General features: G+C 42.3%; 2 protein-coding genes, 1 long non-coding RNA gene and 1 other non-coding gene across 21 annotated transcripts; all 4 read left to right on the top strand.

Annotated features, from left to right (window-relative positions):
- Positions 1-7721: 7721 nt before the first annotated feature.
- On the top strand, positions 7722-143378 carry Cyrib (CYFIP related Rac1 interactor B). Of its 17 annotated transcripts, XM_058585731.1 has the most exons (14): positions 7733-7748; positions 40304-40356; positions 99065-99103; positions 99307-99325; positions 114808-114890; positions 121698-121819; positions 126874-126979; positions 131973-132109; positions 133103-133180; positions 135303-135419; positions 136279-136358; positions 137405-137531; positions 139023-139093; positions 142634-143378. In XM_058585731.1, exons 5-14 carry the CDS (start codon positions 114818-114820, stop codon positions 142695-142697), a joined length of 975 nt encoding a protein of 324 aa, XP_058441714.1. In that variant the 5' UTR covers positions 7733-7748; positions 40304-40356; positions 99065-99103; positions 99307-99325; positions 114808-114817; the 3' UTR covers positions 142698-143378. The 17 variants fall into 17 exon arrangements, with proteins under 17 accessions (XP_046320612.1, XP_058441717.1, XP_058441714.1 ...); XM_046464656.2 differs by lacking the exon at positions 99307-99325 and having other exon boundaries at positions 7722-7748; XM_058585734.1 differs by lacking the exons at positions 99307-99325; positions 114808-114890 and adding an exon at positions 113799-113881 and having other exon boundaries at positions 7727-7748.
- On the top strand, positions 123867-123991 carry LOC124107082 (small nucleolar RNA SNORA25). The gene has a single exon (XR_006856285.1). It is a non-coding gene; the product is annotated as a small nucleolar RNA SNORA25 (small nucleolar RNA).
- Positions 143379-175159: 31781 nt separating the features above from the next.
- Positions 175160-176487, top strand: LOC131424954 (uncharacterized). Its single transcript, XR_009228656.1, has 3 exons — positions 175160-175337; positions 175895-176006; positions 176356-176487. It is a non-coding gene; the product is annotated as an uncharacterized LOC131424954 (long non-coding RNA).
- Positions 176488-183992: 7505 nt separating this feature from the next.
- On the top strand, positions 183993-201946 carry Gsdmc (gasdermin C). 2 transcript variants are annotated; one of them, XM_058585725.1, is made up of 15 exons: positions 183993-184300; positions 189450-189664; positions 190291-190474; positions 192818-192986; positions 195149-195260; positions 197324-197371; positions 197783-197827; positions 198036-198065; positions 198354-198380; positions 198497-198523; positions 199120-199200; positions 199320-199459; positions 199786-199915; positions 200582-200655; positions 201190-201946. In XM_058585725.1, the coding sequence occupies exons 2-15, from the start codon at positions 189454-189456 to the stop codon at positions 201427-201429; spliced, it is 1518 nt and encodes a 505-aa protein (XP_058441708.1). In that variant the 5' UTR covers positions 183993-184300; positions 189450-189453; the 3' UTR covers positions 201430-201946. The 2 variants fall into 2 exon arrangements, with proteins under 2 accessions (XP_058441708.1, XP_058441709.1); XM_058585726.1 differs by lacking the exon at positions 198497-198523.
- The last annotated feature ends 41847 nt before the right edge of the window (positions 201947-243793 follow it).

Raw genomic sequence — 243793 nt, 5'->3', positions numbered from 1 at the left:
CTCTGTGACCTTCCGCAAGTCACTCAACCTTTCTGTGATTCAATTTCCTTATGTGCAAATGCAAGAGAATAGTTCTGCTTTATCTCCATCAAGGGATTGTTCGGGTGAACTCACCAGAGACAATGGCCATGGAAATCTGCTGAAATGTAGGAAGTGCTGAGCTTATGAAACACAATCCCGTGGAAAGTGAACACAGAGCAGGCACGGAGCAGGAGCTCAGGAAAGCCATGCACAGGTAGCCAGCTGTCGGGGACAGCTGGATGCCAGCAGCTCCTTGGCGCTGCCAAGCAGAGAATCCCTGGGGTGGCAGAATACTCTTCCAAGGGTATAAGAAAATAGAAACTGACCAGTAAGGCTTCCCTCCAGCAGCAAGAGGGGGAATAGGTGAAGAGAGACTGGGACCAGGGTGCAGCTCTCCAGGGCGGGCAGAGGACACCACACCACAGCTGGAGCAGAGAGATAGAGCAGCAAAAGCCTGGAGAGACTCCACAGTAGTTAAGTAGTAAACACAATGAGCGAAAGTCAACCGCATCAGACACTGCAAAACATGTCCTCAGAACCAACAGACCCCAAGTTACAGAACACACACAAGGAGACCATTTCTGTAAAGGTTTTCCTTTTTTCCCAGTATCAGGGATTAAACCTAGGGTATCGTGCATACTAGGTAAGTGCTCTACCACTGAGTTATGTCCCAGCCTTTTACAAATATATATATATATATATATATATATATATATATATATATATATATATATATATATATATATATATATTTTAGTTGTAGATGGACAACAGCACCTTTATTTTATTTATTTATTTTTACGTGGTGCTGAGACTCCCACAGATACCAAAGTCTGAGGATGCTCATATCCCTAATACAAAATACTGCAGCATTTGCATAGAAAGTATGAATATAATTTTAAAAACCTCAAACACTTATACAATGTGAATGCTATGTACATGGCTGCTATACTACATCGTTTGGGATATAGTATATACAATGACAAGAAATGTTCAGTATGTATTTGATGTTTCTTCTGGATTGATGGAATTTGCAGTTGCAGAACCCAAGGATATGGAAGATATAAAGGGGGAGATATGAAGAACCCAAGAGGAGTACAATGGGCACATACAGCCTCTCCACATGGCTACCTGCAGGGGTTCTCAGCCTTGGCTGCACATGAAAACCACTTGAACCTTGAGACTTTCTGAAGGCTGAGCCTCACCCACGTCCAAATAACTCAGAATCCTGGGCTGGGGCTCAGGTACTGGAGATGTAGCAAACTCCCTGGTGCTTTTGAGATGCATTCAGGGCTGAGAACCTCTGCTCAAAGTCAGTGGTGCTCAAATGGTGCTCAAAATCACAGGGGGCTTGTTACTACACAGGTTTTGTAGATGAGGAAGATTCCATACCGGCTGCACCCGGAGAGGTTCTGAGTAAGTAGGTTTTGCTTTCCTAAGCAGTTTCCGGGTGATGCTGGTGCAGTTGATTCTGGGGCACTGCTCTGATTGGTTGCAAATGTGGAGCCTGCAGGCAGAAACCTGTCCTTTGTGTGAAGGTTTGAATGTGAAGGTCCAAATGCTTCTCCTCGGGTCCCACTGCTCCCTATTGCTGAATTTGGGGGCGCCTCTCTGGTTTGTGTTCCTTGCCCATCTTGATAGTGCTTGAGTTTGTAGTCCTTGCAAGCTCACAGAATGTTGGAAACCTTTCAACCCCACCCTCTTGTTGCCCATGGGGAAACTGAGAATTGCAGTCGCAGGCTCTGAGACAGTATTAACAGTGTCCATGAAGGAAGCTATGTCAACAGAGCCAGCTCCTTACAAGGACCAACTTCCTTTGCCATTTGATGGCACTGATGCTCATCATTTCCCATCTGTGGTATCAGGACTAACTTCAATAATGAAAATGATTGATAGTTCACATTGGGGGGGGGGGGCTAATTTTGCCCCTTCATAGCTGTGTGGCCTTGAGTAGGGGCCAAGGAAAACCTCTCTATCAGAAGCATAAATGATCCACGTGAAGTACCCAGTGCCTGGCATAGACAGAACAAATTAAAGGGGGTCGGCTTTGGGGGTTATTTTTGAATTTGATTTTCGGGGGATATTTTAACTTTTCCCAGCCTGGAATCTTCTCCATCTTCCAAACCTTATTTGCACCTTGATTTCTTTTGCACCTTGTTTCTTCTTTTCAAGAAATAACAAAGGCAAAGGTGAAAGAAACGCAAACAGATCTGAGTTCAAATTCTGAATCCAGGGTCCTGGAGTGTAGCCCAGTGGTAAGGCCCTTGCCCAGCATGCATGAGGCCCTGAGTTTCCTCCCCAGTGCCACAAATGCATGCATACGTAAGAAAATTTGGAGGGTAGATTTATTTCAACATGACCAAGGTGAGGGACCTCTGTCCTTTATCATGTATCTCTTACCATTTGATATCTCACAGAATCTCAGCAATACCTGAGCAGGGATGAAGTACTCCCCCAAAAGTGAGGTTTTCCTGACAAGGAAAGTCACCCATTTGTGCAGTTCCTCCATGTCTCCAGAGCAATTTGTGCTTTCTGCTCTTCTTGGGGAATAAGGCCCTTGGTGGTGTAAGAAGGGCTGGCTGCTCTCCATGAACTCATCCCAGGGGAGTTGGCGGAACTTCTAGTTTTCTGTCCTGCTTTTAATTGTAGTCAGTGACATGCCAGGCAGCCTCTTCTCTCACCTCAGGTCCCTGGAGACCTATAAGGAGCCAAGGGAGGGGAGGAAGCTATGTCTGCTTTAACCACATCACCACCACCCACCATGCCCTATGTGCCAGGTAGTGTGACAGATGCCTTGTGCAGGTGTTCCCAGGGATCCTTTAGTGACTGTGGTATCTACAGCTCCAGGACACCAGGCTAGTCAGTGCTTCCAAGGTTGTCCTTCAATGGACTGAATGTTTCTGTTTCCCCAAAACCATTCACTGAAATTCTACCCCCCACTATGATGTGCTGGGAAGTAGGGCCTGTGGGCGGGAGGGTGTCCTGAGGGGGACTAGTGGCTCTACAAAAAAGTCTCAGAGGGCCCCCTCTTCCCTCCCCTCCTAGCGAGGACACAGAAAAAAGTTAGAAATCTGCAAACTTGAAGGGGGCCTTTGCCAGAATCCAACAATACTGGCACCCTGATCTCAGACTCCCTCCAGAATGGTGAGAAATAAATTTCCATTGTTGATAAGCCTCCCAGACTATGATACTCGTTACAGCCACCCCAGCGGGCTGACACACCCCAATAACTTCTTTGGTCCATTTTCCTCATGGGTCCACGTTTTGAAAGATTTTGTATGCCACAGTAATGCCAACAATAAATGACGACAACAACAAGGACACCTTCCAGGTGGGATTTCACCCACACCCTCCCACTCAGTCCCTGTAACAATCTCTTGCTGTAGGAATGGTCGCCGGCCCATTTACAGGAAGAAACCTGAGGCACAGAGGGTCCAAATACTTCTTCCAAGATCCTGTGGCATATAAGAACAAAAGCCAGTATCTGAATTCAGACCTAGTTCAACCTGAAGTATTGGCAAGGTGTTACACATTCTGCCCCCACCCAAATAAATTAAGTTATATAAGAATGAAAAAAATAATACCCACACTGCAGTATTCAATACAGATTTCTTTTACTTTTTTAAACACTTTATTTTTTAGTTGTGGGTGGATACAATACCTTTATTTTATTTTTATGTGGTGCTAGGGATCGACCCCAGTGCCTCACGCATGCTAGGCAAGCGTTTACCTCTGAGCCACAACCCTAGTCTCTGGATTTCTTTTACTTTTAATGGTTAAAAGATTATTTGTAGAAACCAGCTGCTCCCAAGTCCTTACCACATCCAGTTGCTGTGATTCCCACGCTGGTTCATTTCTGTAGCCCGATTGTGGATATATTGCAATGAAGTGAAACTCCTGCTCACTAGTGTTTTTCTTTCTTCTTAAAAGAACTCAGGTGAAATTCACATAGCTTATGGTTAACCATTTTAAAGTGAATGATTCAGTGACATTCATATACTATGTCATGAAACTGCCTCCTTAGTTTAATTCTAAAACATTTCTTTCCCCCCCCCCCCTGCGGAGGCAATACTAGGGATTGAGCTCAGGGGCACTCGACCACTGAGCCACATCCCCAGCCCTATTTTGTACTTTATTTAGAGACAGCGTCTCGCTGAGTTGGTTAGTGCCTTGCTCTTTGCTGAGGCTGGTTTTGAACTCAAGATCCTCCTGACTCAGACTCCTAAATTGCTGGGATTATGGGCATGGGCCACTCCGCCCAGCCCAAAACATTTCTGTCACCCCAAAAGGAAACCCTATATCCAGTAAGCATTAATCCTGGCTTCCCCTGCAGACCCTGGAAACACTCACCAGCTTTTGTAGGCCTGTTTCAGAGGCTCCCGTTTCAGCTTGAAAGGCAGCTCCCTGTTGTGACAAGTCCTTGCACCTCACTGAGGGGGTACCCAGCCTGAAGGGCTGGGGGGCATCTACAGGTGCCTTCTACCTGGTCATGCTGAGACTGTGGGTCAGCATCTCTAGCAAGATTGGGCTAGATTTGAGTCCCCTCCCTGATCCCTCTTGGTTCTGAGTGGCCCAAGAGGTGGGAAGCCCGACAAACAGGTAAGCAGAGCATTCCAAAATGTGCTTTTCTCACCACAGGATGAGGAATCGGAATCGGCCTAATTGCAAAATACTAACCAGTAGGACAAAGAAAGTCCCCGTCTCCTTCTACTTCCCCTACCCTCTACACTAAAAGCATTCAGCACCACAAATGCCCAGCAGGGAATCACATTTCTGAGGTGTGTGAGGAATTAAATTGCTACTTTTTTTTACTTGAAAGATGTGATGACTGTGCTATGAGAGAAACAGTTTCTAATATGGAAATTTAAGCATGGCTTCACAGTTTATAAAGCATTAAATATTCATCATCTCTTATAGTCCTCTCAATACAGAAGATAACATCATTATTTCCATTTTGAAGATGAAGAAATTAAAGTAGTCAGAGGTTAAATGCCTTGTGGAGCATTGTGCAGCTCGAAATGGCAGACAGGACTTCCCATCTCCAGTCCAGGACCTCTCTCAGCATGTTGGACTTTTACCTTCTGACGACAGGGCTCATACCCCAGGGGAATGGAACAGATAACTGCAGAATTGCCAGCGGCTCCCTGAGAACTGTCCCCAGGACCCTATGTTTCAGTTTGTCAAATCTCTGAGAATCTGATTAAAAAGCTAAGGCCAGCCTTTTAGCCTCGCTGTAGTCAGTGAATGGAGACTTTCTTCTTTGAGAGGCACATACATGAGAGTTGGACTCCTCATGGCAAGTATCTCTGAATTCAATGGAGAACAGGCTAAGCATGATCCAGCTCCTGCCCACACCCGCACTTTCACCTATGCTGCCCACACCCGCACTTTCACCTATGTTGCTCCAAATTTGCACTCAATGTTATATTCAAACCACAGAGTCTAAGCTTGCCAGAAAATTCCTCATCCCTATGTCTTTAACAATTATTATGATAGCATTAGCAAGAGTAGGCCAGCTCTCTCCTGGCTCCTATGAGTGCTGGGTTCCACATACATTCTGTTCCATTTAATCCCCACCACCTAACCAAGTAATTATTGTCCATTCCATTTCACTTGCGGGGAGTATGCAAGTCCTTGACTTTGGAGTTAAATAATCTGGGTTCGTGCCCAGCTCCACCTCTGTCTACAATCAGTATGACCCCAGGCAAATTCCATCTCTTTCCCAGCTTCAGGATCTTCATGCATAACACTGAGCATGTTGGTTCACCGGGCTGTTGTGAGAATTCAATGAAGTGGGCAGGCATCTGGCTCCTGGTTAGCACTTCATAAACGTCCAGGCATATCAATGCTCTTTTTATTAGCGGCTCAGCTCAGCCTTTTCCTGCTGCTCAAGGTCATAGTTCAAGATCCAGTAGTTTTACCCACTTCTCTCTCACCACTGCAGGATGGGCATCAGTTCCTCTCTTTTAGAGATGAGGGCACTGGTGCTCTGGCAGCCTTAGAGACTGGCTCAGGGTCACACAGGGGTAACTGGTGAGGAAGGATTTGGATTCACTGGCCTCAGCCTTCCAGGTTCTTTCCTCCCACACACTTTGCCTAAATGCCTCTTAAAACTTCTAGGGAAGGGTTTCAATGTTCTCCTTCTGCCCTCTCTTTGGTTCTCTGCACCCTAATTTATGCACCTACCATTCCCTGCTCTGTCTCTGTACACGCCTCATTAATGATGCTTTCCAGCACTGGTTGGGCACCCTGCTACTCCCTCAGGACCTGGAGCCCCGGTGAGAGGCCCCTTGAAGTCTATCACAGCAGTGCCCCTAGCTCCTAACACTGGGCCTGGGCAAGAGAAAAGGCTCCAGATACCTTCTTTTTTTGGGAGGGGGGACGGGAACCAGGGATGGAACTCAGGGGCATCCAACCATTGGGCCACATCCCCAGCCTTAGTTTGTATTTTATTTAGAGACAGGGGTTTTACTGAGTTGCTTAGCACCTCACTTTTGCTAAGGCTGAACTTGCAATCCTCCTGCCTCAGCCTCTGGAGCCCCTGGGATTACAGGCATGTGCCACTGTATTGGGCTCCAGGTACCTTTTAAAGAAAGGAATAAACATAATCAGGCAAATTGGCACTCATTATCTGGGCACTCTGCCACAGCCCCAGGACAGCTGGAGGTGAAGGGTGGGACCATGAAAATGAGACAAAATGAAAGCTTTTGCTATAACCCTGCTTATGCCCTGATAGAGGTCAGGGGCAAGATATTTTAGAGGACATTGTCTATATTCCTGAAAAATCTGGATGGATTTCAAAATAATGATGTGAAGGGCTTGAGGGCTGGGGAGCAAGTCAGAGGGAAGAAAATGCCTTTTCAGTATCTCCTGTTATTTATATGGAGAGAAAAAAATGCATTCTTCATCATTATAGGCAAGGGGAAATATGGAGTCCCCGACAACCACCCGAACAGGGATTACAGTGAGGGACTTCTTATCTGGAAATTTCAAATTACAAATCTTTGGAGACCCATTTAGGGCAGCGCAGGCACTCTCTTCCCCCAGATCCTGCGTTATTCTTCCTCATAGCTGCTCAGCACCACTGCACCCCTGTGCAGGTGTTTGTCCCCTGCTTGGCCCAGATTTTGTTTTTGTTCCCAGCTGTAGCCCCAGGACCTAGAACCGCCCTGACATTTAGAAAGTAAGCCCTCAATAAATAATTTGATGGAGGACTGAATGTTTTGAATGCACATCCTCTGACACTGCCACGAAATGGGCAGAGTCTATCATCATTCCCTAAGACCAGGTGAGAGGGAAGTGAACCCTGGGACAGGAACCTGGCCGGCCTGAAAGTCCAGGGACTCCTCTGGAGCTGGAGCCCTGCCTCAAGGGTGGTGACCTTGCGGGCCATCCCTACGCCTCTCGGAGCTGGCGCTTCCTTCTCCATAAAGGGAGGGCAATGAACCCCCATCCCCAGCGCGCCCCACGCAGCCTCTGGCCGGCCTGCTGTGACTTGCCCAAGGTCACCCAGCTCCGGCCCACAGCGCCCTGATCGGGGAGGGCACCGACCAGCTGGGCGCTGCAGCCCGCGGCAGGTTTTGGGGTGGGGGCCGGCGCGGGGCGGTCCCGGGGCGCGGCGCGCGCTGACGCCGGGCCCCCGCGATGCGGCGGGGACGGGGCGCGGGGGGAGGCGCGTCGCGAGCGTCCTCCTTTTGTGCGAGCGCCGGCGGCTCGGCTTCTCGAAGGTAAACAGCGCTTCCTCTTCCTCCTCGCTGCGTCTCTTCCTTTTATAGTTATTTCTCGCCTGGCACTCGCCGGGGCCGCTGCTGCTGCTGCTGCCGCCGCGGCGGGGGCCGCTCGCGAACCTGTGGCGGTGACGTGAGACCCGCCAACCCGGAAACGGCGGCGGCGGCGGCGGCACCGGAGGATCCGAGGCTGCTGCGCTCCCGCGCTCCCCTCTCCCGCCCGCCGGGGCCGCCAGGTACGTGCCGGGGCTCCGCCGGCCGGCGCGCGCCCTTGGAGCCGCCCTGCACCGGGAGAGGGCGCGGGAGCGGGGCGCGCGTGACGGGGGCGGGCAGGGTGGGGTGCGCTTCGGGCCGCGCGGGAGGAGGGCGCGCGCCGCGGCGAAGGGGGCGTCAGGCCGGGCTGGCTGGCGCGCGGGCACGCGGAGGGGGCGCTCGGGTGGGCTGGGGCCGCGGGGGCCTCGCGGGGAGCACGCCGCGGGACCGCCGCCCGGGTCCACCCAGCTGCGGGGAGCGCGCAGCGGCGTCCTGTGCAGCCGAGCCGTCGTGCGCCCCAAGGCAGGGGGCGCCCGGGTCGCGGTGGCAGCCCTCCCCCCCGCCCCAGGCGAACCCTCCTGTGAGCCAGGTGAGGGCGCAGGGCTGCCCTCTGGCTAACTTCATTGGGGGGCTGGAGGCCAGTCGTTTGGAATTGAGGAACTCGAGGGCTGAACAGAATCTCCATTGGTCTCAAGACTTCCTTCTGGGGTGGTCCCCCGCCTGTGTTTAACGAGCACTTCCTCTTTGCCCTTTATCTTTTCATCTTTTTTTAAAAATGGAAGTTCAGTGTCAATGGGTGGATGCCCTTGCCGTATGCAGAGCCTTGGGGCTTGTATGCGGTGGGTCTGGAAGGAACCTGTGTGTCCTTTGAACGTGCGTCCTGTGTTGGGGTGGGAAGAAAGAGGAACCCAGGAGAGGACTTCCTTTGCCGGAACCCTGGTGGGGTGTCTTTGATCCCCACCTTGCAGCAAAAAATGGAGGGTTGGGAAGGAATTGAGTGGGAAGGAGGCACCTCTTGGACTCTGCCACCTATTAGTTTTGCGACCTTGGGTAAGTCGCTTACCCTGAGTCTTAGGCTCCTGGCTGTAAAATGGGCTAGAGAAAATGAGCAAATCTGGCCTGCAGGGGCCGCAATGATGGGAAGTGTTAGTCACCTTTCATTTCTTCAATCCTAAGGTCTAAGAAGGGGACCTGGAGCACAGGTCAGGCACTCTACAGATAGTTGTGAAATGAATGGGTGGATAGTGAATTTTGAGAAGTGAGCTGGTATGGTTCCTCATTTTGGCTTCCTTGGCCTGCAACATCCATCCTACAGTCCCCCAGAGAGCCATATTTTGCCACCTGGGCTCTGGAATCCATCCTTCCTTTGAGAAGGATTGTCTTGGGGAGATATTGAGTCCTTGTGAAAAAAGAGCTTCAACTCTGACTTTGAGACACTCCCATTCTTGGAAGATTGCATTTGGTGGTAAAGAGGAAGCATCGTTTTGATTGCCACTGCCAGATGACTGGCCGAGGTGGCTGCCAGGGCTGCCAGCTGGGATGATTTCCCAGGCCTGGGGCTTTCTGTAACTGTGGAGGAAGCTGGGGAAGAGGTGGGTTTTCTCCTGTGGTTGGGCATGCAGAAGTGGTCATATGGCTTGTGCTTTCTTCTGGGTAATTTGCATTTTCTGGATCCTTGTTGGTCTTTGAGCAAGGGTCAGGCAGTCTGTGTGTGGTGGGGAGGGAGAGAGCAATATGGAGTGAGAGAGAGATACTTGGAAATGCCTTTTGAATAAAGGCCTAGGGTTCGATATGTCTCTGCAGTTAGCTTGGGACATTTTCAAGACATTTTGCTTTCTCTGCAGCCATTCCTTCTTCTTTCTCAGTTTCCAAAGGCTTCTGTTTCCCTCTTAGGATTCTTAGCCATGTGGGGTTCCCTCTCCCCCAGGAGGACAGGAGATGAGTCTGAGTGGTATTGTTATTTTAAGGGGCAAGAGCAGGTGACTCCATGCAGCCACAAGCTGCAGTCTGAGCATGTGCAGACTTGTTCTGAACTCATGTTGTGGCCAAGGTTACCTGTGTTTGGTAAAAGTCTTATCCTCATTTTGCCCAGGCTTGGAGAGAGTATAGGACTTACCCAGGACCCTGGGCCAGTGAGGAGCAGATTCCCTGTACCCACTAAGTCTCGAGTTGCAAAGTCAAGGTTCTTTCTTGTAGGCCCTGCTGTGTTCTGAATGTTCTTTGTGTCTCTTGGCACCTTGCCGGTCACCTAGCAAATGCCGGAGACTCCGTTCATGCTTTTTTGACAGAATGAATAGAGAGCAATGGTTTCCCCTTTGTTCTTTGTGAGGTACATTCTGTCTGCATCTCAGGGTCAGCATAGTGGCCTGTCGGTGACCTTGAACTTGTTCTCTGGTGGTTCCTCCCAATGTGCCAGTCCCTGACAACTCTTCCATCAGGATCCAACACTGATGCACAGGAAGGACTCCTGAGGGACACTGGTGCCAGGAGGTTATGGGCTCATGCTCAGCATTCCTGGTTTCTCTTGATTGACATTCATGTGGCTTAGGCAGTTTAGACTTGGATGTCTTTAGCGAAGCCATCTGAGGCAGCGCTGTGCAGGTAAAAACTCAGATTTAAAGACTGGGCTCTTTAGCTACATGCTGGCCATGTAGCCTGGAACCTTCTTTTTCTACCAGAGTAAGAGAGTAAGATCCAAATTCACTCCTCTTTTCCTCTCACCAATGATGATGATGATGATGATGATGATGATGATTTGTGTGTGTGTGTGTGTGTGTCTGTCTGTCTGTCTTTCTGCCTAGAGTTCTGGAAATTCAGTTTCCCATTTGTAAAGTGGAGTAGAGGGCATGGGGTTGCTTGCAGTAGCAGAAGCAGAGCACTGAGCACAGCTCTCTCCCATGTCTAGTGAATGGGGTCATGCAGGATTACCACCATCAACCACAGCAATAATGGCTGTTCCCTCAATAGGAGCACAGGTGTCTCTAAGGCAGGAGGTCTGTCTTCACTTGAATTGGAGCTTCCTGAGGGAAGTCCCTTGGGGTGGAGATGGGGCCCTTCTCTGGGGACACCTGGTAAAGGCCTGTGGAAGAAAGAATCAGCTTGATCTTGTTTTTCATCCTTATCTCGGGGTAGAGGGTCTTTCCCTCTCTCTCTTTGTGTCTGTCTCTTGTACAGTTGGCTCTTTATGCCTGTGATACTTCCTTTTGTATTTTTGGCAACCCTCCTTCCTGCTTTCAGCCCAGACTGGATTTCCCAGGTTCTCACATGGACAGAGCTCCTGTTGCTTTGGTGGAACTTAGGAATTGAGTCTTTGAAAGTCTTAAAAGAGTGATGGCCTCTGGGGTTGAAAGATAACTTTGTAGCCAAGGATGCAGGAGGCTAGCAATGACTTTTTTTTTTCTCCCACTCTTTTGTAGTTCTGGAGACAGCAAGGGTATGGGTTTGGGGCCCAGACTGCTGGGGTTCCCACCCTGGCTCTGCTTCTTATGAGCTCTGTGACCCTGGCCAAGGTCCTTCCTCTTTCTTTAGGCCTTCATCTTTCAAATGAGGAGCAGTCAGGGCCACCTGAAGTGTCCTTGGACTCAACTCTCAGGTCGTGTGGAAAGCCTCCAAGGAGAGTGCAAGGCACACAGTAGGTGCTCAGCACATGTTTGCTCCTCTCATGCCCCTGGCTCTTTCTGTCCCTACCCCAGCCCCATCGTCTGCGGTTCCCCTTGGGAACGGCGCCCATGGCTGGCAGGTTATTCCTAGATTTAAGTTGGATCCTCCACGCTTTCCGAAGTCCAAGTGTGCTATTTTAAACCGATTGTTGACCGGCTGTTGTATGGCGCTGCCACTGAATGGAAGATGATTGCACCGTGCTTGTCAGGAAGAGTAAATGCGGGAGTCATCAAGTTTACATTCTGTCCCATTGATTTTTTTTTTTCCTCCTTTTCGAAGACTTACTAGCTGCCATCTGCTCCTTGAACATCATGTTCATAAATATATAAATAATCGAAGTTGACGAGGAGGTTTGCTTAAAGGAGTGTTGCTGAGAGTGAGTTTTATAAATATTTAAGATAATCTGAAACCATTAAAGGAATTGCAGGGCTTATTAAAAAAAAGACTGAAAATGTGTTTTTTGGAAAGTTTCCTTTTCTTCCCAATTTGAATAAATGGCAAGAGTGAAAAATGAGAGGAAGGGGATAGCGATGTCACTGAGTGATAGAGTGCTCATCTAGCATGTATGAGCCCCTGGGTTCAGTCCCCAGCACAACCATAAAAACAAAAAGACCAAAAAAAAAAAGAAAAAAGAAAGAAAGAAAAGAAAATGGGGCTGGGGGAGCATTTTCTTTTCTTTTTTTAAATTGTTGATGGACCTTTATTTTATTCATTTCACACATGCTAGGCAAGTGCTCTATCCCTGAGCCACAACCCAATCCATGGGGAAGCATTTTCTGAGCACAAATACAGCAGGCAGCTGGTCTCATCATCTCTCCTGTTGGATGATGGCAGGCATGCAAGTCACCCATTTTATTTGTGGGGTGGAGAGGGCGGGGTAGTCAAATCCAGGGGACCAGGACAGGCCTCACTGGTTTCTAGAGCTTCCTGAGCTTCCTTGAGATTCTGAGAGGGCCACTGAGTAACATGTGCCTGGCACCCCTCTGGGACCTGCACATTTCAGATCTTGCTGTGATAGTCATGGCCGTCTTCTAGAAAGTTCCTCAGATGAATCTCTTTTGGGTAACGATTGACTCTGTTTTAGTGAGTCCTGCTAAGGTCCACAATTTGGGAGGCTTCTAGGTGGTATATTGGGAGGAATGTTGTCCAGACTGGAGTGTTCTCACAGATCACTTGGGGCTTCCCCTGCAGATTCTGAGTCAGAGGTCTGGGACAGGCTGAGATTCCTCATTCGTAACCCTTTCCCAGGGGTGTGATGCCTCTGGGTTGTGGGTTGCACTTGGAGATAGCTAGTCTGACCTCTCCTCCTCATTCACTCTGGATCTGGAATATGCAGAGGATGCAGATCCGAATATGACCCTGGAGGTTCCCAAGGCAGCTCGGAGCTAAGTTAGTGGAAGAGACAGACGCAGAAAACATATACAGAAAAACCATGGAGGCCCAGGATGGACTTCTGTACAGGCCAGGGTGGGAACACAAGGGCCAGTGGGAAAGAGAGATCTCCTCATCTGCCAGCAGGTGAAGGAAGGCCCAGGCGCTGTGCACCAAGGAGTGGAGATGGTACAGGGAGAGGAGGCAGGAGATAGCTATGGAAGGTTTGAGCAGGATTCTCATGCCCAGAGTTTCGGGCCTTGACTGTGCTCTACTCTCATACACATGATGAGGAAACTGGAACCCACAGGGGGAAGTGTCTTGCTCAAGAGGAAGAGTCAGGGCTGGGACTCAGACCTTCTGGCTCCCCAGCCCAGCTTTTCCCACCACCCTACAGCAACTGCCTGTCTGCGCCTTGAGGATGCCCCTGTGCTGCTGTGCTTTAGTGAGGAGGGGGTGCTGAGTGCTGCCACCCTTCCCAGCTCACAGTGTACCTCTGCCCTTGATGATCTGTGGGCAGGGGTCCAAGCCTCTAAGTCCACAGTGAAAAGGAAGGCCCAGCATGGATGAGTGGTGGCTTGGAAATCAACACATACCACAATAGAAGCGAAGGGCTGGCTCCCAGCGCCAGCATCGTGTGATTGGGAAGGGGAAGGACAGCGTTTAGGGGAAAGGTTTGAGCAGCAAAAGGAAGAAAAGAACCATCTCTGCTCATCTCCTAGGAGTCTTCTGTGATCTGCTCTGTTGGCCCCACCCCTCAGTGCCGTGTGACCTTGGGCAAATCACATCTCCTTGCTGAACCAGAACTGTCCTTCCTAAAGGTGGCCTAATACCTCTTAGGGATGTTTGGAGGACTAAGTGGGGTGGTGTGCATAAAAGCATCTAGCATAGCCCTTAGCAGAAGTGCTCCCTAGACACCTCCTCCCCAAAGGACATGGTCCTTAGTGGCCTAGAGCCATGATTTGTCCAGTGGTCATTTCAGGCCCAGGCTATGCTCCCAGCAGAGGCAGGGTATGAATTGGATGGAAGGGGGTATTTCTTCAAGGTGTTTTTATATTGCCAAGGGAGAGAACCAAAATATGCAAAACAATTCTCTACCGAGGCGGTTGGCACCTTTGAAAGGGGATAGTGGTGGTGTGAGAAGTGTGACCCTTGGAGCCGGGGTCTCAGTTCAGACCTGATTCCTTCACTGTGAAGTCTCGTGCACATTCATGCCCTGCCTGGCGTTGCGGTGCTTGCCTTTCAGCTTGCTGAGGCTCTTCAGTCAGAAAATGCCTGCCTGTGCCTGGCGTGGGGTCTGGCATCTGACAGGTGCTCAGTGGTGGGAGTCTCTGGTCCACACAGCCCCAGGTCTGGGACTCAGGGAGACAGGCGTAGGCCAGGGGATGTCTTTACTGCCAGTCTCTATGGCAGCCTCAGCTTTGCTCAAAACCAGAGTTGAAAAAGAATGTCAAAGACAATGTGGAAGCGAAACTCGGGCAATCACATCCTCAAATGTCTGATTTGCTCCCCTGAACTCTGGGTTTGGGTACTGCCCTGTGTGCCCGGGGCACCCAAGACCCATGGTGTGCATGCAGATCAAACAGGCCTGCGGGGAGGGTGGCAATGGAGGTTGCTGGGTATTCTGCAGGGTGGTATTTCATCATCATCCCTGAACACACCTTCACAGCTCTCAGGTTTTCAGTTCATCATGGAGATGTGAGCTCCGTCCTGCTGTTCAGCAATGGATAATCAATTGTGTAGCCACCTGTGTGCTCGCCCTGTGATGCACATGTGTGGGGAGTAAATACCATATGTCCCATGGCCAGCCACGCCATGCCCAAGGGGCCTGAGCAGCGCAGAGAAGGACGAAGGGGCCTTAGGACTTGTTTCTTCTGGCTAACCCAAGCTCAGCCCTGCTAGGCCTGTTCCCCACTCAGGGCTGGACGGGCTGGTGGGGAGGGGCACCACGAAGGACAGACCAGCGGCTGACTGAAGGGGAGCAGGAGCCGGGGAGTGCGGCGATACTGCAGAGCCTTTGTGGAGGCACTCACAGCCCCGGAAAAGGGCACTCAAAACAAGGCTGCCATAAACACGTTGTGGGGTTTGTGATTGTGGTTTTGCTAGTTCTTGTCTGCGTTGTGTAGGAATAAGTTTGCCATGGAGGTGGGATGGTGTGCCGTGCACTTTGTCTCCTCCCTTCCAGTAACTGGGCAGCAGGGCTCTCGTCCCATTTCACACGTGAGGATGCTTAGGGAACTTGGTGGCTAACTGGAGTTCAATGTTTCATGCCACCGTCGATGCCCGCCTGCTGTTTTTACTGTCTCCTTTGGGTGACCTTAAACATAATTCCGAAAGTCCCTCAAATGGAGTCATCTATCAGGAATAGACACTACTTCTATCTGTGGATCTTGCTAAGGGACGGTGGCATCTCACAGGACAGGCTTAACAGTAGCCATCGACATAGTGAACTTGCCATAGTGAACTACCCACTGTGAACTTGCCAGTCTGGGGCTCAGAATTGAAATGAGGCTGTTGCCAGTAGATCGCTGGGCTCATTTGCCCAGTGAGGTTCTGGTAAGTTCAGTGTGAAACCGACTCATACCGATACTGCACATCTCGAGGTGTGTGGTGTTGGGATCATGGTGTTTTGCGTGGCCTGCATTAGCCTGCCTGTGTGCAGCCCTCAGAAGAAAGATGGGTGAAAAAGGGAGGGTCCTGAGCCCTTGTGCTTTGGGAGGTTGAATTTGAGAGGAAAATCTCAGGGTTTGGGCACCGGTCACTGTAGACTGAAGAACGTGGATGCGGGATGGGTATCTCTGCTTTCAGTGTTTCCCCCACCTATATTCTGCATGTGAACTTGTCAGGATGTTCTGTGCGTGTGATTCTTCTTCCCCAGTATTTCCTTCATGTCATCATAACTGGAAGTTTTTAAGCTTGTGGGGAGGGTCAAGAATCCATATTTTTAAGAAGCACTCATGTTCATGAGCACTCTTGAGTGATTTCTGAGGCAGTGGTCACCGTCACTCAATTAGAGAGACACCTGTTTAGAATAATCTTTGGTCCATGTGATGGCTTTTCCTAACTCTGAGTGTGTGTGTGTGTGTGTGTGTGAGAGAGAGAGAGAGAGAGAGAGAGAGAGAGAGAGAGAGAGCGAGCTGGTGGCTAGTTGACATGAGACAGAACATAGCGAGGTATGTTCTACTCCCCAGCCTTTCCCTGGCCGTGGTCCACATAGGAAGTAGAATTTGTCAGGCATGGGGTGGGGACCAGGCACTGAAAGAGGAAGCAACTCACTGCTGGCAGGGACTGACTGGGGGCCCCGCTGCCCGAGTGCTGAGGCCCACATCTCAGGACAGTGCCACCTCTTCTTAGACTCTCTGGTGGGCTCCCATTCTCCTTCAAGGTGGGCACCTGTTCACATAGGCAACAGGGCCCAAGAGGCCATGTGAGTGGCCCAGGGTTGTGTAGCAGTTTGAAAACCCTCCTCTCTGCTCCTCATTTAAAGATTGGATGGCCAGGCCAGGGAGGTGCCAACCCTGCCAGGACCACACAGCCAGCGCGTGGCCCCCAGGGGGAGCGAGACTCTGGGCCAGATGGCCTGTCTTTGGAGGGGGGTTCTAAAGCCACAGGGCCCTGCCTGGTACCCACCAGCCACTGAGTCCTGGTTTCCTGTTCTGATCTGAGGCGGCCTGTTTTTCTGCTGCTCCCTGAGTTTCAGACGTCCCCCACGAGCTGAAAGCACCCGAGTGGAAACCTGAGCAGCCACAGTCACGTCCATATCTTCATTGTGACTTGGGAAGCCAGCCCGGCAGGCAGAAGTTCATGGTGAAAATGAGTCCTGACAGGTCTCTCAACTGCCTGAAGGGTAGTTTTCCATTCACATGGTTGTGTGTAGGCAATGTCACGTCAGCGCACAGACGCGTGGCATAAACGGTGGGGACAACGTGCGAGAAAGTACAGTGCTCACTATAAAAAAGAAACACGAATATACTGCACAGGGTGAAGTACACATTCATGTTATTTAAAGTTTTTAAGTTATAAAATTTTGTTTAAAGTTCACCCTCTGGGCCTAGTTGAATGAGACTCAGAAAGTGAGGACCTGCTGCAAGCCCACTGTAGGTTGTGACACACCGAGGACGTCTTCAGAATCTGTGTGCAGTGGGCTGCATGTGTTTTATCCACACCTGTGCGGGTATTCCAGATGTTCTCTGCTCAAGGTGTTACCTTGGAGATATCCTGTGGGCATCTGTCCGTCAGGTATGGGAAACTCCGTGGATGCCTCTCTTGACCTGGCAAGGCCCAAGTTTGTTTTTCTGAATGAAATAGAGCCTCTGGTCAGAGCAGCACCTCGATTTAGGCCTTTTAGGACTTTGTCACGTCTGCGTGTCTTGCCTCTGTGTTGATGCCCCATCCTGGGGTTGATCTGAAAGGGCCTCTGCCTCCTGGGTCCAGGGGAACCTCAGCTTTTGGGCCTGAGGCCCTGCCTCCCAGTGGACCTGTATCTCCCTCATGGAGTTTCTCAAAGTCTCAATGGTGAAATGCAGGGGGAGTGTGGGAACATGGCATCCGTGTGCTTCTAGGGTTACCTCAGACCTGCCATTCTCAGAAGTGAAGGAGGAATGCACCAGGTGTGACCCTCAAGTATCCCCTCACCCTGCTGGGTGCCGTGGTGCATGCCTGGAATCCCAGTGTCTGGGGAGTCCGAGGCAGGAGGATTGTGAGTTCAAAGCCAGCCTCAGCAACTTAGTGAGACCCTGTCTCCAAAAAAAAGGGGCGGGGCTGGTGATGTTGTGACTCAGTGGTTGAATGTCCCAGGGTTCGATGCCAGGTATCAAAAAAAAGTCCCCTCCCCCCAGCTGCCATGATGGTTGTGGTTAGACAAGGCCTCTCTCCAGGCGAACATGACTTCATGGCTTTTGTCTCCAAACCTTGGACAGTTTAAAAGGGAAAAGCAAGCAGCCTGGTCCTTTGTACTCCCTGAAAGCTTTGGAGGCGACGGGAAAAGCTGATCTCACCTTCTAGCCTTTTCTGTGCTGTGCATCTCGAGCTCCCAGGCTGTGAGGCAGAGTTGGAGAGAGCCTGAGGTCTCACATGTGGACGTGCAGAGCCCAGAGTGGTCCCTAAGAGCTCCTGCAGAAAGAGACAGAGCCCGGCAGGCCCCGCCTCCACCTGCACTGCCTGGGAAAGGTGTCACCCCTGTGAAGCACGTGCATCTTCTTGCTGGTGGCTGACTGGGTCCTTGAGTGACCCCTCTGGGCAACCATGGTAACCCATGTTGAGAGCCAAGAAGATCGTCATGACCTTTGACCTGGCAAACCCACTCTTGGGAGTCTCTTCTCAGGATGCGACTCAAGGTATGGAAGGAATGTTGCCCAGAGACCCTCAGTGGCTACCATAACAGAATGCAGATGGAAGGAGCCTGTGTCTGACAGTAAGTCTCTGGAAGTCAGGGCATCGGAGGAGGAAACAGAAGAGCAGTCCGTTTCTCAAAGCCCCGAGACTGGAAGGAAACACACGGGAACGGGGTCAGGAGCTGAGTGGCGGGCAGGCGGGGCGGGGGCGAGTCTGGAGGGTCTTCTCTTTGTCTCTTGTCCTTTTCCTCATGTGGGTTATCCCTCTCCTCCTCTTTTCCCCTTTTTTCCTTTCCACTCCCCTCCTCTCTCCTCTTTCTTCTCTTCTGTGAAACCTGGCACCTTCCTGTTTCCAGGGAAAGAAAGAAAACCAAATTTAGGTCACTTCATAAGTGAGATTCAACAAAACAGATCAATCCTTAAAAAGGCCCAGGCATCCTTGAGATAGAATACCAGTGGGGCTGACAGTAGGAGCTTGAGAGACAGCCAGCAGTTCCCGAACGTCACCACCACTGCGCTGGACTCTCCCAGTCCTCTGCAGAAGACCTGATTGTGGCCTGTTTATGAATCAGAGAGGTCGTGTGATTTTTCCAGAATCACACCGTTCCTTCCCTGTGAACAGTGGGTGGGATTAAGGGAATCTAGAGACACCCCATGCAGTAACTTTCTTGAAATCATACAAAACTGTTTTCAGGAAAGGGTCACATGAATGACAGCTATTGACAAACAGGAGCAAAGTATTTTGTTGGGATGTCATTGCCTGTTGGTGTCAAATCAGAGAGGACTTGGGTGGGGTGGAGAGAGCTGCGGTAACCTGTAACCTGCATCACCAAACACCTCTCCCTGCAGTCAGGGGAGGGCGCACCTGACCTCCCAGGGGCAGGAACTGCCTTCCAGAACCCTCTGCCTGTGGTCTGAGGCGGGTGCAGGCAGCAAGGAGAGATGGATGCATCTGCCATAGAGAAACCCATAAAGAGCAGGCGGATGAAGCCGCCCCAGCGGGTGGCAGAGCTGTAACCGTTTATGGGATTGCGAGTTTCTAGGCAGACTCGCTGGTATTTAAAATGCCATCCTCTCTCGAGTTCCGTGTCTGTTATGCTGCCCACTTGTCATCTCTGCCTGCGTCTCGGAGGTGATCGGATTCAACATTCCTCAGGCGCTTTTGAAAGGGAGGCACACAACATTGAGGCTAGGGGGGCACACGCCTGTAATCCCAGCGACTCGGGAGGCTGAGGCTGGGGGATTGTATACTGGAGGCCAGCCTGGGCAACTTAGTGAGACCCTGCTCAAAATAAAAAAAAGAAAAAAGGGCTGGGGATGTAGCTCAGTGTTTGAGCACTGCTAGGTTCAATCCCAGTTCCCCCTGAAATTTAAAAAAAAAAAAAAGGTTCATAGGTATCAGATTTGTTTTGTTTGGTGAATGTGAATATATTCATTAATTTCCTGCTTCAGGTAGACAGTTGAAATTGGCATCTTTAAAAATACGTATATCCCGCCCCACAAGTTTCCCCCTTTTTGCGGTGTTGGCGGTGGAACCCAGGGCCTCACACATGCAGATCTGCCATCTTATATGTGTACATACGTGTTTCTGAGAATAGACACCAAGTGGGCATCTTAGCATGTCACATAGACATTGGTTGAGTGTCTAGAAAGTGCCTGGTTTTGCCTTTGCCTCCCGCGTCTGTCCCTGTGCCCGCGATCTCGTGTCCTGGCAGGGGGCTCCCCGCTCCTCAGTGCAGTCGCTTGTCTTGCTGTGGATGGGTGGTGAGGACAGGCACCTCCAGCTGCTTGCTGAGCGGGGCCTGGGCTTGCCTGACTGAGGGATGCGTGTTTTTCATTCTTCGGGAGGAAAATGCTGATGGCAGAGGCCTCTCCTGGGCTCACAGAGTCTTGGTTGCGGCTGTCAGGTGCGAAGTGGCGGGAAAGCTCCCAGCTCATAGTGACTGCAGCGGCTCCAGGTTGTACTTACCTGAGGGTCCGTGTACCTGTCCTGGCTGTGCCTCGCCTCTGCCTCCCAAAGCTCTGCTGTCTGTTTGCTCCTGGGCTGCACGTGTCCTGCCAACCTAGAGGACAGGGTGCAGTGTGGGGACCCCACAGGAGGCCCTGGTCATCAGCTCCACTGACATGCCTGACAGTGCTGTCACCTCCCACTGCCTGCAGGGCTGTGACTGCTCTCTGTGCCCCAGGTGGGGTCTTCTGTGCCTGCCCTCCCACTCTTCCCCCTCCCGTACTGTTCTCAGGCCAGGGACAGTTCCTGTTAGGGCAAATAATTGAGAGTCCGCTCTAGGGACAGACGTCTATGAATAGAGGTGCTGGGAGGACGCGTTTGGCCAAGTTCGAGCTGAGCCTGAGTATCGTCAGCTCTGAATTCAAGATGAGCTTCCTGGCTCTCTCTTCCTCTTAGCGTTGACCAAGCACCAAGCCCTGCATCTTTAAAAAAAAAGAGGAGAAAAGGAGGAAGAGAAAAAAAGAAAGGGGCTCCTATGATAGAAAATAAAGTGTGCTAACAACACCTGGCATTGGGGAGCACTTGGCATTTAGTGCTTACACTGCCAACCACAGGGCTGTCCTCTTCTGTATTAGATCTACAGGCCAGGCTCAGAGTGGGCCTTGCTCCAAGAGTGTCTGTAAAGTGAGTGCATGATTGTTTTTGTGTTTTAGAAAATCAAAGGCCAGAGAAGTTGAGTGATTTGACTGTAGCTGCACAGCGGGTCAGGGCCACAGTGCAGACTTATTTTCTTAGCTCTGGCTTGAGTTATCCACTTGCTGGCGGATATGCACTTCAGGTGGAGAATTTAAAGGTCAAAAGACACGATTTGTGAAAGGCGCGTTTACTGAGGCCAAGTCCCCCCTTTATTCTGAAGTCTAGCCGTGTCCTTGTTACTCTCAGAACCCACCTGATCTCGTGGTGGCCGTGTAAACCACCTTCTCCCTCCCCACGTGCCCCTGTCTGTTTAAGCATTTTCTCCTTCGTGTGACACTCACCGGATTTCCTCCAAAGATCCCAGAAGCCACAAGGGACTGTATTGTTTAGTGAGTTGAAAGTCAGGGTGGGCCGGAGCTGAAGGAGAGAAGACATCGTCTTTGCTGAGAGGGGCCCTTCTGCTCTGTGCTGTGTGGCCCCGAGCGGGTCATCTCAGGGGCAGCCAGCTGGCCATCCGTCCTTTCCATTTTCTTATCTATGGAGATGGTCACTCATCCACCAGGCTCTTGCACAGCCCCTGCAGGGTGCTGGGTACTGTGTTGCAGGATCCTCACAGGAAATGCCACCACTTCCCTCCCGCCAGCCCTGGTGGTCCCATGCTTGGGATTTGGCACCTTCAGACTCCTAGGATGGTAGGGGGCATTTTGAAGGTACAACATAGGTGGACTCACAACACAGAGAGCCTCTGCACCTCTGTCTCTTGTCCCTTCTCCTTTTGGGTCTTGTGGGTGAAACCTGCCCTTGGGCAGTCTCCTTTTCCCTTGTCACCATGTGCTCATGCAGCATGAACTGCGTGCCAGGCTGTGGATTAGGTGCCAGGACACAGAGATGAACAGGAGACAGATGCTGCACCCCAGAGGGTCCCAGACTGGACAGAGGTCATTGTAGTCATACGCAAAACTTTGAAAAATCAAAAACATGCAAAGCAATGCTGCATGCTATTTGGGAGCACCATCTCATACAGCAAAGTTTAAAGAAATGCACAGAAATGATAAATACCAAATTCAGGATAGTGTTTAGCTCTGGGGTTGAGAGAGTTACAATCAGCAGACCTGGAGACTTTGTAAACACTATTTCCTTCATTAAGCTGGGTGGAGGATACAGGAGGTAGTTTTATTATTATTTGTATCTTAAATACTTTAATTCTGTGCAGTAAAAGTTTTAAGATAGAGTTGCAAGCCAGGTGTTATTTGGATATTCTCGCCTGGTCAGTTCTCTAGCCAGATACGGATGTTTCTCCTCCACCCTTCCAGCCAGGGGGAGGATTGTGTCACTCAGGAACTATTGACCTGAACTCTGCCTAGAGGGAGGGACAGGCTTCATAGAGAAGGTGACAGTTTGAACTGAGTTTCCAAGGCCAGGGTTGGGAGCAGCATTTTCAGATAGGTGCTAACGCAGGCAGGCAGGGGGCACTCTGGGAGTTTCGGGTGTGAAGGGGCAGGTTGATCCCAGCTTTGGAGTAGACCTTCACCTGTCTGGCTTCCTCCTGACCATTCGTCCTCAGAATGGCTTAGATTCCAGGCTGGCTTAGGGCTGACCTGGGATGGACTCAAGTGTGGTGTTAAAACCCAAATAGTTGCCCGAGAGCGCTTTAAGGTTTATCGGGGCCTCACCATTGTGAAAGAGGGGTTCCAGCCCCAGGAGACTGGCTTCATTGTCAGATGCAGAAAGCCACTGGTAAACCGAGGCTGCCATGAAGGGACTTGGACTAGGCCAGTGCAGAAGCTCGCGAGACAGCCTCAGCAACGTAGTGAGACCCTGTCTCAAAATAAAAAGGGCTGGGGATGTAGCTCAGGGTAAAGTGCCCCTGGCTTCCATCCCTGGTACAAAAAAGAAAGAAAGAAGAAAGCTGGTGAGAAAGAAATGAGCCTCTGAGACTCTCGAGGTTGTCATTGTGTGACATGAAAGACCATCTGGAAAACCGATGCCTGCCCCGGGGTTGGGAGGAGGCCGAGGACCAAGCTCCCTGCTTAGTGGCTTGGGGAATAATGTATATTCAAGATGGTTTTCTTTGAAAACACTGGAAAGGCGGGGAAGCTCCTGGGGGAGCCAGATGAAAGCACTGAAGAGGAGTTTCATCAGCGCTTAATCAAAGACATGGATCGTTTTCTGGGCCCGCTGGTTCTCCTATTGTTGTCTTTAATTGTGGAAACTTGTTCATTAGGGTTTCATTAGGGCAGGCCCTGGGAGCACCCCTGCTTGCCCCTTTGATCTCTGAGACACTGTCCACTTCCTTGGGGAGTCCCTAGGCCTCCCCAGCACCTCCACATCTTTGCCACTCATCCAGATTCAGGCCGGACTCTTCACACATATCTCGGAATGGAGGTACTCCTCTGCACCCCAGTTCCTGCACTGAGTTCCTTTTTGCACTGAAGGTGTGGGAAGCTGTCTTTGGAAGGGACCTAGTACAGTGGCCAGCTGAGGAGACTGAGTTCCTCAGAGATGAGAAGACAGTGAATGTTCTCGAAGGGCATCCTCAGCTTCTGACATGAGCCTCTTCTCATCTGAGCACAGGTCCTCTGAAGGTGGTCCCTGTCCAGATGCAAATCCACAGGATTTTCAAGTGCGGTGTTGACTTGACATCTGGAACCCCATTAGCTGAATCGTGAGTCTCTGGCCCGGTCCAGAGGCGCTCAGCACGCGTCTCCTGCCAGGGGAGCAATGACTTCTGTGGGAAGTTATGGTTTACATTTTACCCTGGAAACTCCAGCACTGTGCACAAGTGCCTGGGCCCTCGGAGCATCCTCTTGCAAGTTGTGTTTCATCGCAGTCTTGATTGAAAACCCACAGCACTTCCCTGCTTCTATTAGCTAGTCCTTACCCACATTTCATCTGCTTTCTTTTAAACACTTTTTTTCGGGTCTGTGTTTATCGACCTTGAGTAAATGCAAATCCTTGACTTTAATTAGGAAGCCAGCAGTGGCTAGAAGAGGAGGCTCCTTCTGTTCTGTTGTGCCACGGATATTGGAAGGGGAGGAAACAAGACAAGGGGTCCCCCAGTGGATGATCCAATGGTTTGGGGTTGCCCCCTACCCCAGGACCATGTGCTGAACCAGCTTGAACACAGCTTGAATGAATCACTTCACATGTCCCTGTGTGTCAGTCATTCATGGAGCAAAAGGACGGTCTTCCCACCACATTCCATGATTGACCTTAGAGGCGGTGCTTTTTGCCAGTGTTCACTTCTGCATCTGTGTCTACAGTGTCACGGGGCTCAGGGAGCATCTGTGTAATGAATAAGGGGGTACAGGCATTCTATCGGTAGGAGTTCATATTTTTTTGTTAATCACAAGCTTTAGGGTATCTTTCAAAAATAACCCTGGAGGCTGGGTAACAGAATGCATTAGGTCCCCAATGAGTAGTTAATCACAGGAAGGCAGATGGAACCCTAAAGTCCCCAGGGAGAGGGACTCTAAAAGCTGGCTGCGGTATGGAGTTGGTTTGGAAATCGGTATGGAGTTGGTTTGGAAATCGGTATGGAGTTGGTTTGGAAATCGGCATGGAGTTGGTTTGGAAATCGGCATGGAGTTGGTTTGGAAATCGGTATGGAGTTGGTTTGGAAATCGGTATGGAGTTGGTTTGGAAATCGGCATGGAGTTGGTTTGGAAATCGGTCTGAAGAAAGAGAAGTTAGAGACCGAGCTGGTTTTACTAGTAGGCAAGTCACTCAAGCTTTGAGACAGATTTCTCCCCCTGTAAATGGGGGAGAGAAAGGTAATGCCAGGTTCTTCCCTGAAGAGTCCTCACCCACCCATCCCTACTTGGTTTCTGTTTCTCATGATGCAGCTCTCTTCCCACTGTGTGCCCTGGGGATGGCAAGGCAGAGAAGCCATTTTTCGGTGGTGGTATGGTGACAGTACAGGGTGCTGAGGCAGAGGGAGGCCTGGGTTGCAGTGGGCCCATGGAGGGTGGGCATGAACCTGACCAGAGAAGTCAAGGAGGGCTTCCCAGGGGAAGCGCACCCAAGGGTAAGAGCTGTTTTTTTTTTCCTAAACTTGGATTCCTAGCTCTAAACAAAGTGCCTCACATATGAGTGGTCAGTAAGTGACCGATGACAGGTAACTATGTCAAAGTGTCTTATTAGCTGGAAAGCGCAGTGCTGTGGTGGCGTGGGTGTTATGTGGAGGGTGGAGCTGGGTCACCTAAGACAAGCTGCATCTCCAGCTTCCCGAGCTCTAGCTGCTGCCAAGAGCTGGGATCTGCCCTGAAGCAAGGCTTGTGGGTGACAGGCCAGCCTCTGCCTCCATTCCTCCCACTGGGGACACAGAGTGTTTGGTAAGGAGCAGCGTTCCCTAAGAGGATCCAGATTTGGATACCCAGCCCTAGTCCTCTGGACCACAGTCTCAGGGCTGGTGACTGCTCAGGAAGTCACTCACTAGGGTGTGTGTGTAGAGACGTGGGGTGACATTCAGTAAAAACTCAAAAGGTCTGGAGCATAGATCACACCACTGACCTCTAACCACCCCCCAATACTGTTGCCATCCCCCAAAAGATGCTTCCTCTTTTATCGTCCTCTTCGTAGCCAGTGGAACTTTGGAGATCAGGGAGGGGGACAAATTTGCCACTGGCATTGAACCAGGGGTGCTCTGCCACAGAGCTATATCTCCCGCCCTCTTCACTTAATTTTTTATTTTTTTACCTTTATTTATATGTGTGGTGCTAAGGATCGAACCTTGCCTCACACATGCTAGGCAAGCGCTCTAACCCTGAGCTACAGCCCCAGCCCTTCATTTTATTTTGAGACAGGGTCTTGCCATGTTGCCTGAGCTGGCCTTGAGCACTGGGTGAGGCTGGCTGATCCTGGACCGGGGGATTCGGGGCTCCAGAAGGACAGGACCTGATGTCCTTCAGCGCAGCATCTCCAGCATTTCTCCAGAGCCAGGCACATATGAGGTACTCATTAAGTAGCTGGAGAATGGAGTGTGTTCGTGACGGCAGATTCCTGGTCACCTGAGTGCTGTTCAGAGGGTTAGGAGGTGTTTCTGGCGCTCTGATAGGTGGGCAAGATGCAGAGGGGATATTTCCCCTCCTCGAGTTGGCTCTTGTGAGATCTTTTCAAAAGTGAGGGTCAGACCACCCCTCTGCTTCAAACCCTCGACAGCTTCCTGTTGTCATTTAAAAACTAAACAAAATGCAAGGCCCTGAGGCTTCAGCCATCTTCCTTCCAGTCCTCTTCTCCTGTGCCCTTCTGCACGGGCTTCATTCTGTTCCCTGGAAAACATGCTGTTCCCTCTGCCCCACATTGTGTTTCTGGGTCTTTGCAAGTGGCTCCTTCTCCCTCAGTTTGTCTCTCCTCTGACAGCCTTCCTTGTAGGTCACACCTTTCTTCCTTCCACACCCTCCTCCCCATCTGTGTGGTTTGCACGCCTGTTTGTTAGATCTCCCTATCACCCAAGGTAGGGGCCATGTTCCCTGCTCCTTCAATGTGGCACCCAGAGCCTGGCACAATGCCTGGCACTTGGTAAATATTTGCTCAGTAGCTGTTTGTTGTGTGAAACTAGGCTGGTGGTTCATCCTTTCGATCAAGAGATATCTATTGAGCACAGACTAAGTGCTAGTGGTGCTAGGACCTAGGTATATAGTGGAGAACAAAGGAGTCACAACATCTGGAGTTTCCATTTCAACTCCTCAACCTGTTCTGCCTTTAAACTGTGTTGTCTTCTGTACCAATTCACGCATGCATACCTATTTCTATGTCTCAGTCTATCTAAATGTTATACAGAACATTAACTGAACTCTCACTATGTGCCATGGGTATAAAGCATGCATTTTTGGAACACCAATTACATGCTTCAAATAAGCACTTACATATAGAGCACGCATATTCAGCACATGCACATAGAGTCTATACGACCAGGGTCTGTGGAACACCAACTTGGTGCCCATACTGTGCTGGCACTAGGAGAACACAGTCCGGTGGAAAAGGTGGAGAAGGAAATGCAGTCTGCGTGGTGTGGGCAGTGCACTGAAATCCATTAGGATGAGGCTGAGAGCTGGTCCTTGCCTGCGACAGCATCACCACCTCCAAAAGACCTGGTGTGGGCTGAGAGGAGGCTCAGGCTTTCGGGGGAGAGCGAGCGAGTTCTGGTTGCTTGTTTCCGCTGCCTGGATCGGGAGTCTGGCACGGTGCCCGCCCACCCTGTCCCTGCCGAGGGAGCGAGGCGGAGTGGCTCCTTATGTATTGATTTAGGTGCTTGCCAAAATCAGATTGTCTAGGGACTCACTTAATTTGGGTTCTTTTAAAATAATCAATGAGATGGAAGTTTCAGAACACCAGGAGACTTAGATCCGAGTAGACCTAAAATTCTCTTTTTCCTTAGAACTGACAATAGTGTGTGTGTGGTGGGGGTGTCAAGTCAGTGGCAACTGAAGGCATTTCTCCCACTCGGCCCTCCTCCCCTCCCCCACTTACCCCTGGATCTGTTCCCTAGCTCCCCTGCCAGGATTTGTCATTCTGGTCCCATTCTCCCCTTGGCTTATGAGCCAAAATGAGGAGGACCCTTCCAGGTCATTATGCTGTGAGTGGTGCACCAAGAGCGGCCCCAGGGGCTTTCTGAGTGGTGGGGATTCTAGACAAGACCCTGCAGGGCCCTCCGTATGGGCTGCACCCTACACTGGCTCTTTGCTTTTATAACAGTCTTATGAAGGTTGATGGCAGAGGGGATGATGGCCCCCCCAAAGATGTCCATGCTCCAATCCCCAGAACCAGTGAATATGGTACACAGCAAAGGGACTTTGCAGAGGGGACTAAGTGTGTGTCTTGAGATGGGCTATCTGATAGGCCCTCTGCAGTCATTCGGTCCGTGGAGGAGGGAGGCGGAAGGGTTGGGACAGAGCAGACTGCGGGACACACAGAAGGTGGGGGTGGAGCTGAGGCTGCTGACCTGCTGGCTTTGAATGTGGAGGAAGGAGCCACCAGCCGGGATGCTGGCTGCCACTAGAAGCTGGGCAAGGTAAGGGGTTGGGTGCTGCCTGGGCCCTGTGGCCCGCAGGAGCTTGGTCCTGACGTCACACCTCTGTGGCAGCTCATGAAGCCTATTCTGCTGACCTCTGAATTATACCGTGGACTGTTTTAAGCTGCTAAGTTTGTGATATTTAGCTGCAGAAGCAACATATGAAACTATTGCAAGATACATTTTGCATATAACAAAATCTGCCTGTTTCAAGTGTATACTTCAGTGATTTTTGGTTACCCTTTTTTTTTTTGGTGCCGAGGATTGAACCCAGGGGCGCTTAACCACTGAGCCACATATCCAGCCCTCCCTCTCATTTTTTTATTTTGAAATAGGGTCTAGCTAAATTGCTTAGGGCCTTGCTAAGTTGCGGGGGCTAACTTTGAACTCCCAATGTAGCCTGATCATATATGGTTTTGGAATATTTTCATCACCCCAGTAAGACCCTCTATGTCCATGTATAGTTGATTCCTGTTCCTGCCCCTCTCCCCCAGGTAACCACTAGTTGTCTTTTTGCTTCCATAAGTTTCTCCATGGCTTTGCCTTTGGGGCATTTCCTATGAATGGACTCACGATGTGTGCCCTTGTGCCTGGCTTCTTCTAACTCAGCACAGTATTTCTGTGGTTCCTCCGTATTGTACTTTGCTCCTTTTTATTGTTGCATCATGTTCCACTGTGTGGGAGTTCCTGGCTCTCCTGAGCCTTCGATTCCTTATCTTCAAAAATGGTGGTGACACCCTCCACTAGTTGGAGATATCCCCCAGGGCCCAGCTACTCACTGGTGCAGTGATGGCCACCTGCTCGCTGTCTTTCCATTCCTGCCGTGCGGTGAGCGAAGGAGCAGCCCCAAGTCCAAACTCCAAGCTGCTCCCAGAGTCTGCCTTGCAGGAGGCCTTTCCCTGGGTGACTGTGAGATAAAGCAACACTGAGCAGGGAACGAGCATCCTTATGCCAACTCGCAGGGTCTGGTAGACATTTCTCCAAAGACCTGCCACTGTGCGGTCCACCTGGGACGTGGAGACACTTTTCGTTACCCACCTGCTGCTGCTGACTGTGCTGCTGATGTTGGCAGTGCTTACCTATGGTGCAGAGGGGCAAAGCCACCTGAGGTTAAGGCTGGTGGCTCCTTCCTCCACATTCAAAGCCAGCAGGTCAGCAGCCTCAGCTCCACCAGGAGCTTCTGTTTGTCTCGCAGTCTGTTCTGTCCCAACCCTTCCGCCTCCCTCCTCTAGGGACCGAATGACTGCCAGTGACGACCCAGACCCCATCTTCAGAGACCCTGCAACACAGAGCCGAGTGGGAAGTACATAGAGAGCTTGTCCGTGGCTTGCGTTTTTAAGTGAGTGTGTTAGGGTTGTGATTGAAAGGAGTGAAATGAAGACAGAGGTATTTGTAAAGGTTAGCCAGAAAGGCTGAGAACCTGCCAGCTGTCCTGGTCTCTCCGTCCCCAGCTGCAGGAGAGGGATTTCACTTCTTGGAATCTCAGTTTCTACCTCTGTAAAATCGGAAGGTTTTACCAGAAGATCTCTGAGGCCTGTTTTTGGAAGTAACTCTCCACACATTGCATGTGTCAAAATATGCTCAGTGTCAAAGGAAGTTTTATTTGTGGACACTGGGTTGAATTTCACTTAAAACAGAAAACCCCTCACTTTAATTGACGTAACAGAGGCCGATTTAGCTCAGAGCTTCTGTCTGTGGGAGGTGGATGTTGGAAAGGCCCCGAGAATCCTGGAGGGTCAGGAGCTGATTCAGAGGTCTTTCCCCCTTCATCCCTGCAAGGAGGAGCCAAGGAGTGGGGCTTTGACCCGTGTGGACCAGATGTAAAACGTGAGAGGGTCACTCTTGTCTCCAAAGCGCTCCTAGTGCTACCTGGGATGATGAAAACAATGCTCCTCTCTGGTGACATGTCCCCATGTCAGGAGATGGAAGGACCTCTGTGCTGTCAGGGAATGCTCATAGGTTCCTACACCTGAACTAGAGGCTTTGTGAGAACACAGGCCCTCAGGGTGATATGTAAGCTGTGTTACAGGAACTTGCATCAGATCTGCAGACCCTGTGGAGCCACTGGAGGACTTGTGTATTAGAAAAGGTGGCAGGTGGGAGACGGAGTCTGGGGTTCCACAACGGGAGAGGGATGTTCAGGGCTCAGGGCCTGGACCCACCTCCGTGGTGCCATCTGCAAGGCACAAGTCAGACCTCAATGTGGCCAGGGCAGGAAATGGGGCCTGGTGGCAACAGCAGCCTACCTGACCCACTGAGCTCTGTATTAGTCAGCTCTCTGGGTGGCAAGTGATGGCATCTAAACTCCAGCCAGCCCAAGTTTAAAGAAATAGTTACTGTGTCAAGTACTTACCCCAGGTGTGGCTGCTCCAGGACCTGGCTCAGTTTGTCTCCCTTTGCCTCCTGGCTCAGCTTCCCCTCACCTGGCTGCCCAGGTGGCCTCTCCCTTCCAGAAGGCAAGAGGCTGCTGCCCTAGTGGTGACCTGCACTTGCTGGAGTGAGTAACCTCAGGAAGGGAGACATGGCTGGCCTGGTGACTTGTCCTTGGGTCACTGCCACATGAGCCAGTTGTCCTCCACTGCTGTCTCCCTGCCTCTTCCTTCAGCATTTTTTGGGGTGCTGTTCCACTCTGAACCATTCAGAATCTTGCCCTCTTCCTGCCACTTACCTTACCCTGCCCAGGGCCAATGGCTGGAGTATTTAACATTGAACTCAGAATACTTGCGGAAGGTGTCTCTGCTGCCTCTGACATTAACTCTTTCCTCCCTGGATGCCAAAGTCTGGGAGCACAGGGGAGGGCCCCAAGGGACAGGGTCGCTCTGGCAGCAGCTCTTTCCAGCCTGTCTGGAGGTATTGCAGTATTTGATCAACTGTGCGGCCACGGCCACGCGGTGTGGGTGGCTGCAAGCCAGGAAGTGCTCAGCGGGGCTGGAGGACATGCCTCTCCTCTGCCCCTCCCCACTCCCATGCACCACTTCTGTGGGCCTTTTGCAGAGGATACATGCCATTGGCCCTCCTGGAGGTCGATGAGGACGTGCGGGGTGGCTGCTTCTCTGGGCTTAGAGGTGTTCAGGATCGACCGCCTTCTCCTGGGAGGTGACAGTAGGCCACCTCCGTCACACTCATCTCTTTGCTCCCAAGTACCCCATCCCTTACCTGCTCTCCCGGGAGCAGTTCAGGTTTATGGGTCTTGGAAGGGGTGCAGATATTTGATTTTAATTAAAGAAGTCTGGAATGGGGAATAGAAAAAGGTTACTTCTCCTTCATTATTTACGGATGGTGTGGGCGGGGATACAGAATGCCTCCAGCCACATGGTCAGCCAGCATTGCCACTAGGATGAGGACCAGGCGCCCAAGAGGAGGGGCCAGGTGAGGGCAGAGGGTCAGCTGGGTAGAGGGCAGGGGATGAGAACAGCAGGTGAGGCTTGCCTGGGTCTGAATCCCGCGTGTGGAGAAGATGGGAGAAGGAGGGCACCTCTCATCCGAATACGCTGAGTGAAACCACAGATAAGGGACAGCTGTAGTCTGGTTTCAGTTACCCTCAGTCAGCCATGGCCCAAATATATATATGGAAGTTTCCAGAAATAAGCAATTCAAGTTTTAAATTGCACACAGCTCTGACGAGTGTGTTGGGATCTCTGACGTCCCCCAGGATGGGGACCGTTCCTTGTTCCCATGTGTCCACACTGTGTGCTCTGCCTGCCCCTGGCAGTTGAGACAGAGAGAGGTTCACAGGCCACAGTCACATGACTTTTATGACCGTGTATCATTACAAATGTTCTGTGTGATTATTAGTTATCATTGCTGATCTCTCATGAGCCTAGTTGTGAACGGCGTCCTGGGAAGGACCGTGTGGGAAAAGTGTAGTACACAGGGCTCGGTTCTGTCTACAGCTTCAGCATGTGCTGGAGGACGTGGAGCGCATCCCTGTGGCTGGGGACCTCTGTCATACTTGCCACCTGTGGGTTCTTGCTGCCACTGGCTCTGGCGTCCTTTCCCTTTACTGACCTCAGTCCTCACCAAGCCTTTAGTGCTAAATATTCTAATTCCCATTTTATAGGCAAGCAACCTGAGCCCAGAGAGGTTAAGAAACTTGTTCCAGATCATCCAGCTTCTGCTGGTGAGGCGCCAAATCACTGGCCCCGGGGTGGGGGCTGGGGTTGTGGCTCAGTGCTTGTCTAGCATGTGTGAGGCACTGGGTTTGCTTCTCAGCACTGCATATAAAGAAATCAAATAAAGGTCCATTTGAAATTTAAAAATATTTTTAAAAAATCGCTCCTTAAGGCTTTGAGGGCCTGTTAGGGCAGCCCACCCACTATTTGAGGATGACCAGTGGGGTCCTACCTAGTAGAGCCTGAGAATACAAAAAATAAGATTTTTTCCCTGATGGGCAGAGACTGTCTTTTGACTGTAAAAGGGTGGAAAAGAGGTGTGGGGGATGGGAAGGTCAGTGGGCCACATGGGGGCGTGTAAGAGGAAAGAGAATAAACCCAGGAGCCCAGGGTTCCTGTCCCAGTCCTGCCCCCAGCATCATGTGGCTTTGGGTGAGTCATACCATCTCTGGAGCTGCTTCCTTCTCAGTGAAATGAGGGTAGCAACCACAATAATGGCATTTATTGTGGGTTTCCTAAGTGCCAGGTGCACGGAATCGGGCTCCTGCCGTGCTTTCTGGGTTTGGTGAGGACGCGGAGGTTGTCCCTGCCAGCTCTGCTCCCGAGAGACACTGGATGGGAAGATCCTGGGGAACCGGGAGGTGCTTTACCAATAGTGGGGGAGGGGGAAGCCACTTGTGCTCCTCTGGCTCAGAGCCCTGCAAGCCATCTGACTGTTGTCCCTACAGCCAGAGGGAGGGAGAGAATCATTAACAACAGGATTCCTTGCCACAGCCCTAAATAGTGCACCTCTCTGTCGGAGGTCCTGCCTGGCTTGGCTGCCAGCAGAGTCACTTTTGCAGCATTCAGTGGGAAAACAGAGTACCCAGCTGGGCGCACTGTCACCTGGGAGCTGTCTGCAAACCCTGATGCCCAATTCTGGGGCATAGCATTTTTAAAAAGCTCCCTGGGTGGTTCTGATTGGTGGTTGGCTTCTCTTGGGACCCACTGCCCCTTTCGGCCCAGGGATGTATTAATTAGGGCCTGAGGGGTACCATAGAGGATGGGGGTGCACAGCTGCTCTGGCTTGCAGACCCTGCCCCACACCTGGGGCTGGAGGGGCCAGGTGGCCGCTTCTGTACATGCACCGCAGCACCTCTTTGCCAACTGGGTGGAGAGTTTGCCTGAATGCTCTTTCCTCCCTGCCTGGATCCCTGCCCCTGGGGCTTTGTGGGGCCTGCTAAGGGTAACCTGGCACAGGAATTCCACCCAGTGCCCTGTGCTCTGTGGCACCTGCTTTTAAAATTTTATTTTGTTATTTTTATTTGGCAGGGTATTTTAATGATTTTATTAAGATAAATATAATTGATATACAATCAGAAAAATTACATATACTTAATGTATGCATTTTGGCCAGTTTGTACATACGTATGTTCTTTACCTAGATGGTGATGACCTGGGTACCTTCTGAAGGGACTTGGTGATAGCTGGCAGCAGGCTTGGGGACAGAAATCAAGGTGTGGCAAGCCTAGTGGGCAGCCATGAAAATTTAGAACTACAATTTAAAATGGACAGGGATTCTGGAGGTCTGTTCAGAAGGATGCTCATGCAGTCACTTATTTTTTTTAGTTCAGAATCAGATTTTTTCTAGCGTTGTAACATAAATTTAGCTACTTGTAGGGAAGTCCTATTTCTGGAAGTTCTACTATTGGCCAGCTACTTTCTGAACATTCTTGACAGGTAAATTTCAAGGATTGCTGATGAAGAAATCAGCGTCCCTGAGAAGTCCCATGCCCCATTAATAAACAACCAGGCCCAGACGTGGACCCAGGTCTGCCTGCCTCCTATGCTCATCCCCAGGGATTGGCCATCCAGGACTGAAATTCCACATCAGTAAACCAGAGCTGAGCAGTCCCTCAGAGTAGCCTCTAGCTACTTGGAGCATTTAAGTTTAAATTGGTTAAAATAAAATATTCGGTTCTTCAGTCCCACTAGCCAGACTTCCACTGCTCAGTAGCCACATGTGGGTGGCTGGTGCTGTGGTGATGGACAGTGGAGGTGTGGAGCATCTGCATTAAGGCAGAAGGTTCTGTGGGACAGCACTGAGCAGGATTGGCCTGTCAGGGCTGACTCCGTTGGTGTCCACCACTGAGGTGACCAGCGTGCTGGTTGGGACTGGCATTGCTACAGCTGGGAAACTCCTGGCAAATGAGGATGAGATGGACACCAACTTCATTACTCACAATTTCCAAGTCCATGTCACCACTGTTTCCAGTGCCGGGACACAAAGAGGAATGTGTACCTAGTGACTCCAAGTCCAATACCGTTGGAAGAACAGGTGATGGCCTCCTTCATGTTTATGTGAGCAATGCTGAGAGTGAGGGTTACTTTTCCTGGACCCCAAGCTCCCATTTAACAGTCTTTCAATGTTCAAAAAGGTTACAATCTTAGAAAAGATAGCATGTAAATAATAGCAGCTCCACTAAGCTTTATCCTGTCAGCGGTTAGCACAGCTCAATTATTAAACTAACCCTGGTTATTTTTGAAAACATAAGACAGAGAATTTTTATAAACTTGTGATGGACCCTAGAATTAGTCATCCTATCTCAAAAGGATCCTGGAGTGTGCATGGGATTTGCACATTGGTGGTGAACGTGCTTTGAAAGCCCAAGGTACCCTGTGTGGTTCTGGCATTGGGACTGTAGAAAGTTGTGTTTTAAAACCTGCACACACCTGCACAGAACCTTCGTATTAAACCCTTCACGCTTTAAGGACATTCTTAGGGATTAACTTTGGCTTTGCAGATATCAAGGACACTCCTCAAGTGTCATGCAGGATTGGGAGCTGCAAAGACAGCTAGCACGAGCTGTGATTGGGAAATGGAACAGTCTGGAGTGTGCCTCAGGGCCCTTTCCTAGCCCCGTCCTTGGCAAATGATAGGAGTGTACAGTGGGTCATGGGATACTTCAGAATACCCCAGCGCAAGGTAGAGTCCCTCCAGACGTGTTTATTCCGGAGCTCATCCTTGGTTCTCTGGTCTCTAGGGGTCCTCTGGAGGTCTGTCACAGTAGGGTTTCAGATGGTGCAATTTTTCCAACAACAAATCCAAATCAGCCAAGACGAATTAGAATCACTTGTGTGAGGGCTTCTCCATAATCATCTCACACTAGTAATTTAGTGCTTGGCTGACCAGAATATTAAATGAGACATCAGTTAGAAAGAGAAGGTCTAACATTCAGGTAATGGAAGTGTCTAGCTATTTAACATACCTAGAAGATCAAAACTAAAATTAATACCTCTAGAATACTGATACTGTGGGCCCACCTTGAAAGTACTTAGGATCTCATTGAAAGTGTCAAGGCAAAGGTGATAATAAAAAGTGGTCTGTCATTATCAAGCAGAGGAGTTGAGAAGAACCTATTAGGGCTGCCACTTCGATGCTGTCTTTGTGTGCCCTCGTCACCCTGTCTGAACCCAAGTCACCCTGTGTTGCGGTAGCCAGTCTGCATGTGCTCCTGGGTGAGACCCTTGAAGGTGGAGTCTGGAACACAATGGTCAGTCATGATATTCTTTTTCAGGGTGCCAAGCCATTGTCCCATGTACGATCGCTTTTTATCTTATTAGGATGTAACATACAGAGACCTGTGAGCCATGTTTGATTTTGGATATAAGGTTTTAAGTCCAGTTGGTTTAAAACATGGACTGGCTAGTTTGGAGAGGACTGTAGAAGATCTGCTGACCGTGAGCACCACCACGGGCAGCACATTTTCCCTTGTGCCCACTCCATGCCTGCTCTGCCTAGCACACACGAGGTCAGAGGGTGAGGCAGGAGTCCATTCCCTCGGCAGGGCAGGGAGACCCCTGAAAATGTTCTTTAGTGAAACATTCTCATTGTGAATCAGGAATTGTCTTTCTTGTCGTGTCTGGTTTTCCTTCCTTCCTCCCTCCCTCCCTCCCTCCCTTCTCAGGACTGAGGGGTGCCGTGGACGTACATAAGACTGTCTTTCCCATTAAGCTCAGGGGGAAGTTGCAGTGAGAGACCCTTTGTGACTAAGTGCAGAGCTAGTGTTTTCAGGTAACTCTGGAACAGCTGAGTGCTAACCAGTAGCTGTCTCTGCCCCCCTCAAGTGGGCAGGTGAGTTACCTGTGTGGGGGGGGGGCGGCGGGGAGGGTTACTTGTGCCATTTTCCCATGAAAATGTGAAGAGGAACTGATTTGCATACAAGCCTGTTTCTGTGCCCAGGGGCACCATTCTCCTAATTTTGTATGTTCCTGCTGAGTCGTGTCCTAATAGGATGAACAAAGTTTCTGTCCAGTTTAGAAAAATGACCATGAATTAAAACAATTCTGAATACTCATTATAAATAGCTAATGCCTATGTCCTCTTTACTCTTTATTAGCCACTGTTCTGAGGGACAGTTTTATTAAATAAAATGATTCATGGTTGTTGGAAATATTAGAGTACCTGTAATTGAATGGAATTATGGGTATACATTTGTAATTTTATTAACAGGGACAGAATGAATCACAGTAAAGAAAAAAATAACAAGTAGTAAACAAGCCGATAAAATTACAAGATGAATTCACCGAGGGGAAGGTGTAATTATTTGAATTATATTTTCTTGTTTAATTAACATTTATTGTCTTCTGGGGAACAGGCCCTATTGGGTACTTTCAGATCTGCTATTTTATTTAATTGCAGAGAGTTTGCCACTTCCAGATAAGATTTCCCCTGGGCTTCCTTTGACTAATGAGTTACCCAAGCCTGTGCTTCTTGGTCCTGGCTGCAGAGGAGAATCACCTAGGGAGCTTCCGAGACATCTGCAGCTGGGGTTCATCCTCTGAGAGTCTGTTTGCCTGTGCAGGGTGGTACCTTGTGAGAGTGTTTTAAAACTCGGCTCAAGCCAGAGATGTCATTTCACTTGCAGAAAAAATATTGACTTAAACTTTTCAGCAATAGGCAATGGTTGTGAACTTGAATAGTGTTTGCTGTGCCTGGGGGAATAAGCAGGACACCTATTTTCCTTTGCTTGTGTCTTCTTTTTTTTTTTAAGTATTTATTTTTTAGTTGTAGTTGGACACAATATATTTTATTTTTATGTGGTGCTCAGGATTGAACCCAGGGCCTCGAGCGTGCTAGGCGAGTGCTCTACCACTGAGCCACAACCCCAGTCCCCTGCCTGTATCTTCTTAAGTGGGACGTGTCATAAGAATTGTGGAATGAAGCAGGCTACAAAGAACTGCTCTAAAGGTCTCAAACCCAGAATTTCCAGGTGTGTTTAATTTGTGGCCTGGGTTTTGCTCTGTGGTGTTTATCAGAAACATTATGCTAGTGACTTGCCTCAGAAGAAGGTTATTGTTGTTGATTAGTTTTAAAGAAAACAGGACCTATTTAAGGACCTTCTGTACTAAAGGTGATTCTTTCTAATGGAATACATACATATGGACAGACTACAGGTATGTGAATAAAAAAGCTCAGGAGGACACAGAATTGTAAGGAACTCTTTTCTTTTGGTAGTGAGATCATGGGTAGAATGTCTTCTTTAAACTCCATTGTAGGGAAGTTGCTTCACAGTGAACTTGGGAAGAAAAAAACCAAGTAAGTGGTTTGGAAGGCTCAGCTTCTCTTTAAAAATCATTCTGGCTTTAGATCACAGAGAATTAACTCTAAGAATGATTTATAATAAGAAATATATTCAGTTCTTTAAAAAAAAAAAAAAAACAAAACCTTGGTCGTCTTCATACACAGATTTGATTCAGTGGAGACATTTAGTCCTTCCTGGAAAGCCTGAGGCTCGAGGTGTGGTGTGGCTGGGAAGTAAAAATGGTTGTCAGTTTTCAGATCTCAAGGCTCAGTGTCCTAGGGAGCACCAGGAGGTAGAGTGCTGGGCTGGTGATCCAGCCTCCTAGGAGCTGTCCCCATGTGCTCTGGGTGAGCGCTCACTGACAGAAAGGGACCTAGGTGCCGTTGTTTTGCAGGCATTTTGAGGATCTGCTGTGTGTCAGGCATAGCGCAGGCAGAGGGGACAGACACTGGTTCCACCAAAACACGCAGCAGCCTTCTTCAGCTGAAAGAGGGAGTGGCTGAGAGGCTGATTGTGTGAAGGAGCCCTGGGTGAATCAAATGATAATAGAGGATGGCGCTCTCCTTTGAATTCCAAGAAGACAAGGAGGAGGAAGGACAAGGGCTGATATGGGATGGTTGGGACCCTCCACTTGTGCCCCAGAGCAGACTCCAGCCTTCAGCATGCCAGTGACAGGGTTCTGGGGGAAGAGGCCCCAGGTTATGGAGGACCACAGAATCGGCTCTGAGGCTGGGAAGGGCCCTAGGGGGCCACCTGGTTCCCTTGGCATGTCCACCCTCCTGCACATCCAGTCTTTTCTGTTTCCACCTCCCGTGCTTGACCAGGTGACAGAGTGACCTGTGCAGGTACCCCGAATGCTGCTTCCATTCCACTTGCCTCTGGCCAATTCTAATTTGTCTCTTCGTCACTTTCACCATGTCCCTGGGGCCGTCTGTCTGAAGTTCTCCATCACTGTTCACCCCTGCTGAGCTCATGGGTTACCCTCTTCTGTGGTCACTGTGCACCTGTCCTCACCCTTCTGGTGGTTTCTGACCTTCTGGGTTGTAACTGCTTGTCTACCTGCGGTTGCTCCGGCTGATCTCTGAGAGCTCCTGGGTGGCGGGGACTCCAGGGCCACAAGTGTGGCACACAGAGGGCACTCAGGAGCTCTGTGTGTGGAGTGAACATGAGTCCTTGCTCTGGGCAAAGGACAGTGGGGCTCAGAGAGGCGAGGGGACTTGCTAGGAGTCCGGCAGCTCTGGAGCCCACGGTAGGAGTCCGCCGAGGAGACAGGAGGTGGTTTCTAGGGCCACATCCAGGTTCTCTCTGCCCCTATCTTGTAAGGGAAAGACAGGTGCCCTTGTTTTGAAATGCCCACCCTGCTTCTTCCAGAGCCACACTTTGTGTCGTGGGTCTGTTTCCAAGTGGCACAGAAGCCAGCTTTCTCTCAGTGTTCCTAAAAACAAAGCAAGGCAGGAGTTCTGTGATTTGTGTGCTTTTTCTAATTTCTAGGACTTTGCTGAAGGCTCTAAAATTTTTCCCAAGTTAACTATTTGTCCCCATTTCCCATTTTGTCAGTCTAGTCCAAGTAGCAGAGAGAAGGAAAGCTCATCCTCACAGTGACAGGCGCGTGTCTGTAGCAAGAGGAATCAAGAGAATCAGGAGAATCAGGAATCGTCCTGGGATGGGGCGTGTGTGTGTGCATGCGTGTAGCGTGACATACATGTGTGGCGTGTTTGTGGTGTGTGCGCATGTGTGTTCATGGTGATCCATGTACGTGTGTGATGGGGTTCCTGGCATGTGTGGGATGTGTGCTACATATGAATGGCATGTGGTGTGTGACATGTGATATACATGTGCGGATATGTCCATGGCATGTGCACCCATCTGAGGACACGGCTCGTGAGCACGGCAGGTGGCTCTTCTCTGGCCCCTGAGCCCTGGGGTCGGGTCAGGTGGCTGCTGTTTTAAGGGAGTATTCAGCCCCCAGGACAGCAACCGCAGAAGCACGGTGCTGGCAAAGCAGCAGAGGTGGCAGAAACCACCAGCAGACGGTGGCTCCCACGCCAGTGAGACCTGGCCCCCAACCTTTTGTGAATAGAATGCGCTGGTTAAGTGGCTTCCGGTAGCTTCAGCACCCAGTGAAAAGCAAAACGAAACTCCAGGGCCACCACACATTTAATCAAAATAGAGGCCAGGAAAAGGCCTGTGTTTCAGTTCTTCCGGCTACTGCAGGCTTTGCCCCGCTTTCCTGGCTCAGTGTGGTGCATGCGTCTAGTGGGATGTTGTTTAACTCTGGCTTTTCTGAAAACTCTCTTTAATTCATAAACGTTTGCTGCTGCAAGAGATTTGGGGGGTGACAAAGCTGGTGTCATGTACAGGTTTGCTCTCCTTTCTCTGCAAAGTAGAAAACTAAAACAGGAAGTGATTCAGGGGCACAAAGGCTAAAACTGGTTCAAAGTTGAGCTGAGCTTTCTGCTGGGACCAGGACATGCTGCTGCAGTCTCAGAATTTGTAATCTCAAAGGACAGACGGACCCCCCCATCTCTGCCTCTGGGGCAACACTGTCCTATAGTGGTAGGAGTTTGGTCTGGGTCTCTGCTCTTGTTGTGCAACCTTTAGCAACTTGCTTAACTTCTCTGAATCATCATTTCTTTATTTGTAATACCCCTGATTGTTTTGAGTATTACATGAAACTAGTGTGAAAGAACCCCGTAACAGTCTGTAAAATGCTACTTGGACTTGTTATTCCCAATGTATCCGGTTTAGGGAAAAGGAACAGTGACCAGAACTTACTGGGAGCCGTGTGCGTTGTAACTTGATTAATCCTCTGTAACTCTTTTACAGGAGAAGGCACTGAGGCCCGGAGTTGGAGTCATTCGTTCAAGGTTACCACGTTGGTAAGTAACAGACTTGGGATGTGACCGTGGCCTTGTGGCCTCCAAGCCTGTGCTCTTCATCACTTCACCGAGGAGGAGTTAAAGCGGTGGCTGTGGCCTGGGGGTGGGTGTGAGTTCAGCAGCAGCAAAAGCCTCTGCCTCTTCAAGTCAGAACACACACCTTCTTCCATTTGCTCTGTGGATCTCTCTTGTGATTATCAGATCCGATTTTTATTCTAAATAACGATGATTTTGGAGGGAAGGTGACATTTCCAGCCTTCCTATTATCCATATTGAGAGTAGTAGGTCATACTTATGCATTTTTTTCTGGATGTAGACTCTGTGCTAAGCACTGTACAGGAACTGAGCCTAAGAGCAGCCCTACAAAGTTGAGGTTCGAAGAAGGAAAGTCCCTTGCCCAAGGTCACTGTGTTAGGACAGGGTGGAGCCTGTCTTCAACCTCAGTGGTCTTGTCACACCATAGGCCCTCGTGGAAGACCACGAGGCTCTGTGAGCCTCTCTTGGAGCCTGGGTGCCCTCTGCCTGACGGGTACTTCTGGCCTGTCTCTTCTGACCTAGTCTTCTTACTGCCCTCCATTTGGCCTGCTGGCCTTGGGTGAGACTTCACCATAGAATGGAGACGCTTGACCGAAAGCCTGGTGGCACTCTGCTAGGGCATGCGACTTGGATTTGAGTGGAGCTATACATCCTGTAGAACGCGCGAAACTTAATCACGCAGCTTGAGGAATTTTTAATATGTTGCAGCCCTCTAGCCACCCCTAAGCCAGGGTGTTCTGTACGCCCATCCTGCCAGGAAGGTCCCCCATGTCCCTTGGCGGTTAATATTGCCTAAGAGATAACCATGATTCTGACTCTATCATCATAGATGCATGTTTCTTATTTATCAAGACCCAAACATACCTGCTCGACAAAAACAAAACCAAGTACAAGTAAAAACAACGCTTTGACAGCGTGGGTGACCCTGTCATTCCACCTGATGGGTGTCTCTCTTGGAGTGTGTGTGAATAGGGGCCACGGTCTGCTGTGGCCTCTGTTCATCTCTCTTCCCGCGGTTATTTGAGAGTGTGAGCATCTTGTGCCACCGAGTGTTTTTCATATTTATAGATGGTAATTATCCCACAACATGGCCCTAAATCCGAGCCAGCTCTTTCATATGGTGCTCAACCCAAGAAACCAAATTCTGCTGGAGGAAGAACTGGCAGCATTGGACCTCATGAGAGATGGTTTGTCCGTCTCCAATGCAAGACCTTATTGTGGGACTTTCAGGAGGATTTTGGACTCTTTAATTTTCATATTTAGACCCTAATCCTCGAACTAGATGCAGTTTTAATGCAGACAAAACTCAAGTGTGGGTAAGTGTTTATATTGGATTTGGTGACTTAGAACCCTTCTGGGAAATGGGGGACCAAGCTGATTTACATGAATCTTTCCTGGTACAAATGCAGAGTTGATGAAAATATAGGAATTCTATCCAGGGGAGCTTAAGAGAAAAGAAAATCCACTAGTGTCAAAAATGAAGAGAGAAATGGAAGCCCAGTGGTTGCATGTGGGCCAAAGCTGTGACCATTCCTGGGGCTTTTACATCCAGGTTGAGGCCCACAAGTCTGGAGGCTGAGGTCTTAATACCCAGTGGGTCTAGAAATGAGGTCTGGGCTCAAGGTATAATTAAATGCTCTGGAGCTTTGAAGGTCTGATCTCTTCATGATAAGACTCTAGAAAAATTCCACTGCCTGGAAATTTACCTTGAGTTGAAAAATGTCAGCAATGAGAAGTTAAAAACCTGGCACTGAACCATATGTAGTTGTAGGATATATGTGGATATTTGTATATGGATATGTGTGTGTGTGTGTTTGTGTGTATGAACCCAGGAACTTACACTTGTACCTGCTAGGTGAGTACCCTACCACTGAACTAAATCTTCAGCCCTTTTTATTTTATTTTATTTTGAGACACAGCTTTGATATGTTGTCCAGGCTGATCTTGAACTTATGATTTTCTTGCCTCCTCCCAAGTCACTGAGATTACAGGTGTGCATCACCACACCTGGTGTGGAACCTATATCTTTATTACTTATAAGATATGAGATCCTTCTACCTGAGCAGTTAACCCTAGTAAGTGGTCTAATACTATAGAATCCCCTAAAACCAACACAAAATCACTCCATAGGTATATTTGAATAATCTATACCCAGTGAAACTCCCACAGGAAAAACTAACTTTTCTGAAGATGAGTCTACAATTGAAAACTAAAAATTAGGAAACCAAGCATTCCAACTTGGAAATATTAGAACATTCTAAGAGAGACTATAAAGTAGTATATTTAAAATAATTAAGGAAAAACAGTGAGCTGGGTGTGGTGGTGCATGCCTGTAATCCCAGCTTCTTGGGAAACGGAGGCAGGAGATCACAGTTTGAGGCCAGCCTTGGCATTTAGCGAGACTCTGTCTCAAAACTTAAAAAATAAAAAGGATTGGGATGTAATTCAGTGGTAGAGCACTTGCCTTGCATACATGAGACCATGGGTTCGATCCCCAGCAATGCCAAAAAAAATAAAAAAGGAATAATGATACCAAAGAGGTAAAGAGTTGTGAAAAAAAGAATATTAGAAAAGAAACCAAACTGAAGTGAGAAACAATATAATTAAAATCTAACCAAAGAGTTCAATGAAAGACTAGACATAGCTAAAGAGAGAATTAGTAAACTGGAAGGTAATATTAACAGTTAACTTTTATTAAGTATATAGTATGTGCCAGATATCATTCTGCATACTTTACTCAATCCTAAGTACAAAATTATGAGGAGGCAGTGTCATTATCATCTGTTTTATAGATGAGGAAATTACGGCACTTGCCCAAGATAAGTGATAGAGCTGGACTGTTTAATGTAGCCTTGAGCCTGCACTTGCAATCACTACACCACAAGAAATCAGCAGGAAATCAGCAGTAAATAATAAAGAGATGGAAATATGAAAGGATAGAAAAGAAGCATAGAGGATACTACTTAAGTCTACGTACAGGGACTAACGGAGAGGTGGTATAGAAAACATAGGGGTTAGATGGCCTTTGAGGTTTCTTCCTGTCATTAAGTTTTAAGAATTTGTAACCAGGTGGGGGGCGGGGGGGGTCACTGGGATTATGACTCATTGATAGAGCACTTGCCTGGCACATGTGAGGCACTGGGTTTGATCTTCAGCACCACATAAAAATAAGTAAATAAAGGTATTGTGTCCATCTACAACTAAAAAATATTTTTTTAAAAAAGTAATTTGTAACCAGGTCAGCATCAAAGGCAGAATACTCAGTGAAGGGTGGTATAGCCTCAGTTTCCCCTGTAGTATGCATTAATATGCTGGTAAATATTCGAAGCAGGCTCTCTGGGGAAAAAGTCCTGATCAGTAGCAGTTGCTGATTCCTGTGGTGTCCATACTTCCACAAGAAGATGTTGCTGTACTTGGGGTTGGGAAGAAATGAGCAGGCAGGTCTCTTGAGCCAGTGTGAGCTCATACCACTGGCGCTCACAGCCACTGGATTTTAAGCTCTCATTTGTGGTTCTCAGGGACTAGAAGAGACAATGGAACAAGAGAGGAGGAGCAGTGCTCTCCTTTCTTCCCTTGTATTTAAAAACAAAACAAAAAGCTGTTTTTTGAATGTGGGCAGAGCAACTGGCATATTTCTTATGCTACTGGTGAGTGTGAAAATCAGTACAACCTCTTTGAAGAGCAATTTGGCACAATCTGCCAACATGGTAAGTGCATGTACCCTCTGACTGTGCAGTGCTATATCAAGGATCGTATGACCTTATATCTTATGATTTTTCTTAGTTATCACGTGGGTGAAGGTGTGTGTGATGTTTATTCATCATCTGGAAGAGTGAGACTCTGGGAGCAACTTAAATAGACATCAGTAGAGAATTGACTAAATATATATCATTAAAGTAGAATGCTGTGCTATGTTCAAAGTAGTTAGTGTCCTATATGTGAAGAATGAATGGTTTCCAGGATATGCACTTAAGCTAAAAAAAAAAAAAAAAAGTCAATGTATAGCTGATGTCGTGGCACACTTCTGTATTCCCAGTGACTTGGAAGGCTAAGGCAGGAGGATTGCCAAGTGTGAGGCCAGCCTCAGCAAATTAGCGAGGCCCTAAGCAACTTAGTGAGACTCTGACTCAAAATAAAAAAAAAATAATAAAATGGGCTGGGAATATGGCTCAGTGGTAAAGTGCCTGTGGGTTCAATTCCCAGTTTAAAAAAAAAAGTTAATGTATAGAAAAGGATGTGTGGTATGCGGTCATATGTGCAAAAAGAGGGGTATAAGTGCTTTTACACACCTCACCCCACACAGACACAGACACATGGTTGATTATGCCTAGACTATAGATGGAAAGAGACTTAAAAAAGAAAGAAAGGTGTTTGGGGGACCTCACACTTCCTAGAGAAAGGAAAGGGGATTATGGGACTGAGGTGGACAGAAGTCTTCTGACTATACATCTTTTTTTTTTGGAGGGGGGGGACATTTATTTTCCCAGTACTGGGGCTTGAACCAAAGGCTTGGCACATTTTATTTTGGAAGTTTTTTTTTTTTTTTGGTGTGTATGTGTGTGTTTTTTAAAGCATATAGTAGTTTTTGCATTAAAACTAAATTGGTTAAAATTGCTTGGTTGGGGGTCTTTACCATGAAAGCCCTTCCTTCTTTAGAGGGGGCTAGCAGGGCTTCTTGGTGGAGCCTCTAACCCACAATGGGAAACCGGCATTTAGTGAGCTGGGGCCAAGCCCCCGGCACATCCCTGTGCTGTCTGGCTTAGTCTTCAGTCGCCCAAAGGGCTGTAGGTTTCTTCGTTGCCTGGCTGATGAGCAATAATGGTGGACTTCATTTTCAAGGAGATGGGAAGAAAGTAGTTATGCAAGGTCCTGGGATGTGAGCAGAGGAAGTGCAGTTCCAGAATGTCCTGGGGGAGTTTCAGAAGCAAAGGTGATGTGGCTGTGTTGTAGGGGATGGGCAAGGCACCCAAGACAGCAGGAAACCGTTTTATTTGGCTGCAGCCAGGTTCAGAGGGCACAGCTTTCGCTGTAATCAATGAATCCCCTGAACCCCGAGTTCAGGTAGTTTCAGAACTTTATACCCAGCATGTAAGGAGAGGGGCTCAGAAGTTCAGAGTCTGAAGAAGTTCACATAAAAGCAGCTTTTCCTTTCACTGTTCAGGGCAACTTAACCCTTCAAGGGCAACACCTGAGAAGTGGGGAGCTGCTTCTCCCCCTTTCTTTCCTCCCCTTCCAGCCGTTACCGGGGGGCCCAATTGGTAACTTCTTTTATCTTAGAAATGTAGACATCTCTGTGAAGCCCCAGCTCAAGGCCAGAGGCCTTGTTAAAGGTTCTGACTTTTTTTTTTTTTAATCAATTTTTGCACTTGCAAACACACTTCTACAAACGACTATACTGGATAATGTTTGTGCAAATCAAGTGAAGGGGCATCCAGCACCTGGAGTGCTGATTTCTTGCCCAGCCAGTGGCCAAGTAATAGAGCCACAGGAAAACAGGAAGTTTACCTGCTGCATTGAACTCTTCTGTAGAGACTCTTTTGCTGATAGTCCTAAAATCAGTTATGGTGAAGATTTCTGGAGAAGCTCAGTTAAGATTTTCTGTGGGGGAGGGGGTGCCACTACAGCTGCCGTTAGCAATCTGAGGTATCCAGAAGGCATCTCAAGCCTCCCTACCTCCTGCCACTGGTCTTGGCACCTCCCCTGGAACCACATGCAAGGGATTCCGTCACTATTAATTCTTCCAACTGTAAGATTCTTTGCTCTGGAAAGTTGGAGCTCTTTCTGGAACAAATGAACCTCCAGTGTGTTCAGAAAACAAGAAGCAAGGAGAATCTGTCCTGCAGTGTCCCCCTTCTCTGACTTAGTTTTTATCTTCCCAGTTCTGTTGAGGATGCATCGTCAAAGTTCCCAGAGACAATTAACTTCCATTCACGGAAAAAGAGTGACCTTTAGGACTTTTCCAGAGAAAATAGATGTTCCCAGAAGAGCTTGTATTGTTGCTCTTGTTGTCCACGGTAGGCCACATGCCCATCCACCACCAAGTGTTTTCTAGAACACAGGTCTCCTCCTGCCCTCTCTCCTGTTGTCATTTGGACATAAACTCAGGAAGTGGGTCATTCATCTGGAAGGGCTGTTTTTATGATGATGCTCTAGTTTGATCACAATAGTCCAAGTGGGCAGGAAAATGGGAAAGACGAGAAGCAGCCCCACAGAAGCTGAGGGGTCTGTTACTGGTGTCGTGTCGTCTGTAACAATCCCATGAAGTTCTCCAAAGTGGGGCTCGTTTGACCTTAGCACTTTGCTGGGCTCCAGACAGTTATTTTGTGCTGAAGTTTCATTGCCCGCTCTGCCGCAGGGGATGCCGAGGTTTTAGTTTACCGGAAGGTGAATGTGAATCTGCAGTGGTATCTGACTCTCCCAGATTCTGTCTTCGGTGTCTGAGCAGCGGTGGAGAGTATGCCCTGGGAGGCCTTCCTCATGCCCCTTCCTGTGCTCCTGCTGCACTCTGTGGATTTTAATTAGAGTGATTACTCCACTGGCCTCACATGCTGGCCGTGGTGTGTGGCTGTCTCTGTATCAGACAGCCAGGGTCTGGGAGGCTGGTGGGGCTTATCTGGCCTCATCTGTGGGTAGCCAGCGTAGAGCATGTCGCAGCCTTTCAGGTTTCATGAGTCAGGATTCTTTCCATCTCCAAACAGAACCCCAACCCGAACTGGTTTCTGTAGAAGAGGAATTTTGTTGGTTTATTTAATTGAAAAAATCTAGAGATGGAATTTAAGGCATGGAAAACCCAAGGCTTAAACGGTTATTACTGAGCTTTACCCAGTTTTTCACCATCTCTCAGTGCTGCCTAGATTTTGTTTTTGGATTGTGGTATAAGAGGGCTGTTAGCAATTCCAGCAGTTCCACTTTCCCAATAGTTCAACCAAAGTCTCAGATCCGAGTGTCGCTGTTTTTGATTGGTCTTTTTTGGGTAACATGCACATCCCTGAACCAATCGCTGTGGTGAGATTCTCTGGTTGGCCTTCTTGGATCAATTGTCTACCCCTCAAAGAAGCTAGGCTGGGGTCTACACGTCCTGGGGCACAAGGACTGAGAAAGGGGAGCCGGGTGTAACCCAAGCCAGTCCAGGAACCATTTGTGAATGGTGGGTAGGCAAAAGAAAGGAGGTCCAATAGAGTAGGTTTTTAATCAGTGTTTACTCGATGAATGAATTAACAGATGAATGAGCAACCGGGAGCTTGCTGCTGATTCTGTGAGCTGGTCACACAATACTCCAAGTGGGGTTTTAACAGATGGAGCCTTTACAGAGAGGAGAGATAGAAGGGAGCCCTGAAATCAAGTCATTGAATTAGTGGAAATATTTAGCAAGAAGCAGGAGACGGATATGTGGTAGCTGATTCCAGATGTCTGAAGGGCATTCGTGGAGAAGGAACGTTTGTCATCTTCCTACTTCATGGCAGAGGCGCTGGTTAGAGACTTTAATCTTATCACCTCACTTTTATTTTTATTAGACAGTCAATTCACGTTGAGTGTAGAAAATCCAAAAAATGCCCAAGAAAGAGAAAAATGAAAATTTTACCACCTAGCGCTAATTGCTATTAATATTTTGATATGTAGACTTCCAATCTTTCTTCTCTAGAGTTGCATTTTAAAACATTCTTATTTAATTGTGTGTGTGGTGCTGGGGATTGAACGCATGGCCTTGTGCATGTAAGGCAAGCACTCCACCAACTGAGCTGTATCCCCAACCCTCTTACTTCATTTTGATAATTGTGTTTGTCAGAGAAAAAAAAAACAAAAAAAAACTGTGGCTCAGAGAATTCAGGAATCCGCTTGAGGTCCAAGACCTAGGCACTGATAGGGTTAGAATTCAGTCTTCGGGTCTGCCTGAGGCTCAGAGCCCTCTCCCTTTCTAGTCTGTGATTTAACTGCTGCATAGCCAGGAGGCTACTCAATATTAGGGTTTCCCTCGAGTTCTGGTCTGAGAATCTCGATTTTATCACTGGTTGTATGTCCACTCACTCATCTTCACTCGTTTACTCAGGACTTTTCACTGGGTGCTTTCTGGGTGCCAGGTGACAGCCTCTTTTGCCTTTTGGTTTTGTTATCAGATGCCCTTCTTTTATGGCTTTATGGCATCCCTACAGGAAAGAGCTACCATCTCTCCCCAGAGACACTGAACAATATTTCTGAGCTTCGCTATGATTGGACCATCTCAGGGCATGTGTCTATCCCTCAACCAATGATGGTGAACGATGGGGTAGCACTGATTGGTTTAGATCATTCAGGATCTACCTCCAGAACAGGAGGTGAAGTTGTCCTGACTGAGGGATACTGGTTGATGTGGGGAAGGGAGTAGATGTTGACAGAGGCTGTGACAACCTCTCGGTGGTGGTTGGACGTGCTGGGACCAGCAAACAAGGTAAGGCGTTTTCTCTTTTCATAGGACACTCACCTTCTTAGTACACGAACGTTACATTCCTGGAATGCTAGGCACTTTCATGTATTTGCCCTCTTAGTTCTAATAGCATCCCTGTCAAGTAGGTGGCTGTTTCCATTTGACAGATGAGGAAACAAGTTTAGAGAGGTCAGGCTGCTGCTGGCAGCCCCCCTCCTAGGAAGCTGGAGAGAGGTGTCTCTGGGATGGTTGTTGAGAAAATAGATTGTTAATAGAGATCCTGAAAAGATTTGTCTAATGACTTCCATGATAAGCAGGACCTTGGGAATAGTTACTGCTTTTCATTTTAAGATTTTACTAGGGAAATCCTGCCTGCTCTTTTTCTTTAACCAGCTATGGACGGGAGGAAAACTCCTCTCTCAGGTTTAGGTAGGCAGTGGGTAATTGAATGAGCTTCTAAGAAAAGCAGAACCATTGTCAACAAACAATGCTCACAAGAGATGGTTGCATTAGATACTTTTATAAAAATGGCTTCTCTCTCCTTTTGACTTTTCTGCCTGAGGCTGCCATTAGCTTTTAAGGCAGTAGAGTAACTATTATGTAATTATATATAACGCTTCTTTCCCCTGGGCCCAAGTTAGCTTGTGCCTTCGAAAAACAGATCACCTTTTTTTATTTCCCCTTGCAAAGAGTTTACATAAAGCTAGTCTGATTCTTAAAATGCTAAAATGAGGACAAACAAGCTAGGTTTTCTGGTTTTCTCCAGACTCTGCAGAGACGTAAAATCCCACAGGGCAGATAGATGATGTGCTGAAAGTTGTGTGCTGGTGGCAGAATATGTTGCCACTGCGTCTGCATCCAGCACATGTGACCTGCACTTCCTCTGTCAGGTGAAAGGGTGCTCCTCCATTCCTCACTCGCTTCTCTCCCAGAAAACATAATTTCTCCCTGGAAGAAATTAAACAGAGATGGGGAAATCCAAATGACGGCTGGGACCAGTTGACAAATAAACTTTTCAGCTTAGGTGCTGTGATTTTTGAGTTCTTCTGTTTTTCATTTTTTTTCAGATTATTACTAATGATAATTAATTTACCTATCCACATTTTATTAAGTTGTCTACTGTGCTTTGGGTCTTAGAGTGGGGCAAAGTGCAGTCTTCTTCAGTAGTAGCCTCTAGTTGCCCTCCTCCAACCAAATTTCACCTCTGTTTGTTCACATCAGTATGATTTTGGGGTTCTGATTTACTCCAGGCCTGGCAAACTTGTTCAACTGGACCTAGGAAAGGTAGGAAGTAAAAAAGTAAATAGCTGGGTGTGGAGGCACAGGCCTGTAATACCAGCTATTTGGGAGTCTGAGACAGGAGGATCACAAGTTGGAGGCCAGCCTCTGCAACTTAGTGAGACTGGGTCTCAACAAATAAAAAGGACTGAGGGTGTAGCTCAGTGATACAGTATCCCTAGGTTCAATCCCCAGTACCCCCTCGCCCAAATAATACAAGAAAGGCCTGAGGGCTAAAATCTGTTTTTAAATGGCAGTTAAAGACTGGAAAGTTAGGGTTGCTGGGCTCATTGTGACCCTCGAGCATCACCACAGCAAAATCTTGCTATCCTAACTGATGTAACCACTGCTGCCATAGAGGGAACAAGATTATGGAACCTGGGAGAGGTCATTGGGTGTGTGTGTGTGTGTGTGTGTGTGTGTGTGAGAGAGAGAGAGAGAGAGAGAGAGAGGGAGGGAGGGGTGGGGAGAATATGTTGCTTCATTCTCTATGACAGTAGTTCCCAAATTGTCTGCAGATTAGAATCACCTAGTGATATTTAAAAATTCCCAAGACCACACACTAGATGAATTAATTAACGAAATTCTGGGAATGGGGTGGAGACAAGCATTAGTTGTCTTTAAGTGTTTCAGCTGATTCATGATTCAGAAAACACTGTCACATGAGAAATATAATAGTATCATTATTATTTGAAGAGGAGTGGGATAATGGTAGTGAGAGGGACAGGAGCCACTACAGTGGCTGCTGCCTCTGTGCATGTAGGTGCCTGCTGCTGTAGGTGCCTGGGGGAACCTGGGAAATGTGCATGTCTACTTGTTTGTTTGTTTGTTTTCCCCTCCTGTAGCACACATAGCTTCTCACAATTTTTTTAGTGATGGGAGAGAGTTGTGTCATGACTGTTTTACAAATAGTCTCAGATCTAGTCTTTACTGTGCTTTGTAGGTAGATGGAGAGGAAAGAAAGGGGCCATACCTTTCCAATGTCAGCACGGAGTTGGCTGGCTCAGATTGTCAGAAAAAGACCAGAAAGAGGAGGTTGCTGGGCTTTATCATATTGACCCTAGAGGGACCACTATGTTTATCCTTAGGCTGAGATTTAGGTGTCTTTGTTGTCATAGCATAACCTGTCCCATCCTGATGGCTACAACCATCCATTTAAGAACCACAGCAGATTCAGGAGTCAGCATATTTTGTGAAGTTATAAATTGAGGGTGAGTTTATTTTGCTTTGTGGCTTGGAAAGAGAAAAGAGTGGATGTAGTAAACCAGGCTATTAATCTTGGGTTGGTGGATTCAGCCATCAAAACCACTGTGCATGTGTCTCAAAGAATCAGTTTAAATGAATTAATGAATTATTACCTGTGTTTTTGTAGCACTTTTCTCAATGGATACAGTGTTATGCAAACCTCACAGCATGGCTAGTATGGTGGGCACCCCGGGAGGATTGCAGAGGGTAAATGGGACTGCAGCAAGTTACCATGAGGTGGAAAGAGAAACTAAGTTACATTGAAATGCTTATTCAACAGCATAGAGGTCTCTGACCTGTGGCTCCACGTGTAGGTAGGGGCTTGGCAGAAAGCCAGGAGTGCTAGGGAAGTTGTTCCTAGCAGAACAAACAGCTTGGGCAAAGACACACCAGCAGCAAGTTGTATTTACAGGAACTCTGTAAGCAGTTAGTATCACTGCAGGTGACACCATTCCCCACTGCTGTGGGTGCCTGGGGGAACCTGGGAAATGTGCATGTCTACTTGTTTGTTTGTTTGTTTTCCCCTCCTGTAGCACACATAGCTTCTCACAATTTTTTTAGTGATGGGAGAGAGTTGTGTGTAATGAAGACTACATAAGGGTCCTAATTGAGTTGTCCCCCTTTTACCCTGAAAAATAACACTGGCCATTCTGAATGTTGCACATTGCTTATTCGTAGAGTTTTCACAGGACTCCATTGATACCCCAGTGGCCCAGACTGATCTTTGGAAATGAATTCAGCAGTTTTCTGACAGTGTGTTGTAGATGTGAACTCCTGTGAGCTTCCCTTTGGGCTCAGGGTCCAGGCCTGGGGATTGATTGTGCTCTTGCAGACTCCTCTGGGCTCTTGAAGAAGGTTAAGCACTCTCTGGTTTTGTCTGGGTAAAAGATTGGATGGAAGGTGAATTCTGAGATTCCTTCCATTTCTAAAATTAGGTGATTCATTCAGAAATTCTGACGCAGGCACTCAGATATACAAATGGCCTTTTGTATAAAAATGTTAAATAAATACTGAAATGGGCACCATAGACCTTCTCTGTGGTCCATGGGTTGAGCAATACAAGACCCTGGGAAAGGTGACCCTTTTCTTAAACCTGTGCTTTGCCATGAAGTCACTCCAGGACTTTAGGGAGGAAGCTACCTAAACCAGTTCAGCTTCTTAACTTGGTACATATGGCGGCGTCTACTGCCTTTTTGTTCAAACCTTATGCAATATCTTTCCTTTCTCACTTCAAAAAGTCACTGTGAGAATCTAAGCTCTTTACACTTTCAGCTCATGTTGGACTTATCCCCATTGTTCTGTCTGAAGCTCTGTATTTCAAATACTAGGTCACAGAACTAGTGACTTTATCATATAGACTACTTTTGAGGGGTTGTGGCTTATCTGATTCTTTGGTTGCAGGGCTGTAGCCATATTGGAATTCAGAGTTGGGTTAAAACCCTAGGACTGGGCTAACTCAGGAGCAGTGGACAGATGCCATCTCCTTAACTGGCTGCAACTGTGTACTGAGTGCATCCTCATGTCAGTTACTGTGCTAGGCTCAGTGCTTGCACTGGGGAATAGAGGCAAAACAGCATGGCCTCTGCCCTGGAGGAGCTCCCAGTGTTCCAGGGACTGCACAGATAACCATTAATGACCGTGATGATCTGTGCTGTGAACAAGAAGCTCTGAGATACTCGTAGCAGGGCATCTGACCTGGTTTGCTCAAAGTGGCAATTGCTGGACATGATAAAGAGTCCAGGCAGGCGGGTGGGGGCTGTTAAGAGGAGCATAGGATCCCAAGTGCAGAGTGGGGACAGAGGAAAGGGTCAAGATTTAGCCCACAAACAGCATGAGTGTCCCTGTGATGTGGTGAAATGCAGGACAAGGTTTTCCTTGGACATCTTATTACCATCCAGTCTCCTCTTTCCTCCCAAAGTAGGAAGGAACATCCTACTTCCCCATGTGACAAAGGATAGAATGGTTGACTAATTGGGTAATGATGTTGGTGGCACATCAGTTAGCCTTAGTATGTGGCCAAGATGCATTTTTCTTGTATCTAGAGCAATAGAAGACTCTGGGCCCATGGCACATGCCTATAATCCCAGTAACTCTGGAGGCTGAGGCTGGAGGATTACAGTTCTAGGCCAACCTCAGCAACTTAGTGAGACCCTCAACAACTTGAGACCCTGTCACACAATAAAAAAATGAAAGGACTGGAGATGGAGCTCAGTGGTAAAGCAGCCCTGGGCTCAGTCCCCAGGACACACACACACACACACACACAAAACTTTGGACTGGTGAGAACAGTAACATGTACCAGCCCGGAATGCCCCTTTGTTCTCAAACTCACCAAAGCTTCTATTGATTGAAGCAGCTAATGGGGAAATTTATATCCACCTGGGAATAGTTTAATAGCTATTAGCTTATAAATCAAAGTTCAAGGTAAACTGGCTTTTCCTTATTGACATGATATTACCTAGTCTTCTTTCTGCCCCTGTGATTCTGTTGACATTAATATAGTAACAGCCACCAGCCACAGTCTTCTTTCTTTGAGTGCCTCCTGTCCTTCTTTATGTTCTTCATCTCCTTTGGCTACTTCTGATGCTTTTCTTTTTCTTGTTTTTTTTTTTTTTTTTGTCTGTTTGTTGTTGTTTGTTTGTTTGTTTTTGGGGGGTTTTTTTTGGTATCAGGGATTCAACCCAAGGCACAACCCCAGCCTCATTTTTACTTTTTGTTTTGAGACAGGGTCTCAAATGTTCAAAACATTAGAAAAGAACATATTTCATTTGTGCTCTCACCCTATTATCATTGAGTTTTAACTTCTCTGATCCTTTCTGCCGTTTCCCCATATGAATATGTATTGTATATGGATGCTACTCAGTTATACAGACCGTTTTGTACTTTGCTCTTTTAATGTAATATTCACACTTTTTCAATCGATAGATGTTAACTGGGTTCCTGCTATGTACCGGGTTTTGTTTTAGGGGTTAGGAATGCATCAGAGAACAAATCAGACTAAATCTCTGCTGTCGTGAACCTAGGTCTGGAGAGAGATGGTGAATAATGTTGAGAGGGGATAATTTATGGAAAAAGTCTTCTTTAGTCCAGAGTAGGATTAATGAAGATTGGAAATGTTAATTTATAAGAAATTACACTTTTTCATCTTTCTACCTTTTCCCTATATACTTACATGTTATCCTTAATATCAATGATTATAATTTATTTAGAACCTTAGGACTATACAACTTTAAATCTGGAGAGAACTTCTGAGTTACTGAGCAGAAACCCTTCATTTCTGAGACAAGGAAACAGAACAGAGAAAAGAATTGACTTGCTCGGAATCTCATAGCTCCTTGGTAGTAAAGCAGGGTCTTTAAAATTAAAAATAGTCATTAAACAAAGTTTTTCAGAACACTACTATGCTCTTTCCCCACTGTGGGAATTTTAATTTGTTTCTGATTTCTATTGTAATGAACAACTTTATAAACACCATCTTAGTGAAAGTAGCAAATTCATTAATAAAAATCATAGAAAAGACTAATGTTTATCGAGTACATTCATTTGCCAGGAACTATGCTAAGTGCTTTACATGAAATAAATAACTTGCTTCTGACAGTGAGGACCATTACTTTCATCTCTTTGCAGACCTGGCTGAGCCTTCTGACTCAGCCCCTGTGATCTACAGCCTTCCAAGATTGAATATTGTTTTAGTCAGCTTTTTTGCCACTGTGACCAAAAGACCTGACAAGAACAATGTAGAGGAGGAAAAGTTTATTTTGGCTCATGGTTTCAGAGATGTCAGTCCATAGATAGCTCACTTTGTAGTTCTGTGCCCAAGGTAAGGCAGACCATCATGGTGGAAGGGCATAGTAGAGGAGAGCAGCTCAGGACATTGTAGTAGAAAGCAGAGAGAAAGAGAGAGAGTGCACTCTGCTTACCAGAGATAAAATATGAACCCCAAGGAGTGACACTGGCAAATTAAATTTTTTTATTGTGTGCATGTATGAACATGTAACAAAAGATCCCACCATTATGTACAACTATAATGCACTAATAAAAAATGTGGGAAAATATAAACCCCCAAAGGCACACCCCCGTGACCTACCTCCTCCAGCCACACCCTGCCTGCCTTTAGTTACCACCCAGTTAATTCATATCAGTGGATTAATCCACTGATTAGGTTACAACTCTCATAATTTCATTTCATTTCACCCCTGAATGTTCTTGCATTGTCTTACCCGTGAGCTTTTGTGGGATACCACTATATAAACCATAAGAAATATTAAAATAGCAAATGTCAAGTCCCATCATAATCAGTAATATATGTTTATTTAAGAGCGTACCAAACATTTAAACTTTGCTGAGTTTTTACATGTTAGTTTTAACTGTATGTAATTGTATGTAATTGCTGTTTTTTTAATGCCTAATGACATTTTGAACATGGGAAATTTCATATGTTCCTATTATTTCGTTAATTTAATAACTATTATTAAGTGACTACTGTGTCAGTCTTAGGGATGAGTACTGTAGCATTTTAAATGGAGCTTGGACACTGAGAGGTTTAGTTAATATTTACTGAAAGAAAGGAAGAAAGAGGGAGGGAAAGCAAGGAAGGTGGAGTGGTTGATGCGGAGCCAGCACCTGCTGGGACCAGGGCTCAGCTCCTGCCTCTGCCTGCTAGAACCTTTGCCACCTTCGTCAAGATACTTGTGCTCTTTCCCACTCACTTTTCTCGTCTGGAAACAAGGGGTAATGATATATCTGTCATAATGTTGTAAGGCTGAAGTGTAAATGGGTGGAGATCATTTTGTACAGTGCCAGCTGAAATGTAGCAATTGACAGGGATATTGGAGGCAATAGTTCCATCTGTCATTATATTTCAACCAAATTCTTTCCTCCTAAGCAGATTTCTGTTGAGTATATAAAAGAATTTTTAGAATGGCATTGATAAATTGATGACCCTGACTATGATGAGGGGTTCTTTTTCTCTTAGGTAAAGCTTTCATCAAACTCTGATGGTGTGATCTGGAAGGTGGGCGGAGCAGCAGCGCTTAACCTCTGTTTGGCTTTGGGGTCACTGAAGGGTGAAGCTCAGAAATGAATGGCACACTCAGACATTCTTCTTCTTTCTCTTCCTCTGGTGCCATCCCTGAATTTATGGCATCTTGTCCCCACCTTCAGGGGAACCCCCTCCTGGGACTGTTACCCTTGCTGGGGGAGGGGATGTCATTGTCAGAGCTGAAGATGCCAAGTGGGCAGTCTTTGGTGCTGCAGAACCTCCCAGTGGGCTGGAGGAGCTATTTGTGGAGAAGGGCAGCATCTCCTGAGTGTGCCCGCTTGGATTTTTTGGCAGCCAGTGAGTCTGTAAAAGGAGCCATGGGCTTTGACGGCAAACTGCTTACAACATCAGTAACCTTTGGACCAGCCCCTTCCTCCTGGGAAAAACCTTGCCTTGGGGTTGGGCTTGGGACAGGGAAGTGAAGGCATGTGCAGAAGTCTCTTTTTCTTTTTCCAATTAAAATCTTGGCAAGAAAAAGACCTCGTCATTCTTGTCCCCTGTATCAGCAGCAGATTTGAACTTTGAGGCATTGTCCTTGCTTTATCATACTTCAGCTTTTCAGGCTGCAAACAATTTTATTTCCCTCATTGACAGGGCTTCTAATAACTCCAGGTGGTGAATGGGCTGCAGGGGTACAGTTCTGTGGAAGGCGACACTGAAGCCGTACAAACACAGGGAAACAGGAGAAGCTCCACAAGGGGAAGTGCTGGAATGAAATATTTTACCTTTACTGGGGTTGAAGAAACCTCCTCTTTAGCTTAACTCAGACTTGATTTGAGGGCATGTGTACCCAATGGGGCATTATATAGCCTTTAAAAATTATGTACCTAAAGTACCTTTCCTAAGGAAAAGTGACCAAGATATCCGTGAGACGGGACACAGAAGATTACTACTCAGACGTGGGAGCCATTTTTATAAAAATATATGGTATCTTTATATAGATACGTAAAAGACGTTTGGAAGGGTATCCACATGGTGTGGGTGGCTAGATCATGACTATTTATATTTTCTCCCTTTTGCTCATATTTCTTTTCAAATTTTGCTGCAGTCAACATGTATTACTCATACTGTCATGGTGAAAAATGTACCTGAGGCTGGGACACCCCATTTACTGACAACCTGGGCACAGGCCCTTCTTTTATCACTCAGCATGTTTATGTACCTTCCTAGGAGCTGAGCACATGGCAGGGACTGTGGGGAGCATGATAGCCCAGTCTCTGCCTTCACAGAGCTGACATTTCCGAGCTAAAAAAAAAAAAAAAATTGGGAGGGAAGGACAAGGTGCTGTGAAGGAGAAAACCAGCGTCATGGTAGGGAGTGGGCGAAGGGAGGTGGGAGCACATCTGTGGGAAGGGGGATAGGGAGGAAAGTCCAAAGGCAGCTACCAGAAAGTGTGTTTGAAGTTCTGAGAAGGAACATTCAATGTGAGGTGGTGGGATTTTGCCCCTTCTTGCCTATCTCTGGAAAGAACAACTTTATGGCTCTTTGGGGGTTGGTTAATGTTTTGGTAAACAACAGGAAGGTGTGGGGTTTGATTTGTTGGTTTCATTCTTGGGCTCTTTTTAAATAGCAGCTCTGATGTCATCTTTCAGTGAGGAATGAGCTTCTAGCTCTACCCAAGGGATTCCCAGGTCTCCCCTTCCCCCTCTTCTGCATTCATACAATATTCATTGGATCCTCAATCTTAATGCTACACTGAAGTCTTAGCCTTGAGCCCCTGGCTGTGATGGAGATGTTTGGAAGGTGTCTCTTTATTCAAGGATTTCTTGTTCATTCATCTAGAAAAGGAAGGGAGAAGCAGATGATAGACCCCCCTAATGTTAGATGGAGGAGAAGATTGGATGCAGAGGTAACAAAAACTATTCTGTAGGTGCTGGCACATACTGAATGGTATATTTAGTTTGAGTGCTCTCTAAGGCTATTGGCCAGTACAAATCAAGAGCCATAAAAATGTTCAAATTCTTTGACCTAGTAATTTCAATTCTGGGAATTTATGCTAAGATCGTCTTTTTTTTTTTAAGAGGAGAAATGAAACAGATGTTTATTATAGAAAATAACAGTCAAAAATGACTGTTTTGGGGTTTAGAAAGTATTTTCCAATACAGTATTTATAAGAGCTTTATAGCATTCATAGGAAGTGGGTAGATTCTTATGCCCACTGCACAGATAGGAAATTGATGTTTAGAGAGATCAAGTGAGTGGCCCTGGTTCACTGGCAGATTCGGGCTCTGAACCCCGAATGCATGTGTCATTGCCTAGAAGGTTTGGTCAAAAAGTTGAGGTCCAGTGGCAAGAATCAAGAAAGCAGAATGAGAGAACAAAGACTGGAAATAATTATTGAACTTAGCCTATGCCTCGTTCAGTCTGCAGTATTTTGTAAATTTTATCTGGGTTAATACTTAAAATACATTGTGGGGAAAACCAGGCTCTAGAAGGTTAGATAACTTGTGTGAGTTGTAGAGCAGTTTTCAGATCCTGACCGGGTGAATCCAGAACTTACAGGTGGCGTTGGTTTTGCCCTCTTGCCACATGCTTCACAAGAATGTATTGTGGGATGAGTGAATAAATGGATAAATGAACAATGGACTGGAAAGGGTTTGAAGGGTTAGGATGTGAGAACCAGTTCAATGCATAGTTAGACATCAGGATCCCCACGGATGACAGGTTCCTTCTCAGAGCTCTACAGTTTCTACACACGGGACAGTTGCCCAAGCCTGTCCCAGGAGAGTTGCACCCTTATTGTCCCTTATGGCCACACTTTTCAAACACCCTTTTTTGCCTAAAGGCTGTCTTTCCTGGCTCAGCTCATTTCTTGCAAAATGCCCAGAGCTGAGTGAATTTAGAGTAAGCCAGGCACGTAGGGTGTGGACCTTTTGCAACTGAAGGAAACTGAGCCATTTCAACATGATGAGATATTCTGCAGCTATTAAAAAAATGATAAATGCAACTGTGTAGAAATATACAAAAGCATTGGGAAATAGTTGCACATATCTGAAGATGCAGGCTAATGCAGTGTGCATACCTATGGATGAAGGTTCGAGGAGAACAGGATTGAAAATTGTGTAAAGATATTGGGATTGGATGGTGTCACCATGCATTTAGTCCGTTAAGCGAGGTAGCTTGGGATCATCCTCTGAGCTTCTGTTTCCTCTCACCCCAGATTTGACCAGTCATAGATTCCTGTAGATCCTATATCAGTATCTTAATTCTGAGGCCTATTCTTCATCCCCACTACCAGTTTCCTAGACTAGGTTCTCTTTTCTTTTTGCAGAGCTGAGGATCGAACCCAGGGCCTCACATATTCTAGACAAGAGCACTACCACTGAGTTACATCTTCAGGCCATCCTTATCGGGACCCTACTATAGCCTCACAGCTCCTGTACATTCTGTCTTACTGTAGTCCATGTTGGACACTGCGGTCCACGTGATCTTGTTAGAAAATAAATCTGATTCTGTTTCTCCTTTGCCTAGAGGCTTCTATTTACTTGTTATTGCTTTGAGGAGTTAAGCTGAAATGCCTTCGCATAACAGATGAGGCCCTTTACAGCCTCATCCCCTCAGTCTTTCCCCTAGCATGTCAGACTCTGCTCCCTCTGCCTCTGTACCTTTTCTTTTTGTCGCTTCCCCTTTCTCTAAAAGATTAAGCCTTCATAGCTGTCTCGAGGAGAGTTGGTTCTTCTGCCCTAAGTTACCACGAGTTATGCTGTGCTGAAATTGTGAGTTTACAGCCCTTCCTCTCATTTAACTCCAAGCCCCTCAAAGAACAGGACCACATGTCTCACTGTCTTCCACTCAGACCCTCAGTATGGTGCTTAGGACTTAGTAGAGGGGCAAAAACATGTGTTTTTGACAAACTATGGAGTTAACAGATTGGGTTCAGATCATGGGTCTATCACATACTGAGCCTTGGATTCCTCATTTATAAAACGGACATGAAAATAGTATTACATAGGATGACTATGAAAGACAAAGGAGGAAAAGCAAGTCAAGGACTTAGAACAGAGCCTGGCACGGGGTGAGGACTCCAGAAATGCTAGCTAGCCCTGACAATTGCGTCACCACTGAGAGGCCAGTGCCTTCATGTGAACATCCTTTCTTGGTGTCCTTCTGCTTGTTTTTGCAGTCTAAAACTTTAAAAGCTTCAGCCTCAGCTGAAATGTGATTACACTGATGAAAGATGATGAGGGATCATGGAAGAATAAATTCAGCACTTCTTGTAGGGTCTTGTTTTCTGAGCCAGCTTCCCTTCAAAGGATAATGGCAGAGTTTACTCATGTATTCTCTCACAGGCCAGGAATGGGGCTCCAGCTCATGAGGAGAGAGGTACCTCTGAGAGGGGTGCTCCAAACTCCACACAGGATTGTCCTCTTTACTGTTATCATGTATCAATGAGCTCCTTGTGCTGGTATCATGTCTGTGTTGCTCCCTGGAGATAAAATTAGGACTGATGGATGAATGTTGGTGGGTACCAGATTGCTGCTCAGTGTTTAAAAAAGGTTCTTCACAAAGGGTGCTGTTAATTACAGTACCAAGTTCCCCACAATTGAGATATTCAAGCTAAATTGGAGGTCCAGTATGGGATACCAGGGAAGAGTTCTGCTTTTAAGTGGGAGGTTGGTTAGAAGGGATGTGTGGTTTCTCAGAGCTCTTAGGCAGATGTATGAACTGTTCTTCTGGTTCAAATTAAGGACAGTGTGCACATATGGGGACTAATGGATGTAGATGTATCAGAAAAACAGACCAATGTTCTTGGATTGGATTGTGAGGACAGTTTCATCAGTATCAATATTGCACAAATACCAACTCTCCCAATTTAGTCAAAATGGATGGAAATTATAATAGGTACACTATGGAATCCCCAAGTCCTTAAGTGAGATAGTTAAGGTAAAGTTCTGAAGTCTGGGATTCTTGCTTAATGTGTGCTTTGAAAAAGCCACCTAGCCTCTCCATGGCTTCCTTAACCTGTCTTTATGTACTGTGGTGCATATTATATACTGTCTGGTCTCCATGTAACTCAAGAGGACAGGCGCTAGCTATAAGGTAAAGGCTACTCTTTAGTATTGGGGGCCAAAGAGTAATTCATTGGCCACATACAGTAAGACCAGTAGTTCCTAGAAGGATACCTATTTGACTAGAGAGGGCCTCATGATTAGGGCTTCAGAGATGGGCTTCCTGGGTCCATAAGTCTTCAGAAATCTATGCATATTTGTGTACATTCATGCATTTTCCTGGGGAGGAAAGTCCATACTTTCATGGGGTTTTCATTTGGGCATTTGACCTTGTGTTCACAACCCTTTAGTTCCATGTTAGTGATCTGCCAGCAAATTTAAAATACTCGTGGGAGAGGTAAGCTTGCTTATCCTTTACACTTTAATGTTAATGAAAACAAATCTGGGCTTTTCCAGCAGGATTTGGATGAGTTAGTTAGATAAGATATTCTGTTTTTATGTTTCATTTCATCCAAGAGTGATGGGAAGAAGGGAAGTAATGAAATGGCTGTGCCCTCTGCTACATTCAAGTTCTTGGTCCACTGGACATTTCTGTGCAGTCCACTCCAGACAAGAGTTGGCATGCCGCGATCTCAAGTGGTGTCTGGTATCTTTTCTCAGACTGATCATTTAACACCTCCCAAGGGCGTCTGCTTGATACCATCGCTGGCGATAACGGTGCATCTCTTGGCTCTGGGGAGCCTGCCAAGCGCATCTACTCATAGGTACCTGGCCAGAGAAGGAAAGGCTTGCCAAGAGCCCAGCCATTCCAGGCGTGGGGTGCTGGAATGTGGCAGCTCCGCTGGGTTCAGCACCGAGCCTGAGTGTGCGAGTCGCGAGCTCCAGTTCTTGTCCTTTCCGAGCTCGCTAACCTGAGGCAGGTCGCCGCCACTTCTGAACCTTAGTCTCCCACTGGTACAAGGAGACTCCAACCCACCTAGAAGCTCTCTCGGCGCGAAGGTGCTGCCCCTTTAAGGAGGGCGGGGGCGCGGAGGGGTGGCCCGCCCCCTTGCTCTCCGCGCGGCGACCGCGCGACCACCTGTCTCCGGCCCTGCCACGCCCCTTTCCGGAGGGGCGGAGGACTAGGGGGCGGAGAAGAAGGGCTGAGGATTTACCTTGAGGGGCGGGCGCCTGGCGCATGCGCACGGCCGGACAGGTCCGTGGCGCCCTCACTTCCTGGCATTCCCCCCTCCCCCTTCTCGCCGTTACCCTGTACATCCGGGTCACTTGCCCTCCCCGCTCGGAGCCGCCGCTGCCGCCGCCGCCGCCTAGTTCGTCGCGGCGCCGCCACAGGGGCAGGTGCGGAGGGGCTCCCGGTCCGGCCGCCGCCGCTCCCCGCTCCGGGCCCGGGGCTCCCCCTAGCGCCGTTGAGGAGCCGCCGCCGCGGCTCGAGGAGGGCGGAGGAGCGGGGCTGAGAGCCTGGAGGCTCGAGGGAGGGTGAGTGAGTGGTTTTTACCATTTTCTCCTCTTCCTCACACCCTGGCTCTCCTGCCCAGCGACCCGGGTTTGGCGGAGAGACGGTGCGGCGGGGCCCGCGCGGGACTGCTCGTGCCCCGGTCGGTGGGCCCTCCGGGGCGCCCGCCCCCGGCCCCGGCCTGCCCGGCGCTCATTCATTCGGAGCCTCTTTTCTTCTGCCTGGTGCTTGCACTTGCACCTCCTCGGGCTTGCTCGGCGCCCCCCGAATCCTGCCGCCGCCCGCGACCTCTGGCTCCCGGCGGCTCCGCGCGCGCCGACCTCGCCCCTGCCGCGGTTCCCCGCTCCCGGTCCCCGCGCAGTGCCGGCGCCCGGCTTCACACCCGGTGCCTGGGACTCCGCCGCGCAGCCCAGCCCAGCCCTCCGGCCACTGGCGGGGAAGTTGTTTTTATTGCCCCCAACACTTGGTCTTCCACCTGGGCGACCAGACCTGTGCACGTGTTGACCTTTTAATTCCCAGCGTTTAAAGTCCAGATGCTCAGTCCTAGGGTGTGGTGTTAGTGTGTTTCCAAGTCTCTGAATTTCTACTGTAATTACCCAAATCTGAGACTGTCAAACTCTCGTGAAAGTGGCAGTTGCGCTGTGTGTGTGTGTGTGTGTGGGGGGGGGGTTTCTAACTTCATGGCTATTCTGGGCCATATCGAATACCTTTTCTCTTGCTTCCTCCTCTAGAAGAGCATTTGATGAATTGATTTTTCTCTGAGTATAAAATTCGGTTTATTATTGTTGTTATTATTATTATTTTTTCCTACTGGTTCCATTACCGACTTGCAAAGTTACCTGTTAGTATTGTTTTGTCTCATCATCAGCATTTATTGAGTTCCTCCTATATGCAGAAGAATTTGGACCAATACTTCTTAACCACAAAGTGCCATTCTGGATAAGGCCAAGATTTTTGAAATTTGTTTACATTCTCCCCCTTCCTGAACTTTTTTTAGCTTGGCATCTTTTAACTCTTTAAATACTGTGTCAGAAATGTTTATCAGTACATTTTGTTTTCTTTTTAGTCTTGCAGTTTGGCATGCTGACATTGCATACAAATGTTCTGTGTAGCTGAAGGAATTTCATTCACACGGGTGTTTGGTGCCTTATTGCAAATCATTTTAGGCTAATGTACCTCAAGAGAAACACACTGATCCTTTTAATTCTTTAATTAAGTTTAATAATAGAAATAGAAGCTTTGTGTCTAGAATGACTTGATAATTGAAACCTATTTGATATATCAGCCCATTTGTAAAGTGTTGTAGTTAACTGAAACTGCCTAAACAGTGTTCATAAAATGAAATGACAGCACCCCCCATTTTTGTTGTCCATAATAACAAATGCCAAGGGAGACTTTTAATAATAAAAGTCACCTACCTATGTATCAGTATGAGAATGCTATTGCTATCAGTATTAATAGCAGCATTTTCTAACAGGCCTCTTTTTCTTGGGAGTTAGTTTTTAAAAGGGCATTGTTTGTTTGCATTTAGGTTTTGGATAGCTGCTTTAAATGGAAGATTTCTTAACTCAGTATTGCATTCTTTGTGACCAGCACAATGGTGCATACCTGTAATCCCAGCTGCTTAGGAAGCTAGTTGGAGGCAGGCCTGGGCAATTTGGTGGGACCCTGTCCCAAAATAAAGAGTGGGATTGTGCCTTAGTTGGTAGAGTGCTTGCCTAGCATATGTGAAGCCTGGAGTTCAACCCCTAAGATTACCTTCTTAGGTGTTACTTATTTTCTTGTTTTGTTAGGTAATTTTTAAATAAAATTTAAACTTTTCAATAGGTATAGTTGTCTCCAAGGAAACTCTTGCTTTGTAAAATGTTGTTGGATATATAGTATAGATTCTAGATTCTCTGTAATTGGGTAGAGACTAGATTTTTCTTTCCTAAGAAAATGATTGGTTGATCAAAGGGAGATGTGACTAGTGAGATGATTCTTGTTGTGAAGGCAAAAATAGGATTTCAACTGTTGAGTAAAGCTAAGTGAGGGCAGTTTATTTTTGATAAAATACAGCTGATAATTTCTCTGGACTTTCCAAAAATAAATGGGCTTAAAATGCTACATATTATGGTACCACTCTTGAGATTATTTGATATTTGACATGGTCATTTATCTTTACCTAGTAAATAGTAATTGGTGGAGTGATATAGAGAGATGCTCATTTTATTCCTTTTCTCCTTGGGGGAAAATACTGGCTTACCACTGATGAGGTTACCTGGCTCTTATTAAGTATTGGTGCATTCAACCATAAAAGCTTATAATTTTCACTGTTTAAGGAAAACAAGACTATAATATTTGAAGATATTTAATTATGTTGTTGATGGCATGCCCCCCTATTTTTGGTTTCTCCTTTTCTGTTCCTATTTTCAGACTTTAGGACAGTTTCTGTCTGGTGTATAGTGAATACTCTTATTGAACTGTTGAGTGAATGGCAAGGTCCAAGAGTCTTGGACTAGAAAAACATTTTGTAATTATGTGGCAAAAGTTAGAAAGATGTTGATTGCTTTGAGCTTCAGTTTTCTCAAGTATCTTGCATATTTTGAAAATTGCCTGTAATGGGCTATTATTTTAAATTATTTTGTGAGTTTTAGGGGAGAAAGTACAGTAGACACACCATTTGGTGTTACAATTTAGTTCATAGAATGGATTTGTTTACTTAGAAAGGGTATTCAGTACATGCATCTTGTCAGCATTCATGAACAGTAGTCATTTCAGAGAATTTTTTGTGCATTTAAAGTTTCTAAAAGTCAGCATAAAAGTTCTTGGATGTGTGAGTTCATCCTGTATTTTGATCAGTTCACTAAATTAGGTTTATTTTTCAAAGAATTTTTTTTTTTTCATGTAGCAGACATGGAAGGTATAATTAAAAAATACAATGGTAATTTACTGTTTCAGTGGTGGTGCTGATGATAATGTTAATAATAATTAACACTTGTATGTTGTCCACTACTAGCCAGGCAGTGTTCTAAGACATGGTTTAATCTTTACAACAACCTTGTTAAATAGGCATTAGTATTCCTGTCAGACATCTGAGAAAACAAGTAACAGCTAATAAGTGATAGGGCTGTGTCCTGACTCTTAATTATTGTGATGAAATATTGAACACTTACCTATACCCCAGATTGTTTATATATAGTAGGTAGGTTTCACGATATCCTTGCAAGATACAAGTTAATTTCTATTTATTTTCCAGTTAACTTTGGGAAAGTGCAGGTTAGAGAGCTTAGGTAATTTTTCCAAGTATACTTGGAAAAGTGGAATGTAGAAGGTTGGTATTTGAACCCAGGCCTGTATGGCTGATAATCTTTATGAAAGTTTCATTTTGACATACTAATTTTAAGCTGTATATTTTATATTATTTGGAGGGTATACTTAAAACAGCAGATCTCAAAACTTTCAGCTACCACATAGGAGAAATAATGTCCCCTTGTTCTGTACTGTTCCTTTGAACATATACAGGATTATTATTTATTTCCTACTCACTAGCCATAGCTTCACTCCTTTTCCAGTCATGCAAATAAATGGAATGTAAATGAGTGATATTTGTAAAACTTTCAAAACAGGGAAATCATTCTTAGAATTTTGATTCTTTAATTATATACATTGTTGACATGCGTTCAGGTAATCTAGATTATACTGAATACCAGTTTAGGTCAAATATTTTTAGAAAATATTTATTAAAGAAAAAAATTATGACATTTCCCAGATTCTGTTATTCAGGGGTTATTTGTGCCATTTCTCTATTCTCAGAGTAATAGAGAATTGAATGCACAAAAGTTTAAATTAAAACTGAGATTTACTAGGTCTTGAAAGAGACTTTTCTGTGTGTGTGTGTGTTCAACCCAGGGCCGTGTACAAGTTAGGAATATATTCTACCACTGAGCTACACCCTTAGAAGATTTATGTAGTTTGTTGACTTATACTTTTAGAGATTCTTCTCATTGTAAAATTTTATTACCATATGTATGGGCAAAAATATTGCATTTAATTGATAACATGAAGATCCTCAGATTATGAAGTGGGAATAACACTCTCTCTTTCATGTCTTAACATTGTTGTGGAATTTTTGTGTTTATTTCTATGTAACAAAATAGGGAAGGCAGGAAGACATAATTTCCTTGATACCTGGCACAATATTTGGTATATAGATTTTTATTAATTGCTCAAATAGCTATTGAGCAACATATTATAATGAATAAAACATTCATGGTCCTTCCTTATGGTAGAAGATAGAGAAAAGTAGACACTGCAATTGCACCGAGAATGTGTTACCAGAATACCCACTCTTAAGGAATCAAGATAAACCCTCTTCCACTTTGTATTAAATGCCACCTAAACTAAGACTTGTATAGTAGACTGACCAGTCCAGCAAAAGGGAGAATGAGGGGCTGGATTTGTAGCTCAGTGGTAGAGAGCTTTCCTAATATGGGTGAGGCACTGGGTTTGATTCTCACAAATAAAGTTATTGTGTCCATCAACAACTATATATGAATGAAAATGAATGGCAGTATGAAGACCAAAAACCTTAAGATGAGAGGTCATGTTAGAAATTGATACTGGCTGTGTTTGACTGTAATGTGGAATGTAAAGTAGGAATGGGAAAGATGAAATTAAAGAAGTAAACCTTAGGACTGTATGCAGGAGTCATGTTAACAAACTTCAGTTCATTTTGCACTGAAGGCAGTGGGGAAATCACTCTAGGGTTTAACAGCAGAGAGTAAAATACTATTTTTGAAAGATTTTTCTGCTTTTAGGGAATTAGGGTGAAATAAGATTGGATACAGTTTTCAGAGTTTAGGAAAGAATTGATAGTGATTTATACTTTTGATAAAAAGGGAATGGTGTTAAATTGATAAGATTTGATGATTTAATGAGTGTGGGTAGTTTCACCCGAAGAGTTGGGAGGCACTTTTTTATGTAAAGTTGAGATGCTGCTGTGCGGGGGTGGAGGCTAAAATAGATGTTTTCAAATAAGTGTTTTCCCTTAACTTACTACATTGTTAATCATTGATTATAAGCTGATCCACCCCAAAATAGGAATATCAGGCTGTAGACTCATGAGACCTCCATGAGTCATGTATTCAGTTTCCACAGAGCCCAGATGCAAGCTAATAACTACTTTTCAAAAGTACCTGATACCTGTTCAGGGAGGCAGCGTCTAAAAGTCTAAGGATCACCTCCAGGTGGAGACTCCCTCCATTTGCTATATGCTTCAGTCAGTAAAATCCTGAGTCACTAAGACAGGTAGCTTAAAATGGTCATTAGGGTTGTGGGGCCCGAAATTAACACTTTTTTACATATGACCCATCCTGATTGGAAGAACCTTTCTGGCATTATAGACAGGAAGGTATAAGCATATAACATATCCATCAGTTCCTGCTACAAATTAAGATATAGAGATAATGACAGTACTTTAGACTGACCCAAAGAGCCCCACCCATACATCACTTTTGCTTCTTAAACCATTGGAAACCCTACCCAAATCCTACTAATTGAATCTGAATGTCTTCTCTCCCCTAAGATCAGGTAGACTACTGACCTGGATGCCTTATCCAAGAGAGCTGTAACATTTTGAGTCCTTCTCTAAAGTTTCCTGGGCAACCTCAGATGGTTGTGGCTGGTTTTCAGTCAGTCCCTCCTATCCCTAATCATATTTCTTCTTAAAGAGTTTGAGTGTCTGGAAGCAGAAAGAAATAAGAATATGGAGAGAAATCAACTCTGCCAGTAATCAAGGCTTTGCATTCACTTTCAGTCATTCCCTCTCAATTCAACCACAGAAATTTCTAATGCCTTTGGTCACTAGAAGATATATAATTGGCAGTAAGGATAACATTACTTATACCTTTTATTTTGCTTGAGGGATTTCTTAACTTCGCAGTCCAGTTACTTTTTACTTAGTCCATGAGGCTAGTTTCATTGTGGATTCATCCTTTACTCCTCAAGTCCAAAAGAGAATGAACAGCCAAGCCACCATTTGGGTTGCCAGTTTCAATTTTACTTCTCTTACTGCTCAGTTTCTAAACATTATTACTTCAGATTCTGTAAATGAACAGGTAGATTTATTTATTTATTCCATTCATTTGGGTCAACTTATACGAGAATTGAGAGACTTGGAAATGTAAACTAATCTAGCTCTGGTGGAGCGACTTTTAAATTGCTAGTGGGTAAAAGTAGGTGCCTGGGTATGTACACATAAATAATAACAGATCCCACTGTTGTGTTTTATAATGTTCCAAGAAAAGGCGGGGGAAAGGTGCCCGAGAATCAAGAACTGAAGCATTTTGGAAATAGTCTTCATGATAATCAAGACTTCCTATATTAAAATGTGAATGTAGTTAAATTAAAGCTTTTCCTTTTATTTATAGAACAGTTTGTTGAAGTAGTATTCAAAATACGTAGTCTGGGGTTGGCAGACCTTTGAAATGGGTGTGCCAAAGTTCACTGTGGTATGTGTGATGGTGACAACTGGCCAGTATTCTTTGGCATGTGGTGCTGATCCTTCCTAGTATTCTATTAACATGTATAATATTTGCCTTTTAAGAACTTTATTTTAGCTGATCAATGTTCTTTTTAATCCACTTTTAAAAATAGTGCATGTTGTTTTGTTTTCATAGATTTTTAGTGAAATGAAATTTCTTAAAACCATTTTCAGTTTGCCTTGTTTAGACAGGGAGATAACCTGTGCATTTAGATAATTTATTTTTATTTTTTGCTACTGGTGATTGAATCCAGAGCCTCACACATACTAGGCAAGTGCCCTGTCTCTGAGCTATATCCCCAGCCCTATTTAAATAATTGTTTTTTAAAAAGAAACCCTAAACACTTCAACATTCTTCCCAATTGAGAATGTTTTCATGAAGTCCTATTATTGTCTCCTACTCTCAGATCTCTTCTTAGATCTTTGGGTCCTATAAGTAAGAGACAAGCAAATAGGTTTGTATAACTGATTTCCAGTATTGCAGGAAACTATCCTGAGTCATGAAGAAGAATTAAGCAATTCTCTAAAACAATTTATTTCATAAGTCTTTCCCCCATCAAGGTTCCTTTGCTCATTGAGTCTTGTAGCTAATCTTTATATATGTCCTTTATCCTAATCCTCTTTAAAATGGGAACTATATGTAGATCACTTTTTTAAAAAAATTTATGTTTTAGTTGTAGGTGGACACAATATCTTTTGTTCATTTTTATGTGGTGCTGAGGATCGGACCCAGGGCCTCACGGGTGCTAGGCAAGTGCTCTACCATTGAGCCACAACCCCAGCCCCCTGTACGTCACTTTTTAATGAGTAAATCGAAAATACTGGACTGCTAGCAAGAATTCACTCACTATTTGCCACTAACCTCTTCTCTTAAGATGTGACCCTTCTGGATTTCTATCCAGAGAAGGTTCTGGAGTATGTTTGGGTAGTTCTCTTTTTTTAGTCTCTAGTATAGGCGTGTACAAAGGTGTAATACACATATCTGAGTGTATTTTTGTTTCTGTATAGTTAAATTCATATTAAGATTATGTGTAGCTGGAGGATATAATGTAAAAGAAACAGGTGATTGTTTTAGTCTTTCTTAGTAAAGATCTGATGCTAGTAGTTAATCAGGTAAAAAAGATGTACTTAAAATTTTTCTGCTAAAATGTAGAAAGTAAAATCATGTATAGTTTTGATAGTAGAGATAAATGGTATGTGTATGATGTTGATATGCCATTTAAGTGGACATTTTCATTTAAAATAGTTATATCATTAATTTTTGGCTTTGGCATCTAGAAAAACTCACTTCCTTCAATAAACATAGTTACGAACCAACTTATAAAATTGTCTTTTAAAAAACAGTTTTATTGAGGTATACTTTATATTTGTGCTGTTCATCTTATTGTGTTGTAAGAGTTGGCTCTGAGCTCTTTATCAGATATATTGTTTGCAGATATTTTTCTCTTTCTGTGACCTATCTTTTTATTATCTATCTATTTATTTATTTTGCTGGGCTGAGGATTGAACTCAGGGTCTCAAGCATGCTAGGCAGGCGTTCTCTCTCTGAGTTATATCCCTAGCCCTTTTTATCTTAATGATGTTTTTTGAGGTATGAGGATTTGAATTTTGGTGGACTCCAATCTATTTATTTTTAAGAATGGTGCTTTCAGTGTCATATCTGAGAAATCTTTGCCTAACCAGAGGTTACTCCTGTGCTTTCTTCTAAAAGTTTTGTTTTTAGTTCTTATATTTAGGGCTGTGATCCAGTTTTTTAGTTAGCTTTATAGTATTGAGGTAAGTTCCTAAGTCCAACCTTTTACATTGGATATCCAATTGTATCAGCACCATTTGTTGAAAAGACTGTCCTTTGTTGAATTGCCTTAACATCCTTGTTGACAGTCATTTGATTGCAGATGAATGGGTTTATTTATGGACTTTACTGTTTGTTTCGTCTATCTGTGTCTTTCCTTTTCCTACTATGACATGGCTTAATGATTGTAACTTTTGGGGGCAGGGGTAACAAGGGATTGAACCCAGGGGTGCTAAACTGCTGAGATACATCTCTGTCCCTTTTCATTTTTTATTTTGAGATGGGGGTCTCATTAAGTTGCTTAGGGCCTCACTAAGTTACTCAGGTTGGCTTTGAACTTGTGATCCTCCTGCTTCGGCCTCCCAAGTTGTAGGAATTACAGGAGTGTGCCACCACACCAGACTTGATGATTGTAACTTTTCAATCATTTTAGTAATCAAAGTAATTTCTTACAATTTCTTGTAATCAAAGTAATTTCTTATAAAAGTATATGCTTATTCAAATAAAATAGAAATATTATAGGAAAGCAAAAATCACTGTCTAGGTAGTCACTTGATGACCATCTTTCCAGGCACCTTTACTCATGTATTCATATTATGTGAAAACACGCGCGCAAACACACACACAGACAGACTCTCTCTCTCTCTCTCTCTCTCCACATTTGAACATAAAGACGCATCAGTATTTGCCCACATTCATTGTTCTTGTGTACTTTTTCAGTGAATACACTTATTGTCAGCTCTAAGAGAGAACTGATTATTTTTCTTTCTTTAGGCACTTTTGTAATTCTCTGCATTTTACTGACATAAACTTCTGAGACAAGCCTCTTTGGACTAAGAACTATGAATGCCTTTTTCTTGGTAGCATGTTTAAATGGAATTTACTTCTCATTTCATCTTTAGAAAGAAGACTTTAAAACATTTTAAAATGTATGCTCTATTAATGAATAGCAAGTCATGTGAAACTTAACAAAATCCCCAAGTCCAGTTTTAAACATTTAAAGTTTTCATAAATCTGCCCTAGAGTATTTAGATTAACTTTTTGGCAGTTGGTGACTGTGATAGTGAAGCTAGAAAATGTGTATGTGTGGTGATACTGAATGTTATTTGCAATACTGAGAACTAATCCCTGCTGCAAGCTTAGTTTTACCCTGCTAATAAAGGAACAACAACCTTTGCTTTTTTGCACTTTGTGATTTAATCCTGTAACCCTTGATGAAGCCTGAGATCCTTTCAGCAGCCATAGTGCGACGGGGGCTGAACTCTGACTGGATTGCTCATCAACCAGTGTAGGTCAAATCCTGTTATCAGAAACTTCCCTGACATTCACATTTTTCTTGTAGTAGGATTTTATTTAATGAATATGTGGTTTAAAATCACATTTAGAGATGTAATAGCTGTAAGAGACTGCGTAGGTTATGCTTAATGTTAAAAAAGATTGAAGTTTAACCTCTAGTAGTGGGAAACGATTAAAGGTTGGAGGTTTAGGGAGTGACAAAATGAGACAGATTTTGAGACAAGTTTTAGAAAGACCACCCGCACCTTGATTTGGTAGAAATATGGTGTTTGAAAAAGGCATACTTAAATTATGTGGGAAACTGGATTACTCAATGGAATCGTAAATGAAATATTTTTGTGCCAGGTTTTAAAAAGTTGAAATAAGAAATTTTTCAGATGACAGATTTATAAAAGTGAAGCATTAACAGTGCCTAACTCTGGTTGGATTATGGGTTTTTATTTTCCTGCTTTTTATTGGAAAATTCAGAAATACAAAATGTATAAGAAAATGTAAAAATGGAACTCTTATTCTGGGTTTGGTAAGTCAATAAATGCACATTTCTGAAATGAATTGCAAGACACCATACAGGCCTTGTAAAAGCCAGAAACTAGATCTTGTGACCTTTTTTTTTTTTTTTTTTTAGAGAAAGAGAGAGAGAATTTTAATATTTATTTTTTAGTTTTCGGCAGACACAACATGTTTATTTGTATGTGGTCCTGAGGATAGAACCTAGGCCGCACGCATGCCAGGCGAGCGCACTACTGCTTGAGCCACATCCCCAGCCCTGACTTTTTTTTTAATATTTATTTTTTAGTTGTAGTTGGACACAACACCTTTATTTCACTTGTTTTTATATTTGTATGTGGTGCTGAGGATCGAACCCAGGGTCTCGCATGTGCGAGGCAAGCGCTCTACCGCTGAGCCACAACCCCAGCCCGATCTTGTAACCTTTAATATAAACCTACACATCTATTGATATAAAAGCATTAAAGTTGGAATTTTGAAAAGTTTTTGACCTGAATTCTTGAAGATTGGCAGTGTTTGGACCCAGTTGTGGTGTTCTAGCAGTCCCTCCTTCTTTACCCACCTCTGTGGGAGGGACAGGGAATGAAGAGTGTTCCTCTTTAGTAAAGATGGAAGGGGGTTGATGGTGACAATATGGGGAACTTCATATGGAAATCCTGCAGTTTAAGGAACACAGTAGATTTTTGTCTAACTCATGTCTGAAAATTTTAAAGGATAAAAGAAAATAACAATTGTGAGTTTAGAAATAGATCACGTTATGTCATCAAAAAATACTTTTGTAGCATGGCAAAGTGAGCTTACTGTGTGGGTGACTGCCATTTCTCCCCCAATTTGGGGAGGGCAAGGAGTCTGTGTTTCCAATGGACCAGATGAGAAAAAGCTTGTAAGAATGGGATGGAAGTGGGGATAGGGTGGTGATGAGGATTCCCAGAGATGCCTTGTTTTGCATGGGAATTGAATGAGATTCCTAGGACTGGGATGAATGAGAACTTCTAAGGAATCACTGAAAAGATTCCTTGATGGAATCAACTATGAACATTTATTTATTTATTTATTTATTCAGTCTTGAGAGTGCCTATGGCCTCCAGTGACACTTGATTGCCCCACCAGAACTAGCAGGGTGGAAGGGGATGGGTGAAGGTACAGTCCTCTTGAATTGTGTAGGGCTGGCTTGGCGCAGGTAGAGCTGTGACCTTGAATGAAATTTTTGATGATATATTAGTGATCTGTCAGTTTCTAAACCATTGTTATTTTTCCTTGAAAGTGGCCAAAATCATGGGGATTGCCTAAATAAAAGTTCAGGGACAATAACTTGCCACAGAGTAACTTTAAGGGACAGTGGTGGACAAAAAGTGTTTTTTTTTTTTTTAAACATACCACAGGCTCTGCTTGTTCATTGTAATGGTTAAATTGTTTTTCTAATAGTAAATATATTTTCTTTTTAGCTTTTGCAATATCTTGATTTTTTTAAGTTATGCATGACAATAGAATCTATTTTGATATATTTATATAAGCATGGAATATATTTTATTCTAGCTAGGATCCCAGTCTTAGCAACATACACAATGTTGAGATTCACTGTGCTGTATTCATAAATGTACATGAGAAAGTTATGTCAGATTCATTCCATTGTCTTTCCTATTTCTATCCTCCCTCCCTTTCCTTCATTCCTCTTTGTCTAATCTACTGAACTTCTGCCTGGTCCCCTCTTCCCCAGTGGGTTAACATCAGAGAGAACATTAAGCCCTTGGTTTTGGGGATTGGCTTATTTTCACTTAGCACAATAGTCTCCAGGTCTGTCCATTTACCGGTGAATATCATAAAGTCATTTTTATTTATGGCTGAGTAGTATTCTATTATGTATATATATCACATTTTTTAAATCCATTCATCTGTTAATGGGCATTTAGGTTCCACAGCTTAGCTATTCTGAATTGTGCTGCTATAAACATGGATGTGGCTGTGTCACTGTAGTATGCTGATTTTAACCCCTTTGGCTATATATTGAGGAGCTGAATAAATGGGTCAAATGGTAATTCCATTTCTGGTGTTTTGAGGAACCTTCATACTGCTTTGGAGAGTGATTGCACTAATTTGCAGTCCTTCCAACAATGCACAAGGGTACCCTTTTCCCCACATCCTTCCTAGGATTTATTGTTAATTTATATTCTTGATAATCGCCATTCTAGTTGGAGTGATGTAAAATCTCAGTATATTTTTTTAAAAAATATATATTTTTTTAGTTGTAGATGGACACAACATTTTAATTTTATTTCATTTATTTTTATGTGGTGCTGAGGATCAAACCCAGTGCCTCGTGAGGGGCACCCAGTGCCCAGCTCCTCAATATAGTTTTAATTTTGCATTTCTTTAATTGCTAGAGACGTTGAACATTTTTTCATATGTTTGTTGATCATTCGTATTTCTTTTTTTGAGCAGTGTCTGTTTAGTTCCTTTGCCCATTTATTGATTGAGTTCTTTGTTTTTTTGATGTTAAGCTTTTTGAGTTCTTTGCATATCCTGGAAATTAATGCCTTCTAATAAGAAAAATATTAATGAAAATGAATTTTTCTAAGAAGAATGTGCTGATTGAGGCATTTTGTTGTGGATAAAAATGGCATTGATTTTTGAACAGATTGTTCTGGAGTTATATCAGCCTCTTATTAGCACTGATATGGTAAAAGTAAACTAAACTTTGAGAATTCATTTCCAAATTTGCTTTGTAAAAAGGATACCATCACAACACCAAAAAAAAAAAAAAAAAAAAAAACCCCAAAAAATGACCGTCTATAGCAAAATGTGTGTGCATAGTAGACATTCACATTAGTACCGTCTAAAAACAAATGTTTCCTCTAGTTGTATTTTTATTCTACTTACCATATTTTGTTTTCTGAAATGTATTTATTAAAAATACTAAATAGAGTTATAAGATTTGATATGAATATGGGACATCCTATCAAGGGTGGAAGACATGTTGGTTTTCAGCGTTGACATAAATTCTACTTTTGATTTGAAATATGGAAGCTTTTTCAGAAAGAATGAAAAGTAGTTTCACTGATGTGCATGAGGAAGCATATGAATTAGGAAATTAAAGGAAAGGTGAGCCTAGATGGAGAATCTTTCATTATTGTTCTTAGAGTAATTTGAAATAGATGAAACAAGGAAGCATTTTAATCTTTTTTTTTTTTCCAGTTGTAGATGGATGGAATATCTTTATTTTATTTATTTATATTCATGTGTTGCTGAGGATCGAACCCAGTGCCTCATACATGCTAGGCAAGCACTGTACCACTGAGCTACATTCCCAGACCCAAAAGGAAGCATTTTATACAGAGAGAACACTGTAAAAAACACTATCATTCTTATATTCTTAAAATGTGCTTCCTTGTTCCTGTACTGGAAAGTTGTTTTAGTTTTTTTAAAAGTAATTTATTTATTTTAATTAAGTATATATGACAGAATGTATTTTGATTTATTGTACATAATTGCAGTACAGCTTTTCATTTCTCTGATTATACATGATGTAGCTGGAGCATCACACTTATTTGCAGTCATACATGTACTTAGGATAATGATGTCCATCTCATTCCACCATCTTTCCTGCTCCCATGTCCGTGTTTTAGTTCTTTATTTGTCCATACTTAAAACGTGACCATGGTGTGTTATTTTTTTTCTTGGATATTATATTTATTTAATAATCAAACTTTATACTCTGAAACTTCAAGTTTTTTTTTTTTTTAAATAGTCTTAAGTACTTCTTAGATGACTCAAAAACTGATTTACACCATCTTTAATATCTGGTATCTTTACTTCTGGGTTACATTTGCAACATAGTTAAACTGTGCTTAATTGTAGAAATGACTTTAAATAGAAAGGAAATTACAATTAACTTTCTAATACAAAGTGTGTGTGTGTGTGTGTGTGTGTGTGTGTGTGTTTTGCTGGGAATCAAACCCTAGGGCCTTGGAGAATATTCTTTATAATTCATTAAAGAGTCCTTGGTGCAAGTAACAGAAACTGGGTGATTTGGGTGAAATAGGAATTTATAGGATTGGTGGAGCAACTAGGAATCAAGGTGCACACAATGAGCAGTAACCAAAGGAGGATGAGCAGCAAGAAAGTACAGATCAGGTTTATGTTGCTGTCATGTCTGTTCAGAGCGGGTCCTGTTGCTGTCATTGTGAATCATTTTCCAGGTATCCCTGCTCTTTGGACTGTTCTGTCAGGATACAAAGATTAGGTGTGTCAGGTAATGTTTGTGGTTTGACTTTTCTGAACTCTCTATTTCTGTATCCATCACCTTTTCAACATCTTCCATTTGATGGCTCGTAGTTCTTTCAAATTTAACATGCAACTGAGCTCCTGTTCCTTTTTTAATCCTCATACCTGCTCCTTCCCATGAAAGCAAGTTGTTTTGTAGGTTATTTCATAATCTGGGCTTGGTTTATAAATGATTCTTCAAAAATAAGGCAGATTATACATACTTGGTGAGATTACCACACAAGTTAATGTTGGCTGTTTCATATGTGTCTCATCAGGAGGCTTACATGCCTGTTAACATTTTTGGTGATAACTAAGTTTAATAATTCCTCAGTTAAAATATATCTGCCAGGTCTCTCCATTGTAAAAGGTCTTTGTGTGGTAACACTTTGACATCATGTGAACATCTAGTTTCCCCCAATTTTTCACCCAGTATCTTAGAATAGAAGATAGTAGGCACTTTAAAAAGGGCTGTATGTAGATATATATTTGAGTAGTAGCTATCAGTTATTATTAAGAGGTTATGACACAAAATGTTAATGTTTTATTTTTTTAATTCAGCTGAGAAAAGTGAATGACTTGTTATCATAGATCTCACATCCTGAAAAACTCATTTAGTCAACATTAGCAGTCATTTTCTAATTTGGGACGCAGAGGTAACAGTTAGTGGCTGTATATTTTTTTTCCCCGTGTTGGTGTTGGAACCAGGGCCTTGTTCCTGCTAGGTAAGCACTCTACCACTGAGCTGTTCCAGTTTATTGTTTGTTGTGGTGGTTGTTTGAATGTATGACTAATGTCTGAGAAAAAGATACATTAGAAATGAGGTTGCAAGTCCCTGGAAAAAGGAATATTGATGCTGTGTTAACTTCAGTCATCAATACTTTCTCCTCGTGCCTTATTTAGCATAGATCATCAACATTTTCTCCCATATTCATAGTTTGAGTACCTGTGATGCATTTTTATTTTTTCTGACATCTTTAAAATATTTTCCCCCTTAATTTGAAGAAGCAAAGTCTCCTTCTCAAGTGGCTGACACTTTTTTCTTGGTTCAAGAAGTCTAATTCTAAATAGAATAAATTCTAGCAGATGCAAATGAAAGTCATAAGCTGTGCAGTGAAATTTATAAAATATAGGCACTTCTACATTTGGTAGAGATCAGATAAAATGGAGTGACGAAATGTACAGATGTAAAAGTGGGGCTGGGGTTGTAGCTCAGTGGCAGAGCGCTTGCCTAGTGTGAGGCATTGGGTTCAATTCTCAGCACCCCACATAAATAAATAAATTAAATAAAGGACTATTGACAACTAAAAAAAAAAGTATCAGTGAATGATCTGAAGAGCAAAGGACGAAACAGCCAGGATGTTAACGAGTTCATGGCTTCAAAATTGAATTTAAAATTATCTCTTGCTTATTTATCTTCTTCAGGTTGAAATATGTAAGTAAAAATTGCCAGTGATACAAAAGTCTGTGAAACATAGCAGGGGAAGTACATCTCATTGGCACATTCATTCTGTTTGTGGGTGATCATCTGTTAAAAATAATTTAAACTAAGGTCTTAAAATCTAGGAAATAAAGGTAGTACACTCCTAGTTTCTTCCCTCCATTTTTAATTTTTTTTTGCATTCTGTTCCTGTGTTTACATTAATGTTTCAGAATAAAGACACTTAATGTGCTGTTTTGAACATGAAGCACATAATATGCCTGCTGACAATGATTTCAGGAAATGGACTGCCCTTCTTACTACATAAAAGGCAATATGTATACAGTCACACACCAAGATCTGGAAATACCAAATGTTTTTCACTTGATTATCTCTGCAAAACTTCTGAAAGTTAGAAGGAAAGAATACTCAAATCTTGAGAAATTACATGAATCAATATGATGTGATATTTTTGTAGTTTGTATGTATTGACATTTTAACTGTTGAACCTGCTAGACATCGTGGAGCTACTAGTAATCATATAAAGTAGTTATTAAAAAGAAGAGATAACAGAAAAATAACAAAACATTTCATTCCAGGACATTCAGTAGATTGGAATGTGTGATTTAAATATAAAACTTTAGCTCATTAAACTCTCTGATCATTAAAGAGTAATTTTTAGAATAGTACGTGCCCAAATTTGAAAGCATCTTCTCATTTGATTTATGAGTTCAGGCTTGAATAGTCAACATTTGGAGTTATACTAAGCTCTCCAGTAGAAGTAAGAGAAGGGCAAACATTAAGGCTCAAGCATATACACCAAATTAGATGGTATTTGTTGAAAAAATTAGTGTGGTTTTATATTTTTCAGTGGTACTGAAAATACTTCTCCATTGTTCTGTTGAATTCTTAATGTTGTCTCAGTCTATCAAAGCCTTTTTCTTAGGAAGATATCTTCTTTTGCAGTTTAATGGATATGCTAATACAAAACTTTATAAAGTTATTTTACTTAATTGAAAGCATATGAAAACTGTATCTTTGGAAGTTGTTAGTACCAGTGGTGTTTTTAAAATACACAAGGCAAACTTAAACATCATCACTTCTCTAACTTTCTCTTCTATTCTCCTGTAGACATAATTCAGTTATTTCTCATCTGTTTTCCCACAGCAGTCTAACCATAGTACTCCAGTGTAGCATTTTATTTAGTTACACTGTATTGTAATTTGTGTACATGTCATCTCAAAGACTGAAGGGCTGGAGGGCAGGTCTTGCTTTACTCAGCATTTTGTATTACTCTGCCTTGCATATCACATCAGGCCTTTGCTGATTGAAGGTTGTCCTTTACTGATCTTTGTTGAATTTGAGCACATTTCTTAGATTATGTAATAAAGCCCTTTAAATAGTCTTTTAAAAATCTATTACTTTGATTGCTACCAAGACATGCAGTAATATATTATGACCTATTAGATACACACTGTTTCTTCAAAGAGGTAATTTGTGCTTATTGTGGTTGAGTTATTTTGTCAGCTTGAAAAAACCATCATCCATTTTGAACACCTTAGCATATTTTATCGAAGGTCTTTTTATTATGTTAATTTTTTTTTCCTTTACTGAGAATTGAACCCAGGGGCATTTAACCACCGAGCCACATCCTCAGCCCTTTGCAATATTTTATTTAGAGACAGGGTCTCAGTAAGTTGCCGAGACTGGGTTGGAACTCGTGATCCTCCTGCCTCAGCCTCCCAAGCTGCTTAGTACATTAATTTTTAATAGGAAAAATTACATGGTCTTAAAACTTTTATCTATTTTCTGGTACTTTGTAGCTGTCTTTTCTTAATTTTCTGAACAGATCATTGTGGTGGAATAATAAGTCTTCTGGGGCCTAACAGTAAACAAGTTTCAGCCTTAGATCTTTTGTCATCTTTATTTACTTTTTCAGTGCATCAATGTTGGAGACTTTACTGTGTCAGGTATGGTGTTCAGTGCCGGGGAGTACAATACAGTAACTGTGAACAGGCTGGAGAACCACCCTCAGTCATGGGAAAGGGCTGAGCACTTTGCTGAGTGAGGTACTATTCTCTGGGGTCCACTGGGGAGATCTTAACCCACACTTGGAATATACTCTCTGTCACACTGTCCTGCTCTCTAAATTTCTATTATAATTATAGTCTGTAAAACAACCTGTGTTTACAAATTATTGTTATGACTTGTTACTTTTTTATATATGAAAGTATTATCTCCACAGGAAGTAATTAACTTCTCTCAGAATGAAGATTTCTTATTTGTGTCTCAAGACCTGCTAGAACTACAATAAGGATCATAATCTTGATTGTTGAATTATTGAACACAAACTTCCTAACATTCTGGTACCACATAAACTCTGTCCTCATAAGCACAAAGATGGTAATTAGAGGACCTGTTGTCCTAATATGACAGATAAGACCTGGGAAAAGAACCAGATAATATAATGTGTTCTTCCATTTTTTATTGAGCCTCTCAGTAATCTTATGAGCAGGTATTAACTTCCTTTCTTAGAGTAGCCTGCTTTGTGGGTTTTACTTGATGGTCATGGTTCCTCTTTTCAACCCTTCAAAAATAAAAGAATTGTTTTTATAGTGTTTAGCAGAATAAAAACAGGAGTGTGGGGTTAGGGTTGGTCTGCGTTAGGATTTGCAGAGACCCTTGCTTTAGGTAGACACAACAGTGTTGTCATATCTGGAGTTGATATTTCCATAGCATGTTTCTTAATCTGGGATTGGACAATCCTGGCTGTATATTAGAAATACTGTGTGGCTACTTAAAAAGACATACTTGATGTACTCTTACATGTGAACCAGAATCTGCACAATAGCCACTATACAAAAATGGAAGCAATGCTAGGTGGCGTAGGGTTTTCTTTTTTGTTTTTTTTTTTTTTGTTTTTTTTTTTTAAGTTAAAGTAGAGCTGAAATTTTTAAAGAAATCATACATTTCTTGTATAGCTGCTTTAACAATACATTACCAAATATTTAAGAGAAATCTTGTGAATCTTATTTTTTTTAATTGAGTCAGCCTGAGATTTTTGTTATATCTTGTGACATTAATGTTACTGAAATATGCTGGAACGATGCTAATTCTTATATGCTGTGTAGATGTGATTGGATTGCTATATTAGAAAGATCAATGTGATAGTACTACAGAGAAGGAATTGGAAAGAGGTTAGCCTTGAAGCAGTGAGGTCCTCTTCAGAGGCTACTGAAGGAGTCTGGCTTGAATTAGTACAGTGGTAGTGGGAGTAAAACAGTGTATGGATAGGAGGATCATTAGGAAATACAGTGGCCAGCCTTTTGGACTTAGAGTGTGGTAGGAATGAGGACCACTGAAACTAAATGGATGAATGGTATTGGTGTATATGTGAAGTTCTTTACGATCATAGTTCATATCTTGTACTTTTGGAAGTTAGCATGGTATCTGCTACATGATAGATGTGTAATCAATATTGCTAAAACAGCCTCAGCAACTCAGCAGGGCCGTAAGCAACTTAGCAAGACCCTATCTCAAAATTTAAAAATAAAAAAAGGGCTGGGGATGTGGCTCAGTGATTAAGTGCCTCTAGGTTCAATCCTTGGTACCAAAACAAAACAACAAAACAGAACACAGACATACACACACTTCTCTCAGAAGTGGACATGCTAATATATGTGTACATTGCTAATAATACTGTGAGTTATTGAATATTTACTTTGTGCATTTTGGTAATTACTAACATGCATTCTTACTGATTCTTTTTTTTGCGGGGGGGGGGGGGGGGGGGTACCAGGGGTTGAATTCAGGAGCATTCGATCACTGAGCCACACACATCCACAACCCTGTTTTCTACTTGAGAGACAGAGTCTCACTGAGTTGCTTACCACTTTGCTAAGTTAAGTTGTTGAGGCTGGCTTTGAACTCACCTCAGCCTCCTGATCCACTGGGATTACAGGCATGCACTACCGAAGCTGGCTTCTTAGTGATTCTTGTTTGATCATTTTAGCAGTGCCACAGGAAAACCATTAGCTTCACTTTATAGACGAGGAAACTTATACTTAACTAGCAGTGTGACCCAGAGTTATTGGTAGCAGTTGTCAGAACTAGGATTCATACTAGGATCTGACTGATTTCAGAGTCTGTAAACTAAACCTTTTATAAATCTATGCTGTGCTGTCTCTTTTTGTTGTAACATACTTAATTTGAGCATTAACTAGGGCACAAAATATTTGAAAAACAAAAGTTTCACGCCTTCTAATATTTTAGTTTCTTTCAGTAATATGACTAATATTAGGAATTGCTTTCTAAATGGAACACATTTCAGGACCACAATGTGCTTAGGCTGTTGGGGCTTTGCTTAGACCACTGTAGAAGGATGTGTGTGAGGAGTAGAATTTGAAACCAGAATCTGGTTTCCTAAATGTGCTGATTTGAGAATGTATCCTTAAAAGTACTGGAAACTATTAGAAGGTTCCTCCCCTCTATGCTAGGGACCATACCCAGGACCTTGTGTGTGCTATGCAAAGTTTTTAAATAGGGCAGGGAGAAGATATAACTAGTGTCTCATAATGCTTGACTATCAGCTATTCATGTATTTATGTAATAGAAATAGATTGGGGGAAGATTAGAATTAGGTAAAAGATTTAAAAGATTCTTGTACTTAGGAATGAGAGTGTAAAAACCCTGAACTAGAGAAATAGCACTGAAATTTATCTAGAAGAAATGGAAAGTAGTGGAAAGGAAGCCTTTTTTGAAGAAGAAAGTTGAAGCAGGAGACTTCTCATTTCAGAAGAAAGTGGAACAAAGATTTGCCTTTTAGTACTGACTGCCTAAATTTAATCTTTCTGGGTTTCATCTTTCTCATTTGTGGAGTTGGGATAAAATATGATTTTATAACAAGCTTTTTTTTTTTTTTCAGCTTTAAAATTATTTGACTAGCTGGATTTTCTTTCACTGAACTACTTCACAGATCACCCATAGACCAGATTTCACTATTAAAATGTAAATATAAATGTAAGAATCAGGATGTCTAAATTCTAAAGCTCTGAATTTATGAGCTTCAAATAATGCTTATGTTTCAAAAGCTTCATTTAGGGCTATGTTGTCATAAGTATTAATAAAATAATATCTTGTCAAACATAAGGACTGGTGTTATAGGAAAAATTAATTAGTTTAAGTTTTAGGTATATATTTATAGATTGGAGAGAGAACTTTCAGAGACTCTAGATATTAGATTCTTTACAGAGTGAATACTAGTGTGTTTTAAAGTCTCCTGGCTCTTGGAAAATTCAAGTTCTTAAGATCAACCCCCAGAATTTAGTCCATTGTGACAAGCCAGAGAAGCCACATTTTTAGCAGATTCAGGTGCAAGAGATCTATGAATCATTTTTTAAAACAGTTTTATCAGTGTCTTAATTCATAAACATACACATATGTTTAAAGGATAGAATTTGAAGAACTTTAATATAGATAATGACCCATGAAATCATGGCTACAATCATGATAATGTGTGGGGAGCTACTCTGAATGACCCACGCCTTCCATCCTGAAGCAAGAGGCTACATTCTACTACATTTTGTGGTGACTTGGGCGTTGTCCCAGCCCAGGAAGTAGAAGGCGTGTTTTCAGGAGCTGCACTCACCTATTCCTTTGTAATACTAACCCTTTGCCCTGTTTGGGATAGAATGTTCCATGGAAACTTCCTATGTGTGTCTCCTCTCTTGCTCTGTCTTTAGACGTGGCTTTCCTAGATGTCAGGCAAACATCACAAAGCTAGACTCAATCCCCTGAAACCTGACCCCTTGCCTCATTTGAATGACTTCTCAATAAAAGGGTTCAGCACATGCTCCCTCACTCTCTCTTTCCATGGACCGTTAAGATTAGAGGAGCCATCACAGGACACAAAGAAAAAGGTATCTCTGTCTCTTGTAGTTATTTCATGCAGCCCAGTTCACCTGGAGTGACCCTGAGTGTTTTAGTCATTAGGAACATGAGAATAATGAATACATCCACCAGCACCCCAAAGTTTCTCCTCCCCTTTGAGATCCTTCCACCCTACTTGTTCCTGTACCCCAGACTACTAACTATTTATTTTCTGTCATTATAAGGTTAGTTTGCATTTTATAGAATCTCATATGTGAGAACTCATACAATATGTAGTTTCATACGTCGGTATGTTGGTCAGTTGTTTTATTGCAGAGTAGTATTCCAGTGTGTGGATATACCACACTTTGTCCATTTATTTGTTGATGAACATTTGGGTTGTTTCTAGTTTGGGGCTGTTAGTATAAAAGTCAAGTTGCTATGAGAATTAGCATATGATTTTTTATATGAACATATGCTTTCATTTTTCTTGGGTAAATACCTAAATAGAAGGACAGTCATAAGGCAGGTATATATTTAACTTTTTAAGAAGTTGCCAGAATGTTTTTAAACTGATTTCATGTTTCCAGATGTATATGGGAATTTTAATTGCTTTGTATACTCACCAGCACTTGTTATGGTCATTAAAAATTTTTCAAGCTGTCTAGTATGTTTTTGATTTATATTTCCTCTAATGATTAATAATGTTGAAGATCTTTTTTAGTATTCATGATTCATTAATCTTTGGTGAATTTCTATTAAAATCTTTTGCTTATATTTAAATTGAATTCTTACTATTCAGTTCTAAGAGCTCATTATAAGGCAGTCTGCACTTTGTGCATGTTGTTCTGTGGTCTTTAAAATTAGTTTTTGTCAAAATGTAAACTCTCCCTTATTATTACTTATAATGCTCAGGGAAATGGATGAAATAATAAAACTGGTATTTACTTAGTATAATTTAAGCATTGAGAATTTAGAGTCTTGCATCTTTATATAAAAGCTTATCACGAATAGTTGGACCAGTGCCTGCTTTCTTGTGCCCTATTGTATAACTTACAGTGTGGAGGGAGCATCATTTCTAGGCATTGGCCAAATTGTTGTTATTCTAAGTTTGGATCCACTTCTAACATTTTATTCATTGCTTTTTTTTTTTTTTTTTTTTTGGTACTGGGGATTGAACTCAGGGGCATGACCATTGAGCCACATCCCCTGCCATATTTTGTATTTTATTCAGAGACAGGATCTCATTGAATTGCTTAGCACCTTGCTGTTACCAAGGCTGCGATCCTCCTGCCTCAGCCTCCTGAGCTTCTGGGATTACAGGTGTGCACCACTGCACCTGGCTATCTGTTGCACTTTTAATGTCATGAAATACATCAAGTATATCAGAGTTCTTTTAAAATAAAGATCCCCGCTGCCCCGGCTGGTGTAAGTGCCTCTGGGACATCTTCATCCTCTTCATATAATCACTTCCCTCTTTTATGTAGATATATTTGCCTTCACAAAGTTCCTCTGGCTGCACATTTGATTTCCCTGATGACAGCAATGTCAACATTCTTGCAGCTTTTCTGTAACCCCATTTATGTTCTTCTAGAATTTCATTTTTAGTATTACCACTTTTATTTCTTTGCTACACTTTTCATCCTTGCTGGCAGGAAGCCCCCCCCCCCCCTTTGGTTTTGTATTTTTGTAAAATGTCACATCAGTTTTTTCTTGGGAGACAGCAACTACATCTCCTGTGGTTTGCTGAATAACAGGTATACAGTGACCGGTCATTGATAGGCTCTGAAAGAAGTGATGTTTGGCCACTGATCTATATGTAGAAGATTGGAGAAAATAATAAAATTGTAAAGCATTCTGTATTTTCAGTATCTTCATTGCTTATTAGATTTTATAAAGAAAGAACTAGGCATTTTAGAAAAATATATATGGGTATGGTATGGTCTATAATAATAATAACATCAACTTATAAAAGTATGTATGTGTCAGGGTCTTTTTTAATGCCAAAATACTTGTTTATTTAATCCTTTTAGTAACCCAGTTAGGTAGGTAGATATTGTTGTTATCCCCCATTCCATAATGAGCAAACAAAAGCAGAAGTTAACTTGTCTAAGACTGAGCCTGACAGTTTGGCTCCAGAATCCATGCTTTATTTATACTAGTGTTACTTAAAGTGAACTTTGCAAGCACTACTTCATAAACAGATCATTGGCAGTCTGCAAAGATTTGGAAAGTTTCAGATCATGTTGTATGGAGTTACTCTAGCTCTGACCTGTATTCAAAGTATATTCCTTTGGTCTTCATAAAAGGAATAGTGCATGAATGCACATACGTGTGTGTGTGTTTTGAATGTTTCTATCAGTAATTTCAATTAATTGAACAACTCCTTGCACTGATTATGATGGAAAAGAGGGCCTCTGTGCTAATTATAGCACCTTGAAGAAAAGGCAAAGTATTATCTCAAAAACTCAGCTATATTTAAACATCATTTAAAAAGTGGAGCAGATCCCTGAAAGTCATGTCATACTTAGGGTTCATTGTGCTTTGTATGTAGGCTTATAAGTTTAATGGCAGTAGAAACCATACTTGTTTCCTGTCACCATCAACACAATAATCAGATTAGAAATTTACTGAATCATTTTAACTTGAAACACTTGTTAAATGTGCCTCATCAGTTCATCTTGTTGATCACCGTATAGAATTATTCAAAGGGGGGAAAAGGCAAATATTAAGTCTCAGTGTTATGTTTTCCTTTGAATCCAACCTCTATTCTCAATCCTCAGCCTCAGATTGTGACCCAACCCCTCCTACTAGCCTTTGAATGCTTATTAATTTTGTGTTAATTTTTAAAAAAATAATTGTAAAATATGTGGGAAAAAAACATGTGCAGGTTATAAGACATTAAGAACTAGGAAGCTATTTTGTTCCTTTCCCATACAGTTGTTTCCCCCAGGGAGGGGGGGATGCGTTCTTAAATTTTGTCTTTATCATTCTTTTTCTTTTTGGGCAGGGGCTTGGGGGGAGGGTTGGAGAGACCCAGGGAATGAATCCAGAGGCACTTAATCTCTGAGCTACATCCCCAGTGCTTTTTATTTTGAGACAGGGTCTTGCTAAGTTGCTGAGGCTGACCTCGAACTTGCAATTCTCCTGCCTCAGCCTCCCAAGTTGCTGGGATTGTAGGTGTGCGCCACCAGGTCCAGCTGTTTATCACTCTTACAGCTTAAAAAAAATTATTTATTTCTCTAAATAATGTAAAATTCAGTTTTACTGTTTTTGAGCTTTATAAAAAAATATGTAGGTAGTCTTCTGAGACTTCATGAATTCATTGTTCCAAATCATAGCTCTTTTCATTGCTCTGAAAAGCCACAATTTGTTCATTGTCAGGGAACATTTTTACCCCTTCCCTAACAAATAAGGCCACAGTAAATAAAGCTACTTAGAACGTGCTTTGATGTTTCTTAGCACATTGATTTATGAGATTCTCTTGGTATGTACTTGAGCATAGAATTGTTAGATTATAGGGTATGAAGTGTTTTCAAATAATAAGAATGCCTAATGTTTTCTACAGTGATTATAGCGATTTATAATATCATACATTGGGTGACGAAGAAAATCATCTTACACATCTTCATGGCAACACTTGATATTGTCAGCTGCATTTTTACTTAACCTAATGGATGTAAAATGATATTTCATGTGGTGTTAGTTAAGCATCAAGGTTGAAGGTGTGTCGTTCCCCCCCCCCCATGTGTTTATTTGCCTTTGTGTGTATATGTCTCTGTGTGTTTGGAAATGCCTATTTATAGCTGGGTGCAGTGGCACACCCCTGCAATCCCAATGATTTGAGAGGTTGAGGCAGAAGGATCACAAATTTGAGGCCAGCTTCTTCTGAAGCTTAGTGATACCGTGTCTCAATAAAAAGGTTGGTGTGTCAAAAAAAAACAAGGCCAAATGTTTTCTCTGATAAGTGGATGCTGATCTGATCCATAATGGGGGAGAGGGGTTAGGGGGGTGGGGAGGAATTTTGGATTGAGCCAGAGGAGAAGGAAGGGAACGTGGAGGGGAGTGGGGAGCATGGGAGGAGAAGATGGTAGAATGATATGGATATTATTACCCCTTAGTATGAGTGTAATTGCTCAAATGGTGTAACTCTACATCATGTACAACCAGAGAAATAAAAAGCTATACTCCATTTGTAAAATAAATAAATACATACATTTAAAAAAAAAAGAGGACTGGGGTGTAGCTCAGTAGTAGAGTGCTCCTGATGACTGATCCATTTTAAAAAATTGATTTCATTGTCTTGTTCTACCAAATTTTGCAATTCTTCAGTATTTTAGATACTGATTCTTTTTTTGCGGGGTCGAGGGGACAGAATCCAGAGATTGAATCCAGGGGTGCTTACCACTGAGCCACATCCCAAGCCTGATACTAATTCTTTCTCTAATATATGTGCTGTGATATCGTCTTATAGCCCAGTGGTTTATATGTTTAGTTTCTTTAATGTCTTGATAAATATAAATTCTTGCTGTTATTTTGGTCAAATTTATCCATCTTTTCATTTGTGGCTAATTCTTCAAGTTTTTGCAGCCTTTAAGTTGAGCCCTTCTTCTTTTCCCCGAAATCAAAAAGAAGCATTCTGTATTTCCTTCTAGTAGTTTTGAGTTTTTCCTTATATATTTAAGTTTTTAATCTCATGGAAACTGAGATTAAACTGAGATTTTAGTCTCATGGAAGTCTTTGTACTTCCCTGTGTACAATGATTTAATCAATGCTCTACCAATGAGCTGCATTTAGCCCCCCACTTTTGTTTTTATTGTTTTGTGACATAGAGTCTCTCCAAGTTTCTCAGGCTGGCCTCAAATTTGGGATTTTCCTGCTTGAGCCTCTCAAATAGCTAGGATTACATGTGTGTACCACTACACCTAGCCCATGGGAAACTAATTTTTATGCATGATGTAGGATAGGTACTTTTTTCCTTTATGAAGAACAGCTACCCCAGCCCCATTTATGCAACAGTCTCCTCCTTTCCCCCATAGTCTGCAGTGTGATCCCTTAACATTTGCGTACTTTTTTTAGTCTGTATATGTTTATTGGACTGTGTATTCTGCTTCTAGACAGTGTGTTCTTTTCATTTGCCAGTGTGTATTTATCTAAATACTATTATATTGTAATTACTATGGTATTATTTTGAACCTTGATATCCAGTTTGGCAAGTTGTTCTACATGATTCCATAATCATTTTGACTATTCTTGAATTTTTGCTTTTCCATGTAAATTTTAGAATCTGCTTTTATTTCACAAAAAAATCCTTTTTGGGATTTTGATTGGAAATGCATTTATGTGAATTTGGGAGAATTTGGATTTATGAAAATTGTCATTTTTTGCCGAAGTCTGGCTGTAGCAAAATAACCGGGGGGTGACGAACAACTTGAGTAGATTGATACAGCAGGAGTGGGAGCCGTTTATTGTAGGACACCAGAGGTATTTATACATTCCACACAGCTTATCTTAATTAACATAAACTAGATACAGCAGTCAACCAATAAGGAATCTCCACACTTAATGGCTCGCTGGCGTTACTTCACAGACCACTCCCTCTGGCAAAATGCTAGGCGCTATCTTGACTTGTTTACAGACTCTAACAATTTTTACAGTATGGAGTTTCTAGTTGTGAATGTGGCATCTTTGTATTTACTTATGGCTTTCTATTAAGTTTTATAACTTTTCTATATAGGTATTGTACAACTTTTGTTAGATTTATTTCTTGTCACTATATTGCTTTTCATTACTGCAAATGATAACTTCGAGGACGGGATTTTTTTTTATTTTTATTTTTTACTTTTTACTTGAGATGAAACAACTGATATCTTTATCAATAATAATCAGATTTATGAATCATACAATTTCGGTGTTTTCTTTGTAAGCAACCATTTTGATAAAAGTAGAGGTTTTATTATTTCCTTACATTTTTTTAAGAATTAAAATTTTTTTTTAAACACTGTTTTTTAGTTGTGGGTAGACACAATCTAGCCCCCACCTTTTTTTAAAATTTATTTTTTTATGTGGTGCTGAGGATTTAACCCAGTGCCTCACATGTGCTAGGCAGGTGCTCTACCGCTGAGCTATAAGCCCAGCCCTCAAAAAATTTAACACCAAAAAAACAAGTAACCCAATCAATAAATGGACAAAGGAACTGAACAAGCAATTCAGAGAGAAATAAGAATGGTCAACAAATATATGAAAAAATGTTCAACGTCTTTAGCAATTAGAGAAATGCAAGGTAAAACTACACTGAGATTTCATCTCATTCCAGTTAGAAAGAGAGTTATCAAGAATACAAGTAACAATAAATGCTGGCAAGGATGTGGGGGGAAAGGGTTTACTCAGTCATTGCTGGCGGGACTGCAAATTGGTGCAACCACTATGGAAAGCAGTATGGAGATTTCGTTAAAATACTTGGAATGGAACCACCATTTGACCCAGTTATCCCACTCCTTGGGTTATACTTAATGGACTTTAAAAAAATCAGCATATTACAGCAACACAGCCACATCAATGTTTTTAGGAGCTCAATTTACAATAACCAAGCTAGGTGCCCTTCAACAGGTAAAGGAATAAAGAAAATGTTGTATATATACATAATGGAATATTACTCAGTCATAAAGAAGAATGAAATTATGGCATTTGATGGATAGAACTAGAGAATATGATGCTAAGTGAAATAAGCCAGTCCCAAAAAATCAAATGCTAATGTTCTCTTTGGTATGTGGCTGCTAACCCACAACAAGGGAGGGTAGGGACGGGAAGAACGGAATTTCATTGGATTAGACAAAGGGGAATCAAGGGAAGGGAGTGGGGAGGAGAACAGGAAAGACAGTAGAGTTAATTGGACATAACTTTCCTATGTTCATATATGAATACATGACAGGTGTAACTCCACATCATGTACAACCACAAGAATGGGATCTTAATTAGAATAAGTTATACTCCATGGATATATGTCAAAATATACTTTATTGTCTTGTGTATCTAAAAAGAACAAATACAAAACAATTAAAATTTTTAAGCCTTTAGTTTCTTCCTTTCAATTTTTAACTCTGGCTGGGAACTGCAATTCAGTGTTCAATACAAATAAAGATAGTGGATGACATTCTTTTCTCACTTCAGATTTTAAAGAAAAAGTTTTTAGATTCTTTCCATTAAGAATCATGTTTATCATAAGCTTTTTGGTAAAGGTGGTTAACCTTTTATTATTTCTATTCTTATTTTACAAAGTGTTTTTTATAATCACATGTGAGTATAGCTTTCATGAACATTTTCTGCATCTTTTGAGGGAATCTGGTTGCTTTCTTTTAATCTCTTACTGATGTGAAAACAATTTTTAGATATTCTGAACCAACCTTGCATTTCCAAATAAGTCAGATTGTATCTTATTTTAAAACAGCTTTTTAATTTGGACAGTAAATTAAAACTTGACATAATTTTGGATATCTGTATTTTTAGCAGGATGTATAAATTCAAAGATGTATTTATTTGCTCTATTCTAAAATTGACCCTGGGAGAAATGTTGTTTTCATTATATGTAAAATTGTAAAGTTCTCTTTTTCATTTGTCTTTACCTGCCTTTTGTTCCAGTCCTTTAAAATTAAATCAAGTATGCAGATTTCAGAAGGAATTGTGAGCATACAGAGTAGATAAATGGACAGTGCCCAAAACACTATTTGTATCTTAATTATTTGAATTTGTAATTTTATAGCATTTGAAATTTGTTTTACAGAACATATCTTAAATTTGTGGAATCTTTAGTTCAACCTGATAGCATACAGCATCTGCTGTCAGAATGCATTTTGCAGTCTTTGCATTTATTGCTGTACATTGCAAAACATACCTAAGTTGAAGTATCAAAAAAAAAAATGCCTATTGTAGAATGTTTAGTAGTCAGGGCAAGGTGTTGACAGCAACCAGGAGATCCAGAGTAAGAAAGTTCTAAGTTATGTTCCCAAGGCCAGGTGATCATCTTAAACAAGCCCTTGCCTCGTTTCTCAGTTCTGCTCTCTGTTATTAATGTTAGTAGTAGTAGTACTGGGGATTGAACGTAAGGGCACTTTACCACTGAGCTACATCCCTAGTTCTTTTTATTTTTTTTATTTTGAGAGGGTCTCACCATGTTGCTGAGGCTGGCCTCGAACTTATGATCATCCTGTCTCAGCATCCTGAGTCACTGGAATTGCAGGTGTGTACCACTGTGCCTGGCCATAAGTTATTTTAAAAGGAATCATTTTAAATTTTAAAATAAAAGTTAGGGAGAAAGTAGTATTTGAGTTATAGAATTCACATTTACAGAAAGGAATATTATTATGTATTAAACAGAGTTGTTTCTTGAACAAAAGAAATCTTTCTCTTCTCTCCTGAATTTCTCATTTCCCTTGCCTACTTCCTAATCATGACCTTGGGCAAGATACTTAATCAACCCTTTGAAACCTCTGATTTATCATGAGTGAAAAGGGGCTAATAATTTTATCTTACTAGGTTTTTAGGCTTTAATGAAATAAGTAATGCAGAGTGCTGAGCAGTGTCTCAAACAGTGGGTACTTTTGAAAAGGCAACTAAGTAGAAAAGGATAATTATACTCAGTATTAGAGATTTATATTGAATGTCTGATCTACAAAATTCACACATGACTATGTGAGGCCTTAATAGAAAAATGGGAAAGGACTAGTTTATACAAATATAGGGGGAAGTGTCTACCACATTAGTAGTTAAAAGTCAGTGTGAGCTGAATGTGGTTGGCACATGCCTGTAATCCCAGCAACTTCGGAGGCTGAGACAGGAGGTTCAAACCCAGCCTCAGCAAAATTAAGGCACGAAGCAACTCAGTGAGACCCTGTCTCTAAATTTTTAAAAATATGAAATAGGGCTGGGGATATAACTCAGTGGTTGAGTGTTGAGTGCCCCCGAGTTCAATCCCCGGTACCAAAACAAACAACAACAACAACAAAAATAACCCAAAACAGTATGAAAGAAGGGAATGTGTGTGTGTATGTGGGGGGACTGTGTGTGTGCACACACCTACAGGCACACTTTTTTAAACAGTGAAGCTGATGTCAAGGATGATGTGAGATTGACCTTTGTCAGGTTCAGATGACATTATAAACTGGAATGTATCTGTGGATAGTAGTTAAGGATTAGGTATCAAGACATTGATGTATTCTAAACATTTTTAAGTTATTTTAACAAAGATTTATGTGGGTCATAGAGAGGATAATTATGCAGAGTGTTCATGTGGTCTTCTGCACAGGGGTGCCACATCTGTGTATGTCAAGTGCAATGTAGACATATCACTTCTGAGATTAGGGCTATGTGTGGAGATTCTTGGCCTTCTGGGCCTGGTTCTAGCAGCTGCCTGGTGCATAAATGCATACTGTACACATGGCTTGTCAGGACTCAGGAGAGCTTTGTGCGTATACTCTGACCACACGGATATATATATAGACTTGAGCTCTGGGCACCCCCTGGAGAAAAAAATCAGAGACCCGATCAGGTCTCTGATTTTTTTCTCCTCCTCTGACACCCCCAAAACCTACCCTGACACACACCTCTTGCTCTCTATTCTGATAGATTCAATATGGATGTGGTAGTTCCATCTGAGAAAGTTGGGGCAAGACTGCCTGGCACTGACTTAGGTATTTTGGTGCCTAGATGTTGAAGGATGTTTGTAAGTAGACATTACTCATGGGTACAGGGACACGTATTATATATTGCCTGGGTTATTGCTTATTAATAGGTTCTTTTTTTAAATATTTATTTTTAGTTATAGGTGGACACAATATCTTTATTTTATTTTTATGTGGTGCTGATGATCGAACCCAGAGCCCCACAGGTGCTAGGTGAGCGAGCACTCTACTGCTGAGCCACAACCCTAGCCCTTTTTTTTTTTTAGTTGTAATTGTAGTTGGACTCAATACCTTTTATTTATTTTTAAGTGGTGCTGAGGCTCAAATCCAGTGCCTTGCACGTGCTAGGCAAGCGCTCTACTGCTGAACCACAACCCCAGCCCATGATATTCAGTTCTTTTCATAAGTGCACAGTACTTGCATCTGACCTATATACATCGTCCCATATACTTTAATCTGTAAGTTGCATATGATACCTAAAACAATGTAAATGCTAAGTAAATAGTTGTTATACCATATTGTTGGGGAATAATGACAAAAAAAAACATTCTGCACATATTCAGTACAGATGCATTTTTTTTTTTTTTTGGTCACCCCTAAATATTTTTGATCTAAGGTTGGTTGACTCCACGGTTGGTTGACTCCACAGCTGGTTAATTCTGTGTATGTGGAACCTTGCAAATATGTAGGGGGCTGACTGCATATTATACATACATTGATATTTGTACCTATATAGAAATTATAGTTTTGGTTATAGCAAGGAGGGTACCTCTTAATGTTAACTTTGTTCCTTATTTTGACAAAACCATATGGTGGCAGTAAGCGTGGTGTAGAATGACAAAGAAGCCTGAGATTTTTATTCAGACATTTGAACTCTCATACATCTTAGGCATAGTTATTCTGAGAAGTATACCACTTTAGATATAGTATAGAACTAGAGAAACATGTATATCTTACTATAATTTTAATATTAAGAAGTGGTGACCGTGTTTAATATAACTAACATTTCCCTTAATATTCACACACTCTAGATTATATTTGCTATCTTACAAATAAAGGAAACTGATGCCCAGATAATTTAAATACGTGAAAGTCTTCATTTTACAAACAATAAACAGATACTTAAGGAACTTAATAGTTGAAAAAATAAGTCATGACTCTACCCTGGTCTTCTTCCAAAACCAGTGTTCTAGTTTGCTGTATTGTTTTTATATATATATATTTATTTATTTACTATTTTGCCTTCCTAAATTGTAATAATCTTTCTTCTTGATTATATACATTCATGCAAACTCTCAAGACATTTGGATATCCTTTATTTTTAGTTTTTATAAGAGTAACTGTCTTTCCACTTAAAATTTCTCATGCTTCAAATTTTAGTATTTCACTCTTCCAGAGAAAGTAAAATACTGTCTTATATTTTTTAAGATTTAGTTTTGAGAAGTTAAACTCTAATCCATTCCCAAATATAGACCAAGAAGAGTCTCTCAGTTTTCCATGGTTTATTTTAATGACACTTAAGAAATAAATTTTTCATTCTTCATTGCCCTGTGATGATACATTTCTTACCTAGAATACTTTTGAACTTTTTGTCATCTTTTCACTCTCGTTCAAATTTCTATTCATCCTTCAGAGCCCATTTCAGACACCAGCACTTCAGAAAATCTTTCCTAATACCTACTTTCTATGTTCTACTCTTAACTGGAAATACTAATTGCCACAGTAAGTCAGTCTAGGCACTTCTTAAGAACATATTGCTTTTCATCAGGGTATCTCCTGGGTTATCTGTGTTGGTATTAGGTATACAGTAAATTTTGATAAACATTTGTTTTCTTTTTATGTACATTTGGACCTTTTCTGATTTCATATATTAAAAATTGCCTTAGCATATTTCTATCAAAGATGGCCACAGCTAACCCTATATGCATTTAACTTTGCAACTTTCTCCAAATGATTGTGTATACCAGTTTCACACTTTTTTTTTTCTTTTTTTGTTAATGAGGACCAGTCCTTCTCATCTATTCTGCTTTTTAGAAAAATTTTGGCCAAATGAATATTGAATACCTTTTTAAAAGTTCTTAAATTAAAACACGCATATATTTGTTAGAAGTAAATAATGTTCTCTATGTATGTGTGTGGCGTTGCTAGGCAAGTACTGTACCACTGAGTTATGTCTCCAGCCAATAATGCACTTTTATAATTTTATTGTTTGATGAGGAAACATGGTCAGTAGGCCTGTTAATTCAAGTGTTATTTTCCATTACTAAGGTGGTTTTTAAGATTGTTTTGTGAGGTTGGTGTGATCTTGAGTTCAAGGCCAGCCCGGTCAACACAGTGAGACCCTGTCCCACAAAACAAAATAAAAATGATTGTTTTCTGTATGTCAAGGGGACCTTAAACAATTGAATTTCATTCAATTGTATCATATACCCAAATGGAGTACAGCCTAGGTTGCACAAACCAGTTAGTTTTATGTAACATCACTTGCTAGCAATCAGCAGAGGTAACTCAGAGCTCTAAATTTGTAGCTCTATGCCTTATCTTTTGCTGGAGGCAAAGAAATTTTAACATGTAAAAAACCTTTAGACTTGTCTGGGATTGTGGCTTAGCAGTAGAGCACTCACCTAGCACGGGTCGGGACCTGGGTTCGATCCTCATCACCACATAAAAATAAAAGGCACTGTGTTGTGTCCATCTACACCTAAAGAATAAATATAAAAAAACCCCTCTAGACTTGTAGTCGGATGGTGCTAAGATTCATCCAATTTGTAATCACATTGATGGAAGAGAAGCTTTTGAGAAAAGCCACAGTGGTAAGGCTTTGAACATAAATAGCTTCCACTCATACTGTAACTGATAGACATGAATTAATATATAATAAACTGTAGACAAAATGAAATTTAGAGCAGAAGTTTCAGATGGATGGTTCATTCATAGACTGTTTTATTTGACCTGTTTCTTAAACTTATTTCATTAGTTGGCTATGTCTAAAATCTAAAATGAATGTCTAGCACTGGATCCCCTGCATTTTCGGCATGGGATAATAATAGCAATGACACTGTGCCAATATGTGTGCATGAAACACACAAATATTGATTGCCTTAGTTAGCATTTCTATCAAAGATGGCCCCAGCCAACCCTATGTGCATTTAACTTTGCAACTTACGTCCTAGAGCCTCTTGAACACAGAAGTAGTAGATCTTAACGCTGCTCATCCAGCTGAATCTTCAGCTTTGAGTTAATCAGAGATAATAGGTGGGAGGATTTTAGTGAGAGAGTAGGTGGAATATTGAGTGTACAAAAGAGAGTAGTGGTAGAGGGCACCAAAGTTTTCAACCTAAGCAACGGAAAGGAAAATGTTATCACTTGAGAGAGGGGAGGTTATCTGTAGATCAGATTTTAGGAGGGAAGTTGAGAAATTCAGTCTTGGACATGTTAAGTTTGAACATCTCATTAGAGATGCCGAATAGACAGTGGCTGTGTGAGTGTGAAGTAGGAGAGAACTGTCTAGACTTCACATGAAGTGCCTCCTGGCAGAAGCCATTTCCTTCTCCCCCAGAATCAGAATGTTTTAATCTAGAGGAGCCTAAATTTTGCCAATTCTACTTCCATCTGTTGTTGTTTCTTAAAAACTATAAGAGCATCACCAACAGTTCAGCTTTTGTTGTTGTTTGTTTGTTTGTTTTGTGGTGCTGGGTATTGAACCCAGGGCATTGAACATGCAGGGCAAGCACCCTACCAACTGAGCTATATCCCCCACCCAGCTCAGCTTTTAGAAGACTAATAAGATCATTTACCATCTTAGAAGATAGTGTCCCCTCAAGATGTTACCTAACATGAAAAATGTGTGTTTTGAGTTATAAAATACACAATTAGGAAAAGGTGGCTAGTTACATTATTTAGATGTTTCTCTCTCTCTCTCTCTCTCTCTCTCTATATATATATATATATATATATATGTATGTATATATATATAAATATATATATGTATATACATATATATATAAAATAAGCTAGTTTGTTATGGTGGCTAGACTTGCTCTTGGTTGCAAAGGTATTTAAAACAAAAACAAAAAAACCCTTATTGTAAAGATTTCATTTTGCCTAAAATAATTTTAGGCTTTGAGGTGGTAAAATCAATCCTAGAGAGGAATTTGGGATTTACTTGAAGTTTTGCCAAATATGCCTCTGGTAAATAAATATATCATAGATGATTTTCATGGAGTAAGGATTTATTACCTGTGATAAAACTGGTTTCTAATACATCAACACTAATATGAATTTAACCTGTGCCAAGAATGTATAAACATGACTTTTCTGATAATTTTAGGCCCATTTTCAAGAATAAAAGGGAATTACTAGTTCTTATATTATCCCTTATTTCATAAATTGAGAATTATGTCTTTTTCTTGGTACACCTATTGGTCTTTGTGCATCGTGCAAGGATGGCATCTAGGTTGTCTTGTCATTTGTTTGTGTTTTTCCAAGACTTAACATGGTACCTTTCTCTCTCTCTCTCTCTCTCTCTTTCTCTGTCTCTCTCTCTCTCTCTCTTTTTTTTTTTTTTTTTTTTTTTTGCAGCACTGAGGGATCAAACCCAGGGCCTCACACATGCCAGGCCAGTGTTCTACCACTGAGCTGCATTCCCAACCTTTTTAAATTTTGCTTTGAGGCAGAGGATCTTGATAAGTTTCCCAGGTTAGCCTTGAACTTGTGATCCTCCTGCCTCAGCCTCCCGAGTAGCTAGGATTATAGGTGGTACCAGAACACGTGGGAACATTTTACTCTTAGTAGGTCATCTGTGAACAGTGGCTGAGTTACTCTAAGGAAATAAATATGTATGTATAGAACATGCATATTATAGCATTCATGAGCTATATTTCTAACATTTGCTATATAACTCATTTAAAAGTATAATAATGTTTTAGACTTTCTTCCTTTTTTTTTTCTTTCTTTAAACAGAAAGAAGGACAACAACAGAATCACCAGCACTGGCTGAAGGTAAATATGTCTTTGGGTGAAATGATTATCCAGATATAAATGTAAAATTATGACTTAAGTAAAAACCTACATTGATTAGATAAAATTTAAGGAAAATGTATATTCAAATACTAAAATTGTCATTAAGAAATACTCTGTTATTTCTGACTTAAAAAAGGAAGTAGTGGGGGAAATTAAATTAATTTGAACTCTTTTCCTTACAGCTCTCTTTCAATAGGAGAGGTATGTGTTTTCTTTGAATTCCCTTGTAAGTCATTTTAGCTATCACCTCAATAGTTCATCAATAAAGGTTAAGCTCTAGTTTTCATACTTTTACAAATGTGTGTATTTAAATTCCCCAACCCCATTGGAAACTAGAAATGAAGACACTTTTACACATCATTTTAAAGAATTCTATTATTGGTTTTGGTCCTTATAAGTAAAGGTTACTAAACAGTGTATGTAGTTACTATTAAAGCTTCCTGAGTACCTAAATACTTACAATCCTGCACTTATTGTTCTGCTCCAATTATTTTTCTTAAAACATGTTAATAGGTATTCAAAAATGTATATATTTTTTAATAGCTGTACTTTTTGTTCTTCAGGTAAAAACAATCAGTTTAAAAATGTCTTCCTGTGTTCTTCTAGTCAGAAATGGGATATATATTTATAGGGATATATATATTTTAAAATCAGCCTGTCGTTTTGTTAGAGCTGATAGGATAGTTAATTATGATGGTCCTTGAAAGTTGTCACTGCTTTACCTACTCTGTGTGCCACAGCACTTAACCAGTTTTGGTGCCAAGGAGCTCTTTGGTGAGGACCTAGTCTGGAGAATCCTGTGAATTCTGCCCAAGAATGATGATTCACGATTATATGAAATAAAATACATAGGATTAAAAAGGAAACCAATTAGCTTAAAGCACCATTAACACATATTCAAAATATAAATTTGTGGTTGATAATGTATGTTTGTTACATTAGAGTATAAGCTTTAGGAAGGATTTTGCTACTCACTGTAATTTTAAATCGTGATGAGCCTGCAATATTTGTAATATAATATGAAAATACCTATAATTTCCATTAAATGACAAGTGCATAGATACTTAAAATATTACTGTGGTTTGTTGACCATAACTTGATGAAGGAACTGCTAGTTTTCATAGAGGTTAATAAAAAGCTTTTCATTCAGATTTACATCATTTTATTATTACTGTGACCCCCTGATTAAAAGCCCCAGACTGAGAACCTTTGTTAGTGAAAAGTCAGCTTGACTTTACTTGAGTAAGTGTAGTTATTTTTGTCGTATATAACTATCTTAAAGAAGTAGTTACACATCTATTCCTTAAAAATATCCTAATTGGCCAGGCATGATAGTGCACATCTGAAATCCCAGCTACTTGGGAGGCTGAGGTAGGAGGATCACAAGTTTGAGGCCAACCTGGATAACTGTCTCAAAAAAATTTGTAAGAGGCCTGGGTGTATAGCTCAGTGATAGAATGTTTGCCTAACATATGTAAGGTTCTAGGTTCAATTCTAGTCCCCTTGCCCCCCCCCCCCCCAAATCCTATGGTGTAGTGTAGAAGTTTGTGAAATAGCTTTGGAAGTGCTCTGCGTGCTTTTCAATAATAAGAAAAACAATATATATATATTCATATATATATATATATGAAAAGGGAATAATAAGTAGGGATTAAGCCTTAGAGAATACCTGCCTTCAAATATTCTGGTACAAGGAACATGAAGTAATAAACAAGTTTGTGTATTGTGTGTACACGTATATGCATATGTATATATGTGTGTGTTTATCAATGTGAAATGCTAAAAGTTTTTGACAAGAGAATTTCCATTGGAAGTCTGCAGACAGTAAGTGCTCTGATGCTTCTGGTCTGGAAGCACATAGAAAGGTAACATCTTGCAGAAAGTACCCAGATGTTTTGCAGTTCCTTCAGTGGTATGAAACTATTAGAGTGATAATGCATCTAGAAAGAGCCTAGGATGGTGTCACTAAATTCCAGTGCTTGTCTAACACCTGGTAGCTGATTGCTGTAAATTTAGGGAATGGCAGGTCTATTGAAATTTGGTTGATAGCAAAAACAGCATTCACTTTGGTTTTGGAAAGGACATGATAAGGTATTTAAATCAATGTGATTTGGCTTGATGCCATATTTTAAAGATGTTTTCAAAAACTGCTCTGCCAGGGTTTTTAAATTAAGCCCCACTATTTCACTCATCATCTGCTTTTGTCTAAGTCACCAGATTTCACTTCAGGAGTTGGGGGTACATGATTTATTTTGTGCTCCTGTTTTCTGGCCTTTACCATACCTTCACTTCCTTTTCTCTTCCTCTTTCTTCCTCAGCAACTTTGAACAAATGGTAAAAACATTGAGGGTAGTTTAGTGATTTGAGTTGGGCATGGTGGTGCATTCCTATAATCTTAGCTACATGGGGGAGGAGGCAGGAGGATTCCAAATTCAGGGTGGGCCTTGGCAACTTAGCAAGATCCTACTTCAAAATAGAAAACAAAAAGGGCTAAGAATGTAGTTCAGTTATACAGTGTCCCAGGGTTCAACCTCCAGTACTGAGGAGAGAAAATTAGTTTATTGATTTGAACTTGAATGTATATAAATAATTCTTGTTTGAAAAATATATGAAAATGTAAAAGCTGTAGTAATTAGATATTGTATTTAGTTAAAAAGTTTGACACACACATATTGTTTTTTATCTTCATTATTTGAATTCATTTAAAATTATCCCCAGCACCATAAAACAAGTAGAATAAAGTGATATTAGTGTATTCCATTCTTATTGCTAAGAAAATAACTTTTTGTAGAACAGCTCTTTTGCTTTTTGTTAATTTAAAATGAAGTTTTATTATTTAGTCAATGTTACCAGACCTTGTCATTTCAATAACTATGGAATATTCTTTTTGAATTTACTCAGGAATTTTGTCTCATCTTCAGTTGAAATAAAATAATATTTTTTAAAAGAATATAAAGAAAATTCATACATTCGGCTGTAATTAGTACCTCCTTGGCAAGATGGGAAGGTAATTCAGTGGTAAAGAATATGGTGGGAAAATATTGTTGTCTAGGTACACTTTAATATCTTAGCAATAAACATTTGCCTGGTTACCTTGTTCTTGATTTTCTTAACCTTTGTGGAACTTGAATTATTTCTTAGTAGGTAACACAGTCTATATCCTTACTCCTTAATTTATAAAGCTGCATTTGTTTCATTTGTTTTAAAGTCACTCCTTTTATAGGATGTTTTTAATTTAGGTATTCTCTTTTTAAAAGAATAAACTTTTTTGCTTGATTTGTTAATTTATTCATTCAGTAAAATCTTCATCAAGACTGGCTGTGTGACAGAATGTCCGCTAGAGGCCAAAGTTTCAAAGATGAAAAAGATGTAGACTTTTTTAAAGATTTAGAAGAACTTTTCTAGAAAACTTATCAAGGAACTGTTACTCTACTACTCACAAACTGTTCCAAAGAATATAAAAAGCATATACATATATGCTTTGATAGCCGAACCAGAGGGAAAAATTATAGGTCAGTCTCAGTTGTGAAATAATCCACAATGAAATATTGGCAAACCAAATCTAGAAATATATATTTTTTAAATGACCAAATAGGTCCCAGGATTACAAGGATGGTTCAGTAATCAAAAATGAGTTCATGTAATTTACCATATTAATAGATTAAATGATAGAATGGGTAGTGTTAAAAGATGGCAGTTCTGTCTCAGAATGATATGCATATTTAATGCTAATCAAATAAAAATCCCACCAGGATTTTTTATAGAAGTTGACAGTCACATGGATGATAAAAAGTCAAGAATAGCCAAGGCAGTTTTAAAGAATTAGTACTTTAATAAGCACAGACCACCAAGAAAAGAAGAAGAATTAGACTATATCACATGTAAACAATGATGTGAGACTAGGGGAAGGAAGCATTTGCCTTGTGCATAAGCATCAAAAGATATGTAGGAAAGAAAAGGGTGGTAAATCAGTCAGAGTTGAGTTCAGAAAACAGAACCACTCTGGGAATGTCAAAAGAATTTAACATAGAAGATTGGTTACAAAAGTATTTAAAAGACTGGAAGAGTCAAAGGGAGAGAAGTACTATGCTGGAATCCATAGGTTGTTCTTGCCTCTGATTAGGGAATTGGATATTGGTATCACCCTATTCACATTGCTTTAGCAACTGCCAGCCTATTCTGACCAGAAACTTGTCAGATTGAGACAGCCTAACAGGAACTCAGCTGGCAAGGATGTCTGGAAAATGTTTATGGATTGTGAGTCCCAGTTATACAGAGTAGCGGCAGTATAGTGCCAGTATAGCACCAGTTCTCAGGCATAGCAATACAGAAAGGTAGACATGGGGCTGAGAGATAGTAGGAAAACAGTTGGCAAAGGGAATAAATATGCAATTTACAGATGGCCTGTATACATATAAATAAGAATGTGCACAGTTTTAAAGGTAATGAAGCAAATGTAGATTAAAACAGTGAGATATTTCAGAGTCTGTAAATTAAAGCTTGAGGCTTTATGCATGGGAAAGAGGAAGTATTTTACCAGTGGAACAATGAATTTATAGAAGTAGTTTGAAGAGCAGTATAGCCCCACCCAGTAAATTTGCAGCTACCTTTTCATTTTATAAAGACTCTTGTATGTGGGGCACAAGTGTATGTGGCAGGTGTATGGATGTATTAGACATAATTTGTTAAGAGTAAAAGTGGAAATAACCTCACTATCAGTAGGGAGAATGAACAAATGATTTTTTTTTGAATAATGGAATTGTAAATAATGGCTAAAATGAACAAACATGATAATTCTCAAAAAAATCATTGAGAAAATCCAGTTTTTAGAAAATTAAATACAGTGTTTCATTTATGCAAATTGAAAGCCAGACCAATATGGTGTTATTTAAAAAATACACATAACTTTGTTCTAAAAAATCTTAAAATGTTGGAAGCACACTTTTAAGATACTGATTTCCTTAAGATAGCGAGAAAAGTTAGTTGGGAGATATTAGGAGACTAATTGCACAGAAAAATGGAGAGGTCATTTGAAGCATAGCCAGTTCACTCCCTGTATCCACAGAATCACTATCTGGATTCAACCAATTATGATAGAAAATATTCAGAAAAAAAAATCACATCAATACTGAACATGAACTGACTTTTCTTTTTCTTTGTGGTTCAATAAAAATACAGCAATAGCTATTTACATAGTATTTGCATAAATATTCTAGAGATGATTTAATATAAAAGGTTGCATGTGAATAATGATGTAATTTGAGCATCTATAGATTTCAGGGGATGACTGCATGGCAAAAATGTTATTGCTTTATCTGGATGATAGAGTATATGAATATTACTATTTTTTGTCCCATATTTGATTCTTTTATGTTTGAATTAATGCTTAATTTAAGATATGGTAAATAAGAAAGAATTAAGAATCAGCCACTCTAGGAAACCTTTACTGATTTTAGCGAGGCTGAATTAGGTTATTCCAGAGAAATGTGTTCATAGTGTCCTTTGCTCATTTTACTATGGACAGATGTCACACCATCTTATCTGGTCCTTTCCATTTGTCTCTGAATTCCTCAGTGTCGAATATTCAGCATCTATCACTGTGATTGGCAGACAGGTGATAAGTAAAAGTTGAATGATTTAAAACAACCACTGACACTGCCAAGTGCTGTAAACACTAGATATAAAAATGTTTGAGGTTTTGTATAATGGTGAATTTATGAAAATAGATCATTCAGGGGCTGGGGTTGTGGCTCAGTGGTAGAGCGCTCACCTAGCATGTATGAAGCTCTGGGTTTGATGCTTAGCACCACATAAAAATAAATAAGTAAAATAAAGGTATTGTGTCCAGCTACAACTAAAAAATTAATATTAAAAAAAATAGATCAGGGCTGAGATTGTGGCTCAGAGGGAGAGTGCTCCCTAGCACGGGCGCAACCCTGGTTCAATTCTCAGCACCACATAAAAATAAGGCATTGTGTTATGTCCATCTACAAAAAAAGATTCTCTCCCTCCCTCTCCCCCCCCCCCCCCCACATACGCACTCTCTTTCTTTTTCTCTCTCTCTCTCAAAAAAAAAAAAAAATAGATCATTCATGCTTTGGAGCATGTGTATTGGGAAGAATACAGGATTGAATTCCAGTCCAAGCTTTTTGAATGAACCAGTCTCATGTTCTGTTACCCATCAACAACTTCACATTTTAAAATATTTTTAATTATTGTTAAATACGAAAGAATGTATATGCCCTCTGAATTATAAAACCTAAAAATAAGAGAGTCTCTTGAATTTGCCAGTAATTGAGGAATTAGAATATTATTTGTGATTTTGAAAGCTGTGCATTCCTATGGTTATCTTCCCCAGAAATAATGATATCTTTAATGTTATTTAATTTAATGTTATCATAATTTTCTATTTAGTTTCCTTACTTGGCATTATGTTTCTACTGTTTATCTGTTATATAGCTGAAGTTAATTTATTTGTGAATATCGCATGTGAACTTTCATAAGCAATGTCAAGTTCTTAATCCAAAATGGTCATACTAGCAGTATTCTTATTGTTTTTTGTCTCTTTCATTGCTCTATTGAAATATATAATGGAGTGAAACTACTTTAAAATGTTCTATTTCCAGGTTAATCATCTTTAAAAATTGGCATATATTTGTTTTGTAACATGATATTTAAAGAAAGCCATAATTCAAAGCAGAATGCTACTCCAACAAAATAAAAAGGGGTAACAACTTTGATCATTACTTATGGCACTGGATGGGTAGCCAGGCTGTTCTTTTGAATTGTTGACATGAAGTAAAATTTATTATTAGTTTGTATTCATGGATTTAAAGTAGTTTTAATTATTAAATTAATAAAGTGAATTCAGGATAATATTTTGATTATGTTTTTCAAGACAAAGCTTTGTACTAAGTACTTATAAATTCATAATTTTGAGTTTTGTGTTTGTTTTTTATTTTGTTTGCATATCCCCATCACACACTATTCTGAATACCCCTCTATTACTTACCTTGGGACTTTCTTGCTACTTTCTACTCAGACCCTTTGTTTGTACCTGATATAGCGATTGTAGCAGAAAACATTTATGTGCTTTCATGTTCTATATTGGCAGCTCTGATGGTAATTTGTATTAGTGGTTTAAATTTTAAATGACTGAGGCACGAAAGAGTACAGTAATCTTTGAACCAAACCCAGATGCCATGACAGTCTGATATAATACTATTATTGTGGTTCACTTCCATGTATTGATCTCCTCGTTTATTATGTTTAATGTACATGACTTGATATTCTATGGAATTAAATAGTTGAATAAGATTTTTTAAAGTACAAAGTGTGTGTGCATCCACTAGATGTCAGCGTAGGAAAGATACAGGATAGCATGTATAATTGTAGCCAGAAGCAATATGAGAGATTTAGTCTAACAACTGAACTGACTTGTGTGAAGTCACACAGTTTGTGAGAGTTAGGATGAGAAACCAAGTCTTCCAATTTTTATTCCATTTTTTGTTCATGTCACATTTCTTTAAGTCAAGTCGCATATTAACTGTGTGTACTTTACTAGACTGAAATGAAAATATGTCAATCTTGATGTTTGTTAAGAAATCATAGTGAAATTTTAATTGTACTATTAAAATCCAGGAATACCTGAATCCTTCTGTCCTTGTCTCTTCCTTTACATTTCGTAAAGGAAGGAGAATTGAAGGCTCACTTTATTCATAGCTATATTAGTACCTGAAAATAATGGCTTGAGAAAAATGGTAAAGTTAAGGATTAAGCTGCTCTCTGGAATTTCTCTGGTATCAGTCAGATTCTAACCAAGAAAGCAGAAACCATCTAGGCATTTTAAAACAGGGGGCTTGATATTTCAATTTATTTATAGAAATGTTGGAAGCCTGAGCCAAAGAGGAAGCTAAGGTAACTTAGATACTAATGGAAACTGCAGGAAGCAAGTTATTTCAAGGGCTGGGGGAACAAAAGGAAATAAATGGATTAGGAGAATGTAGGAACTTGGAGGAGGAACCCTGTAGTCCTGGATGCTGAAGCCTCTGAGGGGGGGAGCCCTGCTCTGCACAGCTGCTGGGAGTTCCACAGGAAACCAGAGCCTTGACTCCCATCCATCTTGCTGTGGGAAGACTTTAAGATAGTACTTGACAAACAGAAAGAGGGGTGTTTTTTTTTTTTTTCCCTCACTTTGTAGTTTCCTTTTCTTGACATTGTCTTTAAATGGTGGTGGTGCAGTTTCATAAAAGCAGTTCAATAAGTAGACTGTGCATGCAGTGTTTGAGGTTAATGGTGTCTGAAGGTTTTCAGAAGCAGAGATTTTTAAAATTTACTACTATTCTGGCATGTACTTGTTGCTTTTAGCAACCACTGAAGGAAGAAATGTTCATCTTTAATTAAACCTTAGATCTAGAAAAGTGTCAACAGAGTGATGTAACTGGCTTTTAGGGTAGCAAAGCCATAATGACTACTTACCTTTCAACTTTGGTTGCATCTTCCTAATTTTATAGTGTTTTCTATAGAGTGGTTTGATCAGAAGAATCTTTTTAAAATGTATCATATTTCTGTAATTACACTTTAAAAGTGTATCAATTTGGTAACTTCAGGTAGTCATTGAAATTCTTGTCACTGGAAGGTCTGTGAAAAGAGCACTTCACAGCAGGAGAAAAGCAGGTACAAAGATTCCCCAAAAAGGGAGGCCATTAGAGAAGCTTCAGGAAAAACATGTGGTCTGATGGAGATGAGGTCAGAGTGAGCCAGAGATAGGTCATATAAGGTTTGGGACTTGATAAGGGTTTGGATTTTATTCTGAGTATGATGGGAAGGTATTGCTTAGTTTTGAGCAAAGGAAAGATGTGATGTGGTCTGGTTTATATTTATGTACTCTTGTATATAAATAATATGTATTAGACATATCTATATATAAGTAAATACAAATATAATAAATGATAAATCTATTAATATGACATTGACATAATTTAATTATTATGAATATGATTATAAATTATATTACTATAATACAATTATATAAGTAATGTCATGTTTGTGTGTGTGTAGGATTTTTTTGGGTGGCGGTTCTAGGGATTGAACACAGAGGTACTCAACCACTGAACTGCATCCCCAGTCCTTTTTATTTTTTTATTTTGAGTCAGGGTCTTGCTAAGTTGCTTAGAGCCTCACTAAGTTGCCAAGATCAACTTTGAACTTGGCATCCTCCTGCCTCAGCCTCACATGCCACTGGTATTACGAGTGTGTGCTACCACAGCCAGCTGGTTTATATTTTTAATAAGATTGCTTTGCCTTTTATAATAAGAAATTGTAGGAGGCGGCAAGGGTGACAGCAGGGCCCCTGTTAGGACCCTTGAAGTAATCTGGCAAGAGGTCATGGTGGCAGAGATCAGGGAGGGTGGTATAGCAGTGGAACAGGTGAGACATAGTGTCCTTTAAGCTAATGACAAAAACGTATTGAGAAAGGAAGGAGTGTTATGTCAGATGCTTCTGACAGGTGGTATGGTGAGGAGTTGAGAATTGACCATTTGAATTGGCAACATGGAATTAACTTGGTGGCCTTTTCACAGCCATTTTTGGAGTGTGGGGTTGGGGCAAAAGCCAGATTGGAGCAGGTTTAAAAGAGAATGAAAGGAGAGGGAAAAAAAAAAAAGTGTGAGAACTGGCCTTGAAATTGAGCTAGATGTACAAGTTTTATTGATCAGCAGCTTTGTTGCAGTAATGGGTATAAAAGGCAAATTGGAGTGAGGCAGAAGAATGGGATTTGAAAAAGTGGAATTAAATAATTATAGACAGCTGATTTGACAGGTCTCATTAGTTAGAGAAATACAATGTGGTAGTATAGGGGACTTGATGTCCTTGGGCCAATGAAGACAAGCAGGAGAACCAGGGCCCAGAGGAAAGGTTGTCCCTCAGGAACGAGGTGCAGAGGGTGAAGCACATGATTAAAGTCATTTCTTTCATGGGAGAAAGGGGGTTGTTAGAGATTTGAAGACATTGTTGGTTGTCCCTAGTAAGAGCCTTGAATACTGTCAAGACATCATACCAGGCACAAGGTAGTTTCCTGGGCAAAGAATTGTATAGCCAAAATGTTAGTAGTACTGAGTGTAGGAAACCCTAGTTTAAAGTAATACAGGTCAGTATATGAGCTTACTTTCCTTCTCTCTCCCCACCCACAAGTATTTATTGTTTATAAGCTGCACATGAGGAAAGCCAACAGTTTTAATTTAAATATTTTGGGCTGGGGATGTAGCTTAACCGGTAGAATGCTTACCTAGCATTGCACAAGGCTGTGGGCTCACTCCCAGCACCACAAAACAAAAAACAAAGTAGTGTAATTTAGATTGTGATATGCTAATAGGGTATGTTGGGTGATCAAGTGGAATATAATTGGGGTGGCAGGTGCAACCACTTTCAAGAAGATTGGCAGAGAAAAGCTTCTCAGTGAAGGGCACATCTGAGATGTGGCCCAAAGAATGAAAAGAAGCTAGCCTTTGGTACATCTTGGAATTAATTGTAAGCAGAGGAGACTCAGCAGTGCTAAGCCCCTCAAGCTGGAAGGAGTAAATAAAGTAACATTGCTTGTGAAGTTTCTAGAAAGTTGGAGGAAGTAACTGAATCCTGAAGTTCTGTTTCTTTTATTCTATAAGGAACTTCTTCTTTTAAAGTGTTTTATGGGGGAAATGGTTTAATGTTAGCTTAAAAATACATTCCGCAGAGTACCTGCCAGGAGGAGCTTTCTCTTTTCCAGATGAGTTGTCCACTTGGAAACAAGCCTGTAACATAGGAGTTCATTCATGGTCACAAAATTCCACCATAAATATTACAAACTCTTGAAATAAGCCAAGTCTGGCTTTCTTGTATTAAATTTATATTGTTTTTTTCTTAGCTTATTTAATAAACATAGTGTTTAGTTGAAATTCAAGAATTACAATAAAATATGATCTAAAAGAATTTTCTACTAAATTTAGATAGTAAGATTTATTAAATTACTAAATTTAGTAATTTTCTACTAAATTTAGATGTAAGTAAGTCTTACTTACAGCTTATTATTATTTTCTAAATAATAATATTTATTATTTATAGCCTCCAAAATATCCCAGCCATATTTTGGATCTAGTTTTACATAAGCTATTTAAAAAATCCTTTTAGATCAGATTTATCCATTTATCTGAAACTTAGAAATCTCATTAGTGAAAATTCTTCTTAGATGCAGTTGGCAGAAATCCAGCTCAACAAGTAAAAGGGATAGTGACTAAGGTATCTTTAAACGAGAAGAAAATCAGGCAGTCTGAGAAATTAGTGACTGCGGGACACTTTCTGCAATTCTGTCCTGCATGTTGACTTCCTTTTTCTCTGACAGCCTGGCGTCCTCTATGGCAGGAAGTAGGCTGCCACATGTTCCCAGGCCTCACATTCCTCAGGCTTTGCTACTAGAAATGACTCGTCGTTATGTCGCTCCACACTGCAGCAGTAATGGCAGCAAGTAATCTGCCTGGCATGGTACTAAATGTTTTGATTGTGTTTTCCCTTTAATGATTTTAGGGACCCTCTGCATTGAATATCATTATTATTTTTTATATATTTTTTTATTATAGTTGAACACAATACCTTTATTTTATTTATTTTTATGTGGTGCTGAGGATCGAACCCAGGCCCTCGCACATGCTAGGCAAGCGCTCTACTGCTGAGCCACAACCCCAGTCTTGCAGTTAATTTTAATAATGTATGTTTTACAGATGACAAAGTGGAGGTATGGAGAGGTTAAGAGATTGAACGAAGGTCACCAAGGTTGGAAGTGACAGGGTTTTAAACCCAGGTAATCTTGCATCCCTACTAGAGCTGATAGTTAGGAGCTATAATTCAGTCACATTGAGGTGGGGTTTTTTTCATATTAAAATAAGGCAAACAGGTATGGTTTAAATTTTTTTGTTTATCTTTGTAAAAGACAGGAGAACTAGTAATGTTATAATGGAACAATTTTTTGGATTTTTGAAAAATTCCACGAGTTTTTGTTAAGAAAGATATATGGTATGGTTTCCTACATAAAAAGTTTATGCTCTGTATGCTATAGGATAGGAAGAGTTTCTTCATTGGGCAACAGGGGCATTTGACAAAGACATTTTTGGTTATTATAATAACATATGCTGGGGAGTTGATTCTGGTTTCTAGTGGATTGAGGTTCAGGATGCTGCTGAGTATCCTCCATTGTGAAACAAACCCTACGATAAAAGAATTTTCCAGCTCCAAATGTTAATGGTGCAATGAGAAACACTTTGCCAGATAAACTGAGTCAATTTTCACGATCAGTGTCTGTATATGGGGAAAAAGAATTCTAAATCATTGAGGACGTTTAGCATCAAATATCAAGTATCATGCAGTGGTGAGAAACATAGACCACATTAGACTGGGTGCCTGGAAAGGAGAACCAAATAGTGCAGTAAGTTGCAGAAGGGCCACAGGAAAATGGGGCAGACATGTTGGCTAGTTCCAGTATTTTCTCTATGGGTGGATTGTGTGCACATAGGTAAAATGGTAAAGAAACCAAACCTTTCCCCTCTGCCCCAACTCACATATTGATGCTGATCTCCTACAGAGGACTAATTTTGATAGCATTTCAGCAGTATTCTTGACCAAAATGGGCTAAAGAGAGTTTTACTCTGATTTAGGAAATTGAAATTATTTGATAAATTGAAGACTTGTGTGTCAAAAGAATTATAACCTTTGTTCTTTTTAAGAACTGATATTGGGATTATAGGTATAAAAACAGCCACCATTTTTTAAGTGCTTTCTGTATGCTGGATATTGCAGAGTCAGTGCTTAAATCTTTAAACCTTTGTAATAACCCTTTAAGACTGGTACTATAGTTGTCTTTGTTGTATTATTAATGAATCCCAGAAGTTAATTACTGTTCTTAAATTCAAACAGGTAGTAAACTAGAGTTAGGATTATGGTTTGATTACATAGATGGAACTCTTAGCACTGGATAGTCTATTGCCTTTTTTGTGTTGAAAACAATTATGGTTCATTTTCATGACTTGTTTTGCACCTTTGGTTGCAGTTTTGATACACTAGATAGTTTTTTGTATCTCTAATATCAGTTCTTGTTAATGAGAGATTCATATATTTGGAAACATAATCCATATATATTTGAAAAAATTAAAGCTGTGAAAAATATTTTCAAATGATTCTTTCAAAAACTTATTGAATAAATATAGTAACTAATTTGAGGTAATTTGGATGTGATGATTTATGAAAAGTGCTTTTCCTTAAATATAAAGGCTTGTATTATTAAACTTTTTACGTGTAAGATAGTTATTAAGGAAATGTTTTCTCAGTGAATCTATTTCATCTCACCTAATTCACTCATGTAAAACATATAAGAACATTGAAATTCTATGTAATAGAAATATTAATGTAAATAAGATAAATTTTGGAGGAATATCATTTGAAAATAGAGATACCATTCAGCATTTATCTTCCTTGCAAATAAGTTTGGTTCTTATATAACATTTTATGAGAAATGTATGTTTTGTCTACCTGACTTTCACACGTGAATTTATCTCCTCTGGGAAACTGACCATAAGGAACATACATAACCATTGTTGGGGACTAGGTGGAGGAAGGGGGAACAGAGAGCAGGTGATCATAAATGTTTGTCCTTTTCACACTTCCTACAATGGGTGTGATAAGGTGTCTTCTTTCATTAAAAAAAATATTATGTTTTTTGTTTCATTTACATCTGCCTGCAGCTTAGTTTTTGGAGAAAAAGCTCTGTAGTTGATGGGGGAAGTAAGGTGTGAGTAGCTCTGATGTCACAGTTTGCCTTCCCCTTTTTTACTCCAGTTTCCAGGTTTGAACCTGGTTTCCCAAGTGTTCTGACAGTACTTTCCACCTTCATTCTCACTGAATTATGGCAAATACTTGGACAAGATTTATGCCAGTGCCTTCTTTTTATTTTGTTTTGCTCTGCAAATTTACCAAGTTGTGATAATCGCTCACTCCTTATGTGCTTATTTTCTGTATTAGCTTTTGAGTTTTATGTATGGTTGTATATAGTTGAATATTTAATTTAAGACTTAAATAATAGAAGTTGATTAATCTTAGAAGATGTAAGAAATGTTGGAGTTGGTTTGGTGATTTTTAAAAATGGGTCATGTAAAAAAAAAAAGGGTCATTAATTGGTAACTTCCTTCAGTGTAATGTTTAAATGTGGTTAAATACTATCTTCTCTGTTTTTCCAATAAGATTTAATTCAGCAAGAAGAAAAAATATTGCACTAATTTAAAAATAATGGTCTCAATGTTTACTTATTTGAAAAATTTAGTTTTGCTGTTAATTTAAATTTAAAATATATACCTCAAAAATTTTAAAGGATCAACATTAACACAGATATTAATCAAATGGAAATATTGCAAGTTATATGTAAAAATATAATCCTTTTTTCCCACTTTGCTTTATGTAACACTTTTGACATGTGGAAAAGGACAGGATCTATAAACTTAGACAAATGTGCTTTTGTTGTTCCAAATTTTCAATGCCAGAAGCATATAACCCTGCACCTGTTGGTAATTATGAACAAGCCAGCCTTTGCCGAATCCCAGGCCTCTGCTTAAAAATTTTTTTTACTGGAACTAAATGATGTTGCCATTTTTATTTTTAGGTTTGCTGGCATGGGTAATCTCATTAAGGTGCTAACCAGGGACATAGACCACAATGCAGCACATTTTTTCTTGGACTTTGAAAGTAAGTCTCTTTAGCCCTTCACAGCTGGTGCATAATGGTAAAGGTGAACGATTAATTATATTCACACCACAGTGAAGGCCAGCCAGAATATCTGTTAATTAAACATGGGGGATCAAACCAAGTTTGCATGATTTTTTTTCTTAATTGTAGGCAAACATCACCATCATACGTATAATTCTTTAGTTCTTCATTTGCTAAAATCATGTTGAGTCTGTAGCCAGTGCTGTCCTTTCATTAGTCCATGAAGCAAGTAGCCTTATGATGAACATTCTAATAGTATGCTTTAGTGACTATGCCAAACACTCTGTTTGCTTATAATCCTATAATAATTTTCTTTAAAAAATAAGAATTGTGCTGCATATTTGGAATCAATGCTTTGAATAACCTTCACAAATTATTAATGATTCAAATTTGATTGAAAATATATGCTGTACTTAATGGCATATAGGAAGTAAGTTTTATATTCTGCTATTTTAGGATGAGAGTCAAAGGTGAGCTTTGAAAGCCAAACCTCTTAATATTTGGCTTTGAAATATATTGTTGTTTCAGTGCTATACTAACAAAATTACATGTGAGTAATTCTTGATCAGAATTTCTTTTTCAGAATACTAGCACTATTGGAATACTTAAAGAATTTTTCATTATAAGGCCAATAATGAAACTTGTCTTGGGAGAATTTTAAGAAGAATTAGAGCAACAGTTGTGTCATTGTGTACAGGAAAAACCACATTTCACCTCTAGGTCTTCCATACCAACACCTTGAGAACCCGGTTTGCTGTCTGCCAGAGCACAGTCTGGGTAACCTGAAGGATGAATTCATGGCCTAATGAACATTTTCCCTGTTACCTTTTTTTTTTTTTCAATAAATTTCAGATGTTCTTTTTTATAAAGGGATATTTTCTCTTTTCTCATTCTTGTCTTGACAGGTACCTTAACATGGGGAATCTTCTTAAAGTTTTGACATGCACAGACCTTGAGCAGGGGCCAAATTTTTTCCTTGATTTTGAAAGTGAGAAGATGATTTTATATCTATTTCTCTTTGCCTGCAGTAGACTGCGTTTGTCTTGCACTTAATGAATGTTTCCACTTCGCCATCTTTTTAACTGCTTTGCATGACTGAGCTGTGAATTGTTTGAGTAAAATTTCTGGTGCCTTCTAGAACTGGAAGTTAGATTTTATATAGATTAAATTCTGATGAGAAAAATGTCTTTATTTGAATTTTTATAAGACATTTCATATTTCTTAGTTGGAGATTATTTTATAATTTGAGATATACTCTAATGAAACATTTTTATGAAAAAAATTTTGGTGGAAAAGAAAAATACTACCTCAAGATTTATTAATACAAGCAGTCTTTGGGGGAAAATTGTATTACAGTTGAAAATTGACTAGGTTTCAGTTACTCTGTGTATGTTAAACTATTTTAAATATGAAATCTGTTCATGAAGGCCATTCAGAGCTCAGTATTTGGGCATAATATTAAAAGGTAAGTGTGAACCTAAATTATTTAATCTTTGCAGATAATTTGAAAAGTTAAAAACTTAATTTTATGTATTTATTTCAGGAACTCATTTTTCTAACTCTAAATAAAAAGAAAAATAATAGGTTCACAGACCTTTAAGTAATTTGCCTTCTGTTTGTTTTATGTTGCATGACCTATTGTAATATGGTCTAAGAGTGGCAGGTAAGTGTCATTGACCTCTGTGCATGTGTGCAAAGCTTTTGCTTTTTTGGCTGATGGTATCGCTTTAGCTTGTCTGGTTGTCAAATTGAGAAAAATGATATTAAATTGGTCTTTTAGCGTGAATGTTGCTGTTTTAACTGATCATTAGAAAATTGTTAGGAAAGGGTGAAGAGATAGCATTTAGGTTAAATCTCATGATTCCTTATACTTTATCTGAGATTAAAACATTTGAATAGATTCCTAAAATTTAAGACTTTTTCTTTTAAAAATAAAATAAATCCTTAAAATGAACCCAAAGAAAGACATTGTCTTCACTACCAACTTCTGTTTAGTTTTTATATAGTTTATTCTATGTTATAAATCATTTATACTTTTTTCCCTTTGAGCCAGGGCACTTGTTACATGAACACATCAATTTATAGCATATCTCCATTTTATAGAATATTTGTGGTCACTGATATTTTCAACATTTACTACATTCCTATAAATGATCTGTTACACTTTGTGTACTGTGCAGGCTAGTAAAGAGAAGTAATGTCAATATCAGGACCATATTAAATTGTTGGGTTTTTTTTTTTTTTTAAGGGGAAAATGTTATTAGATATATTAATTTTCTTGACCCTTCTCAACAATTTAACAATGCTATTTTAAGTGCATGTTTAGCATGACTTTTAATCAGCTTCGGGATGTTGAGCAAATTGCTGACTTTTAAGATTATTCTTTCAGAGGAGGCAACTTACATGAAAGCTGTATTTTAGTTTATTTGCATCTGTTTCAAACTTGGTCTTGTCTATTTTTCTGCTCTTCTCTCTCTCCTTTTTCCTCTTTGTCCCAAATTTTTTACATTTGCAGAATCTTGGCTTTGATATAGTCAAGATCTTGTTCAAGACTTGGCACTTGATCTTTTTATAAATCTATCATTATGTTGTGGTCCAGTGGGATGCATGAAGTTAAATGTAGTATTTAAAAGATGATTTGTCTTGACTTTTCCAGTCTTAAGGGGATTGGGTCATTAACATAAAATTTTAAATGGCAAACTTAGTAGCAGGCAAAGGTTAAAATTGCTAACAACAGTAATATCTAATAATTTAGAATTACATTGAAAGTATTAATTTCTTAAAGGCAGATAAATTTAAAAAATGATACCTGTTGCCCCCCATCTGCCAATGTAGAACTTTTATTTTGACGCTTCCTGGTATACTATACTATAAGTGAAATCTAGTGAAAACATACTATTATACCAGAACAGAGTTCACTTGTTGTTACTTTATATTTTTAAATATGTTTTCCTTTGATTCTAACATTGGTGTTTTCTTTTTTCTCTCATCTTTTTGTGTATGTTTCTTCATTTGGAAATATGCATGTGTGAAACATTGCCTTATCTTTAGACTACTTAGGAGCCTTGGTCCATCAAAGGGACCTCTCAAATTTTTTTTTACCACATTAAAAATTGCCCAAACAGTTAATTTACCTGTTCCTAATTATTACTTAGAATTTCTAAAGCCACATTTTTTATTAAATGGAGTAGTTAATAATACTACATTGCTTATTTCTAGATATGTAATAATATTCAGGCCACCAGTTCCATCATTCTAATTGGTTAAATCTTGCTCAGTATACCTCCATACTTAAGCAATATAGAAATAATTCCATGTAGATAAATCTAGCTTTTTATGTACTAATTTACATGCAAATTTTGGTATACAAATTAAGTATTCTAGTGCATTTAAAATATGATTTAATGAAATCTTAAGAGTTTACAAAATGAAGACCTTCTTTAAATAAGTCTTTATTAACTGTCCCCTTTCCATACCGTTTTTCTACTTCAGTTTAATATATGCATACTTTCTCTTGTATACCAGCCAGAAGGTGCTGGGGATGCAAAGGTAACAACATTCAGGGAGTTCTCAGTCTGATAGCACAGCATAGACAGAAAAGTAAACTCATAGTTTACTTCCATAAGTTACATTCAAGGCATATATCAGAAGGTATTAACTTAGCAAAGTGTAGATTGGACATCACCGTGGAAAACTTATCTTATGGTGGTGTTTGAATTGGATTTTATTTAGAAGGTGAAAAAAAGCCATTTTAGTGAAAGACATTGTAGAAAGAAGCAGCAACTTACAAAGTCCTTAAGGCATGATAAGTCATTCTGTGTTTATTAAAACATGCTCTTTGGGCAGGGGGAGTTTTTTTCCTTAAGACAAATTACATCTATATGATAAAATTTCATTTTTATTTTATTTCATAGTGGCAGTTAAAATATAATCCCAGTATCGCTCCATAAAATTTGATAGCAGTTATGCTGATAAAAGTATGTGAAAAACACTGAATGGGAGCCCATAAAGTCTCTTCTCATTCTTGGAATTTCCTACTATTTTATAACATCATTAATTTATTGCTCATTCTAATGACACATCTTTAGCTTGCATAACTTGGAAGAAGTGGGACACTTACTGTTTTTGTGTTCCTTCTTAACCTTAGCAGAGTACTTTGTATGTAATAGAAGTTTTATATTTGTTAAATTTATATCCAGGTAGATCAGAATAGGAAGTGGTCATTCATAAATGAGAACTAGAGTACCCTTTCTCTGATTCTTTGTTTTAACAGTGCCTTCCCATTGACTTGTACGTTTCCTCCAATGTCTTTTTGTGTTGCCTGTTTCCCACCATCATTTAAAAATGTAGGTATCCACTCTTTAGTCTAACTTTATTTTTTTTTCCATTTTCTCACATACATTTTCAATTGCTTTGATCCTATACTTGGAAGTTTATTTATTCTAGTGGCATTTAAAATTTTCTTTTTATAAAATTATGTAGGGTTATATGTTCAGAGAAAAAAATGCATAATAGCCTCCTTTAATTCATGTTGGAGGATTATTTATTGACCCTTCTCATTCATTCAAGTAATATTATGGGAAATTTAGGTATTGATTTATATACTTTACCAGTGGTATGGAATGTACTTTTTAATTTTTTTTTTTACTTTCTTTTTTAGTTGTAGATGGACACAGTGCCTTTACTTATTCATTTTTTATATGGTGCTGAGGATAGAACCCAGTGCCCCAAGCGCTCTACCACTGAGCCACACAACCCTAGCCTGTATAATGTACTCTTTAAATATACATATAATTTTTTAGTTGTAGATGGACACAAAACCTTCATTTTATTTCTTTATTTGTGTGTGGTGCGGAGGATCAAACCCAGTGCTCACACATAAGAGATGAGCACTGTACCACCGGAATGTACACTGGAATGTACATTTTGATCCCTGACTTAATGAAGCTTATAGAGATGGATTGAAATATTTATGAGTGAATGAATATAATGTCAGATTAAAGCAGAAAGACTTTATTATAATTTTTATGTTGATTTGCTTTTTTATTTTTTTCCTTTCATAGCTATTTTGCCATTCCTTTTTAAATATAATATCTTCAATTTTAGCAAATATGTTAGTGAATCATCTTCTGTTACCCTAAGGAAACAGGTGTGAAATTATTAAAATAATTCATTTTTATCTTCAAACAATCAGTTTGTCTACTCTCAGTAGTAGGTATATTATTTTGCAATCAGATAAGTGTTCTTTTGTTATCAGACTGTACATTTTTCTTGAAATAGTAAAGCCATTCTTTGCTATGAAAAATCAAAGTGACAAGTCTTGGTTGCATATTATATAAGGCCATTTTTTGAAAAAATGCTTTGTTTTATACAATCTTTTCCCTCCCTAGTATTTCACTCCTTTGCATGACTTGCTTCCAGTAAAGTAGCGCGTACCTGTCTGCTGTTTTCTGTTTGTCTTCATTTCTACAGCAGTCTTCAGCAGCTTTCAAAATTATAAACGTGACTTTCCGTGACAGTCTAACAAATGTTTAACCAGTGTGGTGCTGGGTGTTTTCCCCAGCCTTAGGGGAAACTTGAATCTTCTCCTTTATTTTTAAATTTCTTTGTACTTATTAAACCTTTACTAGTATTAACTACTTACAAGGTCTATTTAATTCTACTTGAAAATGTTTTGTCTGTGTGTCTCAGTGTCATATTTTTGTGTTAACAACTAGTCACCACACCAGAAATACAGTTTAGTGTTTTCAAACTTCACAATTGCTTTAGATGTATAATAGATAAAATATTTATTGTCCTTTGTCATGAATTCCCACTTCATGAATTCAAACTATAATATGTGTTTATTATTGATGTTATGTCTGTAGTTCCACAATTCCATAATGAAAAAGTATAAAACTGTCATTTTTGCATGTAAAAAGTATTTTCCTCTGCTGCCTCTTGTGTAAGTATTAAAGTTATGGGTGTGCCTTCTTTTCAGTTTTGTGTCTAATTACGACTTTTGAAAATGATGGTCTGGCTAAATGTTATAAAAATTTACTGCTATAATGACAAATCCTGATTTTTAAAAATCTAGTGATGCCTTTGTAGATTTGGACAGAATCTTTAGTGTTTTAATTGGCTTCTTCTGTGTAATTAATTACTTTGTCGTAGCATTTTTATTTTTTTTTTTTACAAAGTTTTGAAAAGAAATTTGAAAAATAAGGGAACAGATATATAAACAAAAATTTTATAAATTGGCTTTGCATATTAGTGTTATTTAATTGTTGTAGTACTGTTTTACATATGTTAAATTTAAAATTTGGTACTGCAATTGTTGATTTTTTTCAAATTATATGTTGTACATTTTTGATTAGTTGGCAGGTTTGATATTTGGAATTATGACTTGCCCCTAGCACAAAATAAAGTTGTAATTTGAAAGCATCTTTATTCCTAGTTTCATGTGTGAATTAAGTTTCTTTTAAATTTTTTAAGTAAAGGAGTAAATAGATCATTTTGTATGTGTGGGGAGGTGAAGTGGTTATAGACAGTCTAGGTACTGGTTTTATATGACAAAGAGATTTATCAGAAGTGTTCTTAATTCATCTTATAAGTTTGGACTGCCTCCCTTCGCTCCTATTTTAGCATGGAGGAATCCTGCCAGCATAATTTTCCTCTAAAACATTATGGTAATCATAATGTTTATCATTTTAAGTGCTTTATGCCTTACCTTCAATGTCAAGTGTGGTCTAGTTGGAAAGATTTATGAAGAAATGTGGCCTTGTGGAGTCCCCCTTTTTCCTTAAAAAGAAAGGAAGAAAGAAAAAGAAACAAATGTGTTAAAAAGGTTTGGCTTTAGAGAAACAGGTGACCAAGTTTTTTAAAATAGGGTTTCTGTTATCTCAAGTCTAGCAGAGAGAAATCCAGATTTCATCACCATTAGCATATGTTTTCTGGCTAACACCACAGGTGGTGAAAATGCCCATATGTTGTCCCTGATTATGTTTTTATAACTGTTTTTTTCCCTCAATTTTTCTCTCAGTACCAAGTGTGTAGAAACTCCGTATTTGCTGTAGTATTTAAATTTTTCATTGATAGTCTTGTAGTTTAGCTTAAAGTATCTTGCTTTCACCAACTCAGGAATTCTGTAACAGTTTTGTAATTTGAACTTCCTCTGTGCAGAAATCTTGGCCTTCTGTTAATCAGCAGTGAAGTTCAATGCCTTAGTTTATTCTTAAATATGTATACCCTGCCCTATGTGATCTTATTTGTCAAGACAATTCAAAATGGTCCCTAGAAAAGAGTATCTAAAAACTATTTTTTGAAGTTTTTACTTTTTCTTATCAAAACTCAGTTGTTAAAGTGAACTTTAAAGGAAAATAAAGTAGTGTTAGTCTTAAACTGTAGATTAGCGAGATATTTTAGTAGGCTTTCATTTCTGTTGCATTAAAATAAATAATTATTGATGCATCTACAGTCACTAGTGAGTGACAGTGATCAATGTAGTAGAAAAAGAGATTATAAAGAATATCAGAGTTTACATTTTTAATTTTAATTTTTTAATAATTTACCAAGTCATAATTTGTAACCTAAATAGTAATATTTGGTGCTCCCTTAAATCTCTGTAATTTTTATAAATGTGAGGCTAGTTATTCAAATGTATAACTGTGGAAAAATTATTAATCTTTTCTAAGTGCAAAGTTAACATTGAATAAATGTAACATATCTTTGAAAATTTGCGTTAATTGCTTAGAGTTTACATGTATTTAAAAAATTCATGTCACTGTAAATTTTTTTGTGCTTTCCTGCTATTTAGATGCCCAGCCTACAGAATCTGAGAAGGAAATTTATAATCAGGTGAATGTAGTATTAAAAGATGCAGAAGGCATCTTGGAGGACTTGCAGTCATACAGAGGAGCAGGCCATGAAATACGAGAGGTAAAATGTGTTTATGTGCTTTCTAAGTAAACTAAAATTAGCTATGTCTCACCTCTTTTTAATGTTATCTAATTCTTCATTTCATGTGAAATAGTACATATAAAGAAAGAACATTGGGCATTATTTTGGAAGTGTTTGCAGTGATACAAGGATGAAAACAGTGTTGACAAATGTGTAATTTATGTGTTTTTAAGGAAGCTTCATTGTTTTGGTTGCTCTTGCATTTGAAATTTCCATTTCCTTGGGGAACTGTGTATGTTTTTCTTTTTCTGGGCAGTGGGGAGAACATGACTTTTCTGTGGCTTCATTCTGCCAGTATTTTTTTCTTACTCCTAGCTGTTTAGGAGAATATTGAAATCAACCAGGGTGTGGTCTCTTCACCTCCACTTCCCTCCCCACTGCCCTCCTTTCCCATGACTGCACCACAAGGAAGGTGTGTGGGGTGCTCTATTTCAAAAGCTTTCCTGCCCATTCTCTGAACTTAACCAGGCTTCTAGCCCTGTCCTTTTTAATTTCTTCTACTTTTCAGAAATGCTGGTTCCCTACCTCTTTACCTTTATTCTCCATACTTTCCTGGAACTACTTTTCAAATTATTCTTTAATTCTTATTCTTCTTCTTCCTCTTTCCTTTTCTTTTTCTGACTTCTTTCCCTCAGCATGTACTTACTCAGTTGTCTTAAAGACATAGAGAAATTATCTAGCCTCTGGACCTGAATCTCATTTTTTTTCATTACCATATTCTAAGGCAGGGCCCACTGTTTGTTTTTCATTTTCCCCACTTTCTGCTTCTGTTATTTTCAGTGACAATGAGTGCAGTGGTCATCAAAGACCATTCTTTTGATCTTACAGTTCCTATCTTACTTGATTTCTCTTCTGGCACTTGGACTACTGGTGAAGGCAGAGTAAAGTGCAGACTCTAGAAGATGACAGTTCAAGAGATACTGTGGTATTGGATATTTAATGTAAGGGAAGAGGGAGAATTGATTCCATGGCTTTGGTGTGGTTAGCTTCTGGGGACTTACGGAGAGAGTGAATTCCATTTCTTGCCTCTCCTGCACTGGATTGCTTGTGCCCTGCTGTCTTGCACATGCATACTTCCTTGTTTTTGTCTGGGTTGCCCTTCTTTTACTTTCCTCTTGAATTCCTATCCTTCCTTCCAGTCTTCTACTTCCTGTTACCCCTTTGCCTAACACTGCACACACATTTCTTTTTTGATAAACAATATCCTTTGTAAAACCATTGGTACTGGTATTTATTTCTCTACCATTATGCCCCCCAGTTTGAGGAGAGTGAACCTGGTTTCTTGCATATTTGGATATTATCAGCACCTGGCATAATGTTTATTAAAAGCTGTTAACTGCTAAAGAAATAAATATATAGCCTTAGAATAATCTTAGCAATATTATTAGCTTAAAACCTTAAGATTTCAGTAAACAAAGGCATGTAGCTGCTGCTGTGAACCAAGTTCTCTAAACATTTAAACATTTTGAAAAATCAAACATGTATGGAAAGGAAAGATTTAAATGTTAAGTAAATCATAAACAACTAATTAGTTAGTAAAATCGTCTTACCAGTCCACAAGTTGTTCTAACATGATTAATAGTGCTACAAATGTGGCTCAGTGGTAGAGACATGCATGGTGCCTGGGTTCGATTCCCAGCACCATAATATTAATATAATATAATGTAATATAATATAAATGATAGATAGTGTCTTCATGTTGATTCAAGTTTGTTTTATAATTGAATTCTTGTCATGTGTCTCCCATAAACAATAAAGAAAAAAATCTCATCCATAATGGAGACAAAGACCATTTGTTATCTATTTGCTTTTTTTCCCCCAAAGGTAGAATGCTGTTGTTCTTCACTATTATCATTATTGTTGTTGCTGTAATACTTTCCATTAGAAGGATTGTTCTGCTATATTTAGAAAGATTCTTTATAATGAAAAATAGTATTTCCTTCAGTTTGTATATAGAATTGAATGCATATTAAGATTTAGTTGTAATCTTCTACCAGAGAATATAATGATAGGAAAGCTTATATATAGGACATTTCAAAGAGGGCTTTAGGGCTATGAAACCAGGAGCTCTTAACCCTGTGACCAAAGGATGAAGTTCCCCTAGGATGCCAGATCCATGCAGTGGTGCTATTTTCCTGAGGAGATACAGTTTAACCACATGTAGTTCACTCATACTATGCCATGATTGGTGATAGGGAGAAGTACCTAAGTGTCCTAAGGGCTTTTTTCCCCCCAAGTTTATATACTTAAAAACACTGAAGAATACCAAAGTATAAGGAAAAAATTAAAAGTAGTGGTAAGAGATTGACCTTTCCCAGCTTTAAGACTTATAAAGGTACCACCAGTTTGGTAAAAGAATTAAGAACAAAGAAATAGGTGAATATAGATATGTAATATGGAAGATACAAAACTAAAAAAAAAACTGCATTTAAATCTGTAGATGGGGACAAACGTGTAAACTACTCAGATAGTTGAAGAAATTTTCATTGAGAAATGTATGGTGATGTGAATGAAGGTTTAATGATACAAATTATAAAGGTTTTTGAATAGTAGATAAACAAATTAAGAAAGAAGGCTCTAGTGAAAGTTCAGTGTATGTCCAACATATAGAGAACTAATAATTATAATGGTCATAGTTGAATATTAAGATTTAATATTGCTGATTAATTAATAAGACTCAATAGAGCATTGAACCATATGACCCATGAAAAAGCTTAGACAATAGGAAGAATGTTAAGCCATGCTAATAAGTAGACAGTACTGTCAAGAAGTTTTAGTTGTTTTTAAGAAAAAATAATCTCAGTGCAAGTGATAGTGTCGAATGGTGGTAGTCTTTTTGGAGGTCAGGTTGGCAGTGTATAAAATAAGAACTTTAAAATTGTTTGTACTCTTGTGCCAGGGGATTTTGGGAAAATATATTCCAAGCAACTATAATTCAAAAGAAAATACGAACATAAAGCCTTTCTGGTGCCCTTACTCACTGTAACAAAAATATAGAAGCAACTCCTTGAGTTGCAAGTAAAAAAATAAATAATTTGTGTAAACAACGTAACACCATGCCTGACACAAACCTAACATAAACTGGGACTTTCCTATTAGTTATATGCTAATGATGTAGAATTATATTGGTTTTAAACAACACTTTGTTAAACATGATTTAAAATAAAATGTGATATAAGTTAGAAACTAATAATCAAAGCCTTATTTTATGGGATATACTACTGTCAAGGAAAATAAGTACTTTCTACTAATGTTGAGAAGTGTTCTTAACAGTTTTAACATTTTTGAAAAATACCTGCTGCTACAGGATAATCTTGCCACTGACACATATAAGTGCCCTTTTGTATGCTAAGCTTTCCATATGTGTTGACCTGAAACCTTACCTGCCAGCAGTGAAACTCATTTGAGTAGAGGAGGACTGGAAGTTGAAGGAGACCCATAAAATGTTGGTCATTGGGCTGGATTGTGGCTCAGCGGTAGAGCATTCACCCGGTGTGTATGAGGCCCTGGGTTTGATTCTCAGCACCACATAAAAATAAATAAATTAAATAAAAGTATTGTGTCCAACTACAACTAAAATAAATAAATATTTAAAAAAAAAAAATGTTTGTCATAAGAGAGCACCCATGTGCTCTTTCAACGAAATTCAAGCAGGGGCACCACGGAAATTGTGAGCCCTTTTCACTTATGAACATGAATGACATTTGCTGGACATTTTTGGTATTTTGAGAATGAATTTATATTTAGCAAATAACTTGTAGATTCTTGGAAGAAACATTGAATGGGCTTCTTCAGAAAAGGAAATTTTAAGTTTCATCTGTTTGATTACTTCCTGAATAATAAACATTTATATTATTTGATATAAAATGTTACTGAGTCTGAGCTTGAGCCTAAAAGGATTTTTTTCCATTTATATCAGTATAATATCAAAAACTTTTTGAAGTGTTCAGATTAATATGTGAAACTAGGATTGTTATATGTTGTGTCAGATTTTCTTTAATATTATGAAATTTCTAGATAAACATAGAACAGGCTCTAGGCTGCTGTTGAATTTAAGCAGCATTCAAAAATTTTTTATTGAAAAAATCAAGAAAATCTGAAATTACTGACACATATAAATAACTTAAGCAGTATACAGTCCATTTGATTTGTAGCTAGTTTATTCACAGCATGCTTTAAATCTATCTGGTTTAGTTTGCTTTCTTGATTTTTGTTTTTGTTTAGACAGTCTCTCAGAGTACTAGTGCTTTGGAAAATGTGAAATGTGTCATTGAGTACCTCTGATCATGTTCATAAGCAGGCCTTGGTTGTAAATTTCAACTTTCACATGGTGTGTTAGTTGGTTGGAGATCGTAGACAAAGCTTTAAGTTCTCTGAAGGATGAAGAAAGCATCTGAAAGATAAAAGCAAGAAAATATATTTGTGGATAACCCTCAATACTCAGAAAAGATTGTCCAATCGCTTGAAAGGTTGGATATTGAAAGAGACATTTGTTTTTTTATATTAAGGATATATAGATTATGTTATTTTCTCCCTTTTTAAATTTGAAACTAGTTTTATTTGTTGTCTTATTCAGAAGAATCTAAGAAAACTTGAAGTCTAATATAGATTGTAGTTATAGGGAATGAGTATCTATGACAACTTTTAAATCACATTTTTGAGGTTGATTTAGGTTCGTAAATACTTGCTAGGTTTCTTAGAGCTGGCTCAGTCCATGGAATTTGAATTATTATTTCGTAGTCTATTCCCAGAGATGGCATCTTCATTTATTGCCTTACTTTTTTGGTTCACAAACACATGTTCAATTTTTTAATTCCATTATATCTGTTTCAAGAAAACGAAAATGTTTTGTAATAGAGTTGAAGTATTCACGGAGATGACAAGGTCCACTCCCAGTGTTAGTGGGTACATTATTCTAAATTTTATAAATTGTATCAGGGTTTTCTACGTTCTCTAAAACCTGTATTTTAATGTAAAAAATGATACTTGCGATTTTTTTAAATCTAACTATTTTTATTCTTTGGATTTTAAAGGCAATCCAACATCCAGCAGATGAGAAGTTGCAAGAGAAGGCATGGGGTGCAGTTGTTCCACTTGTAGGAAAATTAAAGAAATTTTATGAATTTTCTCAGAGGTTAGGTAAGTTGAAAGTTTGTAATTATTACTTCCCTAGTGAAAAACATCTGTAAGGTCAAAATTATTTAAGAGTATTTCATGTTCACAGTACTAAATTTGGCTGGGATCTGCTTATAATCCCTATCAACCCAGGTCTTTGAATTATTTAGATCATTTTCTGAACAAATTATCACAAGAAAAATTTCATAAGAAAATTGCTTTTATTTCTTTATATACTAAAGGGTTTTAGTATGAGAAAACTATTTGAAAGACTTTGTCTCCAACTCTATAGTCCTTCCCTGTATGATTTTTAAGAACACAAAAATTTGAATAACTCATGGGCCCGAGGAAGACTGTTAAATATAAAGAGAGTGGTTGTTTATGTAAATTCTTTTTATTACTCTAAATAAGAATTGTGATTTATTGTCCTAAGTGTAAAAATTAGTTCTTTTACAGTATTTGCCTTTCAATCAAGTATCTGTATAGTCTAGCAAACCCTTGTACCTCTGTCAGCTTGGGACCTTTCATCTCAGTTATTTTTTCTGTGTATTTAGAGCTTTTCCTGTGCTTAATACATAGGTGCATGTGAAGTTTTTAAAGTGCTTTAAGTGATCTTGGCCTCTTAGCATATGTCATTTAAAAAATAATAATAATTGAAGTATAGGCCAAACAAGTTGGACTTCAGTGTTTTCCTGTATTTAAACCATAAGAAATAACCAGTCTAGTGGCACTGTTCCATTTCAGCTGAGGAACGTAGTAACACAAGTAAATGCAAATAGCTATCCATCTTCCTGTTAACATTTGGAAACCCTGAACCTTCATAATTGTACACAAGGGACTTCTCTAAAGTACTAATTTAGGATCTAATGGTACCCTCATCTTTTGATCAATAAACCTGGTTAATTATATTTTCTAGTTTCCTAGCTGGCAGAAAGCATTTCCTCTCTTGCACACAATAGATATTTATTGTTTGTTAAATGAGTAAGTGATATATTGATACATAAACACACCTGATACAGCACCTGTGTATTAGGTATTTAGAAGCAGTCATAATAGTAATTTTAGGCTTTGGAGACATAATGGCCCATGTTGTTACTTATTAGCTGTGTGGTCTGGATCACATCACTGCACTTCACTGAGTTTCAATATTCTCTCTGGACCTCCTGTTTATTCAGTTCTTTCCATTATGTCCCCTAATCCTTTCTCATTTCATCTCTTACTGTACTGTTGAGCCAGAAATGAAGATAAATTCCACAAACAGCACATGGAACACCACATGGATATCAAGTCGCACATGGTCCTTCAGAATCTTTCGATCCTATGGAGATGTTTGTGTGAACTGAGTATTATAGTCACCAGGGGTTATACTCCAGAAGAGGGACCCTGATCCTTGCTGGTATATATATTTATATGTAGAGAGGCAGGGCATGTGTCACCTGACTAATGTGGAAGGTACAGGGGATTTTTTTTGTTTGTTCATTTTAAGAAGATACTGAGTTTTGCTAACAGGCCTGGGGAACTCTGATACTTGCTTGCTTTGGTCTGAGGCCTTGGAACCATTCTTTTTGAGACAGCTACCTGGTGGAAGTTCTGTGATCACACAGTAGGCACATCACTTCGTCTTGCCTTGGTCTTCTGCACAAGGGGCTTATTTTTGGGAGTGCCCCTTGAGTCATAATGAGCAAATCCATCCAGCGTGTTGAGTTTGTGTCACTGGGCTAAATCTATTTAAATCTACATAAAAAGTTCATAGTACCCATAGTAATTGTGGTTGTGTCTGCTTACTGTCTTAAAGTCTTCCTGTCCACATTTGAGTTGTCATGTGAGGATGCAAGGGCTAGTGTTTGTGGATGGATGGATGGCATTTGGTGAGAACAGATAGCTGTTGTCTCTAAAGTAAAACTCTGCAGAGACCTCCTTTTTGTTTTGCCATCTCATCTTCCCCCTTCTGGTTCTAGTCTGTGAACTGATTTGTCTTCATTATTTCTCCTAGTTGTCTTTTTCTTCCGACTTGACTTTGTAGCTTTGACTCTCATTCTAAGACAAGCTGTCCTTTATTTCTTTCAGAATTCAGAGCTTAGTAGCTCAGTGATTTCCTTCTGTCATCTGCTTTTCCTAAAATTTCTAACCATATGGTTTTGTTTCAGGAGCTTCATTAGAGTTTAATCCCTGAATCACTTCTTTTTTGACCATCCTTTCTTTCCAATTCAGCTAGAGACCTGGGCCACCTTCTGTGGAGTCCTTTGTCCTTTGTTGTTTTTGTTTTGTTTTGTTTTGTGTGTTTTTTTAGTTGAACAAAATATCTTTATTTATTTTTATGTGGTGCTGGGGATCGGGGATCGAACCCAGGGCTTTGCCCGTGCTAGGCGAGCGCTCTACCGCTGAGCCACAATCCTGCCCTGTCTTAGATTTTTAAGGCAGGAAATTGTAGGTCTTGTACCAGCACAGACTGCAGGGTGAGAATACATCCAGCAGCTTTAAAGGCAGAAAAATAGCCTTACCATCTTAAGTTTCCCTCTTCTGGTAGCTCCACCTATGAGGACTTCAGCCATTCATAGAGATAAAGTTCTGTAGCTATTGGTCATTGGCCGTTGGAACTAAGTCACATGATTCTACTCACCAAAGTATTAGAACATGTGGAATACTGCTATTAACCCTGAGATTTAGCTGGGCATGGTGGCACACTTATAATCCCAGCTATTTGAGAGGTTAAGGCAGGAGGATTCCAAGTTTGAGGATAGCCTGGGCAACTTAATAGGAACCCTGTCCCAAACTAAAACGTTAAAAGGTATAGAGTTATAGCTTAGTGGCAGAGCATCCTGGTATCAGATCTGTGGTACCAAAAAAAAAAAGAAAAAAAAAAAAAACAGAAAAGCAAACAAATACACAAAAAACAACCTTGAGACTTGATTAAATATAGGCAAATACAAATTTCTTCTTCTCTTTAGCATCCTATAATAGTTTCTTATAATATCTTTCTATTCTTACGTTTTTCAAACTTTACTTTGCACTTATATTAACACTGACACATGAATTGAATCTTGGGGAGAAGTAAACAGTTTTTTTCAAAATAAATTTTGTTCTTCTTAATTGGTCTTTTTCACATAAACTCTTAGATCTCTATTAGCTCTGTCAATACCCTACAATCCAGTCTCCATACGGCAGGTGAAGTGAGGTTTTAAATACTAATCTGATGATGTCTCTACCATGTTTAAATGGTTTCTCCAGGGACATGGGAATTATAAGGAGAGAGTGCCTGACACGGCACATGCCTGGTATATGTATTGTCTTGGTCTTTGGTTACACTCTTCTTTGCCCTCCCTATTCCACCCTTATTGGTCTTCTTACAGTTCTGTGACTGTCGTGTTCTTCTCAGCTCAGGGTCTGTCTTCCTGCCCTATCTGCAAACTCCTGCTCATTCTTATGTGCACTCCAATCTCAACCCCGATGTCACTTATTCAAGGAAGTCTTTTCCTGCCTTCAGCTAGGTGAGGCCCATTTGTATATTTTTCCACTGTTTCCTGTACCACACACTCTTTTTTAGCTTTTGTCACAACTGGAATCATGTCTATATGTAATAAGGCTCTCTGTGGGCATATATCTTCCTCTGTTCTCAGAGCTTGGCATAGAGGAAGCAGTTAAGTTTTCTGACTGACTTAAAAAAGGTTAATAGCTGCTATTTGGAGCTATTGTGTAGATGGAAAATAATGTCTGTGAAATGTCTAGTTCAGTACCTGGCACATAATAGATGCATATCTTAAATAAGGTTACTGAAGGCTACCTAGAATGTTGCTTTATTTGGAAGAGAGTTTATTAAGTTGGACTTGGGAGTTAGAAACACCTGGCATTTGCTAAATATCACCTTGTGCTCTAACATATTTCAGACTCAGTTTATATGTCTGTAATGCCTAGGTCATAGTTGATGGTGAAAGTTAAATGAGTATCTACTTTAAAAAATGCAGGGCTGGGGATGTGGCTCAAGCGGTAACGCGCTCGCCTGGCATGCGCTGGGTTCAATCCTCAGCACCACATAAAAAAATAAAGATGTTGTGTCCACCGAAAACTGAAAAATAAATATTAAAAAAATTCTCTCTCTCTTTCTTTCTCTCTCTCTCTCTCTAATTAAAAAAAAAATGCAATGTAGGGATCTTTACAAATAGTAGAGCCGGTCCTTTCTTAAGGGTTGATCTGACATAAATCTATTAATTTATCATCAATATTTATTAATCTGGCATTCATTTATTAATGTTGTTATATCGTCATTTAACTCTAAACTCTATCTAGTATCGTTTTCTGATTCTGTAACCTTATAACTAAGTTTGAGGTTTTTTTTTTTTTTAAGTGAAATAATGGTTTTTTCGTTTTTAAACATAGTATTTATTGGTCTTGCATTCCAAAGGTGGAATTATTTCAAAGGAGCTAATTTGCTATTTAACAAATTAGAATATTTATATTACAGTCCCAAATGCAACGCCCAAAGATAACCTAGGAAGCTTATTAAACCCCGTATTTTGTTCCTAGTAACTAAAAGAAAGAAGATTGTGTTTATAAATAAGTGGCGTATTCTTCAAGGTATAAGAAGTTGGTAATCAAGTCATAGCCACATAGATTTGATTGTGGACATAGTGCTGTTGAACAGGTTACTCAGCTAGAGGTAATAATAACTGTTTCATAAAAGCAAATTTTATACTATGTGGAATGGTGAAAGAATTTAAATTTGCCCTTCATTCCTGATGTTATTCACATTCTCATTCTGTGTTATTTTGAAACCTGGGTTTATATATTGAGTAAGTCCCTTTTAAGTTTCATTGTGTTAAACAGTATTCAATTTGAGTATATGCAATGTATGACTAATGGCAAAATTTAAAGTTCTTTCATTGTTTTGATTATATGTAGGTCATTTGTGTTTTAGAGACCTTTTTTGGAATTGAAATCAAAACATTTATGAATTGTTCACTTTTTAATAAACAAATATCAGAGAGATACAAAAACCTTAACATTTTTATCTTTCTGTTAGAAGCAGCATTAAGAGGCCTTCTGGGAGCCTTGACCAGTACCCCATATTCTCCCACCCAGCATCTAGAGCGAGAGCAGGCTCTTGCTAAACAGTTTGCAGAAATTCTTCACTTCACCCTCCGGTTTGATGAACTCAAGGTAGAATTTTCTGCTTGTCGTGGTCAATATTAAAATCATGTTTTCCAATGAGTACTAGGAGGAAAAGCCTGGAATCCTTGATAAAATGTGTTAAATGATGTCTAACTAGACTTTAGCATGAATGGAAAACTGAATTTGAAAGTATGGCAGGTCTTTTGGTATAAAGAGCAAATCATCTAATATTCAGTCTTCATATTTTAAAATCACTGAAATAATAATACTGAATATTCTTTTCTAATGTTTTTTCTTTTCTGCTCATCCCCAGTTTTTTGCACCATTCTTTTAACATAAAGTTGTTAAAACTTTTGTCCCTCCCCCACAACTTTTTTCTTTACTCCTTTTCTTGATCTAGCTAATTGTAGTATTTATAACTGTAAATATCCTATTGTTAGAAGGGTTAGTGTAGAGGAATAAGTTCTGGGTTTTACATCAGACCTGACTTCAGTTTAGGCTCTGGCACAGTAATCAGTTATGAGACCTTGGGTTCCGTCCTGGGCACCCTGTCTAGAAAACGGAAGAGCTAGATTGTGAACTTGGACATTTACAGTTGTATTATAGACGGTTATAATTATTTTATTAATACTTTTGCGCACAAATGATTTGTATGTAAATTTTAGTTTGCTTGAGGATTATTGCCCTGTTGCCTATGTATATATACTTTTATCCAAAACAAGTGCCTCTGTATTCCTTTTTGGTTTTGTTCTTTGGTAATGTTAATTTTTTTTAAATACACTTTTAGGGTAAAAAGAAAGGAAGGTATGCTTACTGCCCATGACTGAAAAACAGTCTGTATGGTTTCTGTATGTTCAGTTAGGACTGAGTACAATCTTTTAAGACTTACTGGGTGATATCAGATTCGTTCTTAAAATGACATTACAAAATAGACAACATTTACATAGCTAGTTAAAACTATATTTAGTAGGGTTTTATTTCACTTAAATTTTACATAAGTATCTAGTTCATAACATATTTTTTCTTTCATGTCTTCTTTAGATGACAAATCCTGCCATACAGAATGATTTCAGCTACTATAGAAGAACATTGAGTCGGATGAGGATTAATAATGTTCCAGTAAGTTAACGCTTTGTATCACGGGGTTGGTAAGAATAATTCTTTTCTCAGTCTATTTATTTTATTCTTTTTATTCATTCATACAGCAAGTATTAAAGTTAGTGATTATGGACAACCACAGCTGTGGGAGGAGAGGGCAAATTGTAGCAAACCATGTGGTTTTTGCCTGTTTTTCTTTTTAGTCTTTTGAACTCCCACCACTACTTTAGTAAAATTGCTTTTTGTCTGTATAATATTGATACTATAACTTTCTCTGTGTATTCTCATTTTAACTGTACAGAAACTTTTAACATTAGTATATGAGGTTTTTTGGTCCCCATATTCTTGGAGTGGATGACTCCTGGAGAGAAATTGACCTGTACTAAGAGAAATAACTGATGTTGACAAGAGAGAAGAGTGAGGTCATGGACTGTTAGCACATCTACACCTCATTATGACTGAAGAAAAACAGCTTCTGGGCCTGTTCCTTGGCTGGTGCAGCTTGTCATCTATTTTTCTTCCTTTTTTTTTTTTTTTTTCCCTCCTGTTACAGGGGATTGAACCCAGGGACACTTTACCACTGAGCTACATCCCTAGCTGTTGTTATTATTTTGCTCTGAGGCAGTGTTTTGCTGGACTCAAACTTGGGATCCTCCTACCTCAGCCTCCCAAATTGCTGGGATTATAGGAATGGGCCACTGCTCCTGGTTCTGCTGTTTTCTTTAGGCCTGTTAATCTCTTGCCGTTCTCCTTTTTAAAGCTGCTTAGTGCTCTTTTTTTCTTAAGGAGTTTAATACCATAAGTAAAACATTAGACATGAAGAAAATATTATCTTCTGCTTTCTGTATTTTGAGAATCTACATTGGTATAAAAAATAGAGAAATTTCAAAGAACAACCCTAACCTCAGGCAGGTAATTTAGCAGAAAAATGCTATAATTATGTGAGGAGGAAAGAGATTTAAAAAAATAAAAATAAAAAAAAATTGCAATGGAGCCATTAATTTTTTTCATTGGAAGGTACTTATGAAATAACCGCTCTAAGACAGGCCCTGCTTTGGGGGTAATGATTTCTCTTCTATGAAGGATCTGGTTGTTTTGTTTTTTTTTTTGCATCAGTTTGGTTTTATATAGACCAGTTCCTAATGTGAAGTTGACTTTTTTAATAAAATTAAAACACCCAATCTTACTGTAGTCATCCTTGCCATGACTAGAGGACAAAGGACATTACAGACATCTTTGTACTGTTTCTCACTCAGTTGTTATAGGTAAAGCCAGTAGTTTCCAAGTGAGATATCTTTCAGATTTCTTCCCCATCCTCCTTTTCATCTCCTGCCACTTTTATCCCAATTGAGCTCCCACTTCCCAATCTTATATGGTCATTCTATAGCAGCATAACTTATTTCTGACCTGCAGACTTCTTACTTTTGATACAGTTCACCTACTGTCATGAGTTAAATTTCATTAAAGAATTGACTTGCTGTTCTTCCAACACTATATGTGGTTCCCTATTCTATTTGGAAGAATAATAGGAACTTATGTTAGCATTTATGGCACTCTACAATCCGACCCCAGTTTAAATCTTTTGCTAGTTGTTGCCCTGCTGTTACACTGATTTTGCTAAAATTTATTCCACCAGGGCATTTGAAAGCATGCTTTTCTTTTTGCTGGTTAGGAATACCTTGCTCATCTATCATCATTATAAAAGTCTAACTCTTTTATGAGGCCTTCTTAGTTTCTTTTAATCTAACTCAGTATTTTTCTTACTTCCTTTTTCTGTCATTGCCTTTTAGCCTGGTGGACAGGATATACTTTCATAATTATCTCTCTATCCTCCATAGCATTTAGAACAGTTACTTGTACGTAGTAGAAAGTCCAACAAGGTTGTATTTAATTTTTTAATATCATTTAAGATATTTTAGAGGTTAATCTTCTAAAGAAACTGCTTACTATCATTTGTAATTTTTTTTTTATTTTTTTAAACAATACATAAGTACTTTGCATATGTGAGGGTCTGAATATAATTTTTAGAGGTATTTATTAGTTTAATAAACATTAATGAGGTAGGCACTCTGTCTTGGTCCTTTTAAAATATTTTCATATTTAATAATTAGTAAACTAATATCAGGCACTCTTTTTTATTCAGGCAGAAGGAGAAAATGAAGTAAATAATGAATTGGCAAATCGAATGTCTTTGTTTTATGCTGAGGCAACCCCCATGCTGAAAACCTTAAGTGATGCTACAACAAAATTTGTATCAGAGGTAAGTATTGCCTAGGAAAGTATTCTTTGCACTGACACTCTTCCACCTATTGCCGACATGCTGATCGCAGCAAGTCTCATGACTTTAAATACCTTCTCCACACAAATGTGTACATTGAATCCTGACCTTTTCCTGAGATCCACACACACAGGTCTGCCCACCTGTGGGCAGTCTCTCACTGAGGTACAGTAGATACCACAGTGATTACATGGCCTAATTGTACTATTGGTTGTCTTTTTCAACCCTGTCCTTTTCCATTCTTGCCTTTCTCAATTAATAGTACCACTGTACAAACAAAACTTTTGGGGTTATCATTTTAAATTCCTTTCTTTACCTCAGTCCCCACATCTATCTTATCAACCAGTCATTTTGACTTGTCCTCAAAAATATATTGTGAATCTGAAAATCTAATCCATGTTATTGCTACCTACTCAGATCAAACCACCACCCTGTCACCTGGATCACTGCATCCAAGCTGCAGTTGCTCTTCAGTTTTTCACTTTTAGCCCCACTGTAGTCCTTCCCCTGTATAGCAGCAGAAAATCTTGAAACATAAACTATTCCATTCTTAGCTTAAAATGTGACTTACTAATACCCTTAGGATAAAATTCAAATACCATTTGAGCCTCCAGCCCGTATCTGCATGGCCACTCTTTTCTCCCTCAGCTAGCATGTAAGCACTCTTGGGGACAGCTGTATTTCAAGTTTGGTAGAACAGTGCCAGTGCTTAGAATCTAGGGCATTATTTAGAAAGTTCGGAGTAGGAGCTAAATAATAAAGTTGCTAATTTTTCATATTATGCTAAGTTTTAAGCTATTGTTAAATAACTTTGTCACTTTTCTTGTTCTCACACTTACAGAATAAAAATTTACCAATAGAAAATACCACAGACTGTTTAAGCACCATGGCTAGTGTATGTAGAGTCATGCTGGAAACTCCGTGAGTATTTTAGCTGACCTTTTCACTCCGACAATACTGTTGAAATGATTAGTATTTCAGAACATACTTAAATATGCATGGTTGCCAGATGCCCCACACTAGGAAGACTAATTAACTGGTCTCTTAGGAGCAGGAATTGTGTGGTGGTCTTTTGGGCAGGGGAGGGAGTAAGGGAAAAGCTGTAGTTACACCTGTTATAAAAACTGTTTATTTCTGTTTAGAAAGAACCTTGCCTTTTTGCCAGAGGGCTTTTTATCCCTTTCTCTCCTATTAGTTCTTTACACTTGAACCTGAATTCTTTTCTGAGAATTTTTTCCTGTCAACAAGCAGAAAGAATCCCTCTTGGATTTTTGAATAATATGTTTTTTATTAGGTAACTTTTTTTGTTTTGGTAGTACTTTTTTAAAAATACTATTCTCTACCTCATTGGAAAACCTCATGAAGCAGGAAGACAACTTTCCTCTTCCTCCTCCTCCTCACATCAGGGAACAAGGTCCTGGGAAATGAAGGACTTCATGCATGATGGCCAACCCACACATGTCTAGCTATCCCTGGGCTGGACCTGGATGCTCTCTGCTATGCCATACTGCCTACCATAAAGATATTCATTTTTTTTTCCCAAATGAGAGAAGAATATTGTTAAATTTTAGTAAAGTTCAAACCCAGTGTTATGATAATACATTTAGATCAAGCTGGGTTCTAAAATAGCAAACCAACTTGCTTTGTTAAGCTGGTGACTTTTCATCATATTATTGGCAGTAGTTATTGTGTAATATCCATCCCCAAACTGTTATTCAGAGGCTACTTTTGATTACTCTAAAATTATCACTGCCTGTCAAGCAGAAGGGTTAATATACTAAGGTAGGTGCACATGGAAACTAGAAAATGTGACTATTCCATCACTTTCTTCTCTCTGGGGACCTCATTGTGGAGAAAAGGGCTTAATGTTAACAACCCTGTTGGAGAATAAAGGGAGAAGTCAGTATCAACTGAAAGTGAAGTCAGCTAAGAGTTTTGTGATGTGCCTCATCTTTTCTGCCCTCCAGGGAGTATAGAAGCAGATTTACAAATGAAGAGACAGTGTCATTCTGCTTGCGGGTAATGGTGGGTGTCATAATACTCTATGACCATGTACATCCAGTGGGAGCATTTGCCAAAACTTCCAAAATTGATGTAAGTTACACATTGTTTTATACAATTCCAAACAATTTCTTACATGAAAACCTCAGGCTTTTATTTAAAAAGCTGGCAATGGACTCTTATAGAACCTAATTATAGTCTGTGATAATGATGGGTTTTCTGCTTTTGCCATATTTCTGGTAGCTTATTTACAAGTGGAATTTAGTGATTGAAGGAGAATGTATTGTCTGTAGAATGTCTCCATAGGGTCCTTCTACATATTTGGCAATATAAATAGATAATCAAATAAGCAAAATTTTCAAAAATTTCAGTTCCTTTGGCCAAAGACCACTTCAAAGAAAATGTTTCTTTTCAAAGTATATACTAGAAGTCAGCAGTGTTGACTCCAAGAAATAAGTGAAAGAGTTTACTTATTTTCTCTCCCCTTTCCATTCATAATAATTTGTGATTATAGCCAGAATTCTACTTTCATTGTCTATGTAAAAGTTTATATTAGAAAAAAAAGTCTTTCTCTGGTTTCTCTATTTTATTAGACAAAACAATTACTTATTATTTATAAGTAATTATATAAAATTTATTTTGTCACCCTCTCACATTTCGTTTGTCAAATTCTGACTAGTATAAGTTCACACTTACTGTGTGTTACCATGTCCCAGGAATTTTGCATTTGTTTTCCTGTGTCACTGTGACAATCCCTTTAGGATATAGGTGTTATCTCCTGTTCACTACTAGTGCAACTAAAGATAAGGAAATGAAGTAATAGAATTGTTAATGAATGGTAGAGTGAGGTGTTTAAACCTGCATTCTCTGGTTTCCCAAGTTCTTTTTCACATTAACCAGGCTAATCTTCTTAAGGGCCACCTTCTTTGAGCTGTTCCCCTTTTTAACAGTTATAGTGTGCCTGGCCTGTCAGTTCTGCATGGTCTCTATGACTCCCCTCTCAGTCCTGCAAGACCTGCAAAATTCCTGGCTGCCATCTGCATGCTGTGAGGCCTCAAAAGTGCCTCTTTTCCTTGCTAGTATTTCAATTCTGTCCTTTAAGTTGCTACTTAACCTCTTTTCCAGGAAGTCTTCCCTTAGCAAACAGTTCACTTTTCCTTAGCGTGGGTGGTACTTGTAGTTTGACTGATTTGGTTCTCAAAAAGTTAAGTCTTACTGACAAACCGAAAATAACACTTAGGTATAGGTGTTTGTGTGTGTGTATGTGTGTGTGTGTTTCTTCTTCTAAGAATGAATGATTTTCGGGCTAGGGTTGTGGCTCAGCGGTAGAGCGCTTGCCTACTAGCATGTGCAGGCCCTGGGTTCGATCCTCAGTGCTCATAAAAATAAATAAAGATATTGTGCCCAACTAAAAAATAAATGTTAAATAAAAAGAATGAATAATTTGCTTTTTCTAGAATGTAATCTCTCAAGTTCTAAATTATTTGTGGTCCTGATTTATTTTGTTTTATTGCTTTGAAAATAAATGTTAGATAAAAAAACGTATTTTGGTTTTTCTGTTTGTTTTTTTTTTTTTTTCCTTAGATGAAAGGCTGTATCAAAGTTCTTAAGGACCAACCTCCTAATAGTGTAGAAGGTCTTCTAAATGCTCTCAGGTGTGTATGTACACAAACATATGTATAGAAGAAATAGGTTAGAAAAAATGTTTCAAATGTGAATAGTATGGATTCTGCCATTTCAGCTGAGTAGAAGCTTTGACTGCTTTTATTAAGATGATGGGAAGTGCTGTAGAAGCAAAGACTGCCTGAATAAAGAAGATCTATTCTAAATGAACGTAAGAAGGATTAGGAGCTTAGTTTTAAACTTTTTATAATGTAAAGCTATTTTAACCATAAGCCTAATGTTTAGAATTTTGTCTGAGGTTTTTATAGCACATACTTCATTGGTTTTTACCAATCCGGTGTTTTCTTTTCGTTCTTGGTTCTTTTCTGGATACTCCTGTTGTCTCATCCTGGTTCCCCCATGTGCTTTTTTTTTCTGATGGGTCTGACTCTGAAGCAGCAAGAGAAGGAAGTCTTCTGTTAAAACAGGAAATTGAGATCTAGGAGGTTTGGTTATTTTGTCACCTTGAAGGAAGTATGCTTCAAATATTAGGTTAGAAACCTAGAATCTAGTATTATTTAGATTTTTAAGGGTAATTTGGTCCCATTTTCCTTAGAGTTAGGACAAAGGAGAGCAATGTTGTTAAGGGAAGGATGGAGTGAAGGAGGAGGGGAGGAGGAGGAGTTAGCCTCCTTGGAGGCAGAAGGCACCTATCAGCTTTGTTAAGCTTTCTTTCCAAATATATAGTGGAAATTAGAAAATAGAATTTTGTGATAAGGAAAATTCTTGAACTCTTTGGTTCTTAGTGTATTCTGTATGTTGTTTCTTTTTCACCTGGGAAGTTATGTAAGCTTAGTCATTATACTTGGACGCTTTGTAGTAGTGGTTATGGTTAGTACCATTTCATAGCAACATAAATTGATAGTGAAATTTCATAAAAAATGTACAAGAGTATTTTTTGCAGCTCACTTAGATAGGGGTGGGTATCAATATTGACAGTATCTCCATTATATGAGCTCAAAATTACCCTGAGTTCTGAAGAACCAGAGATTGTACAGTTAGTAAATGTTGGAACCTGTTTTCAAATTCAGGATTTCATTCTTGATATTCCAAATACTTTATGCTGTCCCATTAAGTCTTGGGTTTATCATGTGTTGAACTTTAGTATGATCACTTTAACAATTGCGAAAAATGCAGATTCCCAAGTCACCACCTTCAGAAATCTCTTTCATTAGGTCTGAATTGGACTCAGGCACTTCATTTTAAACAAACACCCTGGCTGATATTTTGAGAAACATTGCTTAAACTAACTTGACCCAGCCTACAATATGCTGCACTCAGCAAATGAGATAATGTTAAGGAAGTATTTTAGAACCCCAAAAATATATTATGCAAGTGTTATTTAGAGCCCTATAAACTAGAATTTTCCTTTAAAGAATTAATGACCAGAAGATTTTAAATGGAAGTATAATTGCATCTGTGTCCATGTGTATATTTTGAGGGCTGTTCTGCAGTAATTATATAGTATCTACAGCTTGCCGTATTCCTATTTAGAGAAAGTAACAGGTCATGTGTACATTTTACCTGTGGAGAAATGGAAGCAAATATCTTAGTCATGAGAGGTTGAGTAGCAGATGAGTGGCTTATTAAATTTAAGAGTAAAAGTAAATAATAGTTGTTTCTTCAGAAGAAAAGTCATACACACTTGTAAAAGGACTTTGTTTTTATGCACAAAGGGAAAGAACAACAGACTCTTCATAACGTTATTTTCACATACATTTGTTATTATTGGCTTTTTCTTAATAAAATAGTGATGTAGTATGTCTCTGGACTGACTCTGTCCAGGGACAGCTGAGAATGGCTAGAAGCCAGGGTCACATCTACAGAAGAGAGATTTGTGTTATGGTAGATAGAGGAAAACACTCGAGTTCTTTAAGTGTCACAACATGGGGTTGGGGTTGTAGCTCAGTGGTAGAGCCCTTGCCTAGCATGTGTGAGGCCCTGGGTTCACCCCTTGGCACCACATAAAAATTAAATAAAGTTATTGTGTCCATCTAGAACCAAAAAAAAAAAAAATTTTTTTTTTTTAAAGTCACAATGTATTGCATAGAAATATTTCTAATGCTTCTGCAATAGATTTACTGTGTACATTGCTTGTTTTTTTCCAACATAGGAGAAATAGAAAAAAAAACAGAAGAGTTGAATATCAGAACTTTGTTTACTGACATCAGGAGGATCATGTGTAGCTTTATATACTTTATCTGCATACATGGAATAGAAGGGCTAAGTCTTTGCCATATATGAAATTATGAAATTACTACCCATTTAATATAAATATTCCTCTATAGGTTTTTCTTGCTAGCTTGGCAACCTACCTTTTCTTTCTACCACAAATATTGATAGAACCTCTGTTATGTACCAGTTACTCTGGTGTTTATTCTATAAAAAAAGAACAGGTTAGGAGTCATTTCTCAGTGACATCATAAAGAATACTTAATGTTAGATATTTATTAAGCATGTGTCTGTCTCTTTGCCTCTCCAAAGATCTCTGTGAGTAAAGTATTCAAAAATTAATACTTTAATTTTTTAATTTATTTGAAATAAACCTCACAGTTGACTTTAAATTCCTTTAACAGAGAAGGATCATCTTTGTGAACTTGCTTAAAATGATCTAATCCTTAAAAAGATTATATATGAAATGCTTTTAAACCAAATTAATTTGTATGAATTATCTCCAAAATATAACTCATATTGCATATCTGTCTTCATTGTCACTAATCCAATCAAGCCTTGGGCATCTGTCTTGATCCTAAGTAGCAGGAATCCTTAGGATTCCTGTGGTGAATCTTCATTCACCATTTAGTTGGGGGATTCTTAGTTTGGATTTGCATGCTCAAGTGGAATGTATCTGCCTGGAAATAAGGTACTTAAAGAGAATTGAGACATTTTTAGGGATGTGAGCTATAGTCTTTGAGCTATTTTAGTACAGAATAGAACAGAACTGTAAGGGACCAGAGAGGAAGTAAGTAGTTCAGGCTTTCTGGGCCACATGGTTTCTGTCACAGCTATTCAGCTCTGCCATTGTGGCAATAAAGTAACCAGAGATAATAACATAAATTAATCAACTCAGTATATTCCAGTACAAGTTTTTTATGTTAACACTGAAATTTTAATTTCAGTATTAACATCAAATATTACTATTCTTTTGATCTGCTTCTCCACCCCTAGCCATCCAGAGTATAAAAAAATATAAATATGCTTGGCTCACAGGTCATTCACAAATAGGTAGTGGATTAGACTTGGGCCCTAATTTACCAGCCATTATAATAGAACCATTAACTTTCCTCTGAGAGAAAGGTTGCCAGTTGTGTACTTGTGAGTTGAACCAATCATTTCAGCAAGGTAGTTGTAATTAAGTGAAACATCGATTGGCTGTTCTGTTAGGTGGTGAACAACCAAAACTGGGTAGCTGCAATGAGAATGCCTAAATAATCTTGTGAGAGATGTACCTGACCAATTGCTCATTTTGTTGTAATCATAGAACTGGATGTGGATTTTGTTTAGTTCCCTAATTGATCAAGGTTTTCTTTTAGGTACACAACAAAACATTTGAATGATGAGACTACCTCCAAGCAAATTAAATCCATGCTGCAATAACTGTTCTGGAGTAAGCACCTGCTGTAGACAGAAGACAGTATTCTGCAATGACTGAGAATGCAGTTTTTTAGTGATTGCAATTACTATCTCATTTATTCTTGCTTTTATTTCTTTCCTCGGTTCCTCTTCCCTCTTTTTTAATCATGTTCTTGTTCTTAAGACTTCTTTTCTGTGCCAAAATCAGTAAAGTTATACTCTGAGGGGACGTTGTCCTTTCAAACAGGCCATCTAAGGCAGCTAATTATGCATTGCATTGGGTTCTCTACTGAGAAAAATTCTGTGACTTGAACTAAATATTTTTAAATGTGGATTTTTTTTTTGAAAACTAATATTTAATATTGCTTCTCCTGCATGGCAAAACTGCCTACTCTGCTATTTAAAAAACTTCAATGACTTTATTTTCTACTGCCGCTTTTTTCATGTGCAGCCAAAATGAAAATGTTTAAATTAACTGTGTTGTAAAAATGGTACCCAACACAAAACTTTTTTTAAATTAGTTAAGACTTTTGTTTAAAGTTTTAAGTTTGCATTTTGACTTTTTTTAAAGGATGTATGTTGTGTGTTTAACCTTTATTAACTAACGTTAAAAACTGTGATGTGTGCGTAGATATTACGTATGCATGTTCATGTTTAAAGGATGGCTGTTGATGATAAAATAAAAATCAGCTTTCATTTTTCTAAGTGTGGTTTGGTTTACTGATGTTTTGTTTTTAGACTGGTGAAGTTTTCCCCATGTATAGTTTTATGGAATGCATATATACATTGCATAATTTTTCCTTCTGTTAGGGTATAGACAATTGGGTCTCTAGTATTGTCTATGTACATCATTTTAATCGCTTTTAAAACTGCTATGTATATAAGCCCAGGATCTTGTCATTAACTTGCCTTCTCTTCTTGATTTATTCTTCATGGACATAGTGATAGAAGGAAATGCACGCTTGCTTGATTCTCGGTTTCAGGAGTGCAAGGGCAGCATCATGAAGCATGGGGTGTGGAAGGAAGAGTGGCCCTTAACACTGGGAGAAGAGTGAATAGAAGAGGGACTTCCCAGGAGGAAATTAAAGGCCATGATCTCAGTGGTGGTAGAAAACTAACATGTTTTTTAGTTTAAGGGTCATAAAACCTAAATCATGCAATCTGAATCTCTTGGTTGGGAGAAGCTGCTTGAAGGTTGTCTAATCTAATGTGGCAGTAGTGTAATGAAGAGTATCTGAGGTATGTAATACAGTTAAAATGGGTAACCATGGAAGAACATCACTGCAGTTCCCACAAAACCTTCTGGATTCATCCACCAGATCATGGCACACACAGCCCTTCCTGACCAAATTCCTGCTGACTTATCTGGCCTCCTGCCCGATACTCTCCCACTTCACACCCAGTTCTGCAGCCGCACTCACCTCCTTGCTGTTCACAGATCACTCCACATACGTCCATAATTCTGATCTGTCTGGAACCTGAACCTGGTTTCCTCTTTCTCTTCCTTTTGTATCTGACCAATACCAACTCTCTTTCAAGGATCAGTGTATGTTACCTCCTTCATGAAACTTTTTGGATAATATTGGCATCTTTCTAGGCATCTTCTAAGAATATTGTAATGGGTTGAATAGTAACACCGCCCCCCCAATACATCTCTCTGGAATCTATAAATATTACTCCATTTGGAAAAAGGGTATTTGCAAATGAAAATAAGAACTTAGAGATGACATCATCTTGGATTAATATTGGCCCCAAATCCAATGACAAGTTCTTAGAAGAGAAAAGAACGGGAAACACACACAAAGCAGAAGCTAGCCATGGAAGGATGGAGGCAGAGGTGAGCAGTGTATCTACAAACCAAGGAACTCAAGAATTGCTGGAGCCACAGAAACTAGGAGAGTCGTGAACAGGGTCTCCCTGAGAGCCTCCAGAAGGTTCCGACCTTGCTGATGTTTTGATTTCAGACTTCTGATCTCTAAGACTGTAAAGCCACCCAGTATATGGTAATTTGTTACTATTGCCTAAGAACTTAATACAAGTATCTCATAGAACACCTCTGAAATATAACTGTACTTTGGGGTGTCTTTTCTGATACTAGGAGAAGCATAATGTCTGGAGAGAAGAGCCACGTCTTAATTGTCCTTCAGTGACCCAAAGAAGGAACTTGCACAGTACCCAAATTTGAATAGGTGCCAAGAGAATGCTTGAATAGCGTGAATGGATACAAATAAATAATGATTGAAATAGAGGTAGTGATACTGCTGTGGTCTGTTTGGTAATATAGTTCACAATCTGCATGTGGAAGAATAAGTGGGAAAAATCCCTTAACTAGCCCTGGGGTCAGCAAAAACTGGTCTGTGGGCCTGTTCACCCACCATCCATTTTTGTATAGCCTGTGAACTGAGAATGGCTTTAAAAAAAGGTTGGAAAAGAGAATAACAAATGGTTTTTTAAAAGGTTGAAAAAATATTTTGTAGCATGATAAAAGTATATGAAATTCAAATTCCAGTGTTCACAAATAAAATTTTATTGAAACATTGCCTCACTTTTTGTTCATATATTATTTTTGGCTACTTTAGCATTATAGCAGTAGAATTGAATTGTTGTGGTCCTCAGACAAAAACATTTACTATTCCTCTACGGAATTTGCTCATCCCTCCCCTAGTTACCAGAGCAGGTTATTTGAAGACCTCAAGTACTAGGAGCATGGTGCTTCTGTGAGATAAAAGGAGTCATCCCTGCTGCCAGATGGTTTCAGCTTCGGGTCTAATATTGCTGTTCAGATAGCCTAAAGATAGCAAGTAGGAATCTTCTCACCTGTCACATCTCATCTCTAGCATCTGCCATTTGAATGGATAATCATGGGGCTGGGCACAGACTCATCAGGAAAGAGGGCCAGGATTAGTTGGCAGGGTCTGCCCTGCCTTTTGGGGAGAGGTGTAGCCCCATTCTGATGTAGGTAAATGTTATCACTCTTTAGCTGGCCGCCTCTTACCTCATAGGCAAGCCCTCATGCCTCTCTCCTCACCATAGTGAAGTAAGGCATTGCATCATTTACCAGCTCTACTTACGATTATTCATTGTCCCATTTCTGCATCCCTCAATGTGAATCAGTGACATGTAACTGGTCATTTTCTCACTTTAAAAGATTTGGATTAAAAAGTGTTCTTGACTAGCCAGGTATGTGTTGTATACCTGTAATCCCAGTGATTTGAGAGGCAGGGGGATCCCAAGTTCAAGGGCATTCTGGGTGACTTAAACAAGATCCTGTCTCAAAAGTGGGGGGATGGGGATATAGTTCAGTAGTAGAGTTCCCTGAGTTCAATCTGCAACACTGAATTTAAAAAATAAAAGATATTTGGGGCTAATAAAAGATTGTTTTTACATATTATACTTGTCCTAAGAACAATTGGCATTTGTGCTCAAATTTAGGTCTTTTGAATTAGTATGCCCTTCCAGCTCTGTTTGAGGTTGCAGTAATGGCAATTCCAGAAATTCTTATTAAGTAATCCCTTACAGAACATACTTTAAAATCTTTAGAATAAGATAGACCATGGAAGATATAATGGGAATGTCTATGTTAAATCAGGAGACCCCAGTCCTGTCACTTCTTAGGTGCTCTGTTTTCCTCACCAATAAAATGAGAACTGAAACAAATGATCTCTAATATTGATTTCCATGTCACACACAACACCTGTCTTTTCTCTGCTGTCTGAAAAGGTGAAAGTACTTTAGCCAGTGTCTGGCCTCCCTGGCTTGGATTAAATCTCATGTCCTTATTGATAAAATGAAATAATTCTAACATCTTCCTCTCACATCAGGTATGGTGGTGCACACCTGTAATCCCAGTAACTCTGCTGAGGCAGGCAGGATTGCAAGTTCAAGGCCAGCCTTAGTAATTTATTACCCAGGCCCTAGACAACTTAGTAAGACCTTGTCTCAAAAAAATGGGTTGGGGATGTGGCTCAGTGTTTAAGTGCTCTTGGGTTCAATCTCAGTACCAAAAACAAAACAAAACCTTCCTCTCTAGGGTGTATATATGCATTCCATAAAACTATACATGGGGAAAACTTCACCAGCCTAAAAACAAAACATAAGTAAACCAAACCACACTTAGAAAAATGAAAGCTGATTTTTATTTTATCATCAACAGCCAAACTTTAAACATGAACATGCATACGTAATATCTACGCACACATCACAGTTTTTAAGTTAGTTAATAAAGGTTAAACACACAACATACATCCTTTAAAAAAAGTCAAAATGCAAACTTAAAACTTTAAACAAAAGTCTTAACTAATTTAAAAAAAGTTTTGTGTTGGGTACCATTTGTACAACACAGTTAATTTAAACATGTAATAAATGCTCGGTGTTAGTACTGACTGTGGTCTATTTCAGATATCGTGTTCATGAACATGCATTGTTCTTCATTTATCCACAGTAACCAACATACTAGTTATAACTATTTAGTTAATGCTAGGTAATTCTGCACATTTTTTTTCAAGTACTGAGGATTGAACCCATAGTCTCATACTAGGCAAGCTGTATGGTAATTGAGTATGGTAATTGAGCTACATCCCCAGTCCATTTTAAGACAGTCTTGCTACATTGCCCAAGCCAGCCTCAAACTTGTGATCCTTCTGCCTCAGCATTCCAAATAGCTTGAATTACAGGAGTGCATCACCAATCCTAGCAATGCTGCACAATTTAATCCTTCAGAAAGATACTGTAACTACCAACAAAAATTTACTGTGTGATAACAAGTTTTCTAAATGGGCAGGAGATTACCTGCATATTTGCAATTTGTTTCTTGTAGTGTTGGGAATGAACTCAAGGCCTTGTGCTTGCTAGGCAATCACTCTACCATTGAACTATACTATATATCTACATATATATAGTATATATATATATATATCTGTGTATATATATATATCTGTATATATATATATATATATATATATATACACAGATATATCTATATATCTGTACTGCTATTGTAAACATCAAGCTCTAATATATGATATGTTGCCTTAGCACATTCACAAGCAGTTTTTCTGTCAATAAGTATTTAGTAAATAAGAGGCACACATAATTTGTATCCTAGGACAATAATGATGGGTAAGAAGCACCAGTTTTCGGGTACGCAGAGAGGACATTTGGGATCAAGGAAGCCATATGTTCTCTAGTATCCAGTCTGAATATTAACACAAAATACCAGATCTTTTCCTCTCTCTCTTGTTTTGAAGGGAGGTAAAGTAGGTAGGTAGGCAGTTGTTAAACAAAATAGCAGGATCTATCCATATTCTTTCTCTTTCTCTCTCTCTCTCTCTCTCTCTCTCTCTCTCTCTCTCTCTCTCTCTCTCTCTCGTTGTTTTGGAAAACTCTCAAAGACTAATCTGTGGTATAATGGAAATAAGTTAGATAGGCCTGGGTCATCCAGCTAAATTCTATGGCCTTGGCGGCTCCTTAAAGTTGCTGAAGTCTCAACTTCATCTCCTGTAAAACAGAAAATAGTGGTTGTGAGGAATACGTGAGATTTGGCACCTGCTGTGGAACGTTTGGTTTCATCATTTTCTGAAGCTGACACATCAGGTTTTCACACCTGAAACTTTACCTGTAAGCATGCAGGTGAGTCCACTTTTATATTTTAAGGTGCATAAAGCAGTTTGTTCATATCTTATTGATGTTAACCCTCCCTGGGAAGATCTTGAGACCTTTGGGTATAATGCTTCCATCTATTCTTCCTGAATGCCCCCGTGCCCTCCCTGGGGGGAGTAGTGCTATATGGTCAATTTGCTTGGTGAAGTGGAATCCTAGGGCACATTCAGGCTGAGAATGTTCTGTCTTCCTGGCAGTCTCCTTTACTATGTTCCTTACACTTGGAATTAGCGGAGTGATGGTGTGATTTTTGTTTAATGCCTGCCCCCTCTCCCACTTCAGATGTCAGCTCTGTAAGAATAGGACCTGTTCCCTGCACAGCTGTGTTCCCAGTGCCTTGACATCATAAATCACTAGATTATATGGTGGAAGACACTAAGTGCTATTGAAAATTCTAGGTAGGCTAGGAGTGCTGGGCAAGAGAGTTTGCAATTTCCCAGGGTGGATGAGGGAGGGTAGGTCTCATTAAGGAGCATTACTTAGGCTTAAAGAAGAATGACTTTAGGACACTGGCCAGGAAATGGATGAATCTGAAGACTATCATCCTAAGTGAAATAAGCCAGTCCCAAGAAGTCAAATGTCAAATGTTTTAATATGTGGAAGCTAACCCACAATAAGGGGGGAAGAGGGGAAGAATAGTTTTCAGTAGATGAGAAAGAGGAATGAAGGGAAGGAAGCAGGGATAGGAAAAGGAAAGCAGTGGGATGAATCCATAATAATTTTCCTATATACATATATGAATACACCATAGTGAATCCCACTATCATGTCCATCCACAAGAATGGGGTCCTAATTAGAATAAGTTATATTCCAAGTTTGCAATTACATCAGAATTAATTCTAATCATATATAACTAAAGAGAACCAATTAAAAAAAAAAACATGCAAGTCAAGCTAGGAAGGAAGGCAGGCAATTGTTAGTGAGAATCTGGAAGGAGTCCCACAGCCCAGAACAGGTGCAGAGGCCTTGGCACAGGAGGGGCTGGAGCAGAGCCCAAAGGGAGGAAGATGCAGGCAGGGGTCATGGGTCAGATCATGGGAAGCCTATGGCCCCTGGGAAATTTGGGCTGTTCTTGAGACATTGGAGAGCTCAGAGACAAGGAGTGACATGATCTGATGTAATTAAAACACTTCATTCCAACTGCCCTGCCAAGAACAGACAGGCTCAGGGAGACCAGTTAAACAATTGCTATGATGGAGGCTAGGAATTTTGGCAGGTGGTTGCAATAATGTGGCAAGTTGATGGTTCTATCTTCAAATTACATCCTGAAGTGCCCACAGGATGATGTATGAGAGCGGGGTCCGGAGTGACGCTAGATGGTTGGAGATGGGACATTGGGGTGGAGCAGACTGTGGGGTGGGGGGCTACTTCTAGGTTCCACAGTAGTGTCCTTTTCTGCGGGCTGAGGGTTTTGCCCACAGAGGCTTTGGCTGGTCTGGTCTGGGAACGGACATTTCTCTAGGGGCTTTGAGGAGCTGGGAAGAGTGAGAGGTGTGAAGGACAGACAATGACGCAGCCAAATATAGAGGGACACACCTCTGTACCCCTTTCTGCCCTTAACTGACTCTGTGACTTCCCTGGATCCCATCTTCTCTATCCATAAAAAAAAACCCCTACAGTCCCAACTCTTACCTACCTTTGCTGAGGTGACACCATCTTCTCTTTGGGGAGGTCCAGGAAGCTGTTCAGGAGTGGCATCTACGCACTGAGCAGTGAATTCTATATTGAAGCCTCAGTGGCTGGCTGCCAAGCAGCCCCTCTATGTCACCTCCTCTGCCAACCCCAAGCTAGTACCTCCTGGAGAGAGCAGGCCTTCCTGCTGAAAGGTAACCTCCTCTGAGCACAGTTCAGGTGGGCTCTCCGGGAGGCTCTACCGAGATGAGGGGACACATCTTCACTGAAGAGCTGCTTGTTCTGTAACATGCTCTTCAAGTGGCACAAACATGAGGAAGCAAACTCAGAGAAGTAAGAAACCTCAGATCACCTGCTACTGATAGGGCCAAGTTCACCTCATATCCATTGGCTTCAGAACCTTGCATGATTTTTCTCCAACTTAGATGAAAGGAAACTTACTTTCCATAATGAACTTGACTTTATAAATCCATTGTTGGTTCACATGAAAATCACTGGTAATTTCAGGCAAAGGTTACTTTTGAAAAAAGTCAAACTTTCTTCAAATATTCATCATGTGCACTGGGACGACCTTTATCAGTATGTCACCACAGTGAAGAGACTTTCATTGCTACTGTTCATTCTCTCCCGTGCAAAAGGACAGATTCTTGCTGGGAAAGAAGACAGGTCAGTCTGAATGGTGAAGGTCAAAGGGCAGGTTGAATGACAAAGTGGGGTGAGGGGCTGGCCAGAGGTCGTGTTGAGGAGTGACCAGTGGAACTGGAGGTCTGCTGGAAGTGAGGAGGTGACGGGGATTGGGACTTTAGTTTAGATCACATGCAGGAGTTCTAGTGTCTTTGAGACATGTGAGTAGACATTGAATTTCTTTTAAATTACTTGTGGCTGCCTCACTATACTTCTTAATTAGAACAAGGGGCACTTCTGATCCCATAAGAGCAATGTGCAAAGAGAGACTTGGGTTGGATTGATGGATTGGACCACTTGAACAATGTGAGTGAAGAATATCCATATTCTTGCTTCCCCACAGAGAGGAGCCCAAGCTAGCACTATTTAGGCTGAGGAGACTCTGAAGGTACAAAGTGTGACACGGTGCCTCTTTTCCCTCTCCAGGAATTGTTACAAGGTCTGCAAGGATTTCCTTGCCTGAAGCTCAGTTTTCATGTTACCAGGCATAATTCACTAGCATGTACACAATATGTCACATTTTTAGCAAGTTTACATACATCTATCTCCAAATTTTTATGCAGGTAGTTCATGTATATGCATAGGACTGAAAGGATTAACACCCAAATGTTGATACCAATTTTATCTGGGGTATGGGACTAGGGCTGGTAGTATGGCTCAGCAGTAGAGCTCTTGCCTAGTATGCCCAAGTCCCGGTTTGATCCCCAGCACTACATAAAATAGAGAAAAGAACTTCAAATGTTTATGTTTTCTTTTTTTCCTTTCATTTCTTTTTTTTTTCTTTTTTACAATGAGCATTGTTTTAATCCTAAGTTTTATCATTAGAAGAGAACATGTAAGATGATATTGCTCAGAGTGAGCCATACCAGGTGATCTCTCTGTCTCATGAACTCTGTCTTAATGAGTTCTACTTTTGTCTGGTGTGCTCTGCTTGGAAGAGGATAAGAGCAGGATGTTGGGATTGAGCAGGATGTTGGGATTGAGCCCTGGTCTGGTGGCCTGCCATGCCCTTGGGCTCTTCCTGCTCGGTGTCCATGCCCCCAACATACACATAAACACACAGCCTTGTTGGGGAAACCCCCTGTGAGAAGAAATCCTGTCCTAGGGAGAAGCTGGGAGTGACCCAGCAAGCCCAGGCAGAAGGAAGACAACAGAAAAAGCCCTGGTCTCTGGGGGCAAGGCCCAGCCTCTGGTCCTATGCTGAGGACTCCTCTCTCAGCTCAGCACTTCCCCCACCACCCTGCACTCTGTGGAATCCCTGAAGGGTACAGTTGGGTGAAACCTGAGTTCAGTCCATCTCTCTCATCTTACAGATGGGAAAATAGGCCAAAAGAATGCTTCAGGAAGGTGAAGTTAAGGGTAGCTTGTCTAAGTCTCTGGTTACCCTAGAGAGCAGCTTCCCTCAGAAAGAGTGATATTGTTGTGAATATCAACATCACACAACAGCCAGCAGCCAGGAGCTCTTCCAAGCTTTTACGTATAATTTAAAATATCCTCTCTACATGATTTGCTAGTGATGGTTACCATCCTTATTTCGCAGAGGGTCACTTTATAGGAGGTTGGAGCATAGAGGGGGCAGAAGCAGCCCAAAGCTGCACAGCTGTCAGTGGCAATGGAGCAGGACATCAAACCTCCATTACCTCAGGAAGAATCCTGATCCAAGGCGGGACCCTCGCCTAACAGTTCTCAGCCAGGCCTGACAGCACCCGTGGCCATTGGAAGGTCAGCAACATCCTGTCTTGCATGGAGACTGGGACTGGAGATGCCTGGTGTAGGGATGGCTATGACCCTCCCTGCCCAGACACTGGCCTAGAAAGTTCTGAAAGGCAGAAGTCATGTCACCTTGGCACTGTTGCATGGTCTTGGGGAAGTTGCCTGCCTTCTGCACTCTGCCCCCTCAGTTTCCCCGAAACACTCATCCAGGGTGGAGGTGGCTTCACTTCACACAGGGCTTTCACAAGCACTGTGCCCTGTTGTCCATGGCCTTGAGAGGTGGTTAATAATGAGAATTTGGTGAGTCTTGCTGAGGCTGTTCATGCCATTAATACAGAGCCAGGCCAGAGCCAGGTGGGCCTGAGGCAAGCATGCTGTAACCTCGAGCCACAGTGTCCTGCCTGCTGGGTGACCTGGGCAGTCCTGGGCATCTCTGCACTCAATCTCCTTTTCACCAATGGATGTTGAGCTGATGCCACACCTGGGGCTCAGCCTCACCTTTCTCCACGTACACGCAGCTCCTTCCTGCCTCCTCTTCCCCTCCTGCCTGGGCTTCAGGTGGAAGGCTCAGAGCCAGGCTGAAGGTCCCTCACCAGGGCTACTCTGCCAGGCTGAGCCTTAGACTCCTGGCTGAGGTCTAAGTGCTAAGGCTCTGCTCCTTCCCTGCCCTTTGGCCCTGCCAGACCCAAGCTCCATTTTGCAGGGGTGGGGAGGGATGGGGTGAGCATGGCAGAGCACCAGATGTTCCTGTGTCGTGGCTTGAACCTGGAATGTTCTCCAAAGGCTCATGTATAGAAGACTTGGTCCCCGATGCAGCCATCCTTGATCCCCAGGCACCATCAAAGGTGAGGCTTAGGGAAGTGGTTGGATGTTGAGGACTCTGATATCAGCAGAGGATTAATTAATTTATGGATTCAGTGAATGAATGAGTGAACTACTGAGAGGTGGTAGAAACTGTAGGAAATGGGACTTGGTTGAAGAGGGTTGGTCCTTTGGGGTGTGGCCCTTGAGGACTATACCTTATCCCTATCTACCCCCAGCCCCCATGCTTCCCTGCTGCCATGAGTGGAGCAGTTTTGCTCCGCCACATCCTCTCCACAGTTATATTCTGCCCAGAAATATACACAGGCCCAGAAATGTGACGCTAGCCCACCATGGACTGAACCCTCTGAAACTATGAGCCAGAATAAATCTTTCCTCCTTTAAGTTGTTTTTCTCAGGCATCTTATCACAGTCATGGAAGGCTGGCTAACACACTCTGCCTTCCTGCTGGAGTCTTGCTAATCATAAAATTTTACCCCAGCTGTCCTCCTCTGCCACCAGCTGCAGCACCTGTGGGCCAGGACACCGCCCTGAGGGTGGTCACTGCTTCTCTTTGGCCACGTGGCTCTGTCCCTGGACCATGAGGGAGGCACAGAGAGCAGGGCATCTCACCCTCAGGCGTCCAGGGCTGGTAGGGGTGGGTCTTGGAGGCAGACAGGAGGACAGCAAATGCCCTCTTTGTTGTTGTAGATGTTGAGCCTGGGACCTGGCAAATGCTAAACAAGGACCCTTCCACTGAGCCACACTCCCAGCCTACAAGAGTCCCTCTTTATGAAGAGATTCACTATTCAGGACAGGAGCATGAGAGGTTGGAGCAAAGGTATAGGTCCAAGGTGGGGCAGAGGAACCCCCAAGTGCAGCAAGAATGCCATTCTGCAAAATGTGCTGCACACCAGCTCTCTCAAGGCACCCGGGTCAGGCCAAGGCACATTGGCATGGCAAAAACTCTAGAGTCCCATAGTAAAGGAGTGGGACTTCTTTTGCCTTGTTAAGTATTTTCCAGATGTATACACTGTGGTGTATCCACTGTGGGAACTGCTGGCTGGAGTCACAGGGTCCTGCCGCTGGACAAACTCCAAGTGGTCTCTGAGTCCCTCCCTCGCATTTTATTCGGGGAAGCTGTGAACGGAGGGAGTCAGCCCTGGAAACAGGAAGTCCTCACTGGCCTGGTGGGATTACCATTCCCACTCTCCTCCTGCGGGGAAAGTGCAACTTAAAAGCAAAGGTAATAGAACTCCTGCTTCTTTACCTGGCACACGTCCTACATAGAGACCAAAACTCCCAGCAAGATTTGGCCACATAACCTGTAGTGGCACCTCCTCCTTCACAGAGAATCTAAATTAAGCTTATCAGCAAGAATTTCTGCAAAGGAGTTCAAATGTAGTTAAGCTTCCTATTTCTTGTTGCTCTGTCTTGCAATAACTAAATTTGGTTGTGGGCCTGGAGATCAGCACTCCAGATGCTGAACCCCCCTTTTCACAACGTCTATGGGCTATCTAGTGTCATAAATTTTCTGTCTTAAACTCTATATAATTATGTGTAAGAGTTGTCAGGCGGGAAGTGTGTTTACAAAAGCAGAATGTGATAAGGGAGACTTAGGCCTGAAGCCTTCAAAGGGCATATACACTTCAAAGGAAAGTAGTTAGATCCTGGGGAAAGTCTTTTACAATCCAAAGGGTAAAAGTGAACGTTGCTAATTAGGTTCCTTGGAAATCAGCTGGCGGCCAGGGAGAAATCTCCCTTTCCTAAGAACTAATTTTCTCAGAGTGTCCTGGGTTTATTCAGGTCTGGGTTAATTACCTGCTACAATTAAAAAAAAAAATCTTTTATGTAGACTTCTGCAAACTGTGAGCCTCTGAGCTCCTTTCTTCTTATTCATAATTGTTCTTGAACTATCAGCACTCAGCACTATCAGTATAAAATTGTAAAGATTTCTGGTCTTGGGGTTCAGAGGGACAAATGGATTTAGGCAAAAGCCCCCACATCTGGACCTGGCTGCAGCCAATAAACCTGCTTCCTGTGCTAATTCCTCAGTGTCCAGCCTTGTCTGTCCTATTTCACACTGAGAAAAAATAAATAAATAAATAAAAATAAATTTAACAAAACAATTCATTGCACGGAACTATGTTAATATGATTTTCTTTTTCTTTCTTCTTTTTTTAAGTTCTGGGGATTAAACCCAAGACCTTGTACACACTAGGCCATATGTGCTACTTCTGAGCTAACCCCTGGCCCAGTGAGATTTTAACTCACAAGATTTAAAAGAAAGGAGGTATCCCCTCATACATTGACTGGCGGGACTGCAGATTGGTGCAGCCAATATGGAAAGCAGTATGGAGATTCCTTGGAAATCTGGGAATGGAACCACCATTTGACCTAGCTACCCCTCTCCTCGGACTATACCCAGAGGACTTAAAAACAGCATCCTACAGGGACACAGCCACATCAATGTTTATAGTAGCAAAATTCACAATAGCTAAACTCTGGAGCCAAACTAGATGCCCATCAGTAGATGAATGGATTAAAAAATGTGGCATTTATACACAATGGAATTTTACTTGGCAATAAAAAAGAATAAAAGCCAATGGGAAACGTACAGAAGTGGTGGGCACAAGTTTCAGGCGGTGCCTTTCTCTTTACTCTCTCTTGCTGTCTGGCATATGGACATGATAACTGGACTTAGTGCAGCTTTCTTGGTTCATGAGGTAAAAACCATAAATTGAGGATGGCAGGGTGACAAAATAGCAAGAGACTGGATTCCTGAGAACTGTGATCTGCCACTGCAACCCTTTGGCTCCTGTCTGGACTTTAACATAAGAAAGAAATATTTGTTTTGAGTCACTATTATTTTGGGTATTAATCACTCACTACCAGGGTGACTAAATGTCCCGGTGCTCCTGGAACTCTTCTAGTTTTAGCATTGAAGGTTCTGTGCCCTGGGAAAGCCCTAGTCTTAGGCAAACTGGAATGGCTGATCCCTCCACGGAAACCCAACCCTACAACACTCAGTCTCTACATATTAGAAGATCAACAGTCAGTGTGCAATACCAAGATGTTTCCCTGCTTCCCAGCTGACCCTGCCCAGATGCATGGTGCCACTTTCCTGCAACACACAGGGGCAGGTCTGCATGTTGCAACACCTGCTGCAAAACACCCGATTAGAAGGCCACTCATCTATATATGCAGAGACCACACTGCAGTTTAGCTGGTTTGGCTGAATATGTGGTTTGGAATGAACAGACTCAGGTTTGGACATGGCTCTGTGTCTCCCTGGCTGTGGACTCCCCAGCCAGGAACTTGACTCTTTGGGCTACAGTGTCCTCAGCTAAGGAAACAGTCATAACAGTGCATATCTCCTGGAATCCTCTAGAGGAATGGTTGAGATAAAATCTGTAGACAGCATTTACTCTGCTCTGGTAGCCAGGCTCACCCAGAGGTGGGTGTTTCATAGGAACCTGCATTCATGAGGATGGTGAGGGTGGGTACAGCTGTGATGCTGTCACTGCAGGCAGCAACTCCCAGAATTCTGGGGCTCTAGCCTTCCTGTGTGACAGTGAGGGGGACCTGAGTTCCACAAGGCTAACTGACCTAAGAATAGCGCTGAGGAGAAGCAGGTCAGGGCCCAGGAGCCAGGCAGAAAGAAAACAGAGTGTCCCCAAATCCACCAGGGCCACACACCTTCCTCACATCACTGCTTGGTCCTTGCAGCGACTCTCCAGCCTGACAAGAGAAGCTAAACTGAGGGCCAAGCACCTTGCTCAAGGTCACACACCCAGCCAGAGGCAGAGGCAGAGTTTGTAGGACAGTCAGGGACTATTGTGGTGGAACAAGGGCTGAGACAATGAAATAAATCCCTGGGGCCAATAAACCACTACTCTCTACTACTCTTTGTAGCATGGCATGTGCCTTCCGTCATGCTTTTTCTTTCTTTCTTTTTCAAAATTGCTGGGATTATAGGCATGTACCACTGTTCTTGGCCCTCTTGCCCTTTTCAATGGATCTGTTGTGATACCCTGATAAAACCACAGAAGCAAAACATTTGTACAAGTTGAAATAGTTACTGGGGGACAACTTAAATAAACTTTCTAGCTTCACTTATTTTTTCTTTTTTCTTTTTTGGGGTAGTGGGATTTGAACCACTGATCCACATCCCCAGCCCTACTTTGTATTTTATTTAGAGACAGTGTCTCACTGAATTTCTTAGTGCCTTGCTGAGGCAAAGGCTGGCTTTGAACTTGGGATCCTCCCGTCTCAGGCGTGCACCATGACTTTACTTAATCAACTTGAAAATCCCTGCTTTTAGAGGTCACAGAGCTGGGCAATACATTGTTAGTTTCCCACTAGTTCTAACGTGGATAACGCCTCTGACATGTGGTGATGACAATAACACTTGCCTAAGTTACTTTTCAGGGACTTGAAGTTCACTTTTGCTGAAAACACTGACTCTTCATTTGGGCCTGCAGCTGCCCACAGGTGACTGGAATGGGATCTCTGTTTCCACATGATGTCTGCCCCCTTTGCTGTCTTAATCTTTGGGTCAGATTCTACTCAGCTCTGCATGTAGACAAGCTGTCAGTTGGAGCTGGTGTGTTTTCTCCTGCCCCATTCTTGTGCTTTCTCAGTAGCCACAGCAGCCAAGCACTCAGTATGCTCCAGACCTGTCCTAAGGCCAGTTTGAACCCCAAGGCCAGGATGTCTGCACAGGAGGATGGCGCCAGCTGCAACAGTACACCTTGATCAGAACTGCCTGGGGACCTGAGTCCTATGCAACAAGGCACCGCTGGCCAGAGGAATCTACCAGAGCCTGGCCACCCTCAGCAAGGCAGTAAGATCATGCATCTCCCTGTGCTCAGGTAGCAGCCTGGTTCCCCAATCAGGGTGTCTCCCTTCAGGTGAGCCCCTCCGCCCACTTTGGCTAAAGCTGAAGTTAATACCCTACCTGGAAATTCACATTCACATGATTCAACTTTGTTTTTACCTTCCCCAAGTCAAAAGCTCCTGTCTCTGGTAGCAATATCCTAATGATGGGATATTTTCTTAAATTATTTTGTTGATGATCCTCTCTCCGTTTTTAAAATAAAAGCTTGTGTCCTCTATTTTGCCAACACATTTTGTCTAAATGTTAATCTTCTTGAACTGCTCTTCTAAAAGTTTTCTAGTTTCTTTCCTATTTTTCATCTTTGGGCTTTTGGACTTAAAAAAACTTAACTTTCTGTTAAGTTTTTCATTTCTGCCATTGTTTCTTTAATTCCTAAGAGTTCCAATATATTCTCTCAATGTTCCTTTTAAAATACTATTCTGTTACTGCAAAATTATTTCTCCTATTTCTTTGAGGCTATTAATAATTCTTTTTTTATATATTTATTTTGTAGTGGAAGTTAGACACAATTTATTTATTTATTTATTTATTTTTATGTGGTGCTGAGGATCGAATCCAGGGTGTCGCACATGCTAGGCAAGCACTCTACTGCTGAGCCACAAGCCTGGCCCCATTAATGCTTCTTTTAAATACGATATGTGATTTCTTTGCTCAGGGTAGTCTGAGTCCTTTGAGCAGCTTTTGGTTTGTTTGTGACTCTGCTTCTCAGGTGTCTGATGATCCTGATCCGCTCCCTTTTGGAGAGAGACTAAAACAACAGATTGGAGTTTGAGCAGGTGGGTGGTGTTTATTAATCGCTGGCTTCCATAGGGGTCGGTGGCGCTCAGTGCTGGCTTTGGTTGCATATTCGAATCATCTGGAGCTTCTGACTCTGGATTCCTCACTATGGAACAGCACTGGACAATTAAGTCAGAGCTGGGGGTGGGGCCCAGGCATTCTGTTTTTATGAAGCTCCTGGTGGATTCCTGTGTGCTCTCTGGGCCAAGAGCCTCCACCAAGACTGTCAGCCCTGCTTTTCTTGGGAAATCAGGCCCAATGGCTGGCTGCTGGCATTCAGGGTGCCCCTGGGTTCCAGCTGGATGCAGGTGGCCTTCAGTGTGTATGTGGTCACATTGCTTTGTTTTCAGTTTCATACCCTCACTCACCTTTGTGTCTGGTGGGTTTGCGCAATCAAATCGGAACGATTTCGGACATGTTGGTCAGATCTTCAGGACGTTGAGACAGGAGGATTGCAAATTTGCAGCCAATTTGGGCAATTTAGCAATACCACGTCTCAAAGTGAGATTTTTTTTTTTAAAGGGCCGGATTTAGCTCAGTAGTAGAGTACCCTGGGTTCAATTCCCAGTAGCAAACACACCACCTCAAGTGTGCCTGTTTCCCCGTCTTCTGCAGGACCGAGGTGAAGTGGTGGGGCACAGGAGGGCGTCTGAAGATCAGATCTGTTGCTTAAAGAGATGTTTTCAAAGATCATTCAGGCCCTTGCCCCCTCCCACACCCTCCCCGGCCCTTCCAGGGAGGACCTGCCCTGTGTGCCGAGTTCCATCTGATTGAACTCCCAAGGGAGACCTGGCGCACCTCTCCTGCCCTCCGGTTTTATCGGGGTCCCAGGGAAGTTTCCTCGCTGACTCTTTATGCCTACCTTCTTGGTTCTTTCCTGCATTCGTTTTGTCACTGCTGTCCCTTCTCTTGTTCTCTTGACCCTGTGCCTTTGAAAAATCTCCCCTAGTTGCTTTATGGGTCTTTTAGTGAGTTAAATCTGCCATCTTTAATTAAATATCTACATTTTTAATGTCAATAGAACCAAGTGCTCTTTTGATATTAAAGTAATGCATACACTTTATTAAAAATCCAGAGCATGGAAGCACGTATAGGGTAGGGTCGCCCCTTCCCAGCCCCAACCCTGCTCCCCAGATCCACCCTCTCTTACACTCAGGTTGGTGTCTGGGTTAGCTTCACAGAGCATCACACACTAGGTGGCTGAAAACTATAGCAACTTATTGTCTGCTAGTTCTGGTGCCAACCAGTCTGAAACAGTGGGGCCTGGGAGAGGAGACTTCTACCCTCTTCCTGGCTCCTGGAGGCTGCCTGCAGTCCTCGGGGCACTTAGGCTGTGAGCACATCAGTCTCTGCCTCTGTCTGCATACGGCCACCTCGCTGGGTGTCTTGGTGACTCTGTCTTCTCCTATAAAGACACCAGTCATTGTGTCAGGAGGCTGGGCCTGTTGGGAAACTGAGGCAGCATGAAGACCCCCTTCAATCCCTGATTCTTGCAATCAAATCAGAACGATTTCAGGCATGTTGCTCAGAGTAACAGGAATGAGCTTACTGAAGGGACAGGAAAAGGGAAAGGGGACACTGTCAAGGAAAAGAGGGGTCCTCTCTGAGGAGAGAGGGACAACGTGCTTCTCCTGCTTTGCAGCTTTATTGGGGATTCCAGAGAAGTTTCCAGAGAGTCCTGCTCAGGTCCACCTCTTGAGTTTTGACTGACAGCAAGATGACATCAGACTCTCAGGTTCTTACTGCCATGACAATTCTAGGTTCCCTTGGCCCACACTGACAGGTTCTAACTGGATTCTTCCCCATACGTTCTTATGGATTTTATTGTTAGGAGGAATCATCCCAATGTCTCTGAGTTCAGGATCTGGTTACAAAGGTCTCCTGGCTTCCTCCCATAGACATTATCTTGGGCCTGCATTTCCCCTGCAGATAACAGGTAGTTTGCTGAGGAATGTGATATAGCCTGACCCCTTAGCCTAGGCAGGGCTGCAGGTAAATTGCTTCTTGGAAAAGAAAGCAGGTGAGGGTCAGCACTGTGGGCCCATTGCATAGAATTATTCCCTTCACCTCATGTTCCCCCACTCACATCTGTCTGTCCCCTAACAATTGAACACCTTGTTCAGTGTGACCTGTTAAAAGAAAAAACTATCCCAGACCCTTGGTACAGGAGGGTAAGGCAGACTTTCTTCAGGCCTGTTGTGTGAGAGGTAGGAACCACTGCAGTGGGGTTTTGGAAGAAGAAGAGACGTTGGGCTCAAGTCCAACTACAAGAAAAACTGGGAATTTATAGTCAAGGAGTCGAGTAGGACGTGGCTGGATGGGAAATTGCTGAGAGGAAGCACCGGAGGCGCTGCAGGGGGCTGGCCTGCTGCTGCACAACTGAGGCGCCACAGAAACTCCCGCTTTAAACCCTGATTCTTGTGACCACACCAGAAAGATTTTGGACTTGCTGCCCAGAGGAAGGGCAGGACTTTATTACAAGGGATAAGAAGGAGAAAATGGGACACTCCCAGGGAGACATGGGTCTATCCTTTTGGGGATCATGATGGTACATTCCTCCTGCCCCCCAGTTTTATTGGGGGTCCCAGGGAAGTTTCCAGAGATTCCCATGAAAGTCCACCTCTGAACTTTTAACTGACAGCAGGATTGCATCAGACTTTCAATTCCCCTCTTCACAGTGCAATTCTAGGTGACTTTGGCCCATGCTAACTGGTTTTTACAGATTTTATGATTAGGGGGGATTATCCTTATCTCCCTGAGTTCTGGGATTGAGGCTGTGTAAAGATCACAAAAGTTTTCTCCTTCAGGGTGATTTGTGTTGTTGTTGTTGTTCTTCTTCTTTTTTATTTTAGTTGTAGATGAACACAATACGTTTAGTTTTAATTTTTTATTTTTATATGGTGCTGAAGGTCGAACTCAGTACCTCATATGTGCTAGCCATGCGCTCTACCACTGAGCGACAACCTCAGCTCTCACTTGAGTTCTTTTTTATGGGCATTTCAGGCCTTCATTTCCCTGCAGATGAGAGGTTGTTTGCTGAGAAATGTAGTATATCCTGTTGACTCAAGCCAGGCAGAACTGCAGCTAAATTGATTTGTAAAAAAAGAAAGTATGTGGTGGTCAGCACAGTGGACCAGTTTATAGAATTATTTCCTTAACTTCTTGTTTCCACCTCTCACATTTATCTGTTCCCTACCAGGAGGGATCCAGACTAACCCTGTCTGAGGGACTCTGATGAAGGCAGGCCTGTCATGAGATAGGGGCCTAAGGAGGTTCCCCCAGGACAGAAGGGAATCTCAACTCATCCTGTTATGGTTTCGATGTGAGGTGTCCCCCAAAAGCTCATGTCTGACACAATGCAAGAAAGTTTAGAGGAGAAATGATTGAGTTCTGAGAGTCTTAACCCAATCAGTGAATTAATCCCCTGATGGGATTAACTGGGTGGTAATGAAGGCAGGTGGGGTGTGGCTGGAGGAGGTGGGTCACTGGGGGCATGGCTTTGGGGTATATATTTTGTATGTGGCAAGTGGAGTCTCTCTCCCTCCCTCTCCCTCTCCCCTTCCTGATCATCATATGAGCTGATTCCTTCCACCACACTCTTCTGCCATGATGTTCTGCTCATCTGGAGCACTGGGAAATGGAGCCTGCTGTCTGTGAACTGAGACCTCCGAAACCCTGAGCCCCAAATAAACTTTTCCTCCTCTAACATTGTTCTTGTTAGGTTTTTTAGTCACAGCATTGAAAAAGCTGACTAAAACACAGCCCTTGAAGAGTCCTAACACATATTGTGCACAATTTTAGGACATGTCAGAAAAAGGTACAAGCAGAGATACATTGAGAAAAGCAAGGAATACACACTTGAAGGGACAGGAGTGAGAAGCACTTTTTCAGCTTTGGGCTCTTGTTTTAAAAGAAACTTTGTAAATGGTGAACATAAGAAAATAGGGGATGGTGTCTACCTGGTGTGTTTGACTTTGTTTAAAGCATGGGTAGATCATGGTGGTCTGGTTCTTTTTAGGATCTGTAGGCTGGTGCTATCTAGTTAATAGAAAGCATTTGGAATGTACCTACATCATAGGTCTCTAACTACATTTTCTCTTGGTTTTATTTAGTCTAAGGAAAATATGTTGTGTAAGTTAGCAATGTATGTAAGCATTAATTAACTGGACTAGCCATTCTCTAATGTTCATGGGTTTTTAAAAAATTCCACCAGAAAATTTTAGAACTAATAAATGAATTCAGCAAAGTAGCAGGATATAATATCAATACCCATAAATCAAAGCATTTCTATGCATAGGTGATGAATCCACTGAAAGAGAAATTAGGAAAACTACCCCATTCAAAATAGCCTCAAGAAATATAAACTACTTAGCAATCAATTTAACAAAAGAAGTGAAAGACCTCTACAATGGAAACTATAGAACACTAAAGAAGGAAACTGAGGAAGACCTTAAAGATGGAAAGATCTCCCATGCTCTTGGATAGGCAGAGTTAATATTGTCAAAATGGCCATCTACCAAAACTCTTATACAGACAATGTAATTCCCATTAAAATCCCAATGACATTCTTCATAGAACTATAAAAGGCAATCATGAAATTCATCTGGAAAAATAAGAGACCCAGACTAGCCAAAGCTATCCTTAGCAAAAAAAAAAAAAAAAGTAAAGCAGGAGGCATCACAACACCAGACCTTAAACTGTACTAGAGAGCAGTAGTAACAAAACAGCACAGTATTGGCATCAATATAGACGTGTAGATAAATGGTACAGAATAGAAGACAGAGACCAACCCACATGAATACAGTTATCTCATACTAGACAAAGACGCCCAAAACAGACATTGGAGAAAAGGTAGCCTCTTCATCAAACGGTGGTGAAAACTGGAAATCCATATGTAGCAAAACAAAATTAAACCTCTATCTCTCATCATGTGCAAAACTCAACTCAAACTGGATCAAGGAAATCAGAATTAGAAAGAGACCCTGTGCCTAATAAAAGAAAAAGTAGGCCCAAATCTTCATCATATTGGATTAGGTCACAACTTCCTTAACAAGACTCCTAAAGTGCAAGACATAAAATCAAAACCAATAAGTGGGATGGATTCAAACTAAAAAGCTTCTTCCCAGCAAAAGAAACAATCATTGAGGTGAAGAAAGGGCCTACAGTTTGGGAGCAAATTTTTACCACACGCACATCAGATAGAGCACTAATCTTCAGGATATATAAAGAACTCAAAAGACTTAACCCTTCCAAAAACAACCCAATCAATAAATGGGCTAAGGAACTGAATGGATACTTCTGAGAAGAAGATATATAAGTGGTCAACAAATATATGAAAAAGTGTTCAACATCTTTAGTAATTAGAGAAATGGAAATAAAAACTACTCTAAGATTTATCTCACCTCAGTCCAAATGGCAGTTATCAAGAATACAAGTAAGAGGATACAGGGGAAAAAGGTACACTCATACATTGCTGGTGGAACTGCAAATTGGCGTAACCACTTTGGAAAGCAGTGTGGAGATTCCTCAGAAAACTTAGAATGGAACCACCATTTGACCCAGCGATCCCACTCCTTGGACCATACCCAAAGTATTTCAAGTCAGCATACTATAGTGACATAGCCACACCAATGTTTATAGCAGCTGAGTTCACAATAGCTAAACTGTGGAACCAACCTAGATGCCCATCAATAAATGAATGGATAAATAAACTGTGGTATATATGCACAATGGAATATTACTCATCATTAAAAGAGAATAAAATTATGGCATTTGCAGGTAAATGGATGGAATTGGAGAATATTATGCTAAGCAAAGTAAGCTAATTCCAAAAAACTAAAAGCCAAATGTTTTCTCTGATTAGTGGATTCTCATGTATGATGGGGGGTCACATGGGAAGAATGAAGGAACTTTTGATTGAGCAAAGGGGAGGGTGGAGAGGGGTTATGGGGATAGGAAATATGGTGGAATGAAATGGACATCATTACCCTAGGTACATGTATGATTGCATGAATGGTACGTCTCTACACTGTGTACAACCAGAGAATTGAAATGTTGTGCTCCATTTGTGTATGATGAATTGAAATGCATTCTGCTTTCATGTACAAGTAAGTAAAACAAATAAAAAAAATAATAACCCTGGAAGAAAACAGGCCTTGGAGTAAAGTTGAGGGTGTTCATGAAGCGTCTTGGATTTCAAGTTTCTTTTCCCTTTTATTAGTCTTCTTTCTACCTATCCATGTTTCTTCTATCCTATCTCAGGCCCACGTAGGGGATGCTGGGTGATGAGGACGGCTAGATTTTTTTTTTAACCATATGATTTATTTTTTTTTCAGTCATACGTGACAGCAGAATGTATTTTGACATATAATACACACATGGAATGTTCATACATCGATCATATTGTCTATTCTATTCTGCTGCCCTTCTTATCCCCCCTACTCCTCCCCTCCTCTCCCATCCTTTCTCTCTATCCAATCTAATGTGACACACTTTTTTTTCTTTTTCTCATCACAACATCATATATGTATTCTGTATAACAATGAGGTTCTCCTTCCATCTTCCGTGCAACTCCCCTTCTCCCTCTTTTTCCCTCCCACCTCTCTTCTCTATTTAGTGGTAGTCTTCTTCTTGTGCTCTGAGGACGGCTAGATTTTGAGTCAAGTGTGCTCAGATATTGAGTATGGGGTTTTGGGATGAACTGACTCAGCAGGATTCTTGCTTGACTTGGGTGGTGCTAGACAGACATGGAAGTCACAGGTTGAGGCTTAGTTGGAGAAGGACTCAGAGGAGTCTAGCTAAAGTGTGGCTAAGGAGAGAGTCTTCAGCCAGATCTCATTTTAATCTAACTATATCTTCAAAGACTCTATTTCTGAATAAGTCACATTCTGAGATTCCTAATGGATGCATATCTTTTAGAGAACATGATTCAATTTAGTACAACATCCTTACACATATTTTTCTTAAACAGAATCTTGAGACATTTCCTTTCTTATCCTGCTTTTCTCATCCCACAGCCCCATCCCAGCAAAAAGTCGACTCTTAGTGGGAGGAGGAAGCAGGGAAAAGTCCAGGAAGGTTTCAAGGTTTTATGACTAAAGGTTTAAAACCCAGAAAAGGAAGGGGATTTGTGGGCATCTATAAGATATCTTCACCAGAGTCTCATTGCGAAGGCTTGGAGTATCTTCATGCACCTAATGTGCCTGTCATTATTCTCATTGGGAAGAAGAAGGCAAGGAGAGAATGTTCCAGAATGATACCATTAATTGGTGGGTGAGGAAGGGAAGTAAACCCATGGTCGATTACTGACAAACCCATTTGAATCACACCTTATACTTTGCCTTGATTTTCACATCCACAGTTACATTAAAATTCCCAGACCATACTCTCCTACTGAGTCAGCTGAATGAAGCAGCATTATGAAGATGATCTCTATTATAAAGGAACACAGTTGTTGAGAGATACAACTAAAGTCACATAGCAGTGCCAAAGTGTGCACTTTTTGTTTTATTTTATTCCCTTTTGAAAAAAAAATCAATACTGGGGATTAAACCCAAGGATACTATATCACTGAGCTATACCTTCATCCTTTAAAACAATTTAAAAAAATTGGGGGCAGGGTCTCACTAAGTTGCTGAGGCTGACCTGGCACTTGTGATGCTCTTGCCTCAGCCTCCCTAGTCGCTGGGATTACAGGCGTGTTCCATCGTGCCAAGCTGTTTTCTTTTACTCTAAATGAATTCTACCCAATAAAAAATGTAATTTAAAATTCTCTAGTAGCTATATTAAAAAAGTAAAAGTTAACAGAAGAACTTATGCAACATATGCATGTAATAAATATATCTTAACTACACCCAATATATTACAATATTGTTTTAACACTTTATTGATATAAAAATACATAATGCCCTTTATATTTTTTTGTATAAAATCTCCAAAGCCAAGTATGCATTTTAGTCTCACAGCTCTTCTCAGTTGGAACTAGCTCCATTTCAGGTGGTCAGTTCCATAGGTGGTTAGTTGCTATGCATCTGGAGGACACAGGTGTCAGTCACATACTATCTGAATTGCATTATCCTGCTTGCCCCTGAAGAACTACGGGAAGCGAACAACATGAAGCCCTGGACAGACAGGAGGCCTGGTATGCACTGATTGCTCCAGATGGACATGACTCTGACGTCTCTCTGAGTCTCTAATGGAGCCCTTGGCTTCCTGCCTTCTGTAAGAGTTATTTGTCCTTTTGTGCATTCCTGAAATGGCTTTCCCAATTTTCCCCTGGGCGTTTCTGATTTGAGCTTCTATCCTGAACTCTCCAGGAACCTTTGAAAAATCCAGAAATTCCAATGTTTTGGCACCTGCTCTCTCTCCCCACCCTTTTTCTGACCTTTGTGTATCAAGAATCTGGATATTTGTGTTGCTGAAAATTATGGGCCATATGAAGAAAACTGGGCTATTTCCCATCCCAAATTGACACAGCAATGCAAGAATACAGAGAGAACACTGAGTCTTGCAAGGAAGAATAGCTCTGTTAAACTATAGAATGACGGTTGGGAATTCATGAGCCAAAGGAGCCTAAAGGACAGAGAAGGGCCAGAGTGTAAGGGCATACCAAACATATTTAATAACTTTCCAGTTCACTTTTTCTGGAATGTAGCAAAGGAGGTTAGGGGCCAACATTGGAGGAACCATCCATACCTTCTGGCCTGATCACCTGATCAACCTCCCAGTCCCACTGAACTGCCAGGCACATTGATGTAGGTGGAAACCTGCAAGCCAAACCAGAACCCCACTGGGAAAAATGACCTTGGTGTCAACCACCGTTGGACACTTACCTCCCTTCCTCAGGTCAGCTCAGGAGAGAAGTCTCATTTTACTGAGTAAAGACCAATTAAAAATAAGATTAACTCTCCCACTTGAACACAGGGGAAGAGAGTCCCCCAGCCTCCTTTTTCTTATAGCACAAATTTATAGATAATTTCTCCTCTCTTTGAAATGTACATAAATTCAACCTATATAGGCCACTTAACAGCTGGAGGGCCCAGGAATGACTTTCTCAAGGACCTGGGAGCCATCTCTTTGAAATGCAAACATCATAGGAGTTAGCAGCCCAATCTCTCAGTTTCTGGAAGAGAGAGGCTAGCTGGGTGGACACCTTGCTCACTGCAAAATTACCTTCTGTCTTGAAGATAGGACAGTTTGTTTCCTCTGGAAAAGCCAATTAGCCAACCGGAGATCATCCCAATTACCAGATGAATCTAGGATAAACTCTGCCTGAAAAATGGACCTGTCAAGTCCTCTGACTTGAGGACTAATATTTCTTATCTTCAAAATATGTATGGAATGTTCTGGGTCTGCTGGTGTAAAAAGGTTAGGTTTGTCTTTTAGCTGCTTGCCTGTGATGTGTATTACATTCTGTTTTCAAACATATCTAATAATAAGTTTTTTCTTTGACCTTGGTAGACAGGGTTTTTTTTTGGTTTTAGAAAATATTTTACTTTTAATTACCGTATCTTTCCAAGAGCTGAAATTCAGAGGGACCCTAATTTTCTCCAGTTACACAGCAAGTTCTATGGCAATCTTGCACATGAATTTCTTTTCTGATTTGTTATGAGAGTTAAGTTCGTCTGTGTGAATCCAGCGTTTTCAGCCTGGGTACACTTCACAGGTTGGATTCTTTTCCTGGGTCCTAAGTCATGTAAAGAGTGATGCCCTTCTCGCCCCCTGGTGGTCAGGACGTGACATGCAGGCACTGCTGGGAGACAACCTCCCCTAGAACTTCACTCAGCTCATGTTTTTCAACTCTTATAATAAAATATGATGTTTTTGAAAATAGGGCTCCTTTTTAAACTTTCTCCAAATTGAGAGCAGTGTGTCATTCACCATGATCTTCAGTAGCACCGCCATCTCCTGGTGCCCCCATTTCCATTGCTGGGAAAAAATACCTCAGAAAAACAACTTAAAGGAGGAAAAATTTATTTTTGCTCAGTGGTTTCAGAAATTTCACTCCATGGTCTGCTGCCTCCATTGTTTCTGGGACTGTAATGAGGCAGGAGATCATGGTGGAAAGATGTGGTACAGGAAAGCTGTCCCCCCACTGGTGGAGGCCAGAAGCAGAGAGCTAGGAAGGGATTGAAGACAAAATATACCCTTCCAGGACTGGGCCCCAGTTAGATACATGTCCACCATGAGGTCCCATCTCCTAGGGCTTTCATCCAGTAGTCTGTCCAGCTATGAATACATCCATGGGTTTATCCATGATCCAATCACTTCCCCAGCTCTCCACCTCCAAACACTGCTGCATTGGGGATCAAGCCTTCAACCCATGAGCCTGTTGGGAATATTCTAGATCCAAACCATTGAATCTAGAATAGCAAGCATCTCTGACCTCTCTCCTAACTCTGAATCCCATTCTCCCCACTACACCTCAGTAGAGAGCTGGTTGGGTGTGGATGGTCTTTCTCCAGAAGCCAGGGTCCACCTACTACACAGGAGTAGAAGTCCCGCCACCCTCTATTGCACCCACAGGAGGTCCTGACACCAGGATCCTCCCTTGGCCAGGATCATCAGTGAGGACACTGCAGGAGAACATAGGAGTGTGCTCCTGTCCTGCAGCTCAGCCCCAGCTGAGTTGACTGCCCGCTAGCTGGGACTCCACATCAGAAGGATGGTTGGTCCTGTCCCCTGCACCTACATCATGCCCAGGTATTTGACTGATCCTGACCATCTGCCATGTGACATCCAGCCCCAAGGTGTGTGTTGGGGACTGTGTGTTGGGGGATGGTAGAAGAGGGAGAGATGTAGATAACATCCTTCATGGGGCTGTCAGGGCCTTGGGGCTGTCCTTGTTTGTGATCATGCCTTCACTATCTTTGGGAGTTTTGATGTGGGTTCATGGGTAACCTGAAGGGCTGAGAGGCAGGACTTTGCGTGATGAGATGGTTGGGATTGCACCCAACCTCCTAGTGGACACTCTAAGTTGGTCCCTTCACATGAAGCCTAGTAATATTTCAGCAGGCCATGCTTGGAGGTGGCTGTGGGTGGGGGGACATGTGTGTGCCCCAGACAGTGATAGTGTCAGTGTGTGCCCCTGGACAGGGAAAGCGGAGAGGTGGCATGTTAGTGGTCTCCCTTCTCCACACTCCCCTTTGCTCTATATAGAGTCCATCTAATCCTCTCATGCTACCCCAAACCCCATTATGAGAGAAAACATTTGGCATTTTGTTTTTTTGGGATTGGCTAACTTCACTTAGCAGTATATTCTCCAATTCCACCCATTTACCTGAAAATGCTATGATTTTATTCTCTTTTAATGCTGAATAGTATTCCATTGTGAATATATGCCATATTTTCTTTATCCATTCATCTACTGAAGGGCATCTAGGTTGGTTCCACAGTTTACCTAGTGTGAATTCAGCTGCTATAAACATTGATGTGGCTGTGACCCTGTAGTATGCTGTTTTTAATTTCTTTGGGTATACACAGAGGAGTGGGATAGCTGGGTCAAATGGTGGATCCATTCCCAGGACTCTCCATACTGCTTTCCATATTGGCTGCACCAATTTGAAGTCCCACCAGCAATGTATGAGTGTGCCTTTCCCCCACATCCTTGCCAACACTTATTGTTGTTTGTATTCTTAATAGCTGCTATTCTGACTGGAATGAGATGAAATCTTAGTTTTGATTTGCATTTCTCTAATTGCTAAAGATGTTGAGCATTTTTTCATATATTTGTTGATCGAGAAGCATCTGTTCAGTTCCTTGGCCCATTTATTGATTGGGTTATTTGTGTTTTTGGTGTTAAGATTTTTGAGTTCTTCACATATCCTAGAGATTAGTGCTCTACGTGATGTGCATGTGGTAAAAATTTGCTCCCAAAATGTAGGCGCTCTCTCTCTCTCTCTCTTTTTTTTAGAGAGAGAGAGAATTTTTTAATATTTATTTTTCAGTTTTTGGCGGATACAACATCTTTGTTTGTATGTGGTGCTGAGGATCGAACCCGGGCTGCACGCATGCCAGGCGAGCACGCCACCGCTTGAGCCACATCCCCAGCCCCGTAGCTCTCTCTTCACCTCACTGATTGTTTCTTTTGCTGAGAAAAAGCTTTTTAGTTTGAATCCATCCTGTTTATTGATTCTTTTATTTTATTTTTTAGTTGTAGTTGGACACAATACCTTTATTTTGCTTATTTATTTTTATGTGGTGCTGAGGATCGAACCCAGGGTCTCGCACGTGTGAGGTGAGTGCTCCACCACTGAGCTACAACCCCAGCCCCCTGTTTATTGATTCTTGATTTTAATTTTTGTGCTACAAGAATCTTATTATTAAGGAAGTTAGGACCTAATCCAACATGATGGACATTTGGGCCTAGTTTTTCTTCTATTAGGTGCAGTGTTTCTGGTTTAATTCCTAGGTCCTTGATCCACTTTGAGTTGAATTTTTTGCATTGTGAGAGATAGGGGTTTAATTTTATTTTGTTGCATATATATTTCCAGTTTTCCCACCACCATTTTGAAGAGGCTATCTTTTCTTCAATGTACGTTTTTGGCACCTTTGTCTAACATAACTGTATTCCCGTGGGTTTGTTTCTTTGTCCTCTATTCTGTACCATTGGTCTACAAGTCAATTTTGGTGCCAATACCATGCTGTTTTTGTTACTACTGCTCTGTAGTATAGTTTAAGGTCTGGCATACTGATGCCACCTGCTTCACTCTTCTTGCTAAGGATTGCTTTACGTTTCCAGATGAATTTCATGATTGCTTTTTCTATTTTTATGAGGATTGTCATTGGGATTTTGATCAGAATTGCATTAAATCTGTATAGTGGTTTTGGTAGTATGGTGATTTTGAAAATATTAATTCTGCCTGTTCAAGAACAAGTGAGATCTTTCCATCTTCTAAGGTCTTCTTTAATTTCTTTCTTTAGAGTTCTGTAGTTTTTGTTGTAGAGGTCTTTTACCTCTTTCATTAGGTTGATTCCCAAGTATTTTATTTTTTTTTATTCTATTGTAAATGGGGTAGTTTTCCTCATTTCCCTTTCAGAGGATTTGTCACTGATATACAGAAATGCCTTTGATTTATGGGTGTTGATTTTATATCCTGCTACTTTGCTAAATTCATTTATTAGTTCTAGGAGTTTTCTAGTGGAATTTCTTGGGTCTCCTAGATATAGAATCATATCATCAGCAAATAGTGCTAATTTGAGTTCTTCTTTTCTTATCCGTATCCTTTTAATTTCTTTTGTGTGTCTACATGCTCTGGCCAGTGTTTCAAGAACTATGTTAAATAGAAGTGGTGAAAGAGGGCATCCCTGTCTTGTTCCAGTTTTTTTGAGGGAATGCTTTCAATTTTTCTCCATTGATTTTGTAAATCAATGGATTTTGTAAATGTTTACTGAATTTGCTATGTCCAGCAGTCTTTTTGTGAGCTTTTTAAGCTCTTCTAATTATAGATCCATACCATCTGCAAACAGTGATCATTTGACTTCTTCTTTTTCTATTTTTGTCTTTTTTTTATTTCCTTCTCTTGCCTAGTTGCTCTGGCTAGAATTTCTAGTACTTCATTGAATAGGAGTGTGAGAGCAGTCATCTTTGTTCTGAATTTTAAAGAAAATGCTTTCAGTTTTTCTCAGTCACTATGATGTTGGCTTTGGGCTTATCATATAGCCTTTATAATGTTGAGGTAAATTCCTTCTATTCCTAGTTTATTCAGTGATTTTATCTTGAATGGGTGCTGAATTTTGTCAAAGTATTTCTCTGCATCTATTGAGATCATTGTGATTTTTGTCCTTAATTATATTTATGTGGTGAATTATAATTATTGATTTGCATGTATTAAACCATTCTTGTCACTCTGGAATAAAACCAATTTTGTCATGAAGTATAATATTACTAATATGTTGTTGAATCCAAGTTACTGATATTTGCTTAAGAAGTTTTGAATCTAAATTCAACAGGGATATTTGTTTGTAGTTTTCATTCTTTGATGTGTCCTTATTTGATTTTGATGTGAACGTAATACTGGTTTCATAGAATGAATTTATAAATGTTCCTTCTTTTTATATTTCATGGAATAATTTGAGGAGCATTGACATTAATTCTTATTCAAAAGGTCATGTACAAGATAGCTAAAAATCCATCTGGTCCTGGGCTTTTCTTTGTTGGAAGGCTTTTTATTACTGCTTCTGTCTCATTGCTAGTTATTGGTTAACTTAAGTTTTCTGTTTCCTTGTTTCAATTTTGGCAGGTCAACATGTCTAGGAATGTATCCACTTCTTCCAGATTTTCCAATTTGTTGGAGTATAAGTTTTCAGAATATTTTCAAATAATTTTTTTGGTTAGTCTAGCTAACTGTTTATCAATCGTTTTTATCTTTTCAAAGAACCAACTCTTCAGATCATTGATCCTTTGTATTATTGTATATTCAGCATGTGGCTGTCCTTGCCTGTATGTAGAGTCTCTTGCAAACAATATATAGTTGGGCTTTGCTTTTTAACTCATTCTGCCAGTCTATGTCTCTAAATTGGATAGTTGAAGCCATTCACATTCAATGCCACTAAAGAAAGATATTTATTGATTCCTGACATTTTGTTTTATTTCTAATGTTTAATTTGGTCTAATATTTAATTTGTTTCTCATTCCTTAGCCTCTTTTCCAATGAGATTTGTCCATTTGTGAGCCCTGAGGCTTGGTTTTGAGTTCTTCCATTTCTAGTATTTCCTTAAGTATTTTCTGTAGTGCCAACATAGTAGTCATGAATTCTTTTCACTTCTACTTACCTTGGATTTTTTTTTATATCTTCTTAAATTCTGAAAGTTAGCTTTGCTAGAAATAGCACTCTTGATTGACAGTTATTTTCTTTCAGAGCTTGAAACCTTTCATTTCCAGCTGTCATGGAAGTTAGAGTTTGTGCTGAGAAATCAGAAGTATTCTGATTGAGTTGCCTCTAATGAGACCTGACATTTTTCTTTGGAGACTTTAAAAATTCTATCTTTGTTTTTTGTGTTAGATATTTTAGTCATAATATGTCATAAAGAGATTCTTTTTTTTTTTTTAAATATCTTATTTATATGGAGTTCTGAATACTTCCTGTACCTGAATGTCTATCTCATTCTCAATGTTTGGAAAATTTTCTGTTACTATTTCCTTGAAGAGGTTATTCATCCCATTAGTTGAATTTCACAGACCCCTTTCAATTCCAATGATTCTTAAATTTGGTCTCTTTATGTTGCCCTAGTGATCTTATATATTATGGTCATAGTTACTTCTTTTCTTTAATACTGTCTGAGTGTTCAAGGCTGACCATTTTGTCTTGTAGTTCTGAGATTAATTCTTGAGCATGGTCTACTTTATTAGAGAGGCTTTCAATTGAATATTTTATTTGATTTATTATGCCTCTCATTTCCAAACTTTCTGTCTGGTTCTTTTTCAGTATCTCTGTCTCCGTATTGAAATTCTCATTCATATCCTGTACTGACTCCCTTAATTCATTTAATTATTTTTCTGTGTTCTCTTGGAATTAATTTATCACTTTTGTAATCATTCTTTTGAATTATTTATCTGGCATTTCATCAGTGTCTATATCTTTGGAATCAGTTGCTGGTGAATTATGGACTTCAGGAGACATAAGGTCACCTAGTTTTTTTGTTTTCTTGTATTGCCATATTGTATTTTATGCATTTGTTGAAATGGAATTCTCTTCCACTCTTCATTATAGTGGCACACTTTCTCTACAGAAAATCTTAATTAGGCTTCTCCAGAGACCCTCACCATAATTGTTCTTAGACTATCAGCAAGAATCTCTGCAAAAGAATTCAATGTATTTAAGCTTCCTATTTTCTATTTCTCTGTCACACAATTACTAAAATTGGCTGTGGGACTGAAGGGAATTAGCACTCTAGATGCTGAGCACCCCTTTACTAATTTTTCACAACATTTATGGGCTATCTAGTGTTGTAAATTTTCTAGTCTAAAATGATATATTGATTGTGAAAGTTCTCAGGTGGGAATTTTGTTTACAAAAGCAGAATGTGATAAGGGAACACAAGATCCTTTTATGAGGCTTTGGGTGGGGAGCCTTCACAGGGTTGTTTACAAGAAAAGTAGTTAGATCCTAGGGAAAGTCCTTTACAACCCAAAGATAAGAGGAAATTGTGCAAATTAGGTTCCTAGGAAACCAGCTGGGGTAGGGGTGGGGGCGGGGAACTCCTCCTTTCCCAGGTATTGATTTTTGCACATAATGTCCTTGGTTTATTTTTGTATCTCGACCTGGGTTATATCCAGATTGCCCAGTGCAATAGAATAAACCTACTTTTAGGTGAACTTCTGCAGATTGTGAACCTCTGAGGCCCTTCCCCTACATACTGGGTATAAAATTCTAAAACTTTCTGGATCTGGTGTTCAGAGGAAGAATTCTTAGGTGAGAGCCTCCTCTGAACCCTGCAGTCAACAAACCTGCTTCCTGCTAGTTCCTTGGTGTCTAGCCTCATCTGTGCTACTTCAACATGTGGGTATTTTTAGGGCAAAGCCTTATCTTGCATTAAGATATTAGGTTCTTGGGCTGGGGTTGTAGCCCAGTGTTAGAGCACTTGCCTTGCATGGGTGAGGCACTGGGTTTGATCCTTGGCACCACGTAAAAATAAATAAGTAAATAAAATAAAGATACTCTGTCCATCTACAAAAAAATATATTAATAAAAGGATATTATGTTCTTGTAAATCTTTCCATATACTTCCAAGTGGGCTTTGTGGTATATTTTCCCTGATAGTTCTTTGATGATGATTAGTGGTGTGTTTTGATATGGTGTTTTTTTTTTGTTTTGTTTTGTGTGTGTGTGTGTGTGTGTATGTGTGTGTGAGAGAGAGAGAGGGGGCGGAGAGAGAGAGCTTGAGGATTCTGCTTTTCCGGTAGGTCTCAAATAAATGGGGTTCTTCTTGTATATCTGGTGATTGTGTTATATACAGCAGGTTCTGTGGGATATATCCTCTGTGATTGCTCTTCTTCACTTAAAGGGGTATGTGAGTGATTTATTTATCTATTTATTTTTAAAAATTTATTTTCTAGTTTTTTTCCGGCGGACACAACATCTTCGTTTGTATGTGGTGCTGAGGATCGAACCCGGGCTGCACGCATGCCAAGTGAGCACGCTACCGCTTGAGCCACATCCACAGCCCATGTGAGTGATTTAGATCATAGGTGTGGTGTAGTCTTCCTGTTAATTCTTTCTGTTTTTATGGCAGGAATGGATGTTGTAATTGCTAATCTGAATTGACAACTTGATTGGATATAGAGGCCTAAGATTAAGAGGCTTCTGGCTGTGTCAATGAGGGTGTTTCTAGGAATGATTGGCATATGTGATAGCAAATGGAAGAGGAGACCCACTTTAAGAATTGGCAGCACTGTCCAAGAGGTCAAAATTTTGAACGTAATAGAAATTGGAAGCAGTAGCAGATGCAAGCTTGATTCTTCTTCAGTAGACTCTTGATCGATGCTGTGATCACCTGAGAACAGGTAAATCTCCACAGAGTTTCCAAGCCTTTGGACCCAGATTGGGGTGGCATCATTGATCCTTCTTGTTCTGAGGCTCCAGCATCAGCTCCCCAGCCTACAGACAGCCATTGTGGGACTCTCCAGCTTCTGATTTGTAAGCCAATCTAATAAATCCCTTTTTTATGATCATATATATTTGTATATATGTACACACACACACACACACACACACACACCACATATAACCTGTTGGTTCTATTCCTCTAGAGAACCCTGACTAATGAGAAATTTGTATCAAGAAGTGAGGTTGTTGCTGTGACTAACCTGACCATGTGGTTCAGAAGCTTTTGGAGCTTTTTGGAATTTGTTGGAGGATTTGGGAAAAGTTAATGATGAAGCTGGAAAAGCTTTAGTTTTAAGTGAAACTTAGTAGATGTTCTTGGTGGGAGCTTAGAAGACCAGAAGGCCAACAGAACTGTGCACAGTAAAAACAGGGTTCAAGTGGTTCACAGGAAGAGGACTCTATTGGTAATCGGACTGGAGGCCATCCACGTCGTCTTCTGGCTGAGAAGTTGTCTGATTTTGCCAGTGTCCTGAGACTTTCTGAATCAAAAGTTGATATCAATTTGTTTATCTGGTGGAAGAAATTTCTAGACAGCATAGTATTTAGGCAGTGGCATAGATATTGCTGGTGGCTTTTAGCCAAGTTTATTGTGATATTCAGGAGCAGAAAGCAGAGCAGAAATATTTGAAAAACTTGGACTTGAAAGGCAGGAGTAAAGCTGGGGCTAAGGAAGTTGTAGTTGTTAAAGACTTAATTACCACCACTAAAGAAATGCTAAGGATACTGCCCATAAACAATGAGGAAGATGGCTTGAGTTGAGGTCATTTTAGGAATTGGCAAGACCACACACCTCTCAGATTCAAGGAAGTAAAAGTAAAAATTCTCTTGAGAAGAGACCAGTGGGGCACCCTTATTTTATAAAGAGGTTTAGGAAGTTTTTCAACATGCTCAGCTACCTAGGCATTCAGGGGCTGCTTAAGCCAGGGTCCCTGGAGGCTTGGCTACTACTCAAGATGGCAGCAGACCATGGCATCAACCACGTGGTTCTGGTTCTGCAGGAATTCAGGATGCTGGAGTGAGGGGCTCATGGAGGCTTCCACCAAGATTTCAAAGGAAGGTTTTGGAGGCCAGGGAAGGTGCAGCAGGGTAAGAGTCCCTGGGGGCACCTGCTGAGAGGGCAGTATGGGAGGAGATGGGAGGAGGAAGCTGAAGGTGCAATGGAGACCCACAAGCTTAAGAAATGCCAATAATGTGGCACATTATCCTAGGACAGTGGCAGGAATTGAGCAGAGTCAAGCCAACAGAAAGGCCACTTAGGCTGCAAACAACATGGCCACAGGGGCAGAGCTACACAAGATCTTTGGAGAGAACATCACAATGCCATGTGCCCCAGATGCTGGACATGGAGCTATGGGACTTGTTTTCCCAACAGAATTTCAGTCTTGCTTTGGTCTCATCTTCTTCCTATGCCCCTAATATTATGAATGAAGGTGTTTACTCTGTACCCTTATGTATTGGATACTTTTAAATTTCTTTTAATTTTACAGGAGCTCACAATGCGGGATTGCCTTGGCTTGTTCTTTTTATGGCCCCTGGGATTTCCTCCCTTCCTCATCTCCCCTGTCCATGCTCTCCTCACTACTGGTTGTTGGTGTCCCCTATGTCCACATGTCTATCTTAGTTTTTCTATTGGATTCCGGGTTTAGGGGCACAAGTATGAAAGTATCTGTCTGATTGGGTCTCCCTTTGTGTCAGTGAGAACTTTTTTTAACTGGGAAGTTGACCTCATTGGAAGACCCTCTCCAGGCTCCTTTGGTCTGGCCCTATCCCTGACTTCCTCACTTGCAGTTTTGCCTTGGCTGCCTTCGCCCTCCTACATCTCCCTCAAGATGGGGAACCATGAGTCAAGGCAAGTAAAGAGGGGTGGGGGCTGGTCTGGAAAACTCTGGAGGATAAATTACACATGTGCCACTCTGGGTGCATTTAGTGTACTGGTGAGGATGAGCTGGGTTTTCTTAAGGGGCTCCTTTGGCTCTTTAACAGGTGAATAAATGGGTCTTACTATGTCATGCAGAAAATATTTACATGGTGATTTGAAATCTTCCCAGAGAGATCTAGTTGTGTGTCAGATGTGCACAAGGAAGAAGCAGGCAGACACAAGTGCCTGACAGTGGCTGGGAGGGGTCCTACATTTTGCTTAAGCAACTCTCTAGCAGAATGGTCACTGGGAACAGAGACGAGGTGCCTGGGCTGTGAGTTCTTGCCAGGGTCAAGGGGGACTGCTGAACACCTGGCTACGCTATGAGAGGCACAGGAAGAAGACTTCCCTTCCACAGGCCTGACATGGCCTTCTTTTTTTTTTTTTTTTTTTTTTTTTCATGCATTAGTGCACCTGGCCAATTTTCTTTAATCTTTTTTTTTTTTTTTTTTTTTTTAATTTTTTATTGTGGGTTGTTCAAAACATTACAAATTTCTTGACATATCATATTCCACACTTTGATTCTAGTGGGTTATGGACTCCCACCTTCACCCCATACACAGATTGCAGATTCACATCAGTGACATGGCCTTCTTGAGCCACCAAAGTGAAGGCCAAGCCGGGCAAATTGTCGGACTTCACTCACCAGTTGGAGGGCTGCTGTACAGGTGTGAACTGCCTGTGTTCAGGGCCGCCAAACTGGAGCCTTCAGGATTCCATACAAACCTGATGGAACAGAGTAACACATGGTGTGTTCCTCATGAAGATGGGCAGGGGATGGTTAAATAGGACAACCTGGAGCCTGTACCATGGTTCCAAGTGGACAGTGGTTCTTTAGAAACGTCACCACGGGTCAGAAAGAAATGTGGAATTGAGCTTTAGGAGTCTGGAGGTGTTCAAGGGCCAGGGCTCCGGGAAGTGCATCTGGACATTGCCCTGCAGGGCTTTGCACAACAGATAGTAACATTTTAAACACCAACTCTGTGTCAAGTACCAGGCACAGGTTATATGATCCAGCCTGCAGCAGTCTTTATTTTAAAGGACACTTGTAGAAAGAAGGAAAAGAACTGCCCCATGTCCATGCCTTTTCCAATCACTCCCTGTGACCTTAAGGAGTTAATGAAGTGCTTATTGGGACAAACAGCTGTGCGGCAGGTTTTCTGTAATATCCCCTGACGTGCAATTGACACTGCTTCACTTTTACTTTTTTTTTTTTTGCCTCCTTACTTGTTCCTGATACTGACAGGGCTCAGCTTGTCCAGCTGCCCCTCCTCTGCTCGTCTTCTTGTCCTCTGAGGATCAGCCACATGGCCCTCCTTTCTGCCAGCAGCAGGTCAGGCTTACTCCCATCTGAGACCTTTCACACTTGCTTCACTTGCTTCTTCTTCCCTTGGGTGCTCCTGGCCAGTCCTGTCCTGCTCGGGTGTCTGCTCCTGCAAGGACCACCCAACTCAAGTAGTCTCATCTCTACCTATCGTGTCATTCCCTCCCCCCCCCCCGTCTCTCTCTCTCTCTCTCTCTCTCTCTCTCTCTCTCCTATCTATTCTTGAAACTATCTTATTTGTTCTTTTAAACACATCTGTCACCTGGTCCAACTCCAAGGCAAATCTGTTGGGTGTGGAATTCTGGCTCATTGACCTCTCTCCATCTAGGTTAGTTTCTTGCCTTGACCAAACTCTAGACAGGTTCCACGGAACCTGCTTCTCAATTGGGCCGCTACCTCTGTGTGTTTGCCATGGTATTTTCCAGTTGGAGAAACACTCCTGTCAAGTGAAGTTAGCCAGAATCCCCACTCTGAATATTAGGTCACCTTCAATATCCATCAAATCCCTCATTCCCCCTCCATCACCCAGGGCATATTGATTACCTAGGTTGCCTTCAGCAACTGGACTGTCCGGTCATTTTAGGAAAAACTACCCCTCTTAGTAACTTTCCATTCATTGACCACCCCCAGCCATAAATTCCTACTTTTCCTTCTCACATTTGGAATGGAACCAAGTTCTATACTCAGGTCATTTCCCTCTTTTCAATGGCTCCTGAATAAAATCTGTCTCTGCTGCCTCTTTTCTGTCCAGCTCTGGTTTTCTTAGACACTTCCCAGTACTGGAATCTAGATAATGTGTACGAAAGTAAACCTAGAACCTCAAAACCTTAGCCCGGAGTTGATTTGTATTTGCTGACTCACTCAGTTGGGAGCAAATTTCAAGAAGGGTGAACTACATTGCATAAGTGTCACTGGAGGGAGTCCAGGGAGTTTCCAAGAGGGGACCTCAATCCAGGATGAGTGAGGCTCTTGCAAACCTTGTAGAAATGAATTTAAATGGAGGCATTTTCTAGGGAGAATGTGGGCTATCTCAAGGGTGAGAAACAACCCCCGGGTCTGGGGTACTAATATGTATAGAGGGACAGTAGCTAGAGGCTACTGAGTGGAGTTGTGCAGTATGGCACCAGTTTTCCTTGTGCTTGTGCAATGCCTTTACTCCATGCCACTTTCTGTGTGTAAGGTCAAGGGTGCAAGGAGGTGGGCTGGGCTGCACTTGAGTTGCTTATTTTGTATTCCAAAAGCCCACAGGTGCTTGCTTCTCTTTTGAAACTCCATTTTTAAAATTTCTGTATCCCCAGATGCATACCTCAAGGAAGGGGATAATGTGGGCAAGATAGACAGCTGGAAGCAAAGGGGCAGAAACTTAAACGACCTGGTGGGGAGAGGAAGATTAGGAAAGGGGGTGCCAGAGAAGTAAGTGGAGGGGGAAGGGCCTCAGAGAATAGAGGTTTGCATGAAAATCTGCATATAAAGACTAACCCGAAAGTGCAACTGATGGAACATTGGCAAGGAAATAGCATATGCCTTACAAAGACCGCAGCTACCCCTTCCCAAGTAGATCTTTGTCACTCACTCTTGGTTCTTAAAGCATGGGGTGAAGAGCTAACGTATAAATGTACAACGTGCAGATTCCTGCTGTGAGGTCAGCCAGGAGGGAAGCAGAGACTGGGCAGAGATGAGCAACACATGAGCTGCTCACAGGCTCACACAGCTTCCTTCTAGAAGGAATTTGAGTTTTTAAAAATTCCTCTCTTGTTTTCCAGGATTGCACCTTCCCCAACAAGGTACTGTTCTCAGGGCTGGGGCTGTGGCTCAGTGACAGAGCACTTGCCTAGCATGTGCAAGGCACTGAGTTCGATTCTCAGCACCACATATAAATAAATGAGTAAAATAAAGATCCATCAACATCTAAAAAAAAAAAAAAAGGATACTGTTCTCAGTACAGGAGGTTCCAGGATTTTTAGTTGCTACCATTGTTACCGGAAGGAAATGTCCGGTCTGGGCTGCCTGCCTAATATTGAAGAGCACCAATATTGGGGATTTGCATGTTAGCAGGAAGGAATCAGGTTTATTCAAAGCTGGCTGTAAAGAAATTAGAAGGACTAGCTCCTCCAAGCTCTATCTTGCTGGTCTCAGGGGTGTGAAGGGCTTTGTGGGGAGGGAAAGGAGTCAGTGGAGATGCAGGCTGGTGGTCCTTCCTCAGCTCCGTAGTGTCTTCTCCAGGACATGGCAACAGGCTCCTGCCTCCTGCATTTTAGACAGACACAATACTCTTCTGTGAGTTAATTTACACTCTTGTGTTAGTTGATGATACAATAAGTGCTATTTATCATGGTGCCATCTAGGTGGGGATACTCTTTAACCAAAGCATTAGGGAGAGGTGGAATGGCGAGGGGGGGGCAGACAAAGGACAATTTAGAGGGAGCTCCTCTTATTCTCTGTGTCTGACACAGCTCTGAGTCAGGCTCCCACAGAGTGCACCTTGGATTCCCAAAGTGGAAACAGCTAGACTTTTCCGAATGTTGAAAGGAAACAAAGGTAGAATAAATGCATTGTGAAATTCTGTATCTTCCTCTTTGTGCCCATGATGGGAAATGTGAAGGTAAAGCTCCTGGCTCTACCTTCCATATACTGATGAACTTGATCCTCCTCAGTTTTGAGGCTCATCAAGAGGATCTCAGTGTCCACTGGACTCACATAAATTCCCCCAAAGCAGAGTTATTTTGTTCTGATTTCTAGAATACCCAGTAGCAGGATAGGGCACTCAAAATGCTGGAGAATTGAATAGTTGTACTGCTGCCCCTGACCAGTGCGGGCAGCCAAACTAAGGGTTGCTTGAGTAAATTTCCTAAGGTACCAAATAAAACACAGACACACAATTTACCTTCAATTCAAGCCCCAGGACAGTTCCTCTGCCCTCGGCCTCAAGCCCCCCAAATGGGACAGCGAGGAATGTCACGAGAGGCTGGTGAGAGAGAGCTAGCACGTTGGGGAGTGGGCTTTTATTGGGGGGAGGACTCTTATTTTTTAGAAAATTCCATCCAAAAAAAGTCAAGAGGGGCAGGGTTACAAGGACAGGTAGGGTAATTCGACCCTGGGCAGTAGGAAGGCACACCTGCGCATGAAGACATATTCTGCGACTCCCAGGATCAGGGCAGCCATCTGGGGCCACTTGGATGTGGCCAGATCACTGGAAGTGACCAACAGAGCCTCAACCAATCAGGGAAGGAAAATGCTGGTCACTCAGTGCGAAGGCCCCCCACATTGTACATGTCACTAAACATTTACACCTCAAGTCTATGAATTTTACAGTGTAATTAGAGAAAGCAAGAGTCCCTTTTGGTAAATCTTGCTTGGTGGTGACAAGACAGAGGACACAGCTCTGAGTCAGGCTCCCACAGGAATGTACCTCGGATTCCCAAAATGGAAACAGCTAGACTTTTCTGAATGTTGAAAGGAAGCAAAGGTAGAATAAATGCATTGTGAAATAAAAATTACCCCACCCTAATCTTGCACTGCCTGATAACCCAGCTGAATTTCTACCCCATCTTCATCTCCCTTTTTTTTGAGGGACCATAAAGAACCATGAAAGAAGTACAAGGAGGAGGTGCCCAAGTTCCTGGAATATACCTGCCCATTGTCAGGAAATACAGGACTCTTCTTCCCTCTTACTAGCCAGTCTGTCCCCCTCATCTCTTTTTTCCTGTATCTATAATCTCCTGACCCCCAACAAGTTGAGAAGATTTGTGAGTCTCAGCCCTTGAAGAAAGGCTAAGGATGCAGGTCCTCCCACCTTCCCCATGTGGCTCCATTGGTAAAGCTCCCTTTCTGCTTTTCTCCATTGCGTTTTTCTATTTGGTATTTGGGGCTAGTGGCTGAATCTGATTTCTTGGATCCCCAGAATGAGGCCTCCAGCCTAGGACTTTGGAAACAATTTATCTTTAAAATAAAGACTATTGCAAGGTTGGACTACATAATTATATGCTGGACCTGACACAGAGAAGGTGTTAAGAAAATTCCTGGTGTCCCCAACTCTACCTATGGGCAGTTCGAAGACTCTCCCCGGGGCCCTGGCAAGGGTCCCCACCCTTCCCAAGGAGGGACCTTTCTTGCTGTCCCACAGTCTTCTGTTACAGTCAGCAATCTGAGAGTGGGATATGAGCCAAATGAGTTGATTCAGCCTGAGTCCTAGGGAATCTATAAGTCAAGGACTTGTTCAGCTGGTTTTTGTATAAAGAAAGGGGCACACCTCTGTCTACCCTGAGCTAGAAAAGCCTCACCATTTTGTAATCAAATGCTACCTGATTCTGTTCCAAAGAGGAGTTCTGGCTGGAGAGGACTTGAGAGCCAAGATTCTATGATTCATGGACTCAGTTCCAGACCTGGTGTCCTGGAAAAGAGGAGGGTCCTCCGTTTGCTCACCTTTTGCCAGAATCCTTCCCTGGAAGTTGAATCAGAGACACGTGGGTTGGAAACAAGCACAGAGAGGAGAATCACATTGGTCTGGTCTCTGGGATTGCTGACTGATTTGGCTTGACATCAGAAGGTCTGAAGGCTCAACAGACCCCACTCAATTGAGTTCTTTCTCTACAGAACAATACAATACACAATCTGGTAAGTGCTCACGGGGAACAGGGAACAAGTAAGAAGAGGAGAAGACAGGAATGTCCAGATGGGCTTATGAAATGGGTTGAGAATTTTTCCTACATGTTTTGACCTGCAAGGAAGGTAGCACTTCTTCCTTAAGCGCTCCTTAAGAGAATTAATGGAGAATTCCTGAGAGTGTAGAGGCCATGGGATGTATCTGTGATACGTCTTTGTCCAGGTCCGGTTTTGGAGACTTTGCTTTTGTTCTTGGTATTCTCTGTTGTCATTGACCTTTTCCACGGCCCAACCCAGACCGAACTGAACCAATCACATCAGGGTTGTTACACATATCATTGAAAGTTCTGCCTCTTTGGTACTGAACATATTCAGCATGTTCAAAAACCCAATTCTTTGTAGCCAGAAATCCTGTGCTTATTTACTCAGAAGGAAGCAATTGAAGTAGGTCCCTTTCATTCAGTGTGGTATACCCAGTGCTGTCACACTTTGCCCTACCTGACTATGAAACATTCGTGTTTGTGGCTTCATCTCAAGGTCTCCACTCCCACCTCTATGCCCAACCATTTTTCTTTCCAGGGTAGTTTTCTACTGTGAGGGCCAATCTGTGTAACTGTCTGTTTTACTCTTCTCTTGGATCTCAAAAATCAATGTGACCAAATAGGAATTCATCTTCCTCCTCTATAATCATGTCTCCTAACAGAGTTCTTTTCTATTACTTAAGAAAATGGCACACCACCCTTCCTATTACCCATGCCAGAAATTCAGAAACCCCCTTTGTGTCCCCCCCTCTTCCTCACCACCCATGTCAAAGCCGTCATCAATTCCTTTTGATTTTATGGAACTTCTCTGTCATCATCCAAGGCTAAGGTGCCAATAGCTTTCTCTTGAACATGGCTAGAAGTAGCCTGAGAATTAATTTATGCTTGTCCACTGTTGACCCTTCCATAATGAGTGAGTTTTCTGAATCACAAATCCATTTAGGTTCCTTTCTTCTTTAGTTATGTACTCTTTTTCTCTTTTGGTGGTATGGTCAGCCCTCCATAGCCATAGATAGGGCATCTGTGGATTTAACCAACCACAGGTTGAAAATATTTAGAAAAAAAAAATTACTTCTGTATGTGTACAGATTTTTAAATTGTTGGTATTCCCGAAACTCTGCAACAAACACTATTCACATAGCATTCAAATTTAAAGTATATGGGAGAATATATGTAGGTTATATGCAAATACTGTAGCATTTTAATATCCGGGACTTAAGCATCTTCAGGTTTTGGTATCTGCAGGGGGGTCCTGGAACCAACTCCCCAGGGGTACTGGGGATAACTATATTCAGGAACACAATTTCTAACTAAAAGAGCTGCCAATTTTATTTTTGCATTTCACAATACAAATGTAAACTTCACTTTTTCTGTCCATCTTTTCCCCTCCAAAATAATTATTTGATAGGAAGAAGGGAGCTAGTCTTCATTGTTATGCTTTTAGGAAGCACCCAGAGTTACAGCACCACCATCTCCTGGTGAAGTAGAAAAAGTACTGTGACTCTTATATAAAGAGTCTACCCTTACTGTCTGATTGAGTCATTCCTGGCTATATGGGAACTATCATGGGACAAGAAGTTCTCATCATTGGAGGCCCTTGCCTCATTTTGACGTGTGGCCTCCCACAGGGACCTCATTCCAGAGGTTGGTCCCACTGGCATCATCCCAGGAGAAGAAGACCATCACTGTCCTCTTGGGAGGGCTTTCCCATGGGGTGCTGGCATCATACCAGATGAGGAGGAATTGGTGGACCGGGAGGAAGTTGGATCATTGCCTCTTTTGGAGGAGATACAGAGGCTAGAGTAGGAGGTGTCCTGCTCTGTTGAATGCAGCTATTGTTTTGTCTACCAGCCATCTCTTCCATCAATTTCTTTTTTTTTTAAATTTTTTATTGGTTGTTCAAAACATTACAAAGCTCTTGACATATCATATTTCATACATTAGATTCAAGTGGGTTATGAACTCCCATTTTTACCCCAAATACAGATTGCAGAATCACATCGGTTACACATCCATATTTTTACATAATGCCATATTAGTAACATAGGAGACTTCCAACATTCCCTTTGTGTTTCCTTATCCAGTAGTGTGTCTTTCTCACAGATGACGAGTCATAGGTAGGGTCTGCATCTGGATAGTTACAATAAAACTTGGGCATGTTGTACTCTGGACAGTTGGCCACTTGGTTCCATGTTGTCCACATATGACTCACATTTAATTTTTAAAAATTATTGTATCAAGCAACTTAGTAGTACAGTATTTTTTTTTATTATTAATTTACAATGTAATGGAGGTGGTTGCAGTGGTACCTGCTTATAATCCCAGCTACTCAGGAGGTTGAGGCAGGAGGATCCCAAGTTTGAAGTCAGCCTCCGCAAGAGAGCCTCTTTCAAAAAATAAGAAGGACTGGGGATATAGCTCAGTGGTAGTACACTCCTAGGCTCAATCCCTAGTCTGTCCCCTCTAAATTTTATGGAATTGTTATAAACATATAATATGAGTAATATTGATTCTTGATATTTGTGGAGGTTTGCTTTATGACATTTTTCTGTTTTGTGAAAAATTTTCAATGCATGAATATAATGAGCAGTCTCCTCATCAGGGTATGCAGTTCTTTATAAGCCCATTATATTGTGTTATCTGTAATGTTCATATTTTCTGTATCTTTGTGTTCTTAATGAACTAATTATTAGGTTCTGTATAACAATATTCGTTCTTAAGTTTTTGAGGTTAGATTATGAGATTCACCCATGCTTTGAGTTGTTAAGTTCTTGTTAATAGAAAGTTATTGGGTCCCTTTCATTCATGGTGTCAGTCATGATTTATAGCTACTTATGCATTTATCAGTGAGGTCATTTGGTAAATATCTGTCTTTATCAGTGTACTATGCCCCAACAGACCAGAGACCATAGGAACATGTTCTCAAGGCAGGGCCCTAGCATCTAAGATACTTGTAAAAACTTCACTGACTAAGTGAGCAAATAAGTGATTGAGCAAATCAATTAACATATCAGTTTTCTTTAGGGAATACAGGCTTAAGCACTACTTCTTGGTTTAATGGCTGATGGAGATCCTGGGTTTGTTGAAATTGCAAGAATTTGAAAGCAGCTCAAGAGCGTGGCCCTGTTTTGTTTTGTTTTCTTTCTTTTCTTTTTGGAAGGGCGGGGCGGTATTGGGGATTGAACCCAGGGTGCTTTACCACTGAGTTACATCCCTAGTCCTTTTTATGTTTTATTTTGAGACAGGGTCTTGCTAAATTGGTGAGGCTGGCCTTGAACTTGTGATCCTCCTACCTCAGCCTTCTGAGTCACTGGGATTACAGGCATGTGCCACCTGTGCCTGGCTGAACAGGCCCTGTTTGATGGCTACATGTGCAAGGCATCATGACACTTTGTAAAAGTGATTGACTTTATGGTATTTATAGAGAAACCTTATCCACTAGGAACAACAGTACAAGCTTCCAGGTTGTACTATTTAAGCATCCCCTGCCTATCTTCATGTGCCCATACTGTGTGCTGTTTCTCTTCCAGCAGGTTTGTATAAAATCTTGACAGGCTCCAGTTTGGCAGCCCTGAACACAGGCAGTTCACACCCATACACAGCAGCCCTCCAGCTGGTGGGTGAAGTCGGACAATTTGCCTGGCTTGGTGTTCACTAGGGAGGCTTAAGAAAGGCCATAGGTTAGCCTTTTGGAAGGGAAGTCTTCTTCCTGTACCTCTCACACAGCAGCCAGGTGCTCAGCAGTCCCCTTTTACCCCGGCAAGAACTCATCTCTGCTAGAGAGTTGCTTAAACAAAATTGGGACCTTCCCAGCCACTATCAGGCACTTGTGTCTGCCTGTTCTTCCTTGTGCACATCTGACAGGCACCTAAATCTCTCTGTGAAGATTTCAAATCACCATGTAAAACTTTTCTGCAAGGCATATTAAGACCCATTTATTCCCCTGTTCAAGATCCAAAGGAGCCCCTTAAGAAAACCCGGCTCGTCCTCACCAGTACACTAAATGCACCCAGAGTGGCACATGTATGATTTACCCTCCAGAGTTTTCCAGACCAGCCCCCGTTTACTTGCTCTGACTCATGGTTCCTTATCTTACCTTCCCTCCTTCTTCAACACCCGCCACCCCTTGCTCCCCTTGACTCAACCTCACTTTCTTCAAACAACCCATGTCAGAAATGTTCTCCTGATGTACACACAGCACTTTCCTGAGCCATTCTGGGGGTGAGAGCTATGAGTGCTCATGGAGGCCACCTTGCCAACCCACCCCTTTTGTAGATGTCATCTCTACCTGTGGCACAGACTGGGATCTGATCCCTTCTCATTGTTGGGAGTGCTATGACTTGGTCCAATCCACTCCCAACTCTCACCTGGGTTATTGCAAAACCATCCCAACTAGACCCTCCACTTCTGCCCCTCCTGTCTCACTGCAGTTATCGCCAGCCCAGCAACCGCAAGCACCTTGTCAGAAATGCCCCAGAGGTGTGAGCTCAAAGCCCTCTAATGGCTCCTGATCTTGCTACAAGTGAAAGACAGAGATGACACTGACCAACCAGGGCCTGAGCCAGCTTGCAGCAGTGTCTGCTGCCTCACCTTTCTTTTTGCACCCCCCTTATTCAGGCATGGGTTGTTTCAGAGTCTTTGCACTTGCCGATTTCTCTACCTGGAATACTTTTTTCACGTATGTTCATTGTTAATACCCACCCCTTCTAAATTTCTGTCCAAATGTCACTTGTCAATGAGGCCTTCTCTGCAAAATCTGTAAAATGACCAAGGCCATCTCAGCTCTTCCATTACCCATGTCTACTTAACCTAAGCCCAACCACCCCTCTGCGCTGTCATTTGAAGATAAAATTGAGCCCTTCCTCTTCCTGTCCTTTGGGATCCCTGGGTTACAGATGGAGGTGGACCAGGATTTCCTACCACAGCTATGAGGGGAAGCAAACTTCTCAGGAGTGCTTCTGTCAGAAGCCTGGCCTGTCTTCAGAGCAGAGAAGTTGAGGGAGCTCTGAGCTAGTTACCCCAGGAAGTGAAGACCTGATTGTCTCATGTGCAGGTTCTCTCCTTTATGAAAAGCAGTCGGGTTCAGGGAGAGGTAACTGCTCTCTTCTCTCTGCTCCCAGCAACATGCCCTCCATATTCGAGCGTGTTAGCAAGAAGATGGTCAAAAACTTTGGAGGCAAAGACCTGAGGCCTGTCAAATCCCTGTTGGATGCCACCCATTTCCGTCAGTTTAGTATTTTGCGGAAGAACCCTCAGTCCCAGTTTTGGGAACAGCCTGACATTCCAGTTGAGTACTCCCTCATGGACATCCTGGCATCGGGTTCCTCAGTCCCAGGTACGTTGGCCAGGGGCCAAGGCTTCAGGTGTGAAGAACAAACGTTCTTAAACAGAAGGAGAGCAACATCCAAGAATCCTGGAGACGCCTCACTAGGTCCATCTCTGCTTCCTCTCACCTTAAGAAAAGGGCAAGGAACATTATTTGAGAATCAACTAATTATCTGGAACCAGGCATTCATCAGGTCATAGAATGCTCATAAGGGCCTCTTGAGGTGGAGATATCATCCCCATTTTGTGTAAGAGTTTGAAGTTTATAAAATAATTCATTTAAAGTTACATAGCTGGGCACTGGAAGAAGTAGGATCCAGACAGGTCATTCCGTCCCCAAATCCTAAACATTTTCTAAATTTGGGAAAGAGAGTTCCCAGGGTCTTCTGGACACTGAACAAGTGATGGCACCATTTCTTAGGGTTAAGACTGTCCCTGTTGTGTATCGCTGGAGTCAAACATTTGCCCTCCAAGGTAGTCTACTCTTCAAACATTAATTGATGGGTTAGTGTCTTGATTGAGAGGTTTTAATAAGTAGAGGTGTTGGGGCAGAATTGGCCTCAATTTTCCCTTCCCACACCCAGCTCTTCCGTAGTGAATTCTTGGCTAAACCTCTGGTCATTTTTCTCTTTCCAGAAGTGGAAGTGACAAGACCATTCTTCTTCAGTGACACTGTGATCCAGAAATGGAAGGCAGGTGTGAGTGTCAGTGCTGGGGTAGATGGGAGTGCAACAGGGGAGTTCACTCAGTCCCGTGGATCCACCCTTGAGTTCCAGAAGGTTACCGTCCCATCCCGAAACCTGGAAAGCCTTCAAAACAGGTGAGGCACCTGGAGAGGAAGGGGTGGGACATTACTATCCCAGCAGTGTCTTCTTGCAAGCAAGAGGCATTTACCAGGCCTTGTTGTCCCCCCCAACAAAATGAGGAGCGGACATCTTAGACTGGTCCATTCCTCTTGGGTACCCATTCCTTCCTTCCTTCCTTCAGCCAGGAGCTATCCTTCCCCAGTCAGTACTCAGTGGAGCAGTGTTTACCCATGACTGCTTTACCCAGGACTGTAGCTGGGACAGAGAACAGGACAAACCCACGTCCCTGTCCTGGGGCAACTTGTGCTTAGTGGAGACAGGGATGGGTAGATAATGGGGAAAGAAGCAAAACAAATAAATTAATGAAGTATGATTAAAATGAGACAGACTCTGGAACTCTCTAAATAATATCTCAAAGTCTTGGGATTTATTTTGTTATTTTTTTCTAATTCTCTTGTGGTATAATTGAGAACTGGAATTGTGTAAATTAAAAATAATTTTTTTTGTAGTTGTGTATGGACAGAATGCTTTTATTTTATTTATTTTTATGGGATACTGAGGATTGAACCTAATGCCTCACACATGCTAGGCAAGCATTCTGCCCCTGAGCTACAGTCCCAGCCTGGAATTGTATAAATTTTTAAAAATTCTAGTTGTTATTTTTAGTTATGCATGACAGTGGAGTGTATTTTGACATTTTATATATACATGGAGTATTAACTTCCTATTCTTGCAGTTATACATGATGTAGAGTCACACTGACTGTGTACTCATATATGAACACAGGAAAGTTGAATCCAATTCATTCTGCTGTCTTTCCTATTCCCATTCTCCCTCCCTTCCCTTCTTTCTCCTTTGTCTAACCCAATGAAGTTCTATTCTTTCCTCCCCCCTTATTATGTGTTTGCATTCACATATCAGAGAGAGTACTTGACCTTTTGGTTTTGGGGATTGACTTATTTTGATTAGCATGATAGTCTCCAGTTCTATCCATTTACTGGCAAATGCCATGATTTCATTCTTCTTTATGGCTGAGTAACATTTCATTACACACACACACACACAAACAAACACACATTACATTTTCTTTATCCATTCATCTGTTGAAGGGCACCTAGGTTGAGTTGAGCCACTCCAAACATTGATGTGGTCATATCACTGTATTATCTTATTTTAAGTCCTTTGTGTATATGCCGAGGACTGGGACACCTGGGTTGAATAGTGGTTCCATTCCAAGTTTTCTGAGGAATCTCCATACTGCTTTCCAGAGTGGTTGCACTAATTTTCAGTTCCTTTTCCCCACATCCTTGCCTCCCTGCCAACATGTATTGTTACTTGTATTTTTGATAATTGCCATTCTGATCGGAGTGAGATGACATCTCAGTGTAGTGGTTTATTCATTTATTTATTTTTGGTACTGGGGATTGAACCCAGGGGTGCTTAAGCACTGAGCCACATTCCCAGCCTTTTTTTTTTTAAGTTTAGAGACAGGGTCTCACTGAGTGGCTTAGGTCCTTGGTAAGTTCCTGAGTCAGGCTTTGAACTTGCGATCCTCCTGCCTTAGCCTTCTAACCCCATCAGAGGCATGAGCTCCTCCACCTGGCTCCCAGTGTAGTTTTAATTTGAATTTCTCTAATTGCTAGAGATGTTGAACGTTGTTTCATGTATTTGTTGACCAATCACATTTCTTCTTCTGTGAAGTGTCTGATCAAGTTCCTTTGCCCATTTGTTGATTGGGTTGTTTGGTTTTTTGAGTTCTTTATATACCTGGAGATTAATGCTCTAGTAATTCGGGTGGCAAAGATTTCCTTCCATTCTGTAGGCTCCCTCTTCATTTTACTGATTGTCTCCTTTGCTGTGAAGAAGCTTTTCAGTTTAATACCATCTCATTTATTGATTCTTGATTTTGCTTCTTGTGCTTTATCTACCTGCTCCATATCTCACCCTGATTTTGTCTCTGGACATTTCAGAGTGAACACTTAACTTTGAAAATAGGATCTTCTCAGGACTGGTCTCGACCATCTGGACCTTATCTACTTCTAGCTTTCTGAGAGACCCTCGGGCTGGAAATTGATAAATGGCCCCTTATTAGGATCAGTGTAATTTAGTACAATGCAGATGCTCTTCACAGTGTGTACCACCTAAAAATGGAGTGGCCTTTATCCTGCACATCAGAAAAGGTGTTCTGTGCCCTGGGCACCTTAACCTCACGGTCCAGCATCTTCCTGCCACTGAGCACTCACCTGTCAAAGTTCAAAGGCATGTACCCCTCTGGGTTTTGAGGAGAAGGGTAACCCAGAGTGCCCTGAGAGGCATCGCTTTCTCACTCTGACCACTTACCTCACTTAAATCCCCAGCAAACTGTTGGATCCAGAACCATCCTTTTTGAAGCATTGCCGGGAGAGAGGGGACAACCTGTACGTGGTGACAGAGGTTGTTGAACTGACCAACAGTACTACACTGCATGACAAGAGTAGTGTGAATACTTTGGGAAAGTTGTCTGGCTCTTGGAATACTTTAATTAAGGTATGGCATGGGGACACCAAGAGTATGCCATCTAGCCACTACATCCTCATCTCCCAGGGTCTCTGGGGGGACGACGATTTTCTTCATCTTATATGCCAGCGTATCCTGAGACTATATTATAACGTCTTAATTTACAATGCTTTACATTAGGGGATGTATGTTATTGATGAGATTAGAAATGGATTTAATTATTGTTACTATGTTGTGTCTTGGGTAAATAGTGAGTTTTGCTGAATCAAATGTGAGCCTTGTGTACATATCCAGTTTTATGACTGGAGGAAACAGGAACATTAAAAGCAAACCTCAGCTGTTAAAGTAACCTAAGTTCTATGATGACCTGTTTGTTCGTCATCTTTTCGTCTCTATGAGTGAAATACCTGAGAAGAACTGGATAGAGGAGGAAAGATTCATTTTGACTCATGGTTTCGGAGGTCTCAGTCCATGGTCTATTGACTTCATTGTAGAAACATTATGGCAGAAGGGCATGGTGGTGCTCAGCCCATGGCAGCTGGGAAGAGAGGAGGGGTGGGAGAGAGAGAGGGAGAGAAAGAAGAAAGAGGAGGAGAGAGAGAAGAGAGAAAAGAAAAGAGAGGGAAGATGAACTCTTCCAGAGCACGCTTCTGATGACTTACTCCCTCCAGCTAGGTCCCTCCTCCCACAATCCATCCAGCTCCAGTGGATTTTGGATTAATCCATCAGAGCCACCATGATCCAATCATTGCCCATCAGACCTCTGATCATTGCTGCATTGGGGACCATACTTCTAACACACACTGGTTTATCAGCTTTCTTGCTGCTGTGATAAAAAGACCAACCATAGTAACTGTAAAGGCGGAAACATTTGGTTGAGGGCTCATGGTTTCAGAGGTCTCAATCCATAGACAGCAGGCTCCATTCCTCAGGGCTCAAGGTGAGGCCGAACATGATGGAGGAAGAGTGTGGTGGAGGGAAATGGCTCACATAAAGACCAGAAGCAGAGAATGACTCCACTCATCCTCATATAAAATGTGTACCCTAAAGCCATGCCCCCAATGCCCATTTCCTCCAGCCATACCCCACACACCTTCAGTTACCACTTAGTTAATACTTATTAAGGGATTAATTTATTGATTGGGTTAAGGCTCTCACAATCTTAACATTTCTCGTCTGAACATTCTTGCATTATCTCACATAGGAGCTTTTGGGAGACACCTCATGTTCAAACCATAAGACATTACAAATCTAAACCATGACAACCAATAAGAAATATTTTAAGGAGTAAGATGCAAATGTCTTTAAGAAATGTGATTTACATGATTCACTTACAATAACCAAAAAAAATTTTAAATTAATTTAAGTAAATTTATTTGTAACTTATTCAGATCAAGTATGGACATGTAAAATTCGTGTCTCATCATGTGCTTTTATATACAATATATTTCTGTGTAGTTAGTCTTCACTTAAGAACTTCATAAACTAAAGGAAAAAACTGAAACTGAGATATGCACAAACTTTCCCAAGGCCAGTGAATTATTCCTGGAGGAAACTCAAGCTCCATCCAAGTCCATTGGGTCAGCATAGATCCACATCACAAAATACAAGTGTAGATTTTCAGGATGCTTACCTCAAAAAGAAAATTGTACACGTTTCTAAAAAGGAAAAAAAAGAGTCATATTTCAAGGAATTTCTGCCTAGAATTCTATGTCCAGTCAAATATCACTCAAACGTGAGAGTTAAAATAAAGAGGTCTTTAGGTGTGCAAAGTCTTAAAGCATGTATCCCCATCTTCCCTGGAGAGATGGAGTAATGAGGTGGAGAAGACACAGGGGCATCACATTAAGTGATAAAAGTAAAATCTGAAATGAGAAGCCGTGTCCCTGTGGTCTGTGGTCTTCTACAGTGTTGGGATTCATACACCTAATTTGGAAAAACTATAATATTGCAACATGACAACTGGAAAATGTGTAGGTAAAGCTGGACAGAAGAAGGAGAAGCCAGTGGTAATGGGAAATAGGACCTGGAGGAATGACAGAGTGGGGTCTGCTGTTTTTCTCATGAGCTTTCTAGATGTATTTGACTTTAAAACTACAAGCATGCATTGCTGTGATGAAAAGGAAACAGGATTTTTAACTGTGCTGTGAGGCAGAGAGATGTAAGCTTCTAGGTATGTTTTCTCTCTCCAGGGTGAAGTCCAGGGAGAGATTGTCAAGGATGGAGCTATGACACTGACGATCCCCCAGGGCACAGTGATGGCCTATAAGAAGAAGCAGCTGGTCATCAAAGGGAACGGCGTCAGTGAGTAGAAACCCGGGAGGCACCTGGGGTGGGGTAGGGTGGCCCTGCTCCTCCTGAGGAGAGAAACAGAAGAGAGGCCACTAACATGCCACCTCTGCTGCTTTCCCAGTCCAGGGGAAGGATGAGCAACATTCGTCACTGTCTGGGCACACACATGTCCCCCTACCCACAGCCACCTACAAGCATGGCCTGCTGAAACTTTGCTAAGGGTAGATGCTGAGACGTCTCCTTCATGTGAAGGAACCAACTTGGAGTGTCCACTTGGAGGTGCCCTGAGCACGGGCAAAGCCAGGCTGCAATCCCAACCATCTCATCATGCAAGGTCCTGCCTCTCTCAGAAGCTCAGCAGAGGGAGCCCCAGAGCCCTTCAGGTTACCCATGAACCCACATCAAAACCCCCAAAGATAGTGAAGACACAAACACAAACAAGGACAGACCCAAGGCCCTGACAGCCCCATGCAGGATATTATCTACATCTTTCCCTCTGTCACCATCCTCCAAACACACAGTCCCCAACACACACCTTGGGGCTGGATACCATGTGCGCAGATGGTCAGGGTCAGTTAAGTACCTGGGCATGATGTACGTGCTGGGGATAGGACCAACCGTCCTTCTGATGTGGAGTCCCAGCTGGAGGGCAGTCGACTCAGCTGGGGCTGGGCTGCAGGACAGGAGGGGACGTCCTCACCATGAGCACACTCCCGTGTTCTCCTGCAGTGTCCTCACTGCTGATCCTGGCCAAGGGAGGGTCCTGGTGCCAGGGAGGGTACAACAGAGGGCCGCTGGACTTTTCACTCCTGTGTGGACCCTGGCTTCTGGAGAAAGACCATCCATACCTAACCACCTCTCTACTGAGGTGTAGAGGTGGGATGAGAGAAATTTTAGAGATGCCCACTAAGGGCACTAGGAGATGGCAGTGCTATTATTAAAGATCACAGTGATTAACAAAGTGCTTTTCATTTAGGGAAGGAAAGAAAAAGAGCACTATTTTAAAAAATATTAACAACAAACAAAACAAAAATACATAGTCTGAATATAGGAGACCCCATCGGGCATGGGGTTGTAGTATCCAGAGAGAACCAAGACCATGTTCACTGGTGGCTGAAGTCTGGTGAATTCTGGTGGATAAACTGCATGACTGAGGAGTGGATGCGAGGGAGACAGTGCAGACACAGCACAGATGACCCCTTAGGGAAGCTTTCTGTAGGGGAAAGTGGGTGACAGGAAGCCACAAAGACGGAGCATGGTAATGTGGATCCTGAGATGGCTTGGGCTTGTTGTCAGGCCAGGGAAGAGGCTGTTGAACTCAAGGGGCCGAAGATGATTGGTGTCAGTCATGTTGCTGGATGTTGATTCTTTGTGTCAGCTTGGCTGAGAAGGTCCTGATTCCATTTTACAGTTGAGATGAGAAGACTAGCACTCAGGAGAATTCTAATTTTCTCTGAAGTTACTAGCCTGTGGTGTGGCAAAGTACTACACTGTTCTGCACATAATATTCCTGTTTGTTATGTAAATTTATTTATCTTGCGATTTATCTTGTAAACCAAGCCCTGCCTGCCAGTTCCCTTCAATTGGGCCTGCGTTGTCAGTGGATTTCCCCTGTTGCCCTCTAGTGGTCAGGGTGTGACTGGCAGGCACTGAGGAGCTCAGCGGCGTCTGATTCCATGGATCACATTCTCCAGCACCTGGGATACTGTTCTTCATAAGCTGTTCTCCTAGTTTGGTGTTAGGCAAGTTTCAGACCTCAGTACATTTCTATATATGAAACATGAAACCACCCAAGATTGCAAGGTTGGGAATTGATAAGTAAGGTCAGCACTGTGAGGAAAGATTGACAAAGAGACAGTCCCTTGGGCAGGCAGGAGAAAGCCAGTCCCCTTGACCTGGAGAAGAGAGTTTTTTGTTGGAGGCATAAGGATTCCTCAAGGTTTCATCCAAGGATCTGATTCATAAGACCCAGAGGCTTGGTTGACGAACATCCCAAGTGGTGAATCCATGGGTCCCCAGGCTCCAGGTACAAGGTGTGGGACCCAGCTCTCCTGACTGGATGCTTTTCCATTCAGCCTTTCTTCTCATCTCCACGGATGCTAAGCAGAAAACCTTTCAAGATGGTGAGTCCAGAGCCTGGCAGATTCTCTGCCTAGAACTTGGGCCCTGGTGAGTCCTGACCCCCTTTGGATATTGCATGAGCCCACTCCACCCCCCACTGGGGCCAGTCATTAAAAAACCTTCCCCCCTAACCATCCACATTCCCTGTCTTGGACCTGGCCAAGACCTGGGGCCAGGGAGACCAGCTTTTCTCCTCTGAACACCGGGATAGGTGTGAGTGTGATGGGGGTGGGGTCTGCCTGGGAATCCATTTCTCTGGAGGAACTTCTCAATTGAAGCAGTGGTATGAGGTGAGAAAAAGAGAAAGGAGGGAGGAGTTGGAGAGGTGAGAGGTGGAGCAAAAGAGGCAGAAGAGAGAAGAGGGGAGTGGGGGTACTGGCTCTTGGTGAGTGAACACTTTCTCTCTTTTCCAGAGTTACTTAAATTACAGGGTTGTTCAAGAACACTTTTCGAATCAGGTAGGTGAACCTGATGCCTCTCTGGGCCACTCTGCACAACAGAAACCCAACTACCCGATTGCCTTTGCTGCCAATCCCCCCGGCGTGGGCATCTGGCCCTGTGGGCAGGGGGCGGAGCAGTGAAGAAGAGGGAGTGAGGGGAAGTAGAGGCAGGATTTGGAGAAAACAAGTCTTTGGGACTAACTCTTGGGTTACATTCTCTTTCTAGGCCAGCCTGTACTCTCCAGCCTTTCTATAGGTGAGTGTAGGTGAGGGTGTGTGCTGGAGGCGAAGGTGGGAATCCCAACCTGCAGGTAGCAGGCCTGAGGGTAGATTGCCCCTGACTTGGTTGTCACTATTCTCTGCCCTCCCCGGGTCCTGTGGATGAGAAGGGTCCAGGAGGGCCAACATGGTGAAGGGAAGGACCAGGATGGGGTCACCAAGAGGTTAACCAGGACAGGGGAGACAGCGGGTGGGCAGACCCTCCAATGAGCCTCAAGCAAATTTGAGGGTGAAGAAAAATGATCACTTGTGATTCAATTCCTAGGAAGAATAAAGGAACATTATTCGCAAGGTGAGTGTTTATTAAGAGGGTTTCTGGGTGGGAGACAGCAGGTGGGTAGACCCTCCAATGAGCCTCAAGCAAATTTGAGGGTGAAGAAAAATGATCACTTGTGATTCACTTCCTAGGGAGAATAGAGGAACCTTTTTGGCAAGGTGAGTGTTTATTAAGGGGAATCTGGGGTTTCTGGGTGGGAGAGTAAAGGCCAAGGTAAAGAAGCCAGTCCCAAATTAGAGTTTCCTTGCAACTGAGAAAAAAAATTTACTCCCAAATGACCACTTTGGTTAGCTCCACTCATTCATTCATGCACGCGGTCACCATTTGTTGAGGACTTATTGCCCAGCAGGCTTTACAGAATGCCCAGCTCTTTGGAGATTCCACTGAGGAGATCTCTCACTCTCAGTAAGTCACCTTGAAGCTCCCTGAAGCCCCCTGGGGAAATCAGCCCCCAATATCTACCATTGATCAATTCTTTATGCATGTTGAAGGTACTGGCACAACTGCATAATAAAGGTAGACCCTGTGTGCTTAGTGCTTTAGAAACACAAACTCATTTAATCCTTGCCATATCCCCATTTAACAGATATGGAAACTGATCTCAGAATACCTGAGATTTTTCTCTCTAGAGCCCAACACTGGATTTCATAGTATCCCTGAACTGTCCCAGAAATAGCCACTTGGTCTTTTCCTCCAACTTGCAATGACTGTTTTGAGAATGTCTACATCTGCTCTCAATATGCTGTTCTTTCAGAGCCTGGGATCAGTCATCGTTCCAGCCTCATTATAGTCCCATCCCTGGAGCCCAAGCAAGCCAATAGCAGAGGCGCTTTTGGTCAGTAGCTGAAAAGGATAGAGGTGTTTAGCTGATTTTGGTGGGAAGGGCCGTCATCCCAGGGAGGTTCTAACTAAAGATTGTTCCCACTTTTTGGTTGGTGTTGATGCGGAGGGCAGATTTCCAGCATCTACAAGAGGAGGTTTTCCGGAAAACTGAGGCCCTGGCCCAGCTCTCAAAGGACATTCAGGGTGTCGTGTTCTACAATATCCTGCCCATGCTCGGGGACAGAGGAGCTCTGCAGGACCTGATGGATGTGGTGAGGATGTCCCACAGCTTCCTGGGGCTGTCAGAGCTGTCGGGGGGACATGTAGGACATATGGGCACCGATATACCTGAAGGAGGAGGCGTGAGCAAGAGGCCAGGGAGTGAGGAGGATGTCAGAGTGGGGATTCTGGCCTAGGCACAGTGACCAGGGCCACAGGCAGCCTCCCCCATCTCTAGGGACCCTTGGAATCTGCTGGTGGAGATAGAGAGCCATCAGCCCACTCCTTGGTCATCACTGATGGACACAGGAGACACTGGCAGATCACACCACGATGATGTTATTACTGTTGTCATTAACAAGCCACCTGTCTCCTGTAGCTGGACTTGGACAGCTGGGATCATTTGAAAGGCCCTGGCAGCATAATCCTAAATAAACTGCGACAGGGCTCAAGACCTCCGTGGGTTAAGCCACAGGACAGCATTCTTTACCTTCTTCAAGCCATGATGGGTAAGAGTGATTTGTGGGCAGAGTGGGAGAGGCACAGTTGGCCCCAGACCCTCTGAATGAACGCTTTAGGTGCCACTGCTCCAGAGTACTTCAGTTATCATGATCCTTTTCATCTACCCTCTCTCCAAGTTTAGGAGGGCCCAGTGTGACACTGACCAAGGACTAGAAAGTGACTGACTGTTGATCGTATAACTGATCCTTGAGGCAGAAGATCCCAACCTCCACCCTAAAACCCACACCCTGGATTATGCTGTTCAGTATCTTGGAGACATTCAAGAGTAGAAGGAGAGCTGGGCACGGTGGTGCACGCCTGTAATCCCAGCAATTTGGGAGATTGAGGCAGGAGGATCTCAAGCTCAAAGCCCACCTCAACAAATTAGTGAGGCCCTATGCAACTTAGTGAGACCCCCGCATCAAAATAAAAAAGTTAAAAAGTTAAAGTAAGAAAGAAAAAAATAAAAGAGGCTGAGGATATAGCTCAGTGGTAAAGCACCCTGGGTTAAATCCCTAGAGCCAAAAAAAAAAAAAAAAAATGGTAGAAGGAAGAACTTCAGCCGAGCAGGGTTTATTCTTCTACCTCAGCATTCCCCTCTCACTGGTCTCTAGTCCATGGTGAGAGAGTACCTGAACTCTGTCACTCTTCCTCCACATCTCTCCCTCCCCTAGTGCTGAGTGACACCCAACTTGAACTCCTGGCCCTGTCCATGGAGAAGAGGATTCTGCTCTGGCAACGAGAGTTGGTGAGAAATCCCCAGGGGCCAGCAGTCCAGGGAGGAGGGTGAAAGAAGGAGGGTAAGAATGGTTCTGAGGATTCTGAGAAAAGAGAGAGGGTTCATGTTTCCTCTGGAGGGGAGATGGGCACTTGGAAATCCCTGGCTACATTCTCCCTCTGGGAGCAGGCCTCTTGGGTCTGAGGTTATGTCAAGAGCAACTCTGTTTTCATGCCAAACCCACCAGTGGGCCCCAACAGGCCCAAAATATCCATATAGGAACTATGTGGCTTTATAATAAGGGGACGTGAGTAATCCACACCTTGATTTCACTACAAAGGCACCATTTCAAGCTGCTCTTTTCTTATAGTGTATACAAGTTCTGATTCATATTGCATGCACATATGTATGTACACCCATGCACACACATCTACAAATATTACTCCCTGGCTTGGCCCCAAAGCTCCTGATTCCATTGTTCTGCCTGGTCCCTGATGTTGGGATAGATGATTTCTCCCCCCATCTCCAAGGTTCGACTGTACAATCGGATAACTCTTCTTCTAGGTAAGGATCATCCTAGAGCCGAACTTCAAGTACCCGTGGAGCATCCCCTTCACCCTCCCCCCAGAGCTCCTCGCCCCACTCCAGGGTGAGGGCTTGGCCATCACCTATGGTTTGCTGGAGGAGTGTGGCCTGAAGATGGAGCTGAGTAGCCCCAGGTCAACCTGGGATCTGGAGGCCAAGATGCCCCTGTCTGCCCTCTATGGGACTCTGTCATTGCTGCAGCAGCTGGCAGAGGCCTAAGCCCTCCCTGTGCCCGTCCTTGGTGGGCTTGGGAGACAGTGCTGTGCCTCTTTGCTTTTCCAGGTGGGGTAGAGACAGGGGTCTGCAGAGACTCAAGGGGATGTTCTCGGGTGATGAGAATATGCTCTCCCTTGGCATGGGCTCATGTAACTGTCAAAGCTCCTCAGTAAAGCAAAGCTCTGAGGTGACACTTTGGGAAGTGATTGGATGATGTGGGCTCTGGCCTCTCCAGTGGATTAATTCATCCAGCAGACCACGGGGAGATGGCTGAACCTGTAGGCAGGTGGGGCATGGCTGGAGGAAGTAAGTCACTGCAGGCCTGCTCTTGGGGACCATATCTTGTCTTGGGCCCCTTCCTCTCTGTCTGCTTCTTGGGTTACATGAGCTGAGCAGCTCTCCTCTACCATACCCTTCTGCCATGATGTACTGTTTTACCTCAGGCCTAGAGCAATGGGACCAGCTGACTATGGATTCAAACCACCGAAACCGGAGCCAAAATAAATCTTTTCTCCTCAAAGTTGTTCCTATCGGTTTTTCGGTCACAGAGGCAAAAAGCCGACTAAGGCACTCTCTCCTCCTCGTCCCAGCCTCTAGTAACTGCTAGTCTACTATCAACTTCTGTGACGTCAGTCTCTGCCCAGTCTTCACAGGAACTTCTTCCTCATGGGCCTTTGTCTCTTTGTTTTTATGGGGATACCAGTCACATGGGTCACTCTAATGCAGGGTGACCTCTTTTCAACTTAATGCACTTGTAGAGATTCTTTTTCTAAATGAGATTACATCCTGAGGTTCTGGCTGGATGTAAATTTCTAGGTGAATGTACTGACTGCAGTCTTGGTGAATAAATGGTGTGGGTAGGAGAGACCTGAGGACACAGGGTGTCTCCATAGAAAGCCACTGAGAACCCTGTTGAGACACATGCACAGAGTTGGAACTGCTGCACTTTGGGCTTGCTAGCCACCAGTTAGGAGTCCTTCAGGGGCCAGAGCAACATGTTTAGATTTGCTCCAAGTGAAAGTCAAAGCCACTGGTGACTCTGGGTTGGAAGGGAGCAAGCAATGGATGGGTAGAACACGGAGGAAGGTTCTCTAATTGTTCAGCTTCTACATGGTATATTTTAAAAGTTTGGAGCTTGAAAGGTGAATGCTATGAAATCTATTTTAGATGGATTCTGGTCTCTATTTAATCACCTCTATGGAGGTAATTTGTTGGTGCTTAAGATCACAGCAATGTGGTTTGTATAAATGGCTGGCACTATTTTGTAATGAGTTCCTAACTTTGCCAGCAGATGGCAGCATTGTCCAACATTAAGACTCAAGGGTGGTGCCTGGCACTCTCCTTTAACTGAATGAAGGCATCTCTCTCCCACCCTCTGCTCCTCTGCCTCCCTCCTCCTCCTCCCTTCCTCCCCTCTCAGCTTCCTTCCTGCTGGGTTAATGTGGAGTGGGCTGGGAGACATGGGGCAACAACGGAGGGGTTCACATGGGTCTCTTCATATCTTCAGAATGGAATCTCCTCTTAGACACTACATTGATTGTATTAAATGGCTTCTTTAAAAAAAAAATCTCTGGAAGGCAAAACCTGAATTATGGGGAATTTGGAGCTATTTTTAATATTTCAGAAAAGCTATGACTTGGTAAAATGTCAACCGCTTACGCTGGGATTATTATGGATTCTGAGATAAACTGGGTTGTCTCATGCTGAGCAAAGTCCTGGGCTGGCTGGGAGTTTGAAATGTCTTTGAGTAAGCATGGAATTATTGTTTCTCAGTAAGTTCAGAGACAATTAAACTCTTTCAAAATATTGGAGCCTTGGTTGACACATAAGAAAGAGGGTGGTGGAAACCTGTATCTTCAGATCTGGGTGGGAATGTAGGATTACCTTTGAATATTAAATAGTTCTGATGGGAGAAGTGGGGACAGCAGGAGGAGCCTGGGTTTGGAGTTGGTTGATTGCTAGCTTTGTGATGCTCCTAAATAATTCAAATTCTCATTCTGTTGGGTAGCTATTGGGCTAAATTAAGTGGTGTGGATAAAGAACCTAGCAGAGTACCTTGGGCATTCAGGCTTGGGAAGCTTCCCATGAATGAACTGCACTAGCAGCAATTGTAGCTAATTCTAGCTCACTAGCAACAATGAGTTCCACGTGTACCTTGCTTGCTGTGTGCCTGATATGGTGGCCACAGGGCAGGGGGTGCACAAAAGCAATGAGTAGAAGAGAAGGATGTGATTTCTTGTCTGGGACATTTAAATTATTGCTTTTAACTTTTAGATATTTTGGGGCAATTGAACACATTTAAAAATGTGTGCCTTCTTTGGGAGGGGTGGTAAGTGAGTGAGCTGTCAGGCTAGCTTCTAGTTTTCCTACAGATCTCACAGCATGGAGCAGGGTACAGAATTTCAACTCTGGAAACCTAGTTGTTAAAAGAAAGGAAGGCATGAGTGGGGTCTGCAGTTGACCACAGGTGCCCTCCACTGCCCGAGGTTGCCTAGAGGGCAGGCCTTGCCCTTTGCTCGTATTCCAGGGGCTGCATCCAGCTCGTCCTAGAATAGTCTCCTTAGATACTCAATAGAGAGAGGGAGCATGTGGGCAGGATGTGGAAAATGCTGGCACTGTGTCTACCTTTAGCTTTTTGGTCTGCAGAAGGCAGGAGGGTACACCTGCCACCTGCCTCCAGGTGTGTGGCCAAGAGGCAGGAGGGATGTTCTGCAACCACGGTCAGAAAGGACTGAAGGGCTATCTGGTCCAACCAGCCTTCACACACTTGTGCTCCTGCTGTGACATTGCCTCAGGAGAACTTCTAGGTGATACCCTAGTGGGGACTGCGGATCCCCCTCTCCACTGTGAAGTGCCTTTTCCTTCTCTGAGAAGCGCAAACTGTTCCAGATGTGCCCTTCGTTACATGCTCTTGCCTGAGTATATGTCAAGCCCTTGCTGCTTCCGGCTGAATCTCCCTCCCACCCAGCAAGGAGGAGGGGTTTGCAAGTTCCAGTGGACTTTCCCTGCCGCAGTCTGGCTGGGCACACAATCACGAGCCACCACACAGCTTGTAGATTCAAACAGCAACTCTTTATTCCCGAACTCACACCAGCCGTCTACAATCACGTTCTGGGGAAATCCACGTTCTCTGCCCAAATCCACGTTCTCTGGGCTTCTATCTCCAAAAATATACTGTCTGAATCCCGTGAGAACTCAAGGGGAACTCAGGCAGCAGGATACGCCCTATTCCCAGCAGGAATAATCTTAAACCTTAAACCTGGAACCTAAACTGGGAACGCCCTAAACACGATTATCTTAAAACCGGGAACACCCTAATCTGCCTTGGTCCTTGAGCAAGGTCACCTACATTCAATGTCACTGCAACATGTCAGCAACATGGGGTACGCTGGCAAGGAAATTGTCATACCTACTTGGCTAATGGCTCCCAGCATTTCCCCATAATTTCTAATAGCTCCTTTGATAATTATGCTGCCTGGTGGCTCTTTGTTGAAAAGTGTCTTTTTAATAAAAGAATCATACTCTTGTTTCTGTGGGTGAAAAATATGTACGTATAGGTTTCTATAAAATTGGGGAACAAGCTCGTCATTAAGTGAGTTCCTCCCATTGCTAATTGAGTGCACATAGGATACTGGATGTCGGGATGAAGGAGCCAGCAAGACCCAAACCTTTCCTTCAGAGAGTTTCTATCTGGATGAGCTCTTGTGTTATCCATTGCTGTGTAATGGAGCACCCCAAAACATAGTGGTTTAAAATAACAAACATTTGACTAGTACCTCCTCATTTCTGTGGTCAGGAATTTGGCAGAGGCCTTGCTGGTTGGTTCTGGCTTGGTACCTTCCCTGTGTTTTCCGCAGTCAGATGTTGGCAGAGGCTCCTGTAGTCCTCTGAAGGCCTCTCTGAGCCTGGAGAATCCGTGTTGAAGAGAGTGCCCTCACCTGGCTGTGGCAGGAGGCCTCAGTTCCTTGCCAGTTGGGCCTCTCTGGAGACAGCTGAGCACCCTCACAATATGGTGGCTGGCTTCCCCCAGGGTGATTGATGGCAGGGTGGAGGAGGGGAAAGTTGAGATGCCTTTGTGACCTAGCCTAAAACTGCAATCCTCTATTTGTTAGAAGCAAGACACTAAGTTCCATGCCATGCAAGCTTCATTGCTCAAAGGGAGGTAACTAAGAATTTGTGGACTTATTTTAAAGCCATCAAACACATGCATAACTATACTTTTATACTATACTTTTATACATCTCCAGAAGCTGTGAAAATGCACACCTTTGTGACCACATATTTATTATTTATTGAGCACCCATCATTTTCTAGTAGTCCCAACATTGAAACATACCTCTTTCTGTGTTCACAGGAACTGTGAAAGAGAAAACAAAACAAAACAACAAAACCAACCAACTAAACAAACAAAACACCAAAACACCAACACCCTGCTCCCACCCCCAGTTTGGTGAAAAATTGAAAGACCCAGATAGTAATATTTTCTAGAGTAAGAAACAAACCATCTAACCAAGGTAAGGGTGTCATCCACCAGTTGCTGATTAACGTGCAATTGCACTTAATTCCAGTGTATTCTGGGTCTCTTTGGGTCTCTTTTTATTTTGGAAATCCTTCTGCTTTTGTAATGGTTGCCTAGCAACTAGAGCTTTGCTCAGTTCACACCAGGAGTGTTTGAGCAGAGTGGCTCAATAGCATTAAAATTCCCTGGGTTTCCCAAGCAGCAGAAAAACTGCTCGATGTGGAGTCCTGCTGCCCACCTAGCTTTGCTGTGGGTGGATCATGGTGGAAAGACCTCAGGGGGAGTAGAATTGGCTAAGGTGTGGGGATCGATGTGTATGCCCATGAGTGTTTCTCCTGTCAGAGCTAAGAAGGCATGATTCTCATCTGAGAAAGGATAACATTTGTTTTAAAACCTCCTTGATGCTTATGTCAGCAGGCTTACGTGAAATGGGAGTAACACAGAGGGAGAATGTGGTTAGCAGATCCCTCCCGTTTGTGAGCAGTCCACAGTTCCATGATTAGAAACTGTACATTCTAGGATGCGGCAATTAGGTAGATCATGCTGCTTCTTAAAATTTGCACTGGCTCAAAACAAGAAAATGAGATCAGAATCCTTTTAAAAATTGAATTTGAAATCAGTTAAATCTGATAAGCATCTATTGAACCTGTGCTTTTATGCAAGACTCTGGATTAAATGCTACTGAAGTGAAAAAATGGTGTTTGGCGTCTACCATTCAATCTATCAATAAATATTAAGAGTATAATACATTAAGAGTACATACTTGGTTATGTTTTGGGAACTTAGAAATATATAGGCAGACACCCCATCTTCAGAGTGTACCATTCTAAAGGGGCTTTTGGTGTAACAGGGAAAGGAGAAGAACTGTGTAACTGTTCTAGGGAAGAAGGGAGAAAGACGTCTGTGGGTGAAATGAGGATTTTGACAGCTACACGGAAAACCAACAGCTACCAAAAGCATCTTTCTGGATGAATTTGCTATGAATCCCTTCCATCACCCCATCCACAATGGGTGGGCACCTATGGAACAGACATATTTATAAACTACCAGGGGTTCATTTGGGCTTCCAGAAGTAAAACTGTAACTTCTTCCCCACCCATATTGACAATTATTAAAATGTCACCTCCCTCTCAGAGAAGGAGGGCTCTGAAATGTTCCAGTGTGCCGACAAATGGCCACTGCCTGAGCTTTGCAGGGGCTGGCTCCAGGGAGAAGTCACTGGAGACTCATCGATAGTGGGGAGGAATGAGCTTAGAAAAGCATCTTTAAGATTAGTTCACTGACAAGGCCAGAAATGAACTGAAGGGTGTGGAACTGGAATTTAGAAATACTACTAGAGAGACGCGCTGCACAGACAGTTGACCTTCTGTTACTTTGCTTTGGCTGATTAGTTTCCTTCCCCACTTGGGGTGGCAGCTCCTCGGATGCTTTGGGGGCCATCCTCTGCACTCTCAGGCATTGTGATTTGGTGGGGAGGGTTTGACCCTCACCTGGGAGTAGCGTGAATGGACTTGGTCTGACAAGTGTGAGAACCTACTGTGCATTGTTATCAGGCCACAGTAATCCTAGGACGGGGAACGCTTAACATAGGTGAGCCACAGCAGACGGTGACAGACGGTGTTTAAGCATTTGAAATTAGGGATGGCTTTGACAGAGCTAGAAAAGAATGTGAAAGACCAAGGAGACAGGGATGTGGCAGTGGGACTGAGCAGCCTGAGCCAAGTGATCTGGAGGATGCTGGTGTCCTCAAAAGAATAAAGAGAAGTCAGGAAAATGACCCGCTGGGCATGCAGCCTGAAGATGGGGCCAAAGCAAAGGAGGGAGGCCATTTCTAAAATGGGAGGCAATAAGGAAACAATGACATAGAGAGTGAAATCATGAAGGGAGAATACGATGGGTATCAAAGAGCGGCCCTCGGTTGACTCCAGGAGATGACCAGGCTCAGGAGTGGGGGTGCTCAGCAGGGCAGCCAGCAGAAGTGGTGTCTTACTGCTCGCCAGGCATGCTGGGCCCTGCTCCCCTGGGGCCACTGCTGTGTCCCTCACTTCTGTGGGCAGTTCAGGCAGCCTTCCTGGCCTGCCCCTTACCTGCCCCAGTTTTCCTATGTCAGTTTCCCATTGCGTTTACCGCATTTGATTTTCATTATGTCTGTGAGTCGTCTGCTTCTGCAAAGGACTTGGCTAGGATATGAAACCAAATCTTCCCATTTCTAGAATAGACACCTTTCCCACCATGCTTTGCTTTGCTAGCCTATCTCCACTGTGGGGAAATTGAGATCCTTGCAGGAGCTGATGTATGTGACATTACAACTTAACATATGTATGTAAGCAATATTACTATTATAAGTCTGTTATGGACTGCAAGTGTTAGTGTGTGTTTACAGTGACATTATAGCAAATGCATATCGTATTTGTGCATATGTGCATTAATATGTAATAAAGCCTATATATAACAGCATTAACATTTTATGTGTGTGGAATTATTCTTATAAGTGTATTTATGCATGATCTAGTTATATGGGTGTGAATGTGTATTTATTTCAGTACTCAAAGACAAGTTATTGACTTTTAAAATATGATCTAAACAAGGATTTAGGCTCATGAGGCATGTCCTGTTAATAGAACACTATAAATGCTTCCATTCATAATCTTGGAGGTTGATAATAATCATGATTATTCTTTGCTTGTGAGTTGGTGGTTGTTAGCCTACAGAGCATGATCACAAGCTCTATTCTCTGAGTGTTCTCACATGGAGGATCTGATTGGTGTACTTGGAAAAGTCCAGGCTTTGATGTTGTGTAGACTTAGGAAGCTATTCTGGGCCCTGCCCATTTATTGGCGTGTCTATCTGGAGTACGTTACAATAGGGACATTATCGAGTGCCTTTTATGTTCATTCATTTACATATTGTTGCTAAGCATAGGAGGTCTCTACAGGGGAGATATTGCTTCCTCTTGCAGATGAGAGAGCACTGATTCATGGGGTTTGGAAAGAATGTGTACTATGGTGATAGCTGGGGCTGTGTTCCATAATGTCAATTAGGTCAAGTTGGTTGATAATACCTAAGTCTTCTCAATCCATGCTGAGTTTCTGTCAATTTGTTCTATCAATTATATAGTTATGGATATTAAAAGCTCAGGCCTAGAGCTAATTTTTTAGCTAATTGCTAATTTTTCTACTTCTCTTTTTGGCTTAATCATCCTTTATTTCACATATTTTGAAACTCTTTTTAGGTCTGCAAATCTTTGGTACTGTTATGTTCTCTTGATGAATTAATCTCTTATTATTATGAAATGGCCTTTGTTTATCTCTGGTAATATTTCTTTTCTTTCTTTTTTTGTTGTGGTGCTGGGGATCAAACCCAAAGTCTTCAAGCATGCAAGGCAAGCATTGAAGTACTGAGGTATGGCCCCAGTTCCCCCAGTAATATTCTTTGCTCTGAAATCTATTTTGTTGGAATTCAATATACTACTCCATGGGGCTGGGATTGTGGCTCAGTGGTAGAGTGCTTGCCTAGTATGGGCGGGACCCAGGTTCGATCTTCAGCACCACATAAAAATAAAGGCATTGTGTTGTGTCTATCTACACCTAAAAAAATAAATATTTAAAAAAACATACTACTCCAGCTTATTTTTGATCAGCATCAGTATGTTAATTACCCCATCCTTTTTAAAAAATATATTTATGTCTTTTATTTAAAGAGCATTTCTTGTAAGCAACAAATGTTTGGAGCTTACATTTTGTACAGTCTGAAATTCTCTGCCTTTTAATAGGGATGTTTACAACATTTATATTTAATGGGATTATTGACATGGTATACTGAAGTCTATCATCTTGCTACTGATCATTTAATTGGCACATGTGTTGTTTTTTCCCCCTTTTCTTGAATTCTTTTGGAATGAGTATTTTTATAATTCCTTTTTATGTCTGTTGATGGCTTATTTTACATTTCTTGTAGAATGGCTTTGCTTTCATACATCTGTAAAAGTTTTTATTTTAAAGATTATATTTGACAGGAAATAGAATTCTTAGTTGGTAGATTTTCTTTTAGTACTTGTACTTGGGGTATCGGGATTCATGACTGTGGACTTACATTGCTTGTCAAATTAGGGCATTTTAGACTACTGTTTTTTCAAGTACTTTTATGTCTCCTATCATTTTCCTTAAAGGATTCTAATTATTATTTTTTTGGTTCTGGAGATTTTTTTTTTTGTTTCTGCATTCAGGAGCTGTGTTCTGGGATGCAGCTAAATAACTTGGAGACAGATTCTTTGCGTTTCCTTTGAGAATTTTTAGGCTGGATCAGAACAATGCTCAGTCTGGAACTAACAATTCCTAATAACTGAGGTTAAAAAAAGCCTTGTAAGAGTTCTATCTACTGTTCAGAAAGTCACAAGTCTGTTCTAGCTTGGGGACTCTGCTCTATTTCTGACCCTGGGTGAAGACTGGGTGCTATTCCCTTGTAAACCTCTTATTGGTGGTCTCCCGCCTCCTCGTCCCTGGACCCACAGTCTTGGGTAGTTTCCTTACACATGAGGGCTAGACAGATGAATCTTGATGAAGATCTTCTAAAGGTTTCTCTTTGTTCAGTTTTTTTCTCTCTGACAGTTGTTTGTTCTGCAAGGTTTAATCACCTTTGTGTCCCCAGGCTCTCAGCTGAGAGTTTTCATTTATTCATTGGTTTATTGGCTACATCCATTTGGACTGTTGGTTCATTGCTATCACATGAACCTTTTCCTTCTCCTCTTCTTCCTCTTCTCCTTCCTTTCCCCCTTCCCTTTCTTCCTCCTTCTCTTTCTTCTTCCTCCCCTTATTTTTTCTCTTCCTCCTTGTCGTCATTATTATTATTATTATTATTACAGTATTGGGAATTAAACCCAGGGAGGCTTTTCTACTGAGCCACATCTCCAGCCCTTTTATTTATTTTTTAAAATTTGAGACAGGGTCTACTAAATTTCTGAGATTGGCCTCAAACTTGCAATTCTCTGGCCTCACCTTCTGAGTTGCTGGGATTGTAGGCATTGCCGGCATGCCTGGCCTTTTGGTGGTTTCTCTAGGCATTACTATATATATATATATATATATATATATATATATATATATACATACACACACATACATAAAACAATATGTATTAATATATTATATATATATGTATATATATATATATATACACACACACATACATTTACAATTATATTTAGGCTTAATATTCTATCCCTTCAAGTAAAGCATAGAAGCCTATGGTCACTAGGTAACATCACCCTCTTCCCTTCTGTCACAATTGACATAGGTATTATGTGCAGTATGTTGGAAGCCTCCCAGGTAATGCTACATTTTTTTTTTTTTGCTTTCAACAGTCATAAATATTTGAAGAAATTAGGAGAAAAAATAGTTTATTATATTCACCAAGTATTTACATTTATGCAGTTCTTTCAAATCTGAAGTTTTGTTACCTCTGCTCCTATTTCCCTTCAGCCTTAAGAACTTCTAGCAAATCTTTTAAGAGTTGATCTATCAGTGACAAGGCCCCTTAGCATTCCTTCATCTGGGAATGTCTTTATTTAACAAGATAATTTTTTTGAGATGTAGCATTCTGGTTGACAATTCTTTTGGCCCAATAAAAATGCAATTCCACTGTTGTCTTATTCCACTTTGTATCGCTATAATAAAATACCTGAGACTTGATACTTTATCAAGAAAATAGGTTTATTGAGTTCACAGTTTTGGAAGCTGAAAGTCTAAAAAAGCAAGGTACTATCCAGTAAGAGCCCCCTGGCTTCTTCACAATATGGTAGAGAAATGGAAAGTGAAATATCCATGAACAGAAAGGGGGGGGGCACATGTGTCAGTGAGGAAGCAAGAGAGAATCCATTCCTGTAAGACCTAACCCACTCTGTGAGCCCAGTATTCATCCCTTCCAAGGGTGGTGCTCCTATGACCTTATCAACTTCAACTAGGTCCACCTTCTACAGACCCCCCAACTTCTGCATACTGTTATGTGGGGATCCCATTTCTGTCATATGAACCTTTGAGGGATCTGGCTCCATGGTTTCCGCAAAAGTGTAATGATCCAAGCTATTTTTCCCTAAATGGAAAGTGTCATTTTTCTCTGGCTGTTTTCAAGATTAAAACAAATAACTTTTTTTTTTTGTAGTTTGATTAAGATATGTCTGGGAATAGTTTTTTTTCAGTTTACCCTATCTGGATTTCACTAAACTTCATTGTTTCATTATGTACACCTGTCTCTATACTTTTGAACTTGTGTCTTTCTTATCTTTCTGGAACTCCAATAATGCACTGTAAGATTTTTTTTTTTTTTTTTTTTTTGGTGGTGGTACAGGAGATTGAACCCAGGGCTCTCTACTACTGAGAGACATCCTCTCAGTCCTTTTTTTTTTTTTTTCCTTACAGATAAGACCTTGCTAAGATGCTGAGGCTGACTTCAAATTTGCAATTCCGCTGCCATGGCCTCTCAAATTACTGGGATTATAGGCACATCAGGTATGTGCCACCACTCCTAGCCTGGCCAGAGTTAGACTTTTGATGTTATCCATCATGTCCCTGATACTTGTTATTTTTTTCTTTTTAAATCACTCTTCTTCTTCATATTGTATAATTTCAATTAATCTGTCTTTGTTTACTGATTCTTATCTATTGTTATTTCTATTCTGTTATTGACACCATTCAGTGACATTTTGATTTTATTTTGCATTTAGCAGTTCTAAAATTTCTATTTGATTGTTTTTAAAAATAGATTTCATTGCTTTGCTGAGAACTGCTATCTACTCATTTTACTTCAAGAGTGTTGACTCTTACTTCATGGAACATGGTTTACATGGCTACTTTAGAGTCTTTGTCCCATAGTTCTAATCTCTGGATGATTAGGTGTTGGTACCTATTGATTTTCTTTTGAGTGTTGGACAGAGATTTCTTGCCCTTGTGAGTAGTTTTGGTTTCTATACTGGACCTTCCTTTATGAATTCTGTTTTTTCAAACTCTGGGTCTAGTGACAATCTTCTAATTAGAGATTTCTTTTTTTCTTCAGGCCATCCACTTAGTTGGTTTCAGAGTACAAGTTTTTCCCATCCACTGTGGGCTGATGTTCTCATGTCAATTCAGATTTTAAAGGTTTTGCTGTGCTTCTTTGAGTTTGTATGCCTATGGACAGTTTGATGGTGGACCTGGAACTCATATTAGCTCATATTCCACAGCTCTCTGCCTTCTGAGATTGCTCCTGTACATTCAGACCCCTGTAGGCTCCTTTTCCTGTTCCTCTGGGTGAAAGATGGAGCTGTATCAGAGCCATTCAGTTCCATGCCACTGAATTGCCCCTGGGTCAAAGGTAGCGCTACGTAGAGAGACAGTAGAACAGGGATTCTCCGGCATTCTTTGCATGACAAGGGCTTCCTTTCCCAGTTTTCCCTGGAGAGATGATTCTTCTCTTGGGATTTTTGGTGCTCCTGCCTCCTCCATCATGGCAGTGCAGCCTGGGGCTGAGTGGGCCTGGTAGGACCTGGAATCATAAGAGAGGAAGAAAAGAGAGAAGAAAGGGTTTCTACGTCATTTTCCAACATGTGGGAGTGCTCTTTCCCGGAGTGCTTTTTTCCTTTTCCAGGTTCTTTGGTGGGAGGGTGGTGGTTCGTCCTGGACTTTTGCTGTGCCCACCCACTGCACGATTCTTCAAGGTTTGAATTCTCGTTGGGTCAAATCTGAGTGGCAACAGAGAAAAAGTTCCTCATGACATTCCCACGTTGTCATCAGTTATCGCTCAGGTTTTGGCCTCAGCCCCCAATCTTCCTGCCGCGGTTGCCTTTCCAGAACCCTCCGTAGTTGTCTTTTTGTTCTTTCCAGAGTTTTCACTGCAATCAGTGGAAGAAGCTGTGCTCAGCTGTTCCCTCCTGGCAGGCACCTCGAGTTCTTCTGTGCTTTTTCCTTACGAGACAGGAAGTTCCACGAGGCAGGGCTGTATGTCAGGCATCTCAGTGTCCATTTCATGAGGCGAACTATGCAGCTATTTAAGGACATGAAGGGTAAGAAGCCTGACCTGCTCTGATGAGCTCGTTTTCTAACCAGAGGGTAATAAACACTGATTGCCACGTGACGATGGAGGAACACTTTGTGTGGTTGACATGACACATATAAATTGACTGATAGGAATGAATAAACTTAAAGAAAGATTGCACATATTATCAGCCATTTGTTTTAGGGAGAAAATTTGAAGTTTCACTTACAGAATTCATTGAAACAGATAATATCAGGCATTTATTTAGGATAAAAATGATTTGATACTATACAGATCATAAAATTAAAAAATGACTTTATAGGAAGAGATTTTTCCCCCCTACCAAATCCCACTCTCGTGGGTGCCTGAGGACCTGCGTCGCAGACCAGGGAATCCCAGGTGAAGTTGGCCTCTTAGAACAGCCCTTCATGCTCGTGGGCTGGTGGCAGGTCCCAGCCAGTTCTCAACACGCACTTTGGAATCAGTTGACAGGGTGCGTCTGAGCCTGAGATGCACACACGAAGTGACTCTCAGTCTGCTGGCGATGCTGTGGCAAAGCACTGTGGATAAAATGGCTTAAACAACAGATAATCATCTTTTCACAGTTCAGGAGATTGGAAGTCCAACATCAAGGTCCTGCCAGGGTTGGTTTCTCCTGGGTCCTCTCTCCTGGGCTTGCTGATGGCCGTCTTCTGTGTCCTCACATGGTGTTTCCTCTCTATATGCACATCACTGGTGTCTCTGTGCACAAATTTCTAGTCGAATTGGATAGGACCATGGCTTCATTTTTAACCTTACCCTTTTAAATTATTTTTTGTGCTTAACTTTACCTTTTAAAGTTTCCGTTTCCAAGTACAGTCTCTCCGAATTACTGGAGATTAAGGTTTCAATTATGAGATTTTTTTTTTTTGGGCAGGGACACATTTCAATCCATCATAACGACTAAGCATTAATTAATATTAGATTATATTCATGACAAACAATATAAGTGAACAGAAGAAGAGAAAAATCCTATTAAGCATATAAAGAGGAATTTCAGAAAAATGGAAGCTATGCCTTGGCCCTAGTTACTAACCCTATAACTATAGTCAACAAATCTTTGTTCAATGTGATGTTTTCAATGCTTGGTCTTTACTTAACCAACTTAAAGATTGTTGCCATATTCTTATAAAAGCTGTAATATCATTTACTATTTTTTTAGATCTACTTCTTTGTTTTTATGGGAAGAAATTTGAAGAAAAAGAAAAATTTCTATCATGGGTATCACTTGCTGTATGTAGATGACAACTAAAATATATACACAATGGAAATGGGACATTGTTAAATTCTCTCTTGCTGGCCAGGTGCTGAGCATGAGGTCTGCCTTCTCTCTGTGACACGTTCCCTTTGGGAAACATGGGTTGGATGGGTAGATGGATGGAGTCATTGAACACGGGTTTATGGAGCCTCCATGCACAGAGATCATGGGACCTCAGGCTACGCCCCTGGGGCACTGTCATCTAGCAGTGCCATGGGAAGGAGTGGAACGGATACTCACCTGACAGCAGGTGTTGATGGGGCAAAACTGGGGCATGAGGGGTGTGGGGGAGTGAGAGTCATCTTTGAAAGACATGGAAGGTTGGGGAGCCACCAGGATGGGCCGTGGACTGCCTCAGGCTGCTGCTCCCGTGCACAGCCACCCAGCTCTCCCTCCCTGGGCTGTGGTGCACAGTGTGCTGCCTGCGATGTTTGGAATGGTCTCTTGGTGGTGTCACTGTGCCAGACATTATTGCTTAGTGTTCAGTGAGAGCCCGGCTTCCCCCGCAGGTCGCTAGCAGCACCAGCAGGCGGAGTGTGCTCTTGGTTAGAATAAATCCCCCGGAGTCAGGGGCAATAGATCATGGGCCCCTTCATTTATGGCCTATAAATTAAAGGGTGGCTAGGAAACCTGGCCTCGGTGCCTGGCTGCTCGCTGCTAAGATACACAGGGTCACTCTTTTACCGGGAGTGGCGGGGGCAGTTGTTTGGTCTCCTTCGGAACCCCCTGAAAGACAGTATTTACAGGCTATGGAAATACCTTTGCCACATGTTTATTTCTTTGAGACAGTCTGCCCCGAGCTCATTGGCTCCTTGTTCTTGTCTCTGTCCCGAGCTGTCTGGGCATTTAATGGCCTTGGGTGGTGCGCTCTCCACATTTCCAAGGCTCCTCAGTGGCAGCAGAATATGCTTTTAAAAACGCCACCACACCCAGAGTGTTTGGGGTTTCATAATGGCAAAGAGTGGCTGTCTTTGGCACTCCGGAGGTTGCATTCCTGAGACAGGGTGTTCCTCTCTTTCCACTGAGGCCACAAGGCTCCATTGATGGCTGGGACTGTCCCATCCCTGCTCCTCGACAGGCTTGGCACCACTCTTGGGGCTACTGCCTCATGCAGCCTGTCACATCACCTTTGAAAACAGAGGCAGGAATGTGAATCCTAGATTGCAGGATCAACCTTGTCACGATAGGGAGATTATTCTCAGAGACATCTCTGCAGGGTTCAGATTCTAGAGGATTGTGCTGTCTCCACTTTTGGAACTTGAATGTTACCATGTGTGCAGTCCTCGGATGCCTAACACGACCCCCTCCAGGGTCAAGCCTGTTATGATCATGGGACTGTAGAGGCGGAGGTAAATTGAAGGTTCTCTGGTCCAACTCTTTACCAGATACATGGAGCCTCAACAGGACATCCCTGACCAGGGCTGGTCAGCTTCAGCCTGCTTCCACTCCTGGATCCCAGCCTTGGCAGCTCCTCTCTGCCAGTTGGAACCTCAGCCTCATCCATGCCAGCCTCCATGCCAAGCTCCCGGGAGCTGTGCTGCCCCAGGCAGAGAGTTTTAAGAAACTCTAGATAAGGCAAACGAAACTCAACTTCAGGTCCCACTGGGGATGGTTGTCTAATTGCCACTTTTTGTCCAGTTATCTGGTAACTGTGATGAACTTGACCCTGATAACAGCCACCCTTACTAATTCTCTGTGCCCAAGCCCTCATTTTCATAATGCATCTTCCCAGTGATGCCTTGACCTAGTAAGATCTTCCTCTCCAAGGTAGCCTTGACCTTGAGCCACAGCCCAATGAGTCAAGCTAAGTTACTTAGCCTCTTCATGTTTCAGTTTTCTCATCCATGAAACAGGGCTACTAACGCCTATTGCAGTGGTTGTTAAGAGGACTAAATCAGCTGACGAATTCAAAGCATTCAGAACACTGCTTAGCTGGGTCTGGGGATGTTAAGCATCATGGCAGCAGCACACAGGCAATGGTGAAGCTGGGCTTGCCGCGAGGACCCTGGGGTCTAAGGCCATCCCTCCTCGGCACTGCAGGGTGCTCCTTCCAGGCTTGAAGCCTGGGAAGTAGCCTGGTCACCTCTTAGGAGACAAGTCTTGGCAACCAGTGAATGCCTTGCTTTCCCTAATTTTGAACTCATCAACCTCCATCTGCAAAAACCATGTAATCAGTCTGTGTGCCAAGAAAAAGTGTCTAGTGTCCTGGTTGAGGGAATGAAACTGGCTTTCAGCACACCAGGATCCGGGATCAGGCTCTGCCACTTCCCAGTTGGTGATCTTGGGTAAGTCAGAAAATCTCTCCTACCCACCATACAAGAAAGAATAAAAGTTTTCTTCCCTGGTGGCAGTTAGAAGGCAGGGGCAGGAGGAAGAGTGCCAAAGGCTCTTGTTAACGTCCAGCTTCTCATTTGTGAAGTGGGTGATTATATTAAACCTTCCCGTAAGGATTAAGTGAGAAAATCCACATAGAGAGCTCAGCGCAGTGCCTGGCGCAGAGTAATGCTGGATAAACGCTAGCCATCGTCACCGTGGTCACGATCATTAAGACATCCCATGCAGATGTATTCAGTCATTTACCTCTGATGAGGGGTTCGGTGATGGCATCCACTCTGTACTCGCCTCTTGTGCACAAACGCGAGAATCTGCAAGATGGTTGCCCCGCGTTGGGGCCTGGAGGAGGGCTGTGAAGCAGATTTTCCCTTTGCCTGTAGATAACTAGCCTCCAGGGGGCCTCGAAACTGTGACCCTGTCTTCATTAGCCATGTGAACTTGCTGGCCTGGTCTGCCCTTGGTAATAATTCCTGCCAGGTCACAAAGAATATCTTACCCCATGAGCCTTGGGTTAATACCAACCTTTGACCCTATTCACTTAAAAGGTAATAAGCAACAGAAGCATTCATTCATTTATCCAGCAAACATTTATCAAGGGACATTCTTGAGTTTCTTAGTTCATCATGCCTCGGTGCGCCTGCTGCTGACTCTTTCAGGCTGCCGCATCCTCCCCGAGATAAGAACAAAGTCAGGTATCTGAGTTTCCGTGAATTTGGGCCATTCATCACCTTTTCTTTTCTCTCCACACCCAATCGAGTCAGGAACTCCCATTAAAAGGGCTTTGAGCTGATGACTCTGAGTAATCCCAGGGCCCTGACTCCCCTTCCTTTATGATCCCATTAGCGGGCTGATGGGTGAAAGCCATGTGGGGGCCTGAACGCAGGAAAGCATCATTGACAAACGCAGAACACATGTTTGCTGTCGCGAGGACACTGCACTTCCTTCACCCTGCAGGTTTACTTAACTCCGCGCAGCCCAGCAGGGTTTGGATGCGTGCCCGTTTGCTCACTCATTCAATGATTCATTCACCAAACATTTTTTGAGTGTTGTATACAAGCACTGTACCATACTGCAAACTAGACGGGGAGCAGAAGAAATCCATAAAGCCAACCCTGTCTGCCTTCTAACTGGAGATGCTGTTTGTGTTGGCAAAATATCCAGCAAAGAAGTACGTGGGTAGAAGAGAAGAAAACATTATTTAGCTCATGTATCACTCACTCATTCATTCAGTTTATTAATTACCAACGGACTGTCGTGTGCAATGCCAGCTGCTGGTATCCAGAGATGGGCAGCAAAGGCAGCTCCTCCTATCCTGGGAACTTGGGAGACAGCCTTAGACGAGTGATCAAAGAACTCCACAATTAAACTGAGCTCTCCAGGGTGACAACAAACTGGCTTGGCCAAAAGTGGGGAAAGGGAATTCAGGAGAGGGAAGAGCACAGGCAAAGCCCTTTTGTGGGGGAAAGGATGACATTTTTGAGGGGATATTTTGAAAACAGGCTATGGAGATGATGGAGGGGAGAAGGACAGGGATGAGATTGGAGAGACAGAAGGGGCCAGGTGAGGCTGAGTGCCTCTGCAGGTCATGGCTGGAATTAGTGGACTGTGTACATGGAGGGCAAATGGGAAATGTTGAAGGATTTGAAGCTGCACACTGTCATAATGCAATTTACCAAGTGCCTCTGATATGTCGGGGTTTGGGCTGAGGATTCAAATAATGAAAGGAATGCTACCGAATTTATGTGTCCAAGGCTATTTACCCCCTTTGCACAGAAGCATTCAGCAAGCTGAACATCACTAATTGCTTCCATGTGTGGGGTAGAAGGTTTTTCTTGAACATCAGGAGGAGAGAGAACTCAATTCAGTGGGTGAGACTTGTGTGGGACCTTCTTGGATTCAGAGTTTGGTGAATGAACAAATGACACAATGAACACAAAAGTGTCACGTTAACCGCAAGACACTATGGTAATAGGGTCATCACAGGGCTACAGAGACCATAGCTCTCCCCGCTCCACAGAGCAGAGCAACAAGGCAGACTCTGCTCCCCATAAATTTTCTTGTTCCCTTTCTTTGTGGGGCTGGAGATTGCCCTGCCACTAAGCTGAGCTGCATCCCCAACCCTTTTTATTTAGTTTTGAGACAGGGTCTTGCTAAATTGCTCAGATTGGCCTTGAACTTGTGATCCTCCTTCCTTAGTCTCCCTAGCCACTGGGATTACAGGCCTGTGCCACTATGCCCAGCTTCCTATGAATTTTCACTCCCCCCTCTCCAGGCATATTGTGGGGAGTTGTGTGGTACCTGGCTTCTTTGTGCAGATGGGGCTTCTACCTTGAGGGTCAGAGGTGCCACCTGATATCAGATGACTGTGAGCGGCTCAGTGTCCCTTACATAGACATGTGCTGAGGACCTTGGGCCTGGCTCCAGTTTGGGACTGTGAACTACAAATATCCAGACAGAGAAGATGGACCTTGAAATCATTGAGACTGGGCTGCTCCCTGGGCTATTCATTGATGGTTCTGCGGGCTTGCAGCAGAGTGAGGAAAGTGAGCAGAGGTTTTGGAAGCTCAGTTTATGAATTCAGAGAATCCCCTTCATTCTGAAATCATGTCCTTCCTTCTCTTCTGTTAAAATGTAATGTTTTTATTTTGGGGTTTATTTGTGTTTTTACAGAGTGACTAAAATAGTAGATGGTAATGGAATCTATTTTAAAGATCTATTGTTGGAAAAAAGATGGCAACCCTCTGTCATCTCCATTTTGTGTGTGTGTGTAGAAAATTTTTATTGGTTCAGGAAACATGAAATCTGTGAATAATCTGTGTCATTCAGTTAAATTCCTCTGTGTGCCTTGACCAGCAGCATAAGCATTCTGAACAGGACACTATTAGTAATCCTTCTAAGGAAACTCCTTGCTTCTTTGTAAAAATTAATTTTAAAATATCTCCTTTTTTTTTGCTGGGTGCGGTGGCACATACCTGTAAACCCAGGGGCTCTCTCTGGAGGCTGAGGCAGGAGGATTGTGAGGTCAAAGCCAGCCACGGCAATTTAGCAAGGGATTAAGTACCTCAGTGAGACCCTGTCTCTAGATGAAATATTAAAAAAAAAGGGTTGGGGATGTGGCTCAGTGATCAAGCAACCCTGGGTTCATTCCCTGGTACCAAAACCAAAAACAAAACAACAAATAAAAAAATTTTTTTTCCCCTTCAGTACTGGGATTAAACCCAGGACCTCATGCATCCTGGGCAAGTGCTATACCACTGAGCTACATCCACAGCCCCCCATTTTCTTCATGTTAATTACTATCTTATCACTTAAAATGTCTAATATCAGCTCTCTGTTCATCTGTAAGAATGCATTCACTAAGGTTTATTAAGCATGGTGTAAGTGCCAACCAGGACCTGGGTCACAAAGATGCAGATGACCAAAGACCCCTTCTTCTATTTGAGGACAACTCCTGTCTCCCCTCCTTGGCTCCACCCCTTCCCTCCTCCAAGTTTCTCTGTTTCAGATTAACCCATCAGTCTCCTTTTACACAGGAGAACAAGTTTTTAGACCACTTGGATCTATCTTCTCAAAATGCTCTTCAGTTTATCTAACTTTTTTTAGGCTATTTCTCTGGAAATTCCAATGCAGTCTGACCCGTGGAGATTTTCAGAATGTCATGTCTCTCACCTCTACTATTATGATATTCTGATTAGCTGATATATTTTTTTTAGTGCTGGGGATGGAACCCAGGGCTTCCAAAATGCTAGGCAAGTGCTCTACCATGGAGCCACCTCTGAGCTTACTTATATCTATAAAACTGAGCTTTTTTTTTTGGTACTGGGGTTAAGGGGTGCTTAACCACTGATCCACATCTTCAGCCCTTTTGATATTTTGTTTAGAAACAAGGTCTTGCTGAGTTGCTTAGGCCCTCATTGAATTGCTGAGGCTGGCTTTGAACTCAAGGCCCTCCTGCCTCAGCCTCCAGAGCTGCTGGAATTACAGGTGTGTGCCACTGAGCCAAGCTTGAGCTTCTATTCTTGTTAATACACTTTAAAGAACCATTAATTTTTTGGCGCTGCAGCCTGCCACTAATAATAATAGCAATTGCTTAGGCAGGGTTTTCCACGTGGCGGCCAGTGCCCAAAATACATCACATGTACGAACTCATTTAATCCTCTCCTAAGCCTATGAATAGGTGCTGTCATTTTATAGAAGAGAAAACTCAGGCAGAGAGAGGTAAATGGCTTAGGCCCGCGTCTCACAATGCAGCAGAGAACCGTGCAACCTGGAGAGCCTGGGGATGGGGACATCTTTGCCTGCTCACTGCCTGAGACCCCCAATCTTGAAGTGACTCTATGAGGGGAATGTTCCAGATGACTGTGGGAATGGCATCTCACATCAGGATTTAACATATAAATGGTTTAGAGTGCTATATTTGTGTGACACAAAAAGAAAGGAGGGAAGAAGAGAAGGGAGGCCAGGCAGAGGGAATCTGGCTCCCAGCTTCCCTCAAGGTGAGTGGCGGCCTCAGCTGCTTTATTGCACCAGTGAGTGAGAACAGGGCTGTCTGCAGATGGGCCTGGCGAGCAAGACGGCCATTAGCTGCAGTGATTTATTGCAGGTCAAAGAGCTGCACTTTCATGCCTATCACAGAAGCCCTTGAAGCTGCATGATGAATTAGAAGCCAGGTACTGTAAGGGGAGACGCTCGGGACTAGGGCAGCATGACCAGCGGGCAGAGAACCAGCCTGGGGCAGGGGCGGAAGTTGCCCTCATCTTGGCTTTAGACTAACAGCCGGGCTAATGTCTTTGGGCAGCCTCCTTCTCTTGCAACCAACTGGGTTTTCCAGCCTGTAAAGTCAGGGGCTGAGCAAGATGATTTTCTGTGTGTGTGTGTGTGGGGGTGTCAATTCTTTCCTCCACTAACACCGTTCTGTGCATATTATCATCAGTGAATAACAATATCTTGATATTCTACTGTGTCTGTATTGTCTTTGCAGGGCCAGTGGCAGCAGGTCATGTCTGTGTCTCCTTGTTTGCTTTGCTTAACTTCCTCTCCCTTTTGATGATGGGGCCACTGAACACTGGCTCTTTGCACGACGGGGGCCCTTGCCTTCCTCTGCCCTATGACCAAATTCATCTCACCTCCTTCTTCTTGGGCATCCCTGAAAAATGGATCAGGTAATTCCCATACCATCTCAGGGCATTAAAACTTAACCTCTAAAGTTGAGGCATACAAGAGGCCAAGAGGGATTTCTTCGTTTTTTTCCCTTTAGTCATAAGTAACTTCAAACCTTCATTTTATATTTAAGCTGACACAGCTCTATGATGGAGTGGAGTGCACAATTCATATAAAACTTTAAGACTGGAAATTTCAAAGAAGTGCCCTCCTTCCAAGGAACTAATTTGGGCTTCCATGATTCCGTATTTATTTCCTCCTGCCATTTGTTCTCCCTCCTTTGTAAACCCTGGGAAGCACTTCTTTGCCCTATTTCTCTTTCTGGCTACATATTTGTTGCACCTGGGAACTTCTGAAGCCCTGACGCACTCTCTCCACTGTGTGGAGCATTAGTGGGCAAGAGGCCTGCTCACGTGGCAAAGTTCTTTGGGGCCAAGGGTGGGTCAGGAGGGTGTGGGGGTGGGTAGAGAGAAGGCTCCAAGACTGGAGAAGACAAGCAAGAGATGAGAGGGAAAATGGGGTGCAGAAAGCCAAAAGAGGAATCCCTGGGCCAGACAGATTTATAAAAATAAAGGTCCTCCTGCTGGCCAGCTTGCATGCACACAGTTTGGCTGGAGGAACACAAACAAGATGGATTTCTCAGTCAGGTGCTCTCAGGTACAAAACCTGGATTACGGTACATGGTGGCCATGCTGTTGGGCTGTTGAAATGCAGGTTCTGGAAGCCAGCCTAAGTGCTAGGGCAGAAGCCAAGAGTCCTGAGAGTGGGGGCCTTAGGAAGATGAGCTACTGTTGATGTGAAAAAGGAGACTTTGAGGCAATACCTTCCTCGAAGAAGCAATGCTTTTCTAATGGGGTCAGGGGACCAACTTACCTGAAAAGGTCTCCTGGGGATACCTGTTCCACATGTGGATTCCCAGCTGCCCAATCCCCAGCTAGACCCAGGGAGCCAGGGACTCCTCTGCCAACTACAGGGTTAAACCCCGGGAAGGGCAAGACAGAGGTGTGGGGGGGCCACCTGAAGGGAGGGGCACAGGGTACAGCCGTACTCTGAAGCCCTGCTGTACTGGAAGGAGTTTCAGGCTCGCAGGCTGGGAATGAAGGGGCTTTTGACCCCGAAGAGCCCTCTGACTCCCTTGATGTCATCTGTGAAAGCACGTGCCTGGTGCCTGCAGCTCATAGTTGGTGCTCTGGGGACACCTGTCCGTTTCCCTCCATTCTCATCCCATGTGAGTGCAGGAAGGATCCTGGATCCTTGCCCACTGGCCTCATTTCCAGTTGACCCAGAGCCCCAGGGCCTTCTGCAGTCCACAGGTTCAGCACAGCCCTCAGCCACCAGGGATCGAGCCTCCTGCCCACCCCCCCGCTTATGCAGAGCAGCAGGGCCCACTCCTCAGCCCCTGGGACGGATGATGAGCCTCCTCTTGGGGGTGTGGTGAGGTGATTTCATCCTGCTCCTCAGCTGGGCCCGGCTGTGTCCAGCTTGGGAAGGACCCTTTGTTTCCGTTCTTCATTTGTTCCAGGATAAAGCTCAGTATTTCTAGGCCACCCAGGGCTTCGGCCTTACTGGATGAGGCGCGGGAAATGTTCTTGGCTCTGGCTGCTACGTTTTGGGAGGGGAAGCCAGGTGCAGCAGCTGTGGTGGGCTTTGGGCTGGGCTGCCCCACTGGCTTGGATCCTGGCTCTGACCAGTGGGTCATTCTGGACACCTTGATCCTTGGGGACCAACGCCTCTTCTACATGGTGGGAATGACTGACCATCTCAACAGGCTCGTGGGAGGGTTACGTGAAATGAGGCGCAGGCAGGATCTCAGATCTGTCTGTAACCTTAGCAAAGATGGACAGTGCAGTCCCCTGGCCAGGAGGGAAACCGCACTGTTGAACGAACATGCATGGGGCCAGAGTCCAGAGGAAGGCAAGAGGCGGCATTCCCTCCCACTGCAATGGAGACGTCCACGAGTCCCTCCTCCCTGACCCTGTCCTTCACTCTGGTTCCGTGGTGCTCCCCGGGGCCCTCCTGTGCCTTTGCTTCTCTTCCCACCACGCTCACTCTCCGGTCCCTCTTATTATCCCTTAACACTTGGGGTGGAATGAGAGCCCTGCTCAGGTCAGTTCCTAGACTAGAGTGGGGGCAGAGGTGGAGCGGCAGGCCTGGGGGCGCGCTCAGACCTTCTCTTGTCTAGGAGGGAAACTGCCACAAGACCAACGTCTTCATTCTTCAATTGCTAATGGATCATCTTTTATGGCACAGTTCCTTTGTGTCAACCCTGGGAAATGCCCCTTCAGAAAAAGAGTGGGAGGCTGAGAAGACTCCACCCTCTCACACAGCCTTCAGGGTGGTGCCGGGAAAGTGCACCCACTCCCCAGTGTCATTGTTGGTGGCAATCGTAAGCAGCAGGATTTCAGGGGCAGGCAAAGGCTGATGGCTCTGGTGTTCCTAAGTAGAGTGACATGGTGGTGAACTGGCCAGCTCATCTCAAGGTGGCCCAGAGCTGGGGACAGCTGGCAGTCAGCAGTCTTCCAATCCTGAGTAGGGCCCTGGGGAGCATGGGCAGGAGGAGCTGAGGTCCCAGCAGGCATGGCCACAGGCACTAAAATATTACCCCTTGGGAAGCACCAGGGATCTGGGTTTCCAGTGTGAACCTCCAACAGCAATGAAGAGTCAGACACCAGAAATGATTGGTGGCCTGTGCCCAAGTGGACGGCAGTCACCAAAGCTCCAAAGAGCTGCACCTTGAACTAATCAGCTCTTCAGGGAAGAGGCAAAGGGCGCCATGTATTTTTTTTTTTTTAATTTTTTATTGTTGGCTGTTCAAAACATTACATAGTTCTTGATATATCATATTTCACAATTTGATTCAAGTGGGTTATGAGCTCCCATTTTTACCCCATATACAGATTGCAGAATCACATCAGTTACACATCCATTGATTTACATATTGCCATACTAGTGTCTGTTGTATTCTGCTGCCTTTCCTATCCTCTACTATCCCCCCTCCCCTCCCCTCCCCTCCCCTCTTCTCTCTCTGCTCCCTCTACTGACATTCGTTTGTCCCCCTTATATTATTTTTCCCCTTCCCCTCACTTCCTCTTGTATGTATTTTTGTATAACTCTGAGGGTCTCCTTCCATTTCCATGCATTTTCCCTTCTCTCTCCCTTTCCCTCCTACCTCTCATCCCTGTTTAATGTTAATCTTCTTCTCATGCTCTTCGACCCTACTCTGTTCTTAGTTACTCTCCTTATATCAAAGAAGACATTTGGCATTTGTTTTTTAGGGATTGGCTAGCTTCACTTAGCATAATCTGCTCTAATGCCATCCATTTCCCTGTAAATTCTATGATTTTGTCATTTTTTAATGCAGAGTAATACTCCATTGTGTATAAATGCCACATTTTTTTAATCCATTCATCCATTGAAGGGCATCTAGGTTGGTTCCACAGTCTAGCTACTGTGAATTGTGCTGCTATGAACATCGATGTAGCAGTGTCCCTGTAGCATGCTCTTTTTAGGTCTTTAGGGAATAGACCGAGAAGGGGAATAGCTGGGTCAAATGGTGGCTCCATTCCCAGCTTTCCAAGAAATCTCCATACTGCTTTCCAAATTGGCTGCACCAATCTGCAGTCCCACCAGCAATGTACAAGTGTACCCTTTTCCCCACATCCTCGCCAGCACTTGTTGTTGTTTGACTTCATAATGGCTGCCAATCTAACTGGAGTGAGATGGTATCTCAGGGTGGTTTTGATTTGCATTTCTCTGACTGCTAGAGATGGAGAGCATTTTTTCATGTACTTGTTGATTGACTGTATGTCCTCCTCTGAGAAGTGTCTGTTCAGGTCCTTGGCCCATTTGTTGATTGGGTTGTTTGTTCTCTTATTGTCTAATTTTTTGAGTTCTTTGTATACTCTGGATATTAGGGCTCTATCTGAAGTGTGAGGAGTAAAGATTTGTTCCCAGGATGTAGGCTCTCTATTTACCTCTCTTATTGTATCTTTTGCTGAGAAAAAACTTTTTAGTTTGAGTAAGTCCCATTTGTTGATTCTAGTTATTAACTCTTGTGCTATGGGTGTCCTATTGAGGAATTTGGAGCCCGACCCCACAGTATGTAGATCGTAGCCAACTTTTTCTTCTATCAGACGGCGTGTCTCTGATTTGATATCAAGCTCCTTGATCCATTTTGAATTCACTTTTGTGCATGGCGAGAGAAAGGGATTCAGTTTCATTTTGTTGCATATGGATTTCCAGTTTTCCCAGCACCAGCGCCATGTATTTTTAACGGGAAGAGTGATACAACTTTTAAGAGTCTTCTTTGTGCTTTTGAAGCCATCGCTTAAAACGGATATGTTTATCTTCATTTTAGATGTGTAACAATGAGGCCCAGAGAGGCTAAGTAACTTGTCCCATGACACAGAGTAATTTCTGGAGACAGAGCGCCAGAACTGGTCCTCTCTCCATCTATCATGCTGCCTCTCAAGAGACACAGTCATAGGAAGCAAGCCTTAGTTCTTATTAACATCTGGATCAGTTTCCTGTCGCTGCGGTGACAAATTGCCACAAAGGTTGTGGCATGTAAGGATATAAATGTGTTGTCTCCTAGTTTTGGAGGCCAGAAGTCTGAACTGAATGCCCAGGGGCTAGCATCAAGGCATCTGCTGGGTACGGGCCGCCTGGAGCCCTCCTGCCATTTCCAGCTTCCAGGCTGCCCTGTGACATGGCTCGTGAATCCGCGTCGCGTGGCCTTCCTCCCTCTGCTTCCTGTCGCAGCGCCTCTGACTTGGACTCTGATCCCCTGCCTGCCCCTTATAAGGACCCTTGTGATTACATTGGAGCCCCCTTCTCAAGACCCTTCACCACACCTGCAATGTGCTTTTGTCACATAAAGTCACAGATTCCTGGGGCGGGGATGTGGACATCTTTAAGTGGGCACTGTCCAGCCCACCACAGCACCAAGTGGTGTTTTGAGCCAGTGCAGTCTCGGGAGATCTCCCCCCCGTCACTTCTGTATTTGCACCATCCAGAGTTGCTGCTCTAGAAGGAGGACCCTCAGGACTGGCACCGTGATGACCACTGCTCACCTTTCTTAAGGGCTGGCCCGGCTTTGAGTTTTCAGCCGCAGCCTCACTTGGTCCTTGCGACACCTCACGCGGTCAGAACTCAGTGTCCGTAATTCTCCGGCGAGGGAGTGTGGCACTGCAAGGTGAGCCACCTGCCTAGGTCACTTAGCAGCCAGGGAACCCTGGCGTTTGCCACGAAGCCACCTTCGTGGCTGTGAGCTCCAGGAGGAGAGTCCAAGTCTGTTGTGCCGACTGTCCTCGCTGTGCGTCTCTCTGGGGCCCGACGAGCTGCGCGCTGGGCAGCATGTTATGCTAACAAAGGCGCAGGGCACCCAAGAGCAACGGCTTCTTAGTTTTCCTGGGGAAATCGTTAGTGAGAGAAAAGCCGTTGGGTATGCTGGAGAGAATGTGCGTGAATCCCAAGAATTCAACTAACTGCATTTTCATTTATTAACCTTTTCCTCTTTTACCGAAATGTCTATTTTCTAAGCATTTTGGCCAACGATGTGTCTTGGTGCAACTCCTTGAGAGTGAGGTCACAGCCGTGACTCAGGATGGGCACTGAGGGCTGGGACTGGCCCTTTAAGTCAGTGGGTAGTGTGGGGTCCTGGCCTCTCGTTCTTGTCCTTGCCTTTGTAAACCTCTTGCTTAGCAGTGCCCCTTCGTCCCTGGCTCCTCTTTTGCTAGAGGCAGCTGTTAGGCCCCCATGTTTGTTTGGCTGCACTTTGGCCCCAAGAACCATGTTAGCCCCAGTGCTAACCCCAGGAGTTGAGCTCTTGCACATTTTCTGACCTAAATCACGGCTAGCCCCCCTCACATTCAATGGGGGCTCATGCCTCTGTGTTCCCTGGAAATGTTTGATATTTAATTCTGTGGCTACGGAAGGGGTAGAGTGTCCAATGGGGCATGGGAAGGGAGAAGGTTCTTCACCTCCTACCTGCTACATGGGCCTGGGCTGAGCCTGTTGGGGTTGTGGGTTTGCCAACCTGAGCCACCTCCTGCACTCGGTGGTGATGCCACTCATGTCCAGCAGATGGAGCTCTTACCACACCAAGGGGAGTTTTGGATGGGGACTTGGATCACCAAAAAAAAAAAAAGAGAGTTTTTTTTTTTTTTAACCTCCCCCTTTCTTCTTTGAAAACCAAGGAACAGCTTTGTATACTTCTAAGCTTTAGGTAAGGCTTAAAGTGAATTTGAAAAAAAAACATGCCCTTCTCAGGCTCAGACTCTCTCAGCCCTCTGCCTGTTCAGCAAGATCCATGGCTCCCTCCCTGTCTCCCTCCCTCCTTCCTTCCCTCTTCTTTCCTCCTGTGTTGGCACCAGTTTATTTATTTAACACATGGAGTTTTAAAATAATGTAATATAAATTAGGAAAGATGGCGTTCGTGCTTGTTAATGGTGCATCTGACCCCGTTTCATACATAGGAAAGCAAAAGCTGAGGCGGCAGCATGCTGGAGTGCTAGAAGTGGTTTCCTCGGTGGGTAGGTAGACCATAAGGGACTTTTTCCTTTTGTATTTTGTTAATTTTATTTAAAAATTATCATGCAGCAGAATTGACTTATTTTAGCACATGGTTCTGTGATTCTAGCTTCTGTGCTGGTATACGTCTCCACACATGGCCGCCCTCTCTCCTCACCCTCACCGGCTCATTCTCCATCTCTCTGCTGTTTGTTTTACTGCTCTCCTTGCCATCTTTTCTTTCTTTAAATGCTGGTGGTTTAGCTTGGATTTTTATTTATTTGTTGGGTACAGGCTCTAGCCAAGCGGCGATCTCATTCACATGTGAATTCATTAATCACCTTCATGCCAAATGGCCCCAAACTATGTCTCCGAAGCCGATGTCCTGGATCTACCGCGGGTCCATCTGCTGCGTACCTTTTGGACATCCCTGGATATCCCATGGATAACTGGAACACTGCACGTGGCCCACTAAACCCGCTGTCTCTTCCCAACAAGGCTGTGTTGTTCCTGCATTCCGAACCTCCTCCATGTTGACCCAGGAAGCCTGCATCGCACCCCCCCCCCCCCCAGCCAGAATCCAGAGGCGTTTTTGTGTTCTTTCTATCTCCTCCTGCCCAAATCAACTGCCAGGTCCTGTGTGTCGTGTCCTAGGTGTGTCTCAAGGGTATCTCTTGGTCCATTAGGTCCCTCCTAATCCTTATTGTCTTTTGCCCTGATTGGGGCCCTTATCAACTCTTGCTGGTTCAGCTCCAGGACCTCCTGACCAGTGCCGTGGTGTCTCGCTGTGCTTCTCTCCCATGCATCCTCCCCATTATCAGAGAGGGACTGAGATTCAGCACACATAGACTCGACTCACCCTCAGCCCCGGGAGGGCATTCTGGGAAGTTACCTGGAGATTTCACAATGAGACTTTATCCACCTCCTCTTCCTCTATTGCCCTGGCCCAGCCCCCTGCTTCAGCTCTGCCACACTGACAGGCACCCCAGACCCTCCATGCCCTCTCTGCAGGCCCATGCACATTCTTCCACCTGGAAACCTCCTTTGTCAAAAGTTAGTTCAGAATCTCCTTGTCTATGCACTGTCCTTGACTCTCACAGGAGAATCTACTCGAGCTTTCTTTCAGACTCTCCTGGGTGCTGACCACTGGGAGATGGCAGTCACTCCCCAGATGGTCAGAATCTAAAAAACCTTGGTAATGTGGGAAATGACCAGAAAATAACAGTGAGATAAAGATCAAGAAGGGGCAGTATAGGAAATAGGAGAGGGAAATTAGAAATCCAGAGGTTGGTGGTGGGAGTCATCACAGAACAAGTACTTCAAAAGTGCCAGAGATGGTGGTGATTTTTATCACTTGGTCTTCACAACCATAATCATCATCGTCATCATCTATTTTTCAGATTAGGAAGGTAATTTTCAAAGAATTTTGAGAAACTTGTCTAAAATAACACAGTTTCTGGGAGTCCGAAGCTTGTGCTTTGCAGAGTGGGAAACTGGCTTGCAGGCACTCTTCAGCTCAGCTCTGGAGGAGCAGTTTGTAAGCCAGAGGTCCCCTCCCTGGGGGTATTGACATGGCCACGGGAGCAGCCTGTGGTGGCTTGCTAGTGGAATGCATTCTCCCTTTGCATGGTTTCTGGTGTTCAAAAGAAGCCTCTGTAGCACAAACTCTCTCAAATCCCTTGAGCCAGGAAAGAGGTGGAGGCAGCTCCGTGGGGCTGGAGTGGTGGCGTGCAGCTGCGGCATAGGCTTCCCTCTCAGATGAGCCGATGTCCCGCTTGGTGGGGAGCAGGGTGTCAGGCTCCAGAGGCACCTCTGTCCCTGCGAGGGGCACTCCTGGAAAGTAATGTGGATTTCTAGACTCCTGCACCTATCTGCTTTCAAATATAAGAATTAAAAAAAATAGTTCAAGCAGAAAAGGGGCGGAGGAGAGCTAGCAGGAAATGGTGGTGCTAGGACTCAGGAGACTTGGATTCCAGTTCTGCCCACCACCAGGAGGCTATGGTACTGGTGGGGGCCGTCACCACACAGGCACATGTGTGCCCTAGTGAGGCCACACGGAGGTTCAACAGGGGCCAGAACAGGGATAGTGATGGATAGCTCAGGAGGAGCAGGGTTTGGTTGGCTTAGATGGGTGGGGAAGGCATTTCTAGGTGGGGACACCAAATGTGAGACTCGAAAGATGAATAATGGACGGCCAAAGAGTGGGGACAGGGGCTGGAAGTGGATGGAAGAGTGGGGAGAGGAGGGATGCAGATAGAGGCTTTCCATGCAAAATCCATCCTAAGGGTATGGTTTTGATTTCACATAAGGGAGATCTGTCCTGGAACTGCCCTTTAACAGAGAGCTTTGTAAAATGTGCTCCAGCAGGAACTACAGTCTGGGTCTAGGCCACGGGCAAGGACAGCAGCATCTATACAACTGATGCTGTGGTCCCCACGGGCTCCGGGGAGAGGGAGGACTCCGTCCAGGGTCTTGGGCCATGTGTAGGAGCTGCCCATGACAAAGAGACTCCTGTTCTCCCAGGCCTGTCTTCTGCGCTGGGCCAGAGGCACCGCCATGCACTCGACCCTTCTTCGGCTGCGTCTGTAGAAAGACCCCCACTCCAAACTACTTCAATGGCAGGAGGCGGCTGGGAACAGCTGGGAACTGTTGTTAGCTTCTGGCAACGTCCTGGAATTTCTTCCTGTGGTTCCTGTGCCCTGAGCGGCTGGGGGCCCCTGTCTTGACCTGCAGTTGAACCTAGCTCAAGGGTCCAGGCTAGTAGCTGCCTTCTTGTCAGCCCTGATAGCAGCATGAAATTGCACAATTGTTCCAAGAAAGCCGAGGCTGCCTTTCTAGCCATCCCTGGGACGGGAAGACTATCAGAGGCAAATCCATTCATGTTTTCCAAGGGCAGGATGGTGCAAGAGAGAGTAACCAGATAAGACGCTTGCTTTTGTTCACACACACCCTGAGGAGGTCTCACAGGAGATAGCAGAGCTCCTGGTGGGTCAGGCGAAGGCTGGTTTCAGATAAGCCTCCGGGAGGAGGATTGCTGATTTCAAGGGAGAGGTCTCAGATACCGTTAATACGGTTTGTCCAAGGGCATCTTTTCATTCACAGAATTGGAGGCCAGGGAGGTGAGCAATTGTCCTCTAACCCTTTCTTTTGAAAGACAAGTAAAAAGAGGCCAAGAGCAGGGCAGAGAGTTTACTGAGATCGTGCTGAAAGTCAGGGGTAAAGTCCTGGGTTAGAATTTGGAGGTTCTGACGAGGAGTCCCCTGCTTATCGCCCCTGGGTCTCCTCCTGTCTGTGCATTTATTTATTCATTGACTACCCCGGCCATCCATTCACACATTTCTTCACATGTTGGCTCACCAGCATTTATTCAGAGTGCAGAGATGACTGACAGCTCTTCAGGGAAAGGGGAATGGGACGAAGGAGAAGCGGGAGTGTGACAGCCAGTGGCGTGGAGGGCCCAGGAGGCACGGTCCTGATTGCCTGGGAGACCTGGTGGGGGCGATGGCACTTGAGCTGTGCTTTAAAGGAGGGGGAGGATTGAACTTGCCAAAGAGGCTTTAGCACTGGGCCTCCAGGGGCCAGGGAGGGAGGGACTGGAGAAGGGAAATACTGTCACCCGAGAGCTGAGTCCTGCCAGGCGAGGTGCCCAGCAGGCCAGCGAGGCGTGTGCAGGTCTTCAGAGGCCATCCTTGGTATGGGGTGCTGTGGGGACATCAGGCTGGAAAGACAGGCCATCCTCTGAGGGAAAACCAAGGGCACTCCAGTCATGTCATAGAAGGCCACACTAGCGCGAAACTGCAGATCTGAGCTCGGCAGGACCTGCCCGGTGTTGGGGGCTTGGTTATTCCTGTGCAGTGGTGAAGCCAGACCTGTCCCCTGTGCAGAGAGCACCAAGGGGTGTCTGACCTGGAGTCCACCCTTCCTGGTCGTGTGCCCACGAGGAGCCCTCTCATCACACTGGGGCTCAAGTCCCCATCTTCAGTGTGGGGGCCAGAAGCCATGTTCCAGGGAGTTCAAGGATGATCCCGAGTGACTGAGGGGGACATGGGAACGCTCCCTGGGACAGGCCCCTCAAAGAAATGCTCTTTGCCCCACTGTCCCACAGCTCTGGGTTTTTTTGGAAAGGGTGGATGAATCAAGCCAGGTAACACATGTGGCATCTCCTTGTGGTGGGAAATGCCCTGTGTGAGTGCCGGGGAGCCCTCCTGCAGAGGTGGACACAGGAGAATCTGCGAGGACATGTCCCTTTCCTGTGTCCTGCCTTCCCCCCTCCATGGTCCCCTGGGTTGGAAACTTCCCTGGAGGCACACAGAAGGTGACAGAGACAGCTGGACATTCTGCCTCACCCTCTTAACTAGCCTGGATCTCTGGTCAGGAAAAAGCTTGCTATGGATTAAACTCCCACAAGCGGTGACAGTGACTTTTCTCAAGTCACCTACCTGCTTCTCTGGTTCCTTCCAGCCTTCCTGCACTGAAACCCTCTCTGCTGGTTTACTTTTATAAGGACACTTATTTTATTACAATCCATGTTTTTTTCTGCAGAAAGACTGAGTGCAGACTCCTGGCATTCAAGGCCGTGTCCACACTCAGCTTACCTCCAGCTTGTCCACAGTACACCTATTCGAGTATAGGGTGATGATAGGGAGTATGAATTTTCAGCCCAGACTGTTCAAATCCTCTTTCTGCCACTTACCAACTGTGTGATCTTAGACAAGTTACTTAATCTTTCAGGGCCCCATTATTCATTCTGATCTTTCAGAAATGATACCCTACCCCACAGAATTAATGTGAGGGTGTAATAAGAGAATACATGTGAAGTTCTCAGAACTTCGCCTGGCATAGGAAGCACTTGATTGACATTACCCATTCCAGAAGCCTCCAAGCTAGTTAAATGCATCTCTGTTAGTGGTCCCAAGACTGCTTTTGACTTTTCTGCCTCTGTGATTTAAGATTTTCCTTCAGTCTGTCTACAACGACCCTTCTTCCTTCTGCTTTTATCCCAGCCCTCCTTGCACTCAGGAAATGGCCCAGGCCCTGGGGTCAGGCAAAGCCTCGCTTCCCACTGTGTTGGGAGCTGAATTCCTGTGGGAGAGGTCACTTGGCCTCTCCATGTTTCAGGCAACTCTTCGTGAAGTGGAGCTACTTATGCAGACCTTGTGGAATTTTTGAGAGAGCAACTCCTGAATTCTAGCTATTATTAAGTCCATAACATCAATAAATGAAAGATGTTAAGCCCAGCTTTGCTGGCTAGTCCTTTCTGCCTGAACGTGCCCCTTTGAACTCTTCTAGTAATCATTGACTCCACCATTTCTAGTTACTCATTGACAGTGTAGTACTTTGTACCCTCTGCCTCTGTCTCTCCCAGGGTTGGAATGATTCTTGGGCTCTCATGACCACCTCCTTTTCAAACAGACTCAGTATCCTCCTGACAGCATCAAGGGCCGTCAGGGATCCCTGATGGAAGCCAGGGGACAGTCCCTTCATGCTAAGGGCTCAGGGAGGTGCTTGGAGTGTCATTGGCTCCTCACGGTGGCACAGTGGCCTGGGGCAGCCTGGGCTCTGAGCAGGCAGCTCTCTCTGGGCGCTCATGGTCTTGCATGCTTGACTTTGGGTGGTGGGTTCTCCTGGCTTCTGAGGACTTTACCCACCAATTCACTGACCAGCTGCGAGGTCGACTTCAGTCTGTGGGTCCAAGCCGGGTCAGAGCAGATAAGGGCTCCTTCTCAGAACCAGTCTGGTGATCGCTGTGTGCCTCCCCTCCTCCTTTCTCCTCTCGGAGACCATGCGCCTCACCACTGTGTTCTGAGAACTATCTCAACGGTCCTACGACCTGGACATTTCCTCAGCCGAGATAAAACTGGGTGTTGGCTCCAAGGAAGGGGAAGGCTCCCGTGGAGAGAAAGGTCTGATCAGCTGGAAGATTTCCAGGCAACCGCCACTCTGGCAGCAGTGGCCTGGAAACTGGGCTGCCTCGGTGCTGACGGTGACCAAGTGCATTCCAGAGGAGAGGCTGCTGGTGCTGTGTGGGTGTCCCATCCCGTGTCAGCCATGGATCTCCTGAGAGGTGTCACACCTGAAGGGAGGCACTGGAGTCCGCGCCGCAGGCCCTGCATGGGGTTGGGTGGCTGAGGCTGGGTGGCTGGTGGGACGACGAGCCTTGGATAAAGTTCGGGAGTCTGAGATTCTGGTCTTGGATGTCCCTCACTCTGTGATCCTGGGTGTGTCACTCAATCTCTCTGACCTCAGTTTCCTGCCTAGAAAATAAGTATATCAGTGGCTTTAAGATTTGTTTTGAAAGAATCAGAATCTTTTAATCTCCCCCAAAGAGTCATCTGCAGAGTCCCAGTTTATAAAACAGATAGAAGGAGCAGCTCTGTGTGAGGGTCTTGCATGAGGGTCTTGGAAGTGGATGGGTCATTCTTACTGGCTTTCGCCGCATTGGCAGCCTGCGTTAGAGGCTGTCCCCATGTCAGGGGTGGTGGAAGGTGGGGTACAGGAGCCAGCGGGAAGATATTTCCCATCCCATCCCGTCACAGAGAGTCAGAGCGACACCCGTCAGTGTGCACTGCCTGAATATTAGTCCTGTTTTTGTATCAGAATCAACTGGGAAACGCTCTCAAAATACACTCAAAGATTCCATCCGGCTTCACTTGAATCAAAATTCGGGGCTATATTTTGAAAATCCCCCTAGGACATAGGTACCTGCATGCTTTCCCTCCAACAAATAGACAATTGATGGGCTGGGGTTGTGGCCCAGTGGTAGGGAGCTCGCCTTGCCTGCCTGAGGCACTGCGTTCGGTCCTCAGCACCACATACAAAAAATAGATAAAATAAATATATTTAAAAAAAATTAGACAAGCAACCCCAAATCAAAACGCTAAAACTTGGTTCCAGAGTTTTGGGTTGGGGGCTGTCTCCTGGAGGAATGGGTAGGATTCGGAGGGGCTCACGTTTGGTTTGAGCACAAGAAGGGCAAGAATAGCACCAATGAGATGATGGAGTCCTTCCTCTGGGGTGCGTCCATGCTGACCAGCAGGCAGCAGGTGTGTGTTACGTTCTAGGACTGTTTTAACCAATGACCACAAACCCAGTGGCTTAAAAACAAAAACAAAAACAACTCCCAGAAATGCATCCTCTCATAGTTATGGGGACCAGGGTCTGCAGTCAGGGTGTCTGCAGGGCCATTTCCACTCTGGAGTCTCGGGGGAGAATGCATCTTTGCCTCTTTGAGCCTGTGAGGCTCCAGGCGTTCACTGGCCTGAGGTCGTACCACTCCAGCTCTGCTTCTGTCTGCACATCTTCTTCCTGGTGTCACTTGTCCCTGGGCTAGGGGTTCCTCTGGATAATACAGGATGATCTCATCCCAAGATCCTTGGCCTAATCACATCTGCAAGGACCCTCTATTCAAATAACTTCTCTTTCATAGGTTCTGAGGGCTGGGATGTAGACATATTTTTAAGATGGTCATTGTTCAGCCCACTCCAAGGTGGTATTAACCCCAGTGTAGAGGTGAGGAATCCTGGTCCTATCCATGTGGGTAATCCGCCAGGGGCGGGGGTGTCAGGGCTGGGCTGGGAGCCACTCTGGGGCCTGCTTCACGCTGAGTCTACTGCAGAGGCTGTGGCACCACAGAGAGCCTGTGGACCACGCAGAGGAGAAACAGTCGTTGGGGAGCCAGCCTAAGACTTGCCTTGCCAACAGAGGGCGCTCCATGTCTGTCTTTAATTTCCAGGTCCTGACCTGCTCTTCTGGGGAATGGTGAATTAACACACAGTTCTTGATATCTCTGGGACATTGTAAAAAATGTCAGAAAAGTGGCATTGAAGGTCTGTAAGACCACAATGTTCTCACATGTCCATGGACCTGTCTAGTGTCCACAGCTTATAGTCAGTATTACTGCATAAATTCTATGGGAAAAGGCTATATGGAAAGTCAGAACTCCCTCTGAGAGACCCAAGTTCCTGCCTGCCTTCTTCCCTAGCCACTGTCTACTTGAGGGACCTCATCTCAGTCACCCTGCCTTGATTTCCTCATAAATAGAAGGCTTTTGGCTGATAATACTCTCCCTGTGACTCTCCAGGCGATTTGTATGCTTTGGTGATTTATAGGAGTCCTGTCTGGAGGAAAGAGTAAGTTAAATATGGAATTTCCAGGCCCCTCCAAGCCCCAGAGTTTTAGGAAAAAATTTAATCCTATTTCACACCCCTAGGTGAAGCTCACACTGTAACCACAAGGGCAACATGACACAGAGGACATTCATGCTCTCTTGGTTGGGTTAGAGCAAGAAGCGCTTCCCTTAAACTTCAACTAGAAGAACAGAAGTTGGACAAGGGTCCTTTTGTGAAGTGAGGGGATGTCTTTCATGGGAACAGGAGTCTGAGACAGACTTCTCTGAGGAGAGTTTGGGAAATGAGAGGATGGTGGAGCACGGAAGGCAGAAATGAAGACTGATGAAACATCTTGACACGGGGAGGACTTTTCACAGCATTGCAGCCCAAATAACCTTGCCATCGGGGTGACTAGGTAACACAGAAGTCTCCCTTTATCCGTGGTTTCAGTTACCTGTGGTCAACTCTGGTTTGAAAATATTAAATGGAAAATTCCAGAAATAAACCCTTCCTAAGTTTTAAGTTGCATTCCATTTGAATAGCATGATGATACCTTGCACTGTGCCACCTTGGACTTGAATCATAACCTTTGTCCAGGGTATCTGTGCTGAATGTGCTATCAGCCTATTGTCACTTAGTAGCCATCTAGGTCATCAGATCGATGATCATGGTATCGCAGTGCTAGTATATAGGGTGCGGTACTGTCCTTGGTTTCAGACCTCTGCTTGGGGGTCTTGGAGTATAGACAAGGGGATCAACCAAACGAAGGCTGGGATCCTTAACTCTTGTCCATTATTTGAAGGCCCCCCTGCCTCCTATTTATTCCACATGTTTAGAACCTGGGTTTGGAGTCAGACAGACCTAGGTTAAGTTCCCCCATTGCCATTTGCCAGTTATTGGCCTTGTTCAAATTCTTTAGCTGAGCTGAGTACCAGGGTTCTGGTCTGTCATGGTGACCACAGTGGCTCCCTCCTGAGGCAGCATACAGGGACCAGCCTGGTAACATCCTGGCACAGTATGGGGCCTGTAATAAACAGGCTTTCAGAAGCTCTGATGTATCTCAAAAAACCCTGCCATCCTCGTCTGTGCCGTGGGAACTGTCTAGAAAGCTGAGGGTCGAGGCAGAGGGTCTCCGTGCTGTTAAACATCTCAGCGTTTCAAAATGAGGGCGACTTGAAACTTGGTGTTTCTGCTCAGACAACACGAAGTCGCGGCAGTGCCTCCGAGTTCTCCTTTTCTGTGATGTGGGTCTGGGCGGGAGTTGGAATGCCCCTGCTTCTGACTTCCTTCTGTTGCTCTTGTGACTGCCCACAGTCATCTGAAATGCCACTCAGAAGGCAGGAATTCGCAGTGCGTTCCAGGCTGGAAGTGACTTCCATGTGACAAGCCTCACCGCTCGGTGACTCTGTAACTAATTTTCTCTGCCAGGCAGCTCTCCAAATTCCTGGGATGTGATCAATTGACCAGACCCCTTCAGGTCAGAGGCAGGAGATGGCTGTGAGAACTCCCAGTCTGTGTAAAATCCACGCTTCGGGTTGATGGTTTTTTCCCTCTGCTCCTTCCAGGGGGCTCTTGTTCTTCTAAGGGACATACAAAGAAGTCCCTGAAGTTGAAAGAAGTTAAGTTTAAGACAAAAATCAGAGCTGGAATTTGATGACTGAGGAGGTCATTGTAGGTAGTAAACTTTCTAGCTTATCTTTATTGAACTGAAATAAACAGAACGAACTGAATTGTCCTCAGTCTGTTTCTGTGGATATGTTGGGGACATTTATCCCTCTAAAGGTGGTCTTCTAACAGGAATATTGTGTGAAATCAGACATTGGCTTCACTGTGAAACTTTGAGCAAGTCTCAAACTTCTCAGGAAGTCGGTTTCTCTGTTTCTAAAATTTGCTGGGTTCAGTATTTCCTTCCCTATTTTTAATTCTTTGATATAGTTGAGAGTGTTAGAGTTCACCATTGATGGACCTATAATATAATTCACAAAGACCTCTTAAATGTGTGTCTCCCTTCATTATTTGATTTACTCTTTAGATGCCGTTGAGCCTGGGAGGGCAGATTGTATTATCATAGCATATAGATGAGGACGTTGAAGCCCAGGTAAAATGGTGAGGTGGCCAAGACTCTTTGGCTGGGGAAATGGAATTGGTGAGAATACAACCCAGATCTCCTGACTTCGAGGGCAGAGTTCTTTTCAACCTTGACACATGAGAGTGTTGACAGAGGAAGAGGCCGTATTCCCATCTGACACGGCTGGCGGAATGGTCATCAGTACAGCCATTATTGATAAACAGCGAGGAAGGTCCTCACAAAACTGAAAGCAGAACCACCATGTGATCCAACTACCCAACTGCTGGGTATGTCCCCCCACCCCCCCACGAAAACGAAGTCACACTGGAGATATGTGCACACCCACCCGCTCTGCAGCACTTTTCACGGAAGCTAAGGTGTGGAATCACCTAGGTGTGCTTCAGGAGATGAATGGATAAAGAAAAAATGTGGTACACAAACCCAGCAGAATATTCTTCAGCCATAAAGAAAAACAAAATCCTGTCATTTGCAGCAAAATGCATGGAACTGGAGAACATTATGTTAAGTGAATGAGCCAGAAGCAGAAAGACCAGGGCTGTTTGTTTACTCTCATATGTGGAAGCCAAAAAAAAAAAAAATCAACATGAGAGTAGAATCATGGTTCATAGAGACTGGGAAGGGTGGGTGGAGGTGGGGTGGAGTAGGGTGAAAAAAGGGTGGCTGGACTTGTGCATGACGTATGCATGTATGGAAATATGCCACTACACCCCACTAATATGCACAATTCATGTATGTTAATAAAAATAAGAAGGGCATTATAATAGCTAACATCTAGAATACTGAATACATTAGTTCTTTTTAGCTCATTTTACTCATTTGTAAATGGGATGTGCTGTATTTTTTTTTACAAATGCTGTCACACGGGACATTGAATGATGGAAAGGTGATTGGAATATAATGTTATGTGGAACAAAGGATACAAGCTAACATATTTTGCATGAACTCATTTTTGTACAAAATGCAAAACAAGTTCTACAACGAAGATAGATGGAAGATCGCACGTGGGTTAATTGTGGTTGTCAATAGGTGGTGGGGCTCTGCACACTTTCTATATTCTTCTTTTTGCTTTTTTTGCCGTTACTTCAATGCCTAAATGGACTATGATGAATGTGGTTATCATTTTAAGAGTTCTTTTCTCAAAGGTGTAAAGGTGATGATTCTGTTTGATTGGAAGACAGTCATATAGCCAGCTTTCTTCCAGGTGGTTGTTGAGTAGACTGGTTCCCAAATATTTTCAAAATAGACACAAATGTGTCTTCAGGAGTAATTGCTAATTAACCTTCTTTTTGTTCAATTAAGACAGACTCACTCGATGCCTGTGGGCTAGTGGGATTGTGGAGGACGCTGTTAAGCGCGATTGGGGCCTGACTCCACATCTGCTGCTGCTTTTGCCAAACAGCTGTGTTCTGAGCAAGTGGCATGATGACACTCACCTGCAGGAAATGGAAAGAGGGCCATGGAGCTGGTCTGCAAGCAGAGGGCAGGGGTGCAGGGAGCGGATGGTTCTGTGGTTCCACTCCAACAGGTGGGCCAGCCAATCAAGGAAGCTGGAGCAATGCAAAAAGAATGTCCATTGCTCTTTGTAATGAGTGACAGTGCCCCAGCTGTTGCATAAGCCCCCGGGAAGGATGCTGTCACAATTTGGCAAGAACCCACAGTCCCTGGCCTTAGGGCTTGCAACACAGAAGATCCTGGTGAGAGTTTTTCCTGAGCTCAGTCATGGAGTGGGAGAGAGAGAAGACGATCGAGAAAGAAAATGGCACACAACATAGAATATGCTATGTGGAGTATGAATGCACACTGCAGAAAGCTCTCTTTTTGTCACATTTGTCTCATTTTTTGTCAAGAGCAGAGAGGGGGACCTTTCTTTGCTACCAGTAAACAATGGTTCCTCCAAATTAGAAAACAAGATAACTGCTTTATATGTGAATGTCTGCATGTAAGTTTCACTTTCAGGTGTTTCTTCTCATGGTTAATTTTTATTTTATGGCAAGTGCTATTGTTTCTCCGTTTCTGAAAGTAACAGCATTCTTTTAAGAATACATTGATTTTAGTAAAAAAAAAAGTCACTCAAAATCCTATTAATAATATAGTTGGTATGTAGAAATGGCAAAAATCTTTCGAGTCTGACGCACATGACTGCGGTCTGAGAGTGCTGGGTGTTTACTAAGCAGGATCTGTTCTAGCCTTCATGTTCTTAAAAAAAAAGGCAAACAGTTTCTAGTGAATGGCTTAACATTTTGTCACTACCAGGGACTACTGACAGTGTGACACTAGGCCCTGGATGGAGAAGAAAACATATTAATTCAGGTCCAGTCTGGGGCCGATGGTGCAAAAGGGAGAAGAGAAGGTGGAACAGAGGCTGGAGGGGGAAGGGTACCTGGTAGCAACTCTTTCCTCCAAGCCAGTGTGGCTGGTGGCTCGTCTTTTCAGACTGAAATGGGGTGGGGTGGTGCGGAGTGGAGGTCTAAGGTGACACGGGCTGCTGTGGGATACAGGTGTGATCCCAGGTGAGCCTTTTACCTCTGTGGGCCTCAGTTTTCCTGGAGGGTGGGGGTGGGCTAATTAGTCCCTAAAACCCCTTTCATTGCTAAGCTGTCCACGCCACGTCCCTTCTTGGCTTTTTGCCAATGGGTTCCCCCGTGGGTCGGTAGATGGCAGTAGAGGCTTTTGAATTAGACTTTTTGGGTGGCTGGGCCTTCCTAATTTCCTCCTCCCACCCTGGCATTGCTGGGAAGGCTTCCCTGGAAGGACTCAGCACAGCTGCTGCCCAAATTTACTCATCTGTGATCCACCAAGGAGCAAAATTTAAAGAAACAGTATCCTCAGGAGCTCACAGCCCACTATGACACAGAGCAGCAGGGTCAGTCTGGTCTCAGGGCCCAGTTACTTCTTTCCTCTTTCACTGGGTCAGCCCTCACCTGTTCCTGGTCTTTGGCTCATGTTCCTGCAGTAATGAATGGTAATGGGGAGGGGAATCACCGGGACTATCTTTAGGGCAAAACCAGTTTCTGGGAGGAAACTGTGTTTGCATATTACTTTATGATTTTTTAAAAAAGTATGAACTGATTTCATCTTTGAAACAAGTCGTAGAGCTTGGTAGACGCAGAATCGCCAGTTTCATTTGTTGGAGAAGGAGCCGAGTCTCAGGGGAATGAGAAAGTGACTTGTTAAGGTCACCTTGCTCTCAGGTGGGGATCAGAACTCAAACCCACGTCACTTAACTTCTTCAGCCCTCTTCCTATTGATGAGGCTATTTGTCACCTAAAATATCTCACAGCTGAGTTCTCGTGGGTTCCTTCAGGGTCGTGCCTCTGAAAAATCTTTACCGTTGACTCTATGTGTCAGGCACTTGGCCACTTTCTGGAAATACAGAGCTGAGAATCAAATCACTATTTTTACATATTGCTTTATTTGTTTTGGGAACTGTTTTAATTACTTTATTTCATTGTAAGAGTGCTTTCAGGTAGGTCTTACTTTAACCCAATTTGCAATGAAGAAACTGAGTCCCAGGTAGAGAAGCTGGGATTCAAGGGCATGCAGTAGTAGTCTTTCTCTCTTTTTTCCTTTCTTTTAAATCTTATTGAGGGTTGGGTGTTGTGGCTCAATGGTAGAGCGCTTGCGTAGCCCATGTGAGGCACTGAGTTCAATACTTAGCACCACATAAAAATAAATAAATGTATTGAGTTCATTACAACTAAAAATACTTTAAAAAGACCTTATTGAGACATGATTTATATACCCTGTAATCCACTCATTTATAGTAAACAGTTCCATGGTTTTTAGTATAAAAGATGTGCAACGTCATCATAATCAATTTCATCATTTCAACATTTTCATCATTTCAAATTAAACCCTTTACCCACTAACAGTTGGGTGGTAGTATTCTTCAATGCTGTACTATATTCCATCTCAATGGACCACACATGGTTCTTGCCTTGTGAGAGTTCTGTTGGGTCCAGGGCACTGGCGCAGACAGGTCATTACTCTATAGTGCAATTAACACAACAGTTGATGGCTAAGGAGAAAATAGCCTTAAGAGCAGTGCAGAACTTCAAAGCAGGAGTTCTTTACAGAGAAGAGGGGGAATGTGTTTTGGTACAGGGCTTGAGATTTCTGTTTATAACAAAGCTGTGGATGACTGCAGCAAATATTCTAGAGCTAGTGTTCCAGGGACCAGTTACCATGACGATATCAGTTTGGCCCAAGACCACTTTCAGTTCCTGGGGAATGTGCTGGAGCTGACTGGGTGGGCAAGGGGCCTGGGTGCAGGGTGGGATGCACAGGGGCAGGTTAAAGGCCTGGACTGCCTGTGTGGTGGCCACGAGGCAACTTGGCTGACTTCA

The sequence above is a fragment of the Marmota monax genome, unplaced genomic scaffold (assembly GCF_021218885.2).
Source record: "Marmota monax isolate L192 unplaced genomic scaffold, Marmota_monax_Labrador192_F-V1.1 WCK01_AAM20220418_F8-fsc00003, whole genome shotgun sequence".
NCBI classification, from domain to species: domain Eukaryota; kingdom Metazoa; phylum Chordata; class Mammalia; order Rodentia; family Sciuridae; genus Marmota; species Marmota monax.
Note: the sequence above shows the minus strand (reverse complement) of the source record. Positions and strands in the feature narration are given on the sequence as shown.

Coding starts and splice junctions, on each gene's coding strand:
- Cyrib (XM_058585727.1), top strand. CDS start 92,620: ATGATCATCCTGTCTCAGCATCCTGAGTCACTGGAATTGCAG. Junction 133,181..135,302: donor TGAGGATTAATAATGTTCCA/GTAAGTTAACGC, acceptor TTTTTTATTCAG/GCAGAAGGAGAAAATGAAGT. Junction 136,359..137,404: donor AGAGTCATGCTGGAAACTCC/GTGAGTATTTTA, acceptor TCTGCCCTCCAG/GGAGTATAGAAGCAGATTTA.
- Gsdmc (XM_058585725.1), top strand. CDS start 189,454: ATGCCCTCCATATTCGAGCGTGTTAGCAAGAAGATGGTCAAAAACTTT. Junction 199,201..199,319: donor CAATAGCAGAGGCGCTTTTG/GTCAGTAGCTGA, acceptor TGCGGAGGGCAG/ATTTCCAGCATCTACAAGAG. Junction 199,460..199,785: donor TGCAGGACCTGATGGATGTG/GTGAGGATGTCC, acceptor TGTCTCCTGTAG/CTGGACTTGGACAGCTGGGA.